General features: G+C 38.5%; 6 protein-coding genes and 1 long non-coding RNA gene across 13 annotated transcripts in view; 4 read left to right on the forward strand and 3 right to left on the reverse strand.

Moving 5' to 3' along the window:
- Window positions 1-50,976, reverse strand: part of si:dkey-237h12.3 (teneurin-3) — a 144,197-nt gene extending 93,221 nt beyond the window's left edge. For both annotated transcript variants that reach the window (XM_042418562.1, XM_042418561.1), the window contains exons 1-3: window positions 50,355-50,976; window positions 37,714-38,206; window positions 35,208-35,483 (exon numbers count right to left, since the gene is read on the reverse strand). In XM_042418562.1, coding sequence (XP_042274496.1) covers window positions 35,208-35,483; window positions 37,714-37,984 — 547 coding nt within the window. In that variant the 5' untranslated portion in view covers window positions 37,985-38,206; window positions 50,355-50,976. The remainder of the gene's footprint in view (window positions 1-35,207; window positions 35,484-37,713; window positions 38,207-50,354) is intronic.
- A 2,476-nt stretch (window positions 50,977-53,452) lies between these two features.
- On the forward strand, window positions 53,453-59,280 carry LOC121901948. The gene is made up of 3 exons (XR_006097426.1): window positions 53,453-53,922; window positions 54,453-54,551; window positions 59,205-59,280. It is a non-coding gene; the product is annotated as an uncharacterized LOC121901948 (long non-coding RNA).
- Window positions 59,281-92,306: 33,026 nt separating this feature from the next.
- aga (aspartylglucosaminidase) lies at window positions 92,307-104,435 on the forward strand. The gene is made up of 9 exons (XM_042419052.1): window positions 92,307-92,643; window positions 95,059-95,212; window positions 96,780-96,892; window positions 97,800-97,912; window positions 99,630-99,738; window positions 100,086-100,161; window positions 100,560-100,667; window positions 102,765-102,898; window positions 104,229-104,435. The coding sequence occupies exons 1-9, from the start codon at window positions 92,535-92,537 to the stop codon at window positions 104,327-104,329; spliced, it is 1,017 nt and encodes a 338-aa protein (XP_042274986.1). The 5' UTR covers window positions 92,307-92,534; the 3' UTR covers window positions 104,330-104,435.
- Window positions 104,436-104,554: 119 nt separating this feature from the next.
- neil3 (nei-like DNA glycosylase 3) lies at window positions 104,555-113,608 on the reverse strand. Its single transcript, XM_042419050.1, has 10 exons — window positions 113,391-113,608; window positions 113,089-113,198; window positions 111,346-111,480; window positions 110,747-110,960; window positions 109,741-109,815; window positions 109,237-109,403; window positions 107,240-107,403; window positions 105,599-106,013; window positions 105,106-105,286; window positions 104,555-104,938 (listed from the first exon to the last, which is right to left on the reverse strand). Exons 1-10 carry the CDS (start codon window positions 113,493-113,495, stop codon window positions 104,756-104,758), a joined length of 1,749 nt encoding a protein of 582 aa, XP_042274984.1. The 5' UTR covers window positions 113,496-113,608; the 3' UTR covers window positions 104,555-104,755.
- A 37,323-nt stretch (window positions 113,609-150,931) lies between these two features.
- pdgfc (platelet derived growth factor c) lies at window positions 150,932-202,009 on the reverse strand. Of its 3 annotated transcripts, none has more exons than XM_042419163.1 (6): window positions 201,099-202,009; window positions 170,516-170,708; window positions 163,048-163,228; window positions 153,893-154,100; window positions 153,512-153,729; window positions 150,932-152,057 (listed from the first exon to the last, which is right to left on the reverse strand). In XM_042419163.1, the coding sequence occupies exons 1-6, from the start codon at window positions 201,274-201,276 to the stop codon at window positions 151,944-151,946; spliced, it is 1,092 nt and encodes a 363-aa protein (XP_042275097.1). In that variant the 5' UTR covers window positions 201,277-202,009; the 3' UTR covers window positions 150,932-151,943. The 3 variants fall into 3 exon arrangements, with proteins under 3 accessions (XP_042275097.1, XP_042275096.1, XP_042275098.1); XM_042419162.1 differs by having other exon boundaries at window positions 153,512-153,732; XM_042419164.1 differs by lacking the exon at window positions 201,099-202,009 and adding an exon at window positions 180,095-180,179 and having other exon boundaries at window positions 153,512-153,732.
- On the forward strand, window positions 180,221-237,988 carry glrbb (glycine receptor, beta b). 3 transcript variants are annotated; one of them, XM_042419159.1, is made up of 12 exons: window positions 180,221-180,307; window positions 180,651-184,164; window positions 214,479-214,617; window positions 217,425-217,531; window positions 219,004-219,071; window positions 225,078-225,304; window positions 226,926-227,008; window positions 227,507-227,647; window positions 230,252-230,404; window positions 232,365-232,451; window positions 233,896-234,188; window positions 236,827-237,988. In XM_042419159.1, the coding sequence occupies exons 3-12, from the start codon at window positions 214,496-214,498 to the stop codon at window positions 237,121-237,123; spliced, it is 1,578 nt and encodes a 525-aa protein (XP_042275093.1). In that variant the 5' UTR covers window positions 180,221-180,307; window positions 180,651-184,164; window positions 214,479-214,495; the 3' UTR covers window positions 237,124-237,988. The 3 variants fall into 3 exon arrangements, with proteins under 3 accessions (XP_042275093.1, XP_042275092.1, XP_042275094.1); XM_042419158.1 differs by lacking the exons at window positions 180,221-180,307; window positions 180,651-184,164 and adding an exon at window positions 209,679-210,098; XM_042419160.1 differs by lacking the exons at window positions 180,221-180,307; window positions 180,651-184,164; window positions 232,365-232,451; window positions 233,896-234,188; window positions 236,827-237,988 and adding exons at window positions 209,679-210,098; window positions 232,226-232,310.
- An 8,766-nt stretch (window positions 237,989-246,754) lies between these two features.
- The window catches only part of gria2b (glutamate receptor, ionotropic, AMPA 2b), a 56,446-nt gene continuing 14,842 nt past the window's right edge, over window positions 246,755-288,358 (forward strand). For both annotated transcript variants that reach the window (XM_042419431.1, XM_042419432.1), the window contains exons 1-7: window positions 246,755-247,106; window positions 247,243-247,383; window positions 275,533-275,772; window positions 284,235-284,431; window positions 285,955-286,008; window positions 286,136-286,294; window positions 288,091-288,258. In XM_042419431.1, the coding sequence (XP_042275365.1) occupies window positions 247,022-247,106; window positions 247,243-247,383; window positions 275,533-275,772; window positions 284,235-284,431; window positions 285,955-286,008; window positions 286,136-286,294; window positions 288,091-288,258 (1,044 nt within the window). In that variant the 5' untranslated portion in view covers window positions 246,755-247,021. The remainder of the gene's footprint in view (window positions 247,107-247,242; window positions 247,384-275,532; window positions 275,773-284,234; window positions 284,432-285,954; window positions 286,009-286,135; window positions 286,295-288,090; window positions 288,259-288,358) is intronic.

Genomic DNA, 288,358 nt, shown 5'->3' on the forward strand with positions numbered 1-288,358 from the left:
TTGTGTGGAAACCAGACAAAGGAAGCAGTATCCAGCTAAAAATGGGAAAGCCTATCTTTTCCTGATTAAATGTTGGCATATTGTTCTGAACTGGATGCACTCCACTGGCACAGATGACTAATTTTCACCTCCATTGTGAGAAAAATTTGAGAAGAAGAAGATTTATACATTGCACTGTATATCTCTCACACCATATTTAATAGACATGTAGCACTATGAAATGTATATAACATACTATAGAGGGAGATTTTTTTATATTCTGTTTCCCCATAAGGAAATAAAGATTCAGTTGAGCTCTCTATTATTTACCAATTACATACCCACATGTTGCCATAATAGCACTTAAAGGGGAGACCCAGACTGAACCCCATCACTGTCACAAACAAATGTAATGTATCCAATGTATAATCCAATTCAATGAAATAAAAAAAGACAAGTGTAAATTAAAAATGGAGATGTTAAGATTCAAATAAAGAAAACTGACCACTTAAAACTGACCAATCAGGTGATCAAAAGACAGCAGGTACCAGAAGAGTTACTATACCGATCTTAGCTATAGGATATGATTTATTTATATTACATTTTAAAGTAACCTGGTTTGCGAATATCAGCATTATCTTCAAAGACAATTATATAAAAGATAAGAAGTGCTCTTTCTCATCGCACCTGTACCCAGTCAGCAACTGGAGTATTTGTCAGCCCGTCCTCACAAGGAAAATGACAGTATAGGTTGAAAATTCAGCCAGCAAAAACAACCTATAGTTACCTTTATGCCATCCAGCAGATGTAGTAATTATGACCCAGGGAAGTGATGCAGTTCAGATGATGAAGTTCAGACGGGTTGGGTGGATGGTTAGATATATAGATAGAGAGATGGCATTGCTTCCCATTTCCAACCATACCTTCTATTGTCATGGTGTTTAGTGTTGCAAGGTTGCATAACTTTAAGGAAGTAACTTTAACCCAAACCATGATCTTTCCCTAACCCTAACTAAGTGATTTTTGTGCCTAAACCTAACCAGACCTTAACCACAGTGTTGTCAAACCATAAAACATAATTATCTTTTACGATCGCTGCCAACAGAGGCAACATATTACAAAAAGCTCCTATGAGTCGTTCTGAAGTGCAGGTGCAATCGACCTATGTGGTCCTTTCATTATGAGAATGTGTTGGAATCTGTACCACGGCTCTTTTGAGTCACTGTTCTCCAATGCTTGGTTATGTTGCCTCGCTTATAAGTTGCTTTGGATAAAAGCGTCTGCCAAATGACAAAATATACAGTAAATGTAAGAAAATAAAGTGGCTGTGCAATTTGCAATTTTAGCATTTGTGAGACATTTCATTGTTCAGCATTGATAACATAGTATAAGATGTATAGGAAGCAGAGTGTATGTGGCTGAAGTACATGATGCAACCTTATACTGTATGCATAAGTTCCAGATTCATCATTTATTAATGCATTGTCATACAAGTCTCTTTTATCTGAGGAACTATGGTGAACAAACAATCCATGCTGGCACCTTTATATTTCATTCTAACTGACTCCAAACATCCCCACATACTGTTCACCATGCCAGCATTTCTTGAAAACTCCGGCTCCAGAGCTGGAGCTACAGCACACAGGCTGAAAATCTCTCAGCTTTCCAAAGAGCTTTCCTGAGGCCAAGGCTATGAATTGATACCCCACTGTTGCATTACTCTTGGCCACAGAACAGAGCACGAGTCGGGAATAATAATAGAAGAAATCACTGGTTTATTCTTATACTGCTCACCAACTAGTGCGTTATAGTGGTGGGGAGGGTCGTGCTAGAGATGTCAATATACTCAGTGGGCAAAAACGATAAGCTTTATGTGCACAAGAACATGTTTGGATATACAGTCCATACACGTGTACACACACGCACACTGAGAAAAGCCTTCCAGCACTACTGATGTTTCAGAATTTACCGTCAGAACACCCTCTGCTTCCCTCGGCAAGAAGAACTAAGATGCAACCTGCGTACCCTCTGAGGCTCGGTGAATGCTCAATCAGCAACATGATACAGCCCACGGCTCTGTGCTGAGGTCACTGCTGGAGTCTTGAGCACTGATCATGCATGAGGTAGCAACACAGTGTTTCCCCACTAATGTGCCAAGCTAGCCATGCTCAAACTCTGTGTTCTGTGCATTGAAATGGAAAGTGTAAAAAATTTCAGTCATGGCCAGTTCAGCTGTCAAATATTGTCACTTATCAGAGTATTTTGGTCATACTGAATGAAATAGAGACAATTTTCTGATCTGAAGACCAATCCACTCTAATCAGATGATTTTACTTATGTACAACCTCGGTTGGCTGGCGAGGTCTCTTGAGTGGCCCGCCATCACAACTCATTACTGAAACCGGCCTTTAAAGTTTAATCTGCCGTGCAGTCGTTCTTAATTTTGAACGGCATACCCTTCCATTTCAGAGTGGCTCTCACACATGTCTACATCATGTTAATCAATAATAAAAGTCGTCAGTGAAGTCAGATGTACTGTCCTTCAAAATCTCTCTAATGCCGCTTTACTTGACAACAGCAGACAAGACTGCCTGCGATCCAGTCTTCATTCACCTTAGAAAATACCACCCTAATCTGTCATGTGTCGGCTGCAGCCTAACATTTTTACTTTGTTTGGCAGACATTGATTTTTACCTCTAAGGTGTTGTCAAGTAGGCATCCAACTCATACATATCTCCTATGCTGTCTGTCCAGAGCTTGCTTTAGAAGGAATTGCAGGAACACACATGCACAAAGGAAAGCTTAAAGAAATGACTATATTTTAAGGTAGCCTAAAATATTGCAAAATCTGTTGAATAAGGACACTGGTGGGGATGACATGTGGGTGATAAGCTGGGTCTTATCAAAGCAGCATTTCTCAGTGCCTATTCTTGTTATTTAAAGGTTTCTTGTTCATGTGCTATAATACAATTGGCAGCAGATTCAAATATATATTGTAAATACACAGAGATACCGGCTGATAGGATGAGAATGAGTGTGCTTCAAAACATACCAGATGTACAAGTGAGGACCTTGTGTGTTTTGTGGGAGCTGTCCATTCAGGTCTCAGCCAAAATACTCCCAAGACACCAGCCGTCAAAACACGTGGTCTGAAATTTCTTGAATCTACTTCAACAGATTTAACCAATCCTCCATCCACACATTCAGGGTGTTTTCCAGCAGAGAAAATCAGATAACAACAATTTATCAACCACTGTCTTACAGCCTCCAGCCTACCCTTTACACACACACACACACACACACACACATATTTGCAACATAGTTGAGAAACACTTTATATTCATTAAGTGTCAAAATGTTATAACAAATAGCTGCCTTTAAAGAGCAACAGTATATCTTGTTTAAGAATTATTTGGCACCAAAAGAGAAATGATTTATGAGGTAGCCTTGAAGTAATATCCTTCCACTGTTTGATAATAATATAAACAGCTACACTAATTATAAAATAGCAGATAAGCTTTGCAATTTTATTTAGGTTTACAACAAGTTATAATCAGTGCAACTTTGTAACACGTAGAAATATAACATGTAAAAGTCCTAACAAACGCATTAAAAATACTACTGCAGCATAGTAAAAGCTGACAATTGGACAAAAGTTTTTTTTTTTGAAGTTGTATTTTGGCCACCTTAGCTGCAGGTCTACATACACAAGAACAAACAAACAACGCTGTATAGTCTGTTGTATCAGGAGAACTGTTAATGGCAACGCAAGTGCGGAAAACAGAGCTCTCGCAAATTGCTAATTCTCTTTTGGTGCAGTGATTTGTTGTTCTGAACAAGTCTGTTTTCTTTTCTCTCCAGGTTCAATCTCAGCTCAATTTTGATATTTTGTTGGGAAAATAAGCCCTAATGATGACACCATGTCAGCATCTCTCTTTTCAAATTGTCTCTATAGAAAGAGAAAGAGAGAGAAGGAGACGGGCAAGATTTGCCTGCGTAACTCTCAGTCTGCTCATTTATTGCGAAGAGCAAGCATCATAAACCTGCAGTGTTTTTAAAAGCGTGTGATAAATATTCTGAATATTTATGAAAATGAAAGAGACCGGGGAGAAAACCTTCATCATGCAGACGCACAGCAGGCTGATAACCATTTCCTACAGTTGACTGGCTTATATATTAGAACTTCTCTCCAAGAAGGTCAAAAGTTCATTTCTTGCAATGGTAAATCTATTTATTGTGTAAGAACATCAACTAAATTTGTACAATATGCAAAGTGTATTTTTTACTGCAGCTAATAGCAGAAGTAGCAAAAAATATCATTTAAGCTAATGGTTGCAAATGCAATCATTGCTATTTAATGGCTTTGATGAGTATGCATATGCATAGTACACTACTAAACTTTTGTCTCCATAATGGTACTGAATCTGCATATATCTCTTATTTTAGAATATAATTTCAGTATTGAACTGTGTTTTTTTATATAAACAATAACTCATTACATATATTTAGATACATTTACACAGACAAATTAGCTTAGGTGAATGTATGCTTGTACACTACATTATAAAGAGTGAGTGGGAAAATGGTGTTATCATGGTGAGAGAAACAGAATAGCGGGGGACAGGTAGCAGTTGTGTGGCGGTCGACAGCATCCATTATGCTTCTCTGTGCACATTCTCCATTTAGCCTCTTCATATGACTCCTCGGGGCTGTGCGAATCTGCAGTTTGGTTTCTGTACTTGTAAATTATGCAATTTGTGTTTCATGCCACAGCAGGCATCAATTAGCACCTCTCTAATGCTTCTACATCTGAACTGCATCAAATTTGGTTCTGTGCTGCTCGGAACTTGATGTGAGTTTGTCATGACTCGACTGAAAGGGAGAAAATGTTCAACACTGGTGAGTTCGCTTATTGCTCACCTTGGGCTTTTATATCAAGAATACATATAATATTCATCACTGCTGCTGGATTATCATAAAAACATACTGTGAAAAGATATTTTGTTTGGGGAAACAAACATTTCTAATTTCTTATTATGCAACACCTGTGTAAAGAAACTCTTTTTTCACAGTTTGCATTGTTTGGGAATGAATGAATCATTTCTAAACCTCTGCATTCATTCACAGAGGATAATAAATCCACCACATACAATGTACATAGGTCAAGATATCAGTGTTCTCACACTTTCTGATTAAGCAAGACAAAAGTTGGAAAGTTGTGTGAAAAACTGACAGATTTTTCATTAGATTCACCACTTAAGATGGAAAAGAAATCACATTTTCGAGATGGTGAGGAAAAAGGAAATTGCAACTACTTCTGAAATACCTCTGTTTTTTATTTTATCAGGGGCAATCTATCTTTAAAAAAATATTGAGCAACAAAATCAAACTTATTTTAAATCACTGGATGGTATTATTAGCCTCATGTGAAAAGAGAGAAAACAGTTTCAAATGCGGATACCAAAGCAGTTGGGGTGGCGGTTGGGGTAGATGTTTGCATGTATAAAATGGTTAACTTTTACATCACAGGCCAGGATTCATGTTCCATCTCCTAGGAACCATTAATGTTGGTTTCCTCTGATAACCATGATTTAACCATCTTACCATTACTTTAACAATGACTAAGAACTTTTACCAAGCAGTTTTAATCGCCTAAACTTGGCTGCATCATATCAGAAAGCAGATCAGAAAACACATATTTTTGAATGTACTGACAAATAACCTACTTTATCATTTAAAACTTTTTTGGAATAAGTCTTGATAAAACATACAGTTTGCTGTCATATCTTTTTGTTGAAAAAACAGCTTGATACTGTTGTCAAACTGTGCTGGTCCGCCTCTCAGCAGTGCATGCAGCAGATCGTTCATGACTGTGAAACGTCTCTGCGGTGGAAGACACTGATCGTCCTTCAGATTGGGCCTAATCATGTTTGCTTTGCCCCAATTAGATAAGGGAGGTGCATCGTCAACACACAAGCTTCCTCGTGACTCCTTTGACGATCCCCGTGCTTTTCCTCCTGTTCACCAAATGGCAGCAGTAGGAGGCAAAGGATGGTCCACATTCACACCCGGCTGAGTCATTTCACACTGGAATACATCCATTAGAATTAAGATCATAAAAAGCCAAGACGAGACTGACAATGGAAACTGAGAAGTGAAATCTGAGAGAAAAGGCGGCGGCGGGCAACATATGGCTTAGTGAGACCATAAGTTGTCAGTTTATAAAAGGCAGCAGCTGGTTAAGTTTCCTGGTGAGCATTAATATTGTATGACCGTGCTGTATATTCTTTACTCTTGACCAGATTAAACAGCGCAAATCGTATTGATACAGCAGAAAACCCACAGTTGGCACCACAGTCTGCAGTCACACTTGTCCGCAGTATCACATTTCAGCCATAATACACAATGGACTGCCTTCTGTTTGCATAGTCTTTCCTTGTGTGCCTTGACAACATCTTTTTTCTTGGCCCCTGGAATCTCCATCCCAGTCTATGAAGCCAGATCATGCAGGATACAACATTTTAACACAACCTGGCTCAGAAAGTGCTACAATAATTTGAAGAAGCTGAAGAGATGTTGCAGTTTAGAAAGACCCCAAAAATAGAGACGATAATAAATCTGGACTAACATGCAGCACAGACTGTCAAAAGATACAATTCACAGCCAGTCTGCAATGCTGGGCACAATCTGATACCACAGCTAATCACACAACAGTATCCTTTCTCTCTGTCAGCAATATAATCATATCAAGATCTCATGTTTAACATTGAATTATGATAATTTCACCACGTAAAATAATCATTCCACACCAGTGAGATATGTTCCGGTTGCTTTAAAACCTCAACATGCTCCGGACGCTGTGCAAACAACGAAAGACAATGAATTTTGACCTCATCCTGATGTTTATTCAAGACACTGTCAATAATGTAATCCCCATGATTTAGTTGGAAATCACATCTGCCACATTCAGGTGAAGGCCACTTTGTCTCCTACATATTCATAGGCAACTATATTGACTAAATGTCTTGACTGGCTAAGTATACAACAGGAAGTGTGAAACTAGAGGATCAGTTGTAGTGTGAATATAAGCAGTAAAGAAATGCATACAGGAGATTCTGGGATTAAGTATGAAAGCAAGTATGCTAACGTAGTCTCTTCAGTCAGGTCTGGATACCGACTGACACCGAGGACTTACTGCAGCAGACATTTGGCAGACAAGCTAACAGTAGCGTACAACTTCCTGAGTTGTAAGGAGTCAGAAAGACTCAAAAGTACCCCATATCATCAGTACAAAAACAAAAAAAACCAATAACATGCTCCGCTCTCAAATTCACGCTGTAAATCATACCTGTAGCGAGCTAACCCCGGGGCTACAGTAGCACTCTGTAACAGAGGTCAATAACTATGGCAAGACACGTTTACTGTGAGTCTTTGTGTTCCCAGAGTGACAATAGAATCTCATTGTCAGGTGTTTAGTCAGATAAGGTCGCACACCCGCAGGGATTAGCGTTGGCTTTTCATCAATGTAATGCTTTAAAAACAGGTTTAGCAAACGTGCGGTGGATCAACCAATTTAAATGCTAAACCTCTTTCTCTCTCAGAAGATTGGGGCCAGGGGCTAAACACATACAGATAAACAAATCAACCGAGCTGTAAGGACTTGGAGCGAGGGGAAACAAATGAGTGACCCTCACAACTTTATTTGTACAGCGAGTGCTGGAAAATGGTGATATAGCTTGCAAAGTGTTAAGGTGAGAGGCTGATTCTCTTGTTTGGCGCGATAATACTTCCAGTGTCGAGTTCCTTGGTTAAAAGGAGCCATCCTGAGGCACTGTATTCAACACTAAATATGCAAACAGGGCTTCAGGAGTTTGTGATAACAGCAGGAGGAGGTGATTCGAAAATGTCACTGGCTCTGGTTTAACATAACACAGTTGTAGCCACTTGTATGTACAGTAACAATATGCAACACCACTGCTCATACGCAACCCACAGCAGTCGTTGAATTAGACGCTGGCTGGATCATGCTGGGAAGTGACATTACTCTTTGAGAGCAGCATAATGATCACTATCAATCTCTTCATTGTCGAGTCACATTAGAGAAATATCAGGGAGGAGTACTGGAAAGGGGAAGCAGACCGCCGAGAGACATCCTCCACCGCGGCGGTATGGCAGTGCATTAATCACGGTGGCGGGAACCTTTCTGTGTCCAGGCTGAAAACTGTCAGGATAAACACTTCAGCCGATAGAGATGCTACTGTTGTGCCAGGAGAAAATTCCTATCTGGTGTCCCACCACGTTGGCAAAGAGTGCCTGCTCTCTCATTGCAGCACATAACTGTCACAGCGTTCTCATTTCAGATTCACATTTTTCTCTAAGGCCATTTTGAAAATGTTGCTACTGATATCTTCAGTCCTCTTTTTTTTTAAGGCAAGGAGACAAAACTGTCATTATTTCACAATCAGCAAGGCTCAAAAAAGAGTTCCTGCTGCAGATATTCAGCTCAGTCGTTCTGAATGTAATAACAAGCTGAAAAGATGCTGTATTTAAAACTATAATACCACATCTGACACGCACCATGACACAGCTGGATGAACACTTCATGACTTTCAAAGCCTATATAGAGAGCAGTCCCTGAGAACTTGCAATGATTTCATCCATTAAGTCCATCAATCTAAGTTTGCTACGTCAGTTTCAGTTAGTGTTGACTGTCTCGGCAGTGACCTGCTACAAGTGCCCTCACTAGGAGGAAAAATTTGGAAGTGAAACTTTTTTAACTTTTTTTTTTTTTTTTTTTTTTCTCAAATCTTTCCGTCTAGTGTAGGAGCACACATGTCATAGTCAAGCGGTTTATGAAACCACCAACTCCCCATACTCCGCTAGTGCCATCTAAATAATGAATACTCTGCCACTTGCAGTAATCCTCCAGCAGCCATCCCCAGAAATAGAACAAAGTCAGACAGAGCACTCCTTCTCTCTCCTTCACTTTTCAAAACAAATAATGCTGATTCCTGAAAACCCCATTCAAATTGCTGCCACTCCAATCCCTCTGCACGGTAATGATGTGCCGGACTCACGTTTGCAAACAAGACATTTTGTGAGTTACTGCGGCGATTCCACATTCTTTGCCACATCTAAGTTGGGACTTCAAAGTTTTGCTTAGTATCCATTTGAAGGCAACTGCAAAGCGTGGGTAGCCAACGATTTCAAAAGGCATCAAGCGCTAACCAAAAAGGTACAGTAACTGCGAAGGGCACCTTTGGGCTTCCTATGATGGATGATAAGAAAGAGAAAAGAAAGAGGAGGGGATGCGGGGAGAGAGAGAGAGAGAGAGAGAGAGAGAGAGAGAGAGAGAGAGAGGGGTAAGAGAGATGAGCGAAAGGAGAAATTATAGGGAGAGAGGTGAGCTTATATGAAAGGTATCCTTAATTAGATGGCATGTTTGCCCTCTTCCACAAATTCATTCATGTGGTGCCAGGAAAAAAAGACCAAAGCTGATGAGTCTGGGGAGAACTATCTGCCTAAGTGGCCTTTTATTGAGGGATAAAAAGCTCCTCTTTGCCTCTGTTCCCATCCACTGCCCCTGATTATGGAAGAAGTGAAGGCGGATGAAAGGAGGGGCCAAGGATTTCTGACATGTCCTATTGTGTGCAGATGTGATGACAGGCCTGGCATTTGGCAGATGAAACCTATGAACTGCCTTCTGAAATCTCAGCCAATTACAACAGGAAAAAAACTACAGGGAAAAGCAACAAATCTTTTTAAAAAAAAAAAAAAAATTTTAATATTTGATAAGAAATAGTCATAGTTTATCAGTACAACATCATCAAAGTTTCAGTTTATAGCCTGAAGATTACTTACAAATCAATACTCAACACCACCTTGTTAAGGTTTTAACAACTATTTTACTCTCACAGGAAAGAATATGTCAGATAAAATAAAAATCAATGATATTAATTTCCTGTGTTGAAATCTCTTATGGTTTCCATCAACTTTGTATTAAAAAGGTGTGTGCGGCCAAACTGTTATTATAATCTCACGAATGCTGCAGCATGTTTATCCAAATCCAACGCAATTAAATGTAAATTAAATTAGACGTGAAGGGAACCTGCAAACAACGATGATGATCTAAACAGGTATTATGGTCATGTCCTTTCATCTAAAAATGCATCAAACTCTGGCACTTGCAGCAGTGTTGATTGATCAAGTGCTGCGCTAATGAAAGCTGTGAGACTGAGGGAGATTAGATGGCTGCTAAGCTTTGACCCTGGAAGTGAAAACAGCGAGGGCTGGGGATTGCTATCATAAAGTAGCTAAATGGCTTATTTCACCTCCAGCTCTGGTAGCCACCCACTGGCATTACTGTTTGGATAATGATACCCGTAAATGTCCGCAGTAAACAGCTGAGGAAGAGGGGCTCCAGCCGTTCCCCAGCAGCATTACATGAGGTAGGGGTGATCATTACCTTGTGAAATCTGGTCACTGTAGCAAAACAGCAACACATAGTTATCTGTTACAAATGAAGCATAACCACAGACCCTGGTGGTCTAAGATTCCACCAAAATAAAAATATCTAAAAAAAAAACAACAACACACATCTTAAGAAACTTTTCTTATTCTGGGTTTTGAGGAAAGTTTGTGCTGTTTAAATAATGTTGCCATACTGCTTAGTATGCGATACCGGAGCAAACACTGAATTCAAAAGGTCAAATATGAAGATATATTGAATATGAAAACCAAAAAACACTTAAAAGCACTTATAAGCTTAGCTTCTTGTCAGTTCAGATTATAAACACAATTTGTCCACGATGACTGGTTTTCAGGAGGAGTTTGCACTCGTCTGAAAAGTATAAGATATTGCACTTGTCACCAGTGACAGGCAACATTGACATTATCTTACAACATGCAGGATTCAGAGGTCCTGCCTCCTGACTGAGCCCACTCAAAGCTGTCATGATAAGAAATATACAACCTGGATAAATCTGAACGTGATACTGTATTTTGAGCTGATAAACAATGGTCAGTGGAGGGATGTAACTAAGTACTTTATTTATAGTAAGAACAAGTTTAAGATACCTGTACAGTACTTTACATGAGTACATCCATTTAAGGTTGCTTTATACTTGTACTTCACAATATTTCATGGGGAAATATTGTACTTTTTTACTTTACTACATGCATTTAACAGTAGCAGTAGTTACGTTGAAAATAAAGATTTTACATTCAAAAAAATGGAATCTGCAATTAAAATATGATGCATAGCTTAAATTACCCATGCAATTTAGCTCCAAGTTGCCCACCTACAACAGTACAATTCTGCTTACACATTAATGCATTGATAATCAGTGTTACACATTAAATATCAGTAATAATAATCCAATTGTAAAATATATAGAAGTATAACACTCACAGGGGCCAATGTCTGCACTGAGTTTGTATTTTTGCTCATAATAGTTACATCATTTTAATGTCCAATGCTTTTATTTATAAGCAGTATCTTTTTATAGTGTAATATTGCTGCTTTCTTCCGTAAAGGGTGTGAATAATGTGACATAAATGTGCTTTTCTACGACAATATTCTGTAAAAGCAAGCCATAAGATGTATGATGCTTGATCTTTTAACAGGCAGTTGTTATTTTAATGTTTAACTGGGCTGTGCAAACTGCTACTTTTTAAAAAAGAATCAATATAACCTTTGTACATCTGTCCATCGGCGAGGACATTTATTTTTTACTTAATTTTTCTGTTTCCAAACTCATTTTAAGCTTTAGCTGCTGCCCTCTGTGCATCTTAACCTTGGAGTTTCACACATAAAGGGAAACTAGCCTTCAGCTTGGAATTCGTTTAGTGTTTAATAAGGTGCACGAAAGCATTCAAACAGCCTAATTTTTGCTTAAAGGACATTTGACCATCCATGTTAGTACCTCAGTATTGTGACAGTACTGAAGTTTTTAGAGAAAGTGAACTTCATTCAATCGTTGTCCTTGTTGTACGAAAAAGTTAAATCTGTACTTAAGTTCAATCGATATTTTCAAAATTCTTTCATAAATCTAAATCATCTATTCATTTTCTACATTTGAGTGTTCCGTTGTAATTATATTTCATATTTTAATTAACTTCTCCCAATAGACATTGGGTTGAAGCTTTCAGGTGTGCAGATTTTCTCATCCACGTTATTTGACTGAGCATTAATTAAAAACAAGGGTTCAGTGTCTCCCAGCTGACATCACTCAATGGAAAATTTCACACTCACATGCTTTCTAAAAACCTTATTAAGATTATTACAGATGTGGATATGAAGATAATGTATGAAAAAATTATGTCAGCTTTGTCTTCAAGAAAGCAGACATGAGTGTATGTGTATGCCATATGTACAGTACACAATCTATCTATCTATCTATCTATCTATGGGACAAGGTTTTGGTTGCAAAAACGTCTTTATGGTAAATGCTGATAGAAGAAGAAGAAATTTACATTTTTACATACTTTGCCAGAATCTTTGTGTCTCAAGTGATTTTTGTTGCAGAGCTGAAGCTGCTGATGAGGCTTGCACATAGAGTAATCCACAGAAAAAGTCTTCATTTAGACATTACATAAATTAAACAACAGTTCATCCTTTCATTACATAAATTATGGAACAGTTCATCCAGAAACCACATCATAATGCACAAAAGCCTTTGTTGACTGAGGCTTTCGCTGGCCCTGAAGTCCTGACGTGTGTTTGCCAGTAAGAGTATGACGAGGATGAAACTGACAGAGCTGCCTGGTGAAACATGAGATAAGAAAATTAAAACAAAAATTACTCAGACCTCGCCGTTAATGTGAATGCCGAGCAGCCTTGGTCCACTGAGACAACCGCGAGTCAAAGGCAAGCCTGTGCAAGTTATTGATAGTCCATCAACCCATTATGATTTATGATATTGAAGTTTTAGTATTATTGCCGTCCTGAATGCACATACGCTGAATGTCACCGTAGCTTGTTCAAAATGTTACCTCTCCTCCAGCATATACCACTCACCATGCATTGCATTTACTTCTTTCTCCAGACATAAACCCATTTGTTTTTAACATAATTACCACTGACACATATAAAGATGGCTGAATCACAATATACCCACCTCCTCAGCAGCATGACCACCCCCTCAATTACCCCTACACACCACTGCACAGGCAAACATGGCTGAACCTCAGCTACACAGTACAACACCACGAGACTGCAGCCTTAAAAATCACACAACTGATGTTAAAATGAACAAATAAATGCACAATGTAATTAATCATTTCCCTCTCATTCAGGCAGCTAAAAATATACCTGCCTTGCTCCAGAACTTACCTTATGGCCCAAAGAATAATTCATTGTGATGCTTCATAAGATGCATTGCCCGCGGAGGAGAAGCTCATTGCATTTACCTACTCGTATTTACCTGTCACCTGTAAATGTATGTGGGACTACCATTGTATGACCCTTTGCAGCACTCAGACTTATTCCTCTGTTGATGCATCTGCTCTGCTTACATTGGCCACCACTTGCTACACACCAATTACTCTTTGTCTTTGTAGCTATTGGTCTGCTAAGCACTTCAATCCATCTCTGTCTCTGAGGCCGTGACGTCAACCCGAAATGATTAATCAAAGGCAAGTCAACACCCAAAAGCAACACCTAGGGTACCCTGTTTGCATACATTACCCATAAAACTTCATGGGTGTCATGTTAAATATTGAGCGTGTGAGGAATTCTAAAATCAGCAGCAGTTTCTCACGGAGCACGAGCCAAGGAATACAAGTATAATGTCTTATCGCTCTGATGCAGTTTAAAAAGCTTAAGGCAAAACACTCCTAATATTGTATTTCATACAATATTAAAATCCCTTTTTTTCCATTTGTTCCACATAATCAAGCAGTGTTTCTGATGATATGAGAGAAGCTATGAGCATTATACCTTGTGTGTTTATGTAAAGTAGCGAAGATATTCACCACAAAATCCCTCATTCACAATTTTGTTAGGTGACCATAAATCAACTTGTCCCAGCTGAAGTCCAAAAATATGCTTAGAGTTGTTCATAAATGTAAATATTTCCAAGTCTGTGAACATAGTTTTGGGCAAATGCAAGACACTGTATATTATCAATTTACACGTGTTAAGCTGCAGTACCATTTTAAACACAACACACACCCGCCTCCTCATATAGAAGAAGAGGATCCACAAGGGGATTGAAAGGGAATACAATAGACTGTAGCTTTCTGCAGCAACAATAAGGCCCGGGCTGCTGGTACACAGCTCTTGTAATGCATTAAACATTATTTCGCCACATCCAAGTTGTTGACAGATGCAATTCATGTTCAACTCCAGATTTGTCAGCACAGATGTCCACCATAAAACGGCATTAATAAAATACTGTAAAATGAGAAACCAGAAACCGGAGTAGAATTTAGGGTAATTTTTTACGCTCATTATAAAAGGATTACAAATAAGTTGATGTGTTACCTTCAAAAAATGCCTGTAGCAATTCCCCACTGAGGCTTTACTGTATGAAGGTCCACTTCTCAGGCTGCGATGCTGCTTTGTATTGGATTTACAAATGCTCCGGATCTTCTCCTCTTCCCGCTGCTGCTACACAGCCACACACTGCACGAGAACACTATCGTACTGACACATGGATGGCACTCAAGCGATGTCAGAAGGGTTAAAACCTAGTGGACCGGAAAGTCACACCAGCATCGTTCTAGTTGCCAGCCACCGCTGCCGCACTCTCCACCAGCTCTCCACCTCCTCCTCCTCTTTCTTCTTTTCCTTTTTTTTTTTTTTTTTTTTTTAACTCAACCTATCTCATGGGCTTCTCCCCCTCCCTATGTGAGATGGTAGACCAGAGCGCTGGGCGATTTGCACCACTCTATCATGGATCGTGTTACGCTGTCTGGCTGCAGTCACAGATGATAGGCTGAGGAGCTTTGCGTGTGTGTTTACCCCTCTAAAGAAGTAGCGGGAGAACAGAAGAGAGATACGGGAGGGAGGGAGAGGTGAGCTGCCACCCTTAAAACACAAAAATCTGAAATGGTGTCCGAAAAGATTATCAAGCAAGGTGACAGTCTTTGGCTTGAAGCCTTGATGTGAATTCAGGGAGGGAGGGTGTCACTGAGGTACAGTATGCCTATCTTAAAGTGCCACTTTTGAATTACTCTCCTTCAGTTGGACAGAATTTTATTTTATCACACACAATCTGTGATTTGTCTTTTGTTTTGCTGACATACATAATGAACATCCTTTGTCTTCCTTTTTAATTTAATATTTTATTATATGTCAAGCTCATGGGAACATACAGTAGTGTATATCTGACACATACTGCTGCAGACTGAAGCAATATAGAAACAATAGACACATTCACCATCAAAACCCTCCCATATCGCATCTTCTGATATTTTGATCACAGATGAGTTTGAACATAAGAGCAATTACAACACCAAAAATAATTAATCAACACCACACTTTAACGCCGTGTATGTCAGCGTGATGATGACAATTAAAGCTATCCAAAGCTTGTTTTGATCTTGTCTTGTTGGCTAGATTGTCAGTATTGTTTGTTTACTTTTGACAGCATTTTAAAAAGAAGGCAAAATATTTGACTGTTTATAAGACGCACTTTCACAAACTGCAGATCTTAATCAAAAGATGAACTGGAAATGGTCACATCCTCATTAGCTTCTCTAAAAGACCTAGATTTTTTTTTTTTTTAATGAAGCCCAAATAAAGGAACATATAAATATTGGTAAACAGGATCAGTATGTCCCTCAGGTATATATGATGCTACGTCTTATTATTTGATGTTGCCACACTGGGCACGTTCCTGAAATATAATAGAAAATCAGCTATCAGTGAAAATATTTAGGTGTATGTTGCTTCTGTGCTTTTAATTGCATCATAATTGCAATAATCTTGGATAAATTTCACAAATGTGTAAATTGATTGATTAATTATCTAACATCAGATATTGGTGTGTCCCTAACTTGAATTACCCATATGAAGAAGATTATTCTTTTCCTTCTTTGCTAACAGTTAATCTGCCCCCTGCTCTGCAAATTTTGTCAAACTCTGCCCTGTATTAGTTGTTAAGAAAATTGTTTTGACTGCCTCCTTCTGAAAGTCCTGAGATGAGCTGTTAGCAATTTTGTGCTTTAAAAATATTGAGAAAGTGAACTTTAAGTTAAAATTTAAAATACAGCCCGAGTTTTAACTCACAAGTCCATCAAATAATCTCTCTAGATAAAAATGAAGACATTTGGCCGCCTCATTAAATGGCGTAACTACAATTCATTTAGATCAATAGGTTGTTGGATATGCAAGCTGATAGTGTTAGCAGATATAGTGAAAAGTACTAATGTGCAGAGTTCCAAATCTTGAACACTGTATCGGGTGCAACACAACACCGTGACTCACAGATCAATAGTCTTATTGTAGGCAACAATGGACATGTTTCAGCTGGAAGCCATCATCAGCGTAATCAGAACAGCAGAAATGGCAATTTATATACAAAACAGGTGAGGTTCAAACACGAATAAGCAAAGAGAATACATAAGTCAGCAAAGAGAATACATAATCGCATAATAATAATATATTATGCAATTATATATTCTCTTTGCTGATTGGTGTTTGAACCTCATCTGTTTTGTATAAATTGCCATTTCTGCTGTTTTGATTACGCTGATGATGGCCTCTAGCTGAAATGCGTTTGTTTTTGCCTGCGATAAATAAGAAGACTATTGATCTGTGAGTCACAGTGTTCTGTTTGTTTTGATAGTGTTAGCAGACAGACAGAGAAATGGGCAACTCAATTGAATTACAAAATCACAGTGCCCTCTAGCACCTGTGGCAACTAAGTCTAGAAAAACTTGTATATATAACTAATTCACATTTCTATCAAATGTGACAATGAAATTATTATTGAAGTCTGAAAAAAAAACGACGAGTCGTGGCCATGGTAGAGCATAAGTCATTGGACATTACTTCAGCATCACAGCCTACTGTGTCATCTATCATGGGACTGAAAATAAAAAATACTGGAGGCTATTCATGAGATTACATCAAATTTCAAATAAATTTTAATGTGTTTCCATATAAACATCTCAAATAATAACATAAAGCCACCTCTGCCAACAAAACTGGACCTCCTCTTTTTGAGACCTGCTGATAGACGTAACAGCGGAGTAGAGGAGAGAGACTTAAGATAGCAACGTAACCGACCTGCATGCTGGTATCTGACATGTTTTTTTTTCTTCCCGAAAACAAATCATTTTTAAAATATGTATAAATACATATATATATATATATATATATACATACACACACACACACACATATACACACACGTAGTCACATAATACACATGTTAAAATAGTTGTTGATTATATAGTGAAGTCTTATTAGTCATCCATTGCTGCAGTGGATCATATCTTGTTGCAAAATCAATTGGGCATTTCATTTTTATAAGTTATCATGACAGCACAGCGGTCTCTAATACTCTGCTTTCATTAATGACCAACAACTAAAACAGCAAAGGACTGATAAGACTCCTTTGAAGGTGGACATCAAAAGTGATGCCTCTGGGTTTGAGAACAAGGGAGGGCTTCTTTGACATTTTCCCAGTGCAACCACACATTGACTCAAAGAGCATGGTCACGCCTGTAGGCTCAAGTGGGAAAATATGTTGAGTTTGGACCACAGTCCTTGTAATCCAGGAGTGCCCCAGTTCCATATAGCTTGACTGAAATTCATATTGAGTGGCCCAAATTATTATATTCATCATCCATCCTGAAGAAACGGCATTCGAGAACTAGTGTAGGACAGGCTATTTTAAGATGGAAGCATATCTACATTAGTCACTTTAGAACACCTTAGAGATGATGTCGATTTCTGTTCCTTTGGGAATAATGAACGGCCTCATTACAATTCCCACATAGCGTGCCTTAGTGAGGTGGTAGAATTAAAACTAGACATGTGTGTGAGTTAATGCCTTTTTAATAATATTCTATCAGATTTTCATTTAATGTGAAAGATCAATACTGTCTTTTAAATGATACCATAAAATTTACAACGGTGACGAAATACAATACAATACAGTATTTGTGCATTTTTTTTCCATGTTGTTTGTAATAGATAACAGGGCACAATGGGGATATGACATACATATGAATGTGTACAGAGGGCTTGGTTAGGAACACAGTAATAGGGGTTGGAAAAGTAAGCAGGAGCAACTGAGGAGGTAGCAGGCTTGGGTTTGATCTGTTCAGGGAATAAATATCAATCTATTGAAATACCTGCCTTCTGACAGTCACCCGTCTACATTTATCCATCCACTGTCAAAGCAGGATTACCCCAAAAGCCCCCCCTGGATACTGAACCATCTAGAGCCAAGTAGCTCGTTTTCACTACAGCACCATGTGCAAACAAAGAGGGCGGGAGCAGGAGGGAAAATGGTATCCGCACTGGCAAAGATGCTGCAGAAAATTTCACCCGGGTAAACAATATGGGAAACGGGCCAGGATCGTCTTCACATAATATGCTTAATTCTCCAGCTAAAGGGGGAAAATGGACTCTTATTTCCACTAAAGAGCTGTTGCTAAATGATGGCTATTCAGCCCAGTTTCAATTTTGACATGCCAAAGCTGTCTGAGATACTCAGTTACTGGGGAGTGGGATGTGGGCGGGGGGTGGTAGGTCTCTTTACTCTCCTTGTGCTCCATGGTCTCAGTCCAGCTGGCCTTTAGAATATGGATTATGTGGTGCAGCGGCCAGGCTCTCACTCCATGGGGGGCTGGACTGGGTGCCCAGCTTCAGCGGACTCCCCACCGAGACCCCTGGGTGAGAGGACGCTGAGAGCCCCCTCAGTTCTCAAGGCTGGATCATTGAGAACGCAGCGGATGCTTCCCACACCAGCACCATACGTCAGTGTGTGAAAGAAAACTAGCAAAAAATTTTAAAAAGACAGTGAAAAGGGGGGTGGCGGGTAGGTCTGCGGGGGGATTGGGGTGTGGAACATCGAGAGAGAAGCAGAAGCAACAACCATGGTTGTGGCAGAACTGCGACACTGCATCACTGCCAATCACAATGCCTGCTCTGTCAGAGAAAAGAAAGGGGTAAAAAAAAAAAAAAAAAATAGCAAAAGCAGCAGCAGCAGATTTACCTTTCAAAAAAGTCTGGGACGATAATAAGTATCCAAATGACAGCTCTGTGCCACTGTATCCCTGACTAAAGTTAACCAGGGGTCCTAATGTCGAGTGCCAGCAGCAGACACAAAGGTCTGAACAGTGGGGCGCCGAGGCATCTAGCACAGCATGGTTAAATGGGGCAGGTGATTTCCCATCTCCTCCACTGCCCTCAAGGCACAGCCAATCACTGCTGGGGAAAAGTGGCGCCCCAGCCAGCAAGCCAGGCAGCCAGTGAGTGGAAGGGCTAGGAGTCTATCTGGGACCATGCATTATTCACATGCTCCGCTACGGCACTAAGACCTCCACAAAGGAAAGGCCTCAGGTTCCATCAGTGCCGACTTGTTTCCAATCTATTATTGATGGCAACACTACACCATATACTTTTCCCTGATTTACTGGATTCTATCATTGTTTCTATAATAAAGGCTATTTCCAGTAAAGTCAGAACAAATGAGTGGAATATTTCCAAGCATGGTGCCAGTGTGCTTCTTTCATTGGAATCTTTTTGGAAATGGCTTTAATTACACAAATCAGGAACACTTGTCTTCTGTTACTGAAATGAAATAACTTTTGCACTGTAACAGCATAAGTGTGCGCTCACCTTAATATACACTGCAAAACCTGAAACCTTTGTGCGAATCATCAATCATGTCGAAGGTAGGTTTCCATGCAAAATTAATTCCAGCACGGAGACCTCCAGTTAGACCTAAGTGAAATAAATGAGCTATCCAATTACCACATTATGATCACATGTAGCCACCAGGAAAAAAAAAATGCACTGACAAAGATGTACCCATCAGCAGCTCGCCAGTATCTCATGGTAACTGTGTGCTAATGTTAGGAGCTATAAAATTCCCAATAAATGCATATTATTTTAAGTCAGTGATGACTTAGCATATAGAGCCATTTATTTAGATGTCCAGCAACTCAGACTGAACCTTCCCTACACAGACAGGGAGCAATCATTATTATAATTTTGGTAACATCAGAGCCCTCATGAAAATATGCATCTCATCTTGTACTGTAGTGCAAAATGGGCGAAGAACATTTGAAGGAGTAATGTGATAAAGCAAGGCTGGTCATCAGATATGAAATGATATACCATCAGTATGTATGTGTACAGTCTTGAATTGTATCAAAAAAGCCAAATGATCCTTTATGTTCTGATTTAAAAAATCTTAACAAGCTGCAATTGCTTTGCATTTTGTGGCAATATTCACATTATTACCATGCACACATCAAAGATTGCCCCTAAGTCTCTCCAGGAAACACAATCAATCTACTCAGTATGCGTGGCTGGGACAGTGGGCCATCTCTCCCTTTGAGGATGTCGACGCATTTGACCGATGTGCAGTCGATCCCCCAGATTGTGACTAATCATCATTACCGGCTGCTGAAACAATGACTTTCCTTCAGCCTGCTCGGCTTCAAGAAGGACACAGGGGATCTGCCGGTTTTTCTTATGGTGGCTTAACAGTTGAGTCTGGATTTGAGGAATTAAGGCAGACTTGGACACAACAAAATGTGCAACATGATCATCCATCCAAGTTATCAACTATAGCCTGGCTTGAACTGTAAATCTGTTTCATGAATTACAAAAAAAAAATCAGCAATAGGTATTGTATTTTTCGATAAAGTGTGATAGGGCTTCAGTTTCAGTTGGAGGAATTTCATTTTATACATTTTTAGCCGGAAAATAAGTGCTGCACATTCCTAGAAGGAAATACAAAATATAAAACAATAGGACGGAAATGAGGACAGATGCATAGGAGAACCATAGTTGGGGAATTTTCCAAAATGGACAGCGGATTATGAAAAATGACTTCTTCCTTACAGTGCTTAAAGGTTAGGTCTCTATTACACAGAGAGCAAAATGTCAGCAGTATCCCCTGAAAGAGTAGACTGTGATATTAATGGAGAGTCCAGGGAATGGGCTTCCCCTGACTGAGTTTCCCCTCTACCAGACACATTATTCATTTAGTTGTCAGCCAGCACCTGGTGCATGTAACACTAACATCTACAAACTAAATGATGGAGAGAATATGGCCCACCCTGGTAGGCAGCCAGTGGTGAAATGAATGTTGTTGATGAAGTATAATGGAGAGTAAAAGTACTGCTACTAGATAATCTAAGAGCGTCTCGCCTGCACAACTGAAGTTGTCGCCCAGGACATATTAGCATAATGTTCAATTCTCCAGCTAATATTGTACTTTCATTTGGCTCTTAGCTACCTCTGAGACTATAAGGATGGGGGGTACTAAACACAGGGTTCATGGCAAGGCTGCCATCAAGAACTGCAGAAATATAGCCCATTTTCCACCTCACTTTACAATGGCGTACACAAAAGTATTTTCATTTTACAATGGTAAAAAGCGTTACACCTCCAGTGGATCACGCATTAGCAAAGGAACTGACTTACCATCCAAAATAAATGGGTAAAAGATTAAAGAGAGAAACTTATCACTTGTTTGAATTAGTGTACATAGCGTTTTTATATTTAGTGCTGACCGCAGACGCCCTCCTCAAATTCCTCAAAGCAATCATCGAAGCATTTTTCCCTGTAATCTAACCATGCAACATCATTTACAACATAAATGACAAAGAATGTTGTGTTCTATGGAAATGTGATAGACCCAGACAGAATGACAGGATGATTTAATATGTTTTGGAGAAAGTCATCAGTGACATAGCCACCACTTCATCTAAGATGCAAAATGGCTTCTGTGTGAGGCAGACTGCGGCGGTGGATTATTTGTGAGTAATATTCTTTTGCCGTGGTAAATATATTGTGTCATGCAGCAGAGGGTGGAAGAAAAATTCTCTCTCAAGCCATTTTAATGAAGTCCCAAATGCCATCCTCATACTTCTTTCAAGAGCAAACTCTAAGAAACTCCTCTTGAAGTTGACTGTCCCTCAGTGCGTCTTCAAGTGATATGAAAACAAGCAGCTTTTGTGATAGGCAGCCTGAAAAGAAAAAAATATATATATATCCGATGGAAGAGGGTCAGAGGTTGGCAGTAAACAGGTGGTTTGGACCATTAAATTCTATCTTTATGATTGGAGACATTTTATGAATTGTTGTGGCAGTGATGGGATCTGATTAGGGACAGCTGGGATTTTCTCGTCCTGGAACACTAGTAAAAGAATAGTTTTGCCAACCCCATGCCAAACATTACTTCAATCACCGCCATCTTATAATTCATTTGCAGTTACCCCTCACTGCTACATCTTTAGCAAAAGGCTAATAGGAAAAGTCACAATAACACCATTATAGTGAAAAATGTCAATGTAATTCAGTGTTTTTGGTAAGTGCACTGGAGAGCGTCAGAGGCGGAGTTTAAATTAGAGCCAACACATTTTTCTCTGAACAATAGTGAGGAGCAGTGGGGGAGGAAGGAGGAGGGTGGGCATCCAATTACTGGAGTATTGTGTGTGTCATTTTGACACCACGTTTGGGTTTCTTCAACGATGCATTAAATATACCAGAGGTAAAGGCTGCACTGCAGTAATGATTGAAAGACTGAGAGTTGCTGCTAGCTATTATTGAGGGGAAATCAGTGAGTAAACAACTCAATACAGTGTCAATATGTCTATTTTGGCAACCAGTCATAATGCATTCAGTCATTATTTGTACTGTATTTTAAATCAAACAGAAAAAAGACATCGATGTGGTGTGTTTTTATTTGATTAAGTAATCTTCTTGAGTAAAATGAACATTTCTTTAAACCAATGGGAGAAATCACCCACATTTTAAGGTGCTTTGCTTTTTTCCTTTGTGATCTTTTTTTTTCTTTTTTCCTTGGATTGGATTGGTTTAGATTGGAAACAAGTGGCTATTTAACTTGTCTTAAATATGCATTGGGCAACTTTTCACACTGGCAGCTTCAAAAGGCAGCAGTTGAGATTCAACATCCTCAAATCATGTAACACGGCATACGCAGACTGTAGGCAGCAAGCTAATGTTTGCCCAGCTGGCCTGTCTGATCACTTCATACCAAATGATACCAAAGAGATGAGTGAGGCATCAGACCAAACTTTGGTGAGTCCAGCTTTCTGTGGGTGGAGACTCAATACTTTGTAGAGCTAAAAGGAACATTTATCCGCAGCTATTTAGATAATCTATTAAGCATTTAATTCAGTCTTTATTAAAACAAAAATGCCAAATATTCACTGGTTGTAGCTTCTCAAATGTAAATATTAGCCGTTTTTATCTTCTATAATAGTAAACTGATCACATTTGGGTTTTGGATAGTTGGTCAGACAAAACAAGACATTTGAAGATGAAACCTTTCGCTTCAGGAAATTGTGATGGTTATTTTTCACTATTTAATTTGTCAATTTACACACCAAACAGTTAATAGATAATTATATTAACAAACATTTAGGGCTGCAACTAGATATCACCAATAATGTTTGATTGATTGATTAGCGCCTATTGAATAAACTGAACACCAAAAAATAACATTTTGCCTAACAGTGTAGATTTACTGTATATTTTCCTGTAGCTTCAGTTGAAAAACATTGACATATGTTTCACTATCGTTTTGCTACATTTGCTTTGTAAAGGAAATCTTTCAGACAATCACACAGTCTTTTTCCATTCACAGTGAATCTCTCTTGGCCGTCCAACCTTTAGAGCTGCCATGCAAAACTCCGCAGACAGCTCCTTCGGGTAATGTTGAAAAAGACAATAGGTGGAAACTGCTCTAACCTATTTGCCAAATGGTCTGTCATCTAATGCCCTGGTGCTGCTCTATTGTCTAATCCTACTGCTGAGGCCTCTAAAAGGATACATCCGCCTAATAAGATGAATGGGCTTTGACCCTGAAGCTGGTAAAAGCCAACCTGGCCAATTTATCTGAGTGACCTCTACTCTTGGCAGAGACGGCCCTCACCTCTCCTGGAAGCCTTTAGGCAGGATCAATATCACAGAGGCAAAACAATCCAAAACAAGGTGGTGTCTGGAAGTTGAGATTCAACAGCTCATTGCCTTTTACCGCCCTGGATTATGTACTGAATAGCGAAGATTATCTTTTTTTTTTTCTTTTTTAAATATTTACATTACAATTGAGCTGTTATATCAACCCTAATTCAATCATGTATTCTCAAATCACAAATGACTGATGTAGAGTAAGATGAGCGGAGTAAAAAAATATGTCAGCTCCATACTGATTCACCAGTAATTTTATTATGAAAACCGCAATCATGGCTATTCTGAGGCAAGGATTGTAATATAGAGAACTGCATTTTGAGGGAAAATAAGATTTTGTCGACTAAATTAAGGATTCTGTTTCATGTTCTGTTTGTTGGTGTTGTTCAACCGAGATAAAAGGCCCCAGCTCGGATAGGTCGAGGCAAGATAAGAAGAAGAGACCCATTTACAATAGAATATGTTTTCTTTCTTTGAGCATGAATCAGTTTACATGGTATATAGTTTCAATCGTTGGCCTCAAATCTATATCTGCAAAGTGCTTAGGTTTGCATTGGTGATTAGATGAATTGGACTGAGAACGTCTGTTACTTGAGTATCCCTTCCTTGCCTGGATACCTAATGCCTTCCCCTTGCCTCTGAAGTGACCACAGTTTCAGGATGCTTTGCTCTGGGCACTTGGCCAGAAAGCTTTATGTATTCTGATACCATTCATTTTTAATCAGGACCAGAATATCCTTCCAAACCTCTTGCAAGCTGCCTTTGGCTACAAGACTTCAATTTTGTTATATTTTAATTGTTTTGGCAGACCTCCTCATTGTCGAATGTATCAGTCGACTGTTAATATTGCTAATATTTCAAGTGAGAACTGCTGCGCCTCTCATTTAAAATGCTTTTTTCTGTATTTTCAGCTGCTCTTTTCTTGTTGCAGAATTATGTATTTTCCAACTATAGCATATACTGTAGCAGCTGAAACATTGTGTGTGTTCAGCATATTTCATTTGGCTTTCCACTTCGAGGTGCCCTACTCGCAGCTCATCTCCACATGCAGTGGAAGGGTTTCTTCACATGACTGCTGGGGAGAAAGGACATGAGAGCAGGGGAGGGGAATCTTCTTCGGCGGTATAATGAGTTTGACAATGAAAGTGACACTGCATCCTCTCTGGACCTTGCCATGTGATCAATCATAACAATGGCTCACAATTTCCTCCTCTGGATACTGACCTTTCTCTCTTAAGGAAAGGAAGAGTGTGTAGGTGTCGGAGTGTGTGTGTTCCTCAGGATTTCATTGTGCCATCATCTTATTTCCAATCAGTCCTTCAAGTCCTCCTACACAGCCACAAGAGTGTCCTTTAGCAGGGAGCCTTTTTCTCCCATGAAAAGCAAAATTGTCCTAGAATAAAAAAAAAAAAAAACCCTACTGGGGGAAAACTGATCTATTTTATTCTGTCATGTGAACCATTTTAAACATGTATAACACACTTAGCAATTTTAAGGGAGTGACATCTGGCTTATATATTTAAAATCCCATCACCTGAACAGCTTACAAGGTGATTTGATGCAGTTACTTCAGAGAGAAGAACTGCCAAGATTTCATGTAAATATCAACGTGTGAGATTATTTTAGGCTGTTCCTCTCATAGTTCAGTGCCCATACTAAAGAGAGACAGAAACGGGAATGACGTGCGGAGAAAACCGTGAGCGTGAAGTGATCCTACAAGTTTTTAGCTGACCCCACCTCCCCGCCCTTGTCTCCCTGGCGAGCCACCAGGACATCTCATCAGTAGCCTACTTACTGCATTTTCTGTGGGTCTGTGTCCGTCTCTGTGTGCGCTGAGAATCAACTACACCACTTAAATAAAACTGTAAGAGTAAATTACAAAATATTGTTATAATCAAACTCATCTTAATACGCTTCAGCCACAAATGTCCCATGTCGGCAATAAGGCGTCTAGACCAGATTTTATGGCCATTTTTATTTCATTTTTAATTGTTTTATCTGCACACCAGAGGTACACACTGCTCTGTGGATTGGATTTAAAGCCATATAAAATCTGATCAAAAATATCACCTCACTGGGAAAAATGCTGTACAGTAACTCAAGTGGCTAAAAGATTGTACATTTTAGATTATAAATGGTCAATTTTATGTTTTTTATTACACTTTTTTAATTGATGCTTTCATAGATACTTTTAACTAGAATTAGAATAAATATTATAGGGACTAAAAAGAATGCATAAACAAGTCAATAAATAGTGAAAAAATAAGTATAACAAAATAAATTGCATACATAAACATACATATTTTTGTTATATTGTACACTGCTAGACTATTGTCTTTTTCTTTTTTCTTTCTTTTTCACAGCTATTAGGGAATGACCTTTAACAAATTAAGTTTTTATATTATATTTTAAGGGCGTAACCTTGCTTTGAAAAAAAAAAACCAAAACCTATATTACCACACACACACACACACACACACACACACACACACACACACACACACACACACACAAAGCGCTACCACCTGTATATAGCAAAATAGACAAAACCAAAAGGCACAAAAGTCTGCAAAATACTTGCTGTTGCTCATTAAACTTACTGAGCACATGGTAGTAATTTCAGGCCTCTCAGACCATTTCAACTTTTCTACCAGTTCCTCTCTTCTTTCATCTGTAATATGGTGGTTATAGAGTAAGAGGACACTGTTCAAAGAGCTTTTAGTAAGAAGGTCAACTTGAAAACTATGAGGGTGAAGAGGATAAAAGTAGTATTTTGCAGTGAAGGGGGGCATGCCATACCCAGTGTAAATAACACCCTTAGTATTTTATATTTAAAATTCTTCTGTTTTCAGGAAACAGCAATCTGCTGACTGTATTCTGTGTACAACTCTCCATCAACATCTTTCACCTTATTAATTCAGGCAAATATTAAAGATATTATGTGATACAGTAAAAAGGAATCAAACCCCTTTGATATGTGTTATTGTTAGCTAGATGAAACGTTCACATGACGAAAACTCCCTGAAATCCTGACTGGATTCAAGCCCTTTTAATGAAACATTTATTCGTGTGTGTTAAGGACTCCAACACATTTCCACTGCCAATGAAAAGATCCAGTGCTATCATTTGCAGTTAAAATGTGCTTTTAATTGCGTGTGTCATAACGGAAATTAGAGCAGCCCAGCACAATTAAGACAATACATTTTTGCACATATTTTCATCATTACACTTGGTCACTTAATTGGACTATTTAAAAGAGTAGAGTTTAGATGAGTGTGGTTTCACTCTGCAGCCTATAGCCTAAAAATATCTTCCATTATCAAGTACGTTAAATGGTTTCTTGTTTAGGTTTACCAACTTTCTGCAGTCAAGAAGTTTTCCACTCAGTGTCTTGCTCAAGATGATCTTACGGGTGTGACAACAAGTAAAGCAGAGACTTTTTCTACATTCAGATGAGACAACAACAGAAGAATCACCTTGACTTCTAACTTTTTGATTGCCAACATCCAATACTGAGGAGCGCAAAGGTCAAAGTCACAGCACCATGACAATAGATATAACAAATATCCCTATGTCCCAAGATAGGGGAGAGAAAGGAGATTGTGAAAGAAAGAAGACATGAAACTAAATGGATTGATGGGTTGGCACTAGTCTGGGGACAACATCTGAACACCCAGGGGTGCTCCAGGAAAGGAAAGAAAATCTATTTTAGCCAATATGAAACAAAAAAAAAAAAGACCTAGATACTGTATCTCGACGATCCTCAACTTTTATCTGTCTTTCCCAAAGTACAGATATTTACTTCACACATTACATTTTCAATGTTTTAACTTGCTTGCAAGAATGAGCTTCAGTCTCTTGATTATCCACTTACAAGCAATCAGTGGAAAGGAATAGCAGGGACGTATGCCTTGACAAGAAGTGTAATATTTGTCCTTTTCTATATGTCTAGTGGTTTTTCCTATATCTCAGGAGTGTTTAACATGGATCTCTGTGTTTAGAAAAACATTGATGGTCCCTGATTGCTGAGAAGATACCAGTCATACGTACATGTAATTACGAGCAACACAACTGGACCAACATGCTAATCCCCTTTTCTTCCATTGATATTCATAGAGTATAAAATGGCTTCCTGACTATTTCCGTATTGCATGGTAATACAAACACTCAATTAGGCTGTGTGATGAAATGAAATGAGCCATTTTCTCTTGAGGACGGTAAATAGTGGGCCTCATAATTGACAACTGCGGAGTAATTCCTAATCGTAATAACATGTTCTGCAGTTTGGCACCAGCAAGTGATTATGGCGAGAAAAGCGCAGGCTAAGACAGTGTTGCCAGCGATGCTCGGCCAAACTGGGTGAAGCTTAACTTGAAGAGGCACATGTTGATACTCAACTGTTAGGTAACAAAGAGTAGATGTTAGAGTTGATAGCTTTTTACAATGCAGCTGCATCTCTGTAGACTATGTAACACTAACCTTGACAGAATAATCCAAATATTGCTTATATTCTGGCTCCTTTACACACTAGAAACTCTAGTTACAAAACGTATTGAACTAGAGCTGTAACTATTTTGATGATTGAGTAAATCGTTTAAGTTTATGATGAAAAAAGGCCAAAAAATAGCTGGTTCCAGCTCCTCAGATGTGAAAATTTGCTGCTTTTCTCTGTTTTATGTCATTGTCCATTGAATATCTTTTGATTTTGGACTGTTGGTCAGACAAAACAAGACCCCAGGCTCCCAAGAAGTTATGATAGGCATTTTCCAAAAAATGTCTGGGATTTAATCGATTCATTGAAAAAAATAAACACATTAATTGATATGTGATGGAAATAATTGTTAGCTGCAGCGCTAATTTAAACCCTCCAAACCAAGAGAGAAACTGAAAACCTTATGTCAAGCCAGACCCACATCACACATTAATATAAACCAGTTACGCCAGTTAACTAAGATAATTAATGCAATAATTAGCAAACATTTCTATATCAACATCTGCGTTTAAAGAGGGATGATATCAGAATGAACTCAGATCTTTAAAGCATTAAAGGAATGGGGTAGTTTCAAGAAAATCTGTTTTGCCTTATTAGTATGCTAATTTATACTGCAAGACACTCCAAAGTCTAATCAGATCATCCACTCTGTAGGGGGTATCTGTGGTGTGAGTAGAACGTTTTCCATAGCGTGTTGTTGTTGTGTTAATGTATTCACAACTATAGTTTCACAAATAGACGCACAACACCAAAAAGCAAAAAGGCATCTCACACATACAACCTATCAGGATGTTGAGATGTAACAAGGGTAAATCGAAATTCCCATACCGCCGGTCAGTTTGCCTTTCGATTACACGTGGCTTCAAATGTCACTGACCTTTGCTCGGCACAGAAACAGGGCAATGACCTCCTCCAGGCTTTCTAAACTCCTCCGAAATAGAAACTAGAATCTTTTCATAAGACTGATGAGCACAACACCTCCTATGACATCTCGGCACGTCACCGCCGTATCCCACATCCCCTGTCACCCCGAGCACTAACAATGTGAGCACTTAACCGGTGACAGCGCCAGCAAGCAGGAAAGTGATGACAATAAATGATGGCAATCAAAGCGCACCTCCTCTTTTGACGAGGCACGAGATAAAGCTCAGACACCTTCCAAGCTCCTATTAACAAATGATGAAACTGTTTTCTCTGCCAGATTTTGAGTGATCTTCAAAAAACATCACAGATGGCCAGCTCTTTTGACCAGAAAAAAAACTGTCTGATGTTATTTATTCTTTTTGTGGTCGGCTTGTGCCATATTGAATTATAAAAGTGGTGAGGGAGGATTTCTGCCTGCTACGATCAATAGGCTGATTCCACTGTCACAATACAAGGCGCAGATCTGAGACAGGAGTTTGACAGATGGTGTGTCACCTTCGTCAGCGTGACGTCCTGCGTGCGCGTCTGTTTGTGCGTGTGTGTGTAAATGTCTGCACTTTTGCTTGAATTTCTAATCTTGGAGAGATAAAGTGTGAGAAACAAAAGTGAGATATGCGGGTGTGTGCGCATTCGTATGTGAGACAGAAGAGAGGGGAGAGGAGCAGAGTGAGAGAACATGAATACATCCACACAGAGAAGCATGTTAGAGGGTGTCTGATACGCTTTCATACTCCCACCCAAAAAGCCTTTGGTGCTTGCTGTGCTACAGCACACTTTGCTGTGACTCCTCCACTGATTTAATTAACCTTTTACTGGCACCGTTCACACAATGAATCTGTGAGCTATGCTCAACTGTAAAATGTGTACAGCTGCAATGTAGGCCTGTGACTTGGACAAATTGAAAACATTTTCTAATACATCCCTTTGTAACCAGTCCTGGATGTGAACGTGGCACCAAAAGACACACACAGGACTGCTGCACCCACCGTGAAAACATGAAAGGCGCACACTTTTTTCTTCAAATGAGTTTGGAAAGAAGGTGCAGGCCAGAGCAAGTGATGCTTCTTTAACAAAGGATGACAGGCATCACAGTGGAAGTCCCTTTCTCCTAAGCAGGGGTCAGCAGGCGTCAACACCATCCCACTGAACGATAAATCCCATGTGTGACGGTTAATACAGCCGAGGAGAGCTGTCACGAGGTACTGCAATGCTGTAGCTGCAGTGCCTAACAAGTCAGTACGAGCTTTTTCACACCCTATTAGGAATACAACTCAACTGGGCCATGCTATGTTTCTGTTTCGTGCAGTCATTCATGTTTTATGAGGGGTATAATATTGATTCTGAAGCAGGCGCAGTCAACATTAGGATAGGAAAAAAAAAACAAAAAACCTGTATCCACGGATGTGTTCACTTTTACACAGCAGCTATATGTTAACCCAAAAGCCTAACAGACAAATATTCATATCACCACAATACTTGGACCTGATCCATAATAATTTAATATTAAAGCATTAAAAATACAGGATCAGAAAGAACTAGAAAGTGTAATTGCAGAACGGCGACCCCTGTTGAAAGACTCCACATTTAACTTTCTTAACAAAGGGATTTTTTTGATTTTTGAAATGAGGACATTTTCTGTAATTGTTTAAAATTGATTGTCTGAGTGAGTGTTACCAGAACTGTCAGTACAGCAAAGCTAAAGCTGAATTCACATGTATTTTGAAGCTTTAAATCTTATATTTAAGGCATCTTAAATTGTAATGGGATGACAAATTGCATTCAATCTTTTATACTGTATGTAAAATGGCAATTTGACAAGAAGAGTGAGCGTGCATGGTGAGTACTATTATTTATTTTCAATTTTCCAAGACACTTAAACAAAGTCCACATATTTAAACACATTTATACTCAGGGACGTCAAGTGACCCACATTCTAACCCATGCAAATCCACAGTTTGTATGCCTTGAATTTAAATTTTCCGACAAAAATTATATATTCTAGTCAAGACTGAGGTCACATCCTTCTGTAATTTGCATTCTTTGCTCTCCTTGTGCATTTCTACCTCCCTTCTGTCATGAAAGATGTACAATTACTACATTCTACACAGAAATATTTAAGGGGTATTTTCCCCATTTCATTGACTACATGATAAGGTGACAAATTGTAAAATATTGAGAAAGCTGTAACTGGTGCACCAGTGATTTCAACAAATTGCATTACTCGATATAAATGCATTTCATCATTATGCAGATGTAATTAATTACCTACATGAGGTTTCTTTATAATACTGTTGTTGTGGGAATACGGCTTCAATTGAATAACATGTTTTTATTCTCCCAATCTTCAACAGTGTTTGAGTGTTTTCGCTTTTTATAATTTAAACTTTAAGAATTGTATTAAACAGTAAACTGTTTAATGCTCTGTTATGTCTCACTGCAACTGCTGAGTGCTAACATTTTTTTTTTTTTTTTTTTTAAACTTTTATCACTGTGTCACTCATGGCAGAGTTACACCTCCCCATAGACATAAAGTTCCAGTGTTATACAGCTGGTGGATATCCACACTGCTAACGTAACATGAGACATTAAGTGAGTATATGTAGTTTACATGAGTGTGTACATGTATGCATGGGTGTGTGTCTGTGTATGCCACTGTCAGATATAGGGAAGAAATGATATTAAATCATTTTTTTGAAGAGAAAGACTATGCTTTTTTTTTTGCTTTTTTTTTTTTTTACACTTGTGTATCAATATGTAACTGGAGAAAAATGGAAAATCAAAAGTAAAATGAATCGTTATTGACAAGCATAATATTTTTAGACAATTACAATAAAAGTACATATGAAATAACCACATGAGAAATCATCATTTTATGTAAGGGAAATAAACTATAAATAATAAATGTATTAGGGTTGAGGTTCTGAATATAATCATCGTAGAGGAATCTGTAATAGATGTACAGCACCAGTTATGTAAACAGGACACTTTCATCCACTGTGGTATGCAAGGACTGCTGGCCATTCTAACAACTAGAAAACCAATAAAATGGATGCTTTAGTCAATCAATTTTGTTTTCAAGGGATTCAATCAGTGGCTGGGGATTATCTTAAGTGTAAAATCAATGCAAACTACTTACTAGATGTCTTTTTTTACTATTACAAAAATTCCAACAACTTCATGTTATGTCAGAAATAATCTGTAGTGATGAATATAATCAGTTATATTAAGGATCAACATGTTGAAATTAGGGGCTAGGCTTAAAAAAAACATTATCATAGCCCAAGAGAAATAAAGATGTTGATATTAAACATTTTAAAAAGGTGACATATGGGCACAGAACCTAACAAACACCTCTTTCACTGGCTGGGTCATCTCCATTTCAGACAAACTTGCTAATATACTTCAGTTAATGTTATTGGTATTTGTTGAAATACAACTCTATCACTACAGCAAACAACCTCCTTCTTTCTGTACATCTATAGTGGCACACAAATGATCATTTAAAGCTGCTGAGTTGACCACTCTGGTTTCATCTTTAAAAAGGTGGACATCTCTTCTTTTGGATCATGGAGGTTAACGTTTGCAAATGCCGTGCTCTCTGTGAATGTGCCGAGGCTTCGGTACTTGTCTGTGTCGAACACTCTGTAGAACAGAGCGATTTAGAATGAAATATTGAGTTCATTTATGAATAAGTGGGGCTGAACGGCCCCTTGTTGGAGCTTCTGCATGCATATTCAGTTGATGGAAACCTTTGGATGGGTCATTTCTCTTAGCTGCTTCATTAAATAGTGAAAGTCAAAAGTGCAATGCCTCCTGAAAAAAAAAAAAAAAGACCAGGATCTATAGAGGTAAAACAATGGCAAGGTTTTTCTTTTCTCCGGCTCAAAATCTAGATGATGAAAAAGGACTTTAGGTCCAAAAATAGTTTAACAAGAAGAGGTTAGAATTTTCAATTACTTATTAATTAATAATTAACGATTAATCAATTCTTGCATTGTTCTCTCTACAGAATGGTTTCTGCATATTAACATGATGTGCAGTTAAAATAATTATTCAGTAGCTGCTTTTGCATTTAGTAACATTAAAGCATCGCACCTGGGACAAACATCTTGCAGGTATTATTTTTTTCCACTAATTGAATGGTGAGTTAGATTAAGTCTCAGCAGGGCATTGTACAAACTAGAACCAACCAGCAAAAAACACTCTAGAGGAGGTATGCCAAAGGGGCATAGGTTGGTGTGTGTATGTGTGTACTAATGCGGTGGAGGGCAGGTGGATTTGAAGCTTAATAGAGGACCTATTGAAGGCAGACTCTGCATTGTCTTGCAGCAATAACTGGTGATATGATTTTGTGCTTGGCATGTACAGCAACAAATATGACTGCAGGCGAGTACTAAGGAGGCCAGGGTTATGTTTACTAGCACCTCTGTGGTTAGGCTGAGCTTTTAGTGCTTCATAAATGTATACGGAGTGTATTTGGCCAAAGCAAAGGCCAGCCACTGGAACAAATACATAGGTTTGAATTCTGATGGCATTTTGAAAATGTAAAAGACTTACTCTGCTCCCCCCCCAGAGACAAGCTCACTATGATGAATACTGCCATTAAGAAAATCACTTGTCTCAAATGTCAGAGAGTAGCCAATGTTTTTGGAATAAAAATTGATAGCACATGAACACAAGACATTTTCCTTTTTACCCTCTCTTTAATGTTCTTGCCAGGAAAGTGTAATCAACCCTAATTATTTTAACTGCCTGCCAGTCTTTGAGATCATTGGTTTCTTAAAAATAATTAGAGCTTTACATTGAACATGTTATAATGGTGATGGCTCATGCTATGAATTTACTTCAGAGAAGAAATTTTAAAGCTTTACACTAAAACACATGAAGCTGAGAGGATAAAGTCAATGCGGAAGGAAAAAAAATGAAAAGAAAATGCATTTAATTAAAAAAATGTGATGAGAAATCCTGTAAATGCCACCAATAAATGCCTTTTTTTTAAGTAGATTAGAAGAAATGTTAATTATTTTCTTAACTGCAAGCTAAACTTTTGTGATGTCATGTTAAAACAAACAAGAGAACGTAAAATATGTTAAACACAAACCTAACAGCAATACAGATACGCAGCTATCTTCTATGCATTGCTTCCAATTGACGCAACAAAGATTTGCCCTCTTCAAACAGAGAACCTCAATCCTCCATCTCAGGTTTCCAGCATGATCAAATTTGCACTTCAAACCATTGTACCCATTTAATCAGCCATTGTGCATGCCCGGCCAACCACTGCAGAATTTCTAAGCAAAATCTCAGACTGAGGCACACAAAGCTATCTTTGATTATACGCTAGCCCATGGGGAAACTTTATCAAACTCCTCTCCTTCCTGTGGAGAAGGACCAGGTGACTAGCAACTACTCAATTGGAAGGCCATGTTCTTTTTTCCGCATGCGGCGAGGAATCACGCCTTTGATCCAAAGAAAGGCAGCTGCAAATGCCTCTCCAGATACCAGCCCCACCAATCGCGTTTCCACTTTCTTCCACCAATCAGTCTCGAGCACCAACCATAATCCAACCTACTGCTGCTTTTTCTACATAGTGATTACTCCCCTTTGAAAAGCAGTGACAGCATGTGCAGCAAACAAATCAGCGTTTTAAGATAAAAAGGATGAAAAGTGTGCCCTACTCACCCATCTCATTGTCCGATTTATTGTCCATTTCCGTGTCAGTGAGTGTGAGTGCTGAGTTAGAGCGACTGGAGAGGCATGAATTCTGCCCAGACTTTGCCCCCGTTCCCCAAAGAGTCATGGTACGTTCCGGTGATACAGGTTCATGGTTTTCTGTAGCGACTGGTCCTCTCGAGTAGCTGCTGAGTGGGTGGGAGAGGCCTGTGTCAGGGCAGAGTGCCAAGCCTCTGCGAGCCGATGGCTCACAGATCCCGAGTTGCCTCAGTGAAAATGTCTGCCCTGTGAATGACAGAAGTTGTAAAGTTTAACAAACCAAGCAACAACACAGTTAATGGCCAAGACCGGGACTACTTAAAAAAACACTTAACCTAAGAGCAGTGTGGAAAGGGAGGGTGGGATAATTGTTAAATTAAAGCCTTAACAACATCCTCTCAAGCTACTTAACACTTCAAGATGCTAAGAAGCATTTTCTTTGACTCAAAACACAGGACAGTGCTAACAAACTTTGTACTTTTATTGACTAAGTGAGACTTTTGACATTACCTAGTTGTATTAGACAAACAAACCACCTAAAAATCAAGGTTCTTGTGATCATCTAAATGAAAGAAAAATTGTACCACCCATTTATTATTTTATAGTTTTCAGAAACTGTTTCAGACATAGTCTGTTCCTCAGTAAATCATCACCATACATCTGTTTTGTCTTCATTTGGAATTACTTGAGGCTCTGGTGTTCATTGGAAATAAAATAATAGTCTGCCATGCCTTCAAAGACACTGCAACATCTAAGTAAAATAAATTAATTCATTTTTTTAAAAGAAGACACAGGCATATTGCCAATAAACAGAAATACCTCACGTCAAGCTCGTTAGAAAGCCCCTGAACGGAAAAGAAAATTATGCTAAATGTTTTGAGAAACATCATACGCCATGAAAATCTATACCCAGACTTCCGTTTTGATATATTTATTTTAAATGTATTTCAGCTGTAAATACCGTCTACACTTATAATGTATTCATTTAATTAACTTAAATCATTGGTGCTGCAATGTTTTGTTTTTTAAAAGATTTCAAGGTGAGATGTGTCAACACAGAATATTTATGACACACATGATGATCTTGTGGATATTAAAAATTAGTTTCTGGTCATATTCATGGTCACAAAGGGAGAGGATTTTGTCATGTATTTTGTGTATTTGGAAATGGAGCAGAAACCCCTTTCAAAGTGTACAACATCTGAAAATGAAAAGGTTTAATCAAAATGCACAAAAGCATCTCCTTTCACTCAAATCATAGTGCAGCAAACTAAATTTTGTATTTCTAGTAATAAAGTGAGATTTTTTCAGATTGCCTAGTTTTATTTAGACAATATCACCAAAAATAAAGACAAAGTAAAAAAAGTGTACCACACTAAAAATTACTAAAAAGTCTGATAATGCTAAAACGCAAGCAAAAAAAAAAAAAAAAAAAAAAAAAAAAATCAATATTATTATACTTATTCACCATCTTGTACACAGCACAATGAGCAAATACTATCTGCACAAAATGTGCTCCCTTTCCATTACCAGATGAATAACATTAAATCTGACATTTATTGTGATGATGTGAGAAACAGTCGTTAAATGCCCAGATTTTAAAAAGAAATAAAGGAAACTAGCATTCTTCCCACAACTCCATCATAATCCCATTAATTCCAAAATGGGCACCAATTAGCACCAAGAAAATGGAAGGGAGTAATGGATAGATTTTCTAATTGCAATTTTATGAGCCAAAGGAGTGCCATAAAATAGAATAAACTGCCCAAACTTTTTAATTATAGAAAGTGGGACAGTTTCTAACAGCCAATTAAAGGAAAGGGTTATTTACTGAGCATTTTCCCCTATTATTTTAACATAATCCAGGGTATCAACAATTCATAAGGTCAGAGTTGCCCGCTGTATCCGACCCCTATGTGACTTTTCTCTGAAAGTTTGGTAGCATTAAACTAAATTGTGCCTTTGTTTGACATTATTTAATTGTGTTTACACTGTCCAACACACTGGCATCATACTGTTATTTCTTGTCAAACTTGCACAGATAAAGTGGAAAACAAAACAGTAAATTGGTAGAATTTGGTAAACAGGACAAACAATAAAATCCCTGCACCGATGTTCATTCACTGATGATTTTTCACACTCTTACAAATCAAATGAACATGGATATAAAGATTTTCTTGTTTGCTGTATTTACGATCAAACTGGAATCCCAGATTTATCGTCAATGTGTAGTCTTCAAATTTGGAGAAAAAAAACCAGTTTCTGAGTTAATACAAAGATTTTTAAGTACAAATCATACTTTTTTGTAGCAAAGGTCAACAGACTGATGTACTCTGATAATATGGGCCTTTAAGTGTCTTCCACATATCTTTGGTAGCCTCAATAACCACCCCACTCATATTAAAGGATATTCATCTGACAGACATTGAAAAATCCAACAAAGGAATGAATGGAGTAAACATTTGATCTTGCTAACCTGGCCTGCTGTACTCTACACTTTCCTTGTGGACCATCTCCTTGACTCTGCCTCCGAACAGCATTCGTGAAGGGTCATGGTCAAAGGCCTGGAGCGTCTCGCTGGAGCTGTAGGATTTCTGAGTGGGTACGCGGCAGGCTCCCTCCTCCCGGTCAGCCGAGGAGGCGGTATAACGACGCTCCCGATCCTTGTCTCTCTCGCAGTCTCTCTCTCGGTCTCTCTGGCTCTTGGACAGCGAGCAGAAAGGCCGCTGCTCCCTCACCCGTTCCATGCTGCCTGCATGCTGGGTATCCAACTCCCTCCCCTTCACCACCGACGCTCTCCTGAGACACTTGCCGCTGGATTACTTCTCTCTTTTTCACCCCTCCTTTTCCTCCTCTGGTTGTGATTCTCCTCCTGTACCGATTTTCCTCCTATCACCCCTCCCCACTTCTAAACCTCTATTGGTCTGTCGGTCACTTCTTCAGTCCATTCAGCCTTCCACCCACTCTACCTGGAGAAAGAAAGAAAGAAATGGGGAGGAAAGGAAGCAAAGAGTTCAGATAACACTAATCCATCTGCTTCATCTTGAAGAGCAAACACTTATCCCTTTCTCATTGCCCCACCCCCACTGCTACCTCCCCACCTCTGAAACCTCACCCGTGAACTCTTGCCATACACGACTCCCCTCTTAAAAAGATCACCGACTTATTCCGCCTGTTTGAGCCTTCAAAAATCAAGTTAATCTACAGTGTGTTGATGTTTAAAAGTTGTAACTCACACTTTTCCCATCAAGCAAAAGCGGTTTGACAAAAATAAGCAGAAGTTTCACATGCAATAATATATATTTTTTTTTTTTGAGTGAAACATTTTGAGGTGCTCGGAGGAGCTTTTCAATTTACTCATGATGATTGTCCAAAGTTGACATCCACCAAGTGTCACATGCTGGTTAAATAACAGATAAATCAATATGTCACGCATCACGCTGGCCAGTGACTTTTTGACATGATGATATCATGCTTTAATTTTTAATTTAAACTGTAACGCGTACAGAATTATAATTTTGACCCATTGCATACATTAACCTAGTGCCAGATTTCATACACACAGAATAGCAAAAAGACTATGAAAAATGCATAATGCACCTATGTATTTTAGATACGCAGTTTCCCAGGCAGCTAGTGACAGTTAAGTGAAATAAATGAATGGGTTGAATTGCCTAAATTATGAAAAAGCATTTTTCACCTCTTACCTTATTTACCCATGTAAATAGTTTTATTTGCCCGTGTTTTGAGATGTCTTTCTCTAAGATTCCTGCCTGCACTCCAATACAATGGATGCCCATAGAGCTTCATTTAAAGTGCTCAAAGCACTAAAAAAATGTTTTTTAAAATTTCAACAGCAATCTGGTTTTCCAGAGTGCTGTATTTGTTGCTCATAGATAGAAGATATTTCTTCAGTCCAGAGTTACTGGGAAAAAAAACAAACAAACAAAAACAAAATTGCATGGTTAGATACCAGGTGTAAGTGAGAAAATAAGGTTGTTTTTTTTTTTAGTAATTTAGGTTAACCAACCCTTTAAACATTTTCTCATTTATGCTACTTCTATTGCTATCATGTGGCTAGTTTTGGCTTTATTTGTCAAGGTTTTGAGATATATACTGTACATATGTCTTGATTCCCGCCTACACACCAAATCAAAGTAGGTAGAGTGGAATTTCATTTTTATGGTGCTCAAAGCATTAAAAAAAATGCATTGAAAAAATAAAAAAATCAGACACATTTTTCCAGACACAGTGTTCAGAGGCTTCACTGTGATCTGTTTTCATTGAAACTCATGAAAACAGTCTGTTCTATGGATTATCAAGGGTAATCATGAACAATACTAGCTGCGTACACCAGATATATGGGAGAAAATATGTTTGTTTTGTTTTTTAATTTATTTTAAATTCGGGTGAACTAAGCCTTTAAACTGTATGTCATGTAAAATTATACAATTTACCAATATATGTGAGAGCACAAGTTACCCAAGTGCTTAATTTATACATAAAAAAGCAACGGTAACAGTGAGATAGAGAAACCCTACATATATGACTTTACAGTCAATGTGAGTTAAGTAATAGTTCCATGTCACACACAGTACCCATGACCCAACTGTACATCTCAGTCTCTCTGAATGCGCTGACCGAGTATTGCCCTAGTTCACACAAACATTAGATATATCCGTGTTAAAATCTTTAACTTGTTGGAAATTCAAAGAAGACACTCACAGGTGGAGAACGTGCTCTAAAATGTGGACAAGTGGGAATGAGAATGTGACTAATCCGCAAAAAACCCTTGAGTGGAATGTGGATGGGAGCCCCTGTGTGTCAGAAGTGTTTATTACCAGCCATTTTCCACTGCCTCCTGACACACACACACACACACACACACACACACACACACACACAGAGACTCACATGCTCACACATGCCACACACACCACACTTTCATTTCTCTCTTGGCTGAGCTGTAAGACTGGAGTATCAGACTCCTTTCCCCAAATGAGATCTACTTCGTTTCACATCAAGCATCAAAACCTTCCAGTGAGGCCAGGATAGCGCACTGTCGCGCTTGCAATATAGCACGGACCCCGGAGTTCCCAAAAACTGAAGCAGTAGCGGGTGGGGCGCAGGATGCAGGGATAATGAAAATTGTGAGCTGTTCTAGGCCTCTTCAACTTATTTTTTTTTTTACCCCCTTCGCTCAGAGTCGCTGGATATCATTCTGTCCCCCGACGCGCTGAGATGCAATCAGTGACACACTTTTTCGTAACCCTAACACTCAACCTTCAACACTACCCCACACACGCTTGTTTTTTTTTTACGATGCCACAGGACATCTCACTCCATCTCATCACTTTCAGGATATTGTACACATCCGTCCAGATTGGCAGATTAATGTACAGGATGAGTGCAAGCAGACACGCCCAGAAGCCTCCCTGATTACGATCCCCCCTCTTCTTTACGGGCTTGTAAAGACATTTGCCGTCTGAAAAAAAAAAAAAAAAAAAGCTAATGCTACAAGTCCTACCCACTGAGCTGCAAGCCCCCCACTATAGGAGGAATTAGATTTGTGTCCTAATCAGCTATAAGCCCTTGAGTGACCAGGCATGTCCCTGTATAAACATTTCAGCTTTACTCTGAGGACCAGAAGATGCCATCTTTTTCACAGCTCATCAATGTGTCCTGCTTGTGCACATAGGCAGCACATGGGGACACTATCAGGATGCAAGAGAGACATTCATGATAGTTTAAATTATGTACAAAAGGTCATAGAGGCTCTTGAGGGAACTCTATTGTGTTTCTGCAGGCTTTAAGTTTCAAAGGTTTTAACTACAGTATGAACTAGACTACTTTGAGCAGAGAAGAATAAAAGCCAGTCTGTCTCGCCTTGATTATGCAAAATCTGCCTCTTGTTACCCTGCTGAGAGTACACACTAATGCACACCAATCTGTAAAAAAAGAACGAGAAGCACAGAAAAGTCGAAGTAATGGGAAGATGTGTCTGATCAAGAATTTTTGGACGTAAATTCATGAATTCTTTTAGTTTTCTTGTATCACTCACTTCTACATTCCCTTTTACCTTTGATCATGCAGTTGAACCAGGACAGTCAGTCACCCATGACCGCTCAGCGGAACAGTCGACACTGCAAAATTAGCGTCACACAGAGGTCCTCTGGCGAGCCACTGAGGCAAGGAGAAAGACAGTTCATGATCTACGCGGCGGAGCTCTACACACGTCCCAATGACTCCCATGCCAGTTGAGTACAGTCCCCCTGACGCCTGATACTGTCCTACACCTCTGCACTTCTTTGAAGCATAAACCATAAACCATCTGTATAATGTGGTGAGAAGAAACGTGTCCAAGTCAATTGGCTCTTCAGGGCAGTTGGACAGGTTTCAAGGATGAGATATACTTGTTTCATGTCTGACATACTGTATTTTCATCAAAAATGAGAGTGGGTATGTTTTATGCTTCCAACTTGGGGATGTGGAAGGAAGATCAACCTTTTAAGATATCTTGGAGCTGATAAGTTATGTTATACAAAATGAATTAAATAAGCAGATGACATTCAGTATGTTATTCATCAAAGGCACGAAAGGTAAAGATATTTTTTGATGCTTCGAGCGAGGATGGTCAACAAAGAGAGCAGTGCTGAAACAAATAACTTATTGATTGGTCAGTAGACAGAAAATTAACCCTCTATGATTGAGTAAACATTCAAGTCTTTTATCAAAGAAAAATTCAAATGATTCTCTGGTTTTTAGCTTTCCAAGCGGGAGGATTCGCAGATTTCCTCTGTTGTATATGAGTGGCAATTGATTATCTTTGGGTTTTGGACCGTTGGTCGGACAAAACAAGTGATTTGATGTCATGTTGGGCTCTGGGAACTTGTGATGGGAGTTTTTCAATATTTTCTTACATGTTGTAAATTAAGTGATGATCAAAAAAAGAATCCACAGATTAATCTATAAATTTTATAACACTGTAAATTGAATATCTATAGGTTTTGGACTGTTGGTACCACAAAACAAGCAATTTCCAGATTGTGGGTTTACCATTTTCTAGACTAAATGATTAACTGGAAAAACAACGCTCAACGATGAAAATAATCGTTATTGCAGCCCTACTTGTAACATATCTCAAATATGATAATTCTACACAAAATTGACTATATAAATAAATACGCCAGCCTAAACTGAGCTGCTACACTCTCCTGACAACAGCACACAAAGCATTTTGCAAAACAGGAGTAGCCACCACTGACCAGAATGCTGAAATGGCAACTCTTCGCTAAGCCTTTGTTCGGTAATTATATTTCCGCGGGGCTACTGTACATATCAGCTCAGATATCCCTGTCGGTGACCTCTGTAAATAACGGTAATAAAGAGCGCACTTGTCGTTGCCGGTGTGTCCCTCCAAGACAATCCACCTGTCACCAAGTGGCCTGGCCCGCCCCCCCCCCCCCCCCCCCCCACACACACACACACAAACCTCCCCCTCCTCATCTTGTTGTTGGCCATTTGCCGGAGCACAGATCAGACGGCTCTCAGCCACGGGGAGTGGTGAGAGTGGTTGATGGAGCTGGTGGAGATCAGGGCTGGCTCCCTTTAACACAGCCAGCACCTCCAACAATAGCCGCCTCTGACAGCTTTGCATAATTCATCTTGTCGAGTCTCTCTCCCTTTCCTCCTTGACGCTCCTCTCTCCCTCTCCTCTTTCGGTTTCTCTTCAGTTCTTTCTTTTTTTTTTTTTTTTTTTTCCCGTGCCTCCCGGCGCTTGGAGAAGGGGAGAGGGAGAACCAGGGCAGTGTTCCATCAGATGCTGCCTGTTTCCCCCTGACACCGGTGATTTTGGAGACACAGAAGTGTTTGTCTGCAGCACGTTTCCCAGACTTTTTGAATTCTGGATGCCGTCTGAAGCAGATTGTGCTCGTTCTTTATCGAGGCTCAGTGCCTAAATCCCTTGCTGCAGCAGGAAGCGTACGACTATTACCTAAAAATACACATATAGGAAGATCAGTTGATCAAGAAAATTGATAATCTTAACTTTGACACGTGAGTTTATATGTGAGGATCTGATGCTAAGCTGCTTTTCCGTGCCGTTTATCGACTTGTAACGCTCTGTAACATACAGAGTTTTGTTTTTTGGCAGATTACTATGATTTTCAGTTTCTTAATCTTGAAATATGTATAGTCATTGACTATATAAGAGAGTGACAGATAAAGAGATGAAGAAAGAAAGTGAGGGAGGGAGGGGAAAAAAGAGCACACAAACTCATGACAGAATTTATCTGCAATTAAATTTCAGCCTCAGCTATATCCTTAGCATACTTGGTGACGGGATGAGCTTACTACACTCAGTGAGACTCTTAGGAAAGATGATGAAATCCTGCTCCATGCCAAGTCTCTTGTCTCAGTGTATGATGCAGAATATTCACAAGTGGAGTAAAGTGATGCAAATCTCTGATACAGCCACTTCAGATTATGGAGCTTGAAGCTTCATCCCTCATAGTTACAGCACATTTAAAAGACAAACAAGGCTACTGTGAATATGAAAAACAAATCACCAAAAGCTAAGCTGAACCCACAGTGTTTTTTTATTTGTTTGTTTGTTTTTTACTTGTCCGTCACTGGAAAATCATAGTGGTCAATGTCTAATCCTAACCATTTTGCTGCTGCTTTTTTTGTCTGTGAGAATTAAATAATAAAAGAGGGGCATCTGCCAGCGCCAGGATACATCATAATAAGCTGAGCAGGAATGTTTACAAATCCCCCAAATAACCCTTCACCACTGACAGTATGAGTTATATATTCATTGAATCTTTAGTGGAAAAAATTGCAAGCACAGCCAAATTCATTTTTTTAAAATGTAATTGCTAGGTGTGGACAATTGGAATATAAAAAGCATGATTTTATAATGTTTCTCCTGCACGATCTTCCTCTATCTCAAATGGTAATAGTGGGTTATTCAGTGCATTCATACATACGGGCTCCAGCATTTATCTGTATCCAAGGCTACAAGTATTGAACCCAGCTCTTATCAAAATAGGCGCCCCCTTCCATATCACACACCCAATTACACCAGACAGTCTTAATTCAATGGGCCACAGTTTGCTGTTCTCTCAAACTGGCATCACTGCAGTATTATTTCACACAGGGGATCTAAGGAAGTAATGATGTTCATGTACATTTGCTTAATTGAGAATCTTACAAGACGGTGTCAACAACTGTCGTCTAATGCCTACTCATAATGAATTGACTCCATGGTGTGCAAAAATAAAATCAGCTCCACAGACCTGAGGCAATTTATAGACAAATCCATGATCGACCCATTGTTACGGAAATAAATTAAATTGCGGTGATACCGCAGCTGCATTGTAATGAAGCCACAGAGCAATCACAACGCCACGGAGGGTGATTGAAAGAATAAAATTCACATCATATCTGTCCACAACAAATCAGGTAAACAAAAGAAAATGGGTTTGAGACCTTGAAAAAAAAAAAAAAGATTTATTGCAGGTATATTATTTATTTAGATCAACAGTGGTGCCCTTTTTAATTGCAAATTCTCAATCAAATATCAGTCTTGCTTGACGGTCTAATCTGGACATCTAGAGACGTTATTTTAGCACTGCTGTAGCCCGTCAAAAGAGCACTTACTGAGTGGCTGAAAATCATTACCCAAACTATATTTGAAATGCTGGGAGCATACAAACCTGGCTAGCAGATAGATACTCTAACGCAAACGCAGCGAGATATTCTAAAGTGCTGACATTGGGTGTCATTCAAATGCATCTCACATGATTGTACAACAAACTAGGGGGGGAGGTGGAATATACACAGCAATCATATAATAGTGGCAGACAACTGAAGAGTATGAGGGACAGCATCAATGGTGGATACTGCAATGGGAATGCAACAGAGTGCTGCTGCGACTGATGAAATATATAAGATCTGACCACACGGAGACGGTGACCTGCTGTTGAAGTTTCAATCGAAATGATCAATCTAAACAATACACGCTTGAATAATATGGAATTAGAAGAAATACAAATTGTATGCACACAATGAATACAATTTTTGCACTTTACAGAGAATAATATATTGGGTGTATTTTCTCTTTAGGCATATTGTGCCACATAAACTATACAATATATAAAGAAACTGGAGGGTTTTATTCTCTAGTTGTCAGCGTTTTAAGGAGTATGTAGGTCATGATGGAACACTATCAGAATACTGAGAGACTGCAGGCCTTATTAAAGAAACATCAATCTGAAAATTCACCAACATTGCGCTGATGTCTCTACTTCCAGGGGTGAAACTTAGAGAGTCCGCCCTGTAGCGATTGGCCGAGACCAACTTCCGAACGCGCACTGGTCTCCACTGGAAGTCAAAGACTGCTGACCTGTATACCATTACACTGACTTGAAGTGGCCGGTTTTACACTCTTCAATGGTCTGGTATTCAATATTTTCTCTTCTTCACCCCGCTGACAATAAAGAGACAGAGGAAGTGTTGCCCACTTGCTTCATCCATGAACCAGCACCTCCGCCTTGTCCCCATCAACACTCTTCATCACCCGCCAGACCTGCGTCTTTCAGCATCACAGAGGTCGTGTCAACTGAATTATTGAGGCCATCCAGCAGCTCCATCGACAAGCATAGCTGACGCCCAACTTCCCACTGGGCTGTCCAAGGCCCACAAAAGACCAGACCTGAGGCTCTTGGCAGGTTGAAGCTATTCTGGGAAACCTCCTCCTGGGCTAATATCGCTTTGAGCAATTATAGACTATTATAGAGCCAAAGCTCAAACATATTTTTACACATGTGAAAAATAAAGCTGCTTCATCAATATTTTAATGTGAGCTGGACATCATATAATATTGACTTATATATGGTATACAGCTTCTGACAGAAAGTGTTGCCATGTACTGTCCTTTTAATATATAACACATCCTGACTTTGAATATAATGTCTGTATTTCACGAATGCTGAGCCTAGAAAGCACGCAGGTATTCACTCAGAGCAATTTTCACAAGCAGAGAGCACAATGCATTTCTATTTTGTTCTCCCTATGACAGAACTAAGCACATTTCTGTCTGTCTCTCCCTGCCAGGCTCAACCCTGGAGCGTGCAGGGAGAGTTGCACTGTTACAAAGTCAGAGCCACTCCTCAATCTTGCCACTTGGTCTTGACCCAGAAAGTCCACTGGAGCATGCTGAGCCATAAATGTTAATCTGTAGGTTACAACAGTGTAAAGCGGTGCTGCTCCCAGAGCTGGACCAGCAGGACAGCATCCTGTGGCTAATCACAGGTGGCTTTCATCTCAGCCTGCTTTGGCCAGAGTAGCAGCAAATGTTCGAAACAAAAACCATGAGCTGTCCTGCTAGCATGTTCACTTTTCTTGATTTTCAGTAACCCATACACGGCTAAAGAACTGCTTCTACTTCGTTACAAACAATTACCGACTCGGCTGTTTTGTCCATAAGCACCCACGCACACACACTTACATCACAACACATTTGCACATATGCGCGCAATGAGATTCAGGAATCAGTTTATATTATGCACAACACATTAGGTCATGCAGTTAGTCTACAATAGCCATAAGGCGGGTACAGTAGCTGCTCCCTTGAGAACGCTCCTCTGCAATCAAAATGCAGTGGCAGGTATCACATTATACTGAGCAGATATACATTATGGAAAATACTACATAAATCCATTTTGGTATTAATATAAAACTCAATTTATATTCTTAGCAGTTACTCAAGCTCTTTGAGGCCTTTTTATTTTAATTTAATAAACGATGTTTATCAGCTGGGACCCAGACCATACAAATCCTTTACAACACATCGTCATGACTTCAGACACAGCAAAAAGCATATACCGTCATAAAACAGCTTGCATCCATACCATGGTAGGTTTTTTTTTTCTCTTGTGCTGCATACAATGTAGTTAAGGACCACAGTGGTAATGCATCAAGTGCTGTCACTAAATATCCTTACTCTAAGCACATTTCAAGAGCATGCAATCTCCTTCCCCCAAATCCTAGGGTGACTTTCAGCGATAATTTGGCAACTTGCAGGAAAAAAACCACAGAAAACTTCAGCACAAGTCTCATGTCGGCGTGCCGATCCCAAACAATCCTCACACCTCTTAAACATTTCATTTGATCATTAATAGCTAATGCACAGGTATGAGTCTGTCCACCATCCCGAAATGCGTTTTCTTTTTTTTTTTTTTAAGTACTTCAAGATCCTAAATGCATCATGGCATGCTTTACCTTCACACCAACTATTTATCATGATGTCTACCTGTTCTCATGGGAGGAAAGGCAAAATGAACTGAGAGAGAAAACAGGTGAAAGAGAGTGCAGCAGACAATAGCCGGGCAGGCTGCGTGTTAATAGTAACAGATTAGAGGGCAGCAATTATGCAAAGTAAATATGACATGGAACTGATCCGTCGAGCCCAGGGAACTGTGGGTAGTTTGTCAGGCTGCATTAACCTTCACATGTTTGCTCAGATGTGTTGAAACAGGCGACTCGGCAATGCTGTTTGCCATATCAAATGTTATAATTCATAAGGTCATCTTCTGAGCCACTGTCGGCATCCACAAGTAATAAGGGGACATATTATAAAGTTGGTGCAAGGCTGTGCGTCAGCTTGCCTCTATATCTCTCAGATCTTAGAGGAGTAATTTTTACTGAGGCAGAGGACTCATCCTGATTACCCCTTAACAATCTATAAAACTGTTTAGGGCCATATTCAAGCTGGCATTATCCCTAAAGGAGGCAGTTCTCATCACACAGAATATTAAATTCTCCACAGGAATAATGAAAGGGGAAATTACTTAAGGATAGAAACATGGAGTGGCAGTGTTGTGTACACAGTTCCTCTAATATTTCTGAATTAATTAGATGATTTTAAGCTCCAATCGTAGTAAAAGTCACCTCGAGAATTTCTTCCTTTCGGCTGGATCAGAAATTGTAGTCACCTGCTTTGATTAGTGGGATTAAAAGGCAATAAAGTTTGAAGCTGGGGCATTAGGCTAAAGCCTCAATAAGGGTTCACCGCAGCAGGCCTAAATGTCTCAGTGCTACATGTGTAATCGTCTGCTACATTATGGCACCGTGTATACCAGACAAGCGTAGACAACAGTAGTTATTGCTTTTTTACTGTAGAGCTGTGCAAATAAATGTTTCGACAGCATAGCATTCGCCAGAGCGCTGTTGTCTCCAGGTGTAATTCTGAAAAGAGTAAACACAATGAAGTCAATTTACCCAAATTCTGTAGCAGTCAGTCACAGCCGTATTGTAGGCAGAACATTAGTACCACAGATTGTGATGTCTCATTCAGGAAAGTAAATTTAAATTATTATTGAGACCTTGGAAACGATAATACGAGCACTACCCGTGTTCTGGTGCGCTATACAAAAACCACATGTTCAATATCACCCAATAAGTGTCACTGTAATGCCTTTAAAGGCTGGCACAAGGAAGATAGACTGTGTCTCTGGTAGTTTGGAGCCGTTCTTAGCTCTAATGTGACCCATGACACAGCCAAAGGCTTAAGATTATGAGAATATCGATCACTCGGAGACAAATTTTTCACAATACACCTGCCACTTTACACCTAACAAAAACGCTATTTTTCCATAATAACAGGAGTAAATTTGAGGACGTACTATGATTTGCCCTTCAGCTGCCATAATTCACCGCTAAGGCCTGAAGTGGCAAAGATATGCATTACTTTACTATTCCAGTCTTTGTCACAGGAGGAATATGAAACAGAAAATGGCCTAAACTGCTGCAGTTCCTCAACAGAACTCAAGACAATAGCCATAAATCAATTTAGCTGGACAGATATACTTGTCCTTCTGGGCTATCATGTGGACTCAGATGCATGTGTTTGCAGATTGCTCATAGCCTGATCCATGCCACAGTGAAATCAGATAAACGTTTCTCTCTGAGTCATACCAAGCACTGAAACAAGTCACCGTGTTATACTTTAGCTGAGACACAATAAAAGTAGCGAACGAATCCAGCTGATGTCCAAACCCTTTTTTTGTCCAAACACTTTCTAAAGCTCCTCAAATTATGCTACTTATGGAACACAATCAAACCACATCATGAAATTACACATTTCATAACCATTTTTTTGGTTGTCAGGCAACCGCCCCTCTCGCCTGATGCAGAAAATACAACCCTAAAAGTTCCGGCTCCAGCAGGCACACGTCTGACCCAAGAGGCGTTAAATCCCTGTGCTAAACACAGCCTTCCTACAGGCCTCTTTCAAATTCATTCAGATGCTCTGATGAAGTATCTCCACCTCCTGCATCTCTGGCTGAAACTACAGATTCTGTAGAGTTAAGCAAGTGTGTTTGTAAACCTGAATTATTAGGGGATTGAGCGTGTTATCTATGTAGGTGATTTACACCCCAGTGAGGCTTTCATGCTTTGTGCAGATAAAGTCAGTCACTGGAGCAAATCCACCTCACCCTGTCAACTCTTGGCCAGAGGTCTTGAAGAGGACACTGAGGTGAGAGGTGATGGAGACCGGGAGGAAGATTATGTTCTTTCTGTCATCCTTACAGTTTAATGTAACTTGCAGCAAGCAGCATTACATTTTTTTGTAACATTAACAATGATCCAAATCCTACAAAAAAAATTAAACCACAAGATTAAAACAAATGATATACTTTCTAAAAACACAGCAGATGACTTTTACAAACTACATCTTTAATTTTTTTTTTATTGTTGAACTTTAGGTTGTCATGCATCTCCCAAATGTAGAGCTGTTCAGAGAGGCATACATCATGCTCAACCCTTGTACTCATTAAAGCAGTAGACTAATTCTGTTAAAAATCCACAGGGTATGAATCAAAGTGTGATCTAATTTATTTTTATCAAGGTACCGATGTGAAGAGAGGCTGGGAGCCCCGGCGGGTTTCGGCTTCACATCTTGTCAGGGGAATATTGCGGAATATTGCAACAGAGCGTACAGACCAAATTAGACACCATTATTGAAGACCGATTCTGCCATTTATTTAAATTGCGCGGGCGACATCCATTTGGAGCCGATGCAAAGGATAAAAAAAATACTAACAGCACACTGACCTGCATGCAGACTGTGTGAGCCTGTCCGAGACAGCGGCACATAAACTTCCAGCGGTGCGCTTTAGTCCAAACTTGCAGGCAGCAGTGGGCAGAGTGCGTCGCGGTGTCTTTCTCACAATAGCTGCGTGTGCGATTTGGCACAGTTGAAATTCTTCACAGACACCATGCAATCCTTCCACAGAAACCCCCCTTTTGGCTCGGACACACGTTGAAACCGAGCGTGCAACGGCTCGGAGTAGTGGACTTTCTGCGAGGATGTTGTGCCGCGTTGTGGTTTCAGGAGCAGAGAGCTTCAGCTGCCAGCTTCGTGTGAAACGTGTTCTTCCCAGTCCTCCCCCGTGGCTCGGCCAGCCAATACTTCCAACAATGCAGTTGTCCCCTTTCAGCAGGGGAGGTAACACAGCCTATGTTTCCTTTCGCCCAGCAGTACGGGATGTTTTTAAAAAAAAAAAAGACAGAAAAACTCACTCGGTGAGGATGCGGAGGCTCAGCAGCCGCTCAGCTGCTCTTTTGTCCTATATTCACTTGTCAGCTGATAAACTGCGCATCCCGTCTCTTTTCTTCAGCGTCGCCTCTGGTCTGCCTATCACCTCTAATGTACTGCTGTAGGCCGTAAATTAAAAAAAAGGACGGTAAACTATGACCTCTTGTATGTGCAAACAACCGCACGTGTGAACAAAATTAGGTCCATTATCATAATTTATTTTTATTTTTATTTTATATACTATTTTATATACTAAGCTTGTATCAGTTTATCATTCAAAGCTAGAAAAATACGCTCCATAAATTCAATGTGAAACAGAGTAGGAGTGGATTTACTGCCTGTGCTCCATCAGCCTGCTCTGTGCTCTTCTCTTTTCTGTTGAGAAGCTGCTCATTAAGCTTACCTATGGTCGCGCGCGCTGCCATATAATTGGCCAACTCTCAATTCTCCAATTTCTCACCTTCACTCTGACAAAGTGAAAGGGGGGGAGCAGCCTGATGTAAATAAATGTGCTGTTTCCCACAGAAGAGCAGCTAAGGGTTATTGAAGTTGTTAATTAAACTGTTAGATAAACAAGAAGACCTAAACGACTTGCTGCTCAATTGAAACTTCTAGAGACGGGGCTGTCGAATAAGCTTCACCATCTGTGGTTAGAATTGATCAGTGGCAACATGGATGTGCAATAAATATTCACAATATGAGTGCTATCAACCCGAACCATTAAGAAATGCTATTACTCTGATATATTTCATTTTAAGATTTGGTCCTCAAGCCTTTCACATTAACATACAGTGGATATGAGCATGCTTTGAGGGTTGATTACCTCATTTTGACTTGCCCTTTCGTTGCTGATTTCACAGACACAATTGAAGTTCTTCAGCATTTCCTTCGTGTGAAAACTTCATCTTGATGAGCTCCGGTTACAGAGATAAGTACACTTGCCTCACGGCCATTTTCTGTCCAGGACTTAAACCAAAACCACATTTACTTTGAATTAGCTTTGAGATTGAAGAAAACATATGAGACCCTATCTGATAGGCTTCAAATGATAGCATTTAGAGGACAGACCAGGGAAAGCAGAGTTTCATTAATTACAAAAGCAACAGCCCGCTAATCCCACTAGAAAGGCATTTTGAGGCCGAGTCGTTTTGGTTCTGAGGGAGAGAGAAGAGAGAAAGACTAACAATACCAGTGGTAGATCACAGACCTTCAAGCTATGGTCTGCAGGCCCCATGGCTCAATAGGGGGCCAACTACTGCAGCTCTGACTGGGCAATTTTTTTTTTAATCCCCTTCCTGAATTTACCCCACGTCCGACCACATGCAGTGATGAAGTTATCACTGAGGACAGCTTTTCTCCAAGCAAAATCAGCCCTGGCCTTCGATGCTTGATTCTTCTATTATACCCGGACCACATCAAAAACTTGCCTCCATCAAATGGCATTATCTGCATGAAAGGCAACTGCCCAAAGGAGGAAAGAAAGAAAGGACATTAAATAGGAGAGGAATTATTGTAAGGGCTGTTGAAGCCAGTACCCCTCCTGCTTCCACCCTCCCTCTTCCGTCAAACTACTTTTCCCCCTCTCTATAATATTCTTGGGGGGCTTTTTAGAGAGACTGTACGTGGAAGTTAGTTACTAAGCAACATATTCACACATTTCATCCACATGAAGGTTCTTTTGAGTTCGGTAGCTACACCAGAGGGTTAATGATAGATTAACAGCCCTTCACTTTCTTGAACCAAAAGAAAATAGCTCATTATGCTTCACAAAAATGTTCTCTTACTAGACCTTGTCTTTAGTTTCCATCCTTGATAGTGATTTGCTTTTCTGTGAAATCTTCAGCAAGGCTTTAGTTTCTTCCAGTCACACTTGCTGTGTGTCCATGCAGTCAACTGTGCCCTCTATTGGAGGCCAGTCACTTTGAACATTCAAACTCAAAGGCTAACCACAGTGAGATGAGTCTGCATATACTACACAGCTGCGACTGTGTTTTGCACGATGAAAAAGACAATTGAAGGAATTTGAAACTACAACTTGAATGAGACGGAGATGTAAGTATTTGACAACAAATCTGCTTTGCACCAAACAAATGGCCCACAGACAAATTATGGATTGATGATAGAGTTTCTAAACAGGATGCAGTTTTATCAGTATGAGCATGCGGTGCTTGATTCATACATCCTGTGGTGCGATGCCTTTTCTTGGACTTATATTACAGTAAGGAATAGTCACTAGAATTAAATGCAGGAACATACCACCCTATTATTTTCTGCATTTGCTTTCCGGACTACCTATGGCTTGCAGAGAGCCTGCTTGAATACACAAAACATGAACCAGAAACTTCACCATTGAAGCCCAAGAGCATAGCATACATTAAAGAATAAAAGCCCATATCTCTCTACAGCTCAATATGTTTTACACATGTACAGTAGCAGCAGAGAAAACAGATGGGCCACACCGTGGGGACAGAGAGGACCTGTGGACATTATAAAAAAGCAACATTGACAAATTATGCATACATACTCCTCCGATGTATGCAGGAATTTGTCCCCAAGGGGTCAGACAGCGAGTCTGATGTGTTCAAAACTGCAGCTTGTCCGATGTCTGTTAAAAAGCAAAAGTAACAATGGATGTGCACTCTGTATATGTGCAGTGCATTATATTCACACTGTAAAGGCTATTGCCTTTTGTTAGTCTAGTATTGTGTACCGCCAACTAAACGGACATGTATAAAGGGATTGGACAGAACTTCTCTTTTCATGTGGAAATGAATCCCTTCCAAAGGGACAAAACCGCTTTCACCCTTGGTTATACAGTGAGGATTTTAAGGAAAGCACCTTTTTTTCCCTCTACATCTGAGGGAAAGGAACAAAGAAAAAGTTTGTATCAGGCAATATCAACAGTTCTTTAAAAAAAAAAAAAAAAAGTATATTTCAAGAGAAAAAGAAGTGTTGACTTTTGCAAATGAATCTCAAGATTTATTCAGAGGAGTGAAATCTTTCACAGTCGCCTACAGTAAAGGAGCACAGAGATGGATGCCTTTCTGCCAAGCTTTCAAATCTCAGAGGACACTTTGAAACAAGGTGGGAGGGCCTTGGTTTTCTTCTGAGGCAGTTCTCTGAACATTTCTATTGATTCTAGCGGGTCGCTATAGCACCACCGAGTCGAAAGAGGGAACTAGAAAGCCTGAGAAACCAGACAGCCAGATAACAATTTTCAGCCGAATTACAAGTAGTTAAAAAAAAAAAAAAATTCAAAATTTCGGCCTTGCATTGTCCTTGCATTGATTAACCTTGAACTATGTACATTTCCTGGATGTGTTCAGTAAATAATGAGCTCTTTTAATTTTTGCATATAACCTTGGACTGGACAAAAAAATACATTTGTGCTTTTGAATTTTTCATGGAGGGAAAAAAAAATGCATATGAATGAACATCTTTACACAGTTCATGTTGAATTAGGTGTAAAGAAACTTCTATTACTATTGAAACTTCAACCCGTGAGAAATAAAGTGCAGATTTTTCAGTATGTGGCTAAAAAAAAAATAGTTACAGTAAAACGAAAACACCCTTTGAAATATCAAACAGGCTCAGTGTCATTCTGAATTTTTCAGGTGGATGGACAACCTCAAAAAGAAGAGACCTGCGGAGAATCAAAGCTACTAGTGGGGAACCTTGTGAACTACATTCGGTTAATTTGAAAAGCTTAAATGGTAAGCAAAGAGTCCAGCGAGATAAAACACACTCTCTCTGGGTATGAGGGGTGTGACAGATGGTAGCAGGGCAGACAGGGGCTCTTCTGTTATTCACCTTATCAGTGAGTAGCTGGTCAGTATTAAAACAGTAATTTATGACTTTATGTCTATGTGTGGATTTCTGGTGGTCAAAACACACTGATAGCTCCTCAGCACACAGATTCAACTTTAAAAAAACATCATAATATGTGATTTTCATATTTTTTTATTTAAGGAGACATTGCAGGTGATCTTCAGGGTAACAAAAGGGTATTATGAGTGAATAAAAGCTCTTCTAACTCTGCAATACAACTTCTAAAATATTAATGTTATCATTAATATGAAAATAATCAGTTTGTGTATAGAGTATATTCCTCAAATGCTCATCTTGGTTAATGCAGCACATTTCTTTTTACAGCACAAAAAAGGAAAAAGTTTGATGCTTTTATTTTTAAAATGCTAACTGTGACATTGCGCAGAAAGTACAGAAATAGGATTTGTTGATGTAGACTTACTCATTCTTTTAATTAATTGATAATAACTCCAACAGTTAAGTACATGATCAGTAATTAATACTTCTGCATTTATATTGTTGTGTAACAATGCCCTGCAATCAGTCTTCACCACCAACACTTAAAAGTATGTAGAAATTGTCATGGTGTAGCAAATTGCACAAGGAAAAAGCATGATAAGAAAAACCTTGAACTAAAGTAAGTGCTTTGCTTCATAATATGTATATATTTGTAAAACAGCGGAAAAGAAAATGTAATCATTAAGTCACTGACTTGCTTCTCACAAGTCACTTCATTTCATTTGTCTGTATTTTAAGAGTAGGAGCCAAAAAACAAACTTCCTCTACTGTTAGTTCATAAACAACACACTTGTCAGTAAGACACTGAACAGCTGCTGTTGTTTGTGTAAGAAGTTATTGCTATTCTACTCATCCACCTATCATCACTCCCATCATGTTGATGAAGTTTGGCTTTCTGTGGGTGGCCTGCTTTTCTTTGTCTGCTTAATATCGAATTCGATTTCTGAATTTCTCCAAACAAACTTCTGCTTCTGCCGGAGCTGCAAATGCAAAACAAAGACACCGAATCAGATAAAAATGACAATATTCCTGACGTAGGAGTCAAGACAACAACTAAAACTTTGGGGGAAAAGAACATAAGTTGAGTCACTGTGATTCTTAAACAGTTTCAAATAGAAATGTATTACCTATAAACAATTCTCTGACATACTGCACTTCACACATGGTACATAATACTACAAGTCCAACAACGCACAAGTAACCAGTATAACTAATGTGAGGAATGTAGACTAAACTCTCACCATGAACCTGAACCTTCTAAATTCAAGTGAAAACACGTTTTTATATCTATTAGACTGTAGCAATAATCATGTACTTCTTCACTTGCTGCTCAACTGGAGTAACACCGATGCTCAAGTTTTAAATGAAAGGATATGAGGGCAGTGTCCTGTCTTAGCGGGTACGGTGCCGCTGCCTCTTCTCACACTGCAGGTGAGATCCTTCATGTCCGTGAGCGCAATGTGTGTGTGTGAATAGTACACTTCCACTTTCCCTCTGTTGAATTGTACCTACAGCTGTGTCAAGCCAATCCTTGCTGAGACCAAGTCAATTTCGAGACTTAAGACCAATACCTGAGTCCTATTCTATCCTGAAATAGGCAATAAGTTGTGCACATGTCTGTTCGATTGCAACATATTGCTCGAAGTCACACTAAAATGAAAAATTACATTTTGGGCTTTTTATATTCAACACTGCTATTTGGCAGTTTATTTTTTAAAAAATGGCAAACAAGGATATATTTTTTTGTATTTTAATCTAAATCTGATTACTTTCACTTTAAATATAAAATCAATCAGTCTTACCAGACTTTTTATTATTTTGTACAGTTTTTTATATATATATATATATATATATATATATATATATATATACATTTCATTAGAAAGAAACTGCACTTACCAAGATTATTATTTTTTCTTTCAGTGATATGAATTGCTTAATGTATTCATTTGTCGAAAAAGCATCAAAGTGGTTCCTCATCTCAACATAACGTTGGAAATAGCATGACAATGTTTTTTTTTTCAGCATACACTTGGGCCCCTAAAAAACTTTGATCAGAATGACAACCAGGAGCCACGAGTGGCCACTTCATAGCTACCTGAATACAATAGAGGTCATTATTAATGAAGCAATGAGCTAAAACGAAGTGAAAGCAAGTTGCATCTCTCAATAACAAGCAGTTTGAAGTTTATTACTTGTTTGTTACTAATTCTGCCATTTGGTTCTTTAAATAGTTTTTGCTTCTCCCTTGAGTCTGTCTGCCCCCCCCCCACCCACCCCACCACAGCCAACTCCAAACCTTGTAGACACACCCCTGATTTCAACAGGAAATATCAGGAAATAAATAAGGAAGCAAGCTCTCAAAATAATTGCACAGTCACACCTCTGTCTCAAGCTCATAGAGATTTGGAGAAATTTCTTTCGGAAAATGTTGGATAACAAGGCCTTGTGGAACCAGAGGCCGCTTTGTAATTGGTTCAGAGTTAGAAAAATCACTCCCTGAGAAAAGACACCTTTGGTTTGTTTTCCATCAGGATAGAAACAACTTCCCTTTATTCGGTCTGTTATGATGATGATAAATTGGATGAAAACTCAGTATTCACTAGTGTGTTTACAGCTGTAAAAGTTTGATTATTTTATTGTTTCAAATAATATAACTAGAGGTTGGGGGACTTATTTCAACTCTGCCCTCTCATGATAGTGATCATAAGTTAGAGGTGTGCCTATGTGGCTGTAACTAACTGGACAAATCTGTTGTTGCCAATAAAACAGCACACAGGTGAGCACCACTCACATGCTAAACCAATATGCAATTTTATTAGAAGTCAAAACCTTTGACAGGTACTGTATGTTGAAACTGCAGCATCTCTGCTGGAATTTTTTCCAGATTTCTGTAAGCTTGAGATGGGGATGTGGCAACTTTACATGAGGTGATGAGATGATCAAAATGCTATTTATGACAATGATGCCTGCTCTGTATTATAATTTTTCACTCCAACAAATCCATTACTAATGAGTGCAAATCCCTGAAATGGTTTGTATTGCAGAAGAGAAATGAAGGTTGGATTTAGACAATACAAATTCAAAAGACACCTTGTAAAAAACCCTGCAGCTGCACTGCCAAATTCCTTGCGCTGTGCAAGCAAAACTGATTCTGATCTAATGTTAGCTAAGTACACCATTATGCGCTCCCTAGCTGGTTATTGCACTTAGTGCAAGCAATAACATTCACTCCGAGAGGACTTGGTTAAGTAGGCAACTTTTGTGTGCTAAAAGTGCGAGGGTAACAGCACCATGTTTATCAAAGCCTGAGTGAACGCATACTGTACTCCAACACAGGGCTAATGAAGAGATATGTCCTCCATTACGGGGCCATATTCCTGCTGCAGCGATTAGAAAACTCTCCAGAGGGGCTCTATCACAGGGTTTCATTGAGTCTGGACCTTTGCAAATCTTCATATCCTGCACAATTTTCATAAATTGAAGTCTAATGAGCGCAGTTGACATAACTATGATTTATTGTCTCGGAGGCTTACCAATTTCACCAGTGCACTCCAAATTATGTATGCCAAAGGCTTAATCATATTCATATATATTCTCAACAAGGGGAATATGATGTGTCACGTGAGTAAAAGGGCCTAAATGTCTCTTTTTATTGTAGGTGTGTTATGATAATACTTGCAAACATGCAGCGCTCTAACAAGCTCCCTGAGGTGACCTAATATTGTTGACGGCGAGCACAGAGCAATATCCTCCTGGATCTCTTTGGGACACACTTCAGTGTGTTGTGGCATGCTGCTATATTACAATTGCTCTGTCTTCAAAGACATAATTGCCATAACAACACCATTAATGTTATGTGTGGAATTTGTAGTTTTGATATTACAATTCGCTGATTGATTTTTAATTTTTCCATATGCTGTAGGTAAAACAGCTGTTATTATTAACTGCTTATCAGGGAAATGTAATCAGAAATCCCACATTTGTTATTAAAAAAAAATAACGCTGAGACATTTTAATGTTGTGAGTAGTTTTATCACCTATTAACTTATTTTTAGACACATTAACATTTCCTTTGTTAGTTTAAATTTAGGATTGACGGCAGTGAGATTGAAAGAGTAGTTTTCAGATTTAACTCCTCCGCATTGAAATCAACATAGATCTCTTCATTGATAGCCTTACATCTTACTCCCAGTTTGTGACCACTCTAGGAGTGTGACCAGTCAATTTTTCAATTAGCTTCCCCTTTCACCTCACAGACTATCAAGGGGGTCCGCTGTCGAGCTTTAGATTGCAATGGATGGTGTACAACAGACCTACAGTGCTTGGCCATTGTGAAAGCAAAGCAAGCATTGATAACAGCCCGAGAACTATTGACATGATAACATTTCGGGCTGCTGGGCCACAGTGGCACTGAGCTGCAATAAATTGAGACGAATGATCAGTCGATGACAATTTCCATAATCGTTATACCTTCCGTAATTCATCAAGGTAATGATACCCGCGTCCCTAATGTCACATTTATTCCATTTTGTGCACAGCGGCAGGCGCAGAACGAGCCCCTCCTCACTCCCCTTCCAAAAGGATTGATTACACACCAACTGCTTTTTGCTCCTGCTTGTGAGTGGAAGAGCAATGTGTTATTTGACCAAAAATAACAATGAAGGGGATGGGAAATGCAATCTAATTCTACTCATTCAACTTCCTCTCTCTCCTCCGGTGACAGGCAAACAGGAGGCCATTACAGTTCAGCGCTGGCACTGTTTCCAAACCAGAGGGAAAAGAGAGATCTCTGCTCACTGCCTCTCTGGAACACATTGAGATTCATCATTACCGCATCTCTCGTCTCCTTTTTTTTACCCCCCCCCCCACTCCACTCATTAATGACATAGTTTCTCTTTGACAATTATTCGTCATTATTGGCAAACGATAGCTGTGTGAATGAGCGCTGTGATTCAATTACAGACGCAGTCATTGAAGATTAATTTCTGCGTCTCTGTGTCTTGCATATTGCAGTAGACATGCGTAAGCACACCTTGACCAAATAACAACTCAGTTCACAGAGGTGGTATCCAAGGTCTGAGCATTTATGCAATGTGGTTTCTATTCTGTTCAGAACTGCACTGCACTCACCAACTCTTTCACTCCTCTCTGCTTTGAGTCTCTTATATATACACTCCTGCATGCAGTATCATATCTCACATATTTGTTCAACATCTTTGGACGGACAATGCAGCTGAGCTACAGTCTGTCAGTCTGCCAGTAACAGTGAGCTAGCGCTTTCACTCAAATGGTTTCCAAAGATAGCGAGAAGCTGAGCATCAATAATAAACTCAGCACCACTGCTGTTTAGTTTATATTAAGCCCAGACTACAGCCATCATGAGATCACCAAGGCTGATACAATCAAATTATTTAATTTCAATGTGGCAGAATAATCTGGTTATATTCATAGTAACATTAGGACAAATCTAATTGAAATGCATGACTTCATCTGAGATTAATTGAGCTACTGTGGCATGAACATCTTTTTTCATGACTTCTACAGAATTGTATGAGTACATTTTGATAAAAGAACAAACAGGGTAGTCAAAGATGGTAGTTTGTAGTTACACCTTTTTCATACTTATTTTTCTGGCTGATGTTGCTATCTGCAGGCAGGACGAAAGGTGGGAAAGAACGGTGTTTTCATAGCAACAGGCTGACTCCAGGACTGGGCAATAATTCAATATTATCATTTATTTGCTTTTAGTAGAATCATATTATGATTATATGTTCATACTGTGTTATTGTTTTACAAAATTATATAATATGAAATAATGATTCCAAGCAAACTAAGATTAAAAACCAAAACTAAAGTTTTGTTTTTATTAATTGGAACATAGCTCATTGCACTGGACATCAGTTTGATTAGTTTATATTATATAATATAGTGATTTTTGCATATATTTGCCATATTATGACACATCAGACGATATTCATTTTTTAAAGATCCCCTCTGTGCAGGTACTAAGACATACAAAAATACTCCGCTTGGACCAATAACGTGTGTCTAATATGGTTTCTCCACAAAAAAAGAATAATTACCACATTAAAATCCTTAAAATGGCATCTACTCCTTCTCCCTTATTAAAAAAATCCAGACTCTATGAATATGCAAATATATTTCATTTCAGAAGTTTAACTGTTGGACACAAGATGTCTCCTTGTTCACTGGAGTGTCTATTCTCAGTGGTTGTGCACTAGAGGCTTCAAGTTTCCACATCACACTTGCATGAAATAAATACTGGACCAGGATTGCCTTCAAAACTAGATATGATATCGCAAATCATGCACATAGGCTCGCCCCTTAAAATCCGATTTTCAATGAGCACAAACAAACTTCAGCAGATGAATGTGAAAACAGCACTCTAGTGTCAAACTCTGCCCATTCATCATTCTGCACGGTGAAGTTCAAACACTCAACTGCAGGAACAAGTAGAAACACTAACTGAGTGGAGGGGGACTTCAGTTGAATTGTGAACAAGATGTGCACTGAGCAGGGTTTTGCAGTTAAACAACTGTGCTGTGGTGACAACCCAAACATAATTTTGGCATTTCTGAACTGCCATTTCTTTTTAATTATTGGTTGACATATATAGTCCAATAATTATATGTCTACGACAAGCTTAAATTGATATCAGAAAAAAAATTCTTACTGTGTATTATGATATTAATTTCAGCCACATTACCCAACACTAAATTGGAGCATTTGCAGTTAAACAATTTAACTAAATTATACCTTAAATTAAGTTCCATCAGTGTTTGGGTAAGGCTTGTTTTATACGTTATGTACATAATGTCTATGTAGGGGTTGTGAAGCATTACGTGCATGTGCATGTACCTCCTCAAAATGCACACAGTTACTATTGTCTCATCAGGTATTCTCCCCTACACCCCTGTCTCTATACAGGTGTGCAAAAATCACTTTTCCCAAGGTAGATTTCAGGTGGAATTTCTGTTCAAGCAACTGACTCAACAGCAACAACAAGGATCATGTTGCAAAGAGACAAGTGTCAGAGCTCCATCACTACCAGTGCTTCTATAATTCAGGCTCCTCCAAACCGTACAGCTGTTTTTCTTATGGTTAGGTGCATGCAGATTACATTTTTTCCTACTTGGCTTAAATATAATTCATAGACTTTCATTATCACCATCTCCTGTCTCACACGATTTTACACCGCTAAGGTGTAAATTTACAACACACCTGAAAAATTCAAACCACGATGTGTCACAGAGGCTTATAGCAGCCTTTTGACTTTCCACATCATTTGCAGAAATTGAGCATGCAAGTGTGAGTAGGCGTCTGTATGTAATATCTTCCCTTAGGGCCAAAACATTCACACCAACACTTGATTGACATGCTATTGACTTATCTCTCCAAATCCCAAGACAAACTGTCAATGAAAATATCTCAAGATTTGCAAGCTTGGATCAGATTTGGTAGTGATGGACAAGTTTTGGAAAATGGTGGACAGCAAAGAAGCCATTTTAAAGCAGTTGATGAATCAAAATTCCCATTAAAAATAGAAGTGCAATGGGAACTTAAGGTTGCTATTATGAAAAATAATTATCTCAACATCTTTCAAAGATGAGAAGAACTTTCATAGTGGCTTGGTTGAGCACTACAGAGGGCACAAGCAGCAGGGAGTGGATATAATTGAGCTGAAATTGGTCTCCCATGGCAATGATACTTTGTTCAATCTAATGCTCTGCAGTGATTGGACGATCAGCTCTCTCATTCCTTTTCTTGAAAACAGGTTGAAAAGAGGCCCATCTATTAGGTTGCCTACCATCAAATCTTTGATAGAAGACACAATTCTTGCCTTAAGGGATAACAAGATGTTTTTATCGGCTAGACACAGACCAGACCTTAATGCTTTGAATATTATCTGATATAGACACGTCCATGGCAATTCTTCACAGATTTACTAACTGAAGTCTTTGACTTTTGGTCTAACATTCAGTTCATGTACATTTAGAGAGGAACATTTGGTAAAAATGACACAAGTGCAGCTGTATATTTTAGAAATGTACAGGATTTATTTAAATCAAAGAACAGCCATGATGTATAGCCTATAATTTAGAGGACTATGTCTCTGTTCTGTAAATTGTGCTGTGTGTTACACAGAAGCAAACCTAATGTTCTTATGTGAAGCAGAAAATCTTAACTTGTTTATATTTTCTGACCTGAACCAGTGCTTGAATAGAATAATCAATTTCTCATGCATGTCTTTTGGATCAATATTTGCATGTGGGAGAGCAGAAAGTGGAGCTAGCAGGGGTTCCACTGGTGTCTCCAAAGATACAGAAGCATGTAAAAGAGAGAAGAGACAAGCCTTCTAAATAAAGGTCCTGATCTTTTTCTCGTTTTTTTCCCTGTATTAAAGTAATGGCGTAGGTTTGCCCAACAAATGCGACTGTTAAACCCTAAGATAAGCTCCTGGACACACTTCCAATATCAAATGTCCTGGCACGTAGTTTGACTCTGTATTCATCAAGACTGAAAGGATTTTGACAGATCTGTATCCAATAAAATGAAAACATGACCAAATTCCAGGTCCACCACTTAAAGATATTTTCAGCCACTGTAGTATGGTTAAATGTAGTATGTGTCATATACAGTAGTGTCCAAGTAGAAGAGTGCTGTCATTAGTGTAATACATTTTATAATCAGGATTCAAAGGATTAATCCCCTTACAGAAAGTGTCATATCGTTATCGTTAGTCCTTTATTATTGAATGATGCATCCTGGGGGTTACTCCATGATGATGTGTATATGTAAGTGATAATACACATACATGTGAGGTGTTATTGTGCTTACAGTACGCCATGGAAACTAAAAGGAAAGCAAGGTAGTTGTGTTTAAATCATTATACCTTTTAGTGATGAAATGCCAAATATATTGTAGTCAGTTTAACTCATGATTTGTTTCAGAGGGAGTTAAGGTATTATCTAGTAACACAGCATTCAGGAGATGTGTTGTTGCTATGGCTACCTGTGATTTAATACACCATGCACACTGATTTAAAACACTGGTTTAACTGTCTTGGCATAATTATTAATTACTTTTCCTGAACCTACTTACTATTAACCTCTACCATTCATTTTTAATCTACTCCTTCTTTCAACAACCTGATGATTTTGACCAAAGGTGACATTGTGGATGTATGCTGTAGATGTAATTAGCCAACTAGTCCATTAATTAAAGGGGAAGCGTATGAAGTTTATACATCAGTGTCTGTTTACAGATGTTGGGGAGTACTGCAGCATATGTGGAAAAAAAGTTATATGAAGTCATTTGTGGTTCCACATGGAGCTGTACGAAATTTGATAAATTTCCTCAAGTGATGTTACTTGAGTCAGTGTCAGTTGGGGCTGAAGAGTACACGTTTGAAAATGAAAAGTCTGGAGTGAGGTCACCAGACCTCTCCTCACCTCCGCTTGAGGCTAGCAGCTCGAGGGCAGGAAGAAGGAAGGAAGAAGGAAGAATTCGTGGAATAAAAAAGATGATATCCCTGGTTCTGCTGCATTGATTTTTTTTGATCTTTCATTTTTCATTAACTGTCCATCATGAGTCAGACAAATTTAAAGGAGTGCAGTGCTTAATTGGTGGACTCTTTTAATGAATGAATAATTATGGCTGCACACTCTCTAGTCTATTAAGGAGAATTTGATATGTCCATTAATAAGACTGATTTGATACATTTCTGTATTCGTTTTTTTAAATAATAGAGTCAGTATTTTTTTTTACTCCCTCTTTTAAACATGTGCGCCAGACTTCACCTGGTTGTGTTGTAAGTGTAATCTACTGTAAGAACATGTAGACTATTTGTCTCCTCAGTACATGTAAGTGATGGTTTGTATTTGTGCTCTGTGTGATGTTTGATGCAGCTATTTTTCTGTGCTCCATGTAGAAGGTAAAACAAGTTTTTAAAAAAGTGCCAGCTATGCTTCTGAGTGTGTCGCTCAACTGACTGACATTTCTCATGATAAATTCATGGCAGTGACAAGGCTGAGTGACTCTCGGGGCGTGGGTTAATTTGTCAGGAGGCCTACTGAGCTACGAGCGGTGGCACAATGACAAAGCAGAATGTCACCATTTCGTTGTTGGAGAGAGAGAAATAGGCCGTGAAATGGCTGACTCTTTTGGACTGACACACATGATACCAGAGATATGCCATGCTCACCTAGCCCTGTCTAAAACAGTGCTCCAGTTCATCTAAATCTATTTTCAGCTAAACTCATTGTCGACCTCCTGTGATCAATGACCAATCATTTTGGTTGTGTGTGAGTATGTGTGTCAGCAGGGGAAGAAGTGTTGCTCAGAAGCCACAGTGTCTGAGAAAATGCACTTTCATTGACTGTGAAAGCTAAGTACATTTATTGAAGTACTGTAATTAAATACAGTTTTGAGGTACTTGTACTTTACTTGAAAGAGTAGGCAAGTCCAACAATTCAGCAATGAATTCCTGTAACATTGTCAGACTTTCAAGATCAACATCAATGCAGCAGAACCAGAGGTATCATCTTTCACACATTCTTCTTCCTTGTCAAAACATAGCGCTCACATTACCCACAATGCAACTTGACCATGTCAGAGGAACATAACTTGAGGAAAGTTACCAGACTTTCCACAGCTCTCTCTCTGGGGCCACAAATAGCTTTGTACAACTTCTTCACATATGCAGCAGTACTCCCCAACACCTGTAAACAGACTGTGATATGTAAAATTGATGAAGTTCCCCTTTAAGTACTTCATTTATTATGCAACTTTACATTTCAGGAACAAAACAATGTACCTCACTACATCTTTTTGACAGCTACTTCAGATTTTCACCCAAAACATATGCTAATCTTATAAAATATGATACATTTTTATGGAAAGTTAAATTTAGCTCTACATCAACCCGGCTTCATTAAAATGCAGCTTACATGTTAGGGCATCAGTGATCCAATTATATAAAATACATAATAATCTAACAATCTGAAGGGAGACATTCTACCTGATGAGAACTTCTTGCTTTTAATTAAGTACATTTTTTAATTCTGAATGCTATGTTCAAAGTGAATTTCTAATCCAGGACGCTAATTGTGGTTTTGCTACTTAAGTAAACTATCTAAATATTTCTTCAATCACTACATTTTTTGAATATTTTGAGACTAGAACCACTGAACAATGGTAGACGACATGGCTGGATGGTTGGAACATTTAACAAACTTCTTAGCAGCTGCAGCCATATCTTTGGCAACATGCTCTGTGTTAATTTTCTCGCCTGCTCAATTAATGTCTGAATGACCTAATCGCTGAGGGACTTGCTCCGCAGAAATGTGTTGTGCGTCCCTCATCATATGATAATAAGGGACTGTTTTAACTTTTTCAAGTGATATTCCTCTACAGACGCTCTAGAAAAATAAATTGTAGCTTTCTTTTCCTCAGTACCGGTCATTGAACTTTCTGTCAGACATGCCACAGGAAAAGAGAGGCACTTGAGCTTCATTAAGTTCTGCAATAATCACCATGATACATTAACCATGAGCGGTTATGCTAATGGAGTTGAACATGACCTGTTATGTCAATGATGTCATTAATTAAGCTTGTTAATTTAAGTTTTAATTAGCTGATATTTTTGTCCATGTACTTCACATGGGTGGTAATAAAACGAGCTGAAGGGAGAATAACATTACCTGGTGAGTAATATTAATGGTGTGTAATCAGCTCTTCACCATCTCCTTCAAAGAGTACATGCTAAGAACTGTACTTTCTCTTGCCTATTTTTATTTTCAACATATTCCCGCTATTTAGTTGCTTGGCAACCAGAAGTGCATAGCGCATACTGCATAATGCCCCTTGTACCTGCTGAGCTATCCCTGTTGCCAACAGCCCTCATGCACCTTGCATTTGAGCATGAGGAAAAAATTGTGATCATGGCCATAACCTGGTTTAATTTTGACGCTGCTGTATTGCTTCCGTATACCGTTGACTTGTTTCAACTCCATCAGGGCGGGTCAGAAAGCTGGAGCTTTGAGGAGAGCAGCCACTAAATTGAACATCGAGAGCCAAGTCACAATCCATAAAGCACAGGTCTGCAGTGTCATGGAGTATGCTTCACTGAGATGGATGAGTGCTCAACCTTAGAAAATTATTGGATTGGACCAGGACTCCTGCCTGTTCTCAATTAGCCATCTCCAGACGTACCGGCAGACGTCAGGTTGCTGCCGTCTTGTTCAAGCTGCCCACCCGCCACAGCCACATGCCCCCTTCACCATATGTCAGGTGTGGGACCACTCACCATACCAGAAAACGGTATCTCCCCCTCCACTCAAGAGCACACTCCTCGGACACGAGACTTAATCCCAACTGCTGTCCGAATATGGAATATTCCTCCGTGAGGAATGTGCTGGACAGATAACAGACACTGGTCTCCGAGCCTTTGAGGACAGGTGAATAGAAAACCTCCTGACCACACTGTTAACAGAGTTTGACTGTTGAACTGCAGTGAACCATGTGATTGATCAGCCAATGGCCTCTAATTGTGCTTTTCACTTGGCAATTGGTCACAATCGCAATCAATTTAAAGAAGTCACAATCATATGAGCTTATTATGCAGTATGTTTTGCATACTCTGCAACTCTGCAACTGATAAATTTACTAAAGGAGAAGGTCCAATATTTTCCTCTGAAGTGAAGTGGATTTAAAGCAAATTGTCATATTAATAGAAAATACTCAAGTAAAGTACCAGTACTTGAGTAAATTTCCTTTAGGCCCCTAGGTGCATAGGTGGCAACTTTCAGTGTAAGTATGACGTCTATTAAGCATTATTCCTTATTTATTTTGTCTGTTTGTCAACAAATGACATTGTGAAACGTCTGATTTGCCATGCTGCCTGCTACGACGGATAAAACAAGTTAAAATACTTGACATTAAAAACCTACCATCAGTGCGTACTTTAAGGAGGTGGCACTTCCTCATTACTGCATATTCACACAGAGAAGCTGAGGGATCAAATACCTGGTTCAGGGACACATGGATGCCCAGAAAGCCTAAAATGTGAATCAATAAAGACCGTAAAAAATGTAAATGTTAAAAAAAACGGCAGAATAATAGAAACAGTGATAGACTGTGTGTTTTATATTCAATGGAACTTTGAGCTACAAATCATAAGACTGAGACTGTCTTTTTACTCCTCATCAAAAGAAGCCTGACAGACTGAATCCTACTAATCCATCTTCACAAGAGTTCAGAGGAGTTGTACAGCCATATGCAGGTCACCGCGTCCTCACCAGAGAATTAGAGAGCAGAGTGTGGTGTGATTAGGATGTAAAGAAACCGTGGAAGTAAAAGCCTCCCGGTCTGTTTCTATAGTTAGCCTGTCCTTCCATACCTTACGACTCATGTTTATCAGCTCTTGTGTCTGAAACCCAGACGGACTGAATTAATATAAGATTCCTACATATGACATTCCTCGTACTGAAACATAAGACTCTTTTTTTGTTTCATTTTCAATCGCTTTCATTTAATTACTTATCAAAGAAAGCCTAGAGGCTGAACAATGTTCATTAGCTCAAATAAAAAAGGAATTTGTGCAACAATTAGACATGATAAAATATGTCAAGATTAGATTACATGAGATTTCATGTTCCATTAATCATCTTCAGACCCCAAAGGACCCAATCACCCTCCGACTTAACAGCTAGTGCCTAAAAAGCTGCCCAATCTCTTCACAGTGGGATTTTATAACATATGAGCCACCTGTACGATTTTGCTGCAAACTCTTGTCTCCCACACACACAGATTCTCATCCAAACAGCATATTTTTAGGTGGTTGTCCTCACATTTATTTAGAAATCTTCTGACCTTTTCATTGTGTCAGCTCTGTTGGTGTCCGCCTATTTATTTTTCACCAGTGACAATGAAGTAAAATATAAGAAAAGCATGCTAGAACATCCCTGTGCATTAATACTAACACACAGTGGTTAGACTAGTGGCTCAGCAGCTTTATCCCCGAAGTATCAGGATGGTTCATCTGTTCGATCAGTTCAGGCAATTACCAATCAAGCATGATGATTCCCTGCTGCTGTACAGGTGAGGGATTGTGTCAAGGTTATCAAATGGTTTTAATGAGGGAGTTAATGAGGAAAAAAAAAAGGACAATTATGGAGAGAATCAGAACCTAGAGAAGTGGAATCAATAAGCTACTGGTCTACCGGTGAACATGCAACCAAACAGCATGTTTATTTTTGAATAAATGAATATCACCTTTCCCTCTGAGCTGCTCTGAATAAATAAAAGGGAGGCTGCGTTCCAAAAGCATTCAAATTCTAAGGCACACCTAATACACCCACAGCTCACATCCACTCTTTCAAGCCTATAATCGAGTTTGCACAGACATAATCATGTTATCGTGTGTTCTCTTTCTCCTGGTAAATTTACATGACAGGTTGTTGTTGCACAGGTACATTACATATACAGTGTGCTACTTTTATCTTTTATTGAACTGTGTTAAAAAAAACAAAAAAAACAACATGAAAACTGTTTCAATCCAGCCACTATTTTACTCATTCACATGCACAGGCATTGATTATGATTATATAGTGATTATGCATTCTGCATGCCAGCCACGCAGCAGAAAAGTGGAGGGGAGCATTAAGGGGCTTGGCGAGTGTGGGACCCCCTGCTGAGATGAGAGAGGAGGTAAGAGCCAAGGAGAGGGGAGTGTGGAGAAGGCTAACCAATCAGCTGTGCGCTGTGAACGGGACCAATCATGGCTACCGCTCGGGGCTCTGTTGCTCACTCTTTCTCTGTAATTCTCCCTTTTTTTTCTTACATCCTCGTCTTATTTACTTCTCTCTTCCTAATCATTCCTTCTCTCCAACTCTTATCCCCTCTTTTTCACCGCTATCCTCCTTGTGAATCATGTGATCGGGCCTCACACACTTCTTTTAGTCCTATCCCAACCTCTGTACTCTGAGTACACCCGTCCAATTCCCCCTTCAACCCCACATTGGGTTTTCCCCTCCTCCACCGAACACTTTTTTCCCCTCCGGTTTCTTATTCACTGGCCACCCTGCTTTACACAGTCCACTCCCCTTTGTCAGATTATTATTCTGTCTGCAGTCACTAAGGAGATGCACACACCATCCATCACAATGTACAAATTCTCAGTGCGCGGATTCGGTCGGGTCCTAATTAAAAAGCCTTTCCACTCGTTTTCTTGAGAGATAATTAGACTTTCATCTCACCAGGATGCCACATCCATAGATCTATTCTCTTCTTCCAAGAAGCCTATAGGAGAAAAAATAAATTCAAGGGTCTTTAACCACTCTCCTTCAGGGCACTAGTCAATAATTACAGATATCTTTCGCTACAAAAAAGTCTGCCCTGAGTGAAAAAAGTAAAAGACTAATATATCTTCAATTCTTCGAGAAAATGAGTTAAACTGAATAGGGACTATGGAAAACGTTCTTTTAAATAAAAGTCGAGGTTATGCTGCGTAGCAATGGGGCTTCATATAGAAACCCTTTGAATTCAAGACATTGATTTTTAAGTAATAACAGTGGTGCAAGGGTCCATTTATAGTCGGTCCACTGCAGTGCCTGGGTATAACTCTGATGTGAGCTTGGAGGCCGTGGAGCTTCGGGCCTGATATGAGACAGCTGGAAGGGTTGAATTATTGAAGAGCATGGACCAGCTCTGAAACACGGGCTATGTCCTCCCAGCTGCTCCGTGTGCTGAAGCCGACACTTCAGCAGTCGTCAGACGTGTGCAGTTAACAGGGTCCATCTGTTATTGAGGCGTAATGAACACAGTCAGAGCCGTGGAGAAATGAATCACTGCCACTTTATTAGCGTACGACAATAGAAATGATTGTGCCATCCGTACGGTCGCAACGGTAATAATTATGATATTTCTGATTATAATGATGATTAGGATGCAAATGATGGCAGTGGAGATGATGATAATGAAGGTGATGTGTGTCTGCTATGATGATGACGGTGCACAAAGACACAGGTTGGAAAAATCATCGCGGTGACAACATTCACATTTATGCTCATTATGCATGTATGAAACAAAAAATGATTTGCATACCCGTACCGGACTGTAAGACTTGTAGGACCAGAGAAAAATAACAAAACATTAAAATCAGCGTTGCCGTAATTGTTGACAGTTTCATGTAAACACCTGCCAAATTGAAAACTCATCATTCTAATGTAGAACAGGCCAGCGATGAAAGGCATGCAGAGTGTAACCTCCAAAATCAATAACCAGCCTGCCTTTCATTACATAAGTGAAATTTGTATTCATCTCAGAGATATATATTTATCCCACTTATACCCTTGGCTCAGCAGCAAATTCATTTAGTAATGATTACCTGACTCAGGTAAAACCAATTTCCATTCACTTGTTACCCCGAGTCGGTGACAAGGGCGCTGCTAGGGTCACTTTTCAGCAGTTTTTGGTTGCAGGCGCACCATCAGCACTTGATGTCATGGTCATGTGTGTTTGTTCAGTATGTGTGTGAGGGGGGCATCCATTTGCTATAAGACCATCTAAGTAGGTACATTGCAATGACACAAACTGAGATAGTGCATCTTGGCTTCAGTACTGCTGCTTATTTTGAAGGCTGTCAGTGAGGCTGTGTGGGTGTTCAGCAGTCTCACTCCCCTCGAGAACTGCATTCAGATAAAAATACTCAAACCGCTCCTGGAATCCGAAGGGGTTGTGATATATATACAATATGTTTCGACTTGAATCTTGGATAGCATTTTCTTAAAGGGAAAATGATGCTTGAATCGATTTAAGAACGCACATTACTGCTACAGTCAAGAAGAGCTGAAGTTATTTCTGTCTACATGAAAAACTTTAGCTCAAACGTAGACACTATTTCCTTGTTATCTTCCTTCCTCCAGGATAACTGACTAGGAGCCTCGCAAACACAGTGCCTTATGTGACTGTACTGTAGATAGAGGAGAAAAAAAAAACAACATGAGGTATGCTTCCTACGCAAAATCATGAGTTTTTGTACTCACGATGATCAAACCATTTATCTCAATGAAATAAATACATACTGTACAGAAGTAGGGTGAATACTGCACAGTTGTTTTTTACAACCATAAAACTAACAGTCTGTACTAAAATTTAATAAAACATATAGTAAATGAAAATGTTAGACTTGGCATGGATTTCCATTTTCCATCAACGTAGATGCTGTTGGATAAGTCTGATTCTTTTCCACTGATGAACACGGTGCCTTAAAAAGACCCTCTCTGTATTTGAGATGGACATCATGGACTCTATTCACTGCTGTCAAAATGTAATCATCAGCCTGACACTTAATCTAGTCCATAGCTGATTATTTCATTGAAAGGTTAACTAGTATAAAATGTACATTAACTGGTGTGTCGTTTCTGTGAGAGGTTGCCTTGGAGCTGCTCGGGGCTGGTGACAGGATCTTTGCATTTTTGGTTTTGTATTGACTACATTTATGAGTCATGTTTTAGTTTAAAGGTGCTTTACATTAAAGTGTCTGTTGAGCTCACAATTTATTCCTGACAATTGTAAAACAGAATATAAATCTACAACTCTCAGTAAATTACATTAAGTGACTTATTTGCACCATTACCTGCTCAAGAAATAGAAAGAAATTAAATATACAGTAATAAATGGCCTCACATTCATTAGATGACAGACTATTCATGTCTTTTGTTTTCCTAAAACAATAAAAATCCAAACAAAAGACGAAACCACTGTAGACTGTGGCTGCCAGGCGCAGTGCCAACCCAAAGAAATTGGAGGTGGGCTATTTTATTCTCATTTTATCCAAACATATTCTCAAGCCATCCAAACAGAACTGAAATGGGCCAAGGGGTAAACACATCTTAATACAGATTCTGGGGTATGTTACTTTAACTATTTTATGGTAGGGGAAAATGTGTAGGGGTTTAACTTTCAGTCGTATTCAGCTCTTGCTGAAGCAAAAAAGGCTTAATGAAGTTTATTTAACTCCTCAGGCTCATCGAGATAAAAACAGTTACCAGCTGCACCCCACAAGGCTACATTTGGAATTTCACAGATCATAAGGTTTGCTTGCAGTTTCATTACACAGTCATTCAATTTGTTTCTCTCCATTACAAACCATGGAGATAATTCTAGCTGACGCAATCAGCAGTCATTTTGTCCATCGTCAGGATGTACCTTTGTATCATGAGATACAACACAAGTTTGGTCTCAAGTTCATATAATTACCACCTGAGTTAATGGTTCCTAAGCCTGCTATCAACACTTGCCACTATTAGTAACAGTCATTGAACTCCCTGGGGTGTCAAAATTAAATATTTTGCACTCTAACAGTGAGGGCAGATGTATGCTACTACATGACATCTTGTTCCCATACAATTACTGGAGATCTAGTCCCTGATCTTTCAGTTAGGCAAGTGTTTACGTGTGTAAACCAAACTTTCATCCTCTGAGATGTTCTCATTAGTGCTGACATCAGTAGAAGTAGCCCAGCATCACATGCTTGATCTATGACACTGAAGTTTTTTTTTTCATTAAACTACCTATGGCAATGGTATTGGTTCTCTACATCTTACTCCCTGTCTAATTAGCTGCTGTGAGCATCTGACAAGAACAACAACATCTTTGTTGCTCTGTGGGGGGTAGCAGAGGGTCAAACAACACCGAGCTGGAAACATCGAGCAAAACATCAACACACCCAAGCTTAACAGCTAATTTTAGCTTTACAGATACATTCATGCAAACCCGGAGGACTACAGTTGTACAGTGGCATATGTTTGTAATAATCTTAAAGTAAGCATGTATCTCACTAACCATAAGTAGCTGCCTGTTGCCATGCCAGACATGCACCTAACCTAACAAGGATTTGTTATGAATAATGAACAGAAAATTTTGGATATGGAACAGTGTGGTGCATAAGGCGCATTAGCCTTTGCTTTTGATTCCTGTCCTGCTTTAGGGAGAGATGTTCAAAGCTATTCCACGGCAAAATGCCGCCCGCTTTCAAAGACCCCCTGCTGCTTGTGTCAGAGCACCAGTTCTCTCTGTACTCCATAAATTAAAGTTATCCCAAATGTCTTGTGGCACAAATGGAAGCTTCAATCCTCCACACGCATTAATTAGGAGTATAACACAACCTTGCTGTATCCCCATAAACAGCAAGTGGTTTGTAACAACTTCAGTGTCTTTTCCCCTAAAGATGTGTTTGCTTTAGTTGATCTATATTACACTGTGTGAAACAAGAGAAAATCTTCTGCTTATGAGTCAGCTGTTAAACTGTTATATGAAATGTGACTATCCATTGTTGTTAATTTACATCTTTATTGTGCTCTCAATTAGCAGTAATCAGGTTTAAGCCAGGTAAATTGCAGGATTTATCACAAATTCTTCTGACAGAATTTCAGGTTTAGTGATCTGTAGAATTGTTCTTCAACCCTGATATTTAAGATTACAAAAAAGGCTTTGTTAGATAGAGTATTGATGAAAACACTGTCTCTTGGGAATATACATTATTGCATATTCCCACTACTGAAACCCCAGAGGTGAGAGGATTGATTACATTTTCCTGTCTTCTCTTGCCCTAATTAAAGATCTAAGGGATAGCCCCTCATGGGAAGACTAACTCAACTGTTTCATCTGTATGCCACACCATCCTGGCTCATACAACAATGGCACAACTGCTCGTTTACGTTTACTACGGATATGCACTTAAGCTCGTTTGTGTAACTGACTTCATTGTGACTCGACCACGGAGAGATTCTATATTTGGCAGGCTGAGCATACAGTATGTGAGGATAAAGCACACCGAGAGAATCAAACATCCATGTGATTATCTGCGTTCTCCACAACCTGATACTATTATTTCATCTGTGTGGAGAAGTGGAAATGACATATCCCCACACTGCAAAATATGCTCATTTAGTCTCTTGAAACTGTCAAAAAAAATGACAGAGGAAGAGAATTTTCATATCTTCTTCCCACTCATTCAAATACCCATACTGCACGACAATAAAACAGATGGCGAGGCATAAATGTTAGTCGATTCCATTGATTCGGCGACAGGTGCCAATCAAAGTGCTGTCGCTGACGACTTTGATGATGACGGAACACAGAGTTAACATGCTTCATTATGCTTCCTCATTATCTGGAGTGACGCACGCCAGCGAGCTTCGACAAATGGACCTCTTGCCTTCACAGCGGCTTCATTTGAATCCAAATCAATAATTCTCTCTCCAACCTGAAAGAAAACAATGATCAAAACAGGGACTACAATACTCTCAGCACTCTAGAGGACCTGGTCTTTTGCTTGGCAAGTAAGTGGCCTTAAATTGAATTTGGAAATCAGCATTGCTAAAAAAAATCTTTACTAAGCAAATGAGTGTACATTGTCTTTTGGTATTTGAAGTCAGCAGGGAAAGGAGAGGTGTCCAACCCTGATTGGAAGCTGTATTGCCAACGAAACAATTCAATTGTGGTGCACAGATTGGTTATTTGTCTCAATCGTCCAAATAATTCCTCTTACATTCATTCTAATTAACTTCAATTGAACTGGTTGTGTCCTAGGAAGCAGTGGTAACAGTGGTCAGTGCTCAAAAGATACTGAGGCTGATTTGATTACTTTGCCCTAAATTCTATTCAATTTCCTATCCCAAGTGTATTCAAACACCCCATGAAGTGAAAAATGACTTTGAACCACAGTGTTTGAGCCATTATGTTATCTCTGCAGATAAGACAGGCCAAAAATATCCCATCAACACAATATTCAAAAGGTTTGTGCTCAACACAGCAAGGGAAATTTTTTCTTCTATTTCAATTCTGAAGGGTGTCATGGTCAAGTGGCATTTGATTGACACCGACAAACAACAACTTATAAAACGAGAAACATTCAGACACCTCTGACATAATTGATAATGACATCTCGGAATTCAGAAACAGCAGTACACTAGGAGCTAGGAGCCATCAAATTAAACATGATTCAAAGCAACCATACTTGAAAAAAGAGGACAATGACATAACATTTGGCCTAGAGGCACCATGTGCATTAGCACACATACAGTACATATAGGGCTGCGACTAAAAGTTATTTTCATTAATGATTCAATTCAATTATTTGTTTTTCTATATTATGTGACAAAATCGTCAAAAATGCTATTTACAAGTTCCCAGAGCCTTGGGTGATGTTCTCAATTTTTGTCCAACCAATAGTCCAAAAACCAAAAGGATTTACTGTAAATGATAATTGAATAACTGTATATAAAGGAATACTAGTATAAAATCAATCATTTCAAGGATAAGACTGGCGATTTTCTATATTTTTCTTATTGTCAACAGACCTCATGTGCAGAGCCACCCTTTGAGTTGGCATGCTTTCACTGTCAATCACAGTCTGGAGTCAGGACTGTTTACAAAGGTGAGAAACATGCCATTTAGCTTAACTGTGAACATTGACTGAAAATAGAACATAAGAAAGTATAGACTGGCATACGTTGAATGAACCTGCTTGGCCCACTGACTCCAGCCAAACTTTAAATCAGCCAAAAGTAGGATTGCACTGTTGCCGAAATGCCAAACTGATCTGTGAGTCAACATTAGCTAACTTTGCCAGGTTGCCCACTTAACATTACCTCTCTGATCGGGAAGGATTCGGCTGTGAAGAAGGGACACTCGCGAAGGAACTGAATCAGAGTTGGCTCTTTTAAGTATAATGTGGCTATTAACAGGGCTGCTAACTCTCACGCATTGACCGTGAGACTCACACAATTGACACTTTTCACACGCTCTCATGCCACACGTCCATTTTCTCACGCAGTGAAAAACAATTTCATAACTGATAATAATAAGAGACCTGGCTTCACCATAAATGGCTCAAATGCATGCAACTCTGAGCTCAGCACAACAAGTTAGCTAAGGCTGTTTCTCAGGTGGAGCAGGGTTGGACAGGGGGTAGGCTAATCCAGGAGTGGTTTGGGAAACAGTGACCCGGAAGAACAGTCAAGGAAGTCGGTAGGCCATGAAGTTATAAGGCTCTTCACTTGTATTGCAGACAAGCATCAAAGTGGTGAACAACAGTCATTATCTTACATCAAATGACATCAGGTTTAACATTGTTTAACCAGGTTTAATTATCCAAATCATATTGTGATGTGTTGTAAGGCTATTTCACTTATATAAATTGTTTGTCCTTGTTTGACCTTGAGGATGGCCTAGTAGCCTGCAACCTACTTGCATTTTAGGCTAAATAATGTTTTTATAAATATAATTTTAAATATGAAATAGCCATTCTTCTAATAATCACCTCCTGTCTGGATCCACCCAATTATATACTGTTCTTGATGCATTTTTGGTTTCCATAGCACCCTCAATCTAACTAATCTTGACTGGTGCAGGTGGCTGTTTCTTCACTTAATCCAAGAGATTAGGTGGTGTAGAAATGCAGGAAATTTGTTTTAAAATACTTTTCTTTGAGAGGGAGGACTCCCAGTCCCCCTACCAATTATGTGTCTTTCCAAGTTTTCTCCCCCATTTGAAAACATAACCAGGCACCCGTGAGCACTAGTACATAACACTTACTTTAACTGTATCTGCCATACAAGTGATTTCTCCCCTAAAAGAGAAATCGTACTACATGCCCATCATTCATGTTTTGTAGTTAAGACCAAAACAATTTTAAATGCATTGGTCCAGTCCTTCAGGAAGGGTCAGAAATTCATTCGTCTTTAGCACCACATCTCGACGTATTGCTGCTTGTCTACTTTACAAAGCCTGGATTGACACTTACATTCCTCTATTGCAGAATTTCTAGTCTAAGTTGTCAAGAGTCCTGACAAATTGCTTCATAACCGGCCAATCAAAAAGCAGCTGCTGTCATAGCTGTTAGGCATCAGCATGAATAGCAGAAAACAAGCATGTTCTACTGTTCAGAATTGTCCACAGATACACTATAGCCTGCCAACAGCCTTCCTGTTAAATCACTATCACTACATTGTCACATGTTCATGGGGCTCATGATACAAAACAAGAAGTCCTCTGTGAGGGTCGTTACAGATTTAATATTGCTGTTATACTTCCTGAATTACATCTTATATTTTGTTCAGTTCTAAAACCACAAAACTTCTAATTAATGTTTACATTTAAAAACATTTCTCAACTGGTACGGAGCGTGTTTTCCCTTTTGTCATAATTACAACATTTGAATTACATCCAGAAGCAAAAAAGGTGAGCAGATACACTTGCTGTGACATTTTCTGGTGATGCATGGCACGAACTGCATCCACGTGTTTGTTTGCTCTTTTTATTTGGACACATTTATCTAAGGGGATGTGCAGCATGAGGATTTTAAAGATTTAGGCCTATAGATTTTTGGCATCAGCAGACAGGCACAAACACTAAAGAAATGATTCCCTAACCATTACAGTATTTGGGAAAGAATCCTGAAGTATAAGACAAAAGCATTAAGCTACAGAGGACAAGGATTAGTTTTACACTGCCAGTGCAAGCATTGTTTATGCTAATTAGCACATTTTCCAGCATTATTTCCTCTAAGTGGACTATTTATAAACTGATTGATGGCCATTACTTCACCAGCTAAATGAAGTGCAGATTTTATAAGGCAAGAAGATGTTGTAAAACAGATTCACTAGCAATAAGTTTTAGGCCTTTTAAACACCATATTTGCCACCAAGATCTTTAAATTACTATTGGGCATCTCTGTATTTCCAATGCTGGATGAATAATATGATAGTTATTCACTTTAAGTTGTATTTTATACTAAAAAAAGTGATGAGGCAAATGTGATAAATCTATTTTAGCTTTCCCAAAACATTCAACTTCCCAAACGATGCCTTCCCAGTATGCTGTCAGATAGCCAGAAGTCCCCAGACTGCCAATCCTCTAAGTGGGGAACTCAGTCACATGTTCAGCTACACAATAAACACAAATATTACACATCCATGTCATGACATAATTAACTGCAGAGGAACACAGCTCAACACTAAGTTCATGACATTTCATCATTGTAGAGAAAAACTCACAGTTCAGATCATGCCCATGGTCTTAAATGAAAACAACATTCAAGATGTCCAATGTTAAAATAAAATTGTTAAATTAAAGTGCAATATGAGGCATGATACCTTCTTCCTTTAAACATGGTTTAAACATGGTAGTGAATGAAACAATAGCCTGTGTCCACATGATCAAAACTTGATGATAACTTACAAACATGAACACACGTCTTGTCCTGCAGCTTAGCTTGTTGAATGAGCCACCAAACAAACATTCACCAGGGAAGTGCACCGCTGCTGTCAGTTAGCAGCTAGATAGCTAATTAGCTGCTCAGCTGCAGCACATTAAACAGCGTGTAAACATACCTGCAGATGTCACTTCAGACCCGTTAGATGCTGGTTTGGTCATTGCTCTTCACAATCTCTGTTAGTGACACGCTGTCTGTCCGTGACTTGTACTTACAGCAGTTTGTTTACTTTGTCTCCAATGAGACATTCATTTTTGCAGTTAATCTGTGGTTCACATGAGTGCTGAGCCGTGGGGAGCAATCCATACGGATCACAGATCAACTATGTTGAAAGACATCAACTTCATAAAAAAAACACCCTCATTGATTGGTAATTCATCAATCACAAGTCACTTATTCACCAGCAAAGACAAGTTATTGATTTGCTATGAAAGAAGCAAAAGCTACCACTCACTCACTATTAAGGGCCTTACAGAACTGGTCAAAATTAAATAAAATGATGAGTTACTAATGACAGTTTTACTATTTGTGATTGACGAAGTATCTATTTATCACTGCATGTGACTTTTCTGTTATTAAATGCAATAGTAAATTCTGTAATCTGTAAGTAAAATTAATCTATTATTAGGTCCAGCGGTGTGCGATTGTGAATGTGAAGGTGAGGTAAAAGGAATAACAGTGAACTGAAAGGGAGCCAAATGTTTCATGTATCTGTTTGTACAAGTTCTAGAGAGATATTTAAATTGGATGTACTTTTCCAATTATTTGATAACAATCCCTTGTCAAAAAGTCTTTTGACAATTCAAAAAATCCTTAAGGAATCAAATCAGAATTTATCTTTGGAACCAATCCTCCAAGATTTATAGCCCAAAGAGGGATCTTTGGGCCAAATTCTCTCTGCTCCAAATTCAGTCTGGCACTCTGAGGGTTCAAGAGTAATTTTGAGATAACTTCCTATATTAATAAAAGACATGATGACTTAAGACCTAAGAAGCAATTATTTACTCATTAAATGGGTTAGCAGGTTGGCCTAAAGCTTCAACTTGTTATGAAAAGAGAATAAAGAGTCATGCTGTATCTATTTTTATAGGTCAGTAGAATTACTTTTCTGTTCCAGGCTTTTCCATGTCCACTCAGGGTTTGAAACAGAATAGCTAAAAAGGTGGAGGGTGTTTACTACACTAAATATTAAATCATAACTGCTAAGTCATTTTTTTTCATTCCTGACAGGATTTATGACAGTGCAGATGCTTTTACACTCTTACTCCATCACTAAGGATGAGAATAACGTGAGGTGACTTGTGATGATTGGAAATAAAAAGTATACCTACTGTTGTCTTTTATTTGAAAATAAATTCACATACTGTTAGTTCATATAACATTTCAGTCAGGTAGCATTTATCAGCCATTCTTCTTCTTTCCTCTCCTCTCTGCTTTGGCAACAGAAAAAAGCCTTACACTGCATTAACTTTTCACTCACTGTATCACATATTCACAATAATTTGTTTATCATGAGCCAAAATAGCACAGAATACTTTACTGAGCATTACTTTTAATACTTGGATAGTATTTCTGAACATTTCTACAGCTTCTTAGTCTACTCAACTTGTGTGATTATATTGTATACTTTCACCTCACTGAATATCACTTCTTGCTGCTGCAGTAATTGAATTTCCCTGCGGGTATCATCATTTAATCTCATATAAGCACTTCACTCATGGTTCTGATGATGTTGCTTGTTATCTTTTGCAGATTTCTTACCTTCATAAGGATGGTTAATAAAAGGTGGTAGAATAAAGGATGGTTAACGGGAGAATTATCTAACCATGTCAAGTTATTTTACATGCCTAAACTTCACTTTAACATGTGAAAATGTCTTTCCTATCTCATCATCATTTTCAACAGGGAAAGAATACATTACACATTATTTGATAGCTGATGCATCGATGTCATAGAACAACTCTGTCTGCTAGAAACCATGCTACATTACTGATTTGTTTTGAGAGTCACGTTTTGAGGGAAAACATAATTGCTGCATGTACTGTATTATGTTTGTTTGGTTTTTGCTTGTGTAAGTATTACATGTATGTACCCGCCCCAACCATGGGGAGATGTTTAGACTTTGGGTGTACAAAGGGCACAACTGTACCATTGGAAACCCGGTGCTGTGAGTAATATAACCATAAAAAACATTAATCATGCTTTAGTTGCTATGAGCTGATGCAGCTATTGTAGGGAAAACATATGCAATACTGCGTCAGTGAACATTTGGCAGATTCACATTCATAAGTAGTAACATATTGAGACTCTGCAAATGCGTTTATTAACAACATTTCATCATTATGTTGCAAATTAGTAGTATATAAAAATCATTTCTAGGAGTTGTTTGGTTTGTGGCCACAATTTTTTGAAGTAAAAATGAAGGTATATTGGGGGTTTTGGAAAAAGCCACACACAAAAAACATCTTACCAAAAACTCCTAAATTTAATCTAATTAAAGAATGTTAAATTTCTCTCCTCTTGCTTATAACAGTTAGGTTTTAGCCATTGGCAAAAGGTTAGGGTGCTCCTGTGCTCCTGATTTATAATGAGCTGTTGTACTTAGAAGGATCTTTAAAGTCTTAAAGTCTTGAAGACAAAAGGAAAGGAATTATTTAGTCAAAAGGCATAATTACTGCTTTGTGTTTTTAGCTGCAATCTAGTATACTGGACTGCAATTTTCACATAGTTTTGAAATAATAAAAAAAAATACATAGATTTAGTGCAGCAGTAATAAAACACATCAGCCACAAGAATGACCGTAGGTGTTATCCATGCTTGAGTACCAGGTGTCTGCCAGTAATATAATGTCAGAAATAATTTATTCCCTACCATTATACACAGTGGCTTGGTAAAAAAAAATCCCCACAGTCACCACTTCAAACACTAGTGTCCCATAGCAGCACCAGGGAGTTAAAAATAAATAAATAAAAACAAGTAATCAGTTACTGCATCAAACAATTTGAATCCCACCTCAGCATGCTGAGGTTACTCTTCCCCAGATACTTGTGTGTCTTATCAAGACTTCTCAGGCAGCAGGGAATAGAGAGAGAAAAAGAAAAGACAGACGTACCCCTGCCAGTGCTGAAAAAAGTGCCTCTTCTTGCTCTCTTATGCGTGAAGTGGAATTTAAACCTCCAGAGTAATACCTGTGGTTTTGTGATACATTTACCAAGAAGTTTTTTTTTTTTATCTAAAGACATCTCAAAGCCCCCTTAAAACAACTTCTGAAGATGTTTAGGGATCAGGTTTTTTGCAGTAGTTGGATCTAGTGTAGTTGAAGAAACCTCAAGTTTTCTATGTGGCAATGCTGTATTTTCAGGAAAACAGTCCAACATCCACCTCAATTTCTTTTAGTGTATGCTTTTATAGCACATGGACAATAACTGAAGCAATTCAGACAAATCCGTGGGCTGTCAACCGGACCTCAGCCACTCGGAAATCTGATTTAAAGTATCGAGTGGTCTTGATGTGAGCTGCAAATTCAATTTGCAATCAGCCTCGTCATGCAAGTACAGACTGCAGCTATATCATTAGACACACTGTATCATAAACAGAATAGCAGAACTGCACAGTGTGGTTAATGCGTCAGCCCCATCCTCTGGATCAGGGGCACAATTACATTGTGATTGACTTAGCTGGAGCGCTAAAGCTACTGATGAGAACTGTTCTGTCGCTTCCCTTTGTCTAAACAGCGTTTTCCCCTCCCAGCATAGTGACTTTAATAGACCAGCAGTATGTGAAGTGCATCTAAATCCTTTACCAAGATGTTTGAATTGATCAGTTGTGACAACAAAAAGAGCAGTGAAGGGTGATTTCGATAAATGGAAAGAGCAGCACAGAAATGTTTGTAATAGAATTAAGGAGCCTTGTCCCTGAGGCAACTTTGCAAGAGACTTTTAATGTTTTTTATTTTTTCTTAAAGTTAATTTCCAAGTCCAGTCCTTCCCATTGATGTGCCTGGGGGCCTTATTTGTGTTAAACTTTATTCAAACAGATTTCAGGGAGATTACTCTCCTTTAAGTGAAATGAGAAATAAAAAAAGACTAATCCTTAATTTCCTGTTGCCATTTTTCATATGTTGTGCAAACACCGTACTGTATCATTTATCATAAAATTGCTGCCCACAAAAGATAATACATTATTACTCATACTTTAGAGCGTAGTGTAAAATGGGCACACACACTTACTATGTTGAGCTTATACATTTTCCTGTATTGTCTTTCAGACCAACGTTGCATGTATTATGGAAAATAAATCACCAGTTGAAAATTTTTATACGCAAATGCATGTCAGAGCAAAATATTTCTGGACAGTATGACAATAACGGAGTGTATCCTTAATACTACCAATTACCAAGGGCATAACAATACAAAAACAGATACGGTAAAAAGGTATACCATGTAATGTAAAAAGGAAGGGATCCAAGCTTTATGGCGATGGAGGTATTGTACTGGAATAACACTGAAATAAGGTCAGGAAAGCTTTCAACTATTTCATGCAACAATTACTTAAATTAAATTGAAAACATTGTGCCCCTCTATACACACAAAACAAGCTCTTTATTCCTTGAGAGTACCTGAGACACTATTGTACAAGTAGACAGAATGAAGTTTCTCCCTGGAATTCATCCACCTACAGATAGGGCTGGATCATGATGACAAACCGTTATGTGGTCCACACTGTATGGTAACGGTATGAAACTTGACAATTTTCCCCTGGAACTGCAGCACAACGTACATGACATTTAACTGGGCACTGTCTTCCTGTTAGTTAGAAGTCTGACTGTTTTAAGTGCATGCATGGATTTATCTTTAATCCGGCATGTCTGACAGTCTGTTCAGCAAGCCTCAACTAAATGAAAAAGCAAACATTGAATGGCCTCAAATCCTAGTTTGCAGGAGATTCAAACATTCAATCACAAATAATACAGCTGTATCTAAGCTCCTGAAGCCTCTGTAGATGGCTGACTGACTATGCAGATTTGCTAACATGATCTCAAGAGCTGACATGACTGGATGTTTCCAAAAAAAATGAATGGTTTATTCCATGGATTGACTTAAATGAGGTCTTGTTATTGACTAACATTGGAATTTTTAACATACTGTATGTGCACAGTATGTAAAACTGTATATGATAGTGTTTTGACAAGAGTAATTTTACATACAGTGTACTGCATTTTGGGCGTTTGTGTGACTTATTTCAAAACTGCTTGAAAACATGAGCATGATGGAAAAACCAGCCCCCGCTGCAGTGAATAAGGGCCAGGGGGCGCCTCTTTTTCCCCAATATTTCTGAACAGTTTCAGACTTAAAATATTTGCTATTCAAAATTACTTTTAGAATAAGAGAAAAAATGGCTCACTTCCTTTTAAGTTTGAGCTCGCCAAACTTTAAGATTTACATACTGAATATATTACTTTTTTTTTTTAAATGTATTGTCATGTTGATATGCAGCGATATGTAATATGAGACCGTATCCTCTATTTTATTTATTTAATCCTTTATTTAAACAGGGATTGAGGGATCTCTTTTTAAAGAGACCTGTATACAAAAACAAAAAATAGATAAATAAACTAGATAAGTTTAATCTTATTGATATGATCACAGTACCCCAAGGCTAAAATGAAAACATCACAAACTATCAATGTGTAAAGTTGTGTTTACAACTGTCTTTATTAAAGTTGCAATATATGAATCAATTACAATGCTGATTTGCATTAGTACTGAATAGTGCAGTTGGTCGCTAAACGTAAGAGAGAAATGGTGTGTAAAATAAGTTAGCTAGGTAATTGGATTCCTTGGCTATGCTTTAAAGCAAAAAAAAGGGGTAATTCCCCCTGTATTTTTGTAACCTCATGAAAAAAAAAAAACTTTTCTTGAGGGAGTACTTTTTTAACTGATGTGGTTTGATGGATTTAGGTTATGTTTTCTCTGAAGAGAGATCTGTTCCGTGGGAATACTTCGTCTCGTGCCAGCCATCAACTGAGGTTTTTTTTCTTGTTCTTGTCCGACAGCTGGTATTTTACCCCATTTATTGCCCTTGAAAGTCGACTTGTTCTTTCAACAGACCTGTCGATGCTACCATCTGAACTTTTCAACTGTGCTGCAAAGGCAGGTCTCTGGACAAACCTTCATACCATCTGTTTTGGACTCCATGTTAGAAGGTAAAAAAGAGCTAATTGACTTAGCTGGCATTCAAAATCATTAGGAAATCTCTTGGGATTTCAGTGGATATTTTTTGTTCTGTCTTCATTTTCTGAGCTCAGAGGATGAATTGAAAAATGCTGACTTGCTAAGTTTTGTAAAAAATCTAGTGAAAACTGGTATACTGAGACTGGTATTCAATCTAGTAAAGCCAGTCATTAAATGTTCTGTCTTTCTGAAACATTAACAGGCTCGGTTAGAGAGTTCATGTTCAATATCAAGATGAATAATGAATTACAAAGTTCTGCTGTGCGTTTGAACTGAAACACAGATTCTTATGCTGGCATTGTGTGTCCAGTTTGTTCAGAATGAAAACGCACGCACTGGTAAAAATGAAACTCAATTTAAAAGGATATAATTGTTCTATTTCACCAAAGAACTGTTTCAGATAATTATATTCATAAACAGCCAAACTCCTTTAATAGTGTTATGAGAAACAAAAAAATCTGCTGCAACTCACTGGGTTTAATCACTTTCCAATGGAGTTTCAAAAACCACAATGTCATTTTCAAAGAGGACAATTATAAAACAGCTTTTTATTCAGTCTCAATTGATATAAGAATGCTTTCTTTCATGTCCTATTGACTTTTCTCTTGATTTCTCTTTGCTGCATCTATGTCAGACGCCAGTTATGAAACATGAAGTTAATAAAACAACCCAACAGAGACATAACGTTGCCACTGGATAATTCTGCTAAAACACTGGACTAATTAGAAATAATTACTTATTCCTACAATATACATGCGTAGCAGCTAGAGTATGATTGGTCATACTGTAGGTAAAGTTAGTCAACTAGATATGTTTAAACCTGCATTGATTAATTTTCACCACTTGGGGGCAGTGCAACAAGCCGTAATCACACAGCTGACATATTTTCACCTCACAAAATCGTTGTGGCAAACATGTTCGCAAACACTTGCCTAATTACACATCCAGAAAACACAGAGCAACATTAGCATTCATTTGCATTTGTGTAAGTCTAACATTCACTCTCCTTTTAGCTCTGTTTTGGTCATCACCAACTCCTAAAAGGCAAATCACACACTCTCATACATACGCTCTTCACCAGCTAAGCTCTGACTTTGACTGTCTGCTGTTTGGTGCCAAGCTGATACTGTACAGTGGCCTAATTAGAGATTTTTCATTGAAAACTGCCTGGTGCACTTAAAAATGACACTGTTGAGAGTGGTGAAAGTAAACCAAAATATTTAAGTGCAGGTCGTAAAACCATAACAATGAGCTGAAAGACACTAAAAAGCTTTGCGGAGCTGGATCATTAGATACACTGTTAATATAAAAATATTGATCAGTGCAGCTTTAAGGTCAAGGGGAGGGAAAGACCATTTGTGATGAACAAACACGAATGTCTGTCTATCAAGCAGATCATGTTACACACCCATTACACAACTCAACGTTCACACCTTTATACACACATTAATATCAGCATGTATTAGCACTAAATGTTACCATTGGCAAACCTGCAGTAGTTTTTTAATAGGATTTTGTTTTACCAAACTTTAAATGTTTTGACTGAATCATTTGAGCCTGAATAAATATTCATTTATAGTAAATATTGTATCATACATAAATCAAAATAATTCTGCTTTAATTATCATGTTATCTTTGTCCTTTTTCTAACTAGACAAAGATATACTATCTGTCTAACTAAATACAGGTTTTTGATGAGAACCTGCGGTACATAAATTGAAAAGACATGAAACATTCTATATTACCTCAAGTAATATAGAAACAATGTCTCCATAACATACATAGTTTGTCCATCCAAGAGCACAAGAAAGTTTATTTTCCAAATGTTCCAAATGCAAAATGTCCCATTCAGAACATACTGTATGGCTGTCACAATACTTAAATAAAATACATAAATTAAGGGATCCTTATCATGTTATGTGTTTATGCAAAAAGAAAAAAATGTGTCATGAACTTTTCAAATATTGATAATGGCATTAGCCAGAATCACTTGCACCATAATTTGGATCAGGTAGTGTATGTTGCTACAACATTTTGTCAGAAGCTGTCATTTTAGTAAGCAGATGTACAGTCAGGCGTTATACACAGCAGTGCAGTGGTCTAGATATCCGTTCCATACATGCTTTTTGAAGATGTCATTGCTTTCACCCACACTGACATTGTTTATGCCCTCTGAGACTACTATGAAGGACATTATGAAACAACTTGAAAGGACATTGGTGATTGATGAAGTTATTATTAAAAAGCTATTTTTTTTAGCTGCTGTTCTTTAATTTCGATCAATAACACAGGTGAAAGTAATAATACTCTATTTCTCTTTCATCCATTTTCTCTCCGTCAGATACCCCTGTCAAAATCACACTAGGACGTCCCATTGTTTAAGGAAAAACCAATGAATAAAATATAAGTGAAAATTGTATTTTTCATATGAATAATGTAAAAGAGGGCACGCTGTTGGCATCCACGTCTCAAGGTTACACTATATTGTTAGTTTCCCCGCCTGGCCCATGCTTTGTTCTTGTTTGGTATGAAATGAGAGGATCCAATTCTATCAGGTTTTCCGTTCTGAGGGACACTTTGCCTCCTCTGCTGGGATATGTTATTCCAAGAACTTGAAAGAAAGATTCCAGATCCAACATGAGGTATGTAGTGTCAAGGCAGTGCCATGTGGTATGACTTGGACAGTGTATGCTTGCGTTATTTTTGTTTGTCTTGCATTGTTAAAGTCACATTTAAATTGTGCCAACACTAACCATGTATATATATATATATAACACATGTCAAATATCATGCCAATAAAGCCTTTTGAATTGAAAAATTGTATGCCAAAAGTTTTCACTGTAGCCTGTTTCCTTCACTCAGTTACAATCAACTGCTTCCTACCAGGAGGTAAATTGAATGAGATGAGGAAAGGACTGATGGAACATTGGGACAGATTTATAAGCTTAAATGAGGAAAGATGACACTCAACTGATGACTTCATGCCAAAACTGTTCTCCAAGGGAATTTCGGTTTGATGTGTGACTTGTAATCAAATCCAAACCATTAAATCTAAAGGTTTACATTCATCATTTGTTCACTCTTTGATAGGCCAATTATCTCTCCAACGAGCAGGTAGGAGTGAACTGTGTTAGATGGTCATGCAATTTGTTTTTATGAACAGAATCCAACAGGGACGACAAGGAAAGGAGCACATTTTTGCACAGGACTTAAACTGAACTGCCACTGTATGACACAATACACAGCTAAAAAAAATCAGCTATAGCATACAGACAAATATAGCAATCAATCATGATACACCTGGGCTACAGTATAGTCCATATATTCCTGCATTCCTTTATAGAGAGCAAAAAACCACTAGCTATATTTCTCTCCCAGAATAGACATTTTTGTCTTATGTTACAGTAAGCCAGGCAATCGTTTATATCTATCCGTGGCAAAATCTAAAACTTTGGATGAGTCATACAGTAAAGTTACATTTTAAATTGTTTTTTTAAAAAATATTTTCCCCCAGTTTTAAAAATATGTTATTCTTATCGACTATGTACTATTAATATCAAACTGTCAACTGTCAATAATCTCTGATTTGTCTAATTTATTAAAGTAAAAAAATATTATTCAAACCTAGACCTTGATATCATGAAACGTCCCACTTTATCACTGCCACACTTTCTTGGTTGTTTAAGGGCACCTGCCTGGTAACCTGGTAATTTTTTTTATTTGACAACTTGATGATGATTGTCTAAATACAGAATTTGTTTTGGTCTCTGACTATTCCATCACAATTTGGGAAGAGGTGTAAGCTTAGCCTAAACTTCAAAAGAGCCATCCTTTGTGGAGTGCATCTGTAAAGGTAATGAAAGACCAAAGGACTGGCTTATCATTTTAATGTGCAGAATTGTGCAAGGATGATCATTTGCTTTGCTATTGTGTGAATGTCCTTGTGAGAAGGAATGTGTTTGAGGAGGCCCACTCTTCTCTTTCCATTCGTGTTTAGGCTAAGATAAGGTAACATCTTGGGTCTTGGAGTAAACAGGACAAGTTAAAGGGTCAAAAGCCATATACAGGTTAGGACTTTTGCCTTCCTGTGCCCTTGGGGGATGTGGTTCTTATCTAGCATACATGGGCATGTAAATTTATACCTTGTGGCTGTTTGCCATTGGTTGTAATCCACAGGTTTGTGTGATTTGACCAATCACAGATCATTTCTCTGTTTCCTCTCTCACTATAATAGAATAGATTTGCTCTTCGTTCGGTGAGACGAAACTGATGCAAATCTTTGTGTGTTCTGTCTCCTTATTGTACAATAATATTTTTTTAATCTTCGACCCAGCAGTGTTTTGTGTATTATTTCATATGTGTGTTTAGTATTTTCAGACAATTTCCACAACACATCCTTTGGAGGATCAGGCCTCTGAATTTTGACACTGCTATTGGGAGCTCAGTTTTTATCAGTCTTTGCTGTATTTTGTTAATATCAGTTCAGTCAGAGACACCTCAAGGACCTGTGGTTATACAGTTAGGCTCTGCTCTTTGTAGGAACTTGACACAATCCAAACAGCAAAGTCCTTAAGCGTGTTTATGACTCTCAAGCAAGACATTATAGTATCTTGATACAAGGAAATTACAACTAAAAGTAGATACAGGTATTATATGTTGCTCATAGATGCAAGCACAGCACTCTAACCTCTCTAGAACTAGCCAAATTAACAAACAGATGTTTAGATGTGGGCAGCTGTAGCTCAGAAGGTAGAGCAGGTTGTCCACTAATCAGAAGGTTGGTGGTTTGATCCTTGACTCCTTCTGTCCACATGTCGAAGTGTCCTTGGGCAAGATGCTGAACTCCAAATTGCTCCTGATGGTTGTGCCAGCACCTTGCATGGTAGCTTGCAGCCATTGGTGTGTGAGAGTGTGTGTAAATGTGAGTGTGAATGGGTGAATGAGTAGGAAAAACCTTGCAAAATGCTTTGAATAAAAGCCCTATATAAATGCAGCAATATAGATCCAATAAAGAGGAGTGAAGCAAAGTTACACAGAAAACCAATGCTTTGAGTATAAGTATACTCTAATACTTAGTTGAATATAAAATATGTGGATGAAAAAAACTTGAATGTGACTACTTATTGTATGTGGGAAAATAGCCATGTTTCCCATCAAGCCAATATTACAGAGAAATAATGGACAACAGTTATTTATATCCCCCATACAAATGGTTGACAGTGTGCTGATTGGAAACCCCGATTAATATCAAAACAAGGGATAAATACTGTATGTTCTGGATTAAATTAGACCAATATGAGTATCCTATTAATATTTCACTGCTGACATCAGTAGCTTGACAGCACAGACACAGAATAAATTGAATTTTTTTTTTCAATCAATACAGATGAAAAAACTACACAGAGATGCAGCAGCATTATAGAAAATCCAGCAGCATGGGCTGTGACATCAACTACGAGCAGACTTGTGAGAAAGCCATAAACATCCTGCAACAAATTCATGCCTACAACAATCTGAATCTGTGTCAAGCCCATGCCAGCAACAAACACAGCATAAAAGCTGGAACTGGACTGAGAAATAGCCTGCAACAAGGGTAGCTTAGTCAGATAGCTGACATTTACCAAGCACACATAGACAATCTAGAGACAAGACATCTACTAAAAGCACAAGAAGCAAATACTTAGTTTGGTTTCCCGGCATTTGCAGAGTGAATGAACCCCTACAGATAAGTCCCCACGGTCCCAGTTGCAGGCAACAGCGCAGACAGGTTTCTGCTTCCAGCCTGAAGTGGTCAAGTTTGAGCACTCTGGTGTGAAATAAGTATGATCAGTGAAAACTGCTACAAAGGCTGCCTTGCACACCTGTATGAATGATTCTGATGAATAAATCAGTCAACACTGTCATACTACATATGACTGTAGTTCATTGCTTTCCATGTGACCCAATCCTTTCAGGCATAGAATGTTAATTAAGTTCCTCAATGGAAGAATGCGGACAATATAAACTCACCAGGGGGAAGGGAAATGTCTCACTGACCTAACAGGAGAAATACGTTTATGTCAGTCAGGTGGTTGTAAAGTTGTACATTTCCATTAAAATCATTAGACAGTTTTGATGGGAGACATTTTGAATTGTCAGAGCATGATAAGTGGTGAAACTAATTTTGTTGAAGATAGCTCAGGTCCATCTTGTCCCTGTAAGTCATACTAATGAGCCAGCACACACAAGAAATGCTGTGTTACTCCTGCCATGACAGGTCAAATTGTCAGCCGTAAAGTCCACAATGGCACATAATTTCTGCACTGGGTGCTGCTACCTGTGACTAGTTCTGCAACAGTCTCTATATTACTATTGTTGCAGTCAGCATGTTAACAGCTACTAGATGTTACCATGCTGAAATTTAACATGTAACATTTAGCAGGTTGGCTAGCAATAGCCTACCCATATGGCTAAATATTAGCATGTTAACATGCTAACATGTCTGTTTAGCATGTTAGCTTGATAGAATGCTACAAACTGACCAGTATTAACAGTCATAATAATGACAATACCAACTGCATTACCTGTACCACTAGTACGGTATTTATGTCTAAAATTAACATATTTTTGTTTAATTGAGAAAATATTACTATTATTACTTAGAACATAATCCCTATTAAATCCCTGTTTTTTTGTTTTTGTTTTAATAATTTAACTGTAAAAAGCACTTTGGTAAACTCCTTTTGTTTTTAAATGTGCTCTATAAATAAATTTGACTTGACTTGACTTAAAATATGTATAGGATAAACTGCTCTATAAAATTAGTCAAAATTATTTGAATTCCTCTACCGTAACATTGGTGATACAGTTACAGCGTTATCCTCCCAAAGTTATTTAATTTCCAAATTTCCACCACAACATAAGTGCTGAAATTGTTCCTGCCAAATGTCTGGTACATATTAATCAGGCTACTGTTGTACTGGTTAAATACATTAATTATATTCACATACATTTAAAAAAAAATTTGAGCAGGTTATTTGTATCAAAAAGCCACTTACCATAAAGTGCATGACATAGTTCCTATTGCGCCGACGTATTTGCACTGTCCCTTTAAGAAAGAACCCGCCCACTCAGCACGTGACACAACAAGGAAGTTTGAATGTAACGTTTCTTGAAGCCAAAGTGCAGCCTTCCTCTACGGCGAAAGCTCTTTTACAAAATATTAGATGTAACAACCCACTCTGTTTGGTATTCTGCTGGAGAGCTTACAACGTTGGCGTGAAAAATTGCAATGAATAAGAAATATCAGCCATTTGTGTCGCTGTAATGTTCCAGCAACTTGTTTTCATGACAAAATGTTTACATCGCTCTTGATTTACACTTTAACATTTCTGTTTCCACTTGGACATGCATCGTTACCTCTCGTTATCAATACGTGGCCATTCAAGAATGCAACTGCTGCAGGTATGTTTACACCGGAACTGTTGAAAGTTTCACTCACTCCAATCATGTGATATGACCAAAAGTCCAGAAATACCTCTCCACACTCACCCTGGTGGCCACTACGCAGCCTCACATTGTTAGAAAATGTGCACAGTACAATGTAAACCGCATTTTATAAGGATGTAAACCCACCAACGGTGCCTACAATTATTCAAGCTTGCAGACAAACTATACAAGAGCCATGACACTTGGCAGAGAAGCAGAGTTTGGATGTAGCAGCTGCCCTCCTGTTGACACAGACATGCTGCCATTCTCAGAAAGCTGTGAAATACATACATAACTATCTGTCTATCAAGTTGCAGAACAGCGGTGGTAGTTTTATGAATGGATTCATCATCTTGTACTGGGCACAGGCAATTTGTCCACCATGAGATGACTCATCACGCAGCTGGTTAAAGTGCCTTGATAAGACTGAGTCGAAAAACAAAAATAAATGTTGTTGAAAAGTAGTTTCATGGTAGATGTATTATCTGTGTGCACAATGAAGGACAGAATTCTAATTAACTGTTTAGAGCTGAAAGGATTAGTTAATTATTTGATCAGTGGATCAGCTGGGAATTAATTGGCATCTATTTGATAATTGATTAATCGCTGAAGTCATTTATCAAGAAAGTATACCAACTATTCTCTGTCCACTTTCTCAGATACGAGGATTTGCTTCTTGTCTTTGTCATATGTGATGATATTAAATGGAATCTCTTTCGTTTTCGAACTGTTGGTCAAACAAAATAAGACCTTTTAAGGCATCATCTTGAACTTCAGGATATTGTGAAGAGCATGTATCACTACTTTCCATAAATTGACAACAGAAAATGATCAGTAGATTAGTTGATAATTAACTGTTAGCTTTAGCGCTAGAAATTTGTATTTATTACTGCAAGATCAAACCTAATGACCAATTTTCCATCATAAAAGGAAACACAGACAAAAAGAGTGTGTGTGTGAAGGTGTTATTTGTGTGAATCCCTGGCAGAGTCCATAACTACTATTTTCAGGATTTCTTCCTCACACTGTTATAAAATGCTTTTTTTTTTGCAACATACTTGTGACTTCAATACAGCTTAACCGTACAAGTATGTAAGACCGTCAGAGACTTATATGGGGATAGGAAATGGGCAGAACCCACTAAGCTTCATAACTGCCATTGCCAGGTCTGCCCTCACTCTATTTGATTTCTAGTAGGATGATACATTGGACATGTTCAAATTGAAACTGAAAATTTTTCAGCATTGCTTGCGACTTATCTGTCAAGTGGATTTCCACCAGGTGCACAGCTCAACATGAAAAAAAATGATAGAAATGGTGTTCAGATCATTCCAAGTAACAGATCAAATCTTTACATGATCAAAGTTAACTTAAAAATCTCACCATTTGATAGATGGATACCTCTTAATTTATCCGATGTACATCACTTCTTTTCCCCGAGGTAGGTTTGAAAATGAAAAGAGTAGCCTGCTATCTGCTCTGTGGGTAGATATTTAAAAGTGTAGTCTGTAAGCCACCACTATTGATCCATCCATGCAGATCTGTTTTCCTTTGGGGGCTTACAGAACCTGCTGACATTAGCAGGCTAATCTCATGCTTCTGCTGTACTTTCTAAGTGGAGAAAGACTGTAATACTTAATTTGATATATATACATTTAAAAAATTATATCTTGAGACAAGTGCACTTACCAAAGATTGTAGATGAGCAGAATTTCTAGATGGAAGAATCATAAATGATAAGAGCAGAAATGTGTGGTTAGTAGCCTGCTGAATACTGTGTAATGGTCTGAGAATTTAGTGGCAAGCTGGTGGCGGTGCTACCAGTTGGTCTTTTGATCCCCCATGGGCACTTAAGGGATCAGTGACCAAATGGTTGTCAGCTCTCTGTTTATTAGGAATGTATTGTACTGGTCATCTAATGCATCATCTGAACTTTTAATTAATTTATGTGGATATGTAGATTTGGCAAATGGATATAATTCATTGCCATTATTTAACCCTAAATAACAGAATGCTCTCAAAGAGCGAATGAGTGGGGTTGGGAGATCATTGCTGTTTATCTTCTATAAGATGAGAAAGATAAACTTTTTTTTAACCTAAATTCAATACATATTTATTGCATATTACATGTAACACTCAACCAAGAAATATTGCTTGCAAAATGTGTTTCTGAAACTCAGCCTTTCTAAGTCAAATCTAGATTTGCAGTACAGAGTGACCCTACCCTCCGTTCTCTAAAATAAGGTTAAACTGCCAAATGTTTGAAAGAACACAACAGCATAAGTTAATTGATTGTTTGAGGGTGTTTATTGCCTATAATCGTGGGTACATAATCTGTTTTGTAGTATATTGCATATCATATGTTTCACTGTGTTCTGTTTTCTACTATAGCATGGAGTGTCCTGCAGTCTGGTGGCTCAGTGTTGGATGCAGTGGAGATGGGATGTGCCCGCTGTGAAATGGAGCAGTGTGATGGCAGTGTAGGCTATGGCGGGAGCCCAGATGAGTCTGGAGAGACCACGCTGGATGCCATGATCATGAACGGGTAAACCATGGATATAAATCCCACAATTTGTAAATGGCATGGTAAAAATAAATGCAGTATATATATAAGAAGTGGGAAAGATAGATGACATGGAAATAAAAATATTTTTGTAGGCTATTGTGATTTAGCAGCTGTTATGTTCCCATCTAGCTGTGTAAACCATTAAACCAACGTCCAATTATGCAAATTTTCAGTTTTAGCACTTTTGGTACATGCTTAAATCTCAATCAGTGCTTTTATTGTGAAGAAAGACATGGCTATAAATGTATGGAAGAATGTTTATGACTGTTATTTTTAATCAGAAATGACCTAGATCTAATTGAAAATGACCTAGATCTTGATCACTCTAATTAGGCACCTGCAGCTGTCAACATACTGTTTAAATGTCTTACAGTTACGCTTGTATGCTCTTCTATGCATCTTTAACATTTACAGGCTTATCTGGTTGACCTTTCCAGTGAGTCTGTCCACAATAACACACTAATTAAGAGTCTCATTAGGATCTGAAAGGTTTCCAATTATTAAATCCTTTAACAGAAACGTTTACAAACTTAAAAGTTGTCATGGGAGGCAAATGTCAGCTCACAACAACAGACAAAAGGCAAGCAGCAAGGTGCTTGTTATTACTCTGTGGAATGTTCTTTTTTTACGTTTTGCAAGAATTTTTATTTTTTAGGTTAGACAGTCATGAATACATTAGGGAGGAAAAGGATAGTCTCACACACAATCCAATTTAATGCATAAGAAATAGTTATCACCGGCAGACATATTGTACACACTGAGCACAAGAATTGAAACACCTGTACAGTTTAATGCAATCCAATCGAACAGCCCTGCAATAAATACTCTGTCTGTAAAAACCCTACACTATGTTCAATTTTTGATTTTGTGTCAGAGAGGAGTTGACTCAACTCTGTGGCAATTCTTGCAGCATTAGTTTTTCTTTTGGTGGATAACCATTAGAAGCAGCTTTCCAAATAATGCAATCCATTACAACACCACCACCACAAACACATCTTACAACACTAGATTACAGATTTGACTCCACTCTGACACAGTGTCAACAAGAAAATAAACTTAATACTGAAAGTTGAACAGATGTATTGATTGCAGGGCTGTTGCATTAGATTGTCTTAACCGTACACAAGATATCATTGTTGTAAATAGTCACACAGTATGTTATCTAATGTATAAATATCACAACCTTCTGGCACTGTAATGTTAACCTGCATAGAATTGTGTGAATTCATTTGGCTAATTAGCTAATCTTAACCACAATATCAGAAATGCAATTGTTCTTATTCTTACACCACATTGCTACTAAAAACTCTACGAGAAACACTGTTTGTATCACATCACTAATTTGCTTGATCATCTATGTTTATCACTTATCACTATACCTCAAGTTTGACAGAAGAGGGGTTAGAAGGGTGGGGAGAGGGTCACCCCTATGCTCCCTTGCAGTTTTATACTGGTTTATAAAGGTCATAGACTAATAGCTGCCTCTTCATACAGACACTGATTGTGTCTAACAGGAGTGTTCATTCAGTGTATCCTTTGTGAGCAGTGATACAATGGAGGTGGGTGCTGTCGCAGACCTGAGAAGAATCAAGAATGCCATCGGAGTCGCCAGAGCTGTGATGGAGCGCACCGAACAAACACTGTTAGTGGGAGAGTCAGGTGAGTCAGTTAGATGTTAAAATGACATTGTTTAAATTTAAACAACATACAGTATATATATGTGCGTGCAAACTGTATACACTGCACATTCATTTGGTTTACTGATCAACAGAAACACTTTCTCCAAGCTCTTTTAAAAATTCAGTAATGTAGAGCCACGTAAGTCTATTCTGAAAGAAATGCATTAGTTTTTAAAAGGACACCTTGATATTTGAATTTGCATTAGTTATCCTTATCTGGCACTTGTCACATTAGGGCCAAAGCATTTTAGTCGCTTGTGTAATGTGCGGTTTTTGCCACACTTGAACAAGCTTTAATCCCTAGTTCACTGATGTAAGCAGTTATTATTGAATGGATGAATCAGAGCTATAATGCTATGAACATAAATAGAATGATCATGTAACAGACAAGAGCTTGGAAAAGAAATGCATACACTTCAGTTCAGTTCACCTTTATTGTCAGACTGATAGTCCAGTACAAAGTATCAAGGCCTTAGTTTTTTATGAAAGCAAATAAGTGGGTATAGCTCACCTCCCTGTAAGTCATTTAAAGGAAGGTCAATATTAAAACTTTTTGTGCTAGTGTGGTGACGGTCTTCTAAATTAAATGATTTTGCTCATATATCAATAAATCCTAAGAACAACTTATTTTATCCCAGTGAAATGTAATTCTTTTGGCTCTATTCATCCGAATTGAGACATCATTCTTACAAGAATGGTAAGGTCACTGCTGTTCAGAGCAGTAGCGATGTAAGACTTGTCCTCTTTCACAGCCCAGAACCACAAGCCTAAATGAGATGAAATTGCCTCCAGTCCCACCGTTGTTTGTGACCCTTTGTTTTCTTATAACTCAAGGTCACTGTGGACAAGAATGTCTAACTTGACCTGAAAGTATTCTCTCTTCATAGCTTCTGTGTTTGCTGAGAACATGGGCTTCGTTGCAGAAGACCTGACTACCAACAAATCTGTGAATATTTTCTCAGAGTGGCTGAAGGGCAACTGCCAACCTAATTATCGAAAGGTGTGTGCATGTGTATAAGAGTGTGTGTTTTTCTCACTTGTGTTGGCTAAAGGCATGCTGCTACTAAAAGATTGATATTAAGCTGAGAAATTGACAAGCATACTAAAGTAGTTCATAAGAAGTCAGTTTTTGTGTTAGAGGTGATGCCCTACAGGGCTGAACTGTTGCTGTTCTTTAAACCATCCTGTTCCTCTTACCAATAATACTCGAAAATCTTGAATACATTTTTTTTTTTGTCTTTTAAGTCAGCTGTTTTCAATCCAGACAGAGTATACACTGTTCTATTGAGCAAATTTAAACCATTTTACACTTGGGGCTGCCTAGTACAAAGACAGTCGTCTGCCGATGGCCACTGAGCAGCTCGACTGCCAGACTTAAGAGTTCAGTGCCTTGTTCGAAGAGACACGGCAGACCTTCTACCATCCAAGTTTTTCCCCCAGCTAGTTCAGAGTCGTCAACTTTAGACCTTCTGGTCCCAAGTCTCTCTACAACTCTTTCTGCCAATAAATAGTTTTATTTATTTACACAGATGGAGAGGCAGAAAAAAACATTCTGCAGTAATTAGAGACAAATGGTACAAGACATACTGTAAACAGATGAGAGCGCTAAGTAATCAGTCTCCATACATATATATACGTTCAATACTGCCATGAATCGTATAATTGATGTAAGTTTCAAAATAATACAGAAATCAGTAGTTACACAGTCCTAAACAAACCCATGTTTCCATGTGCAGCAGGGTTAGAATTTGTAGTAAGGTGTCATTACTCCCCTTTTACCTTGTAAACAAATTATTCGTGTTTGCTTTTTTGAAAATTTTGCTAAGGTCACCAGAGAACTACATCTGTATTATTTATAACTAAAGAGAACTTTTTTTCAAGGGTTTGACCTTCACCTTCATGAAATGGAATATAACAGACTTTGTTTCATGAATAACGCACAAGCACTTTCATGAAGCAGACTAGTTGATCCCAACTTTGCTATACTTAAGGAATGATGAGAACCCTGTAGAAAAGTAATGCCGGCACAGAAACACATTCTAATATGAAAAGACCATTGTTTTAACATTCAAATTGACCTTTTATGGCACTTAAATCACATGTTAAATTGTGTTACTCCTTATTTGGCAGTGACATCATCTGAAAACAGACAGATATGTCTAAATTTTATGAAGGGGTTACAGAACTCACAGGTTTTGAGGCCGTTCAATGAAACCTAAAATTTTTAGCAGACTTCGATTCACCTCTAACATCAAAGGAATAGAAGGTACTGAATGAACTTTTCACACCTTCCTGCAGGTCAGACTGTTACAGTCAGTCACTAATAAGAGCAGAGAAGAAGCCTTTAGGGAAACAGGGAAACCTTTTGTCAAACTACATTGCACTCTGATAGATATTCACATCTTGTGCACTGAGCTGACACTTTATCCAGAGCAACTTACAATGAATGATCAGGTACAGTAGGCTGTCTGTGTCTTAAACACTGGTATTTGACTGTTAAAAGACACACAACTCACATTGACATTTAAACTGGGTTGTTTTGTTCATGTGATGGTCCAATCACCAGAAACAACACTTAGGGATAGTAGCTTCATTTCATTTCATCGCAGCAAATCAAAGCAAATGCCTGCAGATCAACATGAGTTGCTTATGTGCTATTAAGTCTCAGGATAATGGCACCATCCAAACAATAATGACATTTTATCTCCTGTCAAAAGAATGTCTTTCCAGATCCTTCCAAGTCATGTGGACCCTACAAGCCCAGGGCAATGCTGAAACAGAACAAAAGGGCACAACATGCAAATACACGCTCCCACGACACCATAGGTAGGTTTTATCCGTTTACGCAGAATGTGAAGTCAGCTTTCCTCAGGCATTTTATCGTTTAGTATTTTAGCACTTCATTGAAACTAGACAGGGATGAGAGAAGTTATAACAGCAGAACGTGCCAAAAAGGAACATGTACAGGCTTACTAAAGCAGTGGGTACTAGGGAGTTGTCTAAATAACAAAAAAGGTTTAATTAATCCTTCTTTGAAATGTCCCCTTTAATTAAGTGTGAGTTAGACTAACAGAATGAGCTTATCAGTGCCCCTGAAGTAGGTATGGATTTAATGTTTTGCTCACGGACTTCTGGTGTTAGGTTTTGTTACCACTTCTTTTGTTTTGCACCAGGGATGATTGCTCTTGATCAAGATGGTCACATGGCTGCTGGCACATCAACCAATGGACTAACTCACAAAGTTCCAGGGTATGTAGCCTTGTTGTAGCATTTTTCCTTTTTTTTTATGTCACAGCATGATGACTCAGTTCAGTTGGTTGCACACTGTGCTACACACAGTGCTACACACTGGTCCTTTAAGAAAGTTGTTCATAGAAGTGTCAGAGAGAAATTTAACCTGTTTTAACCTGTTTCCATAATTAATTACATTACTTACTGAGAGATTCCTGTAAATTTTACAGTGCAGAGTGCAGGCTGCTTATATGTTAACTTCACTTTTTGTCTGGTAGTAATAATGTAGCCACTGTTTGCATCTTCAAGAGACATAAGCATTTACTATTTTATAGTTGCTGTATTATTATTTTTTGCTTTTGCTCCCTGAAAGCCAGTATGCAGTGCCTGTGTCTAAATCCTGATTATGCTTGCAGTCGTGTTGGGGACTCTCCTATTGCTGGAGCAGGAGCCTATGCAGACAGCTCAGCTGGTGGTGCTGCTGCTACTGGAGACGGAGACATCATGATGCGCTTTCTACCAAGGTACCTCAGCCATTGGTCCTATTAAATTAAAAATGTCTTTTCCTGTGTTGTTACCGTATGTCACTGGGTGCACTACTGAATGGAGGAAAATTACAGTGTCTAAGACACAAAATACATAGAACATGTAGAGGGAAGGTCAGAAACCTTTGGACCTAAATATTGAGCTTTACTGAAGGCACCAGTATATGTGTACTCCATCAGAACTGCTTGTCACAACTTTCCAATGTCTGAATTGGGGAATTTCTGTAATTTTCCGGAATTGACTATCCAACATTGATACCAACTTCACATAGTAACTGCCATTCATTTGTGCAGTTGTGTGTACAAACAAGTACAGTACTATGAATGCCTTCCAGGAGATGCTTTCTGAAAATACGTGCTGTTGTCCCATATTAAAACAATATTGCAACCCCCACACCCCACTGCTCTGACAGCAGGCTTTTCACTGTGCCTTTGTGTGGAAGTTTGGAACAGCTACACACAGCTAACACTTCTTCCTTCCAACTCGGTGAGATGTCACGCAAAACTAGTAATTTTCCATCTTATTTTCACCTTATTCGTCTCAGAAAAAAGGATCCACTAAAGCATTCAGTTAGTATGAAAGAGGGTCTATTTTTTAATGTGAGATTTTTAACAGATTGTTCAAAGGTCATACAAGTAGTGCAACATAAAAGAGGACTAAAATTTCACCTCAAGTAAGAACACCTTGATCACCGCACTGTAAACACTATCTAAAGGAGTATATCCAGATTACATCCACTCCATGGTTTCTCCTGCAGTGGAAAATGTATCTAAAAATTATTTAAAATAGTTTTCCATTAGACATGTCGACTGGATCCTAACTCCTTTGTGCACCACATCCAGGGTTTATCTCCCACCTACCTTTTTGAATAATAGGGCTGTTATGTGTCTTTTTTTTTCTTGACAGAAGCATTGTGCTTATAGTTTCAGTGAATACAGGTGACACCTGTGAATAATAAACAACCAATTTCTGGTTTGAGCCTCTTGCTGCAAGTGCAACCATAGTTATGAAGTGTGGAGGTGTGACTACATTGCCCCAAAACTGTCATTTGTACATCCCAGAGAAGAGGCTAGATTTCAGTAAAGCCTGTTTGTTTCCAGGCTGTGAGAATGTGGAAGACTCAGAAGGGGTTTTTTTAAGCTTTATTTATTCGGGATGGCATACTGACTGACATACTGTGTGTTTTTTTTGTTTTTTTTTAAAAATTGTACTCAACTTTACATTTATAGTCACACCCAGCCTTACCAGTTTCTTAATTCAACTTTTAGGAGTTGCATTTTTCAAGAAGACCTTGTTAATAGTTGTGTGCATGCATGAGTTAATTTTTCTTCGTTGTCTCATATTTTTTCCCAGCAGTCCCAGTATTTTAACTGATAAATGTCAAGTCTACCCCATGGTCTGTAACTGTCACTGTCAAAATGTAGAAGTAACACACCGTCACCAGCAATGTGCCGTTTTAAAAATACATCTGTCATGTCATGTAATTTTGGTATGTTCCTAATTCCTATAACCGCAAGCCCTGAATCTTCCCTTTTAAGAGTTTGCTTGCCATTTTGTGTGGGGAAAAATACACATTAACAGGGTGCATATTCTGTTAGACATACTCACTGAGTGAGTGAGTGTTCCTACAAAATTTCGCTTCTTAAAATCCTATACTTAGAGAAGTCAATTTTAGGAAATTGCAGATGTGTCACTTGTTCTTTCACACATTTGACCTAAGGCTGATGGAGTTAATAGCGCCGATTGTGTGTGTGTAAAGCAAATAATGTGCATAGCGGTGATGGTAAATTACTATAATTTCTCACCATTTGCTGGTTTTATGCACTTGTTAACACCTGAAAAGCTGTGTCATAGCAGTCTTTTGTACTTTCCACCCAATGCATGCCATGGAGTCAAGATGGGAATATTACTTTTAAAAAAAAATCATATTTAATCAGTGTTTTCTGACATATTTGTTTGCATCAGATTTATCCAACGTCATAATCTCAAGCACATCCCTGTCATCATCCTGGTTGGTGGTCTTGACAGCACTTGTTAGTTTGCCTCATGTGTACTGCATGAAATCCTGCCAACAGTTACTTGGCTGTGGAGCTGATGAGGGCTGGGGCAGATCCCTCGGCAGCCTGCAAGATGGCCATTTCCAGAATCAAGAAGCATTATTCTGAGTTCTTTGGGGCGATGATCTGCGCTAACACAACAGGCCATTATGGTGAGTGTTTGGATTCACAAATACAGACTGTGCAGTTACTGCCAAGAAGTACCACGACGCACACAAACACTTAACATTTACTTCAGAAATATAGACAGACGTATTTATAAGTTAAGTATTAGACAAACTGAAATTTTGACCTGATGGTAGTGCTAAATGAAAAGTTCAAAAGTGGGATCAAAGTGTTACAATTCATCCTGTGAGGGACATGAATTGTGTGAACTAAATTGTATGTCAATCTGTCCAATAATTGTTAAAACATTTCACAAAAAAACCCCACAAATGCGAGTCTTATGGTAGCACTAAAGGAAATGTAAGGGGATTAGCAAAGTCATTAGAAAACATCATTTAGGAACCACAAATGTCTGTACAAAATGTTATGCCAATCCATCTTGTAGATATTGATAATTCACAAGTGAATTACCAAAGATCATCCTCTAGGACCATGAATGAACTTTCAATCCATTCATTAGTTGTTAAGATACTTCAGTCTGGACCAACTCAATGATGGACTTTGTCATCTGTATAGCCAGGTCGCTAGCATGACTAAAAAAATAAAATAGGTTGCTGTAATAGCAGTAATTTTTCTGCTTCTTTTAAAATAATCACCATATGAATATTGAAATTACTGAGTCTACACATGCTTAAAGAATATATGCATTTTTTATAGTATCTAACACAGATTACGATGACTGGTACTTTGACCATAAGCATGAGAGAAATGTTTGACTTGAAAAGTTTAAGTTAAACTTGATGTGATTTTGTGACATTTAAATTTGCTCTCAAGTAAAATAGAGCAGAATATAGAGGGTCAGAAATCTAAATAAAAGTGAAATCAGTCCAAAATGTTAATCAATTAAGACCCAAATTTCAGTTTGTCATCCACTCGTCACTGAAACTCCAGCACATTTTGTTCTACTTAGCGATTACTCTGTTCACATGACAACAGCTGCAAAGTCTGAAATCAATGTGGTAGCAAAGGTGGCATTCCGTTTCTCTTGCCTCTCTCCTCCTTCAGAAAACTCATTACAAACTAAGATAACCTCTTCAACCTGAAGTAGAGAAACAAAGGTTTCAAGTATTATATCCATTTACCCCTACAAACACAATGTTCTTGTTTCCACGTACACACACACACTGTCTGCTTTACATGGTGTGTATGAAAAATTACATCACACATATGTAAGTAATCAGACACATTGACATTGAAATAGCAGATATATATATATATATATACAGATCACATTTATTAAATTGAGCCTTAATTAGATCGAAGTAGAAGTTTTGTTTCACCTTTAACATTTTTTTTTTTTCTCTTTAATCTACAAAGGTGCAGCTTGTAACAAAGTCCATGGCTTCTCCCAGTTCCACTACATGGTGTCAAACCCTGAGTCAGACACACCGCTCCTGAAATCTGTGGACTGCTTTTAAATTAATAATGATTGTTTGATTGAATTATCAGTCTTCACTCTATATTTTTATACTAATGATTCTGGTTTTAACCCATAAATAAATTCTGATTAGGAAAAAAAAGTCACTTGAATTTTGAATTGCTTCTTTATTACATTTATCAGAAATGTTCCTCATTATAACTTTAAAATACATATTTAAAAGATGGACATAGATAAGATATAATACAAAAAAGCAAACAGACACTTGATTGGGTACAACATTTTTATACAAATTAACAAGTGATTGGGCGTAATCTGAAGGTCATATGGTTGATTGATATTCTCCATTAAGCAAAGGAAGATAATTATTTACCAGGTATCTCGTTCTTTATCCTTTAACTTACATGAACATGTATGGATCAGGGTTTATTTATAAAAGTCATCTATTGCTAAACACATGTACACTCTAACAGCCAGGCAGGATTGATACCCCTGGTCCATTCTCTGCCCACTGGAAAAAGTTACACTGTTTACCCTGTTTAAAGCCACAGGTGTAGAAATTCCGGCCATTGTTGGGTCCTAGTTTTAGGACCGTCTTCATTAAGCATCGTTTCCCATGGTGACAAGTAGGGAAGCGCAAGTCAGCCCACTGCAACAGACACAATAAAGTCAGTTGTAAACTTTTATTTTAGTCGTTTAAATTGGATGCACACACAATATTTGTAGATAAAACCCAAGATACTTTAGAAAAAAATAGTTATTTATACAGTTCCATGCTACACAATGTCATAAAGATGAGTTATTTTCCATTTTTACCTCGAAGAAGTTACACTTTGTCTCTCTGGGAAGCGAGCAGGTGTAGAACTGTCGTCCCTTATTCTCCCCCTCCTTGTGGACCACTCTGAGGACAGCCGGGCGACGGTGGGATTCACAACAAGGGGCACTGGGATTGGAAGAAATGGAGGAGCTGCGGCTTGTCGCTTCTATTTTGCGCGTACTGACAGAAATGAAGAAACAGTCTTATTAGTTTGAAATGAATTGAAAATAAAACACAAGAATACCTGTCACATCAACCTTTATTAGTGAGTAAACAAACTCTCTTCAACCGTATGTGATGACGTGTGTTGGTAATAAGTATATTTACATGTATCCTATGATGGCAATTTATCAATCTGAACTTTTTTTAACAATGTTGCATTAGCAATTCCACAGTCAGATGGTTTTTTATCCCACTTATCTCCATGAAGTTGCAAAAAACTTCTCTTATTATAAACTTATTCATGAATAGCCAAGTAAGAGAGTCACTCACCCTGAGTTGGGGGTTCCATTTTGAGCATTGTTACTGGGAATGGGACTGTGATCAATTCTCATTTTCTTGGATGGGTGACTGTAGGAGGCCAGTGATTCCCCATTGGAGAGCTCAGCACTTTGCTTCTGCCAGCCACCAGAGGCATAATTGGGGCTTGTTGTCCCTTGGCAGACACTGTATTTATATAAACCTCGCTCTGCCGCCAAGGAATTCAAATGACTGCCGGCGAGGGAGAGTGGGGAGTTTACAAGCTTTGGCTTCTTGCTCAAGTCGGAGAAAACAAGGGTGGAAGTCCCGAACGCAGACCTCCAGTTGACTTTGCGCTCCTCTTGTGGTTTCTTAAAGGCAGTGCAGGGGTATTTCATCAAATCAGTAGTGAAGGGTGATGCTTCAGTGCTAATGTCGTCTTTGTGGACTGTGGAGATAGAGCCAGAGTGAGAAATTCATTTCATGTTCAGCAGCTGCAGTTTATTTTGATGCACTTGCTGCTCTCATAAAAATAAAAGGTTTGTTTTTAGCTTGAAGTGGTTAGCTTGCCATAAAATTCACCAGTAAGCAGCAGACTGTTTTGCCATGTAGTCAAATAAAATGTTGCACAATTGTTTGTGCTGATGATGCCCTTCTGTAAAATTCTGTGAAATATGTCACCATGTAATAAAACTTAAAAAGAAGAAAATTCTCTCAGTAATGGTGGACTATAATGCCTGATTTCAAAGTCATTAGACGAGAGCTGTGAATAAGTATTGCTCTCCCTGCCCATGACAGCTACTATTCATGTGCCCTTGAGCAAGACACTTAATCCCCAATTGTTTTAGTGGAGCTGTTCAGGCGTCATCAGTAGAAGATATAAAGATAACTATAAAAATGCAATTCAGGATATTACTGAAAAAGAGCAAGTTTGGAGAATTAATTGTCCATTATCCATTGAAACAGATTTTAATGGACTAGTTTAACCAAAAATGCAACCTTTGTCATAACTTCTCACACTCATGTCAGGTAAAAAAAAAATCTGGTTTGTACATATGTATGTATATTTGTAAGTCCAGTGGATTCATAATTACTCCTTTCTGAGCTTTTATGGACAACAGCATTTAAACTCAGATGATGTCAAATAAATGTAGACAGATGTGTGAAAATGAAGTTACCAATGCTTGGAAAGCTTACAGTTACTGAATGAACCATGGGCAAATTGTGGTCTTGGGTGATACTCATACAGCTATCATTTTAATTTGTTTTATTTGATATTTGGCAGTGTGATCCTAAGAAAATCAAAAACATAAAAAAATAAACCACTCAAGTGTTGTTTGGCAGCTGCAACAGAGACATTTCTCTCAAATACTAGTTCACTGCTGCCATAATGTGTCTCAAGACAGAGAAAAATAGCCAACTGACAGACATGCTCATTACTTGCATAGCAACATACAGAAACAACCACAGAGCAGTCAGCCTTTTTGACTGGAGTGTCATTTCAACAGCATGGGGTTATGGTGCCTCGTTCAGACGTACTCAAGTGTGTATGACAAACTGTACATGGGATCATTCAGCTTAACAGCAAACTACTATTATTTGATCTCTTGCTAACAAGGACGTTCTGCTGCCGCATTAAACTCAGCGACTATGAAGATGGAACATTTCACTCACCCTCAGGTCTCGGAGTGAGGCAGGCATCGCAGGCTTTTGCTGCTGGCAGGTTGATGAGTGTGCAGAGTTGACAGGCCCAGTCCTCCTCCTCCTTCTTTGCCACATTGTCATTGGTTCCCTCATTGTAGGCCCAGCCAATCAGACTGTTCCTTACGGGGAGTTTACTGGATTAATGAAAAACAACAGTGACAACTGTGAACTTAATAAACTTTTGTTGCTAAAATAGGATTAGCAATTATTAAAGCATGTGTACTGCAGCAGAAATAATCTTACTGTGTAAAAACAAGATCCCTTGAATTGTGTTTTTACACACTACACACACACACACAAACATTTAGCACATTTTTGTGAAAAACTTGACACCCTTGTAGCTTTATTCCTATCAATAAGGGTAGATTAGTTCTTAAAAAATATTTTCAATATTTTTTCTGCCTCATTTTTATTAATTAACAAACTACAGCCTCCAAAATGACAAAGTTGAATTAACATCTTCTGTAACAGTTTGAACAAACACTAATATAACTTTAAAGAAAGTAAGATTTATTGCAGGAATATTGTATTAGACTTCACTGCACTACTTTTAACTTGGATAACCTAATAAACTGGCAACGTAGTGTATTCCCATTTTTGGAAAATTACTCTTCCATATCAGTCAATGTGATACAAATTAGTATTTCATTGTATTACAGTTGCAATTAAGGTATTTCGCCAAGGAATATGTCCAGAATTATTTACAGTGTGTGCATATGTAAACTGTTCTTATGAGTCATAGGAAATGCACATGCAAAATAAGCAACAAATATAAATTATTCAACCACTATTATTGTATCTGATTATAGAAAATGGAAAAAGAAAATTTACACTAGATAAACATTTGCAATTCAAGCAGAGGTTAAAGAGAAGGCAATATGTTTTATATAATTGCCCCAGGCATATATGTTAGTGCTCTGACATAAAGCTAGACTATGTTTGACAAGAAGGCAAATCTGCAATGCCAACAGTCATGGAGGAGGAAAGTAGCAGCAGCTTTCAGGAAACTTTCCTCACAGATTGCTTTATCAGCTGTGTAACGCGTTGTAAAGGCTTTAGGCTCTAACCCCCTCGCAAAGCTTTGCTCAAACACAACCCAGGAGGTGTTGAGCCTGTGCCCTGTCTGGCAAACACAACCTTATATGCGCATTAATTTCCCCCCATAACACTTCCCACTCCCTGCCAAGCCCATCTGCCTGCAAAGATGGCCTCTCTAAATTTGTGACGTATTATCTAAAAGGCTTTTTAACTTTCTACAATGACCAGGTTTTGAAAAAATGACACCTAGCTATACTGTGTTGCTTTTTTGATCTGTACGGGTATTAAATTTTAAAAAGTAAATGGACTGCATTTATAAAGCGCCTTTCTAGTCTTCCGACCACTCAAAGCACTTTTACACTACATGCCACATTCACACCCACACATTCATACGCTGATAGCAGAGGCTGCCGTGCGAGGTGCCTGCTCATCAGGAGGAGTTTCTAATCATTCACATACACACACACACACTCAAACACCGATGGCACAGCCGTCGGGAGGAATTTGGGGTTCAGTATCTTGCCCAAGGACACTAAGAAATGCGAACCGGAGGAGCCAGGAATCAAATCGCCGATCTTCCAATTAATGGACGACCCACTCTACCTCCTGAGCAACAGCTGCCCCCCGGCTTTGAAATTTTAAAACGTATGAAGAGCAAACAAAAAAAGTAGTGTTGCGAAAAGATTTTAGGTTTTTATCATATATTGAAAACATGTTTTAATGAGGAAAAACAAAACAAAACAATTCAGCATTATCTGATTAATTGAATATGACATATAAAGTGTTCTTTTATCTTACTTCAGGTACTGAAAACATCATTGGTATCAAACATTTTATGAACAATACCAACCTTCGGGGGACCGGTCCTTATAAGAATGCAAGACAATACATATTCAGTCAAAGTGCCAAAGGTCTATGAGGGTTTCTACCTGACGTCAACCCCGCTGGGATCTCCCTTCTGACAGCGCTCACAGAAGTAAGTCATCCTGCTGTTGTCTCCAAGACGACAGACTGTGATGACATGAAAGCACTGGCAGCACTGGGGACGCTTGTAGACTTTGTAATGTTTGTATAGTGGGGAGCCAGATTTGCGACACTGATAGAGACAAGGAGGGCAGACAAGAGTGAATATAAAGATGAGGATAAAGAGAACAAGAAAAAAAAACATTCACCTTGCCTTACTTGCCAATTATGCATGGAGGGAGAGGAATATTTGTTTTATCTATTCTCCAGGAAGTGAGGCTCTGACTTTTGCTCAATACAGGAGTTTAAGTTAATCCATTATTGCAAGTCCTTCTGAATGACATGTCAGCTAAATAACTGAGAGTAATTGTGTATCCATCTTTATATACACGAGCAGATCTTTAATATCTACAACAAAAAAAAATTCAACACAAAAAACATGTGTTGCTATTCATATAAAAATGTCTAACCTTGTAAAACAGAAGAGTGAAATCACGTGTCATCTTCACCAAGTGGTGGATCTGTTCCTCTTTCAGCTGCTGAACCTGAGAACGAAGCAACAGTTAGTTACAGTTCACAGCTAGACAGTAAATAAACCTTTTTTTTTGTGTAGCCATTCATTTCAAAACAGAGATTAAAAGCTCTTCACAGTCAGCAAATCAATAATACAAGCATACACACAATAAAAAAAAATACCAGACAAGAATGGGAAAAAAAAAAAGGATTTAAAATGATGCAACAGAGACAAATTACATACAATCTATTCCCAAGACTTGCAGCTCATGCAGAAAGGACCTGACTCTGGTTCAGACAGAGTAAAAAAGATCTAAAGCGCACACCACTTGTAGCTCTTTCAGGACACCTAGGGGCTCAATAACGGAGGAGAGGCTCATAAAGATTCAGTGGTTCCACAAGAAGAAGAGGCCAAAAGTCCTAGATTAATGTTTTGGTCCAGTGTGCTATATTCTTGTACCCCATCTAATACTTTCTAAGGGGGGCAGACATCTTAGCAGAGCAGAGCCCCTGGTAAAAGCTGAGTAATACAAGTATTCATGCTGCAAAGAGTCTCTTACTGGCAGTGGATAGGTCACTCTGAAAATACATTTTTCTTCTATAGTTTGCTTAATGAAAGTATTCCTCAAGAACAATGAAATACATTAGATCTTTCACATTTTTTCATGATGAAAAATGAGAATAAATCACTGGTAAAACCCTCATTTGAGTCTCAATTAAGACTGCATAGATTTATATATATAAAAAGAAAAAAATCAATTTCCAAACTGAACAGAGGGGAAGGAATGTCTGTGCCGCAATGCGCTTGTTTGTCTTCTCCTTTTTTCACCTCCTCATTGTAATGCACCACTCAATAATACAAGGGTTTCAACTTTTTTTTTTTTTTTTTCCTGTGAAGGTTGTCTTGCATTTTTACCCTCTTTTCTCTTCCTCTGCTGAACACAATCCATCATCTTTCTGTACCTTCACGGCTGGGTGGAGGCCCGAGTCAAACAGGGCTTCGTTTTTAATGATGTTGCCGACTCCCGGCATGACGGCCTGGTCTAGAAGAACGTCACAGAGCATCCTGCTACTTTGGCTCCTTACTGCCTCCTCAGAACGAGAGAAGCTGAACTTGGAGGAGCACACATCCAGACTCTGCATAGCTCTCACCCTTTGCTCACAGTCTTCTGTCAACCTGCGGGCACACAGTAGAAAACATATGCCTGCTGTTACTGCAAGTGCGCCACGAGGTCAACTAGGGTGCTTGTGAGGTTATACATTTTGAAATTGTTTCTCTCATATATTCTGTTTCAGTTTGTGTGTTATGAGATGGAACAGCATAGGTGACATTTTCAGTCAACAGAAATAAATATCTATCTGGCTACTGAACAATACATCTGGACCTTAGAGTCAATGATCAGGACAAATGTTTGAGCCAAAAAGGCTGTGTTTTTCATGCAACAATAGCCACCGTCTTCAGAAACAGCCTAATGTAGGACATACTCACTGAATGGGACTCATACCCCAAGGTGAACTTCTGTCACCTCAATCTATCTAGGCTAGGCTTGTGTCCCCCTTACCTTATTTCCACGGCGCTGTCAAAGAAGCATACAATGTCGTTAGTCAGGTGTATTTCGAGCGCTGGGATGGAGCCGTTCCTATCCTTCCTCTCGGCAGGATTTATTCGCATTGATCCATTCATACCAAAGTGGACTCTAAAGGATGTGAGCGGGGAAGAGAGAGAAAAGACAAAGTCCATGTGAAGATAGGATGTCTCAATTCATATTAGACTTGACAACAAAAGGACAGAAAGGTTTGCCTGGCAGTTGGAGACTCCATTGTGTAACAGAAATGTCACAGGCTCCATCCTAGCAGGCACTCCGAGGCACTACCGGCTTGCTCACACCAATTCAGCTATAAATCCAGAAGTGTTAGGGGGCTGATTGATTTTATTTGATGATTAAAAAAAAACACCATAACTCCATTTATAGTTACAATTAAGGTTGGTGATATGACGATATATGCTGTGATATAAACTTGTCAACCATTAAAGATTATACAGTGGTACTCATCCCTTCACTATCTCCATTGTGGTCAATGTTGTAAATAAACGACTTCATTATGACCATAATGTATTTTTATATGATTTTTACAACAATGTGATGAAGTGTGTTGATTTTTCAAGTCTTTAATTCACTGGATGAGCCCAAAGCAGACGTTCCTGGTTATTTTATTCATGATTCGTTTCTCAATAGATTTTCCCAGCAGGTTTACTGCATCATTGATATTCCAATATAAATTAGCCTACATGTAGAGAGACAGAGAATTTGATCCATTTCTGCCACCCATTTATATAGTCATCGAGGATAAAAAAAACAAATGAACCCTAATGACTTATTATTATTATGGTACTTAAACATACAGCAAACAAAAACACAAAAATATAACATTACTTACAAGTTTACTTAAACGAGCAGATTTTGGAACACCTAAATCAAAGCTACTAAAATGTGTGACCCTGTTAAACACCATGGAGGCACCACATTTGGTAGCAGCTATCAAAACAACGTTAGAAAAATGTTTGCAGAGGTAATATACCTTGTATTTACTAAGCTAGATGGTAAAGGATGGGTTCACAATTTTTCAAGTCTGTCTTAAAACAACAGTCAGGTGCCCATATAAACACTGAAAGAGATCTTCCTCACTGTAATCATTCCTCTTGTTCATACCGGCTGTTGAAAGATCCCCTTAAAATGTGCTTTCAATGTAAGTGATGGAGGCCAAAATCCACAGTGTGCCCACACAGTCATTTTGTACAAAAATGTGTTTAAAAGTTTATTTGAAGCTTATATGAGGCTTCAGCAGTCTGGGTTAGTCATATTAAGTGGATATCTGCCACATTTAGTCTTTTTAGTGTCAAAATGCCTCTTTGTGTTTCCCTGTTGAGCTGTAGTGGAAGTATAGTAACAAAAAGAGGGACTTTGGCACTAAAAAGACTGTAACGATGAAAGACATCTACTTGATTTGACTAATTTGGATGACTGGAGCTTCATATTAGCTTCAAGATAAACTTTTAAATATATTTTTGCACAGAAGAAGGACTGCAGATTTTGTCCCCCATCACTTACACTGTAAGTGCATTATGGGGGGGATCTTCTAATGGTCAGTAAGAACAGGAGGAATGATTAAAGCAAGAAAAACCTATTTCAATGTTCATTTGGGCACGTGACTGTTGTTTTAAGACAGACTTGAAAATCTGTGAACTCGTCCTTTAACGTTACTTTGAAAACAGTGTCTGGCTGAGTGTGTACAGTCTGTATTACCTCAGAGCTCTTGAGCCAAAATACATGAACAGCTCCTTCCCCAAGGTTTCGACACCGGTGTACGAACAGCCAAAAAAACTCTGAAAGGCATTTCCCTCGGAGCTGTTTCTCTGTAAATAGACGTAAGCTGGTTAATATTCGCATGTAGCAGTAAACCGCAGCTTGTTACCGTTACAGCGAAGTCTGAAGTCACAAAAACTAGTTCAAGTTGTCATAAATTAATCTTGTTTTTGTAGAGACATTGGCAGCTAACTCGGTGATTAACAGGCTATTTTTGCTGCGTACAACATGACATTACATACCGTCGGTTTAGTCAAGCTGCCTCTAATCTCTTTCAATTTCTGTCCTTTCCGGACTTTTGAACGGATTTTCTCTCCGTTTAATGTACACCCAGGACCTTCAACCATCTTCGAGTTAAGGTTTTTAAAGCTATTTAACAATAATCTGCACTGCAGCAGCCCAACATGAAACTAACTGAAGTTTGTTGTTGTCTCGATTCCCCGCCACCTACTTCAATTTCGAGCATGCGTGGTACGGTTTGTATCCGGAAATAGGAGTTACATGAGCGTGCCGTTAAAGGTGCATTAACCTATTTATCTTACCTGGAAAATTATCTGTACTAAAAATAATAATTAGGGCTGCAACTAGCAATTATTTCCATTATTGATTAATCTGCTGATGATTCTCTCGATTAATCTATTAATCGCTTGGTGAATAAAACATCAGAAAACACTGAAAAATGTCTGTGAAACCCAGTGAAAACATTTCAAGAGGCCAAGGTGAAGTAATCAAATATCTTGTTTTCTGCAAGCAGCAGTCTAAAACCCCGAAATATTTAACTTCCGAAAATGTAAGACAAGAAACAGCAGCCAATTCTTCATCAAATCAAGAATTTTTGCTCGAAAAATGACTTAAACAATTAATCAATTATAAAAAATAGTTGCTGATTAATTTTCTGTTGATCGACTAATTGATTAATTGACTAATTGACTAATGGTTGCAGCTCCAAAAATGTCACTCAGCTTTCAGTGTCGTATAACTGGTTGACAAATTGGAGTGGATAAGTTTGCAACACTTTTAATTCATTTATTCATTAATTCTTCAGTGATCATCAAAAACTGCAATAAACACGTAATGTCATAAAGCAAGTGACATCAAAAGAAACAACTGTAATTTAAATGTATGCTAATTACACACATTTAAACACATAGTGAGAGATATCTCCACATAATCCAATAACATGTTTATTGCCTTCTCTATACGGACAGTCTACAATCTAATATAACACGTAAAACTGGGTTTTACCAGCTGTTCTCAACTCTTTTTTACATCTTTTTGAGTATTCACTTAAAACAATATCCTCCAGAGCTCTAGCAGTCTGACTCAATGTGATTTTTTTTGTTTGTTTTGTTTGTTTTTTGTTTTGTTTTTTCATCTATTTATTTATTGTGTGCCAGAAGAGTCTTTACATATGATCAGTTGGACCTACAGTTTTTTCTTGGATATCATTATATATTTACTGTACACATGTCTGAATGATTAATAGGTAAGTGTTGATTGTGTTGAATGCAAAGTATCAAATAATCAAGTTTCCAGCAATTGCTATGTGATGTGATAATAATGAATACAAAGTCTTTATCCTGAATGGCTCATTTACAGGACACATTGCAATTCTCGGGAGACTAACTTTCTCATATTATGTACTGTACAAGTGTGATCAAATGCCAAATTGTTTATTCTCGAGGCCCATATAATGATTTAAACAAAGTTATAGCTTCTCACTTATTCAAGGTCTATTAATCAATCAAAATTATTTAATGAAAACTGTTCAAGAAACCATCCTCCCATAATGTCCTTTTGTGCCAATTATCCGCAGCATATCTATGGGTGTGAGTAATTTCTTTTACCTCCCACTTGAGGGGGCTAGAGTACCATTGTTGGGTCTGCAGCTCTCACAACGACCTGTATGTGATGTAACCTGTAATATAACTGTGCAAGATAGATAGATAGATAGATAGATAGATAGATAGGTAGATTGGTAGATAGATAGGAAGATAGATCTTCTTTTTTAACCTTTTCTGCATATTTTGTTATTCCAGCTATGCCCAATTTGTGGAAATGTTGGAATGAGTTGAAATTAAAAGATAAGAGTAAAGATAAAGTAAGTATCGAATCACAATTTGTCTAGTGCAACATGATGCACTCAGGTTCCTTGAAAATGTTTTTGACATGTTTCCCCAAATTCATCTGTTATACCATCATCCCAGGTTGAATTTAACTGCCAGATATAAGCCTTATCACTGAGTCATACTACCCTCCATACCTCCACCATGTTCATTATGGGATCCCATCTGGCAGAAAAAAATTCAAAGGAATTATAATTTGCATTATGTCAAAAGATTTTCTGCATGGCTTGGTTGCATAATTGCCACAACTTGTTTGCTCTACAGTTATACCATCCAAACCCTTCTGTGGGCCCAGATAAAAATAGATAGACTCCATGTTCTCCAGCCAAGTGTACAGCCATGCCCTCCTTCTAAAAAGGCAGCACTCAGCAATAATGTGTATTAAAATCTGAAGCTGCTCTCTCACATTGGCTCCAAGCGAAGTGGAGCACTTGAAGCTGGGTCTCACCCAAGGTATTAAAATGTAACTCAATCCAAGTTGCTTAAAACTGGATTGCGCCCTCCTGCCTCAGGACCTACAGTGTCACGGGATGAAAGCAAACATTTCCCCTGTGCGTCTGCAGAGTTCTGCTCCCCCAATCTCTTACAGAATAAGATATATTGAAGATTAAAGGCCGACAAGTCCATGCCATGTCTTCTGATGATGCCGTAATGCTTCAGATTCAGTTTGAACAGTTCTTTTTCAGTGCACCTTAAAATAAAAATCAAAGCATCATTAGCAGGATTTTGTTAACAGAGTATGTGAGTCATATACTTTTCAGACAGTCATACTGTGATAAATCACATAAGTCATTACAGTGTGAGATTGTTACTTTACTGAATATTCAACACTTCAACACAAAGTTTAGTTATAGCAAAATTTTCTTCACGATAGCATGTTCTTTTTGAAATTCGACCCCAATAGTCAGTCGATCCAAAAATTCCATGCTCATATTCAAGTCACTTTTTATAGAACTAGCAGTGGCTGCATCCAGAGATAGAACGGTGGATGATCAAACATTAAACTTTGGATAAATATTAAGGTTACATGACAATGCTGCGATCTAACTAACTACATGAACATCTAATTTGTTTGTTTAGCCCAATGCTGGTTATGCTTCTTCTGTATTCAAATGAAGTTGTATTAGCAGCTAAGGACAGACTGATGACTGTTCATAAACTGCATGGTTTCTTATTTATTCAATCCATTGCATTTTAATCTATTCATTTACTACAACTTCATGGCAAACTGGTTCAGTGCACTGAGCTCACCATAGCTAATCTACAACTTTAAACACACTGTTTGCCATGTTTTCCAAGCGTAAACAGTGCTCAAATGCTAATTTGTCCTGTGATATTTTTACTCTACCGCCTATTGTACGTCCTTCAATCTCCCTTTGCACAAACAGTGCACCGCTGTTTTCCCTGCTTTGCTTTATGTACTAGTTTGAACTATGAAACTTTTAGTTGTTGATGTGCCCTCACAACAGTGACCACCAAAATGCAAGATCAAGACAGTTACATCTGCTTTGACTAAGCACAAGAAAGGGCATACTTTAGGGTCTTAAACATCCTTAAAGGGATTTTTGCTCAGTGAAACCTCTTAGACTGAACTCAACCACAGGCTCAATGGAGCGAGCAGCACAGGGCCTGCAGTTTGACAGCTAAAATATAAGAAGTGCAGCTACAGAAGTACAGTATTCCAGGATCCAGATGATCATCCAGGCGTGGCGAGCAAACTGATGAGCACTGGGTGGAAAAGTGTCAAGGTGTGTCAAGATAAATGCATCCGGCTCTCAGGTGTGGCACACAAAAAGGAGCCAAAGTGGATCCTCAGAATGTGGATTTGGACAACTTTACCTTATGCGTGTACAAATAGAGGTGTGCATGTGACTGTGTGTGCATTTCTATGTGTTGACTGCTGAGTGCACAATGCTACACCTGGTATAATTATCATTTCCGTAGGTTTGTTGTGAGCTGGGCTGTTATTGACACTGCTGCTATATTATGTAAAGGCTGGAGTCCATACATTTTAGCAGCTAATTATGTCTGTGTTGGAATTGTGAGTCACATATGTTTATATAATCTACATTTGCGCTATTCATGTTTGTATTTATACTACTATAATCTATTTTATGGGTACTGAGGTAATGGAAATTTGCTCATAAAACACTTTCAGATTCAGAGAGTAGTTTCTGCATCTTACCAGGCATTGAACAAATCCTCTGATGTCCACTGCCAACTTATTTTCAAGGCAATTTGCATGATATTCTGTGAACAGCACAGAGTTTCAGATAATATCATACAGAAACATATGTAAGTTTGCGTTAAAGTCAAATAAATGACTACTGTTGAGTTTTTGGTCATGTTTTGACTTTCAAAAAACAAAAAGCCCAGGTTAGGTAGATGCTGTCTATAATTTTCATGCAAATACATTTATTTGTCCAAGTAAGTAACAATGTTTCATTCATCAGGCTCATATTTTTACTTGTGTTCATGTAAGAGTCTGAATATTTGCATAAAACCACATCCAATAATCATTCACACATTCATAGCAATGACTCTGTTACTGCTTGCCAGGGAGCTCTTGAAGTCCTTTCTGCCGATAGGAAAAGATGTTTGTTTCCAAAAAACATAAACTTGACATATGTGAATAATCAGACCAGATGGGAACTCAGTGCTTTGTTTCAGGGTGTCCAGATGAACTGGTGGTTTTCTGATAATAAATAACTCTTAACTTTGGACTTCTGTTAAAGGAGAACTAAGAAAAACTTTAATTTCTGCATAACATACCCTGACCGTATCAATACTATGATATGTTTGTCTACTAAAATCTCACTTATTACATATTAAAGACATTTGGGCCTGTATCTGCTGTATGTTATATGTGTGTCATAGAGGAGCCTATAAGCATTGGTATAAGGCTACAAGCTGCACATAATCTGCACATTTCATTAAACTAATATGAGACTCTTAATGGATGAAGCAAATTGTTTTGAGACTTGCAAAAATCTTCTAATTTGCTTAATGGTCTCCCCCCAATTCTTCTAATGAGTCTCCTAATTGTTAAATAAAATTTGGGAATTGGAGTGGGTTTGCAGCTGCAAGTACACTCTTTTTATGTAGTGTGTATACACATATTGTGTGTACTTTCTCACAAACATGTATGAAGATGGAATCTCTGCATGTGAGTGTTTGAATTCATTGGCTGTTTGTCTATGTATGTGTGAGATGTGTTCAAGATATAAAAATAAACACAGATAGTTAATAAACTGCAGTTCTGTCTGTCTAGGTGGCTGTTTGATGAATTCTTCACGAGGTCTGAAGTGAAAATTTCATTCATTAAGTTACAATCAAGAGACTGCTGGGAAGTGGAGCATATAGCAATGACCTGACTGGTGACATGCGGAACATAATTAGTTAGTTAGTTTAACATTATAAGGAATATGAAGTTAATGATGTGATTCTGTGTCACATAGTTTGTATCTGTTGATGCAGATGCAAATGATGTCTTGTAATATCCACTGTATTGAAAACTAGCTACAGTGTAAACATGTATTAGAGTGAGACGATATTTTTTAAGAATGTAGATAAATAGGCCCACACTCTTCAAACAGAATGGTGTTTATGTTTTTGTCTGGAAAAGTTTCATTGCATAAAACTGCCTGTGAAACAAAAATGGCAGTTGTTTCTTTGGTGGAGAGAAGCTTAAGCTGCAGATGGAGATGTGTTGCTATGCAACTGGGATTTCAAAAGTACTTGCAGCGCCAGGGTCACATTTCAATGTCTGTCTCTACCAGCTTGGCAGAAACTGATGACTGCTAATAATGCTATTTTTAAAGTGTCTCATTTGCAACCCTCTGAATGTGAATATTCTATAGCACATATAATGTGGCAAGATTATATGGTTTCTGAATAAAAAGCTTTAAGTATAACCTCTATCTTTTCTTACTGGTTCATATCCAACTCTTCTGTCATATATTATTACCTCAGGGATATACTCTCTACAATGCCAATAATATTAGAAATCTGGGAATTTAAGGCTAATCTCTAATGTTGTTCCTATCACATCATATCCTGTTATCTTTGAAATATTTATATCCTCTACTATATACCTCCCCCACTACAAAGTAGAGTATTTTTTTCCATGGACCTCCCCTCACCCTCCCACTCTCCCCTAATCAACAGGGTGTATTGATTGCACTTCATATATAAAGTGCTTGTTGTTTCATCTTGCCCGAAGGATTTTATTATTGTTTCATCACTATTTTCACTGGCCAAGCGTTGTGAATAGTAGCACACATCAGGCAAGGAAAAAACAGCTTCTACTCCACCTCTCCATCCTGAACTCACACTCACACACTCACAGTCCCTTGATACCCCGTAAGAAAGTCCCTCTTGTTTGGCCCCCTCGGCTGGAAACATCCTGAAGAGCTCTGTTTCATGGAGGTAAATTACACTACTCACTGTATAAAATGCCCATTTGTCTTGTAATCTAATTTTGTTATCAGTTTTTGTTTGCTCTACAAAGCTTTAAAAATTACCAGATGCAACAAATAACTTGACCAGTTTCTGATGTAACTTGCTGTTGGTATAACCTTGAATAAAGTGATATTGAAATCAGTAATGCAGAATGTACTGTGATATATTTCAAGAAACTGCTGCAGAATCTAGATAAATCATCAAACTACACTAAAATATCAGGAAACCTTAGGGTTTTGAGCCTAAATGTAAGAAAAAATGACTTTGATTGAACATTTTTGCAGTGAGCTGTTTCCTCACACGGTCACAGCCCAGTTCACCACATCAAACCACATCCCAGCGCTCAACTAACACACAGCACCTTTCAGACATGGAGGCCTATACTGGGAGAGAGAGGTCAGCTGAATAGGGCGGGTGAAGCCTGTGATTTCATGTTCTGAGTCAACCATGGAATTACTGGGAAAACAGGAAACAGCTAACACTGTTTCATTTCGTGTGTAGTCATTCACTGCAACAAAACAACCCACCACAGAAACACTTGTAGACATGCAAGAGGTAGTCTAAAGGGTGAAATCATGTCAAAACAGCTAAAACAGCAAATACACAGACACCTGCAAGCTCCGTCAATGGAGAAGCACGAAAGCCAAATGAGGGGTTTTGACATGTTAGTGGAGACACTAAATGCCCTTGTTTGGCATGCATACCCAGTATGCCTTGCGGTCTGACAAAGATACCTGAAGGGCCGACTGGTATAGGTATGGGGAGTGAGATAGTGAGGGTTAGGGTAAAAATATCAGGGTCAGAACCAATCAGAGGCAGAGTAGGGGCGGGTCTTCACAGAAGGCCTACTGGGTATGCATGCCCGACAAGGGCATTTAGTCTCTCCCTACTGATGTATTCATTCAGAACAAAATGGCTGCAAGGAAAAAAGCCAGTTAAGTATAAACAGATTTCTCCTCTAGGTGGCAGTGCTCCCTTCCTTATCAGTGATGTTCCCTCTGTGGAGGATTTGGACAAAACCACACGTTTCTTCCCCACCACTCTCACCAGGCTGCACTTGTCACTGGGAGGACTGGTGTAACATTAAAATAACTGCATTAGTTTAAATTAAGACATCCAGCTCTAACAACTCATGCGAACGCTGCTGTCAGAGGAAAAACTTAATTGTCAGTTGACATCATTACTGTAATCTCTATTACCCCCATATAGTGCATAGCCTACTGTTAGACTAATTTGATAATGGCACATTTAATTAGATGTAAATGATGGCACTTGCTGTAATGGACATGCTATCTCAGAGAGCTTGTTTCAATACAATGTGCTCAGCCCAGTCTAGGATCAGGGTTTAAATCCCAACAACTGCTGAGGTGTCCTTAAGCAAGACATGGCCAAGGGTCCTGTTCTCTAGGTGACCTTGACCTCTGACCTACAAAGAAACAAAGTTCCAGATAAGGGAGATCACAGCATCGTAATTACTGGAGATCAAGCATTGAAAGAACTTGATTGCCACACTTTAAATTACCTTCATCACTGAAGGTAATTTAATCATTTTTGTGAAAAAAAAAAAAATCCATCATGATACCAGGATGGCACAGACATACAGACATACATAAATACATACATACATACATACATACATATGGCTGCATTTTTCTGAAGGCAGTCATTTTACTTCACCAGTAAGGAGATATTTGGGATTCATTTTTCTCTGGTTTTTTAATGTCTGTTTTCAGTCTGCTTTCAGTATTTTATTCGGTCTTTTACCCAGGGTCCTTGCCACCAGTGATGGGGAGTAGCAGTAATGTGATTACTTCTTTCAGTAATGAGTAGTGTAAGGGCTTAGAATTGGGTATTCAGTAACTACATTACATATACTAGGTCCAGTAATGCGCCGTTACTGGTTACAGGTTGTCTTGGTGTTGTGTTGTTAGCTATACTGAAAAGCCTACATTCAGACATCCCCTGGTTTTGTTCAGAGTTCGAGGGTGTGTGTTTGTGCAGCTTCATTGTTAGGACTGTTGTATACAGACACAGTAAATCCCTTTAAACTGTAGGTTCACTGTACGAAAATGTCTTGTTTTCTTTTTCTACATGTGTGGGTGTTGAGGCTTCGGAGCTTCAGCATCAGAGCTGGTCTGAGTTACAAAGTAACAGGTAATGTAACCAATTACTTTTGCTTCTGAGTAATTAGTAAAATACTGTAATTACATTTTCAATGAGTAATATGTAATGAGTAATTCCCCAACTGCTCTGCTCCCCATTACAAAATTACATTGGTGAATTTATTTTGTTCCCAAAGGTCAAGAATGAACTTCCATGCTCAAACGTTTGTCTTCATTGTGAGTGCACTCTACCAAGAAAAAGTGGTTCCCTTTTCATTTAGTATTTTCATGGACCATTGTTGCCAAATTAAATTCCTGTACATTTATTACATTTGGCAATTTAAATGATTTTAATTATGTGAACTGTATAAACAGTGAAGTATGTGTGTGTAATGTAGCCAGAGATTAGATTACCCTTGTGCAGTGATTAAAACTATAAATTTCACTTTTTTTCAATCAGCAGAGATGTCTAAAAAAGAAACTTGTTGAAGATTGGGGAGTGGGAGTTGATGCATAATGTCTTTTTTCTTGTGAGCAAAAATTCTGAACATGCGTCCCTCTTGATTTGGGGGAAAATGCCATTCATGATTACATCTTGTCAGAGATAATTTGGCAGAGCTCCCTGTTTATTAATTCTAAACAAACCAGCCCCTGCCAAATGACACTGAATGATTGACAACAGTTCCTGTGAGGCTTTAGAGATTTTCTGGGGGACTTCAATAACACAGTTATGACAGTTTTATATCATCTCTGTCTATTTGAAATTTTGGCTCAAAAATGATTGTCCTGAGCAGTACATGAGGCAAATCAACAGGTAGCATGTAGTGAAACCAACACACATATTTCATTGTGTTTCATTACTAAACATATTCAAATTGTACTGAAAACATAGTCAACACATCCGTAAATGACCATATAAGTACATTTTCTAATACGCCGCCTCTATTGGCAGTAATTGCTAAACTGTTACAAATCACTGTTAAAAAATAAAGATATTTTATGGTTTGACAATGCTGTGGTTGAGGTCTGGTTAGGTTTAGGCACAAAAACCACTTGGTTAGGGTTAGGGAGTGGTTGGGTTGAAATTAGCACTGGTGGGTTAGAGTTACTTCCTTAAATTTAGGCAACCTTCGTCATCATGGCAATGGTAAACACCATGACAATTGTAGTTACGGTTTATAAAAAACTGTCTGCTGGTCGCGTCTGAAAATGTGACACTGGCGGCGAACAGCTGTCTCCTGCGGCTTAGACTACTTTTTGCCACTTTTTTGACATCATCTGAACTGCGTCACTTCTCTGGGTCATTATTACTACGGCTGCTAGATGGCGTATGTCACTCAAACATAACTATAGGTCATATTTGGCAACTGAATTTTCGACCTGTACTGTCACTTTTCTTGGGAAGACATGTTAAACATAGTATCAGTGAGTCTAACAACTATCTTTAGTGTATTTTTAGTAAACTATGCAGGCAGGGCTTCGGGATAGCAAAATACAGTATATACACCTTCATGTGCTTTAAGAAGGTAATATTTTTTTGTGGGCTGATCAATGATTCTCCATCACAAACTTTGTTTACTGTATTAATCAGTATTTGAGCTAATTTATTTGCAGGGCTCAGTCATCCGCATAAATCTCTATTAGCAATAGCAGGAACATATTTAAATCTGCAGTGCGGAACTTTTAAATATAAATGAATGTCTGTTACGCTCAAGCCCTCGCCAAACGAGTTCACACAATGCTGATTAAGCCTACCACTGTCAGGTAAATCTCTGTATTTCACAGTATACAGAGTTTTAATCTGGTGTCTGTGGCGACATTCCCATACTGGCTGGATGAATGCGTACTATCTGAGCATGTGCACTAGAGACTTCTGCTGGCCAAGCAGCTAACTTCCAGTTAGCCCTCTGCTATTTGAGTGGGGATAAAATAATTTAATTGTGCAGCTGTTCTAGACTCTTCAAATGTTATCGGATCAAATGAATCAAATTATGATAGTGAAACGAATCATTTCGTGGGGGTTATGTGATGCTCAAAACAGTTTATCTACCACAGTTTTACAGCTGCAACAGTAGTGACGGAGTAGGCTATGGCGGAGCCTATGGCGTGAGCATGTGTCAACAGAGTTTTTGTGATTACTCTTACTGCCAGAAGGGGGAGACAAAAGTCCTGCTCTCCAGTTTTAAACCTAAACAACGGAAGAACAGGAGTGCTTTGGCATCAGTTTACTCATTGAGATTTTTAAAATGTCTCATAAGTTCTGAAAAAAGAAAACACTTGCAGGAGCTTAGACCAGTGGTTTGGAACAATTTGTAGAAAACTAGAAACTACATTTGAAGATTTGAACTGTTCCTGCTTGACAGTCAATTGAACCAGCTCTAATAAAAAAAAGAGAGACTGACATTGCACTTAATATCGATTTGATCATTTGTGCATATCTAAAGTTTTCCACTGTTAACAGCGATTCGTGGCACTCTGATCATTTTGTGGAGTTTGTGATACCCACAAACTCTTTGAAAGGTTTCTTTTGAAGCACATACTACAGAAGGAATGTTACAGAGGAATTAAGTGCATATTTCCAGGCACTTTCTCTCAACTCCAACTCCACTTTCAGTTTGGCTGAAATTCAGTCTGAATTAGCATTTTGATCTGCTTCATTATCCAGCCTGAACCTGCCATCAGCACAGACGCTCCTGATATGACAAATATGTTTTAACCCTCGGCTCTGGATAATTCATAATTGATAATGACACTGATCTATAGCCACACACCACATGGGCCTCTTCATATGAAAATGTTGTTAAAGCTTGCAGGTTCAAGCCAGTGACTGAGAGGACATATTTACAGGTGGCCACCAAGTTTAAATGTTTAGAAAACACCTTTCATTGGCTTTTGCTCAAGTTCAAGAGGCTTACCGCAGACTTTCAGCTGTCAGTCAACATGATTCACCAGCTGAAAAACCCCTTATTTGATGATATCCTCATACGTTTTTTCATACCATCCTATTTGTCTGTTTAGCACAAGGATGACTTAGAGCAGCCTGTATCTCAGCAAACCCAACTCGATGGCTTGAAACCTGTTAGAAAAACACATCTTCCACTGAAGTGGGAACCTAAATCTGCATTATTCTGATAAAGTGGAGGGTGGTAGGAGAGTCAGGGGTTGAAGGCAAACTGTCACTCCTGTAGTTTCTCTCTTCTGCCTGTGGTCTTTTCTTAAAACATATTCTTAACCTTGTAGTTAAGTAAATAAGGGGAAGTCAACCCAGCTCAAGGTGAAAATGGGGCAAATGGAATCAGACTTATTTTCTATTCAGTTATATATATTTTTTAAAAGCAATGTTGGCATATACATCATGGCATGAAACACTTAAACAGTAAATGTTTATTCGTTGCTCTTTTTGCTTGTTGTTTACTTGCTGTTACACATTTTTGAGCGGAGGAGGACAAACAGTGACAGATGCAACATCAGATGGATGAACTGGATGTGGGCCACATTCAGTGATTACATGAGTCACTTAAAAGCTGCATACTTCTCATAATATTCCCACAAAATGCACTCAGTTTTGAGAAATTAGATTTCGAAATATTGTTAACTGTATACAGTTAATTAGCATTCACACATGTACTGTATTTTTGTGAAGCAATGTTGCAAATATACATACATTCTTATATTCACTAATATTTATATTTTTAAAAAAGTGGTAACGTACACTCACACATTCCACCCTGCCAGACCTATAGTGACAGTGACGTATGAATATTATCAGTGTGTGTCTCATTAAGTTGAAATATGATTACAGGCTGACAGTGACATCACAATGAAATCAATCTTGACTTTGGTAAAGTGTGACAGGCACACCTACCTACCATTTGCCATTGTGATTCTCCTTACAACCTTCCCTTTCTCTCTCCCTGTACAGTTCAGAAATAATCACACACCCACACATAGACACAAACAGCACACACACAGTCATTACTTTGCCCAGTGCATAGATTTCCACAGCTAATCCTTTGATCTGAGGCCTTGATTTTTTGGGGAGCTGCTGTGTACTCAGCTGCCTGAGGCTGCGTTTGAGTTCTATTATTTATCACTAAGTGTCACAGAGCCTAGAAGTGGAGAGAAGAGAAGACAAAGGAAAACAAGGCTCATCCTCTATTATTCTTTGATACACCTCCTCACATAACAGACACAGATGATAGTGTGCTCAGTGTCAGTGTGAGTTTTTAATTGGTCTGTTGCTTTGACAGTATGAGTTATTAAATTTGGATGTCAGATTCAATGTGTGCTTTATCTAAAAATCATTCTTGGTCAAAAGTGTCATTAATGTTGCACCATAGTGTGTTGAATTTCTTTTATTTGTTATTCAACCCTGTCTAGAAAATAGGTTTATATACTTCTAATGTGCAACAGCAAACATGTTTTAAAGGAAACGTAATGCTACCCAGATGACTTTTTCTATTAACATAATGAGGAAACATCACAAAATGTTTAAAGTGAATGTATCAGTAAACATGTATCAGTTAACTGACAACATATTTCATTCACTTTTCCTATGATATCCGCTCATGGCAACTGAAGTAGGCTATTATTTAATAAACGATTCTTGGTTAAGATTTGGGAAAAAATGTGGTTTAATATTGAAAACACCCATCCTTTACACCATCCTCCTCCCCACAACTTGTGAGTGGTACATAAATGTGGTGCTTCCTAAAGAACATTATTAGTGAACATAAACCAGGCAGTAATTATGTTTTAGGTGCAAAACATAATTGGGAAAACAAATTAGTGGGCTAAATGTAATTTCTAGGAGACAGGGTTGTTTTCATCACTACTTTAATCCAGTTTGCTTTTGCAACAAATGCAATAGACCACAGGTGGTCAAACTTGAAATAACTGTTGTCATTCAGCTTGTTCCAGGGTGTCTAATGTCCCATTGTCCTGCCTTTTGTCAAAGATAATTAGGACAGAATTACAGAATTGAAATGATATTTAAAGAACAGCATCCAAGGACTGATTGGCTCGAAGAACGTGGGCAGAATGATCATTTGTCAGGTATGGTGACTTCGTAATTGTAAATTGTAGGGATTTTGACAGCGTGGGAAAGTGGAAGTGACAGAGAATAAAAGAACTATAGCAGAAGGTCAGCAATAGAGGAATAAAGGCAGAATGTGAGGGAAGCGATATCACACCCACATACACACACAGTTAAGTACTGTCACCCTTATTTATATCTTGTATGCTCTGAATAAAGTGCATGAAGACTTAGCCTAAATCATGCAAAACAACAATAGAGTATATAATGACATCCTTGAATGATATACTATTGTAATTTATAAATTATGAATTCAACATTTAAGAATTAATACAAAGGATACAATAATACAACCATCATGAAGAAAAAATACTATATTATTATAATTCTTAGAAAAAATGAAGATTTTCTGGTCTACTGTCATTATGGTATCTATCTATATGTTTCAGCCCGCTAGATGGCTTCCTGTCTAGGGCTCACTGCATCCCCATTTTGGATATAGATGATATACTGCTGGATGATAGAAACTACTATCTTCATATCGAGAGGAAATGAACACCAACTTTTATTGGAAAATGGGATGTAAAGTGCCAGTGCGTAAGTCAAATGCTGTCCAACGACCACACCCTAAATCTCAGCTGAGCTATGAGAACCACACGCTTCTCTATCCTCCACTGATTCTAAACATACTGTAAACATACAGTAACATAAGCAAAAGACTTAGTACTTATAGATAACAAAAACTAAAATAAATAAGAAAGAACCTATGCTTGAAATTAAGAGAAAAGTGTAATTTAGTTCCAGAAATGGCCAGTTTTGAGTGCAAGCTGCAATCCAGCTGCATCTAGCCATAATTATTCTCCACAGTCTGCAGTAGTAATGACTTGGGTTAAGAGAGTAAACAAGTCCTGTGGTGTGCTGACAAAGACAAATTACATACTCCTTCTCCTGCTCTTAACCCTTATGCTTTTCCTTGTGCATCCAGCTGGGCTTACAGCAGAGACAGTTACAGTTTTTACATGCGCAAGCTCAAGATTTCTGTTCTGAGCAAGTGAGAGGGAAGAAGAAGTAGAGGGGGAGACATGGAGAAAAAGGATGCTCTAATTATCTAATTGGCCACTTGTAGTCTTCCCTCTGTGGAAATGGCCTTGTAACGGGTCTATAATGAGCTCTGTCTCACACAGGTGCTTTCCCAGTGCGACTCCAGCCACCAACACAGATGGAGGAACTTCATCTTAGTCTTCCTCCCACAGCCATTTTTTTCTTTTTATCTCTATGATTTAGCAATGCTGTCCATCACTTTTTTTGACATTGCCTTCTTCCTCCATGATATGTTAGAAAACCTAAACTTCCAATACACTGTAGTTTACACTGATAGAAGTTGTAGACCTGAATTGGACGGTCTAAAATTTCATAAAGTCCTAGTAGTTGCTACACCCACCAAAAATGGCATGTTCAATACAAGGGAAGAAAGATGTGCTGGAAAATTTTTGACTTGGAAAATTACATTTTGATTTAAAATAAAAAGAAGAGGTATTTCTCATTATTTATCAATGAATAATAGTTATAAATGAGGTATCACTGAAACATTTTGGACACACAATTTTCTATCTGTGCATCATTTCTTGGACATTTCTTGTCCACAAAGACTCTGATACATGAAGGCACAGCATTAGAAAGCAATCCTTCATCACCACAAACCTTGCGCCTGGCAAGGGTCACTTTTGGAGTGAGCAATAACAGACAGTGTGACTACAGCAAGGTAGGCTAATTGTTTATTCAAAGCTGCTGCTGTACAGTGCAACTTTATTGTGATGTTTTAGCCACTGAAAATGTGAGAGCAGAAACTCCTAATTGATTCTGTGCACAAAAGCTTGGACATGTCATGTTTTGAAAGCGTATAGGTTAATAGTTTGTGAGCTCAGATCTTGAACGCTGTTGCTGCTTCTGTTCCCGTGGTGTAACTCATAGTAACTTGTTTTGAGTGTGTAGGTCAGGTAAAATACAGTCTATGCAAGGCTATAGCCAGGCCTATCATTCATGGCGTTGCTTTGAGAGGTAGGCTATATACCCGGAGCACCCCCTCTTCTTATTGCCATTCTAGATAGTTCTTACATTATCTAAGAAGATTTGTATCACCCAGAATGACATTACTGTACTTTACGCACAAAGCTCATTACATGTATGTCACATAATGCAAGTTGTGCACGCAGTTGTTCAGCTCTGCTGGTGAGATGATGCCAACCTTTGTTCAAACATGCCATACATCTAAGTAGTTTTAGCAATTCATCACTTCAATTTAACATGTTAAGAAATATATATTTTAAAAAATTAAAAAAGACCCAGAAAAAATACCAAGGACATGACCTCTACTGATGTCACATATCTCTGAGCTATGGCCTCATATCAAAAGAAAAATTACTTTGATAAATTAAAGGAAAATTGCAAGTCAGAGACAGGAACCAAATTAATTTGGGGTCAACTGTCACAGTAAAAACCTTAAAATAGACTGCTTTGTGTGACCAGTTGCTGACAAAAGCTCCTTTGATGCAGAAATAAATGCACTGCAGATGTATTTCTTTTCAGCAGATATGGAACTGGGATCAAACATTTATTCCTCATGCCTCATGGAGTCATTTCAATTCATTCAAGGACATATTTATGTCTAATACAGAAACAATGAAACTTGCACCTGAGTTAAAAAACGATTCTTTTTAGACCACAATAATGTGTATAACTGTCATATATAACACTGTACCTTTCATACTGATTCAGTGGCTAACAGCTACATGGATACTGTGTCAGATCCCTTAAAGTTGTTAATTCTTTATCACAGGGTCTCTTATCAAAACTACATGATCTCTGTGTTTGTTAGATGCTTTAGTATTGCATTTTAGATGCGGTGGTGGGTGTCAATTAGAGCATCTCTTCCACAGACATGCATTAAATATTTGCGGGAGAAAACATTCCCTTTTCCCTCTAAGATTATAGATACAGACAAAAACAAAGGGCCGCTTAGCACAAAGTCAAATGAATTGGAAAATGTTGTAGCTTTCTCATTTATACAATATTTCTGACTGAGCAAGCTAGTGGATACTCACTTAAAATCACTGGGTTAAAATTTTACCCAGTTTGGGTCAATATAACACCAATACAACATTGGATTAACTTTACCCAGTAACAATCTGTTAATTTGAACCAGTGGTACAAACAAAAACCTTTAGCTAAAAACTGTCACAAATGTATTGTTCCTTGTACAAAACAATGTGCATGAACCATGCCATGTGAGTTTAAAAAGAGTAGAGTAGATTATAACAGGCTTTGGTTTGGGTTTCCCTCCTTTCCTCCTTGTCTCATTTATCTTATCATTTAAGTAGAGCCATAAAGTCTCAAAACAAGCACACATTTTTCACTCTATTTGATGCATACTGAACTTGCATGGTCATATCTTGCACACCACCATGCTATTCACATCCACTCTTTTCTTACCATTGACTTTCTGTTGAGTCAAGCTTCTGCAATTTGCTTTGTGTTCAATCTGAACACATTCACACTGTTTTTAAAATGTCTTCTCTCTCTCCTATCCTGATCCTCATTAACATCAGCATCAGCACAATAATATTTATAAATGTGTTGTTAGGGATACATCCCCATTACTTGCAGTTTTGCAATATGGATGATCTACGATTTAAAGCTGATTCTTCTGCTGGAATTCTTATAAAACATTGGATAAAAGCATCATATAAACAATTAAATGTGTGTATCTGTTCTTAATTACCCTTAAAAAATCCAGCCTGTTAGCATATTCATCAGAGTTGTTTAAATGAAATGTCTGACTGTTTGGACGGCTTCTTTCCGAAACACACTGTGCAGGAAGGTTCAGCTGAAGAGACTTCAGTTCCAGGAGCTCGCAGTGCGGTTGCCAGGCAACCAGTTGTATAGTCTCAGACTGGAGCTGCAGTCTCTAAAGTATAAACCCACACTTTTTAAATTACCGAGCTGGGGCTCACTCCCTGTCAAAACTGGCATTTAGTAAGTGTCTCTGTAGCTGTGGACTATTCAATTTGACTTGCTTCCATGCATTTCAGCGACATGTGAAATCCATGAACATAATATTCTGTAAATCAGATCATTAGTGTGATTTCTGCCAACAGTAACAACCATATTATTTCAGTCCCTTCACACTCATTCATACATCGTACGTTCTCACATTACTTTAGCTTTTACCTCGCGATGTCACCACTCTGTGGCATGGATCTGTGATGTCACCGTTCCATGATGTCACCCTGTGATTTTCAGCTTACAGTAAATCAAAAACCTACACAATTTCCAACCCTCATACACAATTTATAGTGAATTCATTGACAAATTATATATAATTAGTACCTATACAATATCAGTCAAAAGTTTGGACACACCCTCCCATTCCCTTGAATGATAAAGTATGTCTAAACCTCTGACTGGTACTGTACATGTTGCGCTATAAGCTTTGAATCGACTAAAGAGTCTTACAAATATCTTGCAGACTCTTACTGTTACTGTGTTTTCAGACAAAACGTGAAGAAAATTTTACGCACGGTGAGATTACATACAAAGTCAATGCAAAGACGTGAGTATGAGAGAATTCACCTGGGGTGTTATGAATTTATACAAATACGCGTCCGTGCGAGTTGAAAATGTTTCAACTTGAGCAAAAAAAATTTGTGTGTTGGGGCTTTATGAATGTGCTTCATAAACATACAGAGAGCAGAGGAAAAAGGAGAGAGACTGGAGGGAAATAACAGAAAGAACCTGCTGAGATGAACACAAACACACAGGAACACTCCCACAGACACAGCCAGTGTGTCTGTTGCTAGCTAGCTTAATATACAGTTGGTATTTTGACTGTTTTGGGCGAATAAACACCAGTTGTTCCGCTGTCAATATGCGCAAATGAGGCAAGGTGAAAATTCGCTTCGTGCTCTGTTTAAACACACCTTGAGACACTTACTAGCTTCAGTTACCATCAGTGAATGACCAGAGATAGATCAACATCATGGATCATAGATCATCCTTGATCAGAGACAGGGAATTTGAGCTTCCTCCCATATACAACTATGTTTTATTATGTGAACGTAGGGCTTGTTCACTTAGGTCATGAAATGACACCTGAGTCAGCTTTACTTGCTGAAGAAGACTGTGAGATGCAGTTGAAAGCTCTGAAAGATAGTGAATGACGGCAAAGCATCATGATGATATGAAATATGACCCTTTTTAAACCACTATCGCCTTTGGCAGCTTTTCAGTCTCATTTTGAGATGTTTGCATGAGGTAACTTTGCTTATAGAGGCAGTCTCTCCTGTGTGCTAGCCAGGATGCCTATTTCCATAGCAACACTATCTCCAAGAAAGCCAAAGTGGGGCTTTGAAAAGACAAGCAGGCTGTTGCACCATCTCTGCCAGTCGCTCACAACTATCTGATCAAAGACAACAAAAACAAAACAAAACAAAACAAGGGCATGGCATCTGTAATGACTTAGGAGAGTGTATTCAGTGCACAGATTTTTTTAAATTCTCAAAATTAATAAGAGCTGAAGCTTTGCTCTTGTGTTTTGATCTTTTTCTATTGAAATTACAAGTGAGACAGACTCCTCTGTCTTGTCAAGCAGATGAGGTAATAGTCTATTGAAGGAGATATACTGTCCATTAAAATGATTTAATCTCATATTCAGTGATTAAATGATCTTTTCCCTAACGTATGTGAATTAAAACCTTTCATAAGGGCATTATAATTGCATATGTTTTGAATGCTGTTTCAGTATCTGGTTCATATTTTGACACATGCCAGCATAGGGGAGATCATCCCTCAAGTATGTCAAAAAATGCTACTTGATATGCATGAGAAACAAGTGTTGTAATGCTCACTGGAATAAATGACTTATCTCATTCTACCATTGCTGTAAATATGTCATGGAGCTGCAGTATATTAACTACTGTATTTCAGATGATTTAAGAAGACACAGCACTAAAAAATATTTGTATTCATTTTCTCACGATTAAGAAGGCTTTTCTTAGTTATTTTTCCTTTTTTCCAAACCAGCACAGATGTGGACATGGAGTGGTCAGAGCTCCAGTGGTCAGGGGTGTGGCAGACAGCATGAAGGAGTTTGTTTTAATATGTCCACTTGAAAAATCCTCAGGGGAAATATCATGGATTCTGCTGCAGATGTTTCAGTGTGTTTGCATGCTTGGAATTGGGGTTGGGCCCTTTGATCTAAATGGAAACGCACCGCAGAGGTTTGCAGTGTGGGCGAGTCGAAGCTCTGCACAGAGAGCAAATCAGAAACCGTTCCCACCTCCGGATTTTCCCAGGTTCCCCTGCAGAGTCTACCTTCTGTGATCAGAGACATGGGAATACCACGGCCTGTCGCCTTGATCCATCTCTCTCTTGGCACAGCCTGCGACCATTTGGCATCTCCAATGGAAACACTGTGAGTTAGTGCCAGCAGTGGCAGACCACCAATGCCTGCATGCTTCCTCCTGCAGAGTTCATTTTTATATCAACTCTGCTCCTCCATCAGTCGGTCATTTTACTACATACAGTATTCTCTCTCGAGTGCAAAATGGTTGAACAATAATAGATTTACTGTAAAAGAGTACACATCTCCCTGATTTTGTTGGGCAAAAAAGAAAAAAAAAATCTAATTACCTATATCCACAATGGGGTTAATCTATAGAAACTGGTCTATATGAATTAAAGTACATAAATAATTACTAGGTTTTAAATCAGATTTCCAGATTAAACTTGGCCTGATCACTAACCCTATGGTGTTGCTAAAAACAAAGCAGAGAGCAAGTGTGTGCTTGAATCTAAGTGTACTGTATGTGTGTATTTTGACTGACACAGATCCTCACTGTGCCCTACTGACCTGAGTGAGCTGGAAGAGATAGTTCCCCTGGCAGGTGACTGTGATCTGTCTGGCTTTGCCCTCTGCTAATGTTCCTAAACTCTATTTGACTGCTCACACACTGCATTGCCTCCACTCTGTCTACACAGGGATGGACAGACACTTTCTTTTATTGGGTTTCCTTGGGAAACCCTTACTTGCAACACTTTTCAGGTTGATGTTTTTATAGCAGAGTGGTAAAATTATTTTTCCCCCAGGAGGCAAAATATAGTCGTATAATCTAATTTTGTTTTATAACTGAAATTAATTCATAAAACATGCGCAGTACTGTGCTAGTCATGTCCTATCACGCTTATAAAAAAACAATTCTCTTGTATTGTATTATTTTTATTCTTCTCTTTTCCTTTCTTTCTCTATCCTCGTTACTTGAAATAAAATTATAAATAAAAATATATATTGTAAAATCGTTCTTGTTTTTTTTGTATTATTTTGTATTATTTCATTTTGTGTATATTTTTGACTGTTATGCACCACAACACCAAGGCAAATACCTTGCATGTGCAAACCTGCTTGGCAAAAAACCTGGTTCTGATTCTGATAAACCCACTGATCTCATGTGATACAGTCCCGCTAGCACCTCAGTAATGTTGCTAGTGACAGTTTTGATGTTAAAACTAGTCAGGATCAGTAAACAACATGTAGGATGACTGTTCTGAGAGGCAAACCTCACTTTGCTAATATGGTAAGTGCAGGTATTGTCTTTGACCTCAACAGAGCATACAGAGACCTCATCAGCCTTCATCTCCGATAATCATCAGGTAGACCCAGGCGTCACACGCTGACAGGGTAGAAAGGTTTGATGTTATTTGCCTTTGGGCAACTTCCCATTAGAAATATCTACAGGGGGCTTTTCTATAGGGCTTTCGGTAAGTGTTGTGAGATCAAAGTGCTGCATGGTAAATGCACCATTCACATCTTTTACACATAAAGTGACAGCATTTAGCTAACCCTACCCTGAAGTTATTTCCTCATAAAACGGGGGAATTGCAAGCTCCTACCACAGATGCACTAAATTCTAAATGAGGTAGCTGAGCTGGAGTCTTCTTAAATGAAAAGTCCTATCACATTTGCCACAGTAATATTCAGTAGATCTATTACTAGGGTTCAGTGGTGTGAGCTAGTAGCACCTCATGCATGATGAAGTGTTGTAAAAACCCCAAACAAGTTAGGAAGTGAGGATTTATCAATTAGATGGAATGTAAATAATTGTTTTGTCAGTCATCAGTAATACATCACTGATCCACAAGTCCCATCATGCTACTTTAACCTATTCAAGCGGAGTCAGAAGGCTTTGAAGCTTTTCAGACAAAGAATAAGTGGATAATTTTTTTTTTAATACATTCTGCATTTAATAATTCTGGAACAGTTTTATATCAAAATGTTTGATCTCATCTGAGCCAGACTTCAAAGACGTTTTTATTAGAAAACCTTCATCAGTTGATACAGTAGAAAAAAACCATGCAGCGCATTAAGTGCCAGACAGCCTCAAAAAAAAAAAAAAAAAAAAAAAAAAGGAACTGGAAAACCACAACATCAAAGGTTATTCCATTACAACTTATATTGCATTCTTAATTGCAAATCTCTCAACAGGTTGTGCTAAAATGTCATCATTGTAAGACGGAAGATCACTGATAACAAATGATGGGATCAATTTGCTGAAATCATAATTTCCACTGAATAACTACCAGAGCTGCACCACATTACTGACAAAAACATGATGCAATTGTTTCAGTAATTGCAACATGAATTTCAGTAACTGTGGACATTTATTCCATTTCATTTATATTTCAGTATTTTAAAATACTTTTCAGAAAAAAAAGAGGTGCAAGAAGAAATTCATAGTTAATGTTTAATTCAATATTTCTACTTCAGGCAGCTTGACATACAGTATAATTTAGGACTGTCACTGTATTTTCCTCTTAAAACAAAGCTGTTGCATCTTTTGATCTTGAAATTTCAATAATCATTCCATCAATTTATTTATTTGTTTTATTTATTTTGCAATTTCCATGTCCACTGTATATCTGGACATCTGGGGAGCAATTTGGCTCCAGAACATGGTGGATTTTCAACATCTATTATCAGGGAGTGTTTGCAGACATTACATAGAACAATAGAAAACACTCTCGGAAGTCTCAGTTGAATTTGTTGGAAAGAGTGCTCACTTCTGTGTCCCAGTTCAGGGACTGGATCTTCTGTCTGCTTTGCTAGACTGAATAAATCACAACAGCCCAACAAAGCCTGTCCCATTTCACTGCAGCCTTCTATCGCCTCAGTTTGAAGCATACAGCGGTTAGTATGCTTTGCAGCCCACAGAAACTGATTGTGCATCTATTGTTTGTTTATAGATGATCCTCCTTAACTCATCTGGACCATATCAACTCATTTTTGCCAGGTATTTGTGATAAAAGGTGGTCGTCAGTCTCTACAAAAACATTTCACTTTATCACAGGGAGGTACAAGTAAATTAAAATTAAATGGATATATTTACCAGTAATCTGCTACACTGTTTGCCAGTCTATTATGTAGTTGTTTGGCTTTTTATTGCTTAGGTCTTTAAGGTAGAGATTGATCATAACAGGATAAAACCCTTGACATGAATCATGTTTTCAAGAGGGTCCTAATTGTAGGTGTTACAGAACTTCAGTTGTAGGGATGCACCAAATCTGTTTACCTGATTGAAATATCTTATGTAAGGTAACATGAAGTCAGGGGTTACTTGGGGCTAAAAACTGAGTAGACAGTCCATCTGACTGAATGAAGTAACGCAATTTTATAGTGAGTTCTATTTAATGTGTCTATGTCATGTCATGGCGAACATCAAATTGGTGCATCCCTACTTTAAGGGCAACATCCTGATGAAATAACTTTGACATTTTCTGACATCATAAGTTGACAAACATTTAATTTTTGGTCTCTTTTATGCCAGACTGTCTCTTTTGGGCAGGAGGTGTACATTTGACTGTACTTCAGCATACAGTCAATGAATGGAGGTGATCTTAAAGGGACTATACATTGAACTTGATATGATAGCACCATTTTTGTTGTAAAGTTAACAGAGGAAAATTATGAAACAGTACAAACTAGATATTTTCTGGCAAGCAATTGGTCAGAAGTCGATAGGAAGGAATGTGTGAGGTAAATGAGTTTTACTACAAACATTCCCATTCACATAATCACAGCTGAAGATATGTACCAACACCTGCAATTTGTGAGTTTATCCCTCCCGACAACAACTTAGAGAAGCACAGCTGTTGATCAAAGTGAAGCGCTCCCCTTAGGACCAGACCAGGCATTTGTGTATAAAAATGCTACCGCAGAACATAATCTGAAATGGGGAAAATGGAAGCAAGACAGAAAAGAAAATATGACTATTGACTTAAAAAAAGTGGTAGTAGTGAGTTAAAAATGTTAAAAAACTATAGAGAGGTTGAGTTAATTTAAGAGATTGGCAGAACAGACAAACACTTGGCATCTGATGTTGTCTTTGGTCTCTCTTCAAAGTACATGTTGCCCACCATTATGTTTCAGAAATGGTGGTATGCTCAAACATTGTTCTTTCTTCCTTAAAAGGAGAAGGGCCAGTCTGTGTTTATAAAGCCATGTGATGGGGGAGTTTATTTTAGCTTCACTCAGGACTTAATTTGAAATACTTGTCTACATTGTTAACAGGGAGAGGAAACACAGAAAGGCTGACTTATTCAGTGCTCTCCTTTGGTGTGTGTCTCATTAAATAAAACAGGATATTTAAGGGCTGCCTGTAATTTCTAGTTTGCGCAGTGTGCTCGACTGATTTTAAGTAAAGACAAACATTTGCTTCTGATTAGTGCTGCGCTGATGCTATCAGCACTGAATGCACTGATGTTGGGTGTTCACCAGTACCTCGCATAATTACGAGCGATGTTGTGTTGAGATTTTCCAGAAGCTGAATGACTGGAAAGAAGACGCCCCATGTCATCAGCCAAGGCTGGTTTCCTAAATTTGTACACCTTTGGTACTAGAGTGTAAACTGACCCTGTCCGTTGTGTTTCTTTTCCTAGCGACCACATCAGTCGAGTAGATTTTTAAGAACTGGCTCAGCAGTGCCCCAACATGAATGGGACATTTAGAGGACTGCTGACTGGGACCTGTGTTGTGCCTCACATGTGGTCTGTGACCCTTATTTCAAACAGTGTCGAAAAAAGAAAACAGGATGCGTAAACCATTTGACTCGGCCCATTTGTGCGTGTGACTAAAAGAAAGGCAACAGGACAAGTCCAGGCTTGTAGAAAAGAAAACAAGTCTCCCGTGCCTGCTGTGCTTGGTCTGTGATCTAATGTTCAGCGCTTGAAATGCAAAGGAAACTTTTAACACAAATTTTCACACAACCCTGTGTATATTTTTCACCTTCCTGTGAAGCTACCATTCTTACGGACAAAGGGCTCTTCAGAGAAGATTACATATTCAACTAGAAAGTCTTCATTTGTTCCAACACTGCACAGCTTTCTTAAGGAGATATACTGAAATTAGAAAGAGTTCCTCTTAATTTAAAACTGTGTCATCCTTTTGACTAGTAATTTTTTTATGCTATAGTTTTAACTTAAGGGCATTTTGTCACTTCAGAGAACTTCGGAGATAACAGTAGAGATTAGTTCTTCTATTTCTTTTATACTTTTTAATATCAGCTTAATAACAAAATCATGCTCATAGAAAATATTTTTGCACTGTGTGTATTTTTCTTTTTTGTCTTTTTTTCAAGTGTTTATAATATAAAAATCCAGAGATCACGTATGCCTGCATGCATAAGTGATGCAGTCTGATATACTCTTCTGCTTCTTTAAAAACACTACCTGCTAAACTCTAGTTTAAATTAGGTACCATGTCCACTTTTTTCACCCTCAGAAAAAAAACACAAAATTTCATTACAAACCATCAATCTCTGTCTAGTGTCTGACAGAGAGCCTTTGTGTTAGGTAATGCTCAGATGTAAAAGCTATCACGGAGAAGCAGTGAGCTCTCTCTCTCTGAGGATCATGTCCGAAATGGCTGATGTAAAGGAAGCAGTCACTCTGGTATGGAGCAAGATGTATAACCACTTCAACGTGAAACTTTTTTTTTAGCGTGAAAGTATTTTTTATGGACTAACTATGTAACTAAAACCTGTAAAGTGTAAATATAGGGGAATATCTTTCTTTCGAAATAAAGATTCTACTTGGGCAGAAAAACTGAAGAAAAAATATGAGCAACCACAGACTGTTGCTGAAATGTATGTTTATTGTTTGTCAGGGTGGGTCTGGTCAGTACTACAGTAAGTCAGATTTTTATATGTGGGTGCATACAGAAGTTGAATTACACAAAAAGTAGATACATCAGAATGTATGCATTGATACTGGAGCTCGTAAGTTCTTTTTGTTATAGAGTAGGAGTAGGTTGGAAATGACTGGACATGTGAGCAGAAATTAAATCTGCTGAATCCACCATATAAAACATTAAGTAAGCCAAAACTGGCAGACCAAAAACCAGGTCATGCAAGCATTTAAAATGGCAAAATATCAAAACTGTAATCAGCAGATAGTTAAATTTATGCTTATTTACAGTGTTGACCAATAGCAAACTTTCTTGATGGTGCTGACTTTTGAGGGAACACAGATGGAGAGTCCAAAACAGAGGAGGCTAGCTGTGTTGCAGCAAGCCTCCTACAAATACTGTATAATTATGTAACTTGGTTGCCGAGGCAATGAGCTTGCTAACGGACAGTCCTTTTGTCACTACCCTTCCAGCACCACCTAATTCTAGGATGCATGAATGAACTTCTCTGTGCCATCTTCTGGTGTAATCATGACTAAATAAGAAAAAAACCCCAAAAACTTTAATTACAACAGCTACAGGCCTTTCTCTCAGAAAACATTTTGACTTGTCATAGCAGGAAAAGCACAGGTGTAAGATTAATGACAGCTCCATTCCATTAAGGTGTGAAAGTAAGACATACAGTGAGTGAGTGTGTAACAGCAGGGCCCAGCGGGCACTACCACGCCTAAATGGAATGCACCCATTACAAATGTTATTAGCTACACCTATAATTGACAAGTCAAAATGTCCATCGTTACTATGGAAAAATCAGCAGTAATTCATTTTATAAAATATATTGTAGATGAAAAGCAGAAAAACATGCCTCCATAATTCCTACTCCACAGAGAGAGGAATAAAAGTGACACCAATATTTGTAGAGCTCCCCTGTATAAGTTTGCAGTTAATTAATTACGTTTTTTCCATTAACCTCTAAACCTACATCCCCTTGCATCAAAATCACACCAGCTGTTCTCATTTCAGAATGTGGCAATTACAAACAGTAACACAATGCAGTTATGAGTTTTACACAAAATATGAATCATACTTTATCATTTCAACTACATCCACATGTTAACAGAAACAAGCAGAAAAAATATAATATATACATATATATATATATATGTCAGTAGAGACGGGATTTCTGGGAAGAAGGGAAGGGAAAAAGTCTGATAAGGTCAAAACTCTAGCAACACTTGTAGTATAAAGAAGAACTTAACTGTTAGCTTAAATGTCTTAATTGTTAGATCAATGTGTTTCAGCTTGCAGCCCTCTTCAGGGTGAGGTTGGATATCTGTCAGCATCAGGGGAGTGTGGGTGTCTCCATGACCACCACCAGGAGCTTCAAGTTAATGATTACCCATAGATCCCTGGGAGATCATGTGACCTTTATCACCTAGGGCCATATAGAACATGCATTTGTCACCTACGAACCCACAACATATCAGTCACCTGCCAAGACATCTAAGACTAATTATACATAAATCTTTTGGCAACTATCGCTTCATTTAGCCTGAAGGGACAACAGCGTTAAATACCTGACTTTTCCAAAACAGTGTTGATCACAAAAGATATTAAATAGTTATGTGATAAGATCTTCCCTCTTGCAGCCCCAAAGTTAAAAAAAAACCTGATAAAAAATGTGTATTTTAAGATTGAACTAGAAACAGCTGAAATAACTTGCAAAGTATTGCTGCAAATACAACACACTTGTTCAGCAGAATGCAGAATTTGCAGAATTTCGTTACCATGGTATATTACATTTAAGAGATATGGCAGTTAATAAGTAGTATGGTGGTGTTTTACTCATGACCAACACGGTGGGGCTATTGGTGCCATGATTCAGTATGTCGTGTACATTCTCATGGAGAATGTGTGTACCAAATTTCATTTTATTAAAGACAACAGAATTGCAGAAATATGTTATAATTTTACTTTACTGAATTATATCAAATGTTACACACTTGTACAATGTAGCTTTATGTACAACATTTCCAAATTTGGTTGCAATCCAATTTAGCATCGAAGAATTCTGGCCCATTAAGGGCATCATACGCACCTTCAAAAGTTTGGCAACCAATTACAGACAAACAGTAACTGATACCCAGAAATGAACTCATAAGTTTTGTCTGGGGTCATCTAAATATGGTATTTACCAAGTTTGGTGAAGATTAGATGAAATATGTGCCAACAGAAGCAAAAAATCCTACATGGCAGAAAATATTTCCGGGCGCAAATGGGCGTGGCCTATATTAGTTGAATCAGCATTATCCAAGGAACACACTGTACAAATATTGTTTTCATATGCCTCATGGTTCATGAGTTATGTAAAACACATAATAACTGACTACATGGTAGCGCTATTGGTCCCATGTTTTAGTATGTTAAGCATTTTCAGATGGGACAACTGTCCATGTAGTATGAATACTTTAGCACTTTTAGTTTGCAATACTACCTTGCAAACATTCCTCCCACAGACTTTCTGTCACTGGATTCTGTGTTTTTGGACTTCTTGTGTTTTGGGGTTTTTGGTTTAGTTTATTGCAGATGAGAGATTGTAGTGTTACTTGGGTATTTGAGTTGCATTCATGTTTATTCTCTGGTCCTGCCCTGTGTCTAGCATCATTAGCCCTGCCCTGCTCTGTGTTTCCCCAACCTGCCCTGTATAATAAATAAACCTTTGAGGAACAATAGTGTGAATGCTTGTCAGCTTGATTTAATATTAAGAACATTTGGACTGTATATTTTGAGAACTGTGCGGTTCTCATGGCATGCTGAGACCTGTTGGGCCTGCGGGACGTTCTCATGGCACGCTGAGACTTGTTGTCATTGTTGTTGTTTTTGTTGTTGTTGTTGTACTGGTTGTAGTAGTAGTTGTGTCTGGCCAGTAGGGTTAGTGTGAGCCCAGACCAGTCGCAGTGACTTGCTACCTTCCAGATCCCACCCATACACCCGTGCTCATGGGTGCAATTGGGAGTATTGGTCAGACATCTGTGACCAGCCACAGCTAGCTGCACCTTGATCTCCACTCCCACACTCCCCCAGTTAATTCCCAATAAGAAAAACGGGACCAGCTGCAGTGAACTGCTGCCTTCCAGGACACCCCAAGTACTACTTACCATTGCCGTTGCCATTAATTTACTGCAAAATTAACACTGTCTTGCTGTTGCTGAAATTAACAGTTTGTTTCTGCTTTTATAAATACTGCATAAAACTGTTATTCTCTACTTTTACAGCAAAATACTGCCAAAAGGATTGCATTGCTTATTACTGTTAATTTGCATTTTCACAAGTGGCATACTTACAGATTTTTACTGTAAACTGCAAAATGGACGAAATACTACTTGACACACTATTGTGTAACTGACCACAGTGAGCTTAATTTTTTTTTTTCCACAAATCTTATTACTTGACATAATTACTCATTGGCAGTATTTACAACAGTGAATAAACTGCCATTTAAACTGTGACTTAAAATGTTAAGACAAATTTTACAACTTCATGGCATGTCTCATTTTATTAACATTTTAAATGAATGATACTCAAATTTCTTTACACAATAATAGAAAAAAAAACATAGCATGGAGCTGATTCAGGTAATCAAACTTTCAAAAGTCATTTAAAAAGTAAATACTTAAACAAGTAGTGCAGTCTGTCCAAACATTGTACGCAAATAAAGACATAAAAACAAAAAATATACTCCTATAATGGAATTCTTTCCAACAATGTGAAATATATCAGAGAAGTCAGAGGCCAAATTATACAATACTTCATAGATATTATTAAACCCCAACAAGACTCAACAAAATGGGTCTAATTAAAGACAGTTTGAAAGACTGTTGGAAATGTAAAACAGAACAAGTTACATACATGCATGCATTATGCGAATGTCCCATGGTCTCTCCTTTATGGAGGAAGGTTCTGGAAAATATGGGTGAATGGTTAGAGTGTGAACTGCCAAGATCACCAAAGCTGTGTCCCCTTGGGGACAAAATGATACTGCAACTGCAACTGAGTAAATTTGCATTTAGAGTATTAACAACTAGCTTCATAACCTGTGCAGAACCTCAAACTCCTACACTGAAAATGTGGAGGGAACAAATGATGGACACTGTTACATGTGAAAAGATGCTGGGAAGATTGAACTGGAAAAATGATATGGTTAAAGAACAATGAGAGAGCTTTAGTGGGTATATGTCTGTAGGGAGCAGCCTAACCCTGACAAGAATCTGATGGTTTGGTACAGTACATCTGTAATTGTTGCCATGTACTAATGCTCACCACATTATTTTAACCAAATAACTGCCTATATCAATGACTGTTAGGTTACTCGCCTGTTTTCTATAAAATTCAATAAAAAAACTTTACATTAAAAAAAATATGCTCCTCTAATGCAAGCTCTAACCAAACTGTCCAAGTATGTATTTACAAGGGTTTGTGGTGAGTGAGTGAGAGACTGAGAAAGTGACTGAGTGAATGACAGTCAGAGTGACCAAGAATAACTCAGTGAGTAACTGAAAACCGTGGCTAAGAGACTGATTGTGTGGGTGGGTGAGAGGGTTCACTGACTTATACAAAGTCCCACTCAAAAGTCCATTATTTTCCTTTAGTACACTTAACACACAAGGGCTGACTGATGTCATCTTTTTCTGTATACTTTCTCTGTCTTCGGTGACCGGACTTTGTCCTGTCCTGCCGGGGTGCCTTTCTGCCTTTCCGCCTGGAAAACAAAAAAAAAAAAAGTGCTCAAAGAAGATGTGAAAACATGTTTTATTTACCAAATCATTATTATTCTTCTTATATTTATTATTATTATATAGCACCTCCATTCTTCAGTGTTGCATCCCTGGATGGATGTCAATTGCTGATGCATTTGATATAGGCCACTACAGTACTAAATCTACCAGTACTAAGGCATGAAATGTTGACTTGCCACTGAAACAAGACATTTTAACAACAGTACAGATGTAGCTAGTTAGCAAGACTGATTTCAAAACTTAATTCAAGTCTGATGCCTTTTGATTTTAATCAGAATAAAATTCACTTCAGGAAAACAATTTAATCAAAAACTCCATATCATCAAGATTGGTCAATACATCAGAAAGAATTTCAAAGAATAGATCACAGACTTAACAAAAAATATATACTAGTAAAATGGTGTTTTTTGTTTGATGTTGTGATCAGATGGCATGGTACCAAATCATTATCATGAGAAAAGTAAAGGCATATAGTACACTTCAGATTGACTGGAAATGTAATGTATTTTGCCTATGCTACCAAGCAAAGCAAAAAGGAACTCACTTATTGATTTGCTGGATGAAGATGTGAAAAATCATCCTCCACTGTCCAGGCACACATGTACCAACTCTACTTTTGTAGAGAGCTGCTGCCAGCTGCAGCTACTGCCATTGCAAGCTGCCACAATAGTGTGATTGCTTGCAGTAATTATCAGCCTTGACCTACAGTATTACACACAAACAGTGACACTCACACAGATTAGAAATGGGGATGAAAGAATTGTTTTTAGTACAATCCCAAAAGTTAAGAGATATTTCAGCACTGTAATGTAAAGCTGCCCACTCACTTTTACTCTGTATCTACTGATCATCACTGTCTGTCTCTTATCCCTCCTCTAACTTTCCCTCCCCTCCCTCATTTGGTGACCCGCTAATGTTCTGTTCATTTTCTTATATGAATAGATAAATGGCAAAAAGCAAATCTCTTCATTTGCATTTAATATAGTTAAGACATTTAAAACAATGACAAATGGAGGGCATGGCAACATGTCAGTCAGCCGCATCAGTGAGAGGGCAAAGACAGCCTTGGCGAACCTTACTGTTTTAACCAAAAGTAATAAAACCTTCAAATGGAATTTTCTCGCTGTCATCTGGAATAACAATCACCGATACACTCCTAGACTGTGGCTCTCACATAAAATTAAAGTTCTCATAAATTTGAACTCATAACGAGGATGTGAAGCCACCAATATACCTCTATACCCCAAAAACCTGAAGGATTTTGGGTCAAAAAGACAATTGACAAGATAGGAAACAAGAAAAATGAAACATTTCTGCAACTCTTTCTGGCTTTTTACAAATATTGGCTGTTTTATTGTAAAATAAAGTTTTTATCTGTGAGGAAGCTTTGACAGAGTGTCAAGGAAAGTGATAAGAGACAGACTCAGAGACTACCAAATGCAATCAAGCATAATCAAACTTACCTTTACACAGCTACGCTGACATCCTCTTTCTTTTCTGCTGTTTCTCAAACCAACAACTCTCCCATTAAATAGGCCCTTCAATCTATCTAGGCAGAACCATGTTTCTATCAGGGGTGTCCTTTCCCTTAGACCAACAGCTGGTGTATGACAATGTCACTTATATCAGTTAACACTGTTTACACACATATCAACCACAGTGTAGTCCTTACCATAAACAAAAATAAGTACAAATAACATGAATAAGAAAACAAACATTTAACTAAATAAAATAAATCCCTCCATACTTGGTCTAACCCGTGACATCACTAGTTATGCCAGCAAGATCTTAAAATCAGGAAGTGGTTCAGTGCCTTCCCCTTTTGTCTCCTGGAAAGCATGTATGGCAAGAAATAAAGTATAATGGGCAAATGACAAAATGGTAGTCTCACCCACTTTTTCACATCCTCTAAAAACTATTCAAATAAAGCAATCCTAGAACTACTTTCCTCCTCTGATCTTAAGATTTGATATATTTGATACTGAAATAGTCAAAACTCAGGAAAAATTAAGCTATTAAATTGATAATTTCAATTCAAGTAACACATGCGAACCTTGCTAATTTTAGTGAGTTATACCTAACCACTTCAAAATAAATTTTGAAAATTAAAAATCTTCTTGCAACATGAAAATTAGCTAACCTTTTCATGTGATGAAAATGGTGTATCTAATCTATGCTATTGCCGAATAATCCTTGCCTTGTGAGGAAACACAATCCTGCAATGATGAATTTGTATGAATAAAGTCAGTGTGACTGTTCTGGGAAGAAGCATAGGCTTTTGTTTTACTCTCAGAAATTTAAAAAATATTGTGTTCATTCTCTGCGAATGTATTAAATACTTTTCCAATATTAAAATAGCATATCACCCACTAAATAACAAGGCAAAAGCTGCCTTCCCACTGGTTTGGATTCATTATTAGAGACCCACAAAGTGCACCTTCAGGGTTAGTAAAATACACTGCTAATTAACTGGATGACATAGGAATCAGTGACTTTTGACCCTGCTTTCTATTAAGGATGCATTTCCCTTATGGCTGCCAGCAGTGTAGGATATTTGTGAGTAATAGCGTCAGCTGTGAGGGGCTTGTCAGAACTTATCAGTCCTGGATTCTCCGTATATATCAGCAACACTGCCACCATGATGTGTGTGTGTATTGTAGGAGATGTGCTGTGACATGAATGTAGCTCACATTATCACTGGCCCAGATGTGCTCGGGGAGAAAGTAAGGCGCTCAGTCAGATCAGGTTGGTCAGATGGCATTTGCCTGGCGATTTAAAAGTGAAATAATACCATCAAGGCAGAGGAAGTGACAACTTGCCTGACTCAGATACAATTTACACTTGATGGCTTTTAAAATTATTTTCTGGCAAAATGAGAACACACTGAAAAACTGGATTCTTGAAGATATCACATGTATTTTTCTAACTTGTCCTTACCTCATACAGTATATGAAGGCTTTGCAATAAAACTCTACTAAACCATAATAAACTATACTTCTATGTTGACTTATACAGTTGCTATGTTGAACTTCCTGCTTGTTCGGTCCTCAGTTTGGTAAAATTGTCGTACATACTGTATGTAGTTGATGTATGGCAGGATGTTTAATACATAGTGTATTATAGAGTTCAGGGTAAATGTAAAAACCTTTCATCTTGGTGTGGTAAACATGAAGTGGTTAAACATTGGACGTAATGAGGAGATGAGAGGGGGAGCAGCGAACATGGGGGCTGAATGGGAGACATCTGTCAAACTATTTAACCTACAGTATATTTAACATGGAGCTCTCCTCTGCTGTGCTGCTTCGTAAATGATTTCCTGACCCATGATTAATACTACACTGAAGTCGAGGACCTTACATTCCCAGCAACAACAGCCGGTTCTCTGAAAACCGCTACTGCAGCACCCTATACTACACTCAAGTCGAGGACCTTACATTCCCAGCAACAACTGCCGGTTCTCCGAAAACCGCTACTGCAGCACCCTATAATTATCAAAACATAACATGCACCCGTCAATTTGGCCTTTCCATCCATACCGTGAACCAATTAGAGATGCTGGAGATGTCATCTGGATGGGGTTGCCATATTTTCCCCATCAGTCATTGCTCAAAGACCCAGCGCAGTTATAAACGACCTCAAGCTGCGATCGATTCCCAGGCTGCATGTTGAAATTTATAGTCAGTTGCCAGTTACAGGAGATGGATGGCTGCAAATGCGAGGGCTATGCAAAGGCTGTAGTGAATCTTCCAAGATTTCTTCTCGTATATATACAACAATATGGCATGCAAAATAGGGATGGACTGGAGCACCTTTTCTTTTTTACAGGATGTATGATGAAATTTAAGACTGAATAAGTTAATCTGAGTTGATACTTTTGACATTTATAAATAGATGTTATTTTTCACCACACTACTGTCACATTGTAGAAAAAAAGTTTATATGTCTGTACTTTATTGCTCCAAAAATGACTCATTAGCATTCTACATACAGAAACAGTTGCTTGTAGCAAATTACGACCCATGCTTTTTTTGGGGGGGGGGAGGGGGGGGCAACCACTTGGAGAATGGACACAAAAAAACAAAAATCCCTTGATTGTTACGGGAGTTGAAATCAAAATGTCAGTTTTCCTTTGAGGTGTTTAAAGGTAGAGATTCATGTATTGCAGTTTAGTGCATATGCAGTAAGCGACAGTGTAGCCCATAGCAATAGTCAGCAGTGATGGGAAATGACAGAGATAAGTCAAAACTGCAAGACCATGGTTGTTGCTGCCACCAACTAAAGTGCTGGTGGTTGAGATTTGAGACAGGGCCGTGGAGGGGAGGGTTCATGTCTTGGGAACTGACAAGTGTGACAGATGGAGTTTATTCTCTGTTTTTGTGCAAAACAAGCAGAAAGAAAGTAAGTGAGCTAACATGCAGGATGTCCTTACAAGAACATCGTGTTCTTGCATCCCTCCATTGGCTTCTGCTACACTTCAGAATAAACTACAAGAACCTGCTGATTACATATAAAGCACTCCATGACCTCACCCTTAGCTACATTTCTGAGCTCCTTCTTCCCCATTCCGCCTCACGACCTCTCTGATCCTCAAATCTTGGCCTTTTATCTATCCCGCACATTTTCATTCCTAGCCCCAACTCTGTGGAATCATCTTCCACAATCTGTTAGATCGGCTGAATCCTTGGACTGTTTTAAACGACGCCTCAAAACCCATTTATATCGGCAAGCCTTTCTATAGACCTCCCTTCTTGTTCCCATGTCCTGCTTTATTTCATTCTGGTTGATATCTCTCTGTGTCATGTTTGTCTATTTTGTTGATCTATCTGTTTCAATTTTGCATGTGTCTGTGAAGCGCTTTGTAACTGTGTGTTTTAAAAAGTGCTATATAGATAAAAGCTTACTTACTTACCTACAGGAGGGATACTGTACCATTCAGTGGAATAATCTCTCACTAACTGACTTTTATGTGATGTGCGTCTGTTGTAGACAATCAGAAATACTGAATGAAGGACTTAAAAGAACAGTTTGTCATCTTGTAAATATACTTATTGGCCTTCTTGTCGAGAATTAGATGAGAAGATAAATACCACTCCCGTGTCTCTATGTTGAATAGCGTGCAGTACAGGTATTGAGTAAGATGATGCAACCTCCACATTTTCCCTTGACAGAAAAATGTCAGGGACATTTCTAACATTCTCTTTGTGTAGCACTGTGCTGAGTTTGGATTTATTATTTTCTCGCCATTGTGTGCATGTAGGTGTAGGAGGCTTCATCTTTTCAGCTATTCAGATATGCAGAGAAAAGGTCAAAGCTGCAATGTATTAGAGGTTAGTCCTGTGATTTTGTTAAATCAGTCTTCTTTGTGGGATAAAACGCTGGAGCTGAATGTGTTGCAACTGTTGTAAATATGATTCATGTGTAGAGGAGGCAGAAAGAGACTGTCATTGGTTAGAGCAAGTGTCAAACTCCAAAAACATTAATAGACTTCAGTCAGCAAGATTTTGTACTTTTTGTTATTTGGTGACATCTGTGGTACTAAGCAGCCATTATTGAAGAGTCTGCAGTACCTTGTGAAAGCGACTGCACAGTGACAGTGCAGTTGGATTTTCTGTTGAGTTTCTGTTCACACTGCTCTTTTTTGTCTGTTAAGCCCACAGTAACTGTTACCACTCATGCTAATTACTTAGTTAGGTTTTTTTAAGCAAGATGTAGAGGGTTATTACTCTAAAAGTTGGGTGCGGGTTAAGAGTTTGTTTTTCCCCAGAGACAAAATGAATTAAAGTTTGTTGCTTTGAGTAGAGACGCTTAAATTCTACCATGTTGCTGCGGTCTAGGTTGACTGAGGCTGCTTTGGTTTCACAGCAAAAGGGGGAATGAGCAGAGGGGCATGTGGGTGAAGGGTGGAAGCGTCAAGTGCTGGATCGTAGTTACGCTCATCCACACTTACACTCACGCATACACAAACATACTAAGAGCCAGACCAACTGCCCACGCTGTCACATCTTGTGCCAGTGCAGTGAGGTTTCCTCTGCAAAGAAACACTGCACCCAATACGGAAGGCAGTCTGTTTAATATTATAAAAACCACATCGGGAGCTGGCGGGTTTATGCAGTAGCATCTGGCGTCACCACAGATGCCTGCCAGGTCGCACATTAGATCAGAATAATTGGCTAGGACAGCAGCGTGAGATGGACAAATGAGAACCTCCTCCTGGGTCACCTGATGGCCAAGGGGGAGAGTGAACAACACAGCTCAGTGTCTGATAAGGAGCTTGTGGAATAAAGAAAAATAGATAAGGCTTAAGAGAGAAGTGCTTACATCTTGTGTTTTAAGGTAATGCTCCTAATATTAGGGGTAGAATTGATATGAGTGAATATACTGATGTAAAACATTAGAATTACATATAATGTTATAAACATGCGGTGATGTTTCACTCTGCATATTGCAATTCACTTACTTACTCATTCATGTACAAACCAGTAAATAGTTGTGTGAGCCAAGTTGCAACTCACTCAACACATTGAAGATGAAACACCTTGGCAAAGAAATGCTAAAGAGAGGAAATTACATGCTGTTAAAATTCCATGGTTTGTGAATAAACAAATTTAAGACTGACCATGTGATTTTGTTGTTCTGCGAGGAATATATAGCACCGAAACTCAGGTTCTGCCAATTTCTACTATATGACATTTGAATGTGTGGGCTATTATTTTTATATATCATAAAGAACCTCTCAATCTAATTCATTTTAATAAAGGTCAGATTTTCTCCCACTTAAATGTACTGATATCATTATGGAAACTACACATCTTTGCCAAATATTACCATCATTTCTGCCAGTGATGTCGCTAGACACACCCAGCATTAGGTTTATGTTTGGTACTATTATTTTTTAGTGTTGAAGATATCTTCTTTGACTTCTCTGTTGAGTTCACTGTCCACTAGTCCTAAGTACTGCACCTCCAATAAGAAATGGAAGAATTTATTTTTGAAGTTCAGTACAATGAAATACAAACAGTTGTTGTGAAAAAAGAGATAAATAACTTTGGCATACAGAAAATGAAAAACATCCATGACACACTGAAAATGTAAAATTACTAACAATAAAAACTGAGGCTAATATTACTGTACAGTGACACATGAAGCAAACAACATTTTGGACCTAAATTTCCCTTTCAATAAACAAATAAATATTTAATATGAACAATCTCAAATGTAGCAAGAACTGCTTGACGCTAGGCATTCCTGAAAGCAAGCAGATTTGACGCAAGCATTGCTGAGATGGGTCTAATGCAGAGCTGTGATGAAAAACACCCAACAGGTTCTACATGTGCAACTTTCAACTTCTGCTTGAGACTCTTTGGTAGAAAAGGCACGATAGTACAGAAAAGAAATGTAAATGAAATATTTACACATGATACAGTCTCATAAGCGAGGTGTTTCAGCGATGCTGTGGCTGTGTTTCACCACAGATTAAATTTGTGGTAAAACAAGAGGGGAGCAAAGAAAAACTGCTCATGAAAAAGCACCTTTCTTTGCCTTGATGGTAATAACAGAAGAGCAGAGGGAGCAAGGCGGCTGGAGCCAGCTCACTTATAGACATAAAAAAAAAGTACTTGAACAAAGAAGCTCCCATTTTCCATGACACTATCAACCCACGCTGGCTGAACTTTAAAAAAACCTCAAGAAGAAGAGACAAAAATGCCTCAATGCCAAAAACAGTTCTTATCTCTGAGGGGCTGAAGAAAATTGTCTTCAGAGCACATAGGTAATAGTCCAGATCTGCTCCAGTGAATTTTTGTTTCCCTACAATGCACTCAGAGCACAGTATTGGTATTCCACAGCAGTCAGATCCATTCAGTCAGATTTATTAGATTCCAGTCTGTTCTACTTCATCCAATTAGCGAAAGGACAACAGGATAAAAAGAGAATCTTGTTAGCTCCCAGTGGAAGTGGATGAGATACAAAACATTGCAACAGTGGCGGAGGTTCATCTCTAACGTCCTGTGCGATTCCAGTGGCAGCTATTACACATGTCTGAGGTCAGTCCCAGTCATCTTTACACACACAGGCACACTCTTCATGGTGCTCCAAGGGAACATCAGTCATGGACTTCTGCAGGCCTCTGCCGCCGCTTCGGTGTTTCAACAGTAGAACCTGCCAAAAAAAAGAGGATACTTGAGTAACAACTGGAGATTAAACACTGTTTAACACTCTTGCCAGACAAGATATGCTAAATGGGTAACCAGAAATTAACGATTTAACAATATATTTCTGTAATTATGCTGTTTTTTTTTTTTTTTTTTTAACAATATTTCAGTCTTTTCCACTGAAAGCCTATGCACCCAGAGCACAAAAATGATTAATATACCATCCATCTTTCGAGGTTTGAAAATATCTATGACTTAATATCTGGCTTTCAAAACACAATTTTCAAGCCCATTGCATTTCATTTCAAGCCAAAGATGAAAAGTAACCAAAAATATACACATGAGGATGGAGCAAATAGCATCACTTCAAATTCATTTGGCAGACACTTTTGTTAAAAGGAACTTACAATAAGGGCACTTAAACTCCATGGTAACAAGAGATGATCATCATCAAAACTTGGAAGTGCATCCTTCACAAACTATTAAAAGTGTGTTGTCAAAAAAGACAAATGTGAATGTTGCTGCTTGTACAGCCCTGCTGCTACAGTTAAGTAGTTGGGGTAAAATGTTAAGTTTGACCTGTTAATGGTTCTGCAGAACTGGTTATGGTCTCGCCAATTTCAAAAGGGTTTCTTCAGTGGAGAGAATGAATGCGCTCAGAAAATGTCAACTTATTACTTTATAATGTATCTTGTGTGCAGCAGGAAATTTTTAAGTGCACTAAACTAAATGCTACTATACAGATGAACAAAATCAATTGGATTAAGGACCAAGAACATCCTTAGAAAATATGATGTTATTTTATGAATAGTTAAATCTAGTGTACAAAGTTGCAAGATGAAATATTATACCATACAGAGGCATCAATTAACATAATAATTTCTGGTCTTCACTGCTAATGGGGCACACACAAAAAATATGAAATTGAAAATAGATTAAGCACCCTTTGAATGTAGTAAGCTGCTACTTTGGTAGTATCTTGGTAACTGTTATTGCCATAATGTTTTGCTTTGCATTTCCTTAGATCTGTTTGTAATCAAACGCTATAGGAAGATTCTGCTAACTGGTTTCTGGTTGGGTTTGTGTAGGTATCACTTTTTTTAACTTTGTCAGAGAGAAGAGAGAGGAGGCTGATGGTCATGCCACAGGAACTACCTTCATTATTTAAAATAAATTGCTTTTAATTCTACTGAAAATGTAAAATGCATTACTTCATGGCGGCAAAACTGGATTTTCAAAATTCTGTGTCAATATAAGCTATTTTTATATATATAGCCCCAAATCACAAATTTGTTTCAAAGCTTTATGTAATTTAGAACTGTTTTCTTGAAAAATACATTAATTATATTTATGGTAAAGTAACAGATTAGGCAACATGTTTTCTCTAAAATAAGTATGTTTTTGCAGCCAAATAATTCAAATAGTGACTATCACTATTTTCATGCCCGAATTCATATTTACCTCATGGTATTTCTTGGTGACCCTGGCAGGAACACACTGGCAGTCGTAGCAGCGATGAGAGCAACAGGCACAGTTTCCACCACAGCGCTTCACCAGGAGGCAGCTGGGCCAGAAAATGGCGTCCGTCCTCTTTAGCTCCTCACGCAGGGATACAGAGAAGTTGCGTGGAGTGCAGCTGTACAGTCGAACTTCCTCCCTCAACTGATTGAGATCGGCCCCTCCTCAAAGTCACAGAGAAAATCAGAATAACTTCACGTCAATACAATTTGCATATTTCACTTTTTACAGCAAATAAGTAAAAGTATGTTTGAGTTTATATTCAATTCTACATTCTTGAACGTTTAATTTAAAATGATAACACACAAGTTTAAAGTGTCCTACCTCTGACTTTCTTATTATGGATGAAGGATTTCCCCAGGACATGCCATGAGGGTTTGTACAACTCCTCCATATCCAGCTGCCATCGCTCCGGCTCCAGGTACTTCATGACCTCCTCCACAGTGCTCAGCCCCGCCACAGCCTCTGACAACTCATCAATTCCCTGTAGGGATGGAGGAAGCACTGCAGGACTTTCGGGTTCTGATACACTCTGCAGGAAAACCAACAAATGAAATGGTGAGAGACGGAACAGAAAGGGCCTTTATGTAGATACAATATCAAATTATTTACCTATATTATGTATTAAAATGAGTCCTGCTTAGGCTCTGCTTTTGATGTGGCTGTACACTATAGCACATAGAAATGCATGTGCAACGTTCCAATTAGAGCAGATCTATTTAACCCTTCCTGTAAGAAGCAGGATCAGGTCTTTGGTGGCGATACACCAGTGGCAGGCAGACGGTCTAAGGCTTTCCTGTATTTGAGATTCCCTGTTGTCCCTCATTGATCTGCTTTCTGCAGGGCTAAAGATGATGAATCAGCGTTGCTACGGGGAACTAAAAATGTCTTTGTTTTTCTCTACCAGAGCTGTATAATGTGCTCTTGTGCCATCTGAACCCTCCATCGGATACACACTACTCTCCCAACATTATGAGGTCTGCAATAGCATCCTTGTTCCTTAGAAACTATATTTTTATGTTTCTTTTGCCAAATATGTTTAGAATAGAAATGTAATTGCTGCCTGGATTATGGAAACCAGGGTTCGCATCCTGAGTCCTGTGTGTGGTTAGGGTTTAGGCAACAAAAACATTTTTATTAAGGTTAGGGGAAGATTAGTGTTAATAAAATAAACTGTTGACATTTTAGATATTTAACTAAGACTATGATCTTTCCCCAACTTTAACCAAGTTGCTGTGGGTGTCTTAAAATAACCATGAAAAAACTTTATCATGCTTTTGTTACGAGAGGAGAATATTTTACTGGAAAAGAAATGTAATACAGTGAACATCAGTGAACATTTTACACAAATGTTCAGTATCAACATTTGTGACTTGCTAGATATATACTCGTTATATGTGAATTCACAATGTTTCATCATTATATTAATAGAAAACCTAACGTGAGCATTACAGAAGTACAGAAATATTGCACTTGGAGACAATAATAAATTGACCATACAGACTTTTATAGACATTTAGGTTACACCCTTAAAACTCCCTTCAACTGCCTGAGGAAGTTTACAGGTCAGCCACTTTCTGTGACATTTTGGAACTTGCAAGCTTGCCCTAGGTTATAAATACTAAAACAAGAAAATTATACAGAAGGAACAACTTTGTCAGCACTGACAAGATGTGTTTTATGTCGACAATGTGAAAAACTATTAAGGTATAATAAGACTCTACAGTGGTACATTTTATGTCATGGTGAAAAATTGAGTTTAAATTGAGTTCAGGCTCATTAAATGCTACAGTGGTTTGGACTAGAGTTGATTTAAACCGAAACTATGACTGCCCTGACCGGCTGGTAGCCAATCAAAGCTCTATTTGTGAGATCTGGTGATGTGTGGAAATACTGTGACTAGAGCTCTTTATCACAGAGAGATATTTTGTTGAAAGGCATTTCCACACTGGACACTGCATTGGATAACCACTTTATCATCTATATCTGACAGCAGATAAAGAAAACCTACTCCTCCACAGACTAAATGAATATTTCAATTAAATATACCACCTGGCAGGTCTGTTTTCAACTACACTGTGGGAATGCTGGGTGTGTCCCTGCTTTCGCAATCAGTACCTCCCTGCAAATCAAGCTCTGGGTGGGAAAAATTGCAAGATTGTCATGCATGCTGAACTCCTGCAAGGTACATAAGGCATTTAATACATTTGAAATGATTCCATGCGCTTGAGTTGAGGGGCAAATATAAATAAATTACATCATTTTTTAGGTTGTCAAATGTGATCACATCTCTGTCACCCCATCTGCCTCACTTTGCATAACAACATTTGTCTATTTAGCTCCCTTTAGGTGGCAGCATTATTTGTTTCAAACTCCCAGCCCTCCAGGCTACAGCATGCAGTCACAGAGAAGATTGATACCTGGGGTGTTGGTCTTCCCACGAGAGAAGAGGCTAATCTGTTAAACCTTTCAGTCCTGTGACGCTGCGTTTGTCCAACATGTCAGCTCGCTGGTCTCTCTAATCTTATGTGACTGACAGGTAGAAGGCAACATTGTGACACTTAAAAAAAAAATGCAGCTTGTGGAGCATTGAAAACATCGGCTGTTGGCAGCTGGGTCTTAAAGCCTTTGGAGAGGCAGAAATGTTTGAAAAAAAAAAACAGATTCCAGGAATCTGTATCTTCCCTTTGATGACTTCTAGGGGGGGAATTAGAAAGGAATCCAGTGAGAAATGGGGGTTAGAAGAGGAAAAGTTTCCCTTTCGTCAGAGGCCAAGGCACCGCATTGCAAGGATTTGTGGTTTGATTCCTGTTATGGATACTTATGCTAAAAATGAAAGTATTCATGCTACTGGGAAAACCATTTGGACAAAAGGTTTCAGACAAGTGGCTTATTTATTTCACAAGAATACAAATATCAAACCAAGATACTGGAGGGATTTACGTGCTTTCCAGGGTTAATATGGAGTTCATTAACATGAAGACGTTGTGGAATTACTCCAGAGTGTGCATTTCAGCTGGATCCCAGCGGGGGCAGCACAGAGATTTAAGACAGATATACTGTAGTTACTTTTGTGATAGGCAATTAATTAGTAAAACAGATCAGCAATTGTTTTGGCATTTTCACACTGAATGGATAGTTGTAAAACAGGGAACACCCTTTAGATTTATTGACAGCATAAGTCCATATAACATACGCTGTCAAAACCCAACACCCTTTGGCATTCTCACTGAATGAGTAGACTTTAAAAGAAGATGCCAGTGGTTTGACATGGCTGCACCACAGGCTGCAAAAATACAGCTGATGCACAGCTGTGTTCATGCCATAGATTTGACTCATTGTAATGAGACTGCCTTGATAACCACTGTGCATATCTTTGGTTTATTTGGCACCTACTGAGATAAATAGACACAAATGTGAAAAGACTATTTATGGAGAATGGACAGATCATATAGCACACAAGCACAAGTAAGAGTGAACTGGACAGTCCTTTCTCTGAACAGAGCTGCATTTCCAGACAACAGAGGAAAGCTGTGATTCTTATTAGTCGAGCCTTGGCAGTGGCTAGCAGTGCGGACTGGAAGCCATTAACAGCTTGTGAATGTCGACGGTGCAACACTCCCCCAATTAGCAGTGCTCTGCAAGCTCGGCTTCAGATAGACTAGCCAAGCAATCCTTAAGAGACACATCAAGATGATGTGAATAAACTATAAGTAGCAGATGAGGGCTCCCATTTCAGAAATTCAGGAACAAAGCACTTAAATGGACCACCATAACCTCTGACTGAATTCAGAGCAATGTGTCAATGTGTTTGACACACAAAGACTTGATGTATGAACACGCATGCAGTTAGTTGATAAAAATGTTGAAAAGTATAATAGAAAAAGGCTGTTTGATCACCATAACCAACTCTTCCTTTGTTTCCATTTTTGTGTTAATAAGATGTTTAAAAAAAAAGAAGTTTAAGGAACATATTAATAGAAGGGACTGAAACAGAGTGAGTGGGATGACATTTAGCAAAGTCTTGGGCTTGGACCACTGAGCCACCAGGTCAGCCTAGACATTTTATTTATGTCTGACAGTGACTGCATGGAAACAAAGGATGTACTAAGCTGCTTGTTTCCATTTACCAAAAGCACAATGTGCATAGATTTCGAAAATGTCTTCTGCATAAATAAAGGTAACAGTGGGATATAGCACTGTTGCAATGGAAGGATAAAGAGCAACATTATGCAGTTACAAATTTGGTAAATGCACAGTGTAAATTCAGAGATTATAGTTCTTTTTTCCAGACAGTTATTTTTGCATGATGATAATTTTGAACTGTCTGTGCCTAAATTAGCCTTTAATCTTTTCTTGCATAGTGCCCTTGCACACACTAATTTCAAATGAACTAAAATTGCAACTATTATTCTTTATAAAACTAAGTATTTAACCTTAAGGACAACCTGAACCTTGTAAGACATTAAATTTAAGGTATTAAACTCAAACCCAGACTGGCATTTATTATGTTCCTCAGCTCCTTGGTGAAAGGACTTTCCTGTTGGTTGCAGTTTGTGTCAGTCTTTTATGTAGAAAATAGCTGATCCAGCAGACCAAGGCAGACATAATGGAGTGTTCTGTCCTCAAACTAGTCTTCTGAAATATGTGCAGTTGTGGATATTACAATAAGAAGATAATATATGCAGACTGCGCCATAGAATAATTGACAGGATCTGGTGAATGGTAAAAGGTTGGACCTTTTTTTCTAGGTTACGTGACGTATCAAAGTGCAATAACTTGTGAGTCACCTCCTATCACTACCAAACTCCCTGAACCCCCTGCCCCTTTAGAAATAACCTAATTTTCAAGCTATGATTACCTCATTTCCAGCACTCTTTGTTCTTACACAGCACAACCACACATACGTATTTCTGGTAACTAAAATGACAGGTTCAGCTAACTATGTTGAGATGACAATTCTGAAATAGCATCTTGGGAGACATCTGGAAAACAATATCTTCTCTTTCACATGAAGTTGCAAACCACTTCCTTGCACAAGAGAGCTTTGAGTAAGCAACAAGGTCTGTTGTGCGTGAAAAAAGTGTTTTTACTCTCTCACTATACACCACACACTGCAATTGAGGTTGGTGTAAAAACAGACCTTAATTTCATCATGCCAACGGTAAAACTCCTGCATGGCTTTGCCAGTCATTACCATCTGCTTTAACAAAGATTTTAGTCTTAACTTCTCTATCTAAATTTCTCTAGTCACATTGTAGATTTTATGTATTTAGTTTGTGCTGTTATCCAGAGAAACATAATGAGCGGTTTTTATCTTGAGAGTGTAAAACTTTTTTCAATCCATTACAGCAGACAAAGTGGGTAGAGTGATCTTAATGCCAGCGTAGCAGTGCAGTTTAATTCTGGATTGGGACCTCCACAGAGACAATGATGTATGTTTTGTTTGCTCTTTTAACCCACAACGCCTACCACCCAACACCCCTCACGCTCCATTCAACAGACTCCTTCTCTTCTGTGTTTTAACAACCTCTTCGCCCCGGCCCGTTCGCTTTCCCAAAATCAGTTCCTGTGAATTACAGACCGGGTCTTATTTTTTTCCCCCTTCCATTCCATAGAAGTGGTGGGGAGGAATTATTGCTTGTTTAAATATAAAGTAAAGTGCTGGCCCCTGCGTGGCACGAGGTTCCAGTAGCTGCTTGACCACAGAGGAAACAGAGTGCTGCTGTTCTAGCGTGCTCCTCCTCTGTCGGAGGAAGGTTCAAAGTAAAACCAAACTGAACCTGCAGAGGCCAAAACTTCCTTTTCCCCCTCATGGTTTCCGCACCTTCTAGAGTTGGAAAATGAAAGACAAACTTGGCCTCTTGTTCCGTCATACAGTTGGTGGCAGATATTTCACCTCACAGTAGAATAGTTTCATTCTGCTATAAGTATTTGAATTTAAAAAAAAAAAAAATAATAATATGTATATATATATATATATATATATATGATTTTATTTGACTTTATATTCATCTGATAACACTAACCCTCATATGATTATTTAAGTAATAATCCAATACATTCTCATATAGATATGGATATAAAACCTCATCTCTGAAGTATTGATAATTGTCAAGTGCCAGAAGCAGGCACTGAATTTCTGTCCAGATTTGTAGTTTAGTTTACTAATGCTTGATCAAATAGTTCCTAATTTAAATTAACAATTTTCTGATTTTAGACTATTTTGGTTTAGTGTATATAAGTTCTTTGACAGCTACTTGTGTGTTTGTTAAATGAAGAAATTCCTTTTGTAGAAAAACAAGTTTAAATTTCACAAAATAAACTATTGACCAAGTATTATTTTCATATTATTTGGCACCTGGAAGTTGCTCAATGTCCTCTGATATATATTCTTTAATAATAATAATACTAATACTAACAACAACTTTATTTGTATAGCACCTTCCCTACAAACAAGAAATGCAGCTCAAAGTGCTTTATGGCAAAAGAAATTCCATGCACTAAATGCTTCACATCAAAAAAGACATAAATGGCATAAAATGAACATAAAACATGTAAATGTACATAAGAGGGAAAAAGCTAGTGAAAGGCTAAGGAGAAGAAACAAGTTTTTTGCTTTATTTTAAAACTATCGAGCGAGCCGGCTTCCCTGATATCTATCAGTAGACTGTTCCATAGTTTTGGGGCGTAATTGACAAAGGCTGCTTATATTCTTTATATATATTTTCATACTATTTACCTAATATTGTCATTCTGTTTCTCCATAGTCTAATTTCATCATTGCATGTCTGTCCATCCCAGAAGAGGGATCCCTGGTCTGTTGTTCTTCTTGAGATGTCTTCTTTATTTTTTGGGAGGAGTTTTTCCTTATCTGAATTTAGCATTTAAGGATAGAGGGTGTTGTATGTTTTACAGATTATGAAGCCCTTTGAGGCCGATTTGTCTGCAAGCTGCTATTTGCACTAGAAGTTGTAATTCAACAACATTCATTATCTCTACCACAGGAAGCTTGTACATGCAATGATAAACTGTTTACTTTCAACATATATTTTCGAAAAATACAGCCTTGATACCCAGCATGACACTGAATCCTGTGTCAGTTAGTAGTTGCTATGAACAATGTTGTTTTGGGTTTTAAGGGTGAGGAAAGAATGCAATAACAATGTGTATGAGGGATAAAAGAACAGGAAAGCTTTTCAAGCAGAAAGAGAGAGGATATAAAGCGCCATCAGTGACCTCAGTTGCCTATTTGTGCTTGTCAGATTGCACAGTGCTGCAGGCCATTAGGGATTAATGAGGAGTAGAGCTGTTTACTTAAAGCAAGTGAACAGAACTAAAACATGACAGGTTAAAACATGGCAGTTGTCTCTTCAGTTTATCTCCGGGCTTTTGTCAGCGAAGGGATCAGGGACAAAGGGATTCTGTGTATGTGTGTGTGTGGTCTTAAGACCAGGACAGAAAAAAAGAAAGTGAAAGAGAATGAGGGATTGGAAGAGGATCAAGGTAAAGATGACTAAAGTCTGAAGTCTTTTTTAAAAAATATTTTTTCAGATATTTGAATTTTACAGTAGTTATTCAAGCATGTGTTTGAGGCAGAACTGTAGAGGCAAAAAAAAAAAAAAATCTCACTGCTTCAATTCAAATTTAATGGGTGGATCCAAAGAACTGTAGTTATTCTGGTAAGATAATTTTTGACTAGCCAAGCTGGTTCCTAACCTCTGAATCACTGCCCACATCTCTGATTCATTCAACAATTTAAATTGGTCTGGTGTTGAGCTCATTGATGGCTGTTTCCCTGGCTCGGAGAAACAATTGGCCAATCTGAGCTTTGTAGGCAGGAATAAGAATGGTGATGCAATCCTCCTTCAGCTAGATAGTTAACTAGTTATAACCATGAAACATTGGGGCAGAAAAATAGCAACAGTGGTGACTAGTACTGATGGCACTGATGTAGCTGTACTTGTTGTGAGTTTACTTACAGAAATAACATTTTATATATATATATATATATATATATATATATATATATATATATATATATATATATATATATATATACTGGGGATCCATAACACTGGAGGGCAGATACAACCGAGGTATTTTGTTTTTTTATATTGTTTTTTTGGCTCCACCCATTGATATGAAGCTCATATCTTAGCAAAGTGTATACATAATCACACTTGACACAAACTTTCATGGTACATCTGTTGCATGGGCCTCTCCCTGATGCTCTGTAAGAATTTAAGGTTATGCTGTACAAAACTCTGGATACATTTTTCTACCTGCATATCTCCCAAAGGTCTGAAAGGTGAATGGAAAATGTTATTACAGTCTTGGTTGCGGGCAAAAGAACAAGAAAAATAATAGGAAACAGAAGAAAGAAAAAGTGGTTATGTTCTTTTGCCAGATATATATTGTAGGACTAAATATAGAGTAAAATAACATGGGTATCTTTGTAAAATGGAATACTGTAAAAAGCACATAAAAGCGGATATTACTTTTGGGCTAATGTATGTGAGGATAAAACATGAAAAGAAAATGAGACAGACAGACAGCAGCGTGACAATTTTCCACACAAAAAGCACTTCTATCTCTTAATTCCTACTTTCATTTCAGGGGCTTGAATGAATCCCCCTGAGGGTCAGACCTCTTTGTGAATGGCAAGCCACTTATTTTCTCCATCTCAGTCTCAAGCAACACCATCAGTGACACTGAGACACCTTGACTGGATTTCTAGATACAGTACAGGTTTAAAGGATATGGTTTTATATAGATCAATAAAATAGGACATAACAGTTATTAGTTATTATGATTATAAATGTGGCAACAATACTAGACACAGAAAATGAGAAAATGACTGAGTTTGAAACCACTTGAAGTCAATTTTGTCCACTAAAAGACAATCTGTAATCTGTAACTCCAAGAAGTAGCACAAGACAGAGTGTTGTTTTGAATTGTTGTGCTGTTTTGGAACTACTCCAGGGTCTGTTGCAGAAAATTCCAGTTTCAATCCTTTCAGGAAATGTATGTACTACACCCTTAGGAGGGAAACTTTGTACTCACCTCTGTCAGTGCAGAGATTGTGGACATTTTGTTTTCCCTGTGTAAAAGTGAATAAGACGTTCTGGCGTCTGTGCATCCTCATAAGGAAAATAAATGATGGTACAAGTGCCAGATGTTCCAAAGTGCTTCAACATAATTTCTCATCAAAATGCTCAAAACCTGCAGTACACTAAAGCAGAAATGTATAACCAATTAAGACAATTAAGCCAATTAAGAGAGCATGCTATGCAACAAGGAAATTATTTTAATTGTGTTTGGATGGAGAAAGTTTGCATACTGCCATGTCAACTCCCTGAGGTTGGTGCATTTACAAATGGAGATAGAAGCTGAAACATTATATGACAGCTAAACTCTCAACAATATAAACTCACAATGCACGTTTTTCAGCTCCTGACCATTGATACTGTACTTACCACAGGCAGAAGGGAGTAGTGGATGCAGAATCCTGGCTCAGAGGGGAAGTACTCATCAGAGATGAAGCGGATCCTGATCTGACTACCTTTGGAAATGTGAGTAGTTGGTACTGACTGGGATCCACACCAGCGACCCAGGATGGTCTTTTCAGTCGGATCCTCTATCTCCACAAAATCATACCTAGTAGGGTGAGACAGAGAAACAGCAGGACGTTAACACGAAATATGACTTTTCTCAGTTATACTACAACTATGAGCCAGTACTTGCTGGGTTTTGGCATTCTTGTGGTACAGTTCGACCTCTACACATGCATGTTAGTAGATTTTAATTGCATTTTTGCTTGTTAAAAGTTTGTCAGCACCTTTAATACTTGCCATGGTGCTGTTTCCTTGGCATTGCCTCGCCCTTCTGGAGAGATTGTTAATATAAATGGAACTGCCCAGGGAAATAAAGGCTTAACCAAATTAAACAAGAAAAAAAAATCTTGAACAGCAGGTTACAGTTACAGTTTCTCAGCGGTGAGAGATGAGATTATTTATTGCCTGAATTAAATGAATAAAAATGAACTGGAGATTGCTAGTGTGTTCAGGACAAATCTCAGGTTGGCTGACAGTGCAGCATAAGCGGCTGTTCTTACTGTTTAGCAGTTATGAATGCTGATGTAGCTTTTTGACAGGCACTGATGCTATTTGTAGTCATTGAAATATAGTTTTTCATTAAACCTTGAACTAGTTACACTGTATGTTGACTCTGGGAGAGCTCCAGGCCTCTTTAACTGGACTACAAAACAAATTCTCAGCTGTTTGAAAAACTCACTTTGTAAACAATTACATTTACATGACAGTTGTTTTGTGCTAGATAGACTGCTGAGTTTAGACATAGATATGATATGAAGCTGTGCTTTCAGATATCAGATATCAGCTGGCCACCTCGTTGTTGCTTGTGCTTTAGGTGTTTTGTTGGTATGCGTCCAGCTCACGCTGAAGCTGCTGCTGTTACTTTTTCCGGCAGGGAAGCAGCAGCAACAAGAAGTGCTGTCTCTCTCTCTGTCAGAGACAGAGGGAGAGCAGCAACAAATCAGTGACAACAGGGAATCAGGCACATGGCACGGGAACCCGCAGTAGCAGCAGCTTCAGCACAAGCTGGACGCAGACTGACAAAACACCGACAACACGAACAACACAGAGGCGGCCAGAGGGGTGGAGAGGAGGAGGAGGAGGAGGAGGCACCTGCACTGTGACTCGCTTTCTCCCCCTCTGCCTCTGTTATCTCTCCCTCTCTCTCTTCACTCTCCTCATCCCTCTTCTGATAGGACATGTATATATATATACGTTGGCTGGTTGGCTGCAACCAGGCTAGGGTGGGAGGCACGTGGCCAAGCTCCCTCTGCCATATCAATCTGTTGGAGCTCATAGCGGTTGAGAAGGTGCTGCACCATTTTTCCCCACAGCTGAGGTGGAAGCATGTCATGGTGTGGTCAGACAACACCACTGTGGAGGATTACCTCAACAGACAGGGGGTGTCAGATCCCTGGTCCTGCATAGGGTAGACTCACAGGTCAGTCTAAACACTTTGCTCATAGAGACTGAAGACGGGTCTTTAGGGCGGCCCTTCATATTGGGGCAGTGACATGCAGTTCACAATGGAGGAGAATTGGGGGGAGAGCATCATTTCTTGGAATGTGTGTCGTTGACAAAATGTAAGAGGTGTAAGTTTGTTAGTGGTTGTTCTCACTGCGGTTCAAGCAACTACCATATATTTAGAAATCCCCAGACTTCGGTAAGTGGAGATCTCCAATTGTCTGGTATCACAAGACTATGTACAGGGTGGCGGTGACTGTCCTGACCTGGGCAGATCACCACCTCTGCTCTGAGAGCCTGCCACATTCTGGGGTCTCTCAACACAGGGGAGGACTTGTTGTCCAGGGTGATCCACTCCAGGAGGAGTGGGGCCGCTCCTTGAGCTGCTGTAGTCTCCATGATTCAGAATGCGCATGCCCCCTCTACCTCAAGGGCTTACTCATTAGTGGGTATTTGCGGACTGGTGTGAAGCCAGGGGCCTCCCTTGAAGGGTATCTTGGATATCCTGCAGGGTTTATTCGACAGTGGTCGCACCGTATCCACCTTTGGGGTGTTTGTGATGGCAATTACGGTGGGCCATAATGGTCTACATCGCTTCACCACCAGGAACTACCCCTTGGTGAAGCACTTCCTATGAGGGGCCCACAGGCTGAGGCCTCCCACTCATCACTCATCTGGACCTCCAGACAGTGCTGGACTGCCTAGCAGGTCCACCTTTTGAACCTCTGGATCAGGCAAACCTAGAGGTGCTGTCTATCACGATGGCGCTCCTCTTAGCCCTGGCATCAGCTAAGATGGTAGGCGAATTGTCCGCATTGTTGATGCACCCCTCCTGCTTGTCTTTCAGTGATGATAGGGGGTCGGTGGACCTTTGACCAAATTCGGCCTTCAGGCCTAAGGTCATCACCTCCTCGTTCAGGTTGAGGATTATTCGCTTGAAGGCTTTCTTCCTCCCTCCTCACACAGACAGGAAAGAAGAGCGTCTTCACACTTTGTGCCCTGTGCGTGTGCTCAGATATTATGTGAAGTGCACAGTGGCCTTCAGGAAGACATACCAGCTATTGCCACGGCGGTCGGACTCAGGGAGCCTCTTGCTCACTGGATCAGTGATGCGATCTGAGGGGACATCGTCTGGAACGGACTAAGGTGTTTTTTGTGTGGGTTTGGACTAGTGTTGGTTCAGGCCCAGCTGGGGCCACATCTTATCCTTACATCCTTCACTTCAGGTTTTGACCAACAGCGAAACCCACTAGTGGGCGGAGCATAGAAATAGTTGTTACCTGGATGTAACTCCAGTTCTATGAGTACCACAACTACAAGCCCAATAATGAAGTCCGTTAGAGGGCTACACACGTACTCATAGAACTGGAATTACATCCAGGTAACTACTATATATTTTAAAATACACTGTATTTTTCTGACTATAAAAATAACAATCACTGAATAAAATGCAGGAGCTGTTGCTGGCTGAAAATGAAATATTATAAGTGGAAAAATTTCTTTGCATTCTTTAAAACAATACTGGTTTTGACATGATGGTTTTAACAGGTTTCATGGATCAACTGTCATGCAATTCACTCACACAAATGATAATATACATTTCAGTTGAGAAAAGCATAAATAAAATCATCATTTCTATCAGTGCGCTAAATATTTCTTGTTTGTTGTGGTGATCAAACTTTGTGACCCTATAATTATGTGACAGTCTCTCCCTCCACTGGTCACCTTGCCAACCCATAATACTGGTAAACATTATGAGGTGGAGAAGCATATGGCCATGCTCCAGACTCCTTTGGTGTGCCAAGGCTAACATCAATCAACCTCAGCACTTAAGACACGCAGAAGTTCAGGAGTTCAGTCTTTATTATTTATACCTGTGTGTGTAACCAGTGGCTTCACTGCATTCAATAAAGCCTTGTTTTACTGACTCTTCACAGTCTGGGATTAATCACTTTGCCATTTGCATCAACAGGCACGCTAACCTCTCAGTCAGTGCTGCCAATTCGGATATTTGGATTTCAAGGACATTGTTTACATTTTGCACAGGCTTGACAGATTCAGTTCAAGCTGGTTTCAATAAAACAACATGGAGGGACACGAGCAAGACTAAAAATGGATTTTTCTGTGATGTTAAATAAACTGAAGGGGAGGGGTGTCGATAACTTTACTGACTCTGCTGCCTTTGATTTGGAAAGTTATACAGGAAGTTTGTCAGCAGTACAAACAAACTTATTGGGAAAGGTTAAACTGAAATTGTACGTCTGCAAAAGGGTATATTCACAGATTTCATGTCATGTTTAAATGTGCAAATGGTAGATAAACTAGTTGATGCATAAAACATTTATTTATTTAAATGCAAACCAGACTAACATGAATATAAAAATGATTTTGGAAAAGGATGAGACATCAGTTTAGCTTCTTGGTGCCTTCTCGATGGAGGTCAGTGGAGAGGGAAGCTTTGCTCACTAAAAATCATCCTTCAGACAGCTCCAGAGCTTTGACAGATGGCTCATCAATAATGCAGGATGCCCTGATCATTACACATCGCCATGTGTTCAGAATCACCATGTCAAACAGCGGTTTCTCAGATTTACAAATGCACTGACATATATACCAAACTGTTGTACAGTCACAGTGAAGAGAATCCAAGCAACAAAGACATTTTATATACAGCACAAACAGATAGGATTACTTCCCTGTACACTGCAAGGAAAATGTGTTCAGTACTCACAAATCCCTCTCCTACATAGTTTGCAGATTAGTAGCACAAACACTGTTTTTTAGTCCTCTCCTTTCAGACTAAAGACAGTATAAATACATAGAGTATAAATGCCTTTCTGAGAACAGTCCTGTCTGTGAGCCGTCAAGCACGACTCTGCTGCCATGCCAACCGGCAGCAAGACCAATCCCTCTCCAATATGCCTCTCCTCCAGTGGATTTGGTAAGAATGCTTTTCATCGTGCCACAGACAAACAGAATAGCAGATGAGCATCTCAACTACACAGCCTCTCTCTCATCTTAGCAAAGACTTCTCGCTCCAGGCTTGCTACCAGAGTCAAACGTGTCTCCCACTGTTGTTTGTTTTATCCCAGGCCATTGCTGTGAATCACTGGACAGGAGATTACAGGCTTGTTTATTTGCATCACATTGTGCAGCAACACAAGGGTAAGAGCAGTATATCAATAACATTATGTATGAATGTTTTTTTTGCTGTAACACCATTGGAATGAAGGTCTAAAGGGAAATACTGTGAATAAATTTTTAAACACACATGAAAGATAAAGTAGATATGCAGACTAGGCCAGAGGCTTATGTATGTGAGAGTGTGTGTGGGGGGACAGAGAGTGTGTGTGCGCATGTACTAAAAGAGGGAGAAGGAAAGAGGACGAGAGAAAAGACAAGTACTGCAGATAGACTTGTGAATTTGTGTCTGTTTCTGCTTGTGATTGCATGCTGCATTCATCTGTCTGCCAACCCTGCCAAGAGTGTGTATCTTGGGATCCAATCAAAACCTGTTGGGCCTCAGTTGGGGTGGTGAAGAGAATGAAAAATGCAGGAGCTGGAGTGGTAGACGTGGCGATGACTTGAATGACCCTGGAAAAGGATGTTGTTATTGTCTCTCGCCCCTCTCCCTGAGGACGCTGACTAGTGCAGTCTTGTAAAAGCAGGACGGCACAAAAGTTGTCAGTCTGCACCCTGCCCCACTGTGGAACTTTCCCTCACGGGGTTTCGACAGCAACACTAACCTCATTCGTCAACAGGCACCTGGCCCACCAAAGAGGCGTGCTGGGGGGCTCAGATTACCTGCTCTCACATACTGTGTCTTAGTTTTTCTTATAAGCAACAACCAGTAAAAAATAGATACAGGCAGTACACTGTGCAACAGGACCATGAATTCTGGATGGCAATACATTACAGCAAATTACCGTATTTCCTCAAATAGTGGCCGGGGCCTTTATTTACCTCAACTGCAGAGGATACTAGGCCTTTATTGGAAGCAGGTTTACATTAGAGAGAGGCCTTTGTTTCTAATTTTCTCTGTTTGAAAAGTATATTTTTGCATATTTTAGTATGAAGGTTCCTTGTTTTCTGATCTGCTTCCGTTTACTCTGTTAAATTATTTTTACTGCATTACCGGTAATTATGGTAATCCACTTACTCTGACATGCAGAACAATAATTCTAGCACTTGAGTTCCACCTGGAATGTTTTGGCAGTGCACCACTTAGCAGTTGCATGTTGGTAGCATGCTCATGGATGCTCGCTGGCTTAGCCAAGTTACCCTGGTTACCCTGGCTACCCATGCTCATGTAGTGTCGCTGCTGTCAATATTATTAAAATATACGCTGTTATCCCCGTATTTAAATGATATCGCATCTCCTCCATCCCCCTCCCCTCTCTGTGACAGTCAGTTAGAGGGCTATGCAACTCATAGAACTGGAGTTACATCCAGCTAACTACCTTATGCTTAACTGGCATGCACATTATATAACAGGCACCAGGAGTTTATCCACCCCTTTTTTTTCCCCGGCCTGTTTTTGGGGCTGGCCTTTATTTGTTTGTGTCGATCATGCCCCTGGCCAGTATGAAAAACCCAGCTTTTAATAGACTATCGTCTTTTATTTGAGGAAATATGGTAAATCAAACCCAGTCTCTCGACCAAAATCAGCACCAGAATCATAAACAACTCACTAATCAATGAAACTGACACTGCAACAGAAGTATAATGAATGCCTCATCTTCCATTCATTTTAGGTTATTTCTTATAAGGTACATTCATCTAGTGCTACCATGTCCAACATCTAAGCCTTGTCAGTGCTGTCGAGAACTGTAATTTGCTTTGTCATCCATTAGGGGGCTCTCCAGGAATGATTAGCGAGGTCACCCTCCCCCAGCTCTTCTCCACCTTCCCCCGACTGGGCTCCTCCATGCTAACCAGTCAGTTGTGATATATTGACAGCAGGGCACTGAGCATAATGCACAGAGGGTAAATTGATCGTTGGTGCTTGGGATCCCTGTTTAAATTGAAAGGCAGCAGAGACAAACCCAGGCAGTAATGAAAGTGGGCTCCTCAATAAAATAGAGGATGTACTGTATGTATGCCAATCAGAAGTGTTTTTTGAGCAATCACGTGAGCAGCTTAAAATATCAATTAAATCAAGTAAAACATGCTGGTCTGTACCACGTCACCACAGTGTCTTGGGCAAAACAAATCACTCTGCTGCTGGGTTTTCAATATTCACAAGCTGTCATGGCAGACCAAAGGCAATTTCACAAATGGCCACACTCTGACTCTAAATCTTTAAAGATGGTCTAGAACACAGGCAGGACACGTCCTTACCTCCACCCAACACGTATCTGACATACCAACCGAGGAAGCCCCCATTTAATGAGAGCTGGCCAGGCGAGCAGAGGAAACTCTTAATGAAACACTGTATACTTCTGCAGGAGGTTATCCTTTTACAAATGTGATGGACAAGATTGTCTTTCAGGCAAAAATGCATGGATCACTGAAAGTATACCCTAAGCCAATTCAGTGAGGGGGATCCTGGTAGAAAAATTATCCACTCATCCCCGTGCATCTCTGGTGCATGCTAACCCTTTAGCTCACATTACAATGGAAGGAAAGGAAAGAAAGGACAGGTACATATTCCAAAATAATGCGATACAAAATTATAGCCTAATATTCAGAATTACTGTATAACAAATTTAAAGTTCATGTCATGTTGTTGAATTCCCTGACAGTCTGTTAGCATAGAGAAACATTGATCACCACTGGGTCATTGTCACCATGAATTAGATGTATTCTTCCTTTACAAGGCTAAGAATATTTAGATCTGCTTGTATTTATAAGGAGACATCATAATATTGATCTAGTATGTTCTTACTTGCATAGTCCATCTTCGGGGTCCTCTAGACCAAACCTCTCATCAAAGGTGAGCTGGATCTTCATGTTGCTTGATGCCACTAGTCTCCAGACCAACACGGTATTCCTGGGATAAGCTTGTGGGAAGTCTGGGCTGTGCACCATTCCCTCTCCAGATACTGTTATTATCTTCTCCTGTTGGGATTCTTGCACTCCTAAAAGAGAAAACAACAACAACAAAACAAACAAACAAACAAATAAATCAATGTTTTGCATTTTTTTTTTGATTTAACAGAAATTTGATTGGTTCAAAGATATTCAGTTAACCCACAGAGATCAATAACCATGATTTGAATTTAGAGGGATTTGTCGAGGGAGGCAAAGCTTACAACAGGAAGGAGGTAGTATATCCAGGTGCTCAGTATAAATGGTGAAAGCAGTGTTTTGACCATAGATGATCTTCACTGTCTCTCCGACTCAGTTTTGCTTACTTTTGTGTTGTGATACAATGTCTTGACTCCATGAACCTAAAACATTAGCTCAATCAGCAGAGCACTTCCAAGCAAACACTGCCAGAGGATTTTACCAAAGCTCCTCTCATAAAGCCATCAATGCCCATTGGGACCAGTGACTGCAGGGTTTTAATCACACTGACGAAGCGTGTCACTCAGTCCCCCAGGGCTCAATCAGACCCTGTCACCTTCAGGAGAAAAATTGCCAGGATACTTCCACCTGAGCCTCAACAAACACCACAATGACAACACCCTGAAGTCATGCTGATCACACAACCCTTTTTAATTCATCAGGTCAAAATAATAGATCAAATGATAATATGTAAGAGGAGATGAGAAGAGGATTTTTATATTTTAAGTTATCAAAATTGATAAAATGATTATTTAGGATAAATGTAGCATTGATTTATCATATTTAAAATAACTTATGGTGCCACAGCATAATAGTCATTAACAATTGTCCATTAATACAACATTTGTGGAAATTCACTTATTTGTCTTACAAGGAGAAGATTAGTTTCATTCTGGCCTAGCTTAGCACAAAAGCAGGGAGTTAACAACTAATCTTTTTTTTATATAAGTGAGAAATTATGCCTTTAAGTAACTCCCAAATGGTCTTGTTTCTTGTTAGCAAACAGGTTGGCAAACAAGTGCTCAGAATTGTATATAGTGTGCCAAGGTGCCAAGGACACAGGTCTTGCAGGCCATCCTATTAGTCAGAAAATGTGTGAGCTAGCAGATTTTTGAACTGCATCATCTTGTTTTCTATTTCTATACATGTTAAATATGCAACAGTTAAATACTTCAGCTGTAGAGTTGAGCGTGCACTTTTGACAGAGCTAAGCTAACCTTTTCCCTCTGTGTACAGTCTTTGCGCTAAGCTAGGCTAAACCTGCCATGCGCTATGTTTGCAATGAATGTACAAATGAAAGTGACAATGATCCTCTCAAATCACTCTTGGTTTGACAGAGAATAAGGAAAATTCACAAAATATTGTATCTAAATTTAAGAGAGCAGCAAAATCTTCCTGGTTTGTCCCATAAAGGAATATTGCACTCTAAAGCTATGCAAAAAGAAATTATTTGGATTGCAGTATGGAGGCCGGCGGACAAGGCTACAAAACATTGCGCTTGACTTTTTTTTTTCTTTTTCTAAACAATGTGGTGATGTTTTGGTGTTAAAATCCTACATGTGGCATCTATCAGCACTAAGGAGTTTGGGATGACACAAATTGACAGCACAGCAATATAGGCTACTAATAACAAGTCTGACTCAACATACTGCTATAAGTATAAACATGCGGTGTTGAAATTTTGATGACATTCTTTCTTAGATGATTTCAGACTATCCCCAGCCTTTCCTCAGTTTGTTTAAGTGGTATTTAGTTTTGTACCACTGATGATCATTCAGTATTCACAAGCCAATCCAATATATCTACACGTCAGAGGAGCCAGCAGGGGTTTAATGTGCTCAGGAGACGGAGTGTGCTGCTGGAGGTTTGTTCATTAAACGGATGAGTAACCATTTCCCCAGTGCAACTTGTTTGGACAAATTTATATTTGAAATACATTTTGAGCCTGATTACTCTTTATTTTGCCATAAATTTGATTTAAGGATGTGATTCATGCCCAGCAGTGTGATTCATGCTGGGGTTTTTTGCTCGCAATAGAAACAAAAACACAGATCACGCAGATCAAGTCTGTGCCAGGTGCTCACCCTAATTCAGTTCCACACCAACTCTGAGTTGCTCAGGATGGTTCCAAGGACAACAACTCTGTCTGAAGGAGTGGTCACTGAAAATATGTGAGTGAAACCAATGACAGCTGGGTTCTGTCTGTATTTCACTGGCAATACCCATTCTGGTAATTCAAAGTCAATAACAATTTGAACAGAATTGTTGAATGAAAGCACATTCACTAAGTGAAGTATTAAACATTCAATATTTGGTAATATATTTGCTCTAACAACAAGAGAATGTTGAGAATAAGAGAATGAATGGGGAAGTTTTGAATTTAATTAATAGATTTTTTTTATTTGCAGCAACAGTCCAACATTTTGATCTACATGAAATCTGTACTCACACCAAAAGTTGGTATATGATGCTTCTGCATTTTGTGCTTGCCTTTCAGTTTTGTTTAGGTCTTAGTTTTTGACTGGAAGGTCAATCTGTAATCCAATGAAAACCAGCATTTTTTTATCAAGATGCAACCCAACAGCCACACTTTTCCTCCTGGCATCTGACTGATGCTGTCTATCAACGTAAGTCGATAAAACTTAAATGACACCTTTTTTTAAAAAAAAAAAACAATTACTTCAGATTAGAGATATCACTTTGATGTTTTCATTTGGGTTTGGTGGTGAGCCAGGTGGGAAAAGAATGAATGACGTGCCAGATCCAAAGAAAAACATAGCCCAGGCATGATTTCTCAATGAACAGGCTCTTTCACAACTGTGTGAAGACCTGGCCTCAAGTGCAAACTTTCATCAAATATGGGTACTTTTTTTTAGAGCAAATCAAACTGTTATTTCAGTCAAACATGTATTTCTTGCGGATTGAAAACAGACATTTTATGTAGCATTGGATTGAAAAGTAAGCCCATTGAACCCATATTTCTTGGTCTAGGAATCTTTTAGGACTACACCTTTCAGGGTTAATAACAGCATGATCAGTTTTGTTCCTGCAGTCAATATTTCTTTGATGTCTTTTCTCAAATTATTGAAAAAAAAAGCTGCTTGCCCTTTTAATCTGCGATGCAAGTAGCGGCAACACACTAGGTTTGATTGACTGTTGCTGGCTCAGAAGGAAACAAGCCGATAGTTTTCATACTATTAAAGCTTGGCTCTCCATCACAATGACATGTTTTTAATTACATCCCCATTACTGTGGGCTCTAACACACAGGCTCATAACCTGCATAATTAATAATGATGAAAAACCATGATTCTTTAATATGACTCCAGATGTGCTGTATTGCATGTGTGACAGTAGGTGCACATATGGTATTAATAAGTAACCAAAAAAACAAAAATAAAACATCAACAACAAAAACGTGCACAACTATAAATAGATGTTTACTTTTTGGGGCTTTCCCTGTACATAATTCTTTGCGAAAGTCTGCTAAATGTTGACAGGACTGCCTCTTTATTAAGAGTGTAATTAAAAGGAGCATGTGAAAGGAAAATCTGAGCCTGCTGTTGCAGAGAAAGGGAAAAGAAGGAAAAAAAAACTCTTGACATCAAAGCATTAGGTCCTGATGAAAAGGTATTCCCGAGATCTGCCTGGATGAAATCATACTTAATCCAAAAAGTCTGCAAATATCCTGCTTAATCCTTACACACTCATCACAAGTAATTGCAGTGTGTGGGGGAACAATGTGTTTGCATTCCTGTTCGGTTCAGGTCTTTGTGCATGAAGCTCAAGAATAAACTGTGCAAGTGATTCTTCACTATGGATCTTTTGTACGCTTGCATCAAAGCAGAAACTCCTCTAAAGTGAGCTCTTTCAGGGTATATCAGCTGAAAACCAATATATGATTGAAGAAACATCCACAAGGTCACAAGCCAGCCTTATTCCTTTTTTTCTCCTGAAGCTTTTCTTTATCTATGTAATAAACAATACTGTCTTTTCATGCTTCTTTCTTCAACTTTCCCACTGATATCCTCCCTCTCTGATTTATCCTCCATGCACTGTAAAATGCACAGACACGCTACCACTCGGGCCAGATTCTGGGCGTAACTTTGACTTGAAAATGACCTCACTCTCGGGGTTAACCAATGTCATCTAATGATCAGAGAAGCAGTCCCCTAGAGTGAATTACCTCAAACATGACTTTTCCTTGACCTACTTTTTTCCTCTGTGAGGAAAGTAGAGCCGACTATTAAGGGAGGAAGTGACTCTGAATAAATAGGAGCCTATACAGTGCAGCCATTGTGCTTTGTTCACACGTTAGTGGGTGAACCATTCATGCTGTTAAACATTAACCTTTCCCCTGCCAAAACAAAACTGGAGAAGGATGGACATATGCACACTGTTACATTAGGGCACATTACAGCCCTTCAACATGAATCAAAGCAGCTAATAAACTATTAACACTACTAGTAGTAGTAATGATAATAATAAGAAGGAGGAGAAGAAGAAATGAGTAATATACAAATTAATATAAATACAAGACTGCAAAGTTCAGGGGATACAGCACATTAGAAGATGTACACACAACCAAATTCCACCCCCCTCCCCCCACACACACACATAAAGCCGATGCACCTAAACATGCTGTCACGCAGAAACATTACATACATGCATGCCCAGATGCATTAATAAATGTTAGATGCCTCCAAGCAAAGATTAACTAATGAGAACAGCCCGTTTGTTCAGACTGCAGCATGTTTCTCATAAAAACGGAGAGGGAGGAATGAAAACCACTCATTCTTACCTCTGTTAGGCTCACTAAATTCATCTTTCTTCACATGATATCATTACAGTCTCTTGCTAAAGCAGCCCTTAGCTTTGGAGTTTATCTGGTGGTCACACTGACTGATATAGTCAACATAATTTTGGCTTTCTTTTTATAAAACCAGCAACATTTTGGCCCTGCTACTATCCAGATCTGAGAAAGGAGTAAATATTTCTGGCTGCTTCAAATATGAGGTTGGCCAAATGATTATTTTCACACATTATGGTCTAAAGATTGTACTAACACTACACTGTGTTCTCCCAGCAACGTCATGCATCAAGAATAACCAGTCATGACAGCCATTTCCTGTCCAGTAATCGACAGCCGAGTCACTGTGACACTAAATCCAAATTGTTTTTAATTTCAGCTCTGTTACCTGCTGATCAAAATGAATGAAAGCCCCTAAGCGACAGAGTTGAGGCAGCTTTGGTCAGGTGATGAAACTGTACCTAACAATGCATTCCCCTTTTTTTTTTTACTACATGGGTTTCAGGTCCGATGCAATCACTCCAACATCTGTTGCTTATTAAGACTGTGCAGTGGTTACTACAGGTGCAGTAAATTCCCGACCCTGCTTATTGCTTTTGGGTTTACAGTCAGTCGGGTAAAAAAGGGCTGAAATATGCCTTGGGAATCTTTCATACCATTAAAAATAATTTGGCTGTGTGGGACTCAGTTCTGTAGCGATTTTAATCTGCCAGGCATATGCTCCTGTGTTACGGTCTAAAGAGGAGGTAGAGCAGGTTTGACACCCAAAGTCAGAGGAGCGGTTGCTGAGATAAGGGCTGAAAGACTAACCCCAAAAGACACTTGTTTGAACAACCTGATGGATGCCTGTATGTTGAATTGGAAAATACAATACACTGACATATCCATTTGCACTCTATGTTAAGATCCTGTGGAGGACTATTTTTTCAGTGCAGGTATGTAGTATAATTTTCTGTAGCCTTCTTTATCAGTATCTGTATGATGTGCATGCACTGTGTTGATAATAATATACAAAAATAAGACATTATTCACTTTGAGAGTAGCCTGATCACGGACATTGACCAAGACATCATTTCAGTGCTTCTGTGGTTCACAAGTAATATCTCTGGTGTTTGATATTATGTGTCATAAAAGCTAACACAACTCTCAGACATGCAGGTTATGCAATTGCAGTTGGGCCTCAAGCCTCTAGATGGCTCACCAAAACTAATTGTGCTGTTACCCACAACGACAACAAAACCACAAATGCCCCACAGCACGAAATGTAGTCACAATATAAATATTATCCATTAATGGTTTTTAAATGAATTCAAATGAATTCAAATTAAGTTGAACAATAGAAAATATCCTTTTAGCCCGCATCACATCAACAAGATGTGTCATGAAGGAGGATAGCGGTTCCACTGTGTGTGATGGGACGCATGACAAATATGTTACATCACCAGTCATGGAGGACATAAGAGCATGATAGAAAGGTTGCTGAGACTTATGAAGATCCATTAAGACAGACAGTAGCAGGGCTGCCAGGCAAGCTTTTTCCTCCTCATGTTTTTTTTTTAAATCAACAGAAATGGGAGGAAAAAAAGCAAAACATCACACTAATAATCTTGTATTTGCTGTCCAGAGTATATTGTAGCTCCTCCTTCTGTCTAGTTCACTCTCCAAACTTCTTGAACTTCAAGTCCTGTCATCAACAGGTGGAAAATTATGACCCATGAAAGCTCTTTAAGTAAAGAGTCAAAGGTCACAAGAAATGCAATCAGTCCCAGCACTGAAAGCACTGAGTCCCTTGGTTCCACTATGTCGTAACATAATAATGCAATACTTTATTGATCCATGCAATGAAAAGCTCAACTCTCCCTCCCGTCTCATTACAGGGAGGCGAGACCAGTGATCCTGGGAAGGGGGAAGGGTGATAATAATGTGCTCAAGAACATTTTAGCAGGGCAGATAATTTCCAGCAGGGTGCTGAACCCAGGGGTCATCTGACTGAGGGGTGGTCTCTCTCTTTCTCTGAGAGTAGGTCAACCTGGCTGAGTGGGCAGGAGGGACATCTGTTGACACCTGCTGCAGAGGCAAAGCAAAACATTTGCAGATCATATCAGATGGCCCAACCTGATACCACCAGTTTGTGTGTGTGTGTGTATATTCTGCAGCTTTCCCACATAAGGTCCAACATTGGTAACCCTTCCTTTTACAGTTCCCTTTTATAGTATTTACCTGGTAAATATATGGTAAATTATAATATATTTCTGGGTAATTACCACTGGTAATAAGTAGGTAAATAGGCTACAGAGAAACTACAGCTGAAATACTAAGAAAAAACAACTCAACTCAACCAAGCACTGTATAGTTTTGACTGTTTTAGTTTGGTAATAACTCAGATATAATGACAATAATAACATGACAATTTAAACTGAAACTGTAAACTGAAAAGTAAACTGAAACTGTACTGTAAAAGAAAGCAATGCTAAATCCCATGGTATTACAAAGTCCTTACCACATCCTTTCATCAAAATGGATGGTTTCCCTTCCCATGCAATATAGACATACTTGTACCACATGTCCCATAGTGTTACTAACTTAAACAGGAAATTTTATTGAATAAGTATGCTGATACTGGAGAACTGTCATAAACGTGATAATACAACAGTATGTACCAACACAAAGCTTAAATTGTTGTTACCATGTAAATATATAACTATTATACACTTAATAGAAAATGAGTCCCTACTGTAGCACTTGTATTCAATGCTATGATGCTACTTTGTTTACCTGGTCTCTGAGGAGTAAATACGTAAAAACTGAGCGGTTAATGAAACAGTTGGCAGGTTTATTACAGCGCATTAAATATTTCTCTTACAGTTTACAAAAATTGAAAAACCCAAAATGAAATGCCCTTAATCTCTCTCTCCTTCTTTCCCTTAAATGTCTCTCTATCCAGGTAGGATAAATTGGTGTGTGCTGATCATTCCTTATCTGGCAATTTTCTGCAAATCTGTTATGTCAATCCTGTAGAATGGAATCCGAAGCAGCTGGTCACGCCGCTTCCAGGTTTCCCTCAGGTTGTTTCACCACTGGGACTGGCTTGCCATCACGTTCCAGCAAAGGGTTAACTTCAAGCTACAAATCGAGCGTCATCAAAAAAACATTCTGCATATACAGTGTAGAATAAATCAGACAAATCATCATACAGTCTACTTTCAAATGAGATCTCATCCATTTCCTCAAAACTCAATTTCACAACCCTATTGGGATTTTTCTTATAATTTTATAATATTCCACCAAAAATTAACTTCATCTGGTATAAGTGAAGCAAGGCATTTCTCATATAAATGAAATACATTTCTCACGTCTCTCATATATAATTATAATTCCTTTTAAAAGGATCCGACAAAGCAGAATAACTTTTACAGAAATTAGACTTGCATAACTATATTTAACATATTATCATACAGCCAATAAAAATAAATTTGGGCACACCATATTCATCCAAAATACTTTGTAATACTGTTCAAAATACTGTTCAAAAGACTCCAATTGGTTTCAGCTTAATTTTACACAAATTAACTGAATTGCTCATATTCCCTTAAGCTAGCAAGATGCTATGCTATTAACTGTGCCACTAGAGCAGGCTGATTCAACTCACTGGAGTTTCCAGAGTAAGAAAAAACAAAACAAAGACAATCCAACTCCCTCGGCATACGTGACAAAACAATTCTAAAACTTCAAGAAACAAGATTGATTTCTGATGATGTTGCTGCACTTGTGCTTTCTTATTTATCAAGCAGAGTTTTTAGTTCTGTAGTTTCACACACTTCCTTCTGTCTGAAGAGAGACAGAAAGAGAAAGAGCTGATGGGATACACCGAGGGTCAAAACAGCCTGACTCCAAGGGGCTGAAAAATGAAGCCAACATGGAAGTGCCAAAAACTGCAGTTCCTTGAATGGCCACTTGAAGCTGGCTCCAAAAGCAAGTCAATCCCCATAGATACCCAAGTTAAAATTCCCAACTTTACAGCAGAAATAAACATGTTTACAGCCTGGTACATAAGACGGTTTTGGTTGCTAATTTCTCCGTTCATGACAACTGTACAGGGGGTGAATTTTTATATAACTTACTCCTTTAAATTTTATTAATGTTTAAAGTTATGCATAATTAAGGGCGTGGCTGCTTTGAGTTACAAGCGGGTGTTGTCACAGGCAAGTCACTAACGTATCCATTGCATAACCCCAGATTCATAGAGTATAGGCGTAGCCATAGCCGTCGCTATCGCTATTTCATTGTGTTCTCAGTTCATGAAAGTTCATTGTAACATTTTGGTCGCCTAAAAAAAGTCTTGTTCAGCATTTGGTTGTACTACCCTAAGCAGTCAGATGTTTTTTTCCAGTAAGTACATTTTGTTTTGATGGTTTTAAACCTGTTTTTTCACTAGCGAAAATTAGCATTAGCATTAGCATTAGCACAGTTAATCATAGACTGTACACCATGCTAACCAAGCTAGCAGAGAGAGAGAGAGAGAGAGAGAGAGAGAGAGAGAGAGAGAGAGAGAGAGAGAGAGAGAGAGAGAGACGTTTATATCCTCCCAAGTGAATGTGAACTGTGTGTAGATGCAACAGTAAGGTTTGTGAGTGTGTGTGTTAGTGACCTGGCCACGCTCTCGTAGCTGCAGCAGGTGGGCGAGCAGGAGCAAAGGGAAGAGGGGGGGGGGGCATTTATCAGCCCTCTCAGTGGCTGTAGGAAAAGCGATGCACGCTGGGAGTCAAGTTGACAGCAGTTTTCTTCGGATCGATCTGCAGCACCGCTCCAGTTTATGACAAAAAGAGTTCATGACATGGAATGTCATCTGCCAAAGTGGCTAGTAAGAGTGACTGTGTAACACGCCACTGCCAAACTCTACCCGCATTTGGCGGGTGGGTGGGTGCTAATATCATGATAATATGTTGAATGTAGTTATGCTAGTCTAATTTCTGTAAATGTTATTCCAGATGAAGTTGATTTTTGGTGGAATACTATAAAATCATAAGAAAAATCACTAAACAATAAGGTTGTGAAATTGAGTTTTGAGGAAGGGATAAGATCTCATTTGAAAGTAGACGGTATGATGATTCATCTGATTTATTCTGTACTATACATGCAGACATTATTTGTTTGTTTGTTTGATTGTTTTTTGATATCTTGTCTTGATGTTTTTTGATTTGTAGCTCTAAGTTCCCAGTCCCAGTGGTGAAACATGCTGAGGAAAACCTGGAAGCGATGTGGCCAGCTGCTTCAGATTCCATTCTACAGGATTGACACAACGGATTTGCAGAAAATTGCCAGATAAGGAAAAATCATCACACACCAATTTATCCTACCTGGATGGAGAGACATTTAAGGAAAAGAAAGAGAGACACTAGGGACTTTTACAGTACAGTTTCAGTTTACTTACTCTGTAAATTGTAATGTCTTACTTAGTAACATTGCAGACCATACATGGTAGAAGTTTGTGTTTATTGGACGGCCAATAGGATAACCAGGTACAAACGATAAGGTAGATAAGGTAGTTAAGCCAGATAAGCCTGGTAATACCATGGAAACACACAAGGCTTCCTTTTACAGTACAGTTTCAGCTTAAATCTGATAAACTGGGTGTAGCCATGAACAATAACTATATAAGAAAAAGTAATTTATTGGAAAGTACTATCTTAATTTCTAGATAGTACATAATTAAACTTGGGCTGTTGCCAACATAAACCTTGGATAACTACAATTTTAACTTGAATAAATGGGCAATAGAGGAGGTGTTTCTATAAACTGGGAAGTACAAAATTATATCTAAGTCATTACCAAGCTAAAACGTTCACAACTACACTGTGCTAAGTTGAGTTGATGAGTAATAGTGGAGGTTTTTCTTAGTATTTCAGCTCTAGTTGGTCTGTATTTACCTACTTATTACCAGTGTTTAATCACATAATATAATATATATATATAATCACATAATATACTGTAATTTACCATATATTTACTAGGTAAATACTTAATTAAAGTAATTAGGGGACAGATAAAGGAAGGGTTACCCTTACACTTGAGTAAGATATATTTTTGTGCATATACTGTATGTCTAATATGGGCATATGTTATATCAGACGAACACAGAGTAATAAAGAATTGAGCAAAGGGATATTAAACATATCTAATTCATACATAAGTGTGTGAAACAGCTCCAGGAACATCTCTAAGAACAACAAGGGTTTGTGGACCGTGCATCAACACATGCCTTGTATGTTATTACAAAATGGTTAAGAACACGAATTAACTGTATACTAATTGCTAAAACAGTATATAGTACTCTGAAGATTAATACATAGTGTAAAATTGATAGTTTGGATAAAGTGTGAAGTTGAGACACAGCTCTTGTCTTTCTGTGTCAGGAAACATCAACTTTATATTAACATACAACACAACTATGAAAACTAAACATGATGAGCCTTAAAACTTAGCTCAGAGTTGCTAGAAAACAATTAAAATAAAAACCAAGATCCAGTAAATATTTCCATAAAAATAGCCTGCACTGAAAAATCTAAGAAGCCCTCAAGCCCATGGAGGATTTAACTTCCATTACTGCTTTGAAATGTACCCTTGATGCAATGCATAAAAGTGTTATCTGAGAAATGACTACAAATTGTGATAAGGTTTTCTAAAGCCACAGCTGCAGGCTGTTAATGATAGTGATTGCGCAGTAGTGTGCAAGCACATGTGACGTTGTGTGAAAAGCAGACACACCGAAGCTAAACTGAAGTAGTTCAACCCCTTGGGCTTCGGCCCGTCCAGTGACTGAACCTTGTCACCACACAACGGCTTCTCCTCAGGTTACAATGGTTCCCCGCCCCTGAATGATTTTTTTTGGAGCCTCTAATTAGTGCTCACATTTGTGTTTGGCATCCAGAAAGGAAGATTGAGTGTCAGTCTTTTTACTACAGCCGCTGACCCTCTGGAATTCTGTATCTGAGCCCCTGAGCCTGGATTTAGACATGACATCACCTCCAAAATAAGTCATCAAGTGAGGAATAAATCCATCCAATTTCAGTTTGTCTCCCTTTCATTCATGAAATAAAGTGCACCAACAATTCAAAGCAAAGTTACTGTCTCTCTTATTTAAAGAGATATCTTAAAATGATTGCTTTTTTTAAAAAAAAAAAATACCTGTCTTGTTACTCTCTATTTGCTATTTTGACAAAATTGCTGGTAGCATCAATTTGTCTGGAATTAAAAAAAGAAAAAAGAGAAAAAGGAAAAAGAGTGCTAGCTACCAAAACTTAAAGAAAAGTACGGCACAAATAGAAAATTTCAAGGACAATGACATACCACAGATATTCACTGACTTATGATCTCTGAGAGATACAGTGTAAAAGCACTATAGTAATAACAAAAAAGAGTGTTAAAAAGAGAACCAAAACAATTGCCAATGCCTAGAATGACGAGCAAGAATTTTAATAAATTTCATCTTTGTTTGACCGTATGTCCAGATGACATACATTATATAGGCCTAGGATTTTCTGTTTCCTTCCTTTCAAATTTCAATCAAGACCTGGACCTTCATTAATGCAGGTCGCCCCATATCAACCTTAATTTCCTTGCCAGCTGTCAAACTCAGAATATTGTTAAGTGGTTGGACTGATAGTTTAGCACAAATTTAAAGTAAAAAGGCTGCAAGATGTTTTGCAAAAAAAACACTGGGAGACGGGCCGAACCTCCCCTTCTGGCTAGAAACCAGGCGTTGACAGATGAACCACGTCTTTTTTAAACTCCTCTCCACAGCTGTGGACAGCAGCTCCAGGCTGCTTTGTAGTCACATCTGTGAGCTGGACAGCTGGATGTTTGGAGAAAATTACAGTTTGATCTGTGGCGAACCAGATTGAAAGACAGCTTTGCAGTACCAGATCCAGACACTGAGATTAGGACTGATCAAAGATCCAGGTTTTGCAATGAATGTAGCTGAGAGGATTGATAGCTGATCACAATCCACTTTGTAGTTCTCTGGCTCCGAGACAGAAACACTCAAATCTGCAATGAACAGCTTGGAAGACGTCAATCATCTTTTCAACTTCTGATTTCTAAATTTGCTCTGGGACCGCACATATCTGTGCTGGAACCTCAGAGATGCCTAGGTTGCAACTTGAATAATGGCCGCATTCATACACTAAGTGAATTTGTCATCACACATCTTCCTCCCCTTGTCCTGTTACTTTAATCTTGTATCATGAAAATCCAAATAACATAGACCTCCCAATTCCCAGTGTACTAAATTTCCTGACATATGTTATCCTCCTAAAATGTTAAAACATTATAGCCACTGAGAAATAGCCATCTAAACATAACAAATGTTTGAAATTCCAAAAAATCATGCAATTTACATGGAAAATATAACCTCTGAAAAACCATTTAAGAAGCCTGGAGCAAGCAAATCTGGGTAAAGCCTTCAAAGGTCTGATGAGATTTTCAGCTGTGGCAAATTGAATGATTAATCCAAAGCAGCAGACAAGGAGACAAGTAAAAGAACATTTTAATTGTGACAGTTTAAGAATAAAATTCTCTGGTCTATGGCTCTGTTTCCAGATACAGATCGATTTCTTTAAGCGGATTGCCCTGGATCTCTAATTACTGCCACCCCACCAAGCCCTCCTAACCTTTTGGCCCAGCTGTCTAGAGAAGAGGAGCTGCAGTGCAGAACCCAGTGTAATGAAAGTATATTCCTTTCAACCTCTATTTACCCAGGGAGGGTTTGCTGAGCACAACTGCTCTTTTCCTGTAACATGCTGCTCTCACTTACACAGATACAGGCCTGTTGCTACCCACTACAGCCTCAGTTTTTTGCTTTGGTCAAAAGAAAAGTGACAGTATTTGTTGAAAGAGGTGAAGAGCATGTCTAATTCATTGCCCTAAAATCCTCACAGTATTCAAAATGACGACCCCCTGGTCAACAGCTTGCCTCCCCAACAATTCAGCTGCCACCATCCAAACTGCCCAGTCCACTGCTTTCCACCATTCATGACAAAACCAAATGCATGCCCTCCAAATCCAGAAGAACAACGTCTGTGCATACATCCCAGCACAACAACTTGCCAGAGGGCTGGCTTTGTTAAACCAAGCAAGTTTGTACCTGGATCTTCAGAGTTGACATGAGTAGCAATTTGAGGATTAGAAAAAGGGAAAATTGATGTTTCTGAGGGGAAACGTCTGTAGGCGAGGGCAGTGACTTAGTGTCTGCAGGTTAATTCCCATAAGAGGGGAATACAATTATTGTATAATTGCAATGTTGCTCACAGAGAGGCTCTCTATGGATCCATTCATCCAAGTGTTTCCAAAGGATTTGTATTTCAATCACTATGGCGGTGCTGTTTAATGAAATACACTGGAGTGTATAAAGTTTTGAAAAGCTGATTCTCTGAAACTGAAAGTTGTCCTCTGTCTCTCTGCCTCTTTACCTTTACTGTTCTTAGCAGTGTTATCAAATATATGAACGATATGTGCTTATAAAAATATTACGCCAGCACAATGTCTTTGACCCTTTCAAATCTTACAGATTGTTGCTTTGAATTTCTGTGATCTTTAGCCGTGTTTCCATTAGATTTGTAAGAGAATTTTATGCAAACTTTTGAAATGTCGCAAAAAGGAAAATGTGAATTAAGTGCGTTTCCATCAACTGGTTTGAAGCGAATAAACTAGGCTACGCAATGAATTATTTCGTCAGCAGATGACGGTAAAGGTGTAAATAATCCGCCAGTAAACAGAATAGAAGAAGCAGAGGTTGCCGACCAGAAACCAACAACAGTGATTCTCATTTCAAACAAGCCTGCTCCTTATAAACACTTCCAGCAACTAAATTAAAAATCTGCAGCTGTAGTTGAAAGAGGAAAGTGATTATGATTTGCTCACATTTAGTTACAAATATTTAATTAGTTACTTATGCAAGTACATGCAAATGTACTGTAACTCATCCGCCATCAGTCCCTTAATGCACAGGGTGAACTTCATTAAGTCTCTTTAAGCACTTGAACTGCAAGTAACCTGTGCTTGAACTTCAATCACCTTTGCTTCTAACCATATGCACACTTCACCATGACTAATATCTTCTGAGCACTGCTGTGATGTCACCAAACTCAGTGGGTGTCATTTTTATGCGCTTGTTTGGGGAATGGTTTTGAGAAATGCCAAGTAAATGGAAACGCTAAGCACTAAGCAACCAGTTTTCCTTTTTTATAGTTTACACAGGTCATTAAGCCTGTGACTGTCCACTGTTTGACAAAAGGCCTCCCAGTACTCCTTTCCTCTCATCTCCCTGACTGCTCATAAAAAAGCCTTTCCATCATCTGTGTCCATTTCCCTCCAAACTATTTGATGCAATCCTCATCACAGAAACGTAAACTAAAATGGAAGCACACAGCCAGCCTTTAAAAGCCTTATTTTATCTTTGGAAACAATAAATATTAATGAGGATGCATTTAAGGAACAATAGCTGTAATAACCTACTGAGATAAATATTTAAAAACAGATGCATCTCTCTCCAGTGCTAGTAGAAAGTGGATATGTACATCTGGGTAAATACTTCTTACTAGTACCTCACAATTCAATTCCTGAACTAAGCAATCCATAGCTGCAGACTAAGTGGCAACCTGTAATTATCATGTATATGAGGAACTGGTAGTTTCTAATAAATCACAAATTTACTACTGATTAGCCAATTGTTGGGTAATGATTTGGAGAGAGATGCTCTACATTACACCCACAAGAAAGAATCTTTATTTAGATTCACTAGTTTTATACATGAGAGCTTTTCTAGTCAACATTTTTAAATTAAAATGGATTAAACAGCTATGTGTATTGTGAAAGGTGTTGTAGTGTTTAAGTATTTTTTGACTCCTTGTTTTGGTTTTACAGTGCATTTTACTGTTGCAATTAAGTCTTATATCTTATTAAGAGACACGTTAGCTTGGCACATAAGCTTGAGGTGAAGGGAAATGGCCTTCACCACTTTAGCTTTTAGCAGCTCCAGAGTCATATTTACATGATGCGTCTTCTTAGCTGGCTAGCTAGCCATTGCTGAACCTGCAGTCAGGAAACACCTGTTTTTGTTCATTCAGTTGTTCAGTTGTTGATTGGAAGGCACCTCTGAGTAACAGAAAGTAATGTAATGATTGATACAGCTAATCACCTCTGCTACTGAATAATGCAATTAGTTTTTCAGTGAGTAATGACTATTTGATTACTTTTTTTAAGTCGCTTGCCCAACACTGCCTACAGTATAAGTTTGTGCTGAAATTATAGCTCATGATAACACAGCCTAATTGATAAAGCTAATTAATTAACAGATAATTTATTTGCCTCTCTGATTATTGCTGTAGTTATTGCTCCTGATTTACATATAACAATTCCCGTCAAATTAACATGATGAGAACTGATTGGCTATCATCCAGTATTTAGACAATAGCTATATGTGTTAATTTGTGGGCACTGGCTTTTCACTAAAGTTAGACAGTCATAGCCATGGTCTTATATGGAGGGTCTTTAAGGTTGTAGTTGCTATATGCCTACTGTATCAACTAACATTTAGCGATATCCCATTACTGGCTGTGAATAATGATAGTGATCACCAAATTCCACTATGTCCTTTATAAATGCCAAAAAGGAAACACATGTCCAACAAATATCACAGATCCAATTTGGCTGAGTTTTGAAAATGCATCATAATTCATTCAATTCTTTCCACTATCAATCATTTTTTAGGGCATTTTAAGTAGTGGTTATCTACATTTTGAATTAATTTGTTTTAGTGATGTACAGTAAGGCCACATTATTGTTAGGGCATGTTGTAGAAATGTCTCATTACTATGATTTGTATTTCTGGAAAATGTATTCAAACAAAATACTTGTGTTGTGGAATTTAGGCTTCAGTGATCTCTTTGAAATGTAGATTTATGCAACTAATGTGGATTTCCACTGAACAATTGTCAACAAGAGGGAAGCAGAGTGATGAATAGAAATGTTGTCAGCAACAGTGGTGAAAAATATTTCATGCATGCATGCAGAGATGTCAGTGATCTGCCTGAGAAAATCTATCACCATGAGCATCTGATGCTGCAAACTATGTCAAAAACAAGCCAACTCAGTGACCCGCTTTAAATCAGAGCTAAGGCCTGTCAACAGGTGTGAAGGGAGACAAAGTGTTGAACAAACTTTGGCTGTCAAGGCAGAAAATGAAAGATAGAATTTGACAAACGGAGTTGTGCATGAAAGATCTGCCTTGCCAATGGTGTCTCATTAGTTGGCGTGGTTCCGGGGCCATGTTAATGCTGTCGTCTGTAAAAGCCCTAATTAGAGGCAGCTGAACAGATGTAAGATGTGGAGGAAAAAAGAGGAGGAGGAGGAGGAGGAGGAGGGGGAAGAAGAGGGGGCTTAACACCTTTTCTACAAACTGGTTGGTAACCTGTCATACTCCTCTTACAGGGTCTGTATTTCTCTCAGCATTACTCATTCAGGTGTCCTTTGAAGCTGTTATCAGACAATCTTCCCTGTGAAGAAGAAAATGGAGTGGAAAAAGTCTTGGAGAGATATGGAGTGTGAATGTAAATGTTTAACACCCTAGCCAGTCCATTTCATATAGCTTCAAACTAGTAGTAGAGAACCTACCCATATATATATTAAAAATCTAAAGTAGGCACTTACTGTCATTGCATGTTTGTACTGCAACTGTTAAGCAAACAGCATGGTATGGTACTATCTGGTCTTTTTCCTTAATTTTTTTGTTTATATTTGTTTTGTTTATTAAGCCAGTGGTGGTGACGTGTGGCCCATTTCAACAAAATTGCAAAAAAAACAACCCAAAAAACTTTGATTTGCTACTTAAGATCATTTCCTCTCCCTAATTTTGACTCATATTGCTAATCAAAGCAAACACCATATTTGCAACCCATGCATGAGTATGCAAGAGTCTTTTCATCTGCTCTGCTGCCACCATATACAATCTGTGTGTAAGTAGTGCTTAAAAACCCTTGCTTCCATGTGCAAAAGGTTCAGCAACAGTTGTTTTACAGATGCATTAGTACAGTCACAAATGTTTAGCATGTGATTTAGTGCCAACTAAAAGACATCTGAAAACAACTTGTCTCTCTACTACAGTGCAAGACCATAAATTTTAGACTCATCCACTCTGGAGAATGTATGTAAAAAACACTACATCCAGATGTGAAAATGGCAGTTAAGTGTGGATAGAAGGCCAAAACAAAAAGGAATACATACAGTGCTTTCCTTACTTACTTATATCACTGAATATACAACACAATCAATCAATGCATAAGAAAAGCAAAAATTACACGTGTGCACAGTCATGCCTTATAAACTGCTGACAGAACAGATAGGACAGCAGCCATGTGTGCAATGTACAAATTAACAAGCAGCAAATGTGCCAAGGCTGGAAACACAAAGAAAACACCATTAAATAATGTTTTCCTTTTCTTAATACCCATTACAGACTTGAGTGGCGAGCTTCACAGTTTATGTTGCGTTAATGATCACCTGGACCAAAACATAAACTCACTCCACACTCATTCTAAACCAAAAACACAATCTTCAACTACATTCAAGACTGAAAGCCTTTAATTTACACATTGCAATTTAGACATTTTAGGACTTTTTCAAGATTACTAGACACTCTCTTATTTCTGCTTGCTTTGCTCCAAGTCGTAACAATATGTTGTGTCACCAACAACACTAAGAAGACCTTTCTTGCAATTGACATTGTTAACTTGTCAGTCATGGATGTTTTAGGTGTGCCAGTTCCAGGATTCTTGGTTTGTGCATGCTTGCTTACTGGCATGGCTTACTGGCACACCTAAATGGGGTAGCCATAATTAATGTTATTAGTTGCACCAGTGCTTTTCTTGCTATGACAAGACCAAATATCTGCTGTGATAAACGCCTGTTAACTTGCCAAATCCTCTCAGATTAAGACTCCTTTATTATAATTTCTTTCAGAACAATAAAAAAAATCCAGCAGTAAATTACAACACACCCACAACTTCCTACAGACTGGCTTATATGATGCTAATATGCTTGTAGAAGGCTATCCCACTGTCTTGGTGCAGCCGTGGAAAAAACTGCCAATTGGCATATATCATGTTACTTCCAGTTCAAAGCTTGTTTGACATCCTCTGATCACACCATCTAGTCACTGTGTGTAATTCCAGATCCTTTTTAAACTTGCCTGGGTTCTCGCCACTTGACTGAATTTGTCATAAGTTGTATGCCTCAACTGGTGCTGAGCCACGCAACATCTGGGCATCGAGCCCTTTCCTCTCCACACCTCTGCACTAAGTGCCTAACCACAACCAGAATCAGAATCCCTTTTAATCATCAAGCATGATAGATTTACAGGCATTTAGCATGGCAATGTGTGCAGAGACAGATCAGCCACTTATAGTACGCACTGGCACACAGTGCAAGGACTTGTAGAAAGAGTGTTGCAACTTCAGCAGTCGACTAGATGTCCAAGTAACAAGAGAACGAAATGTGAAAAATAACTCGACATCACTGACTGACTTACTGGAAGAGTCTTCGTGTTTTTGACATGGGGCTGTTGAATGAATAAAGTGCACTCTTCCAGTAAGTCAGGTAGTGCTGCCAAGTTATTTTTCACATCGTACAAGGACAGCAGCTTCTCACATTGCAACAAAGGTACAGATTGCACATTGTAGCATATTAATCACAACAGTTTCCTCAAGGAACAATTGGCTGTGGAATAGAAAAGGCCAAGCCAAATATTAGGATATTAGATACATCGATGCCTAAAAATGTCATCCAGTGGGTTTTAAGACTTTCAGATCATATTTTATTAAGTATCACAGTAGAATAAAATTCCAGATTATCAAGAGTAAAAGTAACCATAAGTCAAGAGTGTTAGAAAATGAAGCTGTATCTCCAAGACTAAACATTTTCCAGTATCACACAACAATCCTGTATTACAGAGGAGCTGGCTTGAGTTAAAAGGTAATTTCACTCTTATTTTATTAAACAGATATTGCTGCAGATCCTGTTCAGTGTGCAGTCAGATACACACAAACATGCACACACACACAGTTGGTGAAATCATTCCAGTCAGTCATAAGACCTAATAGCTAATGTGCATTTTCATTCCATTTGGGCCGTAGAAATGGATACCCTCCCAAAGGGATCCAAGTGTAAGCATGCCGTGGCAGAGCGTATCCAGTCTGCACCGAAAACCTATTTGTGCTTTGGGAAAAGCCATACATTCTCAAAATAGTATGTGTGATTGGGTTACCGTCTCTGTATGCCAGTGGCATAGCGTCGTATATCACATCTCACCATGTGCTAGGTGACATAATCCAGCCAGCATGGAGCGGTGCTGCGCCGATGATTACTGGGACAGGTGTGTTTTTTATTCCCCCCTTAAATGCACTGGAGCTAGGATATTTCACATCTCCATTTAATAGCTTCTGGTTCTTTTCTCACTCTCCTCCGATGGCACATAAAGAAGACACAATGTTAGTTTGATTTCAATGGACATGCATGACTTAAAAGTAAGTATTGTGAGTATTTTAAGTAATAGGAACTGAAAGCAAGAAGAATGTCTCTTACAAACGTTGTAGGGATGAACATTTGAGTCATGTTCCACCTCAGGGATGCGTCTTGTGCCACATGAATGCCACATGGAGAAAAATATTCCGATAAGGTGTTCATCAGTTCACCTATGCATATATGAACTCTAGCATGCCAAGCCAGCACAATGTCCGAGTAGTATCTCAGACTCAGTCAAATGCACACGGCTACACTGTATAAAGTGTCCCTCAAACAAGTGATTTACTTCAATATTGAATCTACTGACTGCTTCTACAGCAAGTATAAAAGTGCACAATTTGATGAGGCACAAACAAGTACTGACTTAAAAAACAAATACTGTAAAGTATGTACATTATAATCACCAGTGGCAAATGTAAAGAACCACTGAAGAAAGTTTTAAATACATGGATAAACACTGATAATCAAGACCCACTGTAACTGGCGGTTAATATGAACATAATGCAACAATGAAAGTTAAGTATACTGGTGATTTTACAGGTTACAAATATTGATATTTATTAGCATTTTAACTATATAGCAGCCTGTCACGTAATAAGTACCACATCACACACAAGGTGTGCAATTTCAATAAAGAATGTAATTGCACAATACAAAGTTTGAAAGTTGTGAGAGAATGCACATCCAAAAAACTTTCACAGGTGCTTGATCCAAAATCACATAGAGGCAAAAATCAGAAAAAAAAGATCCGCACACTCTACTAGTAGCTCCCAGCAAATTTAATTGAGCGACGTTTCGATCTATCAGAGATCTTCGTCAGGCATTGTCAAATCACCATCACAGAGCAAGACAAACAGTATGTAGGCACAAACACACTGAATGTGTCGAATGTGTGACAATACAATATCTCTGGTAGATCGAAACGTTGCTCAATGAAATTTGCTGGGAGCTACTAGTACAGTGTGCAGATATTTTTTCTGATTTTTGCCACAATACAAGGTTTGGCAATATGTGAAACCAAGTCACCAACACCTTGCATCTCCTTATAGTCTTAAGATTTGACTACAAACAAACCTGAACAGCAGCCTACTGTAAATCCACCCAGTAACTGATTAGAATGCATTAAGTTGTTTTAAGTATGTTAACAATCCCTGTCTTATTTATGAAGCCAGTTATTTTGGGTCAACTGAGCCTGTTCAAAGGAGCATCAATATGACATAATAGCAGACACTATAATACTCACTTTTTTTACTTACACAGCAGGGTTTTAAAGTCAGTAAAATGACAGTAAACATGTTTTGGTTTTATTCTCGTTTTAACGGCTGAAGCTAGAGATTCATATCATATCTGCATGAGGTGTCCAATGTGTATTTCTAAACTGTATGAGGATGTTCACGCATCAGTAACTCTCATTGCTGCTTTCTAAAATTAGCATGCCTAATGATGGTGCTTGATAACCATGAAATGTCTCTGCTGCATCAGATTAATCCAGTAGCTCTGTTTCACACATGACGACACATTCATAATGCCAAGGAGGGAGACACTGTGAAGTGAAACCAGCTGAGTTTGTTGGTTCCACAGTGATGGGTCTCAATACTATGACCTCTGAGGCAATGTTGTTTTTGCTATCAAGCAATGTGGCAGACTACATAGTCTACTGTTGTGTGTGGATTCTGTAAATATTGTCACACAACAAACTGACTGTAATCAGTTTAGGGTATGTGATGGTTGCAATTATCATTTTGTTTAAATAAATGTACCATAATACAATAATAAAGTTTTAGAGTGAATGTATGTCTGGGGGATCAGAAGGAATTGTATGTATTTAGTTATTTGTGTATTTATTAGAGGTCTCACTCATGAGCTAATAGTGTATTCCCAGTTACTTAGTAATTATTTGTCACAAAGGGGGGCATAAATAGTGAGAAATATACACAAAATAAGAAAACAATGATAGTTATTGGTCATGGTTATATATTTTGTTTCATTTAGCACCCGATTTACAGTTAATAACAGTTGATTCGTTCAGAAAGTAGTCAGTATGCAGTATGCAACAGTCTGTTCTCAATCACTTCATCAGTATTTATGCATATAATCCATTCAGATTTTTAGCAGTTAATTCTTTTGTTTCTTACTCGTTCTTCACTACTCAGTATTTCATACAGATTGATGTCTGTTTTGTGTTACCAAGAAAGTCTTATTCTATCATAAAAGACGCAGCTGTGAGATTCTTCAGCACTTATTCTGGGTCAAGCTCCCTGTCAGTCAACTGCAAGGGGATGCCCACGAAGCCCAGTGAATTGAAGAGAAGAGTCATTACAGGACACTTTGAAATACCTCTCTGATAGGAGGTGATGACATCTGCCAAGCTATGCAGACATGCCCTCCAGAGACGGTAACCAAGGTCAACTCATCTTGCTGCCAAGATTTTTAGTCCAGTGGAATTCCAGTTGCCATAAGACAACTAATACTTGCAGGACAACTGAGCTCTGTATAAAAACAGTGCCATACTGGCAAGGTTTCAAAAGCTCACAGCCTCAAGCTGATCCAGGTCTTTTATCAATGGAAGCTTCTGTTTTAGAGGGAATCAGGGTTGTAACAACAAGAATGATAATCATTCTTGCCAGCATTTAGATCAAACAATCTTTTAGAGCTCCTCTTTTTTCACACTATCATAGTTTTTTATATTACATAGCTTTGGAGATAAATGCATTTACTTGCCTTGACATGCTCAGTTTTCAATGCCAAATGCTCAAAAATTACCATTGTATTACTTACATTCTGATGCACCCTTTAATGAAGATTGGGTTATATAAGTATGCATAAAAGTGAAAATGCAATATGTTATGCAGGATATATGTTTTTGAGAGACATGCTGGTTGCATTAGAGTGACTGTAATATACAAATGTTCTTGTCGTGAGTGAAATATTTATGTTTTTAGTTAAGTTTTATGAACCCAAGTCATTCAGGCTTGCTAAAAAAGAAAAAAAAAGCTTATTTAAAATAAACATATCAAGTGCCAATGAGGGATAAGCACACCCTCCTTAGTTACAGTAGGTCAAGACAACAATCAGTCCTGTAAAAAAAAACAACAAAGGGAGCTGAGGAAATGGTGCTACCTCGCAGTGAATAACAGGTATTTGCTCTGACAAGTAATCTTGACTTTAGGCAGATATACTCCGCCCTTCATGTTTAGACTGCGCCAGGCAGACACTTTGCTCTCCCCGTCAGAATCAATGTGAGCATTGGGACTATTTACCGTACCTTGTTTAGAAGTACTAAATGTATGCGCTATACATTTTTCTGCTATGGGAGTCTCACAAGCATGTAATTGACTCACAATTGCTAATTTATTTTGCTTTGTTTCATTCAGTCTGCTTCATGTGGAGCTCCTTTGCTCTGTGCCAGCTAGTCAGACTGTAGCTACTTGAATCATTGTGCAGAAGCAGCTGATAACATTCACCAAGTTCTTCCGCTTAGGAAGCTAAATTGCTTTTCGATTTAAGTAATTTCATTCCGCAGATAAGGAAGAAAAAAAACACATGATAGAAATGTTATCTGTATATATATTTATATATTATTCGTGATGGAAAATGTTAATATAAAATCTTTACAACTGCCAATGAAATGGTGGCTTTCAGAAGATACATTTTGCAATGAAACATTGACAAAGCAAAACATTTGAAATGATAATGCCAAGCTGATGGTGTAACCAGCTGACAGTCCTTATCTGCAAACTGGTAATATTCCAGAAAGTGGGTTTCTTATTGGAGGGCTGCAGACAGAGACAGGACAATGAGACCACTACAGAAGAACTGATAAGAAACAGAAAGAGGGGAAACACCATGCCACATCAAAGATATTATTTAAAGACATTATTTATCCAGGCAATGTTTGCTCAGCATGAATATATTTCCTCACCAACACCCTGATTTCTATTCATACCATCTGAGGCACACCTGGGAGCTTCAAGTCCACCCGCTGCACTCTGATACTCAACACTCATTTTGGGGTTAAGTGCCTCACTTAAGGGCACTTCAGTAGTAGCTAAGATGAAGATTTGTTGTATGTTTTTTGTTGTTTTATGTTGTTTATGTTAACTAGGATTTTTTTCTTTCAAATTTGAACCTTCATTTTAGTCCAAGCTTGATTTGAAGCTCACAATTTGCAACTAACGACTATTAACCTTCCATGAATAAAAATAAAGTTATATATCTTTATTACCAATTATGTCTAATTGCACAATGTGCATATGTCAATGTCTATGTGTTTTTTTATAAGAAAATGTTTGATAATGGTTAAGTTCAGGCATATAATAACTTATTACGGCCAAGGTTATGCAGCTAAAACCAATTTTGATCTTAGAGTATAATTTATTACGCACTATACTTAAAGTATAATGCATTTCTCCTTTCCTCTAAAATGCTCAACTGTTGCTCCCCTGTTCCCCATAGTCTAGTTTTATTCCACTGTACCTACATTTAAGTACCAGTAGGAACAAGTAAGTATTTTATTAGTACCTGATTCATACAATGAAATGACACCATAAATTGAGGGCTGTATTATAGTGTTACCTTGTGTTTCTGGCCTCAGCTAGTCCGATAGCCTGTTCACTCTCCTTTAAGTTCGAAAGTTTAAGTTTCATGTTCACCGGTCAGTTGCCAACTTTGTCTGTTTTCCGTTTGGTGCTGGGAAGCTAGCATACAGTGGGTTTATCAAAAAACAAAACTGCCGGATGCATCTGAAAATTATGCCTACAAGGAGACTGAAGCAAAAAAGTAAAGTTGTGGGCCACAAAACCAAAACTATGAGCTTAAAGATGCTAAAAGCTACATAAAGCTGATGGGAACTGCAGAGTCAAGTGATCATTTCTTTGTGGGTTTGTCACTGCAGGTGACCCCTTCCACCATTATATATACAGCCATTTCATCCATGTTAAAAATATCAATTGGAGCAGCTTTTTGGAGACCAAGGTACTTCCCATTCTTTACTTAATTAGACCTGACCAGAGCATTGTCTGCAAGAAAAGAAAAAAAAACACTTCATTAACATGTATTAGGCAAGGCACAGATAGACTTGGTGTTTGTGCAGGGCATTTCTTCAGCAGAGTTTAAACCTGTGACCCAGATCCCTTGAAAAGTGCTTGAGGAGGTGGGAGAGACGGTGCGCTCGCTGCCTGAAATGACAAACAGCAGGCAGGCGGCTGCATGCTTTGCTTGCCAAATACAGCACTCCATGTTCAAATAGTGCTGACAGGGAAAACATAGACACTTTTATCCAGGGTCCCCCTCTCCAGAGTGAGATGTTGAGGGGAAAAACTCCTCCTGCCAGGAGACATAGACCTTCCTGTATTCAGTGGTCGAGGGGTTGTCCTGTTGCTATCGTGGAAAAATCACACAACTGCAGATTTAGGAATTTTCTTTTTCTTGCTTACACTGAATGTTTACACAGGAACTGATGTGTTTAGTGACTGTCAGAATGGATGGGCCCATGAAGGTTGTTGAAAATACATTTTTCAAATTAAAAAATACATTAGCCTTGTTGAAAAAATAAGAAATCACTTTCAACCATCCTGGCAAACCTTTCTTTATATATGCGGTTTTCATCTGACAATGGTGATATACTCAGTGTAATTGCTGCCCTCTTTATTTTGCGCTGAGTTCATTGAACATTCGAGCCATCCATTTTCTTTGATGGTTTTAATTCAGCCAAGCATACCGGCTTGCTATTGCACTGCCCACTACGATGATTAACTGCATAGTGCTGCATTCATTCATTCAAGCATATCCATCAAAGTACAGCTTCTTCTAACTGGAAACAAGCTTTCCCAGGGCAGCAGGCTCAGGAAACATCTGACCTGTATTAAAGAATGAATGGAGATTCCAAGACCGGCTAGTTTTGTTTCACTGGTTTAAGAGCCGTATCGTAATTTCAAATTAAAACACAGAGTTAAGCACTCTGGAGACCACTTAAAATAACATAGTGGAAACTTGAATGCCAGCTGGCCACACTTGTAGTTGCCGGTAGAGGAGGCTCGTACCTACAGTATTTAAACCACTATGTTTGGTCTTGTGGACAGATTTGGTAATAATTGGCTGAGAAAATGTTGATGGTTTCTAACTTTACATATGTAGATATGTGATTTGATGCGGCATAATGTTGCATGACTTTATAGGTACAGTAACAGAAAGACAGAGTAAAAGGCTTTTTTTAAAAATAATACTATAGGTTTAATCTATTATAATTCTTTCAACTTTGTTTCTGTTTTGTACTGAATGGTGGATGGCTCTAAAAACAAAAACAAAACAAACCAAAAAATTGTGTGGAATTCTGCGTTAAGCTCCATGATTAGATGTTTCCAAAATACTTCCTGGGAGTAGCTGACTTGTCCCAATAAGTTTTTATATATACAGGCTTGTAACTTCAATCAGGAGAGTTTCTCTCCCACCTAAGCCTTGGAAGCGCACTAACTGCCAATCACTGCAAACAAATGAATGGCACTTTTACTTCCAGAACCCCAAACACCCAAAATATCTCCTCCCACTTCACTGCTCTGTATGTGTGCTTTTAAACCTGTGCTCCCAGTCAGATCTGAATGAATGGATGATGTACACATAACAGTGCACCTAAAACGGTTTTGATCTCTGACGGGGGCCACCCACTTTCTTTCCTGTTTTTAAACCCCCACTATAACCACTTATTTAGCTGCATCATAATCTAATGAATGCACAATACACCTCTGTATCTTTAACCCTCCATGTATACATATGAGGAAAACTGCAGATTTTCCCCATAGGCCCGTGACCCTAATAACCCTAGTCTACTCACTAATCTCGTAATCTTTAGCGGAACAGCAGCCTCTGTGATCATTGGCAGGTCTGGCGCGGTGCATACCTTCCTTCAGTGGCGCTCAGGGGGGATATGTGGGAATATCTGCAGGTAATCCACATCTCCTACAAATATCTGAAGCCGGATTTTTCTAATAAGAGCTGGGTCTGTGCTTATGGGTGGGCTAGGTGGTGGTAAAAACATGGCCTTCTACGGGAAAGTGAAGCCAGACCACTTAACTCGGAGGAGTGATATGAAGAGGCGCCCCCTGAGATGACCTGTGTGATTGGGAAACTGAGATGCACCTTCATCTGGATGTAAAATGTTATACAACTGGCTGCTCTGCCAGCAAATCACAGCCTAATGGAAATAGGCATTATAAACACTGTAGCATGAACAAAGGACATATCAATGTAATGAAACAAGCTTATAGGGGCCGTTAGTTAATACGACTGGAGACAAGGTGCAGTGTAGCTTTATTGTTATATGCCTGAGTCTGTTTGCTTAGACAGGAGGGCAACATTGATTGAACTTTCTCTATAAATGCCACTCTGTCAGATAAGAAGAAATGTGCAGTAATGTTGACTAGCAACAAGTGTTCCAATCCAGGATGGATAGGTTTACAAAGCACTGTTGTTCATATCTTATGTCCATTGTGTTGGTAGGTGTAGGCTACTAAAACACTTGGTCAAAGTTAGAGAAATACCATTTTTTGGGTAACTTTTGAAAATGCATTCTGTATCATATCATATCATCATATATTTTTTGCAGAATTTAACCCTGATACAACATCTTTCCCAAAACATGACCAAGTGCTTTGTGTTGCCTAAACATAACCACAAAAATAAAAATGTGCATTAGTTGCCAGGAGTGGAAATTGTAGGGAAAGCAAATGAAATACTCTACATTGACAGTTATAGTTTTGACAGACAGAATGAACATTTTGCATAGGCAGTGAATGGTTTGCAGACATGTCCCTTGTTACATTGATAAAAACTTAATCTGGGCAGCCTTTTGTTTCTTACTAAATATATTTGGTAATGCAAATGAGTTGTTTATTAATGTAATATTAAGGAAACAAGGCTGCAAAACAACACCACATTGGCCTTTTGCCAATCATCATGAAAAAATGTTGTGCCTAATATTCAAACATGACATCTTCTGTGAAATAGCAATGAGAGAAAGACTTTTCCTCCCAGCAAAATAATAATTTGTAGACGTGACCAGAGGTTGTGGTGGTGATGGTGGTGGTGGTGGTGGATGGGTACACATTCAGATCCAAAACCATACAAAGCATTTTTGTAGTGTAACTATAGATGTCCCTTTCAGCAATGATTTTTCTTAATAACCACGAAACCTTATAGCCATGTGGCAAACACATGAAAATGGCATGTGAAATACATGTTATTGTAACATAATCCTTAGTGGTGGAGACGGAGGAAGGAAATGTTCATATTATTTACGACCACAACACATACAATTTACATTTCAGAGTTCATGCTCATTCTGTTAGCTTTTTTGAGACTTTTGTCCAAATCATTTAGTGTGACAGATGGTTACTCCACAAAGCACAGGCCCTCAATGGGAGACAGCCTGCTCTGATATCTTATGGAGTCATCAGCAGCTGCTTGCCAAGTTTAATACGACTGGGGACCGTAACTCTCCAGGCAACTACTACTAAACATGCCAGACAGGTCTGGCTCTTTCCCCTCATCCAGATCGATATCAAATTGTCTCACAAACTATCAGCAATCAAGCGCGTCAGAACGGTGAGCTTTCAGACACTCCAGTCAAAGGTTACAGACGGCCTGGGCAGCTTCACCCTGAGCCAACGTGTGACCGCCGTTTTAAAGAGTTCTTTGACAGTTTAACATCTATTCACCCACACTTCCCCCTCCTCCTTCTCCTCCTCCTCCACCTCCTTCATCCCTTTCCCTCCCTTCTCTCCCCCCTGTTGTTTTCCTTTCTCAGCCGTTCTGATTAAACCTGGAGATCCCGGGGGGAGGCTCTGATTTCCCAGCTTGGACTGTTACTGTAGTGAAGTCAGCGCTGCATGTCCTCACACAAGGCCAGTCAAACCCACTGGCTGTAGAATACTGAGGAATGAATGAAGTTTGACCAGTGCAACATCTGCAGGATGCACGCATGTTGTTTCTTTGAACCGTACCCTGTCAGGTACTGTTGAGTTTTATGTTGTTGTACAAAACTTTTGTTTTCAATCTTTTTTTGCACTTGCTATTAAATGAATCCCAATTCTGTTCCTAAAAACTTATTTTGGTGACACTTTCCTCGGCTCAAGCTAAGCTCTCAGTAAGCATATCAATATTCAAGAACACATTCTTCTACTGCTGCTTTAGAGGCCTGTATTCACAGGATTGGTCAAATGCCAATTAAGGATGGGAAACTTTGGGAAAAACTGTCTTTGTGGACTATATTTCTAAGAAGTCCTGGATTGGTATAAATTTGCAGGATGATTATTTATCTAAGTCAGTCTATTGGGGATGAAAGTAAAGGACCAGTGGATAAACTGAAGTTCAACAGTTGGATGAAACAGTTGGATAAAATAATAATAATAATAAAGTAAAGATAACACATGCAAGTGCACCAGATGCAACTGTGGAAAGTAATGAAACATAGCCCCACCGTGCCCACTAAATCCCACTTGTGGTACACACGTGCACAACCATACACGCGCGCCAACACACTCCCTCCATAAAACAACAAAGAGCTTGATTGCCAAATTGCCCGAGATGGCAAGAAATCATTGGAGGGTAATCATTTACTTATCCAGCTAAAGTTAGGGACGCCGTCAACTTCAGCCTGGACGTAACATTAAACATTGACAAAAAGAAATTTCTAAATGTGATAGTGCAGTTCAGTGCAGTGCAGAGGGTAAGCAAATTACATCGCCCGGAGCGACTACTGCTGCATGAATGGAGCCTTTTTTATGATCACAGGGAAAACTTCTCCCGGGGGACATGGAATTTCAGAGGGTTTCCCCCCTTAAACATACACGGGTACACTTTAAAGGTAAAAGGTAATTTTGCACTTCCTATCCTGGATAAAGCTGTTTGAAATGAATGAAACGCTCTCATTCATTGCAGTTAAACTCAAGCAAGATGTGCCTTTTAAAAGAATGGCTTTAAGCCCAGTAAGAATAAACATTTTGTTATGCGTGTGTGAGAAATTCCCAAGTTTATGTAAAACTTTATGACTTCGCTGCATGAGAAAAAGCGCATTGAAAACTCACCGTTTTGATCCTTTACGCTTGGAAGGTGAAATTTGCTGACATGACTTGATTCAGCTTCCGAGCCATATTGTTGGAGAAGCGATGCAAGAAGGAATAATAATGGAAGGATCATTTGGATGAGTGGTGGATGGCGATCACAAAGCGCTGTAGACGGGATGGTTTGTATCACCACACACATGCGTCGTTTACAGGACACCAGTGCTGTTTTGGACACATTTGGAGAGGATAAAAGCAGAGTAGAATCCACATAATCTTAATCATCAGTCCCTCTGGAGAAAGTGAAATTTATATCTCCCTAAATCAAGGCAAATCCTTTCCAGACCTTTTCCACATCTGCCGCTGCTGCGCAATGCAAGTGCGCACCTGTTGGTTCTGAGAAAAGTTGAATACTGAGTTGCAGAAAGTTTGGCTTCGGTAAAAAATAATCCTGGAATTACTTGTGAAAGCGTCCTAATGCAGGCATATCATCTATGGTTCGAGATCACTAGAAATGCACAGATGCATTTTGGCTAAAGCGCGCGTCCACGGTGCGTTCTTGACTCAGTGTGAATAAATCCTCGCAGATCTTTACGCATTACAGCAAAAGCTCTCACACACACAGACAGCGAGACAGTCCAGCAACCTGATACAGTCTGTACCGAGAAACCATTCGCAACACCAAGACAAGTTCTGTTGTCTGGCGAGGTCTTGAGTCATAACTTGGTGGAGACTGACATAAAATATCGCTGCGTGGCCGGGGTTGGGTTTTTGGAGACTGCCAACTGACGGCGCAACAGGTGCTATACATAAAGTACAACTTCCCAGCCGAGGAAACTCCCCGGGATGTTAACTATTCCGTTGCTGCCTGGACCAATGAGATGGTTCAACCACTTTCACTGACAAACTGGCAAATACAGTATGTGTTTCCAGTAGTTTCCTGGGAAAAAAAGTGTCAGCATCTTGAGATAAGGAAGAGTAAAGCTGCTGTCTATTATGATGGAGATGTAGTCTTGACACGTGGTAATGCTTAAAATAACTTTGCAGACTGTTTGCCCCACAATTGAAAAAGAACGTTTAAAACTCAAGCAGCAGCTCAATACAGACAACTTGAACATTTTAAGACTTATATTTTAGTTATCTGACCATTCAGGATTTTCAGAGCAATATTGCCTTAGAATACAAAACCAAGAAGAAAGAGAATTCAAATTCCTTTGACTTTTATTCACATTTACAGGATATAAATGTATATCCTTTTTAAATCAATGACTGTGGATTTGAAGGAACTGAACTGGAAGTGAAATTAAGTATTTACTTGCTACTGTGCATATCACATCTTCTTCCACTGTGTTTTTGCTCTTAAATATTTCTTTTAATTCACCTAATTCTTCTGGGCTACAACATTGCAGCCTTTGTTGCCCACGATCTTTTTTGCCCAGTGCACCATGGTCCACCAAATTTATAACATATACATGGTTCAACACATGAAGTCCACATTGCATATGCACATCAGGGACCTCATCACTGAAAAGGAAATTTCCATAATAAAATATGTCTAAGTTAGCTTTTTTTAAACCATGGAGCGATTGTTTAAATCCTTGATGCATTTTCCCCATATAGAGATGAAAGATAAATGTGGACCCACACAAGACTTTTTAACACACCGTGGTGCTTTCTGCTCTAAATGTTCCTGTGGAAGGAAATGTTTAAGAGCTTCTCAATTTGTCATATCAAAGCAGAGACACCGCTTGGAACAATACTCCCTCCTGTTCCCAATTTCCTTTCTCCCCGGCACAATGTTGTACCTCATCAACTGTGTTTCATGTGGTTCCTCCCATCCTATTGTTGGCAAAATCCACTAGTGTATCCCCCTGCTGTATGGTAGATCTGCTGCTGCACAGACACAACAATCAAAGGAGAGCTGGAGACATATTGAACCCATTGAGCCAGACACATGATGCAATGCTGCAGCAATTTACCCCCAGTCTCACATAGCTCAGAAACTACCACCTCAAAGAAAGTGCAGAGCAGCCATCTCTCCAGCATTAAGGTATGAAGGAAGGTTTTTGTGGTTTTAATCAAAGTTAATGGCTGGGAAAAGAAGGCATGGGGCTTTGATACAGTCATTTCATACGTGTGTTGCCCCTGTGGAGAGGGGCATGTAGAGGTCTTCTTGTGCCTGCTGCAAGGGCCAAGGCCCTTTGTGTAAAGGAGAGTATCACATTCCAGCCCTGCAAGGGCCTGCAGCAGATGTCAGCACTTCACATTGTGGAATCCCTCTCTCTTTCGCACACACACACATACACACTCAGTCACCCCTTGAGGTTTTGTCTGTAAAAGCGGGGTATTTTGTCTCGTTGTCCACATTTGATTGCTGCTTCCACGGTGGTCTTGTGAAAAGCGGAGGCTTTGATACAAAGAAATATAATAAACAGAGGAAATTAGAAACAAGACAGACCTTTTGGGTCACGGCTAACATACAGAGACATGCCAGCCAGCAGGGCTCTGTGTCCACTGAGCAGACTGAGATGGAAATGTATACAACGGAGAATTCACAGTCATCAGCTCCCAGCTAAATCCCATTAGACTTGCTTGCCTTTCAGGACGCATACTGTCAAACAAACAAATGCCCTTTCCCAATCAGTCTATATAACACAACACATCTGTCACAGTGTCTGTGAAACACCAGTTTTGTTCCAGGTTAAATTAAGTGAAACACAAGGGAGAGGACATGTTTGCTAAATCCAGATTGCAGCTCATTATTGCACCTTGTAGAAAAAGGCCTTTGAGATGACTTCATTTATATGGTAAAACCTCCTGTAGCAGAAGCAGCTTTCGCTGTGTGGTCCTGCAAGAAGTCATTTGTGGTTTTCATTCAGGGTGGGAAATGTGCCAGCAGAGGAATTTAGACAGAAATGACTCTCTCTTTTCTTAGAATAAATACCAAATTGAAATCTTTGACATCCATTGTTATGCATGATGACTTCTTATCATTGAAAACACAGATAAAAAGTCATGCTAATGTTGCTGCAGTGCTGTTTCCTTCAATATGTGGGTACACTTGAAATCCTGATCTTTTATAGATGTTCAGGTCTTTTGCTTAAGTTTTGTGATGTGTAAAGTGTGGCAGCAATATGATTAATTGCCCCTGGCTGCACTTGGCTTTGAAACCAGAGCCCCCTGGTGGTGCCCCTCAGGGCTACAGTCAGACTTTTGCCCCTTGATCACTTGTTGATGCCACTGCAAATACTGCAGAAAATGTCTTGTCTCTCTGTACAAAACGACATGTGTTTTCATTCTGTTAAATAAAAGAATATGTCATCATGTGATTGAAATAAATTCCAGGACAAAATGATACCATCTAAGTATTTCTATCTTCTGATAGAATCATCCATCCATCCATTAATCCATCTAATCTGCTTAATCCTGTTCAGGGTCACAGGGGTTGGAAACTTAATATTTGTCCTTTTTTGATTTCCACCACTAAACACATGCATCATTGATACATTATAGAAAGGTATATGGTTATTTTCCAGTGCCTAGACAATTTTACTGGTTCTCAGAGTTTGAGACCGAGGGCCTCACATTCATTGAGAAATTAACCTGTCAGTGTTTTTATTGGTTGCTGGTTATCTGCATATTTATTCTGCTGTGGCCCTGTTGCATTCACGAGTTGCTCTATCTTGTTTAAGGCAACCTGTCAGTGGCTAATGTGTTCCTCGGTGGGTTAACAGTCTGCAGTAGATATTCAAACCATTAATTCTCTGGTGTCCACAGTAAAACGATCATCTGTTCAATACTATGCAATCAAATGTATCATCTACAATAACAACAGTCCCAAAAATTTAAATAGTAAGTAAAAGTAGCAATACTACAATATAAAAATACACAAAAACATCTAAAAGTCCTGTATTTTAAAGTTTTACTCAAGTAAACATATAGAAGCTTTATGCAAAATGTACCTAAAGTATCACAAGTAAAAATACTGTACCTGTTATGCATAATGGCACCTTTAAGAGAATCAGCTATTTAATATTGTAGCAGGTTGAGCTGGAGGTGTTTAATTTAACATTGCATCATATTGTATCATTTGATCACATGTTTTGTATGTAAAATCATAATCTGCAAAGTAACTAGAAGTGAGGAAGTGGCATAAAATCAAAATTCAAAAGTATAGTAATATTGCTCTAATAGTGGAAGTGAAATACTTGAGTAAATATACTTAGATCACAACTTATATGACAAAGTCTTAACACAAAATGAACATGATAAATTGCACAAAATTGCATCTGTGGGACTATTGTATATATGCTCAAGATACTTTGTCCACACTTGGAAGAATTTAGGTAATTGAGATGGTTGAAACAAGATTAAAATTCATAAATAAAGTTAAATCATCAACATACACGATCATTTCATTTGATACAGCCTGTTATTCAAAGCAATGTGGAATAATAAATATATATTCAAAACAGTATTTACTGTATGTTAAAACTTGTAGAAGTGGCCCCAGCGAGCCAGTGCAGTGCATGAAATCAGCATTTTGTGTTGTGTTCTGCACTTTAATTAAAACATTGTGACTTTGTCCAACACATTTGTCTGCAGCCAGCCTTTCTCAGCTGAACCTGAAGTGAACTCAATTTAAATTCACCTGTTACTTTTGTGATGCTGTCTGACCCGATTTGTTATTGCTCCTGAATGCTCTGAAAAGGAGACAGGAGGACATCTACACTGCGTTTCGTTCAAGCTGGAATTAAAACAAGGTACCTGATTTGAACACTATTGTGATGTACAAAATACTGAAGACAGAAAAAAATAATCTCAGGTGGTGCTCATTTCAGGAATTCATCTTATCCCATAAACAGAAGAGCTAAAAAATGTATGATGCATCAAAACATCAGTTTACAATAAATTTAAACAATAACTTGTCATATTTCTATTCTGTGTAACCTCTAAAAAACTGTTAGACATCTCTTTTTGGGGGAGAAAAAAAAACAAAAAAAAAAACAACAACTTTGCTCCTAGAGGATTTCCCTTTTTACGTCTGAGTGGAGAGAGGTCCAAAAACATTGGGAGAGAGCTCTCCCGCTGAACAGCTTTCTGGCACAATGCCTCCATCATACTCTCGGTTAGTGTTGCCCTTACTAAACATCTGCTGATGGGGAAGACTCAGTTTCCATTATGGCAATTTGTTTATTTAATGATCTAGGGGTCAAATCGACTACAGTGCCAAACTTCATCAATACAATATTGTACTGCAGCCTGGGACTGTGTTGTGATAGATTGTATGAGGGTGAACATCTGTTAGCCTGCGATTCTGTGCAAATGTTTACTCGTGCCTATTGCATTAATATCATACTTCATCTGTGTAGTTTGGTAGTTGATAGTATACGCTGGTTTGTATTGTTGAAAGATGTTGCAAATTCTTCTTTAAGTTGTTAAGGTCTTGTATGATATGGGTTCAGTGGGTTTAAACATGTTTTGTTTACAGGTGAGATAGAGGAAGCACCATGTAGAAGGCAGAGACCTTGATCAATAACTAAAGGAAGAACTCAGCAGCTTGGACGATGCCAATACCTGAACATGCCAATATTCTGTAAAAGTGCCTGTTTACAGTGCTGTTATAATGAGGATTTAGAGGCAGAAAATACAGGACTTTCTTCTGTGACCTGCATGACTTTTTTTCCCCATACAATTAATTTGAAATATATTAATTTACACATCTCAAAAAGAGAGAAAAGACAAGAATCACTGCAAAAATCACCTATAATTATTTTAATAGAGGCTTTTTGTGTGGGTCCCCTTGAAGAATAAATGTCTGATCTCATAAAAAATATATATCTGGATCCAATTTTGCCATTTTTTTTAATGTCTTTACCCTGAAGAATGTATAATGTTACCATTCTGTGGGAACATCGAATTCACTTTACACACATACAGTAGTTGCACTAAATTTAAGACCCCTTGAAAATATTATCTTACAAATACGCTGATATTTTGCAAATTCCCTCAGTCCTGCTGCCCTTTGTTTTATCTTCATCCTTCATGATTTACATCCCAATTTGACTCACTCTGGCAGCTTCTGTGAAATTCTCTTCCAAGCAGTTTATCTTGTCACAGATGTTAAGTTATGTCCATGAAGCGTCTCGGGGTTCAGTTGAAGAGCTACTCATAACTTCTGGACTGAAAACAAACATGTTACTCAGCAGTACAAAGTGGGGAAAAAATATAGTTAGTTGCAACACTACTGTGTCTCCACCTCTGTCAAAAGGTTTATTTTCATTTGAATAAGAATATGACAACACATATTACTTTTCTCAGCCACAGTAAAGTAGCAGAAATGTGGCCTGCGTGCCAGGTATAATACCATAATTGATTGGTTCAATCCAGCCCGACACATTTCTGGAATGGCACATGGCTGTCCATCACACACATGGCTCATGGCCAGCCAGTGAACATTTTTCTAGACAACACAAAAGAATCCTTGTGCTGTGTTGCAAGCCTCTTGATTGTAACTCCAGAACCATGCCCTGTGACATAAATCATTAATCTCTATGCATATGGTGTCGATTAATTTGTGTATGCAAATGGAATGCCGTGTCAGTTAAAATTATACTACGGGGATCAATGTTGAAAAGGCCTCCCAAGTTGTTTGACGTAAAGTGATAAATGAGATATGGATCAAAACTGTGGGAAAAAATCAGCTCAGACGCATTCTGCGATGGATTTTATTTTCACTGAAAGAACAAAAGATTAGGATTCCTGTTCAGTTCTTTTAAAATTAAAAATGACACAACTGATGTTTGCAAAAGGTTTTTTTTTTAAAATGTAAATGGCCACAGCTAAATCCAGGATAAAGTTGTGGTTTATAGAAATTAATGCCAAATCCTTTTAGGGAATTCGAATTAAATGTTAAAAGTAATATCCATCATCCTCCAGATAATCAATTCTACTTGTAACCTGTTTTCTAACACTGACTTGATTTCATAATGGACCAGAACATTTTATATGAACCATTTGGACACACAAAGTTAATACTAGAAAGCTGCAGTGCATACTCCAGACCAGCTGTTATAGATTTGTCACTCTGTATTGTAGAAAGATGATAATCACTACAGGTCAACTGATAAAAAAATACTGATAGTTATTGTCTGATTGCTGATACTTTATGCTAATATCAGTCTTTTCTCATCCAAAAGTTACATTAACTATATTCAGTGCTCTTCTATAGGATTTGATTTCCCTACATTGTTGCAACACAACCTCTGTTTTGAAAATAAAATTAATTTAGGTACTGTAAGGTATTACACTTATAGTAAAAGAGCTTTAAATGACTTTTTCTTCAGGATGTGTTTGTTCTAAGAGAGAAACCACCATCATAACAGCAGCTGTCGATGTGACAAGCAGAAAGCTCAGATCTGTACAGAATGCTTTGTAGTAGAGGAGCATCAATCATGTGCCATACAAAATTCCTACTATACTGTACAGTATTATGCTGGATAAAACACCCATGATTCATAGATTTGATAATATTTGATGAGTTTGTTACTGTTTGGTCCTCTGCCAAAACATTTTTTAATGCTTCTAATACAGTACAATGCTTCTAATCATTCAGCCATTCACTCGGTCATTCATCTGCTCTTCAATTTATTAATTCATTAAAGACGCAATCTAAATGTCCACCACCAATATGACAAACGATCGGAGCATGATATGACTGGTACTCTAACAGACTGACTAATAGACAACAGATAATAATATTCAGTCATATTCTTCATATATATCAATTTATCTTTAATCTTGACATCTCGGTCTGTTCTGTACATACACAATCCTGGGGTGTATTGTGATATTGGGCTATACGAATAGAACTGACTTGACTTGACTGAAATCTAAGTTATGGGGTTCCTTGATCCTGGGAAACAGCTACAATCTCAAGACATGGTTAATTTAGCAGCAGCTCTGGGGCTTTTGATCATATCACATTATCTTCATCAGCAGATGGCGTTTACCCAGTTTTTGAGGAAGTTAAAATTTTCTTTTTTTCTTGTCCTGAGAACTTTAATGACTTAAATCTCTATTTGATGTTTATCACAAGCTCCAGAACAAATGGTGAGATTGTTTTCCTGTGATGTTTTTTAATGCTGTTAAAAGTTTGTTTGGATCACTAATATTTAAAACATAGCTAAGCTGACAAACAGGCCTCTACATTCAGTTACGAATATATACAAATAAATAAAGCAAAAATTACTGATTGGTCTCTCTATTTTTCTCTCTCACTCAATCGTGCACTCAATCACAGTCTAATTTGGACGTAAAACAATCATTACCCACCAAATTTCAATATATATATAGGACTATATGGGTCTATATATAAAACCAAGCCTGAATACCAGAGAATTCACTATAATGAACACCAATAGAAGCCCTCTGCTCATAGCGCCTGAGCCTGAAGTGTAATACATCCATAATCTGCCGTCGGTTTCTGTTTTATGGTCTACAGCCCTCACTATTCGCGTCCATCTGCCGCTAAATACCACACAGACACTGCCATAAATAGTGAGGCTTTTTTTTTTTTTTTTTTAACCCTGCCGTCACGTCAGCGTTTAGCAGCGGCTGTATGAGTGGAGGCGGGGAGCGGCTGTCCGTGGTGCTGATGATGAGACTGATGCTCTCCGGCTCTGTGCAGCCGCTACTGCGCATGTTGCATGACAGGTACACGCAAGCCTCCATCTTGGGCATCCCGAGCCGAGGCGAAAGGGCAGCAGCCATATACACACAGATTCCAAAATAACAACAAACCAAGCGCGGAAATAAAAAAAAAAAAACTGGCAATTTGCCGAGATGTAACTTTTTTTTTTCTTTTGAAGCCCATTCAACAAATTACTTCTGTGAAAAGAGCGGAGAACAGAATGGAAAAGAAAGACAGCGACTGGTCTGGAAGGCTCTGTTAACGACTATTTGCTCAGTCAGCTCTCATTAGGTCTAGTTTTCTGAGGAATTGACACATGACAAAGCCAAACGGTGAGTGGGATTGCGTGGCATGTTTTGTGTTTAATGACTCTGGCGTTATTTATGTTCCTAACGTGCTGTCATGTGAAGTGAAATCGCATGCTCTCGTTCATATGTACAGGCGTCTTCTTCCTGCATCCCACCCTGCCGTCATGGTGGTCGCTGTTTGCTGTGTTGTTCTCACTCCAGTACCGCTCATCTGATGCTCGGGCTCTGGGCAAGTGTCAGCCTGTGCTACTTACTTTCCTCCTGTTTTAGAAAGAGACCCAAGGCGACGTGCAGCCACAGGTTGTGAGAGTCCTGACAGCCTACACATTGTGGTTGTTTTGCGTTGGCTGCATATCAATATTTTGATGAGCATAGCACAGGCCTTTCCTCGTGGGTTAAGGCTTTATACTGTTAGTCAAGGATACCAAACAGTCCATTAAATTGTGTTATATTATCTAGAATGAAATTCAAAGAAAATATAATCAATATAATGTTATTTACACTAAATTGCAAGTTTATTATATTACCATTAACATTAATATCACTAAAATATTCACTCAATCAATCAATAATAACCACTATTTTTCCCATAATGGTACATTAATACTCCAGAATGTAACATACAGTGGAAGCACAGCCCGAGGACGTCATGTGGGCAGAGCAGAATTGTTAATTGACCTTGGACCCATGGGGCAGACCATGTAAAGGCTGCTTGAGTCACTGTCAGCAACTGTATGACAAAGCCTCTGCAGTTTTAACATTGCCAGTAGTAAAATACAGCAAGGGCAATCTTCTTCAGTGGTGGCACAGAGTTGACTCAGTCAGTGCCAAGGTTAGTTTTTGGATTTTGCCTCAGCTGAACCCACATTTCTCTGAATGGTAGTTTGTTTAGTGTGGGTATGTATGATGTCCTTGTTATCTTTTAGTGTCTATATAATAATAAATTATAATAATAAAATGTGTACATTTGAGACTGCGCACACACAGAGGTGGAAACTTGCTTGAGTGCTAATACAAGTCTATCAAAGTGTAACAAGTTGAAACAATTTTCTCCAACAAACCATGCTTTATTCCCCAGAGAAACAGGAAACAATCTCAGATGACACCCTAGTTAAGGTAAAAATGCAGAAAATTCTGGGGAATAAAGCATAGTGGAGAAGAGAGAGTTTTTATTGACCTTTTTTGTGAAAACTTTCAGTTCATCAGTACGTTTGCATACTGATACTTGTGCAGTTTAAAAAGGTTTTTTTTATTATTATAAGTGCTTCAAGCCCACAATAAAATTGTTCCCAGTCCCCCAAAGGATCACGAGATAAATCTTCAGTTGAGGAATGTTTTACAAGAGAGGAAATAAGAAGAAAAACATTTATGCTGCAGAAAATCTTCTTATGACTTTTCTCAAACATATTTTTTCTTGTGAAATGTAACTCCGTTTCAGTCTGGCTTCAGGCCTAAACATAGCACTATTTCTTTATTTCTGCTTCCCCCATACTAATTAAGAATATAGTCTTAGCATTAGATAACAAAAAACACTGTGCTGCTCTATTTATTGAGTTAACTAAAGCTTTTGACACAGTTGACCACTCTCTGCTTTTACAACGACTTCCTTCTTTGGGTTTTGACAATGCTAGCTGCTTGTGGGTTCAGAATTATCTCTCTAATAGGTCGCAGTGTGTCAGGATAGGTAATATCCAGTCCTCTTTTCTCCCCATTGCACAGGGAGTTCTGTCCTTGGACCAGTCTCATTCACTATGTATATAAACAATATTACCTCTTCATTGTACAATTGCAACTTCCATCTTTACACAGATGACATGGTCCTTTATTCCTATGCCGATTTTATTCATACTGCTACTCAAAATCTACAGCTATCATTTAACCTACTTCAAAAACACCTTCATAGAATGGTCCTAAACTGTGCAAAGACAAAATGGATGTTGTTTTTGAATGCAAGAAATATTGACTATGGCAGTTTTGAAATTCGTTCTGTTAATAACACCATGATAGAGAGAGTGCAATACTATACATATCTAGGTATCTGGGTTGATGAAAAACTGACTTCATATAAGTTCATATTGATGTATTGTTATCAAAGTTGAGATTGAAATTGGGCTTTCTTTTTAGAAATAAATCTTGTTTCCCTTTATTCACAAGAAAAAAAAAGAATTGTTGAAGCAGTTTTCCTCTTTGTATTGGATTACAGGGATGCTATTTATGGGCAGGCAGCCAGTTCCACTCTCAAACCTTTAGCATTAAGATTCCTCACTGGAGATAGTTATGGGACACACCCCTGTCTACTTTAAAAACAAAAAACAAAACAGGCTTTCCTGCTCTGTTAATAAGGAGGGATCAGCATTTGTTCCAATTTATTTAGAAAGTTATTTTACAAAAACTCACCCCCTATCTCTCAGCCCTGCTTTCTTGGAGCGTTGGTAGCCATTGTACCATTGTATGCTGTTACTGTGCCCCATGTACTTGGAATATTCTTCAAAAAATCTTCGAGTTAACCTAATTAATACTGAGTTTTTTGATTGTAATTGTTATTGCTTCTAATCTTTTAATTGAACAACAATTAAAAGATTGTTTTATTTGTCTCATTGTCAATTCCTGCACTTACCTTTTAGCATAGTTAATTTAACCTTGTTTTTCATTGATGTAGCCATGTATTTTTCCTTTATTGCTACCTCCTAGCTTTCTTTTGTGATTTTAGTTGTGTCTGCTCTTATAGCATGTCTGTCAGCACCATTGGAAATGAGGATTCTCCCTCAGTATATTTTCCGAGGATGTACATAAATAAAATGATGAAAATGATGGTTGAAGAGTTTAACCCCATTTGAAATTTTAAAAAATCTGTAAAGGTGATATGACTCTTTGGAATCTACTCATATCTTACAGAAACATGTAATCTGAGTCACATTTAATTGGGCATTGCTTTGTTATTAAGGGGTCACAAGCAAAAAGGTTTGGGAATCATTGTCATGTGCTGTATGTTCAAGCAGTGATCTTGTTGTATTTATTCTAGTTTTGGACCCCTTCTCTGCTTCTTCTTCTTCTTCTCCTTCTTATCAGGGAGACTAGAGTAGAAGGTCAGAGATAGGAGTTCTCATCTAGAGAAATGCTTAGACAATAGTTGGTCTAATAAGAAACGCTTTCCAAGAAATGTGTTTGGTTGTCAAGTTATACATTCATCATCGTTTCAGCTGGTGCCACCTGATCTGTGTGGGTCAACGTTGACATATGTTGGCTATTCTGTCCTCTAGAATGGGGACACCAACCAACCTCCTGTTTTGTAGGAATTTTTCCAAATCGATGAAATGATGTTGGCTTTGTTCAGGTGAGGCAAGGTGTTTGCATGGAGACAAAAGGCGCTGAACAACAGTGGAAGTGATTTCCGCCGGAGAATATGATGATCAATGTGTAGGCGGGGAGCAGACAGGGAGTTACTGGGCCAAGACAATGAGAAAGAGAGGGAGAGCGTCTCTGTCTAGACAATAAACTGCTTCAGTTAATATACAGTTGTGCTGGCAGGGCGAAGGATGAGACTGTTGGCTTTGCTGTTGGTCTCAGTGTCCCAATGCAATGAAAGGGCAATGCTGTTCTAGATGGGGAATGAATCACACAGGTACTATGGCTGCTAGCTGATTAATGACCCCTATCAAGGAATGCAAAAATGCACTGCCTGTTTGTAGAACTGTTCATTTATATACGTATAGTTGTGTTAGCTTTAGACCTGGATTTGAATTTTCTATCAGAAAGATTTATGGTAAACACATGGCACCATATTATCTCCTACATTTTAGTATTTGTGGCGTAAGAGGTGATTGAAGACCACACCTGTCATACTGTAGATCAAATCAAATGATACAATTTATAAATATCATGATACACAAGTGCAGAAATAGCAAAGAGAATCTACAGCTGCATAAAGAAACAGTGTTATTAAGCCTTTTTTTCTGCTGGTTCTAAACTGAAGAAGAGGGTATTTCATCTAAAATTTATTTCAGCCATCGTTTAGAGGTCACATTCACCTGACAAGTCTTGAATGACCATCGTTATTCAGGTGCATTACTCCACTGATTAGATTTATGCTTGAACTTGCTCTTCTTGATTAAACCATGTCAGATTGATTAATTTACATTTCAGACATTTACTGTATGTGACGCGAATCCAGAGCAAATGAGAATACATCGCATCAGGAATGCAAGGGCCAAAGTCACAGCTTTCAGGAAATAGATTAAGTACTCCTACTCCCATGTGGAGCTTTATTAGCCATTTTTGCCTAGATTTGTTGAATGTGAAAAGAAAACAATTCAGTTTGGTTTGTTAAATTGCATGCCATTAAGCTTGAGTGATTTCTTATGGCGTCTTCTCTTTATTTAAACTGTTTATTTTTATCCTCCACAGGCTCAAGTCACACCAGAATGGGCATTAAGAAACTCGCCGTCTTTCTCCTGGTTCTCTGTCTTTGTCTAGAGGGAGGATCTGCCAAAGAAAAAGGAACAAAGAAGGGAAAGAAGAAAGGGAAGCAGGTTTACTGTCCATCGTAAGTATGGAGTAAACAACACGCGGGCTGTCTTACAGTACAACATAACATACAGTATGCACTTTGTGTAGCTTTATTGCCAAGAGTTAGTGCAGTAAAGACACAACATGATGATGTGATGAATTAATTTCACTTTACAGTGTCAGGGTGGCTCTCTGCTTAAAATATATAACTAGTTTTGTGTAAAAAGGCTACTCCAACAGTGTAGCGTTCTTCTCTCATAAAGCTGTACTACTCACAAGAGATAGATTAAAGAAGGAATGGTCAAAATAGATGCTGCAGAGGGTGAGGCATCCTGACTCCCATTCCCACAACGCAGCCAATAACATATTTTCATTCATCAGTGGCTGGGACCATGCATGTATTAAACTCAATATCATGTTCCAAGATGGTGCCCCATTCATTCCTGTGAGAGTTGCTTAGTGGACGCATACGCAAAAATATTTTTCAGACTTCTGAGGTCCCCGCAGCATCGCTAGAGTCCTCTGTCCGAGCAGGTAGCAAGTATATGTGTTACAGACTTCCTCTGGCTTTGCTGGCTGACTTCTTGCAGGCTCTGTGCACATATGCATGGCATACAATAATTTAGACTTAATTGGACAGGTCAAATTTTGAGCATACAAAGAGTAATAAGAGTTTTTCTGATTTTTAGAAAAATGTATAAACCTTTTTACAGCCGGTGTATGTCACATGATCCTGCAATACAGAGTGGTCACTACATCAAAATTGCCTCACAGCCCTGGGACCCTGGAAACTCAGATTTTCAGTTATAAATTTGTAGTTTTCAAGCCCAAGCCGAGATAACCGTGATGCCATCACTGGGGTTATTTTCCTGCAGAGCCACAGAAGACATTATACAACTTTCTAATATAGTATTTCCAATACGCATTCACTTAAAAGATAAACTAAAAAAACCTGTCTATTTGACACCTGATGGATCTAACTTCCCAGTGCCATATTTTATCAGACCTTATCACTTGCTTTACTGCAAAGCCTCTACAATACAGTCCATTTGGACCAATGGACATTCCAGAAATGAAAAGCAAACACACCAAAAGCATGCTGTGTTCAAAACACTGAACACTTACAATGTAACATGTTAGAAATGCGACATCTTTCTTGTAGCAACACTGATGCTATCTTGGCCATTACCAAGCACTTCTTTGCTTACTCTTTGCCAGCTGGCTGCAGCTCTCTGATAGCGGATGCCACTGTAAAGAAGCGCGAGATAAATAAATAAGTTTTCAGGGAAGTTGTTGGGTCACGGATAGACTAAAGAAATAAATAATTTACATTTCCCCGTAGCAGAATGAGCGTCAATATGTCCTGACATGCCTTTGGAGTGTCCATTAGCCCTCGGTATTGGAAAGCTGCACCCACTGCTTCCTTAAATGGTAACAAATGTCTTGACAATGAAACTTCTTGAAATGTGGGAGAAACTGTTTGATGTAGTCCCAGTATTGGCAAGTGTAAGCTGTATGACATATTTCGTGTTTAGTGCTGCAGATGCCTTTGTGGATCAAGGGAACCACTTGGTTCCAGTTTAGCTGTTGTGCTGGAGGTTGTCAGAATGGTCTGTTAAAAGAGAGAAAAAAAGGGGTTTAGTGGATGGGAATTATGTGTTTCACTTTGATCAGGGGAACCGCAGAACGTACACACACTGCACAGCATTCCTGTGGAGCACTTTAACTCGTCCTCAGTGCATGATAAGGTTTACATAATGATATGTAAAGTGCTTTAAGGAGGGGAAATTCTTTGGCAGGAGAATTCATTGCCACCCACAGGGAGGCTTTAAGTTTCTCCTTTCTCTCCTGCCAGATCCTGTTCTCCCCTTCCTTCTCTCTGTCCCATTGTTTTTTCATCAGTCAACCTCAGAAAACAAATGCTGTTTGACTGAACATCTTTGAAAGTCACCACTTTATATTATGGTGGTAATTTTCAGTCGACAGCTGTTTTTTGCTATTTTGCAGGATGGTTGAGGGGGAAAACTTCACTTTGGTTTCAAGAAAATGTAGAAATACTTTATGTCTTGACAAAATCAATTATACTCATACCCCCACAGAATGATTGACTACATTTTTTGAAATATTTTTCTCAGGGCAAGTAAAAATAAATCTGGAGAAAATAGGGTGAAATAATTTTTGTTGTCATTTGCAAACAACAAAATTCAAGTGCCATTTTCTTGCTAGTAGAGTGATTTACTTCACCTTACTTTACTAAAACTGCTAACTTATCCAATACTTTGATTTATGACCAAATAGCCTACATGCAAATCTAATTAAGCTTTAGCTGTACTTTGTGTTTAGTACTAATTAGTAATTGTTAGCATGATGCCACGTTAATCTACGATGGTGAACTTATAAATGATAAATAAACATTACCTGCTAATTACCTGCATGTTAGCATGGTCCCTGTGAGCATGATCTCATACAGATGTCAGCATTTGCAATCTTAGCAATGATTAATACATTTTTGCTGATATTTAGTCAAAAAATATCAAAAAATCATAAAAAATCTTTTATGTAATTGTCCTTGAAGGTTGAAAGAAATGTCCTCTATCTGCATCCCTCCCTAGTTATGATCTGGAAACTTCTCAGAATAGCACCACATCATATCTTCACTCACATTGCCTGGGTGGTCCAAATCCTAAAAGCTAATTTAATCCCTAACTGGTAGCTCTCTCGAGTTATAGTTTAATCAGAGAGTATACAGTGTAGAAGTGGGAGTGCTGTGCATCTGCACATCTGTCAGGAATTTGACCTGTTAATGTAATCGTGCCTACAATTCCCTGTCTTCTTTGTTTGCAGACAGCTGTCATCTGAGGATCTGGCCCGAGTCCCTGCAAATTCAACCAGTAACATCTTGAACAGGTTACTGATCAGCTATGATCCCAGAATAAGGCCCAACTTCAAAGGCAAGCCTGTTTCTCTCTTCATCTGTCTCTGTCTATTTTTAATTTACATTTTTGCAGCAGTGGTGTCATGCTAATTACAGAAACGAATATACTGTGAATATGTACCTCCAGATTTCTCTGCAGAATCTAGTGCTGGAACAGGTATCTGCATAAATGGTGCTTGAGACATTAATAAAAATATATTCCCTGGTATGCATACACCTGCATATATCACATACTATGACACGGTTACATTAAGCTGATGTTCTCGGGTTGACTGTCTTTTCTCAAAGACAGTTCAACATGTTATTGATTTGTGCTCACATGCTGTTATGGGGATGAAATCTATGACTTAAGACAGCCTCAAATCTTAATAAAAGACAACATAAAAGGTGAATATTTATATTAGAATTTTTGGAGCAGGAAATTACATTTCATATTCCATTAACCTTATTACTTAAGATTAAGCATAAATATTGAAATACAGGCACAGAAAAGCAAATCTCTGCCACTAACATCCGTCACTTCAATGCCCACCAAGTATCCATCTTTACAGTGTTTACAGTGTACTGTGAATGTCACACTGTAGGGAGTACCAGCCTCCAGTCTCACAGAAACTGCAATAAAAATAACAAAGAGGTGACTGGTTGCCTCCACGTCTGACTGATGGTCTTACCAGTCTTCAGGTGGATCCTCTGATAGTTTCCATCCTTTGGCACTTGGCAGCAGGAGAAGTATCTGGGACCTGGTGTTTGATGTGTTGTGAGCAGAATCAGTTCCCTGTCTGACTGCCTGTGACTGGTCCAGGGGCCAAACATCTGCTCTTGATTTCAGGGTGGGCTGAAATCTCCCCATCCATTAACATCCATGTCATGATCTCCCAAACTTCATCCTAAACCGTGCCTTGTGCATTACTTTACCCAGGCCTATAAAACAGTGAGCTGCTTTTATATGCCATGTAGAGAATTTTAATCTAACACCAAAAGTGAATATTAATTAGTTTGCTTGGTTTCATAGCTGCGTGGAAGATGTGAGCTATATGTGCCTCCATATTATGTTTATTAATTTTGCGAATTGCTTAATAGAATTTATCCTGTGAAACTCCTGAGCCTCTAAGGAAACACCTCAAAGGAAATCATTTATTCAAAGCAGGGTGAGCAGTCTGCATTCGTCAAGGATTTTATTAGTTTATGCAAAAGGAGAGAGAGATGCCAGTATATATGTTTACAGCATTAGCCTAGTGGAGGGATAGAATGCGTATGAGAGAGCATTTGTATTACTTTGCAATGTTGATAAAGTCTTTTACGAATCCTGATCAATAATGAAATCTATTTAATCACCAGGAACAATATGTATTGATGTAAAAATAAAGACTTACAAGGTTTTTCAAAACATATTGATACTGATTGTAAGCTACAAGCACACCGGTAAGTCAGTCTCATTGCACAGTGGACTCAATACTACAATTTCTTCTTCCCCCCTTTTAAATCCAGGAATTCCTGTGGAAGATAGAGTGAACATTTTCATCAACAGCTTTGGCTCGATCCAAGAAACAACTATGGTAAGAATTCACTTCAATTGCACCTTAGCCTGACAGTATTGATAATCAATATTTCTGCCAATCAGGAGCAGTGCTGAAAAGTGCTTTATCCTACAAGTTTTAGGAAGAATGCATGAGCATGTTTTCTAGACGGTATCAGATCATTTAGCAGTGAATCATTATGAAGACTGGGGGTTTTCATGCCTCATTTATCTGATGGCTTAATTGCTGATAAAGAAGTGCAGTTTGAATGCTAATGAACAGATTAAACTCAAGGACGGCACTGGGTCGACTCTCGATCACTTAGGAAACAATAAAGGGAACATTTCTGAAGGTTTCTAATAAGCTGTTTCTTACTGGTGTGTTTTATGTTAAAGCTGCTGGGAGGAGCCAATAAACATTAACAGTCTTTAAGTAAATATATTCAGTCATGTGACAAGGTAATTGTAATGAAGTGAGCGACAGAATTCAGACATTCTCTTGTTTCTATCCCGTGAACTCGCCTCATCTGCAGTTTTACAGGTTGTTATTTGGAGAGTTTTATAGTTTGAACCTTTAACCTCATTGAAAAAAATGATTGCGCAGTAGATTTGTCATCTCCCACAAATCATGCAGACACTTCTTTCTCCAATAAGTAACTATATATTTCATCAAGCTTAATCTTTTTACAAGACAACAGTTTGAAAATTTTCCATTTAATTAGTGTAATGAAAGCGCTAGGGACATTTTTTTTTATACTGTAATTTTCAGAGCACTACCAAAATGCATAACCCATTCAGATTTTTTTTTTTTATTTCAAAAAGCAATTAGAGATACCAAAGAATCAACTTAATGTAATGATCATAACATGACACATTAATGACTATGTCTATTAATTACTATGGCCAATGAAATAAAATGAAATTGGCAAGTTGCAAAAGCTGTCATATTACTGTCTGCTAGCAGATTCCATTTCTTTTCAGCTGTGATTATACTGGCATGTTTTGGTCAGTGGAATTCATACCAGATAGAGAGGATTTAAAGTTGCTATGGTGAGCAGACACAACTCGCTCTTCAAAGCAACAGCTAAACAAATAATCATAATAACACACACAATACAAAAAGACTTTCCAAAATGCAACCAAAAATGTTGAGAAGTTCAGAAGGCAAACATGCATACTATGTAGCCTAGTTTCCTGCTTCCAACCGCAAGCATCACATTTTTAAGAAAAACTGTGACTACGGTTGTCATGGTGTTAACTATTGCCATGACAACGAAGGTTGCCTAACTTTAAAGACATAGTAACTTTAACCCACACCACGTTTCTAGTGATCATTTAAACCCAAACCACGATATTTCCCTAACCCCCCTAACCAAGTGGTTTTTGTGCCTAAACCTAACCAGAATCTTAACCACGGCATCGTTAAACCATAAAACATCATTATTTTTACAGACAAATTATGTTGTGCTGCTGATTACCGCTAGTAGAGGTGCTATATTAGAAAACGCTCCTAACATACACGTATGTACTTTTCACGCCTAGGCGAGGTAAAACATGACACTGACACGGCGGGCTGGCGGTTGTATTACATGCTTCAGCATGATATCAGGTTGGTGTAGCATCTGAGGTACAATTCACTTTTTGAAGTTTGAACAATTTAAATTTTCATAGAATATACTGCTAACTGAAGTTAGCAGTATAGTTATAGTTATAGTTATAGTTATAGTTTGGCTAAAATTTTAGACTTGTTCTCCCACAGTCCTTTTGCAGGTTTGGACAGTGTCTCAGTCCAAAGCAGTGATTAATATCATACAATACTTCACCTCATGAGGAGCGACTCTGTCAACAAAGCCTTAGCTCACATATTCTGAAGTTTGAGCTGCATGAAAATCTACTCTTGAATAACTTTTTTTGGCTGTAGATCAGTAGAATTTGTTCTCTTATAAAATCCACCGGTGGAGGTGGAGATGCTCTCACAAGGATTAATTATTGACCGATTAGAACGGCATGGTGAAAGTGAAAAATCTTTCAAATTCAAAGAATATGGGGGTGGTTTTGGAGGGTTGGGTTGAGTTGGAACTGATTAAAACAAAAAAGAGGAAAAGAAGAGAAAAGAAGAAATGAATCAAAGGGAATGTAATGAAAGAGCAGGAAGAGGGGGAGACAGAATGACGGTTGAGGAAAAAGAAAAGAGAGCTGAGACAACAAGAAGAAAATAAGTGACAGGGGTGACAGAAAGTCAGCAAGTGGTTGAAGTTATAAGGATCCAGGGAGGAGGGAATATAGAGATAGAATAAGAGAAAGGGAGAAAGAGGGAGGTAAATACATGAAGTACAGGTTAAAGAGAGGGGGGAGATAAAAAAGGAGTCTGAAGATGATAAAGATGAAGGACGGTTTAAAAAACAAATGAAAAGGATACACGGAAAAAAGGTGAAGAGACAGAGGAGGAAGTATAACAGGACAAAGTTAGAGAAATTAGCAAAATCAGTGAAGAGTGCAGAAGATGGAAGAATAACAATGTAGTATGGAGAGATGAGGAACAAGTAAGAGCCGAGACAGAGACAGAAAAAGAGAGATGAGACACTCCCAGATGGCAACTTCTGTCTTCCCATCCCCCTGGACGCCCAGTGAAAGACAGGAAGAGAATGAAAGTTAGCGAATCAAGGAGGAGAAAGAAGAGACAGCTGGTCACCTCTCCCCCTCAATTTATCACTCTGTGGGGTATCTGATGTCAGGAAACCCTCTCTCATCATTTACACCTCCCCCGGCCAAACACCACCACGCATCCACTGTAGTTAACACATCTATTTTCACTTTAAGATTGTATTCATCAGGAGAGGATGACTAATTTGGTGTTGTGAGATGATACGAAAGGCATCTGTGTTTTCCTGTGCGAGATTTCCTTGTTGTGTTGAGTTAAATCTCTCTGGGATCGAATGCAGTACTGGCAGCTTGATAGTGAGCCAACAAGAAGATATATTTCCTTGTCTGGTTTTCAGAAAGGTGAAGGTGTGGGAATTGGCCTGTGTCTCTATCAGACAGAGAAGAGCCAGCAGTAGCTGTTCGTGCTGTCGCTTGAGGACTAGTTGGAAGCTGGAGTCTGAAATTAGGTTGTATAGGAATGATGGCTTGCCTTCCAAAATTAGATATCAACAATTTGACCACTGCTCTCAGAAAAAAAATGTTTACTGGCATGGGAAATATAGCACATTCTGGTTTACAGCTGAATTTATAAACCATCGTAAGACCTCTGTGTATAAAACTGTGCAAGCAGAGTTTTTGAAATAGTTTGTGCTTTTCCATAATGAGTGAGTAAGAAAGCCTTTCATATGGTTTTCTGCCTCCCGGAGGTTGTGCATCAACATGTATAACAGCACATTACAAGGATTCATCATGCATTGCTAAGGTATCATCTTCTCTGCTTTTCTGCCAGGAAAATAATCTGTGCATTTAAGTTGTTCTGTACAATGTATCTTGCATGTGTACAGGATGATATTTGGTTTATTATAACAAATATAGTATATTGAACAATTGCACAATACTGAGCTTAGCTTTTTGAATTTCCATGAAAGGTAAAAATGGCCTTGAGAGTTCAAAGAATGCCTCAGGGTTCAGAATAGTTTTGATTGTACAAACAGCTGTAGAAGAGTTGATTTTGGCTTAGTGTGTGTGTTGTTTTGGTCCCGAGGCAGGGTTTTAGTGTGAAAAGTGTCTTACTGTCTAAACAGCAGGAAGGAAGAAGGACGGAAAGAGTTCCATTCTAATTGTTCACAGTATTACTGTGTATATAAAGAAATACACAGACAGTCCATTTGTGTGTCCACTGGTGTGCAGCCGCATGGTTTAGATGAAGATACCACAGTGCTGGAAAAAAGAAAATCACATAACCAATGTACTTTCATTGAGAACAGATGTTCTATATAACTACATTCAGGTCAGTTGGCTGTCTATAAGTATCAAACCTGGCAGTAGCTGAAATATTTTCCAGTTAGAATATATTTTGTCAGCAAACCAGCGGAAACTTAGTAAAATAAAAAGGGTATATGCCAGAATTGGCTCTGCTCACTCAGTCTAGTTGTAGCTAAAATATATGATAATAATAATGGTGACAAAAACACAAACTTTTTCTGTAAAAGAATAGTCAGTGAGCATGGGTCATTGAGTTTTTTTGTTATTATTTGTTATTTGGCATTTTGCCTCATTAGATCAGTTACAGTAGAAATCCTGACCGGAAACCAAAAGGGAGTGAAAGGTGACTTTTTAGTTAAAGTTGCCAAAGTTGGAAGTGCAGATCATGACAGAATAGACAGCTATAAAGTGATGAAGACAATTTCCTGAGAATCACACTTTGGAAAACCCCTCAGAAATTTATTTTTGTGTCATTTACATGAGCCAGCAGTTGGCAAGACTCAACCACAGACATACTGTAACAGACATGTGTAACGGTCATGGAAGTAAAGCAGTCTGACTTGGGTCAGCAGATGTTACTGGAATTTATGCTTCTATATGTTTGGACACCTCATCGATTATTTCATATGAGTTTCTTTGCACTTGAAGACTGATTTACCAGACAATGGCTTCCACTCTCAATTGAGTTCAGAGAACTCCACTAATTTTACACACCAAAGTCGGTTTACAGGTCTTGTGGAGTACTACTGCATATGTTAAAAAAAGTTGTTTTGTAGCTCCAGAGAGAGCTGCATGAAGTCTGATTAATTGCTTGAAGTGCTGTCACTTGACGGTCGCTGGTTTGGGCTGAAGACTACCAGTTTGAAAATGAAAAAAATCGAGGGGTTTGGGGTTAGAAAGAAGTGAGCTTACCCGACGTTTGTAGACTGTTCCTCATATCCACTTAAGGCTTGTGGCTCGAGGCTACATTAGTTGCTACTCGCATAACACACCTCAATCTGTGGAGTTGATTGAATTGTGGGTAATGTAGGCACCAGGTTTTAATAATATCCGTGGTTCTGCTCTATCCTATTAAAAAAAACTGTAAAAAACTGTCCATCGTGAATCACACAATGTTATAAGAGTGCAATGTGAAATCAGTAGAGTACTCTTTTAAACAGGAGCAATAACTAACACATATGATTACTCCAGTTCCATTATTTGCATTGTTATAGTTTAAGAGTACATCCTCTGTGTACATGATCTGTCTCTGATATCTGTGGTGATAGTTAGTAGTGGCGGTGGTGGTGGGGTCATGGTCCATCATGGGTCCTACTGCTGGTGTCACAAGAGGCTATGAAACCACTGGGTTCTCAGTATATGAAACAATAGAGCCATTTTAAATATTTAAACACAAGTGCAGAACATTAAGCGAAAACACATTTAGCAGAGGCAAAACGAGGCTCTTGCATGAAAAACATAGAAAATAACAAAGGCAACCAATATAATAAAATCTGTGAATAATGAAGGGATGGAAGGTAGAAATTAAACAGGAAAACACCACAAACACACTCACACATACAGCTGGTATTTTGGCGGCTTTATTTGACATGTCATCCATCTTCACTTTCAGCATTAATAGTCCCTCCTAACACCTGGTCCCAGAACAGCTTGAGGCACGCCATCAAAACAGGCACAAAAAAAAAAATGTCTTAAGGCCTCAAAGACTCATACTTTCCCACTTTCCCACCAACCGTAGTGTAGAAGTTTCACATATAAGCTCATTAATGAGGTATTTGCCATATTATATGTTGCTGTATTGATAACATTTGACCCTTGGACTGTGCAGTTCCCTGCATGTTGACTGTCTTAAATGTATTTGTCATGAGTGTTTTCAGCACAGCTGTAGAATTTCACTCAGCACATTGAAGTGGTCTGGATGTTTGCTTTGAGAAACTGAGTTTAGAAAATCTAAAAATGTGCGAAATGTTAACCTGTTAACAGGGTTGAACTTCCATATGTTGAAAAAAGTGAGTGAACTGTGTAGAAAACACATAGCAGAATGGTGAAGGTGTGAGCTAACAGTAAAACAAATGTTCACGTCAATACAATACAAAACATTTACCATGTTTGTGCTTGTCTGGTTTGAACCTAACAGGATTACAGAGTCAACATCTTCTTGCGACAGCGCTGGAATGACCCCAGGCTGAAGCTGCCACAGGACTTCAAGTCTGATTCTCTCACTGTTGATCCCAAGATGTTCAAATGTCTCTGGAAACCTGACCTGTTCTTTGCAAACGAAAAGAGTGCAAACTTTCACGACGTTACCCAGGAGAACATTCTCCTTTTCATCTTCCGTAATGGAGATGTCCTCATCAGTATGAGGTAATAATGTGTAATTCTCTTTTTCGATTGTCTTCTCTGACTGGTAATTTGCAGGTAATATTAAACTACATGCCATGCAAAGATATCACTTGTGTAAGAGATTGGAGGATAGACCTTTTTCCCAGCTTGTAGAATGTTTGCAATGTTTAAATATTGCAAAGTTAATCAAAGGGGACATACCATGCTTTTTGTGATTTCCTGTTAAATTTGTATTGTTATGAGGTCAGATGTCTATGTTAAATATGGTCAAAGTTAAGTTATGTATGTAAAATACTCCCTGCAAGTCAAAAGCCCAAGATTCAGCCTGCTCTGAAGGCTTCGTTTACAAGTTACCTGTTCAGCCGTCTGTTCCATAGCCTTTGTTGCTAAGGTTGTTCCATGGGTTGTTCACCTTGTCCACTGGCATATTTTGGATTGGATTCAGGCTCAAACATGTATGAATGCATTTGAGAAGTTAATATTTCGATTGAAGAATGAGAAAAAGAAGCAAAATCCAACTACTTCTGTTTGTTTACTTAGCCTTTGGAAGTCTGACAAGGGGCAGCTTCCGATAGCTGACCAATCAGAATAGAGTGGGCTCAGCAACAGGGGGACCTTAAATGAGGAGTTTTTTTTAACTGTAAATCATGCGAAGTTATTCCAGTAGGGACCCAGAATATAAATATAGACCTGGAAATATTCATGATATGTCCCCTGTAAAAGTTTAATCAAATATTCCCCCCAAATAAGGTTGTTTCAGCAGTTATTTTATTGCTCCAGGAAAATGTAACCTCACTCTGAGAGTGTCTGATGTCTAATAAAAAAATAAGCAATAAACTGCAAAAATTGTTATAGAGAAACAATTGACTAATCAGAGTTTTTTAGGTGGGATCAGGAATGGGGATGTCATCATCCGACATACCTCATTACATTTATGATTCACACAGCTGTACAAGTTGTTTTAACTAGACTTACAGAAATAACAACTCTTTAATAAACATATTTCTTTGACATATTAAAAACATTAAGTTAACTGCTCTTGTCAACTGCTACCATAGCTTCCATGTCAACTGAGAATTATGTTGGTGGAATGGATACACCACTCGCTACTGATTGATTAGGGTAAAACAAAACTAAATAACCCCCATCTGAACAAATAATCATCAAACATGAAGATGATGTCAGGCTGAATGAATGAAGAGCCAAATTTGCAATGATTATTTTAATCCTGTTAGGAAGTTAGGGTAAGCTTTTTCCTTGTTTGCAATGATTCCCTTGTTTTTCTTTTTCTTATCGCAGAATATTATGAGACAGTCGATATGCATAGCATTTAAAAAAAGGAAAACCAAACAGTTTATATTTCAACAGGATTGTGCAAAGTTGGGGATACAACTGCACTGTTGTGTTAGGTGTCAGATATAATCCTTCTGATTTGTCTGTAATTTTGAGTGTATCATTGTTTATCCTGTGCACATTCAGTACAAGACAAACGGGCGTAATATTGTAAACTATGAAATGGCCAGATAATACTAGTGTCATGGAAAAAGCTTCCTGTGTGAGCATAAGTGGATATATGAGGGTAACAAAAAACAGTATATATATAAAAAAAAAGAAAACTGAATTCTTTTTCTTCCGCCTCCAGGTTGTCCATCACACTGTCTTGCCCACTGGACCTGACGTTGTTCCCTATGGACACACAGAGGTGTAAAATGCAACTTGAAAGCTGTGAGTTTGCCTGAAATAACATAACCTTACATCTGTTAACACATATTCTTGTTGGTATTTGGGAGATTCAGTATTTATGAGTTGGGAATATATTTGTTTTTTTTTTATATAAATGTGTTGTTTTGGCATAAATGGGAGCTTTTTGTTTGTGTTTAGGAGCCAGTTTCACTTAGAGAAGTGGAATAAATCATCATATTTTATCGTCGTGAAAGTCTGACAACTAATTGAGCTTGACTGTGGTTATTGCATCTTGTTTACAAAGCAGTTAAGACCAAATAAGCAGAATAACTTCAAGCAGTTTCCCTCCAATGCCAAACCCAACAGCTGAGACATATAGCTTTCTGCATGTCTTTATGCATTTACATTATATTTTTGTGCTCTGAATGTATGTTTATTTGTATTATGGACATATATTGTATGTGTATGCATTCATTTTAGCATTCATAATTGTGGTTTAAACACTGCATATGTGTATTTGTGTAACTTTTGTTCATCCAGTTGGCTACACCACAGATGACCTGCAGTTCATGTGGCAGACAGGAGACCCGGTGCAAATGGACGCCATCGCTCTGCCACAGTTTGATATCAGACAAGAAGATATTGATTATGGGAACTGCACCAAATACTATGCAGGAACAGGTATTGTTACAGTTAAAAATCTCAGACTTCAATTTTCTCAAAAAGCAAGTTAGAAAAATGCTTATTAGTAAGGAAAGTAGGGAAAAGTAAGGGTAAGGAAAGTAAGGAAAAAACAAAATGTTTTTTTATTCAGCTTTGATGTCAACCATGTCTAAAAAAAGTTTTGATTTCATTGATGTTCATCTTTGGGCTTTCTCTTCATCCATTTATTAATTATTCTCTCTGAATTTTTTTTTTCTCAGCTCAAAGCTATAGTATTCTCTTTAAATTTAGACACCAAAAGTATGTTTATGTTCCTCATTCTTCCCCTGATTATGATTAAAAAATATTTTCATATTTTCACTCTTTTAAGTTTCTTTTGTTTGTAAGGAAAGCTTGGAAATTGCCCATCAGGTGATGATTGGGCACACTAATTTGATCATTATCTTGTCTGGTAATTATTGTGCATTGACTTCTAGAGGGACCTTCTCTTTGAGTTGTGTAGTGATGGATTGTTTTGCTGCTGGCTGCAGTCCTCATACTGGTGGTGTGATACGCTAAAAGTGTTATAAGTTCCCAGTAAGTGAAATCACACAAGGATGATAGGTCTTTTTGTTAAGGCAAGATTAGTTGGGTTCTGTTGATTGAAAGATTAAATCTTTCAGATCCTTGGCAGCAGCAAGCTTCAACTGAATAAGGTATATGACTATATTTTTTTCTGGCAAAGGCAGAAAGATTATATCAACGTCATCCTGCCTACAATACTGTAAAGATGGGCAGTGGATTTTTTTTGCAATGTGGAGATTCACAATCTTTTAACATGAAGAGAAGAGATGTGCATGTGATGCGTTACTCTCTGCTCCTGTCCAAATTAACTGATAACTGTTAGAACAAAAAAACAAAACCAAAAAAAATGCACTGAATGAACATCACTGATAGTGGAAACTGTGAATTATATATATTGACATTGACTGATGTGACCAACAACTTTCATTTGGGTTGCATCTTGGCCAATACCCAATCCGCTCACTAAGGTTAGTATCTGTGCTGATAGCAACCCTCAGTAAGGCTGGTATGGTGTTGGATTTTACTCATGTTTAAGTAAAAAACATGAATACAAGAGGTAACACATGGAATAAAACCTTGACAAATTAAGTTCAGTTGTTCAAGTTGAAGTCAAATGTATGCACCTTTTCAACACTACTCTTTAGTTACTTCTCTAATGTCTTGTTCTTTGATTGTCCAGAGGCACATGTCACTTTTTGCAGTGTAAAATTTTTCCAAATTTTGTGTGGCTACATGGTAATTTCCAAGCTTTTTGGTGGACGTAGATGTACAACAACTCATAAAGACTTATGTACGATATGTCGCACTGTCTAACATATTTGGTGTTTTCCCAGGATGCTGACAAGACTAAAAATACTCGATTTTCCTATAATAAAATGAAGAAAAACTACAAATAAGGTCCTGGTACTGCACCACACACATAATTGGACCAATGTGAATACAAAACAACACTCGCCATGAGATGGAAAATCTCTATCAGCCAACAGAGCTGGTATGACCTCAGTGCTCTCACACTTGGGAGGCACACTGCTGGCAATGAGTCAGCCTTTTAACAGGTTGCCATGGCAACCTGGCAAGACACAAAGATCACCTCTGTGTACGATTGGTTTGAGCCTGCTCTGCGACACAGGCAGCCCTTATATGCTGTGTAAAACTCACCCAGAGATCCCTGGGCTAGTTAAATATTACTGCAGCCCATCTACTCCACCATCCCATTGGACCTACCGACCAGCCTCAAAGGGCAGAAATACAACACTGCTGTAGGAGGTCTGAAGTGTATAGATGCTTATTCCATACTGGGTTAAGCCCAACTAATGGAGACCATACCTCCTACAGAGATGGATCGGTTAAAATTGATCATTTATGAGTAGAAATCTATGTGGTACTGTTAAGAAGAATAATCTGTCTCTCTGTTAAAAGACAGATCTGGTTCTTCTGCGTAGTTGGCGCGTTTTCAATAGGATCAGTGCATTTTGGGATGCTGCCCTGAGTGCTCAAACAGGTCTCAGCTATAATAAAAGTAGCTGTTATGTTGTTAAAGTCCTTATGCCTATTGACCTTTTGCTTTCTCTATTACTAATGGTGCACACAGCTGTGCTTTGCTTTGTGCTTGGGAAACAGGAGGTCAATCAGATAGAAGACTTAACTTGGCTTCTGTCAATCCTTTCCACTAAATGCCTAATGTGGATTTAATAGACCAAGTCAGTATAGGGCCATTTCTTCCAACACTGTTGTGTTCCAATTCAGCAATTGGATCCACCTACTGTAAGTTCACATTTCTAGACTGAATAAGTCATAATGGGCCAAATGGATCAAGATGGTCTTAATGCACCATTAGTTTTGGACTCTACAAGGCTAGACTGTCACATCAGGGGAGGAGGTACCTGGCCTTAAGTTCCTATGGAGACCCACTCATGGGTTGTGTCTTAGAGGATCCAGCCACTGAATTGGGACACATCTACCTTGTGTATGATGCCAGTATTTTGTCCTGCCAGGCAAACTGTGTTTCTGAATGTAGTTATTTAACTATTTTTGACCATTGTCTCCTTTTTGATGCAGGGTACTACACTTGCGTAGAGGTTATCTTCACCCTAAGGCGACAGGTCGGCTTCTACATGATGGGCGTTTACGCCCCCACGCTGCTTATCGTAGTCCTTTCATGGCTGTCCTTCTGGATCAACCCTGATGCGAGTGCCGCCAGGGTCCCTTTGGGTAGGGTTTTATTTTGAGTCTATTGATTAATTCTGCCATCTTCCACTGACATTTACCAATACACGATCTGTAAATACCCCCTGTGCTGTTCAACCAGGTTGATTGCATGGTTGGATGTTATGTCAAAAATGTGAATGGGTGAGAGTCTGTTATTGAGGTAATTAGGCGTTAAAACTCCTACTGTGAAGGATTTAAGATTGTGGTAGAGCAAATAGAAACATGGATTTCTATTGTTTTAGGGATCACTGACATTATGGCCCCAATCATTTCCAGCATGACATCATCAATCACTTTGACACCACCACTTTATCTATTAAGCATGGGCCTATGTCCAGTGTTCTTTATGCGATAAATCACTGAATACAGCTGTAATTGACAGATGGGACACACAGCAGTGGTCCTTTGGGTGCAAGTAGCTCTTTTCTAGTGTAAAACTAAAATCTTTCAAAATTTTGTTGGTTGGCTTTTGGTTATATGTTGTTGGAGAAACCAAGATATAAACCAGGTCTCATAGGTTTGATTTCCACATCTGTCCTCGATCTTCCAACTTATTAAGTCACATTAAATTACCTAAATGTCTAAAATCTAAAATATTACCCCACCTCATTTAGTTTACTAGCCTGACACTCAGTTTCCTAGCCTGCCTAGTGAACTCTGGTGTGATGCCTGCTTAGCCATATACACAGATTTCCACAGCCATCACAGATGAGATTTTCCAGGACGTCTTCTGAAGTAAAATCAAGTTTAAAACATGCCAGGTATAAAGCTGAGATGATGGTAGGAGCCAAGTACAGGCACTTGAGTTTCTGGTAAATGCTTATAGTAATAAGTTTGGACAACAAGGGCTGCTCAGGAGACAGAGAGAACTGGGAGACACTAGCTTGCCAACGAGGCATACCTGATCCCTATTAACCCAATTAATGAAGGGGTGTGCTGAGCCACATGAAGAGCAATGCTGTTACTACAAACCGGGGAAGCACACAATTTGCCTGTATCCTGAAGAAGAACCAGATTGCTAGACTGGGCCCTGAGGGGGACAAGAGAATGGCTCAGTATTGGTGATCAATTTATGTTGTGTTTCTGTTTACTTTCTGAATAAATCACAGGGAAGATCTATCTCTACTGTCTGTCTTCCTGGTTCACATCCTCATTGTTCACCTTTTGCTCACCACTTTTTCTATGGTTCAGAATATCACAATTTCTATCATACTAGTTACCAAACATAGTATTGGAGCTACAGTATGTCCCAAAACAGGATACTTTCTAACTGATTATTTGGACATTTATTCTCTGACTAATAAGAAAAAAATAGAGATTTTTAGTATTTTTTCATGTAAACACGTTTACATATAAACAAACTGGCTGATTTAGTTAAGCTTTAATGAGTATCACTCTTACTAGAGCCCAATTGAATTTATTTGTATGGTCTACATATTTAAGTATGTGCTACATACTGTACATTTTTGTAGAACCAGGATGAGAATTTTCTAATTCAGCTCCCCTGAAGTACATTTCTTTTTGACATTTTTAACAAAAACAAACAAAAAAGGTTTAGTTTATTACATGCATTTGTCAGGGGCTTTATGCAAACAAAACATTCATCTCACACAAGGAGAAAAGATGTATTGTACCAGATTTAGCTACTAGCTAAATCAGGTACAATACTCTGGTCTGTGTACAATTTAATACTTTCAAATACACATATGCTAACACTGGACATGGTGGAATTTAAGAAAGATATTAACAATTCAGACAAAGCTTGTATTTCCTGGAAATGTGCCCAGTCCATCTCCTACTTTTTCCTTTCCCTCCATAATGCAGCCTAGGTGTGATATGTCAGTGTCACCTATTTGGAGTATCGCATGGACACCCCTGTGTGTGCAGGGCTGCATGGACACGATAATCCATTGTTATCCCACTCCAGTCGTCCACTGCCTCCTTTTCTCCATCCTCCCTCCAGTTGTTTATCACCACTTTCATCCCATCATCACATCACATCTCCTCCTGGAAGCCTTCTCTGACTTCTTTCTAAATGGGATCAGTCCAGGTCAGTCAACACCCAGGTGTGGGACTACTCTCATTTATTGCTCTGTGTGGGTGTGTGTCTGTGTGAGCTTTTATGTGTGTTTGTGTGGCCATGTACACATATGTTTTCATGTATACACAATGTGTTTCTTTCCACAAATGGAATGTGTATGTAAGAGTACAAATTTGGTTTTATTATTACATTACAGAAATACCATATGTTTTTTTCTGTGTGAAAAGGGTACTTATGTTCATTTTGTACATGCAGCTGAGTGTGTCATTGTGGAACCAGACAAACAAAGCTGTTGTATCTCCATATTTCATGTTTATCTTTGTTAAATAATGAGTGGGCTTCTAGTATGACAATGCTCCCTTTCAAAGTAACTTCAAATCCCATGAGGAAAGAGCAGTTTGATTAGAAATCCTGAACCCTGTTTGAACTCTTCCTTGATGAGTGACCATAATGAGGCTGGAAGGTGAAACCCATCGGTCATTTTAATGTATTTATTGTCTCTCTGAAGAAGCATTACATTAATGGAAGGGGAGTGATGCTCGTTAATGATGTTTAGAATCCCCTCCTAAGGGTCGGTGCAATTATTTTTGCTCTTGCCTGAAAGAAGTGCTACTGTGGAGGGGGAATCTCTAATGTGCAATCCTGTTGGCTATCAGAGATAAATTAAAAAAAAAAAAAAAAATTACCCTGTCATCAGAGGTTGCCTGAGTTCTTGGAGTCGTCCTAATAAAAGAGGTAAAGGAATGACAGAAACCCTGCTTGGGTGTGAGCATTTTGGTATAGCTTTTGTTCTGATTTGGAGATTAATTTGATCAGTATTTTGTGCATTGAAGGAAAATGCATCAGATTTTTGTCTCAACAATAGGTGGATCAAATCCTTGTCCTTATTGGGAAAAAACATGTAGAACACACAAGGAGGAGGCAACTCTTTGAAATGCTCAATCATATTGCTATGTAGGGATGGGTAGTGATCCCCAATACATTTACGGTACTGGCCGAAATAGGTCTGTAGTATCAAATATCAAAGACTGTCACATACAGATGTTGGCATTAAATGCCTGGTCAGATTTGTTGTCTTGTTTACTTATTCTTTTCATCAGATAGTAGATTTAATCATAATTTTTTGCCAATTCTAGCTGGTAATTTACATAGGCAAAGTTCTTCTGTGGCTGTTTGTTTTGAAAAAATAGCATTTGAAAAGTTTTGCTTCTTTTGTTGAATGAAAAAGGGATTTTTAAAAATAAATAAAAGAAAAAAAAAACTCAGATAGTGACAGTAGTATAAAAAAAAGTTACTGCAGTTGCACTATGCAGGATGGAATTACAGGAAGTGTAGAAATGAATCATGCATATTGGAAAAGTTGCAATTTCGATTGTTTTGTTTTTCCTCTTACATCCAACTCCCTCTCACTTTTTCTGACTGACAAGGTTACCTGTCTCCCCTCTGCTTGTAGGCATCCTCTCTGTGCTCTCTCTGTCCTCTGAGTGCACGTCCTTGGCTTCAGAGCTGCCCAAGGTGTCCTACGTCAAGGCCATCGACATCTGGCTCATCGCTTGCCTGCTGTTCGGTTTCGCCTCGCTGGTGGAGTATGCTGTGGTTCAAGTGATGCTCAACAGCCCGAAGCGCATCGAGGCCGAGAAGGCCAAGATAGCATCGAAGGAGAAGGCTGTGGGAAAGAGCCCCGCTGCTAAGAACAACACGCTCAACGGGACCGGGGGGACACCGCTTCATGTCAGCACCTTGCATGTCAGTGCATCTGGTTTGATAACTTGAGTTTGTTTGTTTGGGTGTGTGTTTGTCCGTGTTTATTTGTCACATGAGTTACTGGGTGAGTGAAAACTTCAAGCAAACTGTCGCATTTTGTATTCAAACATCCCACACCTATCAGTATCCCTCTGAATGTAAAGAATGTACATACATCATATACACACTGCTGAAATCAGAGGAATTTACTTTCAGGCATAGCAGTTTGTCTGATGTGCATCAAGTTTAAGCATTCACAAATCATAAAAAAGAGAAAATATAATAGAAAGTGCTTTTCATAACTTCAGATCTTTACTGATAAATATTTTCTTTTGCATCAAAAATATTCCAGCTGATTGTTGTCTGCACCTTAAAGTGTTCAATTAACAGCAACACTGTAGAGTTGTGGTTCACCTGCAAAATGCCACTGGAATACATGCAGAACCTAGTGCGGCTCTGCTTGTATCCTTTACTAACACTTGCCGTCATATCAGTAATTTAAACCTGCATCTTATTTACTTATTTACTACAGCGTCTTACAGAGCTCAAGTGGGAACTATTTATCACTCAAAAGTACCTGGACTTGCCCTGATCTCAAGCCTGTAGATTAAATTTTATGGTGTAGATCATTACGACCTTTATCATTATATGCTCTATTTAAACAAATAGCTACTAGCTGAGGGCACATCGACACACTTACCCAATCTTGTTATTCCTAAATCTGATTCTTATGCAGTGCTGTGAACAAATAAACACAAAACTTTTTAAAGATAACTAATGATATGACAGCAAGCGTCAGCCTCCACAGAGTTTCTTCATTAAGAGTCACCCTGCAGACTCCTCTCAAAATCAGTACATTTATAATGCAGTGTGACCACTGGGTTTATTTAACAATGAAATGCAAGCATAGACATTAGTGGGACAGACATTAAAGGTAGATTGGGTATCTGAAATTGCTTCCTCCTGTTTGGTGCCCCTCCTGCTGGTGGCGCCCTAGTTTGTCTTTGCCTAAAAAAGTCCTGCATAGAGATCTAATCTAAATGCAAAACAGGGAAATCCAATCATTAATCAAAATTGGCATTGTATCCAACACGCACATACACACAGCTCAGTCAGGACTCAAGTATGATACTCACATGAACATCAGGCACGCAGTATGTTGTATGGGTCTTCCAATTGTACGCCTAATTGAAATTAATTTACCTCCGAGTCTCCGTTAGTCCGGACCACATTTGGTTTGAGAGGATTACATTATTCCATTGAGGTTTAATGGGTTTCCTTGTCAAAACCAAATCAAAATAATGAAGCTTTAATGAGCTTAATGACTTCAATGAGTAAGCATCCATAGTCTGATTAGATCCTGTTCACCCCGCAGGCCTTTAGGGAAGTTGATGAAAGGGATTTTTTGGATGACATTAAACTACATCCTTTTGCAGATTGTTTTTTATAAACACATGTTGTCCGCTGAGATTGCACATAGAGGGTGTAGAGGGGTTGCAGGACCCCAGATGAGAGCAGCCATATTAGGCAACATTCTGGAGCTCAAAGTTAATCTAATTTTGGCTCCAAAGATATTTCTTTTTTCTCTTAAAATAACAGTAGTTTTGATTTACCAGCATGGGTTCTGTCCAAACTTAAGGATCAAACAGCTCCTTTACTGAGTTTGTGAGTGAAGTCTGTTTTCATTCGGATGCAGCCATCCTATCCAACAGCCTCATTTAAATGCTCCTCTCAGTTTAGATGAAACCTGCAGTATGGATGTGACATGTAAGAGACAACATAGCTACTGTATACATACATGACGCTTTTTATGTGTCAGTCAGACAGACAGCAGTCAGAAAATATGGAACATGCAGTTGTTTTTTTGCCAATCAGGAATGTCAGAAATGTTTTATATGAAGATTTGTGCAGTTTGATCATCCCCCCATACATCGAGTTATACATCCATCCAGTATACAACATACATACAGTATATACATATGCAGCAGACGTACAGAGAGGTATAGAGAGAGGACAAAAGGTATTGGATGTGACGTGAAGACCAGAAATGAATGCCAACGTTTCTGTGCCATTCTGAGATGTAGGATGATGTCATTACCAGTCAAAAGGTTTTTGGCTCATTTAAAGATGCAGCACTTTTCCACAATTTCTGTCTTTTCCAAATTTGCGTGTGTAGATTGGAATAATTGATTAACTTTTAAAACTGTTTGCGTGATTAACTATATGTAGATAAAAAGAGAATAGAAGATTTTGTGGGCTGAAATTTGCATAGTGACAAGGAAGAGAAGGAAATTTATATTTGATCATTTTATTTTACATATGTATGTCAATCTACTATAGAAATTAGTTACAATAAAGTTAAAAAAAACAAACAAAACACTATATTTAATCATTATTTTTTGAATTTGCTTTGTAGTATGGAATAATATTTGTGAGACCGTCTATCCTTCTATCCTCTGTCGTCTGTAATGTTGGTCCTGTTGCTCAGTCGGTCAGTTTTAAACCAGCAGCGCTCTCACACCATTAGTCAAATCTTATCTTGGCTGATATGTTCCTGATGGATAAATACATATTCAAATGAAATGCTGCAGAATTTAATAACCAGTTCTATTTTTCCTCATGTTGCTCTCTTTGCATCCAGGTGGCAGAGACTCGCTGTAAGAAGGTGTGCACCTCTAAATCAGATCTACGGACCAACGATTTCAGCATTGTGGGCTCACTCCCGCGGGACTTTGAGCTGTCGAACTTTGACTGCTACGGGAAGCCCATTGATACCGGCAGTGGTCACGGCAAATCCCAGGCCAAGAACAACAAGAAACCTCCTCCTCCGAAACCCGTCATCCCATCTGCTGCCAAAAGAGTCGACCTGTACGCCCGAGCCCTTTTCCCTTTCTCCTTCCTCTTCTTCAATGTTATTTATTGGTCCATATATTTGTGATTATCTTGAAATCATCTTCTATCATTAACACCTCACTTCACTCCCACGAGTGCTTTATTAATCAGCTCACATTTGAAAGGTTGAAAGTGAACTTTGAGAAATGTGAAACATACTCATGCAAAATGATTGCTGAGATGAAGGTAAAACTACTATGTATTATTATAATTATTACATTTACCTTAACATAAAGATAGTTAAGTATCATTCATCTGTGTATTAAATAATGATCAAAACTTTATCTTTCTTTACCTAAAATGGATATATTGCATCTTGTATTGAAATACTTTATTTATTGATAATGGTACTTGAGAGGTTAATACAGGATTGCAGATATAACTGTTGTGATGAATCGTATGTAAACAAATCCACAAAGATTGAATGAGCAACAACCAAGCAGAAGATGCACAGATCTATAAAAGAGCATTTGTAAATTGATATTTGATTTTTTTTTTTTTTTTTTTTGCCCTTGCTGAGTGGGAGTCTACCCACAAGTTAAATGAGTTAAAACATTTTATTTAAGCTTAAATGCAAAGTGTAACATTGTAATTACCTTGCATGTTAAAAAAATGCATGTATATGAAGATAAAAGATAAATATATATAAAGTATTTATTAGATTTTATTAATCTTATAATTTGCTCTTGAGAGGATACTGTAGGTGGATATGTCAAACACTCTGTTCCTGTCTAGATGGTCATGTGACACTGCCACTCCTTGAACAATTGTAATGTTTTACACTTCCCACCTGTAGCGTGTGTAAATGGGTCACTAGTAAGCTGTGACCATGTGTTTGTGAAATTTACAAGCAAAGAAAAATAAGGAAATTACTTTTCACCATGTGATGTGATTAAAAATGAACACACTGATTTGAATTCTTAATCACTGTATGTCATTTTTTGTGACCATAAATGGCAAGAAGGCAGCTATGAAGTTTGGATTCTCACTCAAACTGCAGCTTTCTAACGTGCATCTGCATTTTTGTTCCTGTAGGGACTTAAAAAAGGGACGACAATGTCTGTATCTCCAGCTTCTCCCCTTTACACTGCCGACATGTATCCTGCACATCACACAACAACACAGCTGTTTCTTCCACCGAGGCTTGACCTCTCCTAATCTGCCAAACCAGCCATCTATTATTCATGCAAACCTGCTTGGAAAATGACCCCTGACTATCATTGTGAGACTTTTCATATGAAATCTGTCTCCAGCTTAATGAAGCAAGATAAACGCTGACCTTATGTCACGACAACAGGGTCATATTAATGAAGTTCGAGGCAAATTGGCCCTGGATTGCTGATGTAAAAGGACAGCAAAATTGTCATTGCTGGATTTTTTTCTTTTTTCTTTTTTTAAAGTCAGAAAACAAGATTTTTTTTTCCCTCACCGGCTGCCATGGTTACAGACATGGGAAATATCTTTTGTCTGTCATTATGAGAACAAGCCTGAGAAACAGAGTGGCATCCAGACTGAGAGGACTAATATAGGAAGCAACTAATAAATCCCAGATGAATGTGTTTTACTTTGGTTCATGAAATATGAATTTATTCATAGTTGAGATTGTCTGATTTGAAGGCTCATTTCAGCTCTGCTCGAATCTAAAATGAGAGAGATTCTGCATTGCAGTGCCCTCCGATGGCCAGAACTATATTTATTTAATGTACAACAATGAGGAGATCAAATGCTCTCATGAGAGAAAAACAAATTTCATGCAAGGTTTGGTGTAAAGTATAATAATGGCACTGCCAGAAAAAGGAGACTGATTTTCATTTTATGCTAAAATACAAGTATGCACAAATGATTCTGAAAGGTTTTCACTTTGTTGCAAAAGACATAATTATGATGCCTATTCAGCTCAACTACATTCAATTATTAATATCAGTGAGTGATGAATGTGAGCTCTGAAGTGATGTTTAGTGTGTTAACTTGTTCTTTTCATAAAATCTATTTAAACACTTTACATATCAGGTGTTCAGATGAGGCTGCCTGCAAAAAATATAATAAAAGCAGACAACTTTACAATAAGCATCAGCTTAAAATGCTATGCAATAATATTATGGAGTGAAATCACTGAATCCACATCACCAGGATAGTAGATGTATCAAATACAGCCCTTGTCACTGCTGTGACTCATACGTCTGCGTGTGTGTTTGTGTGTGTGTGTGTGTGTGTGTGTGTGTGTGCACACTCCAGCACTCCCAGCACCCTGCTAGTAGCACAGTGCAGTAACCTATATCACACAGGGTGCTTTCTAATCCAACATGACCTCTCACCAGGCAGCCACACAGGCCACCAAGAAAACCACCATGACAGTCAGGCAATGATTAGTGGAGGAACAGTGGGGGAGGAGGCCACAGGGCTTATTGGAAGCTCATTTAGTGTGAACAAGGCTTTCACACATCAGTGTTGTGCTTTTACAACCTCTTCCTTGCCAAATAATAATAAGAACAATGTTGTTTGTATCAAAAGAAATAACATTTCTACTACTATTCAATGTAATATCATCATAAAAAGTATTTTAAATGAATTTATCAGATTATTATATAATAGAATTTGATATATTATATTATTTCAATAGCATAGTGTTAAACGTTAAGCCACGTGACACCTGCCATCATTAACAACCTAGACTTATAGTCCTTCTACTCTCCGTGTGTTTACTTGTTTTCTTGCTGTCATATTTGTAGAGTGTCATGAGAGAATTTTCACAGTTTTATCTGAAAGCTGAGACATAATAGGCTATTTCCTGAATGCCACAGTTGATTTCAGGTCAGTCACAATTTTCCACTCTCTTACTGGCACTGTGGCTGTTTGGTTGCAGATTTTTGCCATTGAAATTGAAATGTGGAAGTCTTGAAAGTGTGGAGGATGCCATTTCCTGTCAGAGGTCAAGGTGGTGAGAAGCTCAGTTCCAGCCAGGCTGAACCAATCTGTAAAATAACCATGACTTTAGGTCCCATCATTAGAGTGAGTTCTGCCCAAACTGGAGAAAAGATAGATTGACCAGAGACAGACAAATTAAATGGTGAAGGTGAAATAACATCAGGTCTGAAATGCCTGATGGTGGAGGGAATAGGGGAGAGGAGACGGAAAAAGTTGAGAAATGGAAAAGGTGGCTGAGGAACAATAAAAGAAGCTAGACACTGGCACATCAGTTCTAATCAAAATTTCAAGACTTGAAAACCATTTTACTATTTTTTATGCATCTTTTACTTTTCTGAAAGTGATATTTTGAATTGGGGTCATAAAATGAGGACTACATAAACACTCAGCTCAGCCATGAAACATGCAAACCATCAAGCAGCAAGGGGTTCGGAAGGATGCATCATTAGTAAGAGAAGAGAGGAATAGAAATAGATGTAGAGAATGAAATACACGATACAGACAGCTGGAAGTACTATTATGTTTGTTGGTAATTAAAAACAATGTTAACCAGTGCACCCGACATCATCCATTTACTTTCCATATGTTCCAGATCTCTTTCTCTTTGAGCTTGAGTATATATATTTAAATTTATCCTTTATTTATCCATTAAATATTTGGCCACCTGCTGTTTATCAGCACAACTGTGCTTCACATTTTCACTGTGCTACATATTTTGATACTTGGGAACCCAGTTCAAGCACACAAAATTTGATGGTTGATGTTTCAATATTTCAAAATCACAAGTGAGTCTAATCCCCAACTCCCCCTGTCAATACAGTAGGTCAGCGTGTCCTCAAATAAGATATTGAACCCAAAATTGCTCTCACTGGTCAGGCATAACAGCAGTGCCTAGCATGTTAGCTCGCTGTCATTGGTATCCCAGTTTGTGTCCAGTGCAGTCCATTATGCTATTTGTCAGGTAAATACCACTCATAATTGAAACTGTAATTGATAATACAACAAAAATTGCTACTAAACATAATGAATAAGATTATTTCATCCTTTCTAAATAATAATAATAATAATCTTTTACTTTATTATTACACTATTAAGCTATTCATTTGGAACCTCTCATCTGATTCAAGGCTGAACTAATGAAAAAGGGGCTCAGTTCAACATTGGTGCAGAGTGAACGCTATTGACGCAGGCTGATGCAGTCAAAGTATCCAGTCTCAGCACTCTTTCTGACCTTGGGACCGATCCCTGCAGGTTTACCTCCCCGGAACTGTTCTAATGGCAATAGATGCTTGGCTTAGAAGCTTCTGTGTGTCCAAAGGCCTTGTTATGTATTCACATCACCTCTTTACTATATGCTCAAAGAGCCTCTAAGTCACTGTCATGTCAGCAGGTGCTGTAAGTCCCAGAGTCACTGCTCTTTTCTTTTACTGATCAACTGCTACAACAAAGAGATTGACTAGAGCCTTGTCAAAGTAGGGCAAATTTGTTTCAGTGTTGTTTTGATTATTTAAATAAAATTTTAGCCATAAGTCCCAGTTGCACTTCCTATAATTAGCTACCAACATGTGGATACTGTAAAACTCCTGTGAACGATTTGACATGCTTTGATGATGTTCCTTGTCCTCGTTTTGCTGATCTGTGCTGTAGGAGTTTGTTGTAGCTGTAGGAGACATACTGTAATATGCTCCTGTAAATGCATTTTGTTTGTGGGTGTTCTTGTGCTCAGCTGTTTAATAGCATGGTGCACTTGGCATCAGTGGTTTGCCTGAGGTAATAAAAATGTTCCATACATAAAGAACTGCTGGGGATACTTAGTTTACCAGTGGCAGAGTTATTGTGCAATTATGCAGGTATAATAAATCAAAATGTACATTCCACAATCAATTTACATACAGTAATGCACATATTCATTAATTGTTAATACATAATGTGCACTATTTCCTGAAATATAATCATACAATCAGTTGTCCAATTGTCAGCTTGGAATCATCACTCTATTTGACAGAGGTAAGTGCTTTCACAATATAGAAAAGGTTCCTTTGACTTACTTGAGCCTGGAGGGCTGCACAGTGGCTTGGTGGTAAACACTATCACCTCATACCAAGATAACAAGAGGTTTCTGGTTTTCTCCAAAGAAACACAGTACAGCTGGATGGGAAACACTTTCTCAAATTTATGAATGTGAGTGCCTCTATATCTGTGTTAGCACAGTATTTAAGTGCAGACGTGTCTGAAATGCAGTATCTCCCTGCTTCCTGCTCAGTGCATGCTAGGATAGGCTCCAGCCCTCTGTAACTTCCTGAAAATGAACAAAACAGTAAAGAAAACGGATGACTGAGCTACATTAAAAATAATACTAATGAATTATGGCATGGAACCGACAAATTATACAGTGGCCTTAACCTTCTATTTTCTTCCATATTTACCCAAGTGGGTATTCATTTAATTTTGGCTTATTGTTGCTGAGACTTGTAGGGTAGGGAATCTCTAGAGATTCTCTCCAAACTCATTTTTGGAGGTCAGTCTAAACATGGAAGCTAATTCTAAAATTAAAAAATATAGGAGAGAAGAAAGTAATTCAGGAAACAGGCTAGATTTTAGACTCCCAGTGGTCTTCAGTGAATACATTCAAACACACACACACACACACACACACACACACACACACACACAAAACATTGTTTCTCTATGTCACAGGTAATGCCGGCTCTGTTGCAAGCAGTCATTATGCATTCTTTTACCAAAAGGTCACGTGTCAGCTCCACACAACAGCCAGTTTGTGTCCATCACAAGCTAAGTGTCTTGTTGACGTGCCCTTGAGTAAGGCACTAAAATGCTACCTATTGTAAGTCACTCAAGATAAGAGCACCAACTAAATGCCAGAAATGTAAATGCTTTCTTGGCAGCAGTCGCACAGGGTTTCTAGCACATACAAACCTGAGTGGTTAAACATTTCCTGAAAGGTCATTGACTCGGTTTTTACCAGCTTTTTTCTCTACTGGCCACAAAGTGTTGGAGTCTCCAGGAAGCCCAAATATTTTCATTAGCATGTGTAAAATTTTCATCTCATTCTTGTGGTTTATTTGTGTAAATTCACTCAAAGGTAAACATTCTTACACATCCAGCAGGTTCATAATTTGATTATGGGTTACTCTCATTTCATCCCTGAAAACTCATTAGAAAGCTGCGTTCAGCGTTGTGACAGTTATATTATCTCTCAGGCTTCAAATATAGTACATTGTGGAATGTGCGGTAAGATAATCAAACTGAAATTACATTTCAATCCGGCAGCAGCAGAGTGTATTCATGCATAGCAGCTCCAGACAAGGTCAAACAGATGAGCATATGTGAGCCTGTGTAACGCAAGCAGTTGAGCATGCAATTTACTTGACTAGAGTAGGATTTTCAGTCAGAATGGCACCAAAATACAAAAGGTTTGGGTGTCCTGTTCATGTAGAATGCAACAGGTAGAGCTTGGCATTACAGGTTAGACAACTTGGGTTTATTTGATATGGTCATCATTCTTTTTTGGTAATAATAACATTGTGCTCACTAAGTTGAAGTCTAGGAACATGGTGACATTGCTAAAACAAAGTCTGATAAGGCAAGAAACACACACAGATGATTCTACAGGTTTAGGATAACAATACAGCTATTGGTAAGTCTGTATTTTACTGATTTCCTACTGATTTCCAAGATTCCCAGAAATAACTTGTATGATTTGATTCTAATCACAAAGAAAATAGTAGGTGTTTATTTAACACACCTCCAATCAGGGTTAGCAGCATTTGAATCGAGATGTGATGACAGTTGCAGGGTTTTTTGCTTATGTTGACAGCACTGTCAATCACATCTGATCAAATCACAACTACACAGAGTTTTCAGTATTAAACCCTCACTTAATAATAACTTAACTAAAGGTGTTTGCTTAATAAACTTTCATTTAGTTATAAATATTTCATATTATAAAGAAACTGATTTGAAATTGTGTTTTCAGGGGCTTTAATTTAATAGTTCTTCAAATAATCCCTATATACCAAATTATATCATTATTTTAAGGGAACTTCCTGAGAAAATATTTGAAAATTACAGACTTTCTATTCAACTTTGACCTACCATATTTATCATAGTTGTGCACACACACTTTTTTCCTGTGCATTGGTGGATATTTCAGGTGTTCTTGCTTTCAATTTGAATTCCAAATAAAGTGTTTAACATATTCTGGCTAAATGTTTGATTTGTCTACAACCTGTATGGTCATCTGACAGCTTGTATTTCCTGTCCTGTTGTACCTCGCTGTACTGTCATGTCACATGCTGTCACATTTCAGCAGTTATTTTGGAGATTAAAATGTTATCATAACCAATAGAATAGATTATCTAAACCAAGAAGATAAGATGCGCGTCATAATAAACCAGAATTTCAGTTTAAATTTCCACCTATGTGTGTATTCATGGAGCAAAAGGCTTCTTTGCCCAGGAGCCAGTGTTACATGTATTGTGCTGTCCATGGTGCTGAAATCTGACAGACACTCTGTTGCTTCTAACTGCCTCTACCCTCAGCTCCCCCCTCACTCTCGGCCTCATTAGTTTGCTCCCAGACTGCTATCTCACACCGTCCAATGATTAATATACATCTGTCTGTGCAGGCTGAGATATGCATATCATAAAACCAGGGGACAGGAATGCTATTTATTTCCTGTTGGGATGGAAGGGGGGCCTTTTAGGAGGCAGCTCTCCTCCATTTAACCCTCTTCAAAATGGCACTTACACACCCAGCCATAGATTTGCATTGGATTTCTATGCTAGATCAAAGTTAAAGAGGAGATTCATTTAATGCTTATTCCTGGAGGGCAGGAGTGATGGCCTCCAGCTGATGCGCTTGATGAGTTTTTTTCAGTAAGAAATGCTGGCCTTTAACATGGTTTAGAGGAGACTTGTTCTTCATATGATCGAAAAAAGTAATTGCAGGACTCAATCCAAGATGATATCCAATATATTTTTTGCAGAGAGGGTTGTTTGTTTGATATCTGACAATTACAGAAAGCAGTTCTTAAGGTTGGAAATATCTTCAGTAGTACTACGATATACATTTTTCTCTCCTATCAGGAACTATTGAGGGAGAAAGAATTACTTCTTCTATGTAGTTAAAATCACATTTTTAAATTAAACTGTAGACTCAGTCTCGGCCAAAGATGTTCAGCACATTGAGTTATGATTGACTGAACATGAATTAAAGGGGTACTCCACTGATTTTAAACATGAAGTTTACTTTACTCATCATGATGAGTGCTACTAAGTCTGTGAAAACAGTTGTAGAATTTATTTTGTGGCTCTGAAGGGAATTAACTGTGGAGAGGATACTTTGGACTCATCATTAGTCTCACAAATGTCACATACCAAACAGGGTTGCAACTACAGATGTCAGGGGCATATCTTTTTATGTGCCTGATGTGCCTGTTGGTCCAAACACCAAAATAACAGCACAGCGTTCTAGGACACATTCACCCTATTTTAAGATCTGTTTCCTGAAAAAGACACATTGGGTTCACATTTCATTTGACCTCTTGAGGTGATCTTGAGTGCCTTTACCTGCCTGCTTGCTCACAATAAACTCTTTATATCAGCCAAGAGACTAAAACGTATAAGCTAGTAAGTATCTAACAGTTAATAGATTCATGGTGTGTGGACTAAAAGACAAGAGTAGAAACAATACTACTGTCACTTTGTCCCAATTTTCTATTTGGAATAGGAGCTTTATAACTGTTTTTTCATATGAAGTCAAACTCTCTCCTCTTGGTAGCCAGTAATGTCACTATAAGTAGGATAACATTCTCTACAATTATTTGTCCGTGAATGAGATATTGGCAAAAAAAGGTAATATAAACTTGTCAATATAATATAAAACATATAAAACATATGAAATATGTCCCTCTTTGGTGTAATAGCAGTTCTCTCATGGGCATTCCTCTCGCCTTCATTACACATGAAATATTGTGGCAGAGGGAAGGGTTACCAGTTACACTTGTTTCTACACACTGGTTTTAATAAAGTCAGGAAATAAAGACATATTTAAAGGGGAAGAAAGTGTTATTTTTTTTTATTTACAGCAGTGAGGCCTGTGTGACCCCAAACAACAAGGAAGTAAAGTCAGAGTCAACAAAACACAAATATTAAATGTAAAAATTTGAAATTGATACTCCTCTCAAATTCTTGTCTGTTTATTGAAATACTGAATTGAACCTAATTGACTTATATGGGTTAACAAGGAGTTAACAGTTAAATAGTTTGGTGGGTAAGATGAGAAGTCAATCCAAATGAAGCTCTTGGTGTTGGGTTGGAAAACCTTTTGACCATTGAGCTTTGACAAAAAAGCAGATTGACCTTCTGGCATATCTGTCTGTGACTCTGATAAGGACACTTTAAATGCATTGGAGGTTCTTCATGTGAACAGTAATTAAAATATGAACCAACTGCAAACATTTGATGGCCCTAGGATGTTATGAGTCAACAGCCTTCACGGGTGTCAGCTCATTATAGCGCGTAAAGCAAAGCGAAAAACAAAGCAAATATAAGATTCAAACTAGAGGTTTTGTTTCCATTGCAGCTCGAAGTGAAGTGTGCACTCTTGTCATCAAGTTGTTGACGCTCGGCTCTTTTCGTCTCTGTCCGCCATCTCATTAACATTCATCACTTGTGGGTGTGATGCTGAAAGGGTCTCCGGCGCGCCGAGCGGAGACGCGCAGTGTCCCTGTGCGTTTAGAGGAGGTATCAGCTGCCGGCAGGAGGGGAGCGACGAGGAGGAGCGGAAGCAGAGACAGCAGACCTACATTGCAGGGTACCATTCCTTTACTGCCGCTGTCCTTTCAGTGCTAGCCACCTGCAAAAAAAACGCTCCTTTGCTGCTGATTTTTTTTTCTCCAAGGCTGAAAGTCTTCAATATGTGTCGGATCTAACATCTCCTGAGACAACGAGGAATATCAGACTCCCCTGGTGGATGTGGACACTTAACCTGTGGACATGGAAAAGATAGTGAATTTATCCATTTCATTCCTTCTGGTTTTATGGGGATGCGCGCTTGGAGGCTCGCCCAGTGTTCAAATTGGTGGGTATCCATTAGTTCAAAGAAAAAAAAACGAACTGGATAAAATCAGCGACTTTGTGCGTAAAATGATGAGGAAAATTGTTTGCAAATGCGTCAAACTGTACAAGGGTGACTGATAATGTTATGTCTCTTTCAGGGGGACTCTTTCCAAGGGGCGCGGATCAAGAGTACAGCGCATTTCGGATAGGAATGGTTCAATTTGGCACCTCGGAATTCAGATTGACGCCTCACATTGACAATCTGGAAGTGGCAAACAGTTTCGCTGTCACCAATTGTTGTAAGTGACCAATATATAATCCCCCCCCTTTTTTAAAACAGTTTTGCATGTCATCAATGAAATGTCACTACGTGTGTTGTGCGTTTGGATGTGTTCGGATAATCGTATCAGTTATTTTGATTGAGATGGAGATCATCTAAGCTGTCTAATCTATATTCCGTCAGCAAACATATCACGGCTGGGAGCTGGGTAGTTGAAGATGAACGAGCATCGTGTAGGCAGGGGAAAGTTGGTTTCCACAGTAACAGTCAATCACATCCTTCCCATTTTCCCTTCCCATTCCATCAGATTCAGAGATCAAACAAGGCTACACTGCAAAAATATCGATGTTACCCCTTCTTTTCATCCACCACTTTTAAAACGAATTATTTTTTCTTGTAACTCGAAAAACGAGTGTGGTGAGATAACAATTGTACTTGATTCCGATGAACATTACCTGTTTCCTTATAGTCTACCAATTAAGTGATGTGATTATTTTCTTCCTTGTTAAAAAAAAAAGAAAACAAATCTTGAAACAAAGGATAAAAGCGATCTCGCCACATTGACTGCATTCTTCTGTCGTTTCGAGAAGAAAAAAAATGAGATAGGACTTGCTGAGATGGACATTTTTTGCAGTGTGTGTGTCGATGTCACGTCTTTTCTCAGCTCAGAAGGAGCGGTGTTCATCCATCGTTGGTGCCTGTAAGACAGCCATACATAGATTTACACTGAGCGTCACTGGGCGACGCTTTAACATGTATTAAGGACTAATAGGGTATGATTAATTAACAGCCGAGGCCCTTAAAATAATTGGCACTCCCATGGGAAAATACAGAGAAATGGCTTATGATCAAACCGTAATCACGACTCTCCAATCTAATGAAAAGCTGCCTCACATCCAACTCTAACATCACTTCATACACCGTTTCTCAAACAACTGATGTAAACTGAGTTCAGTGAAAATCTGATTCAATTAGCCTTTCTTTCTTCAAGTAGAGCCGAGCTGCTCAAGATTTTCTTTGAAATTGTTGCAACAAGAGGCAGCAAACAGGTTTTTTATGGTCGCTATTTTTAATAGCTCGCACAATTCATTAGGCGGTTGCCAAGCGACTACTCCTCTCAACAGTCCCTTAAACATAAATCAAACGCTTCTGATTGGTGCGCGCATCGGTCCAATCGATTTCATTACCATATAAAAGCTTCCTGCTCGGAGAGCCTCACTGCATCCGACAGATCAAAGCGAGAGACATGTCGATGTTCGACATACAAATATTTGTCACTTTGTCACGAAAATAAGACCATATCTTCTGATTTTCCACTAAATTGTTCGACTTGAGAATTTATAGGAAATGTCTCCGGAAATGTTGTCTATTATTCCTACCGTTAACCTAAAGTGACGTATCTTATAATCTTATCTTATTCACACAAAAGGCAATATTGGCGGACCTGTTTTGAAATGTGTCTCACACATTCAAAATAATAATAATAATAACAGACCTATAGCATAACTTTAAAAAAAATCCATCCCATTTTTTCTGTCTCTGCTTCCTCTAATTATGCCATTTTGGTCCAACTGGCTTCCAATTTGCTTCTGCTAATAGGGTTAACTAGATTATGTCAAAACCTTAGAAAAAGTTGATTACAAATACCTTAACTTGGTTATCTCAATCATATTAAGATAAACATTGGAATATTTTATAACCTGATTAACAGATTTTTGAAACAAACTTTCAAGTCACTGTTTGAAATGACTGTGGCACATAAACACCTCCTGATTTCATTATGTGGTTTGATTCTGTGCATGCCCTGAAAGGTCAGGGAGGGAACCTGATGTAAAAATGCATGAGGTAAACACAAACAATAACACGGAGCAGTGCTGGAAGATGTAATTAAACACTAACAAAATCCCTTTATTCACTCATGGTATTGTTACTGTTGATAACAACATATTCATCTAGAAATTAACCTGATCACTAAACAAATCAGGTAGATTCATCATTTTTTTGGTAAAATCAGGACACTGCAATCATTGAAATATGTGAAGTGAACTACTTATTTGCTTAAGCAGAATATTTTTATTATAACGTGCATGTAAATGGACTGAATGGAGCAACTGCCTTATGCTAAGTAGCTGACGTGTGGTGTTTTAGACCGGTGGGATGACAAAATGTGGTTCTGGTTCACCACCACTTGAACAACAATAGCTTCAGCTCAGTTATTGTTGGTCTAACATTAAAACACTAAATCACTGAAACCTGCAGACAGTCACTGATAACCCTGAGTAGGAATAAGTGGGTACAGAAAAAGGACAGATGGATGAATGGGTTCAAACTGTTCAGTGACAGAAGACTTGATTTGTGAGGCAGCAGCTAAAAGAGGTTTTCTCTTTTTGTCCTTTAACACGACACCCAGGCTGTCAGTGTGTACGTGCATATCTCTGGTGTTTCCAAAATGTGTGTGTAGGAACCCTATCTATCTCTTCTAATGAACAACTTGAGTGGGAGTTAACAGTAAGAAGGGTGAGGGTGGTTGGGGTAAGGTGGAGTGGGGGAGGGGTGGGGGGGGGGGTTTGCTTTTAAGCCAGTAGATGGCAGTCTGCCTCACAGTCCACCTCAATCTCTAATTGTAGTACATTAACACCACCATTCTGTTTTCTGTTAAAATGCACTTTTTGAGACAGCTCACAGTGGAGAACAAAAGGAAAAAGATATCGAAGCTGACGTCGAACATTGAGAGCTAAAACATTGTAACTGCAGGCTTTATGAAGGTGTGAGCTTCCATTTTGGATCCAGTGATAGCATATTTGTCATTAATACTGAGAGGGAAACATGGGAGAAAATGTTGCCATTTGACTGAAGTTGACTACAGGAACTGAGAGACAGATTTACCCTCCCACTTTTACATCCTAAGAAAGGGAAGAAGTTGGTATTTTGGCCAGTTATGAATAAGGACAGCTGAGTCCTGATTAAACTGTGTCTGCATCAGCAATGAAAGCATTTAAGTACCAAAATTTGGCATGGAATACTTGTTGAAGATTTTTTTTATCACATATCTGCTGACTTATATCATAATTTAGTTAATTGTACTATATTTTACTTACATTATTGGTCTGAAAGAGTATATTGCTTTTTTGTTTCCTTGCCAGTTTATTTTTTTTCTCCTATTATGGGATGAGAAACAGAACGTATGGATCCGTGCACTCTAGATGTATCGTACTCTGGTTGTACTTGGCCTGTACAGCAGCATACTTCATCAATGCAGTGTGTCAGAGACAGTGGGAGGGAGAATGATACATTCCTCCATCAATAACAGTTCATCTGGACAGGCCTGCATCTGCTGCCAAGACCGGGGGGAGTCATTGTGACTGTGTGTATGTATGTGTATGTGTATGCGTGTGCTGTTTTATGGTCCTGCTGTCCACCCAGAGCTATAAATGTATAGAAATCTTCTTCCATCTTCCTAGAATACAGCCACCTCTGAGACCACATGTGCTTAAATGACTTATACACCCTAAAAACTTCTCGGCTGTTAAAAATAACAGACATTCATGATATATGTTGAACTTCTGTAATTTTATTCTCTGGTGTTGTGTTTTTCAACTTTGAAATAGAGAATACTTTGTTAAGGGTTTATAAGCTCTAAATAACAACTCATTGCCGTTTGATAAATCATTTATTAATGCTTTATAGATTAGTAGTAGTCAGTTAACAATGATTGTGTTAGGGTTGCCGGGCGATGTTTATACTGTGTTACTAAATTCTTTTTTCACAATTAATGAATGCATTTGATATAACATCCCCTTATAAAAAACCTTTTCTGTACCTGTCATTGTAGACATTGCGGCTCATATTTGAATTAGAGCAGAAACAATTAGTCAATTAATCAAGAAGTTGGTAAAAAGAAAACAAATTTGCAACTATTTTGATAATCCAATTATAATTTTGAGTCACTTTTCAAACCAAAAAGCCAAACATTTGCTGGCTTCACCTTCTAAAAAGTGAATATTTACTGCACTTCTCTGTTTCATATGATTGTTAAGTGATTTTCTTAGGATTGTAGACTGTTAGTTGGACAAAACACTACATTTGAAGACATTACCTCGGGCTCTGGAAAGTTGTGATTTGCATTTTTCACTATTTTCTGACATTTCACATATAAAATGAATAGAGGAAACAATTGCCAGATTGATAGACAAAGAAAAATAATTACTTGCAGCCCCAGTTTAATTTTGGTGTACAGATACATTAGAGGTTAATAGGACTTAATATTTCAGCTGTAAAACAGAATCAGGATTTCCATTAAAAAAGAGTGAGGATTCCTTTCAAAAGCCCTACATTTTGTCCATTAATGAGTCTCTTTTTCATTAGTGGTGCAAAATATGACTTGTATATATGTCTTTCACAGCTTTTTGTTTTTTTGAACAACTGAGACACATATCACAGCATCATCATCATCTACGGTTCTCTCTCATCTCTACAATTAGACGAACCACCCACACAACTGCAGCAGGGGATTATTGAAAGGCATATATATGGATAACAAAGGAAACCTTCAAGCAATTTACACCAGTAGAGTATAGGGTTATATGGATTTTCCTTTAATACAGGGATATTCTCCATAAAAAGGTTTCTCATTACATCTCCATATACACAAATGTGTGTGCTCGTGTGTGTTTGCCTACCAAATTATACTTTATATTCTGCTAAAGTATGCTCCTATGTTTTTATTTTTGACACCCACCTCTTGCAAAGTAAACCTCTCTTCCTCCTCCGAGACCAGCAGAGCAGTTTGAGGTCACTGACAGCCGGCCGGCGATTTAACACTTCAAAGTTCTAGTTTGTCATGGTTGAATCACGTCATACTGTAATTTCATGCATCTACATGCACACGGCATCTCAGGGACATATGCATTCAGGGACTTTGCTGAATGATCAAAAGCCGAAACTGACCATATATGCGCAGCAGAGCATTGGTTATGGCCAATTTATTGTTCACACTTAATTAAGTGCATTCTCCTCCATTTCAGAGGGAGCTGTGAAATATTAAATAGGCCTGGGAGCTGGTCGGTCAGAAAATGAGGCTAAAGAACCCTCTGTGGATCTCTGCTTGCCCTGAATACAGCCCCCAACCAAGCCCTCTTCCCTCTGTCCTCAAAAAACACAAGACTGAGATAGCGTCAGTTACAGCATGATTCGGAGGCTCTCAGCTGGAAGTTGCCTCCTGTCTCGTATCCAGTGACTTAGTTGCTTAGTGCCTCTAAGGCAGGTGGCTCAAATGGCATTTTTGCTCCAAGCGTGGTAGGAAGCAAACTTTTATGTCCTCTGCTATTAGAAGCTAGTACATCTTGAATTTCACCAGCTACACAGACCACATTTTAAAACCAGAATATGATCTTACAACGATTATTCATTGAGTAGAAAGGCAACGCTAAACTTAACAGAATCTGACAGGTGGCTTGTGTTTATTTCCCCCCTGACCTCAAGAGAATCAGGGTGGTTTGGCTTCAAAAATGCATTTCACAGCAAAAACCTACCAACTATGTCAATGAGACAATCCAAAGATGACCTCAACTAATTAATTTTGACTTTTACAGCTGAGTTATACATTGAACAAATCAAACAATTGTAAATCGGTTTAATTTATTTGACAAAATAATCAAAGTCCATTTCAAGTTTTTTTCTATGAAGCTCTTAACTGTGTCTCATCGTCCTCATCAGCCCATCTGCAAATGAGTTCACTCAGTTGTCATCAGGTGACCTGAACTGAACTGATCAGGTGAACTTCACATGCACTCAACTCAGTCAGCTCAATTCACTGATGAATACTGAGAGATGTGGCTGAAAGTTCCAGGAGAAAAAAAAGCTAATATATGGACCATAAATTAGGATTATTTTTGTCATACTACCAAATGTCAAATGGAACTTTTTCCTTCATTTTTATTTGTTTTTATTTTATCTGATTATGGTTTTTTTGTTGTTTTTAGGAGTATTGGCATTTTTTTCCCAAGTTGATGATAAATTCCATTTAACATTGGAAGGCTAAAATCCAGTACAGGGCACATGGCTTTTCAGTGGATAGCTGTTTTAAGCTCTCATTTGCTGCAGATTTGGAATCAGAGCTGACTTTTACTGTTATTTATTGCTCTGGTTAATATTATATATGGAATGTAAAATACAGTCATTTATCACATCTGCTTGGATTTTACCTACCTAGTACTGAATGAGAGAGGGATGATGCAATAAGGAGTCACCTAATAGGCTTTCATTGCCAGATGGAGGGTCCCATCCTTTAGCTGAGCAAGCATGCAGCACAGAGAACGGCCTTCAGAACAAGTATCTTGTTTTCCCTAGTACTGGGATTAATTAATGAATCCATTTATATATTTCTGTTTTATTTATTCACATTTTCTCTGTCTAAGGTACCGGTACTGTGTGTCTCTGCACAGAAGAATAATTTTTTTTGCACATCTTTGGTTGTCAAATAAAGAATCAGAGATTGTCTCCTCAGATCACAGAGCCTTATCCTAAAAATAAGTAACCGAGGCCTTATCCTTGGCAACAGACAACAACATCAACACCAACAACACCGTTTACCTTCACTGTTTCAATATGGGACTCTGTCAGGTTTCAGAGTGAGGTGTTGCTGTGGCAGAGGCAATATCTATCATAAGAGTCAGGCAGTGTGTCATGGAGATGCAGGGCTGCCAGAATGATTATAGATCAGCTGTCTTTGGCATCTGGGATTTATCACTGCTATGGTGCACAGCATTATTTCACAACCGCATCCAACCTTTGCGGATGTATTCAGTTGAGTGGGCACAATGTCCTCTCATAAATGCAGTAGCGCATATAACATACACACATAACATGTACAAATGGTCATATTTATAACACTGAAGTCATTTGGGCTTCAGCTCAGAAAATATTCATTTTAATTTTAAGTTAAATTTATAACCGCAACAAGGACAATAATGTATTAAATCATTTATTTCTTTTTCTATAGACAGTGAAATAAAGGTTAACAAGTATGGTCATTTTAACAGGAGCAACATGACATGAAAACTGAATTTTCACTGAGGCTTCACTGAGCAATTTACAAAAACACGTCTATAAGGCGCTGACATTCAAATATATGTCGAGTCAACTTGAAGTTCAGTTAATTAGGATTGGGTGGAATTCTCTTTTTTAATTCACTGAGTAACCTTTTCTGCTGAAGTCGGATGCTCATTAGCATGCATAGAGGGAAATCTGTCCTTCCCATCATCGTGGTGATTAAGATTTGATCCGCTTGCGTTGTCTGGTCTTACAGGGTGTTCTTGTCAAACTTATTAGGATTTGTGTGTGTTTGTATGTGTGTGTAAGGGAGAGAGAGAAAGGGAAAGATAAAGAAATAGGGAGTGATGAATGAAAATGACAGGGCAGAGCGAAAAAACGCCTTTACAGTGTGATAAGCAGAGCAAGAAAGCAGTGAACAGACAGACACGTCCCTGTACTTTCTGTTGTTGTAATGTTATGTCTCGCTGAGCAAAATGTAAATGTAATGTAAATGTAAGAGCAACTGTCTTCAGGCCGGCTGTGTCCTTTAAAAGGGGCAGGATGACTCAAGCTAAAGGTGGATAAGAGCAGGGGAAATAATCTTGGAGGGCCTGTTTTTTGATACTAGAGTAGCTGTTTAGCTGTTGTGTATATCATAACAAAATATACTCAATTATTAATACCTCACTAAAATAAATGTATGCAGATGTACAACCACATTTTATAAACGTGTGTACAGACACATGATACAAGGAGAACTGACAGCTGACTGTTCAGCATTATACAGTACATGCCACGTGATAATTTGGGGATTTTTTAATTAAAAAGCTAAATTTATCCTTTCTCTCATTCTGTGCATTTTTGACTCACCTCAACTGTTTTCTCATTTACTCCACTCTAAACCTTTTCTTAAAGAAGGTATCTCTGTACAACCTATAGTGTCATCCCTCCAAACACTTCATTATAAGCAACACAGAGAGTTGATCAATACATTTCCTTGCATGTTTGCTCTTTTCTTCAGCCCTGTGTCTTAATCAGCTTTCACTTTGTCCACTTCATTTAGAGCTTTGATCCACTTGAAACATTTCTTTATATTGTCAGCAGTGCTGCTAAGCGCTGTCTGTTTTGCAGACAATGCTATTGTACTCCTTTAAGGACATGTTCCCTGATGGTCTGCCCGCTTAAACAAAAGGTCTCATCTGGATTGTAGCCAACACATCTCAGCAGCTGTTGGCTTGTCAGTTGCATTTCCAATAATCATACAGATTTTTTTTAATGCATAAAAGGGTGCAAGCTGTGAAACTGATATTACACTGTCTGCATTGACTGCAAATTAAAGAAAAAATCTAACTTTAGATATTGTTATGACCTGACTCTTTGGCCACAACAAACAATTAGACACATCATGATAAAGGAGTAACAAAAGATAATTTATGAAATCAAATTAAACAACTATTTACAACCACACCTCATTTATACTATGGGGTATGGATATCAGTATAATCAGTAGTGTAATGTGCATGAGTGAAAGATGTGTGTTTGAGTGTTGTACAATGCATAAAAGCAAAGTCAAAGAACAAAAGCAACATAACCAAATCAAAAAGGCATCTAGGGGGAAGGGGGAAGAGGGAGGAGGGGAGGGGGGAGAGCTCGAGCAGCAGCCACAGCAGCTGAGTGCCAGAGAGTAACCAGACAGAGCTGCACCGCAGCCAGGCTTAAATAACCTGGGAACACACCGGAGCCCTCAGGTGCACCAGGTTACCCTAACGATCCACCTGCAAGGTGAGCAAAGAGTCAGGTGAACCACACAGCAACACCAGATGACTCAGCAGGGGGTCATCACAGATGCTTTTACACTGTTATGCAAGAAACTTTTAAGATGTTCTTTGAATTCTAGAGGTCATTTTGTTCTTTTTGATCAGCCTTTTCTCAGATGCACATTCTCTCAGCTGCTCCTTTAATTACTGTTATTTCCCAAAATTACTTTCAACATTCTTCAAAAAACAAACCTGAACTGTTTGCATTTAACAATTAATTGCACTTGTGGATGGAAAGCATGATTCCAACAGCATAAACATAATATGTATTTTTCAGTTGTGTGTAAACGGGGAAAAAAAGACATGCAGCAACATGACTTGTTGGTGCTTTGCATTCTGGTTTAGTGAGGTAAACGTGATATTTTTGTGTTTATTTTTGCTTATAATTCAGTTCAGGGTCTTTATTTGCCAAATGTGCAACAATTACAAGCGTGGGAGTCATTGCTGGCAACGACTGCCATGTAATATCTAAGGACATAATCAAATTATTAAAAGCTAAAATAATATGAAATATTAAAGTGATAATATGCAAAATGCTTAGTCTATAACAAAAATTTTTAGACTTTGAGAGTAAAGTCTGATATTTAGTACTGATGTTTCAGAAAGTTAGTTTTGTGGATATTTTAACTTTTTTAAAGTGTGCCCGGTGGATCTACAGTCTGTTGGTGCACATTGTTAGTTGAAGCTCATTTAAACCAAGAATAGATAGACTTCATGCTGATATATCATAGAAATAAATAAAAGGTACAACAAAGTGAGAATATCATTTTGGGAAGATGACAAATTCATATCAAACCATCATCAAATGTTGAAGACGTTGAAGAGTCAGAATCAGAACAATAGTCTGCACACCGAAAGCTTGGGTTGGTTGTTGATGGCTGGATATACATTGGATTTTATGTTACTGATGTACATTATTTAACATGAGCTTGTGTTTTGGGGGTTAGCATATGTTTTTTTGTATTATATTATGTTTTTTGTTCCAGTCTCATACGGTTGTGTGTTTCATCTGGCTCCCTTTGGGAATATAAAGTTGAAAAGCTGAAAAAGGCTCCAGTTCAGAAAACAGTGTATTATCATCAAAAATGAGCGACTGAGGTTTCAAGTGTTTGAGCGGGATCTCTCACAGGGAGAGGTAACTGCTCTCCTGCTGCCTGGCTCTGTGGTGATGTTTGCCTCCATTAAAGGAATCCGGGTATTTCACATGTGAAGCCCTGTTAAAGCCACAGTCTGTGGGCCGTTTCTTTGATCTGCCCGTCTCATGGGTCAGTTAGGGAACAATTCAGTGAACTCTACAGGGAGTTCAGGGATTGGAAACAGGACAGTTTTATGTTTTTTTTCAGGTGGTTATGCAGTGGATGTTTCATTGTATCTCTGTGTCAGGCTTGTGTATGGATGCTTTTATGTTCTCCTTATGTGTTTATGTTTTGTGTGTGTGTGTGTGTGTGTGTGTGTGTGTGTATTTGTGTAGTTTTGGTCATAAGCTTGCTGTTCTGCTCAGAGATGAAAAGGAAAGAGGACAGTTCATCCCCAGCTTACAAGGTTATTCTCAAAGAATGTCTGAAATCAGACAAAGGCAAAAAGAAGAGCTAAGGTGGTAGAGATGAGTTCAAAACCACCAAGTGTTTTTTTTTTTTTTGTTTTTTTCAAAAGTAACCTGCAGGTTAGAGTGCAAATCGATGTCCTAAAAAGGCAAAACTCTGTTCTGTTACAGTTTTGATTCTGTATGTATCTGTAAATTAAATGTCATGTGCTCTCTTCTGAGAAAAAAATCAGAACCCACAAGGAAGAAATGTATATTTCATATTTTATGGTTCCATCACGTTGCCTTCTGGCTGTGCATTGACCAGTCATTAGTAACGTTGAATCTCCATCCATGAATAGAAAGAGGACTTCTTTGCATTTAGCCAATCAAATCATTTCATTTACATGAACAGTAACAATTCTATTATTGACTGACAGTGATGAGACAACAGCATGAGACAAAACGTAAACAGAAACACAGACTTTGAACTTCAAGCTTTCTAGCTAATGTCGCTGTCTTATCTACAAGCAGGGAGATGTGTTGTTCTGTAACAACTTACCTGATCGGTCAGTTTATAAGCTAAATGGTGTGGTCTTTATTTTTTATACCCCTAACAAAACTATGTCTGTTCATGGCTTGTAAACTACAATTATTGCCAAAATGTGTTTAAGTTGTCTCTTGCTGGCTCAGCTGTCAATCAAATCAGAGGCTTGGTATTTCTCTTGAACAATAAATACTTTCTCAGTTACGTCTAGTGGTTTCTTAACTATGCCGATAGTTGTGATTTCATTTGCCTACTTTCTATAGAAGAAACAGTCACAGTGAAAAGTGTTAATGGCATGTTCCTTGGATTATTCAAAGTAACATGGTCACTGAATCTGCAAAGAGAGAAAGAGAGAGTTGAATTCAAGTTATCAGAGCTGTGCACACCATAAATAAAATTCCATTCATTTCCATTGTAGGCGGATATCTAAAAAAAGAACTTTGTGGATATCTACTGCTAATCGACAATCAGGTATTGTTACAGTGCTTGTCTGAAATTTTACAGAGAAGGACCCTAATCTTGCTGATCACAAATCGCTCACAAAACAATATGATGTAGTGTTTTGTGTAACAATTTAAAACAAAACACTACAAAAAGTGTATGTTGAAAAGCTATAGCAGATCTACTTAAATTGTTTAGTGGAGGTACCCAGTGGCATCATGCTTACAAGCTCAAATTCCCAACACTAAAAACCAATTCAAAGAGCTATCGACAACAAAGACAGCTGAGTATGTAATAGGTGCCAGGGCAAAACAATTAAATGAACAATTAGAAAGAGATAAGAAAACAAATAACAGAGAAACATGATGAGATGGGGAGAGAGATAGGACTTCGGCCAGCGGCTGCATCCACAAAAGCTAGGTCAGCACCTGCAGGTGAGAGCACTGTGTGTGTGTGTGTGACACTGTGTCTGAAAGAGAGGACAAAGAAACAGACACATATATACACACACAACACATATACTCAGCCATATACACACTCAGGCAGCAGACAGGCAGAGAGTGTAATGATGCAGCAAGGAAGAGGCAACTCCAAACTGTTCCCAGCTGTTGGCTCCTATTTTAACACAGCGAGACTTAAGTTTAAGAGGAGACTGTTGGTCCTGTGGTGGATAGGAGTAGGTTGCTCATATCTGAGTTTAGAGCTTTTCAGTTCGGTGTTGAGACCAACTGTGTTATGCAGCAGTCAAGTCCAGAGCAAACATTTCAAAATGACACTGAAAAAAAAACCCTCACATCTCTTAGCAGCTCCACATCCCCCCTGCTGTGATAAAACAGCAGGAGAAACACTGGGAAAAGGAGGCCGCTGCATAAATTATCTGACATTTTCTGATTTCACCATTTGCTCACCAGAAGGAAATCAGAGTTATAGCGCTATATCCAATGAAATACCTTTTAATGCTGACCTTTTATTCTATTACAATTCTGCCTCTGTAAACAAGAATCCAGATGATAGACGCAGGGATTTACAGTTTTATCATATTGTCACTGCTTGTAACCAGGTTGAATTTATAGCTTTCATATAAATGCAGTTTATTGTAATTGTTAGAATGATAGCAGAGGATGCAATAAAGGAGAGAGAGAAGTAAAGGCAGCTTTTTTTAAATCTTGGAAGTTTGATTAAAGAAAGGTAATTATTTCTAACTCTTGAGTGTGCACCTGATAGTGAAAAGGATTGATTCTGACAGCGGTTCAATAAAGAAGAAATTTCTGATAATCAAGGAGATGAATCAGGGGGAAATACAGTTTTTTAAGTCGTTTTTACACTTTGATCTATGCTCCAATTCAGTGAAATGTCAATAGAAAGAATTACAACGCGGACAAGTGAGGATATTTATCATGAACACCAAGATAACAAGACAAGAGGATTCTGCCAATAGATATCACAATACCAACATGTTGCCGATTCATTATCCAGACTTCCTTGTAGGTACTTGGCTCTACCCATCAACCCAACCACATTAAGCTGCAATTGCTCAATCAAGGAGAGTTTGACTGAACAGAGTTATGAAAATAGCTATTGAAAGTACAGCAATCCATAATCCTCACAATACTCTACTACATTAGCACCCTAATCACATTTAATACCTTAACACACGGCTACAGCGCATGTTATTTACTTTTCAGCCATACAAACAGATTATTTATGAACAAATACCAGTATGTCATGGTCCAGTGTTCTGTCAACATAACAAGTTCTGTTTTGTGTTTTGCCTGCACAATAAAACAGCCCTCTGTGTAACAGAAGGTGCTTGTCAAAAATAGTCAAATTTGCATGAAAATCACTCATAGTGATGAATGCATCAAAGCCCAAGAAATGATTGCAGCTGCAACCTCAATCTTACTTTTTAATGCTCACTTTATGTTGAAAACCGTGGCCTGAGGAAGGTCACTGCTCTGTTTGTTTGCTTCCTTTTGAAGTGGTAGTATTGTGTAATCTCCATATTTTTCTATGGGATTTTGTACTTTAGCTTATTCAAAGTGTGTAAGCTTTGACAAAGACACAATGTCAAAACTGTTTTAAACAGTACAAGGGAGCACTTGTGTATGAAAACTGAAGCCACTCTCAGGAGTTGCTGTCTTCCTCTCAGTGGGATTTTTCATACAAATGACAGTCAGTGTGCATCTCATCAACTCTTTTTTGACATTCAGAAATGTTTAAAAGTGTCATATCCTGTTACCCTAGATAGTGTAGAGTATAGTAAAACATAATGTAGTATATAGTATAGTATATACTATATAGTAACCATATTTAATAGTGTAATGGCTAGGTAAAAACAGACCCAAAATCCCAACTGCCAGACAAAGCAGAGAAGATAAAAAGTTCAGCTTTTATTCGTAGTCAAAAAAACCAAGAAGGCAACAGGTAGACGAATCAAGGGAGCTGACAAGGTGGCATAAGTCCAGGAAGGCAGGAAAGGGGTTACAACAGCAGGCAGAACAGACTGGCAGGAAAAAATGGCTGAAACACTTTATGGCCGTGGCTCAAAAGACGATCTGGCAAGGAATGAATGGGAACGGGCCAGTTTACTAGGCAGATTGGGGAACACAGGTGTGCAGAAGGGCGAGGAAGAGTCAGGTCAGTCATATAGTTGATGCTGTGCTGTTACTGCAAACTCAAAACTTTGTGCATATTTACATGCCGTCTTCATACTTTCAGTATATCGTAGTTTCAGTGTATTGGTAATGCAGTAAAAAATTCAGTAATTCCAACAGTACAACAACAGAAAAATGTCAGACCCACCAATCTTCTGCTCTGAGTGTCTCTTCTCTTACAGAAACACTGTTTTTATCACCAGTTATTTCCAATCATTTCTATTTTGTCATTTTTTCAAGCCCTGCCTGATCACTGCTATAGTTTCAGCTTTATAAAATGCTGCATATACTAAGACTACATTCTTCACCAAATTCAATGCCATTTTCAATAAACCACATCACTTATGCATGTATTGAGTTTATTGAAATTAACTGTCCAATGGAGGTAAAAATGATGGTCATGGGCAGAGGGATAAGATAAAGGTCATGGACGAGGGGATGAGTCTGGGTTCAAACGCGGATGATGAAGTATTGAGAGGTTGAAGGTAACTGTGAGTGTAGGGGTCACTTCTCATTGATGGGAGGTCAAATGGCACCATCCTCTTCTATTAAGAGAGTGAAGAGGGTAAAAGGAAATCAAAAGGGTCTTGGTCTTCACAATTTCCTTGTGATATAAAAAAAAAAAATTCAAACAGGAGCCATCAAGCACAGGATAGTATGTATTACTATATGCTCCACCTTCCTGAGTTGATTCCTATTCATCTTCAGCAAATACTGAGCGTCTGGTTGCTATGGCAGCTGCCCCCTCAGATGCTCGATGAAGTTGTGCTTTTAACTAATTTTGGTCAGGCAGGTTCTGTGATCATTACAACATATAACTGCAGATACAAAGTCTGCTTTGGTATTTCCACTAAAGGTCAGTGAACATACAATGTGTTTTATTACAGGAGGCAGATGAAATGCGAACAAAGTAGCTATATGTGATGTATGGGCTGGCTTTGCAGAATCAATATGGCTGAAGTATTCTATATTGTGCTTAGCGGGATGGATTGGTGAGCCTGTTCACACACACAACACAGCACAGTGCTTCCCTTTCTTCAGATCTAAGATGCAGGACTAAAACCACACTACTTAGGCAGTGATTTTAAGGTACCAAATATATTTAAAAATTTATCAAAGCACTGCATAATTTATGTGAATAAGGTATAAATTAGCCTTTACAAAGAGCTGCTATTAGTTGTAATTGTGTTTAATCTTTTCATAAGATGAGGTGTTACATAATCAAACGTTTGAGCATTTCATATTGGACCAATACTAGTGTTTCTATAGAATATGTAGTGCTTATAAGCATGTCTTCCAGAATAGCTTGCTGTTCTTACATTCTCAGTTTAAAACAGATCTCATGTGGCAGAACAGGGCATTGCAACACAATTGTTTTGTTTAGCAGCTTACTCTGAGGGAAACACACACACACACACACACACATACACCCACACACACACATACACACATTACACAGACTTACATTACTTTCCTGGAGACCCTGACCTTAACCATAACCACTACTTGAATAACCACTCAACATTACTAATGACTTGTCAATGCACAGCCAGATGGCAATGGTGATGGAACCATAAAATATGAAATATACATTTCTTCCTTGTGGGTTTTGATTTTTTTCTCAGAAGAGAGAGCATGACATTTCATTTACAAATATATACAGAATCAAAACTGATTGTAACAGAATAGAGTTTTGCCTTTTTAGGACATTGTTTCGCACTTTTAACCTGCAGCTTACTCTTGAAAAAAAAAACAAACTTGGTGGTTTTGAACTCATTTCTACCACCGTAGCTTTTGTTTTTGCCTTTGTCTAATATCAAAATTCTTTGAGAATAACCTTGCAAGTTGGGAACAAATTGTTCTCTTCTCTTCTCATCTCTGAGCAGAACAGCAAGCTAATAGACCAAAATTACACACACACACACACACACACACACACACACACACACACACACACACACACACACACACACAGACACACATACCCTTAGTCACTGTGTTTAAATAAATTTAGAGGCAGAAGATTTTTCCTGACTTCATGATATCAAGACAGCTGGTTGTTGCACAAACTACACTACTGTTAATTAAAAGAACAATTGTATTGCACTTCCATAAATTTGAGGGACTTGTAAAAATTAATTAATTAAATTAATTCTATTTTAATTTATACTTCTTTATGGCAAGGTCGCTTTGTAAATGGTTAGGTCTCAGTGGATTTTGCTTTTGTACTGAGTGTTTCCGTGTTTATTGATTTGACTATATATTAGAAAAACTTCTGTAACAGGTTTTACTCCCCAGGTCAATGTCCCAAAATCCTGGATACTACACTTCCCATCATGCAAATGGATGGCATCTTGTAAGGGTTTGTTGTAAAGTAGGCTACATGGTCTCCAAGCTAAGATAACCCTGGTGTTATTTTTTCCCCTCCAGAGCCACAAAATCATACAACAATTTTTACCAGCTGAGAAGTGCTCACCATGACTAATAAACTGACTTTGGTGTGTAAAATCGTTGGAGTTCCCTTTAATGTTTTGATGTTATCATCAAAAGTACATGTTTTTAGTTAGTGGTGGGTGTTGTTGCTATAGTGGCCAGCAGTCCTTCTTAGTCAATAACTGGCACAGATGAGCTGTTCAGACAGTTTCCTCTGCTCCACAGCTTGCACATAGTCGCTCCTCACCCCCTCCCTTCAGCTAGAGCTAAAGCATTCAAAAGTGCATAGAAAACAACAAAAGGCAGAGCTGAAATGACGACTGGGACATTGGGGGCGCTGCACAATGATCACACATTGGGTGTTTAGTATAGAGAGCATTCATCAGGCTCCGTTCTTGTGAAACCTACATCCTCCATCCACGGCCATCAGAAAGCCTCCAGGAAACAGGTCAGTGAACAAAAGGAGAGACGGAGGAAGAGAGAAAGAGACAGAGAGAAATAGGATGGGGGAAGGGAGGAGGGGGGTCAGAAGTTGATAAGAACTGAGCTGTACTGTTCTTCTAGAGACCAGCTGCCGGAAGGGCTGCTCAAAGGCAGACAAAAACACTTGCTAGTGCGCCTCGCTGGCCCACAGTGACACCTCCCAGAAGTCTTCCTATCGGCCACTCAAGAGCATGACTGAGATCTGTCACCCAGGCAACAGCCTGCGGTGCTGCACTGCATGTATGCTTATCTTCCCAGTGAAAGAATTTCCTAATGAAGACATTTTCAGGAGTAAGTTTGTGGTAGTATAGAAAATTTGACAAAAATTTCCACATGCTGTAGTTATTTTGTGAAATGTCTTATAATTTATATTATATAAATAATAATTGAAAATGCATTTCAATAAGCAAACTAACTCATTTTGCTGATTTCTTTAGTTGTGTTCAAAAAGCTGACATTTAAATCCTCAACAGTACATGAAATTACATGCCGGGGTAAATATTTTCTGCAGTGTAGAGAGAACATGGCTGAAATATGTAACCCTGGCAACAGTCGACAGAGGGGATGAAACCACATTGTGCCTTTATGGGCTGCAGACAAAGCTCTTAGAAGTTAAAAAACACTTCCTATGCTCCTTACATTTGACAGGGTATTGATAAATATTTTGCTTTCCTTAGGTGTTGCAGCTTCCAGCCTGATGAACCATATCAAGTCTTTCACAGTCCTTTAACCTAAAGAAATCCATTGGAAATTATGTGAATGGGAATTCCGTTGTGGGCTAAATCGCACATTGATTGAGACAGGAAGAAAAGATGAGGGTCTCAAAATTGTTCCTGGTCCAGAGCCTTAAGTCAGAAACATCTCTGACCATTTTCTTTCTGTGAGGCGTAATGATAAAGAGGGAAAAATCTGATATTATGAGAGCATCTGGGAAGACAGGCATGATTCTCTATTGGAAAGCATTCTTGAGCTGTATTTGCTTCGCCTGCAGCAGTACAAGACAGACAGGAAGACTGTGAAAGGACTTAAAAGTGTTGAGATTACCTAGGAGAGCCAAAACATGATGTTTACTTGTGAGCGACCTGCTGCTGAGGATGAAATAGGTGATAAAAATATTATTTTTATTAGGAAAGTCTGACAATTCTGTAGATTTATGTAAAATCGGTACAATATAATGTACATTATCCACAGCTTTCTGTTTTCATGAATTTATTGAGCACTTATTTGTTTTGTGGCTCTTACATGCTAATTCAGTCTCCTAACCCTGTCCCCTACAAACTACATTAATATGTCACTAATTTACCTTGCAAAATTAATTTTGGAGGAAATAATGTTGTTTATATTACATTCACTGGCAACACTTTTTTTCCAATTCAGGAGATGTGACATCCTTACACAGTGCAGACGTCAAGGGGAGTGATGTAGCATGACTTTGAGTTTGCGTCATGCTTTCCACGTTGTTCAGTTTAGGCCACTAAAATGTTTGGTTAAGGTTAAGGGAAGATTATGGTTTTAGTTTATTCAAATTCAACATGAAATGAGATTTTTCCCTTATCTGAACCAAGTACTTTGAGTTGACTAAACACATCCATAAAAACATCGTCAGGCTTCAAATTCCAGGAGTGAATATTGGAAAACAAATTAAATAAGTTGACAGTCAACATTTCTAGATACATTCAACATAAATGTTTTCTTAAAAACATATCCACTAATGCACATTAATTGTATATGAACATCATTTTCAGCAGACAGGGCTGCCTCGGGGCGCAGGTCAGTCGGTGACTTGTAGACTTTGTATTCGGGTACACCCCTAGTAAACGTAGCCATTCTTAAACATAACGGTGGCAGTTAGAATTCCCTCATATGAGTTATTACTTTTTGTCATTTTGGGTTATTTTGGAAGCCACAAACAAACCACCTAGTTTGTCCAGTTTTTACAACACACAAGGTCAAAGTCTACCCATTCAGAAACTATATCAGTGACAGATGTGTTCAGGTTGCTTTGACGGAAGGGGTGGTGGCTTAAAGCTGCCTTGCCAGCTGGTGACAGATCAGTTTTATATTAAAGCCCCAAAGTCCTGAAGCCTTTCACTGTGGTGAGAACAGGAGTGTTAGAGAGGGTGAGATATCTAACAGTCAGTTCTGTTAGCTGTGACCAGACTGCTGATGATCATCACGACAGTGACGTGGTATGTGTGTGTACGTGTGTTTAAGACTGATTCACCATTCTACGGGTGCACTCAGCCGGTGTTAGTCTTCTATTAAATATCAAATATGTTATCCACTGCTGATTTAATGAATGATCCCTCTGATCACTACAAATACATAAAAACCTTCTGTGAAGCCTACAATGAAAATGCTTTAATTTTATTTAACTAGTGCAGTGCCCGTTCAAAATGTGCCTGTTTGGAAAGGGCTGATCTCTCAATACCTAGAGAGAACAGCGCCTGTCCCCTAAACGTCTCTCATGCAGACTATCGATAGATGCTACAATTTACCGATACTCCCTAAACGCTTAAAATGCAGAATATCTGGAGACTACAATTTTGAGTTGAGCTGAAGTTGATCGGCTGAACTGTGGTGCCCATTTAAAATGTGCCTGAGACATCCTGCATTATATCTTGAACATACATACAAAGTTCCCATGTGTGAGGAACAGGAATAGAGCTTAACTCTCTAAACTTTTTCACTTCATTCTCTATGGTAGTTCTTATCACTACAGAAGTAATTTCATCTCTGAAAACAATGTGGGTTGTAATTATAGATTAGCCCTGCCTGTATTTCCACTTGTTGAATCCACATGCAGAAGAAGCAGAATCAATCATATTTCTGAATGTGCCTGAGACATCCAGCACTAAATCTTGAACGTACATGCCAAATTTTGTTCACACTTCACAGCTCAATAGTAGAGCTTAAGTCTCTTAAATTTTTTCAAGTCATTAACACTACAGATGTAATCCCACCTCTGACCACAATGTGGGTTGCAATGCCAGAGTGTCGCTGTCTGTATTTCCGCTCATTGACTCCACGGGCAGAGGAAGAAGCAAATCAACACTGTAGAAGCAATATTGTTTATGAGGTATTTTTATATATTTCTTGAGAACAGCTCATTCAAACAACTGCACACATCGACATTGCACTAACATGATTCCTCAGCAATCCACCTGCCAGGTATGAAGTAGATCAGATGATTCAGATGGGTTCTCGAGATATGCAAAGGACAAACATACAGACAGACAGAGATTCCTTATATATGTATATAGAGAGAGATCTCTCTCTCGTGACCATAGGTGAGGGTTGGGACATAGACCGACTGGTTAATTGAGAGCTCAGCTCTTTCTTCACCACAATGGTCTGGTACACCACCTGCATTACTGCTGATGGCTCCACCGATCCGCCTGTCAATGTCACACTTCATTTTACCCTCACTTTTGAACAAGACCCCGAGATGCTTGAACTCCTCCACTTGGGGCAGCAATTCACTCCCAACCCAGAGGGAGCAGTCCACTTTTTCCTGGGAGAGCATGACCTCAGATTTGAAGGTGCTGACTCATCCCAGGCTGCTGAAAACAGCTTTGGCTAAGCCCTGCTTCCCCTTCCTGAGTTGCCTGATGGTTTATGAAAAATATATAGGTGTGGCAGTTAAAATGGTAAACTCGGTGTGCTGTCCTAGCCTTTCTTATCCATTTTGCCTGATGGTTTGCCAGAACTTCTTTGAAGCTAACTGAAAGTCTTTCTTCATGGCCTTCCCAAACTCCTCCCGCGCCCAGCAACCATGTGAGTTGCCGTCCTTTTGGCCCTTCAGTACCCATCTGCTGCTTCAGGAGACCCCTGGGACAACCAGACCCGAAAGGCCTCCTTCCTCAGCCTGAGGGCCTCCTTCTCCTCTGGTGTCCAACAGCGAATTCTTGGGTTGCCACCCTGACTGGCACCGATGACCTTCCAGCCACAACTCTGAGCAGCTGCCTCCACAACTGAGGTCCTGAACATGGCCCACTCAGATTCCATGTCCTCAGCCTCCCCCGGGATAGAGGAGAAATTCCTCCAGAGGTGGGAGTTGAAGAGCTCACGGACTGGGGCTTCCACCGGATGTTCCCAGTCTACCCTCACTACTTGTTTGGGTCTTCCAGGTCTGCCTGGCAGCCTACCCCACCACCTGATCCAACTCACCACCAGGTGGTAATCTACTGACAGCTCTGCTCCTCTCTTTACCTGAGTGTCCAAGACATGCAGCTGCAGATCAGATCCATCATTGCCCATGTGAGCATTGAAGACCCCCAGGAGAACTATGGACTCCCTCCCAGAGACACCAAGAAAGCCATATACTCCAAACTGCTGTTCGACGCATACGCACAAAAAACAGTCAGAGTCTTCCTCCTAGCAACACATAGTCGCAAGGTGACCCTCTCGTTCCATGGAGAGAACTCCAACACCACTGCACTCAGCCAGGGACTAGTCAGTACCACTCCACCTCCTGCACTAGTTCCAGCTCCTTCCCCACCAGGGAGGTGATGGTTCACCCTGGTCTCTAAAACCAGTTTGCGATGGGATCTGGGATCAGGACGTCCAAGTCCCCGCCCCTGCCTGCTGCCCGTTTGGCAACACATCTGACCCCGGTCCTGTGGTGGGCCCACAGGGCGGCGACCTCATGTTATTTCTTCAGGCTGTGCCAAGGCCAGGCCACCAGAGAGAAGTTTTTCTTTTTTTTTTTTTTTCTCCAAAATCTCAATCTATTTTCTGATATTCCTCTGCTTATATGTTAATGCCTAAATTGACACCGGTCACACTTACCCAAAAAAGAATAGCCATGTAATAATTTTATCATGGTCAAACTTAGTAGTGTACACTATGTTTTGTTGTCTCATTTGGGATGATAATAAGTTCAGCTTTTATTCGGTTTAACACAGTTTTGACTTTAAGAGAATAAATGCCTGTCATCTGTTGCCAGTAATGCACGTCACATTTAATGCAAACACAAACTTTTTTTAAAAAAAGTGAACTTAGTAATGTTTTGTTCAAGGACTGAGCAACTTCAACTGCTTCAACTTCTCATGAAATTTCAAACTAATGCAAAACATATTAGACGTCAGCTGAAGTTGGATGTTTTATGAGCGGTTAATTTATGCAAGTTTAATCTTTGATCAGTGATGTAGCAGTAATGTAAACATTGGCTGAGTGGTGGAGATGCCTTCGGTGCCACAGTGGTGAAAATGAGGTCAGCTAATTGGGACGGCTAAATATATTTCACAGGGTGCACCTTCTCCTTGGAAGGTGATACGCAGTGCCAGAGTCACTGCTGCGACAGATTTAACATCCTGATGATAATGAGGTGATTAGGACCTTCTGATGACCAAAGAGTGTGATGAGTGCCCATACATCTGAGATAATAGGATACATGGACTACAGAAAACAGAAAATGAGAATCTTTTCTAGAATCCAGCCATTAACCTGATCCTAAGTCTAGACTGAACAATCATAAACCCGACATATCTGCAAATGAACCATCATGTTTTCTGTTTAATGCCACTATGCATACTGTATATTCTAATGCACTATGTACATACATCATATACAAATTTATTTTAATTCTGAAATTCCAGGGAGGCATACAGTACATTTTTTTCATCTTGATAATTATATTCACTATTCTCAACTTCATAAAACTTATTTTACTAAATATTTTAAATTTAGCATTATCAGCATTAAATCAGTTAATATCAAATGATCACAAATAATATGTTGACTAAATATGTATAATATGCTGAAAAAAACCTGCATTTTATATGAATGTCCTGACCAGGCTCATTAATAAAGAAATAATAAAAATAGGCATCAGCTTTCATTGGATTTTGAAAATTACAATTTCACTTCTGTCTTCTGAGTCTATGGCCACCCAAACTTTCATATAATTCTCCATGAAGGATGAAAAATGGAATAATTTTGTGGCATGTTGTGGTGTTGTCTTATCAAATCATCTTAAATTGACTTCATCTGAACTGCGTCAACTCCTCGGGTCATAATTACTATGGCCACTAGATGGCAAAAATGACACCATAGGTCATTTTTCCAGCCTGAATTTTAGACCTATACTGTCGTTTTTCTTGTGAGGACAAGTTTCGAAAGCTATCAAATGTGTTAGGAAACAGAATCCAAGGCTCTCAGTTTTAAGACCATGGTATTTTACATTCCAACCTTGTTGCTCTCTAAGCCTTTTCGATAAAGAAGTAATTTTCTTTGCAAATACTCCAATGCAGAAAGTGCTGATGCATGGCCTTCATCCAAGCCACACTTTTATAAATCTGTTTTCCTGATATACTTGTTCTTGTTCTTTTTTCAAATAACATATTTTTTCGTGACATTTGAAATGCAGCCAACAAAAACTGAATCATAACTTGCACAATGATTGTCTGCACTGTACTTGCTCTACGTCACATATTTTACATTGCCCTCATCACAGATGAAAGAATTACAAAAAAAATTGTGGGGAATTTGAGACCAACACACAGACACACACACACACACACACACACACACACACAACCAAACACAGACGTACACACAAATACAAGCACACACATATTTTGTTGTCTGCTAACTACAATGTTAGGATTACTGACAGTGTGTTTATCTTACTTGAACATTCCCCAGATTAATAAGTGTAAACTGCATTTTGAATAAAAAGATAGAGAGGGAAAACTGGGTCTAAACCACAGCTTACAGGCCCAGCAGTGAGTAATAATAAGATTTGTTTCAACATTTTGCTCATGGTGCCTAATTAGGGTGACCTCGTCAACATTAGAAAAAAAAAAAGATTTACCTTGTCAACACTAGAAAAAAATATTTACACAGTCACTTCATTTTTTTCTGTGTTCTGAGGGGAGTTTCTGAGGGCGAATACTCCCCGGTTTCATTGAAAAGCAGTCAGATGTGACAGAAGCTTAATGGCTTTTTCCACAATCCTCACTGTTTCTGAGAGCGTCTGTATGTGGCTGGCTTTTCTTCCTTAATTAAACATTTCTAAATTCCTCTTTGTAGAAACACACATAGATGCCTCGCCCATTAAAAACCTCTTGCTCTTCATTCTTTTGCTGTCACGTTCCATAGCTGGCAAAATCCTCTGAACATTCACTGCGTGGAAAAATGGGTAGTGCATTGCTTCTGGAAGTGAATTACCATATTTGGTAATAAAGTAACATGTTGTCAAACTGTTCGCTCTGGCATAAGCTGCAGCACAGTCATGGGGATATCCAGTCTCTAAGCATGAGCTCAGAGAGTTTTAATCCTAGGCAAACTCAGCAAGCTCACCAGTGAGAGTGTCAGCAAAGAAAGCCTTAGTAACATGACAATGGACAGACATGACACAGAGACAGAAAGAAACTCTACAGCTCTATTAGCATCAGGGGGTGGCAATGAGGAGCAAGATAATATATTTTATTTATTCTTTTCTGTGATGTCTGTGATCAGACTGGATGCTTCTTTTTTCTCTCTGTGAAACAATGTGAGCATTGCTAAGCATAGAGAGAGTTAAAATGGCTCAAGCAGAATTCCAGTAGATCACTTCATATGAAAAAGGGGATGCAATGCTTAAGAGAAAAGGTTGATGAGGAAACCACGGTGAAACAGGGAATTTGGGTATTTATATTATTCTTCCAATTGAGAACGGGGCACATATTTTCTACATTTTCCAGCAGCTCTTTGTAGACAGAAGCACCATGAGTGTATGCCTTATAATTTTCAGTTTTTATTTTCAGAAAAAAACTTTAATTTTATATATATTCTATTTTTTTTAAATCAGAAAATAAAATCAGTAATACAGTCAGCAATTCCTCCCCATTCTTCTTTTCATAAACAGTCTTCAGATTTTCTGAGCTCAGCTCATTACAAAAGAATGTCATTTACTGTAAACTATGGTGTCTACTGACCTCTTGCAGCAAGAGACATTATGGGGGCAGAGAATCTGGGTGAAAATCAGTTTTATGTTAATCTGGGAATTGAATTTTTTGGTGAAAATTAATCTTTGCTGAAAATTATAAGCCATAGGTAATCAGTAGTGAAAGCTATATTCAGATCCTTTACAAAAGTAAAAATAGCAATACTGCAATATTAAAAAAAATACTCTATTACGAGCAAAATTTCTGCATTCAAAATCTTATTTAATCATACTCTTACCCTTGTACTATATGTGTCTATGCCCAGGGGCCAATCATCTCATAATTCATTCATGGATTTTCACATGCAAAACTAACCAGCAACTAAAGTCGTCAATTAAATGAATATCTCTGAAACATAGTGGAGTATATAAAGTAGTCTTGTTCTGGTTCATTTAAGTGATAAATTGATCATTAAAATAACAAGTAAATGACTTTGAATGGGGGTTGATCTAATATGCCCTACTTCACTATCAGACCTACAGATTTACATCTACATGTAACCTCGTTTCATTCGCCTTCACTGAATTGTACAAAATCATTTTCTATTAGCTCCCAGTTAGACAAAACTGAAATTAGATTAGTGAGGTCTGATCTCTCTGTGGCCACATCACTGTCCACTGTCATCTGTTAAAAAGATTAGGAACAGTGCCACAGACTGATGGAAGTGATCGGACTGCCGTTAACGGTTTGTCTCGGGTGTCTGTGATGAACATTTAATTGCTTGAGTCGACGGAGCTGTAAAGATTTTGGAAGCACATGAATACTGGCAGTGGATGAAAGCTGGCCTTGCCCTCACTTATGCTGGCCCATTCTTGATGAGCTCTGCATGTTTTTTGAACTCTGAGGGGTAAAAGGCAGCGGGGGTTGAAGTAGCCTTAAGGATGGAGAAGCTGGCTTTTGATTATTGTGCGAATGGTTTGAATACTTCAGAAGAAGTGGAAAATATGAGTTTGATAAGTGAATGAACACTCTGCCATCCTCATGAAATATTGCTTCAGTGTGCAATAAACACACTTTTACATTTTTTGCTCAATTCATAAGGGATGGTATAATAAAAATAGCCATCCTATCATAGATATCCTTATTGCATCTCAACATAGAAACAAGGGAGACTAAGTGTGCTATAACTCTATGTTATGGCCACCACTTCTAATTATTTAGACTTTGTTTTTGAAAAATCATATTTTTTCTGTGAGTTTGGCGTAGTACATGGCTCTAAATACTACAATATCAATAAGTCTCAGCCACTGTTACTATGGACAAAAAGCCAGAGGGTTTTAGAGCTGTAGCAAATTCAAATGTCATTGCAGTTGACGACAAAACATTGCACCTTGGTTAACAGATTCATTCAAAATCGACCCAGAAACCAAAGTAAGTTGATTTTAGCTGTAAATTGTTTCATTTATTTTCAATCTGTAGCTTTTGTCCACTGTTAGCTTGGTGATGAATGTTTCTTACTGAAATGCACCTTGGGAGTCATAGTCAACATCTCCCCTCTCATTTTTATGTACACAGGCTTGCACCTTTAACTTTTTAACAAAAATCTGGATATTTTCTGATGTGGTTGCTCCTTGAAGTTTCATGTCCATTGATGCCTTTGATTTTCTCCAACTGTCACCTACCATTTTCTGTGCACAAAATGAACAGGACGTTTACTTGTGGAACCAGGAGCACCTGAAAAAGAATTCACTTAGCAACTCTGTTGGAGACATGGGGAGTTAGTTATAATGTGATGTGTCTGTGATCCAAGTGAATCTGTTTTGACAAAGTTCGAGAATGGAGAGAGACAGAAGACTGCAGGCTACTTGATTCATTTGCCAAAGACAAATTTTAATGAGCTGCTGTTATTGCCCCAAACGTCACTAATGAAGCTGCTCAGTGCTCAACAGTACAAGAAAGTGGCTGTGCAGAGCACTCACTGGTTGTTTGTGCGAAACATTAAAGCAGGGATTGAATAACTCTTTAGAAAACATTACTCCTTGACATAAAGTCTGAACAGGAAACCTTTAATGCATTTTGTTTTTGTTAACATTTCCTAATTTGCATGTTGCTAAGATCACAGCCTTCACTCTTCATGCTGCATAGCATGTTTACATTTCATCAAAGATAGCTGCTACTGCCAGTTCAGAAGTGGCAGGGTCCTTACAGTACTTAATATTTGATGTATGGACTCAAGTCCCCTATGTCAGCAAGTTATCCCTGTTATACTGTGGAAAAGGAAATGCCTCATTAGATTAATTACACTGGAGGACACATATGTCCAAGTCAATAAGCCTGATTAACTTACATTTGATCAATACACATTTACAAGCAACATGCCAATCTGCTGACCCCAGTACAAGTTTGAGAAACAGCATGCAACCTAAGGATTACTGAGACATTCAGTATTCATGTTTACCTTCAGTCCACAGGACCCTTTACTGGTCTGTGCATAATGAATGTTAGAGGCCGGCAAAGGTACTTTACTGTATGTGCTGGAGCATGGGTCATAAATTATTGAACAAAGGTGATTTTGCAAAGTCAACAGGATGAAAATGTAATACAAATAACCTGGATGCAAATTTACGGAATCATCATAAATGCTGGATGGATACCCTAAAAGGATCCTAACAAATGGAATGATTCAAGTTTAATGGTGTCAGAAGAAGATGTGTTAAGGATATTATATAAACTACAGTGGATACATACTGCTAATAGGTAGTAGGTAAAGAAGTGTACTGTAGCATATTTCCCCTGCCAAGTATTCTCACAGGAAAAGCCTGAAATGGTTTTCTGCCAAAACAGAAACTGAAGAGAAGACAGCACCATTACAACATATCATGGTGCAGCACAGTTGGAAATCCCAGATGAAGAATTAATGTACAGTTTTGGCGAGTGTGTGACTCATATGGCACTTCAACATCTCTTATTCCCACTGTTTCAAAAAGTCATAGGGCCACTCATAAAAGTTTCACATAGTGACTGGTGTACAGTGGATCTTTTACTGTACAATACAAGCACTCCCCTGGCAGAGCTTATGGAAAAAGCTATCCATTAATCAGCTGAAAGAGAAACTGAAAGAGACATCCCTTAATAGTTGTGTGCAGCCCTAATGTGCACTAAAGGATTGCAATAAAGGTCTTGGGGTATATACATTGTTAGTGAGTTATGGCAGAGAGTTGTAGGAATGTAGGAAGAGTTTGTTTCTAAAATTGATCTGACAAAATCGTTCCTGGCATGAAAGTGAAACATACGTTATTCAAGATGTCAAGACGTTAAGGATGTGTGACAAGCAACATACCTTAACATTCCCCTTTTCTCTGCTTCAGTCTGTTCACAGTTTTCAAGAGGAGTGTACGCCATTTTTGGATTCTACGACAAGAAATCTGTCAACACCATCACGTCATTTTGTGGGACGCTCCATGTCTCCTTCATATCGCCCAGCTTCCCTCTGGATGGGAATCAGCAGTTCATCATCCAGATGAGACCTGATATCAAGGGACCCCTCCTCAGCCTTATAGAGTACTACAAGTGGGACAAGTTTGCCTACCTGTATGACAGTGATCGAGGTAAGACACGGACACCATTATGTTGGTTTTGAAAGCATGTTTTTGAAAGCTGTGATTCACCAGTTGTGATTCACTAAAAGCTTTCACCAATGTTCTTATCTTAAAATGACATCATAAAAAGATGGGACTGACTTCTTATAGATTTAGTTGTGCCTCATGATGTGCTGTACTTTTCATTTGGGTTTGGAGAGCATGGCATTCATCAAAAGGACTCATATGGAGCTACATAACTAGATAGTTAGAGTGGACCATCATTTCCCCTCTCATGACATCCCATTATTTTCATTTTAAACTGGCATCAGTGATTGCCAGTTGATTAAAATTTGAATTATAGTCTCTATAAAGGTTGTGTTCAAAAAGTTTCTTTCCCCACAAACAACAATGTTACGTACACAACACACAGCAAATAAGTAGCACCACACATGTAAAACGAGGTAAAGGGAATTTTGGTTCATGACAAACAGCTTGTCACATTCAATCAACTATAGCACCTCCTGTGTTTGAGAGTCTGTTTTATGGAATATCAAGGGGAGGGGTGGTAGTCAGAGTCATCTCTGACATGCAGTAGAGGTGATGTGCCCTGCAGCTCTGGACTTCCACACTCATTCTAAATAGAAGCGTCATTTGTTTGCATTACACGCTCATGATATGAATATAGTGAGCACTCGGAAAATTCCATCTGGCTTCACCGCTAAAACTGTGCACATATTACTGTGCTAGACAGCAGAGAAATCAACCTTCTCTGTATGTAATCTGCAATTATGCAGACAGTTAGCTCTTGAAAATGATGCAATTGTACCAAATAAGAATTTTTAAAGAGAGACAGAGTGAGGCATAAATCATCCCATAGGCTTAGTAGGGCACTTCAGCCATCAAAAAGGCTCTTACTGAAGAGTGAATGGTTTCCTCTATTCATTTCTCATTATAATGTAAGTACATAAAGAAAAACTCCCCGATTTTGTTTTTGCACAGTATCAGCAACATAAAGCACCATGCAATTTCCAAAAGAATGCCACTGTACAAAACAGATGTTGTTTAGATTGTTTTTTTTTTTCTTGCAAGCATTTTAAAAGTCATAAATTAGTTAATTGTTACACTTTTGCACATTAGGGGAGGGGTTACAAAATCCTGCAATGGGCCCCAAAAGGCTTGATTTACTGTAAAAGACATACAGTATCTTAACCTACAGCAAAGCCATGAGTGGTGTCCATGGAAGGTTTTACTCATAGTATAGTGAGGTTTGTCTTGTAGGTTGTTTTTTAGCTCTGCGCTGCTTCACATTCAGAGAATGGACATTCATACCTGGGAGCTACCCAGTCTTGTGCTGTTGGCCTCTGGGTCAATGGTGCTTTTTAGTGAGGCGACAGATACCCCCACGCACCATGACACCAAAGACACACACACACACATACAAGCACACATCTTGTTAGTGGATTTAAAGAGCTGGTGACTGGTCACAATCTCTACCTTAATGTCAGATAAAACAAACCACCTTTATAAATCTTTTGTACATACAGAGTTTCCCCAAGATGATTAATAAATGTTTTGTAGTAGTCGCTGAAAATTAAAAGTTGTTGCAGGCATGCCGGCACTCATTATCAGTGTCCTGCCCATTTAAGTAAATGAAAGTCATTAATACAGACATGATAATGTCCTTTACTTAAAAAAATATTTTTTGGAAAACACTGTAGGCAAAATTAAAGTATCATTATGCTGAGCCTGTGCACCTTTAATTTCCATCCTTGATAAGATCATGGGCTGAGCCTGATTTTATGCAAAGGCAACCAAAGATGAAAAATTATATACCCTCAAGCAATAATATCCAGATTTACTTCATATTCAAATCTGTTCTGTCTCTATCCTTTGATTCCTTTCATCATGATTATTTTCAATTCAGCATTGATATGAATCTGGAATTAACGTTACGTGTTTTTAGGGGATATTTTCTCTACTGTCTGAACAGTTCCACATGCAGTACATGTTTTATAAGCCTGGAGATGTAAGCTTTTTTATTCTTACTTACATCAAGCTAGCATTTAACACGTGAGAGTGCCTGAATATCACATGTCAGAAAGCCATGTGTAAAGTGTACAGAAGATAAGAGCAAAAATAAAGAGAGTTAAAGGGAATACACAATTACTGCTTGCATGTTATCTCATTTTGCTGTGTCATGTAACTCTTTTCATAGTGTCATCTGCTAATTGTGATTCTGTGACTTTTACCCTTGGAGAACAATGTAGCCTCCTGCAGCACAGAGGGACCATCCAGCACCGAAAAGGAAATCTCTCCCACAGATAGAGCTCCATTCTATTTTAACACTGTTACTGCAATGAAAGCGTAGAATTAAGACCTCAACAGTATCCGGTTACAGTGGAATAACATTATCGAGTCTTTTCTTTTTCTTTCTTTCTCTCTTTCTTTCATATCTAATAAGGGTGCTCTACTTTCAGGTTACATTTTATAAACCCCATTTTTACTTCTTATTATAGAATGAAAATCACTCATTATTTTTTATTTTCAGCACTATAAAGAGGAGTTTTGTGATCCCTTTCAAAAAGCACTTTGAGGATGTTGGAATGATACCTGATGAATGCCCAAAAATGGCTTAGGAGAACATTTGAATAATGCACTAGCTTAAGGTAATAGGAAGTGAATCTGCTCAGAGAAGTGGGATCGCTACTGTCTATACACTAGTGTTTAGGCTGAATACAATTTAGTGCCAATGGCTTAGGAGGGATTTAATGCATCTTTGCTCTAACTTTCTAGTTTCACATCACTTAAACTCTCCCATTGCACCTTTTTCCCCACATGCACATACTCCGTTTTCTGTTTATCTATCTATAGCATCTCCTTCTATGTCTCTTATGCTACACCCTCCCTCTCATCTCCTTCCACCAGTTCTCCCAGCAGTCATTGCTATGTCTTCCCAGAATCAAATACTGCCCCCCTCCAAAATCAGCGGGCAGGTTTCAACCGTCTGTTTTAGATTGTCTTCCTGCTAATGCTAGCTCTGACCTGCTGTCCCTATACTGTACGTCTGCAATGGCACTAAAGGGCCTGTTGTGCATATTTCATCATTGCATGGCTGTCTAATTAGGTCAGTATGATCCACTCATTCCCATGGCAACCGAAGTATGAAGAGAGAGAGAGAGAGAGAGAAAGAGAGAGAGATTGTGACTGAGCAGGTTGGTAAATGATGCAAGGATGTGTGTGGGTGTTTCTCAGTCAAAGAGGGAGCCGAGGGAGAGGAGGCAATCGAGTTTCCACTGGTTATGATGAATTCTATTAGCACATTGAAACTAATGGCTGAACCAACACCATCATTGTCAGCTGTTGTCAGTTAGTCAGTTCAGATAATGGATGTATATCTGTGGGTGGATAGGCACTCGAAGCTTTCATTTTTGCTTCCCTTTGTCTACCTGAATGCAGATGCATTCTCAGTCAGACTTTTAGAGGTAAAGGAAAAAGAAAACAAAAAGTGAAAGGAAGGGAATGGGAAATATATTCCTTTTTCACAGTCTGGGTCTTTGGTCAGCAATCCTGCCTCCCTAGGAATCACATCCACAATCACATTGATATTAGACTATTCCTTGTCTCATGCTTTACATTCAATACACCGTTCTATCTATGCCAATGCAGGATAGTGTGCCCTTATTTTGATCTGTGTTTACATCCCCTCACAGACCTGCAATTAATGTTAACTTTTTTGTGTGTCTTTTAACTAATTGTTTTCATTAGCGTCTTTTCCAGATGGGGCAGGCAGGTGTTTTTAGTGGAAAAGCTCTAAAAACTCACCGTATGCTACGCGCCCAGAGCAAACAGTGGGCAGACAAAGTTAGTAACTAGCTATAAAACTGTTGGTAGAGAGCAAAATAGTGCAACAGACTTACATTCATCAGCAGGTGGACAGAAACACAACTCCAAATGGATGCAGTTTTGTTCTGTTGGATGTGTAAATAGGCATCTGTTTGGTTCACAGCTTGTTCCTATTGCCCTCCAAAAATCAGTTAATGGAGGTTTAACTAAGTGTAAACTATACCTTACTTTAACCATGCCTCCATCACAGACTTGGTGAAGGCCTTTCTCTAATCTTTCACCATACCGTAATTGCACAGATATTATAGGAAGCAAGAATTTATAATAACATTGGTGTTGAATGTTATAAAACCTTGTCTTTGAATACAGTATACACTGGAGTTTAACTGACTTGTCCAATATCAACATTCTTGGCTGGTGATAGGGTTGTATTATGATGTCACTCACCTAAATACAAGGTTATTGCTGCTGTCATGGTAAAAAAAAACAAAAAAAAAACAAAAACAGCACTTTTCTTATTATCCTTCTTTTATTGGAACTGAATTTACATTTTGATTGTTTTAATTAGCATGTTTTATAATCTTTAGGGCCCTGCCTTTAGATTTTTTTTTGTCAATTTAAAAAGTTGCTGAAGTCATGAACAACCATGAGAAGATGAACACTCTTTCCTTATCCCTAAGGAATAATAATAATGCACTACAGGCAATCACAAAATTCTGCACTATAACCACTTAGCAATTGATGTAAGTGGTGCTTCAGTTTGTATTATGCAGAAAGTGGACAGGTAATCCTGGGGAATGGATGTTGGACCTTTACCACAGCAGATGACTCAGGAAACAATAGCTTGAAGCAAAGAGATTATAGCTAATATGGGGCTACATTTGTAGGTATTGGATTGCTTTTCTTTATGCATTATTTATAAGCCTATTCTTGACTCATTTGAATATTTTTGCATCATATTATGCATATGCTCATACATTCACATACACATACATAAACTCACTGAGATGTTTTTGATCAATGAGCATGAAGTTAAGCTTTTACAGTCAAGGCTGCATATGCGATCACAGCGAGAGAGAAAAATAATCTTCCGACTGGGGAAGTGTACAGTGATTCCCCTATCACAGCTGTGATAACTCCATAGCTACTGTATGTCAAATGGCTGAATAACAAAAACGCTACTTTGTCTGCTTATTCTCAGCCGACCTTTTAAATCCAGGGTAACTTAGGGGTAAATGCAAGGTCACATAACATCTTTGCTTTCTAGTGCAGTGGTAGCTCTGTGCCTGTTTGAATAGATGGTATAAAGTTGGCTGCAAGCCAAAACCTAACATATGTCTCATTCTAAAAAGAAGAGATTTTTTATCCAAGGGGAATATGCATCATACAGTAGCATATGAACTGCAGAGGAAACTAGAGAAGCCAAGTCTCTGCTTGAGTCCTGGAAACGTTTTGATAATAAGTTTAATACAAGATGAATTATATGGATAGACAGATCATGTCTAGAATGCACAACAGATTAAAATAGGAATGTCTATGTGTCCAGTGCTGTACTCAGCTGAAATGTCAACTTTATACATTAATAGAGTCAAGATTTTGCGGGTATTATTACATTTGGAAGGACAGCTACAGTTTCTGGATATGTAACAAATAATAATAATGCTATGTGACTCTAGAGATGGCAATTCTAATGAATATAGTGATCCTATGAATTTTCATTTTGCACCACCAGCAAGGCAAAAGTTTCAATGTGAGTAAAATATACACATACACCAGATGGATTGGCACAAAATGTTGTACAGACATCTGTGGTTCCCACACCATGAATCCTAATAACTTTGGTGATCCCATGACATTTCCTCAACACTGTTGCACCACCAGGAAGTTGGCATTTGTAGTTCTGAGAGAAATATCTTGAGAATTATCGGATGGATAGCCATGAAATTAGGTGCAGACATTCATTATTCCTTCAAAATCAATTGTAATGACTTTAATGATCCCCTGACTTTTCATCTAGCATCATCAGTGGGCCATTTTTAAATTTCACCAATACTTTGGTTTATGACAAAATACCTGTAAAACTAATGACATTCCTATCAACTGCATCTGCATTGTGTTAAGTGCTAAATTAGTAAATGCTAACATGCTAAGCTAAGACGGTGAACATGGTTATATTATACATGCGGCGATGGCCTCTGGCTGAAACATGTCATTTTCTGTCCACAAAAAATAATAAGAAGATAGATCTGTGAGTGCTGGTGTTTTGTTTGTTTCATCCTTGTCACAACCATGCACCCGATACTCTGTTCAAGACTTGGAGCTGTGCGCATAGCTATTTTTTAGTATATCATACATGCTAAATGTCAGCATGTTAGCAATTTCATTGTTAGCATGATTTTAGCATTAGCATTTAGCTCAAAGCACAGCTGTAGCTTTGACAATACTTTGTGGCTTAACTTTGAAAACTGGGTCTATGGGTTCAACAGAATTGTATAACTAAACACCTATAGTCAACGATTTAAATGAACACCTGCCAACCAAATAGAAACAAATATTTTTCGTGACCACAGTTTAAGTATTTAATAATCCATTACAAGCTGTGTGGTTTTAAAAAAAATGCACAATGTAATAGTTTTTGGGTTTTTTTTCAGATATTTTTTATAATTATACCTACACTGGTCTAGGTAGATTAAACCACTAACAGTGATCAAAGAAGAGGTATTGTTTATAGTATATAATTTGGTCAATATAGAGTACAGTATTCTTGGCACTATTTTTCTCAACGTTGGAATAACTGTTACTTTCTTATGAGTAGGAGAAGCCGTAACATAGCAACAGCCAAAATTAGTAACCTTCCAACTATGATTATTCATTTAAAACAGTGATAAGACTGCTTCATTACAGCCCTTGATTTTCTCAAATATTGCAAATACCATTCAAAATACAAGAAACTAAATTAAAAATCCTTGATCACCCAGTGTATTAAACAATTTACAATAATACTGTGGGCCTAACTGAGTACATTATACATGTATACTATGCATTATACAAGGATAGCTCCACCTCATATACAGTTCAAAGACAATAATTGTCTAAAATTATAATTTAACCTTAACTACCATTAATACAGAATCAACATTTACTAGACGATTTTGCTTTTGTCCTTGCGTTATCCTCACTGTAAATCACTCTGAATTCTAATTATCTCTTTTAATAAGCATCGATGAAACAGTCAAATTTAACCAGACCATAATGACCTTACTGTAATTATGATGTATAGTTCACTCAGATAAAACTGAAAGACTCCATTTTCCTCCACTTTCCTCCACACCATCATAAAACCACCGCCGTGTCGCATGAATTGATTACATCTGTAATTCACCTCACTGTAGCAAGGCGGAATGAAACACTCGACCCTTTTATTAAACGACTCTCCAGCTACCCTCTGCAGACCAGGGATCAATATCAGCAGAGATTCAGCTGTGAAACAAGATAGAGAGAGGGTGATAGGAATATAAGTTAAAATAGACAGTGTGGTCAGTCTTTGTCTTTAACTCACTGCACTACAGAGCAATGGACAGGTACAACATGCAATTAAATGACTCAGACACTGCAGCTATGACTGTTTCTCACTGTATCATTTTTAGCTAAAGAATAAAGCCAAACCAAGTGAATCCAAAGGAAGATATTGACGTAAAGACTGTTTTACCACACAACCAATGCCATAAGGAGCAGGGTTCAATTGTTTCAGGTGTGGCTGAGTGCTTTGTGCAAACACATTTGTAAGTTTCCACTGGTGGGAAGCCATTGAGGTATGTAGGTAAAGGAGGTTGTCTACACCCTCCCTACAGGCCAGGAGAAGGGTTGGGAATGGGAATTGGCAACAACTTTGAGCATTACATACCATTCTTGACTTTAAAAACAGCAGATGACAAAACAATCTCCATACAGGGACCAATTAATCAGCTTGTTATGCATTAGCAAAACATTTGCTTAATGTTCATGTAAGTGTAGGTGCTCAAACTTTATAATGCAATTGAAAGCTCCAGAACAGATGAGACCCTGACTAGGTAATGCTTCAGAAAGTTGCTACAGAAAGTTGCTCAAAAATGCTGTCATAAAGCAGTCATATGAACCGTTTGTGTTGATAGAGTCAAGTGTATTGTTAGACACACTTTCCTCCCACATGTTGGTCAAGTTCATGCCAGAATACTGGTGACTCATCTTGATGAGCTCTTTATATAAGGCACTGAGTCGCTGTAAAACCTCCACAGGCTTTCAATAAGCAGACAGTGAATGCAATGCAGCAAATCTGCGATAGAAGAACTATGTTCATCCATTTTATTCAATGCATTTTGTCTTCCTTATAAATTGGTTTTCATTTATTTTCATATTTTTTTGCTGCTTCTGCCAGTTTTGTTGTCGCTCTGTTGCTTTGACTTACTTCATTTGTGGCTGCCTCCAAAATTTGTCTGTGGCTTTTGTGGCCATAATGAATCAATGAAAATGGTTTATACCCAAAACACCCAAGACATTACTGTGAAAGGTCTACTGGTTTTTCGGTAGGATTTCAACAGATACCTCTCAAAAACAACAAAAAACAAAGTATGAATTAAGTTTTGATCCCCATTCAATTTTATTCTCAGGCCTGACGACACTGCAGGTTGTTCTGGACACAGCGGCAGAGAGGAAGTGGCAGGTGACAGCCATCAATGTGGGGAACCTGAAGGATGAGAGGAAGGATGAGGCTTATCGCTCGCTGTTCCAGGACCTGGAGAACAAGAAGGAGAGGAGGGTGATCCTGGACTGTGAACAGGACAAAGTAAAAGACATCATGGAGCAGGTACAGTGTAGAGTTTCATCATCATGCTGGTATTCTGGTCAAGTAGATACCAATCGCAGAAGCAACAATATTCAGCATCTCCTAAAAATTTTGTATGCAATGCCAGCAAGTCGTGTTAGATACATACTGTATTTTGATTAGATATTTGATTAGATATGGGGGTTACTTCTTGTTTAACTTTGCTCCCCCTTTTTGATAACGTAGTGTTGCATTAGAACATTGATATCAGGCAACAAATTTTCACATTTTCACATTTTTTTTCTTTTCTGATTCTCCTCATGTTGTTCAAACCCAGTCAAGCCATCAGATAAACAAATGCAAGACTTTCACTAACTACAGGGCATTAACTGGACAGAAAATAAATCATAATTTTACACAATTAAAGCACAGAATTAGCACACTCTAATTTGAATACAGCCAAGATGAAGGAAAAATTAATAGTATCTCATTATGTGAGAATGCAATAGGAAGTATAAATTGCACTGGGAAATGATCAACGGTAATAATATTTTTTAGCAAGAGAATGCAGGATATGTTAACAACCATTGTCCTTTAATTGTTCCTATAGGACAAAAATGATATTCAGCCAAAATATATGCATCTGATACAGTACTTGGAAAAAGAACAATGTCATGGACCCAGCATTCCAGCAGATATAGAAAGGCACCACAACAATTACACTAATTGTTCATTTAGGCTGTAAACAAAACTGCAATTAAAGGCAAAACAGATGCACATAAACAGGTTATTTTTACTTTACCTTTTACCCATGAGAGAGGCTTATTGATTAGCATTTAAAGCATGTATGTTTAACAGAAGGCTGAATGAAATCAATGTCTGCAGCCTCAGCGCCTGTTTATCGGAGAAAAACAGAGTCCGCTTGGGTGGAAGTTTCTTGCTTCATGTCAAATACATTTCCGTATGAGATACAAGACGTTATTATTCAAATCTGTTTCAAGTAGTGGTCCAGACAAACGCTGGTGCCGGTCAAGCAGTGCGATTAGTTTCAGGTGTGTCATTTATGTGAGGCACTGAAATGGTCCATAACTGAGATATTTTTTTTTCTCCTGTTGCTTTACTGATAAGGGAAGTGGCTTTGGAATAGAATATCTCTGTCTAGCATTATTTGTGACTGTGAACGCCACAGTTTTTTTTTATTCAGTGATAATGGCCAGGACTGTCAGCCATGTTAGGGTTGATAGTAGAAAATTATAATGTCTGAATTTAATGGTAGATTTGTGTAGTTTGGATATTATTAGTTTTATATTTATGATTGCCTTATCTCTGGTTGTCACAGTCTTGGTTTAACAAGGAATTTGTCCTGGAAGTTGTAATAATAGTGACAGAAAATGCTTCCTTTGAAATAATACGCAGTTATTAAAACTGTTGGCAAAGTCAAAATTGTATACAAGTCAAACTTTTCAGAGGCTTTTATTAAACTATCTTGCTATAATTATTGATTTATTCTAGTGGAACGTGTCTCATATATCTCTTTTACATATGTACGTCTCATAACCCTGCAGGTCATCACAATTGGAAGACATGTTAAAGGTTACCACTACATTATAGCCAACCTGGTAAGTGTAAAATACTTCTACACGTATTGAGTGATTGTGTTATCACTTTCTATGTTTCTTCAGTTCCCTTTACTGTTATGCAGCAACCACAGTGACAATAATTGGGTTTCCATTTTCATGTTTTCAGGGTTTCATTGATGGAGACCTGTCCAAAATCCAATATGGTGGTGCCAATGTGTCCGGCTTTCAGATTGTTGATTTTGATGATCCTTTGGTGTCCAAGTTTGACCAGAGATGGGAGGCTCTTGAAGAGAAGGAGTATCCTGGTGCTGACAGTAAAATAAGGGTGAGTTTAAGCATGCACACGTCTTGTATATCTAACCTTGTATATTTGCAGGATGTGATTGCTGCTTGAAAACGTCCTTGTAAGCACTTAAAGGTACCTGAGTTGTTCTAATGTGTTTGTAACTTTGAAGTGAATTCTGCTGTTTCCATCTGTGTCACCTAACTTTATACTCACACGTACACACTATGTGCATCACTAAGCACATCTCTCAGGAAAGATTCTTATACTGCACTGTTACACAAAACTACATTTTCCCTTGAGTTGAGTCTCCTGGGTTTCTTGTCTAGGCTTCGGTGCTAGAATTATATAACTTTATATGCTTTAAATGAAAATAAAATAAGGATGTTATGCTATTGAATTTAGTGATTATTGTATTTACTGCATATACTACCCCTTTGATGTAACCAATACAAGATGAGCTCTCTATCAAAACTGAAGTTTACTCCGACTCTTTGTCTCAAAAGCCAGACACTGTTAATATCAGCCATCGCCAAAAATATTCTCTCACCTTTTGTCCGCAAAATTGTCAAAGTTCAAGTTTCTTTTTATTGCCACCCAGCCAGTCTGCTGTGAGGGGTTTGAGTCTGGGTGAAAAATCATTCTGACATTTACTACATAGAATAAACTTTAGTGCAACTCAGAACATAAACACAAGATGACTAAAAAAGAGCACCGGCACCAGACATCTAATATATTGTATCCATTATAATTAAGACAAGATGCCTAAATAACAGGATGGAGGAGGATAAGGAGCAGTGGGAGTGTAGAGGAGGATACTTTATTTCAAAAGGGACTAATGACATAATGATCAATCCTGATTTGTTCTATGGGTAAATTTAATGTTAGGACTTAAAGTATCACGAGGCAATGTGAGCGTCAGTCTACTTTTTTGTTTTTTGTGTTAACTAATTGTTCTAGCTCTAACAAGTGGATGTCGAGATTGCGCTTGAGGTTCATGCTTTGGCTTGAGGCTCAGACTTGACAGTTTCATTGTATTATGCCTCAAACCATCGTACACAGTATTAAAATGCACAGATGCTGTTGAGACAAGTCAAAGTCATCTGCAGTGGAGCAAAGAAACTCATTTCTACTAATTACAACCCCACTGTTTTGCCCAAATGAAATCTCCTTGGCCCATAGGAAGTGAAAAAAGAACATTTGGAAGGAAATAAAACTGTCCTGGAGTGTTCTGTCTCGCCAGTGTTACATGTTTTGCTTCTGTAATCTCCCTGATGTCCTTAGGTTTAAAGCAATCTTTGACTAGCCAGGCTGGTAAACACGAGCGTGCTGCGCTTTCTGCAGTTTAGTGACTCCACCTTTTGTGATGTCTCGGTGTTTTGGATAAAATATTTACCTCTATCTCTGGCATTTGAAAACCCCAACATGTAAAGTTGCATCTTTAAAAGATATGGCTGGCAATATTCTCTGTTACTGTTATTGTCAACCAATTCCAAAGACCAAAACCAACAATGCTTTAGTCCATCTCACAATACTTTGTGACTTCTGTACTTTGTCTACTGCTCTCAGCCCCAAACCCTTTATTCCTACTGAAGACGTAAATCTTAAATAAATAACCAATGTATAACAGCTGGACACTCAAGTCTTTTAGCAAATGTTAATCAGTAAGCAAAACTTAGAATATAATCAGCCTTATCCTTTAAATTTAGAACATAGGTCAGGTCCTCTGTATTCTTGGTTGAGGGTTAACTTTCTGATGAGGGTTATAGTTGGGTTGAGGGATTTTTACCTCTTTGGCAACGATATGTCTAAAATCCTTTCCCATTGTTCTGCTCTAGTACACATCAGCGTTGACCTATGACGCAGTTCAGGTGATGACGGAGGCCTTCCGCTACCTGCATAAACAGCGCATTGACTTCACTAGGAGGGCCAACAATGGTGACTGCCTGGCCAATCCCGCTGTTCCCTGGGCTCAGGGAGTGGAGATCGAGCGAGCACTGAAACAGGTAACACACACACATACACACACACACACACATACTCCATACACATCCTTTTGTTGGTGAAGACTCGTTGCCGTGGTAACAGCAGATCTCCCTTAGGAAA

Source organism: Thunnus maccoyii, chromosome 8 (assembly GCF_910596095.1).
Source record: "Thunnus maccoyii chromosome 8, fThuMac1.1, whole genome shotgun sequence".
In the NCBI taxonomy this organism is placed as follows: domain Eukaryota; kingdom Metazoa; phylum Chordata; class Actinopteri; order Scombriformes; family Scombridae; genus Thunnus; species Thunnus maccoyii.

Coding starts and splice junctions, on each gene's coding strand:
- glrbb (XM_042419158.1), top strand. Junction 214,618..217,424: donor AAGCAGGTTTACTGTCCATC/GTAAGTATGGAG, acceptor CTTTGTTTGCAG/ACAGCTGTCATCTGAGGATC. Junction 232,452..233,895: donor TCTAAATGGGATCAGTCCAG/GTCAGTCAACAC, acceptor CTCTGCTTGTAG/GCATCCTCTCTGTGCTCTCT.
- neil3 (XM_042419050.1), bottom strand. CDS start 113,495: ATGGTTGAAGGTCCTGGGTGTACATTAAACGGAGAGAAAATCCGTTCA. Junction 109,404..109,740: donor TCACTCTTCTGTTTTACAAG/GTTAGACATTTT, acceptor TGTCTCTATCAG/TGTCGCAAATCTGGCTCCCC. Junction 106,014..107,239: donor CCTCACTCCGAGACCTGAGG/GTGAGTGAAATG, acceptor CTATCTCCACAG/TCCACAAAGACGACATTAGC.
- aga (XM_042419052.1), top strand. CDS start 92,535: ATGTTTACATCGCTCTTGATTTACACTTTAACATTTCTGTTTCCACTT. Junction 92,644..95,058: donor CAAGAATGCAACTGCTGCAG/GTATGTTTACAC, acceptor TTTCTACTATAG/CATGGAGTGTCCTGCAGTCT. Junction 102,899..104,228: donor TAACACAACAGGCCATTATG/GTGAGTGTTTGG, acceptor TAATCTACAAAG/GTGCAGCTTGTAACAAAGTC.
- pdgfc (XM_042419162.1), bottom strand. CDS start 201,276: ATGTGTGTGGTGATACAAACCATCCCGTCTACAGCGCTTTGTGATCGC. Junction 154,101..163,047: donor ACTACTCCCTTCTGCCTGTG/GTAAGTACAGTA, acceptor GTTTTCCTGCAG/AGTGTATCAGAACCCGAAAG. Junction 152,058..153,511: donor TCACCAAGAAATACCATGAG/GTAAATATGAAT, acceptor TTTTTTTGGCAG/GTTCTACTGTTGAAACACCG.